Raw genomic sequence first — 286,774 nt, 5'->3', positions numbered from 1 at the left:
AAAAAACAAAAAACAACTTAGGAGTATACCTAACCAAGGAGTTGAAAGACCTCTACAAGGAAAACTACCAAACACTGCTGAAAGAAATCATAGACAACACAAACAAATGGAAACACATCCTATGCTCATGAATGGGTAGAATCAATATTGTGAAAATGACCATACTGCCAAAAGCAATCTACAAATTCAATGCAATCCCTATCAAAATACCACCATCATTCTTCAGAATATTAGAAAAAACAATTCTAAAATTTATATGGAACCAAAAAGAGCCTACATAGCCAAAGAAAGACAAAGCAAAAGAACAAATCTGGAAGCATCACACTACCTGATTTCAAACTATACTATAAGGTCATAGTCACCAAAACAGGGTGATACTGGTATAAAAATAGGCACATAGACCAATGAAACAGAATAGAGAATGCAGAAATAAACCCAAATACTTACAGCCAACTGATCTTCAACAAGCAAACAAAAACATAAAGTGGGGAAAGGACACCCTTTTCGACAAATGGTGATGGAATAATTGGCTAACCATATGTAGGAGAATGAAACTGGATCCTCATCTCTCACCTTATACAAAACTCAACTCAAGATGGATGAAGGACTTAAGGCCTGAAATTATAAAAATTCTAGAAGATAACATTGGAGAAACCCTTCTAGACATTGGCTTAGGCAAGGCTTTCATGACCAAGAATCCAAAAGCAAATGCAATAAAAACAAAGATAGATAGCTGGGACCTATTAAACTAAAGAGCAATTGCACAGCAAAAGGAACAGTCAGTGGAGTAAACAACCTACAGAGTGGGAGAAAATCTTCACAATCTGTACATCTGACAAAAAGCTAATACCCAGAATCTACAATGAACTCAAACTAATCAGTAAGAAAAAAACAAACAACGTTATCAAAAAGTGGGCTGAGGACATAAATAGACAATTCTCAAAAGAAGATATACAAATGGCCAACAAACATATGAAAAAATGCTAAACGTCACTAATGATCAGGGAAATGCAAATCTAAACCACAATGAGACACCACCTTACTCCTACAAGAATGGCCATAATCAAAAAATAAAAACAGTGATGTTGGCGTGGATGCATTGATCAGGGAACACTTCTACACTGCTGGTGGGAATGTAAACTAATACAGCCACCATGGAAAACAGTGTGGAGAATCCTTAAAGAACTGAAAGTAGGACTACCATTTGATCCAGCAATCCCACTACTGGGTATCTACCCAGAGGAAAATAAGTCGTTATTTGAAAAAGATAACTTGCACATGCATGTTTATAGCAGCACAATTCACAATTGCAAAATTGTGCAACCAACCCAAATGCCCATCAATCAAAGAGTGAATAAAGAAACTGTGGTATGGCTGGGCATGGTGGCTCACACCTGTAATCTCAGCACTTTGGGAGGCCAAGACAGGCAGATCACCTGAGGTCAGGAGTTCAAGACCAGCCTGGCCAACATGGTGAAACCCTGTCTCTACTAAAAATACAAAAATTAGCCAGGTGTGGTGGTGGACACCTGTGATTCCAGCTACTCGGGAGGCTGAGGCAGGAGAATCACTTGAACTTGGGGGGCAGAGGTTGCAGTGAGCCGAGATCACACCACTTCACTCTAGCCTGGGCAAAAGAGTGAGACTCTGCCTCAAAAAATTAAAAAAATAAATAGTAACAAAAAAACAACAACTGTGGTATATATATATGATGGAATACTACTCGGCCATAAAAAGGAATGAATTAACACCATTTGCAGTAACTAGATGAGATTGGAGACTATTATTCTAAGTGAAGTAACTCAGGAATGGGATACCAAACATGGTGTGTTCTCACTGATATGTGGGAGCTAAGCTATGAGGTCGCAAAGGTATAAGAATGATACAATGGACTTTGGGGACTTGGCGGGAGGAGTGGGGGGTAAAAGACAACAAATATAGTGCAGTATATACTGTTCGGATAATGGGTGTACCAAACTCTCACAAATCACCACTAAAGAACTTACTCATGTAACTAAATACCACCTGTACCCCAATAACTTATGGGAAAAAAAGATCGGTGTCCTACTTCTGGTATAACAAAGTAATTTCAAACAGGACCTAATCCTTATGCATATGAGAACCACCAACAGGTCAATTAAAAAAAACCACAGTGACAGTAAGTGAGCAACAGCAGACAGGTTTTGGGAGGAGTAAAAACTTGGAAGAAAGGATAGCTTGTATGATTTTCTATTTGTTAAGTGTTTAGTCAAAGTGAGCTGCACACAAAGCAGCTAAAACTTTGAAAACATGATTGTGAGTCCTGATGAGCAAGAGAACTGAGTTTGAGACAATTAATAGATGCTTGAAAGTAGAGGGGATCAAGTAGAGGTGAGGCTAGAAAAAAAATAAAAACCAAATTTTTTTGTATAAACTCTGCCCGAATCTGTTTCACTTCTCTTTGCTACACTTTCACACCTGCTCATGACAGACTCCAGCAAAGGATAAACAGACTAGACTAAACTGAGATTTGAGATAAAGAATTTTCAGTTGAATTTCTACAAGTTAAATGCCTGCTAAAACAATAAAAAGAACAACAAAATTAAAAATTTTACAAATGAAAAAAGCAAAGTCCTAAGACTCTATGACTTAACAATACTCAAAATACAATCTAAAATCATTCTACACATGAAAAACCAAAAATATTTGACCCATTTGGAATAGAAAAGACAATCCTGAGATAATTGATATTACAATGAGCAGACAAATATTTTTAACAGCAATTATACACTATTCAAGAATGTAAGAGAAATTATGCTTACAATGAATAAAACAAAAGGAACTATCAGCAAGGAAGCAGCAACTATTAAAAAAGAAACCGAATAGATATTATATAAGTACAACATAAAATATCTGAGATTTTGTAAAAAGTGAACTCTTAACGAATAATGCAGATGACAGAAAATAAACCTAATCAATCAAGTGATAAAAATTAAATAAAAAAGAATAGATCTTCAAGAACATATGGAACTATATAAAAAGATCTAACATTCATGTAATAACAGTCCCAGAAGAAGACAAGAGTAAGAATGGGGTGGGAAATATATTTAAGAAAACAATGTTCAACATTTTTCCAATTTGGTGAAACATGTAAAGATTCATAATATTTTGCAAATATCAAGCAGAATAACTGCAAAGAAAACCATGCCTACGGCACATTAGGTGAAACTACAAATGCCAAAGATAGAAAAAATCTTGAAAGCAGACAAAAAACACCCCAGCATATTATCTACAGAGGAAGAGTCATTTGAATTAACACTGATTTCTCATGAGAAAATCTGCAGCGAAGAAAGCAGTGAACCAATATCTTGAAAGCAAAAATGAAAAACAAACCCAACTCTGAATTCTATAACCAGCAAAATTACCTTTTAAGAATGAAGATGAAATAATGCCACTTTCTAAAAAAAGAAGAAAAAGTAAGATAATTTATTTCCAACAGACTAGTACTATTTTTGTTCCCTTTAATAAAAAAAGTACGATGATTTAAAACAAATATTATTACATTGTCTCTTGCGGGGGGTTACAATTTTAAGTGTTTGTGATATATATAACAACTTAATACGAAAGATAGAAGTTTTCTACACATAATGTGAGATGGTACAGTATTAACACTAAATACACATAAAAATTAAGAACATATATTATAATCCCTACAACCACCACTAAAAATTAATGTAAATGGGGAAGTCGAAAAAGCCTATTGTAACATTAAAACAGAATACTAATAATACCAAATTAATCAAGTAGAATATAGGAAAGAAAGAACTAAAAAATAGAAACAAGTAACAGAAAACGAAAAGCAAAAGGGAAGAACTAAATCACAGCTACATCAATAATCATATTAAATGTTAACGGACTAAGCACTCCAATTAAAAGTCAGTGACTATCAGAAAGGATTAAAAAAACATGAAAGACTTGACTATCTGTTATCTCTAATTGATTCCCTTTAAATACAAAGACAGAGATAAGTTGAAAACAAATCAATGGAAAAAGGTTTGTCATGCTTACAGCAAGCCTAAGAAGGCTGAGATGGCTATGTTAATATCAGGCAACCTATTCTTTGAGAGAAAAATATTTCCAAAGGTAATGAGTGATATTTCATAATGATAAAATGTTCAATTTATCAGGAATAAATACAATTATATAGCTTCATGTGCCTAATACCGGAACTTTAAAACATATGAAACAGAAACTGACAGTATTTCACAATCACAGTTGGAAATTTTAACATCACTCTTGTCAATTGATAGAATGCCTAGACCAAGAAACAAACAAAAAAAATCAATAGCTAGATTGCTTCAATAATAGTGTCAATTGCCTTGACCTAATTGATATTATAGAACACTGCATTCACCAAACAGAAAAAATATATGATTTTCTTGAGCATATGGCATGTTCACCAAGAGAGACCCTATGTGGAAATATAAAGGAAGTCCTAATAAATTGAAAATAAATAATATAGAGTATACTCTCTGGTGAGAAGGGATTAAAACCACACAATTCTCTGGATAACTAAAAATATTTTCTAATCAAACACTACACTTCTATATGACCCATGGGTCAAAGAAAAAAATCACAAATAAATTTGAAAATTATTTCAAACTGAATTGTAATAGTGATTCAGCACATCAAAATTTGTGGGATACAGCTTAGTCTGTGATAAATGGGAAACTACAGCTTTAAATGCTTATACTTGAGATGAAATAATGATCACTCTGTGTCAGAGATAAAGGAGAACTCTAACAGAATGAGGTGAATTTTAAGTTCCCTAATGCCATAACAGATTATGTGATGTTTTTGGGAAAATGGTTCCTACTTAAACTTAGACTTTTTATTTTTTAAGTATTTTGTCTCAGACTAAAAAAGTCCCAATATTTAGCTAACTAGACAAATTTGGATTGAGTGCACCTGTTTTTTTCATTTTTTTCTTCCTTCTCTATCCCTCATCACTTGATTTTGGGTCCTTGATTAGCAGTACCTGAATATAGGAGGCTAAATTAATCTTTAGTCGCTTTCAGTGTTCTTCTTGTTCTAGTATCTATACCAGTACTGACATAAATACATCACTTTCATAGAATTTTCTGAAGATTAAATTGTAACAGCTCTGAAGGATTGCGGTGAGCTATTCCTACAGCCATTTCTTACCAAAGCCAAATTTCATCTGAAGGAGTAACTGTGAAAATGTGTATCTGGTTCACAGATACCCTTCAAGTGAAGCTAAAAGTCACGTTCAGGGCTTTTATATTTTAAGGTGGTTTTCCAACCTTAGTCTTTTAAACTACTCATTTGAATGCCTGGGTTTAGGTAATTCAGAATGAGAAAGAGATTATGTATGATCCTCATATCAATGTTGATGTCTGAGAGTAGGGACCCACCCTGGACCTGACCAAAGAAGCATCATTTTAGCATTACAGCCACCAGACAAACTCCTAGAGGTGAAAAAAATTAGGTTGGCATTTTTTACAAGCAAGGCATTGCAAGGCATTACATTAGCGGTCAATAAGCTGTACTTCTTTCCATTATCTTACTTGGTAAAGAAACACAGTGTATGGCATACATGTAATTTAATTTTAGTGGCCGTTACTTAATAGACACATTTAATTTCTAAAAATGTCACTGGTGTTTTGGAGTTTGTGGGAAAACCTGCCCCATCTTACGTGTGTGCTAAATTTTATCACATGTAAATTATGGTGTTGAGGTATTAAGATATTATTATTCTGTGACCTATTACGGGAAGTCTTTCAAGAGATCATTGTCCTATCTGTTGGAGGGAAAGAGACAAAACCACGGGATTTTTAGGGCTACGTATTAATCGCCACCATTTTATAAAATAGTGCTAATACCATGTCTCTCTCATAATGGCAAGTTGATTGGGCATATCAGCAAAACAATTGTTGTTTAAAAATAATATTTGATTGAGGTAAAAAAAATCTAGGAAGACAATATTCTAGACAGCAGAAAACAAGATGAAGTCTGGACCCCATCACCAAAATTCAAATAAGGGTATAAAATAAATCTGCACCTCCTTCTCTGGCAATAGATTTGCCGTGGTCATATCAGAGCTTGACTAATTTTAGTATCCTTTCTCTCTGTTTTCATTTTTCCATTTTTTCCCCTGGATGTGAAGGGATTAGTAACTGTGGAAATCATTACAAGAAAAGGGGGCAACAAGTGAAGCAAAATCTCCAGGAGAGTAAATCAGAAACTGTCTCTAGAATTGATCCTTCTGAGTTGGATATTTTATTCTTGAATGTTTATTTTCTCAAATAATATAGGTAGATAGTTTTGGAAAATCTATTACTGGATACTATTTTCATAAGAGAGCACTTATTTTTATATTGTATATTTATTTTATTATTATTTTACTTATTCTAAGAAATTAACATAAAATGCAATTTTTAATGTACTCATTTTTATTAATTAGTTTATTTATTCTAAAAATCGGATAACTGGGGTGAAGAGAGTGGAACATAGTTAACACTTCCTTTAATATTAAGCTTACTTTATACATGTTCTAAGGGTTATACATGTATTAATCATCACACACACACACACACACACACAACCTGTAATATTTTAAAGTAGATAATATTAGCCAACTAAATTTACAGATAAGGAATCAGGTTCAAAGATATTTGAAAATGACTTGTCCAAGAATAGATGAATAGTAGATGGCAGAGGTGGAATTTGCTCTTGGGCAATTTAGCTCAGAGCCTGTATTCTCAACCACTATGTTATATTAAGGGAATGTCCTTCTTGAATTAAGTATTGACATCGTGTGAAAAGCCTGACAGTGATATCCAACTCTTGGTCTCAATAAAGCGGACTTCAAATTCCTCTGTTCAGAAGATCTCTGTTAACAAGTTGTGAGTCTTATGATGAATTCCATCTCTACATTGATTTTTGCTCCCCAAAAGAAAGGAGTGATTTGAGTAAATGATCATTAGATATTTGAGTGCATAAAATTCCATGATTCTAAAAACAATTATCAATATAACATCATCTAGATTTTCTTTTGATTATTATTTAAATATTTCACATTTCTGGCTTTGCATTCATAGACAGGAAGAGTAAACAATAATAATACATTTAGACTTTTCTTCTTGTGATGATCTCGCAAAAATTTTCTGAGAAAGGAAACAGAAAATATTAACAAAAAAATGGTTGAATTATTGTGGTTAATTTATTCATTTGATCCTATATTTGCAAATAATAAAAGTTTCAATATATAAAATAATATGCTAATAGAAATAGATATATTCACAAAAAGCATTTATCACAATGACATTGAACAATATGCATTATTTTATTTATGACCAGTGTGAATTTTTAGTGATTTCACACTGACTCTTATCGTGAATGGGGAGAAAAATGTAGTAGAAGCAAAAGAAGGTGAATTACAGAAGCACATATATTTAAATGCCAAAGCCCGTTACAAAGTTATTTCCCAAAGTAAAAATCTGTAACATTTTCACATTGTATGCAGTTTTAAATTATCTTTGTTTTAATATGAAATAGTGAATTATTTTGACATACATGTTTTGGTAAATCCAGTTGCCTTTGATATTTCAGTTTGCAAGATTTCACTAAGGAATATTTGACCTTATGCTGTTTTATGTTCCTAAATATATCTATACATGTTGAATCATGGTGAACCATATAATTTGACAAGCTACAGTTTGTTTCCTTTTTTCTGTCACAAATTTCTCCAAAATCTTGTTAACCATAGAAAATCTTTGCTTTTTTGTACATAAATCTCCTAGTTGCTCCTATGCTTTCGAGAAACTTCTCTTGATACATAGCATTCAAAAGCATGTGGCAAAGGAAGTGATAGGCAAATATTATTTTTATGCTTTTTTTTAGCAGACAATTGCCTGCTAAGGGGAAAATGATCCGGATTAATAAAGAAATTTCTAAAAACATTCCAATAGTCAACTTACAGGAATTTCAATTGAAGCGATTGAAATGCTCAACATACCAAAACATGTTTTGCTTTTTTTTTTTTCCCAGGATTGTCCTGATACTATTTGTTCTGTCATAGAGTGGGATTTACCTGCTACTTTTGCCGTTGTTATCAGTATCCAAGCATTTTCCTCCCATTTCCTCTCTGGGCAGTTCTCTGGCCCAGCTCAATTAAAGGACAAATCCATTGCAGTCTGTAGCCTAGGAATTATAATGAAGTCAGCTGTCAAACTCTTATCTCACAGCTGCCCCTCTGTGGGTAATCTGATGGCCACTTGTCAGCTGTTTCACCCAAACAAGCACAGACAAAGGGCCTCTGATGGCCTCCTTTATTCTCATCAATCTACATTGAGGCAGATGTTGAAATCCCAACAGGAAAAGGTATAATTTGATTTAGCATTCAGAACTGCCTCCTCCTATTGATACATCAGATCTTTGTGAACTCGATATTCTTTTGTAACCATGAGGCAAATGACTTACTGTTTATTTATTTACCTCATTCTACCATTGAAAATAATGCTTTAGAATGATGTCTGGGGATACAGAATATTGCTCTGTGGAATATACCACAATACAATAAATTACTGGATCTCTCAAGGTGGAAGGAATCCAGGTGACTTTGATTTTTAGAAGAGATTTCTATAATTTTCTAAATACTCTAAAGTGAGCCAAAAGAATCAAAGAGCTGTGCATTCATTCTTTTATTTTTTTTCTATCAACAAGGATGGATATTAGAAAAAAATTAGATTTTTTCCTAGAATAATTAGGCAGAAGATCAAAGTGCAAGATTTGATTGAGAGAAATGAAGATAACTGATATTAATTATACTCTTAAGTTTTTCATTCTCCAACCAAAAGATTATAGAAGTTAGCTGTTTTCTTAATGCAGCACTTTCTTTTTTCTAAGAATAACTTAAATCAATATACATCCTATTAAATGTACTCAAAACTGTCGAAAATATGCGATTTTGATGACAAGATTACTATCACTCTCTGACTACAGCAGTTATATTTCCTACCTTCTTGAATAAGACAAATAAACTGAAAACTATCTAGCTTCCAACAAGTTTGTCTTCTGATTACTGAAGACCTACAATTCCCATCCCTAATACCTGCCTCTAAGTAATAAATGTGTCTTGATGATATTCAAATATAAAGTTCATAAAAGTGTTTATTGAAGACATGATTATAAAAATGGTTTGGGGAGCCAGCCCACTTATCTTAATATCTGCTTGAAAAAAGGGAACGGAAATATTCATGATTGCATATTTGGGGTTCTTTTACACTGAGAACTAGTGTCTTCCGCAACCCAGGTTCTGTTATTTATTAATGAAATCACTTTCACCTCAGGCATTGTTCTTTACATTAATTTTGACTCTAGCTGTCAGAATGTAAACTTTATTCTTTTTAGGTCTTTTAAAAGTCAACATAATATTAAAAATTATGAAGTAAAAAAGCAGGATATATTTTTCTTGCATATCAAATTAATGAAAGTCATTTTTCAGTAGCTTGGAGTACCAACTTTGCAGTGGTTTTGATAATTATTTAAAATGCCCATGTTTCTAAGAAGAGAGTAATATTGTAGATTGAAGTTCCATTCCAAGTATGTTAATTGCTGATATTGAAAGAAACACAGAGAGACAATATATGATTGTAAGAACATAAGGCCAAATCTTTGGTGGCAAAACATTCAATGACATTTAATAAGAAAACTCACTTTGATGCCAGTACTAGAAAAAATGAGTTATAGAAATCATGGTGTTTTTAAGAATTTATATTTCAATATTACAGTGATGTTTCCTTATGAAAACGATTTCAATAAATGCTTTCCTATGTTTGAAGATCAAGATGGGATGTGTGTATGTGTGTGCCTATGCACCCACGCGCTTTAAGGATGACAAGAGTTTGCTGTACAAAGAGAAGATGAGGACATAATCATTCTGCCATTCCTGGTAAAATCAATATCTGCCTATCTTTTGTCTGGCCTGTGAGCACAGCCCTGAAGTTGATTTGTTCTAAGAGAAGAGTAGGCTATCATAAAGATAAGAATGAAAGCTTATACCTGCTTAGGGTTTGTGTGTGAACATGGTGGCAGGATGCAGGAAGGTGGACTGGCCCTTTAATTTCTGTGTATTGTCCTAATCTTCAAACAAACAAAGGAGATCCTTAGAATCCAAGATAGCTGCTAGAAAAGAAGTTTAACAATGACTTCTTTTTGGAAGAATTGCTTATTTTAAAAATATTCAGATAGCTCAATTTTCTTCTATATGAATGGTTTCCAAAGTTAGTTTGGGGGCCACTGGAAATCACCTTTTAGGTTGTATGTGACGTCAAAACTATTGTCATAATAATACTAAAATGCTATTTGCCTTTTTCATTCTATTTTCCCATGAGTATAAGTGGAGTTTTCCAACAATGAATGAAATGTGCATTGGAGCATAGTGTTTATAAATTCTTTTGATATTATTTCTAATATAATAAATATCAATGGATATAACCCATATAAGCAAAAGCTCTTTGGGATGCTCAGTAATTCCAAAGAGTGTTGCGATGGACTGAATTTTGTCATGCCCCCCACCCCAAATCCATATGTTGAAGCCCTAAGTCCTAATGTGACTATATTTGGAGATAGAATGTTTAGGAAGTAATTAAGGTTAAATGAGGTCATAAGAGTAAGGTCCTAATCTGTTGGAACTGGTGACCTTATAAGAAGAGAAGATCTCTTTCTCTCTCTCTCTCTGTCTTTTCGCAAACACAGGGGAAAGACCTCATGAGGACACAGTAAAAATGTGGCCATCTAGGAGCCAGGAAGAGAGCCCTCACCAGAACTTGACCATGCTGGCTCCTTGATCTCAGACTTCCCACCTCCAGAACAGTGAGAAAATAAATTTCTGTTGTTTAGGCCACCACATTTTGTTGTCATCTGTCTGAAGCACGAGGAGATTATGACAATTTAAATGGGTCGTGAAAATTCTAAGAACCACTGATCTATATCAATAAAATGATGATACTGGAGTCCCCTCTAGGCTCAAAGAAGAAAACCAAAATCCATGAGCACATGGGCTGCAAATATGATTTTGAACAAAATAGATAACACATTGTGCTGAAAAATGCTTTAAAATGCTACAGTGTTTACCATAATAATGAGCTATGAGATAAATCTGTTGATACTTCTCCACTTACTCCAAAATTCTTAGCTCTGCATTCAAAGCCCTATTCTTGGGGCCTCAATCTACTCAGTCAAGAGTATCTCCTACTACCCTCTTCTTTAAACCGCTTCATTAGAAAGGAAACCTCAAATTTCCTTGGATATGCATTGCTTAATCTAGTCTCTGCCACTGTGTTCGTGAAATATTCTCACGATATGTTTCGGGTGGTTTCTTTCAACTTAAATAACTTTCACCACTACCATCTTATGATGTGCATTATCACAAACTGTCTTCTGAGGAATTCAGCAGCCACAGCACTACGTATGTATGTACGATGTATGTACACATGTATGTATGGTTAGTACTACAAATCTAAAACATAGTCCTGCATTTTTAAAGAGGCTCATATAAGTACCATTTTGGGACCAAAAAAATCTGAGAAAATTAATCTTTTTCTACAATGCACTATGTATTACATACATGTTTTAAAGTACCACTCTTCATAATGTAAAACATGTTCCATCAAAAAGTACACTCATGTAATTGGGAAAAATTTTCTTAACACGTGCTTTTCTCTTTTGCATCTGTATTCTCAACGTTCTCTACAGTAAAGCCTGTGCCATCCATTTACTTGTGGTGGTGAGTGTAGGGCTATGCAAAATAATTTTTTTTTTTTTTTAGACGGAGTCTTACTCTGTTGCCCAGGCCGGAGCGCAATGGCGCAATCTCCGCTCACTGCAACCTCTGCATCCCGGGTTCAAGTAATTCTCCAGCCTCAGTCTCCTGAGTAGCTGGGATTACAGACACCTGCCACCACGCCCAGCTAATTTTTGTATTTTCAGTAGAGGTGGGGTTTCACCATGTTGGTCAGGCTGGTCTCGAACTCCTGACCTCAGGTAATCCACCTGCCTTGGCCTCTCATAGTGCTGGGATTACAGACGTGAGCCACCGCACCCAGCTGTAGAATAAAATTTTTAAATGTGAAGCAAAATTATAGAGTTTAACTCTAGAAGTATTTTTTAAGATCAGAAAAGATTTTTCACACTGCTATATCATCTCCTGTAAAACAGAATAAGCTCAAAAGTTTATGTTACATAATTTAGGTACTTCAATGCTTTAGTTTTCAATATATTATTGAGTTTACTTGGAGATTCAGTAAAGAAGGCCTGGCCATGGTTTACCATAATGGTAAATCTGTTATTGATGAACACATTCACTCATTTTAAACAACACTAAGTTAAATGATGCAGAATTATGGCTTACTAAAAAAGAGATTGTCAATCACATTTTGATTGTAATGGTTAATGAATTAATAAATCTTTAATTTTAAGGGATTAGTGACTTTGCCAAGGTTCTGAAGACATCAGAGAATATACAGTACGAGACTCTATTCCCTGAGTCCAGGGTGCAAGCTCATTAGTGTGAATTTGCAGAGAAATAAATTTTTCGGTTTGAGACTCAGTTTGGTAACAAGTATTAGAAACTGCACTCATGAACACAATCTTCTACGTTACCAGAGAGTTTAAGAGTATAAATAACATTGTGCAGATTAATTAGAGCTTGGAGTGATTTCTTTGGTGGTCCTTTGTCCATTCCTTGATTTTGCTTATTCTTACCTGTATTGTTGTTATACAAATAGGCCTACCCCATTTGATGAGAAAGATGACTGCTGACAGACCCAAGCTGTGTCCTCCCATACGGTCCTCATTTTTTATGCTCTTCTGCAGTGTCATTTTGGCAATCCCCCATTAAGAGACAGAATCTAATCTCCCCTTCCCCCTAACTACCCTAGCTACGGCCACCAACTGAATCTGGGCTGGCCTTAGTGACTAACTTGCAATTAAGAGAATATAAGGGAAATGACATTGTGTGACTTCCAAGGCTCTGCCAGAAAAGCCTTGCAGCTTCAGTCTGGGTCTCTTGTAACACTTCCTCTCCGGACCATCCCTCTCAGATCACTGCTTTCTGGGACTAAGCCACCTTGCTATGAGGAGCCCAGGACACAGGGAGAGTCTATATGTAGGTATTCTGGTCAATGGTCCCAATTGTACTCAGCCTTCAAGTCATCCCAGCCCAGGTACCAGACATATAAATAAGTGATGACACCTCCAGATGACTCTGGCTTCTACCCAGACAGCAATTCAAGTCTTCCAAGGGAATGACTCAGACATTGTGGAACAGAAAGACAGGTTATCCTGCTCTGCCCCAGTAGAATTCTTAAACCACATAAGACTTGATCATAAGAAAATGGTTGCTTTTTAAAGCCACAAAGTTTGGGATGATTGGTTATGCAGTGGTAGATAATCAGAACACTAGTAAAGTACACTTACTTCCAACTGTCAAATTGCAATACCAGGGAAGAGTGATTTGCCTCATGTGTACCCAAAACACAAAGGGTAGGCTAGGGTGAGATGGTTATCTTGTGTCACATTCCCATCCTTGTGCCATGAGTGAGGCGTTATGACTGACAGACTCACCAGACCATACAGAATGAAATAAAAGTTTCCCCAAAATACCAGCAGAAAGAAAAGAACATAAGCTGGAGAGAAAGAATACATATTGTTTACATCCCAGATAGCAACAGGATCTGGTCACAGATAGCTTCACTCAATTAGTTCTTTTGCAATAATGAGTCAGCAGCTTAGAAAAGATGCCCAACATAACTGGTCAAGCCTTGCCACAAAAACTGGCTGTTGGTTTCTTTTCATCTTCTTATAAGCATTGACAGAAGAAGCCTTATCCTTGATGCTCCCAAGAAAGCCCTGTTAGAACTTCTAAATTTTTAAAATTCTGAGAAACAACTTTAAAAACCCTTCACTTTACCTATTCATCATAGATTTTTCACTCTGTTGCCTAATGTGTATTGCAGACATCTCAGAGACACATAGGCTTATAATAGAAATTAAAAGATAATTTTCACTTAATCATGATTATTCAGGATGCATACAGAGAGACTACCAAGAAACTTGGTTGATCTGCATATTAGTATCTTTTAGTAGAGAATGTGACATTATATACAAAAAAAGTCAGTTTTGTTGTGATTTAAAGGGTACCATGTGAATGGATCAACTAAATATTCTCATTTCAACTTAATTTATCTAGAAATAAAGTAATTCTGAAAAAATAACATAGGGTATTTTCCTCTCAGAATAATAAAGTATAGATGATGGGATAAAGTAATAGCTAACATTTATGGTGTGCTTTCTAATATGGGAACTGTCAAGAACTTCTCCTCACTTTCCTCATTTAATCTTAACAAGAATCTTCTGCTAAAATAAGAGGCAAAACCCAAGGACTGGGTTCAAATCTCAGCTCTTGTACTTGCTTGGTCAGTGATCTTAGACAAGTTATTTAACTATTCAGTGCCTCAATTTTCTTATTTACAAAATGGAATGATGATGATGATGATGATGATGATGATGATGATGATGATGATGATGACCCGGACATCATTGTGTTATTGGAATATTAGATGAATTAGGTATCTAAAGGGCTTAGAGTACTGTCTGGCTCACAGTAACCTCAATAGGAACATTAGATCTTATTTTTCTCATTTTACTAATAAGGATCTGAGACTTGAAGAGGTTATGTATCACGGTCAAAAACTCTAATATGCTAGAGTTGGAATTTAAATACAGACATTCTAATTCCAGAAGTCGTGCTTATAACCTTTCTTCTAAATAGCCTTTGCCAGAATAAAAACAGAGTATAAGGGAAAAATTAGAAGAGAGGTATTACTTAAGAAGCCCTCAGAAAGTTTTGTTGATGGAGTCAAAACCAAAATGTTGCCACAAGTGTGTACCACTTCACCTCTCCTAACAAGAATTTGGTCAATTAGTTAAAGCAAATATTATTCTTCTCATCTCACAGATAATGAAAATGAAATGGAAAAATTTTAAGGACTTGCTGAAGGTTAAAATGTTAATGGTTGAGTCTCAACTAAACCTGAATCTTCTGATTGTGGACTCAGGACTGTAAATATGGAGAGGTCAAGATGGAGAACAGACACTGATCTTGATTTTGTGTGGGATATACTAGACTGTCCTTCAAATTATTTGCTTAACTTTTAGATTTGACAACCCAACTAAAGAAGATTTCCTATTGAAGCAATTATCACACTAGGATCTCCTAGAGAACAGGTCAAAACATTTTTTTTCTGTAAAGGATCAGAAAGCCAATATTGTAGACTTCGAAAGCTAAGATAGTCTCTATTGCAACCACTTAACAATGGCTTTGGAGCCCCCAAACAGCCAGATACAATTTGTCAATGAATAGCCATGACTGTGTTCCAATAAAACTTCATTTACAAAAACACACAACAGGCAGGATTTGGCCTGTCGGCTGGAGTTTGCTGACTCCTGTTCTAGAAGCTGGTTAATACCTTGCCATTAGTTCCTTATCAACTACTGCATATAATAAGTTTTCCTTTAATACTTGTGAGTGGACAGATTAAGGTTAAGTAAAATGTGATGGGATTAGCCTTACTGTTAATTCAATGAATATTTATTGAGCATCTACTCTGTGCCAGGCACTTTTTTAGGTGGTGGTGAAAAAAATGTTAAAAGACAGACAAGCTCCTTGCTCTGGCAGAGGTCATAATATGCACCATAAATTCATGTGTTTAATTTATGTATTTAAAGATTAATACAAAATTAAACACATAAACACATAGATAATTAGAGAGCAGAAAAGAAGTGATACGAAGGAAATAAACAGAAATATGTGTTAGAGACTCGTTGGGTGGGTGGGTGAGTTTTGCAGATGGAGTATTTTAGGAACCTTAGTGATTGACATCATCTGTAAGGAGGTCACCTGTGATCTGCAACAAGAAGCCAAAGTGCCATGGGAAGGGTGTTCTCAGCAGCAGACCCCTCAGCAGAAAAGGCCTTGGTAGGCCCAGTTACAGAAAGGAAGTTTGTGTGAAAGTGATAGGTGAAGCTGGCTGGGCTTCTGGGTCAGGTGGGGACTTGGAGAACTTTTCTGTCTAGCTAAAGGATTGTAAACACACCAATCAGCACACTGTGTCTAGCTAAAGGATTGTAAATGCACCAATCAGCACTCTGTAAAACAGACCAATCAGTACTCTGTAAAATGGACCAATCAGTGCTCTGTAAAATGGACCAATCAGCAGGACGTGGGCGGGGCCAAATAAGGGAATAAAAGCTGGTCACCTGCGCCAGCTGTGGCAATCCGCTGGGGTCTGCCTCCACGTGTGGAATCTTTGTTCTTTTGCTCTTCACAGTAAAGCTTGCTGCTGCTCACCCTTTGGGTCCACACTACTTTTATGAGCTGTAACACTCACTGCCAAGGTCTGCAGCTTCACTCCTGAAGTCAGCGAGACCACAAACCCCCTGGAAGGAAGAAACTCCGGACACATCCGAACACCTGAAGGAACAAATTCCGGACACACCATATTTAAGAACTGTAACACTCACTGAGAGGGTCCGCGGCTTCATTCTTGAAGTCAGCGAGACCAAGAACCCACTGGAAGGAACCAATTCTGGACACAAAAGGATATCAGGAAAAGTGCAGAGTGTGGTACAAAATGCAGGGGGAAAGGTAGGTGGGAGGCCAGCTTTTGAAGACCCTTGTTGACACTTTGTGTGTTATTTTAAGGATATGGGAAGCCATCAAAGGATTTAAGATGGAAAATGGCATGTTCTGAATTTTGTTCTTAAAAAAGCTCACGGTGGTTGCTGTATGAATAATGGAATAGGGGAAGGCCATGGTTAAAAGTGGATGAGCAACAGTAGAATTTGCAGAAGTTCCAGAAAGAGGGGCATGGGTTGGACTAGAGTGGTTACAGTGGAACAGAAACAGTAGAAAAACGTGAGATGTACGTTGAAGATACATTTCACTCTTGCTTAGCAGATTCATGGGTAGAATTCTGGCTTGAGGAAACTCAGTAAATGGTGTTTGTTTATTGAAATGAGACAGAAGAAATTTAGGGAGATTGTAGAGGCAAGATTTCAGCTTGGAAAATGAGTAAGTTTGCGATATTTATAGGACATCCAAGTAGAGTTGCGTATAAGCAGTTGGGCAAGTGCATCTAGAATGCAAAGAATAGGTCAGAGCTGGAAATATCGATTTAGGAGGCAGAAGCCTCTTTAGGTGGTTTTTGAGTCTATGGGGGCAGAATGGAATGTTTTAAGACTTCATGCACATACAACAGGCAAGAGATGTCAGCCCACTTGGGGCAGCACAACAATCGATAAACATTTTGAGAAAAGACATTTGTTAAGGAGATAGAGAAGGAACTGTCAGAGAGGTAGGAGGAATACCAAGAAAGTGTTTTCTCAGAAGACAAAGAAGCCAGTGTAGTATCATTATCCCTCCTTAGAAGTTAGCCTCTATGGCAAAGGCTGCTAAAATGCTATGCCCAGTGACTACAGTGAAATGTGTACTTTAATTGCTAACTTTAGGAGTCATTGATAACCATGAAAAGAACATTGGTATGGTAAAGAAAGAAGAGGAACTGGGAATGCATGGAAGAGAGAATAGAAGGTGAGGAAATGGGTTCAGAAATTGTCCGTGAATAGAGAATTAACGTTTAGGAGGGAGATGCCAGGGACCAGGTTGGTTGGTTTATCTCATGATGGGGAATGTTGGAGCATGTTTGTATTATGATGAGAATGATCCGGTAAAGAAAGATAAATTTTAACTATGTAAATGAGCAGATCCAAAGCCAGAGACTAGATATAGAAATATTTGTATGGCATTTATATAGCATAATCTCCATTTAGAAATCTGTGTACAGCTTTTTTTAAATGCCATTTTGAGGTTTGTTTTGAAATTTGGGATGAGTGAATCGTAAGAAAGAAAAAGTTTTTGCACAATATTTATAAGTAAATGGATTTCAGGTTCAAACCACAAATAGACTGAAATCAAAAAGAATAATAACTATACATGCTTGAATGAGAAAATGAAAATAATTTACTATCATGGTGCATACTGCAGCATTATAAATACTGACAAGTAGTTTTTTAAAGTACTATAAAATCAGCTTGTTTCCTACAAAGCTAGATATCATCTTACTCCTCAAACACAAATTGTGTTTATACTTTTAATTTATTTTTCATATTGTGGCAGAGATAAACACCTGTCGCATCTGTATTTGAATTAGGACAAATTAGAGAGAAATATTCAGAGCTATTTAAATGGTCCTAAGGAGGTAGACTGTATGCCAATGTAAATTACAATTATTATGCTGATGATCAATATTTATGTTGCCTCTGCCAGTTGTCTGAGCACTTTCTGTGGCGTTCTAAATGAGGGGGCTTATTTATGGGACTAGCTATCTGCAGCTGGCCATCAGTGAATCACAATCGTAATATCATGACACTAATGCAGGCTGAGCCATGATTGGTTTCCACCTGAGTGATGATATAGTTGTGGATGGCCCCGTTTCAGCCAAAGTGGAAGAAAGTCATTATTTTTATTTAACAGTTATAGTATGTTGTTGTCACCTTTTTATGTGAAAGCTTTGTTTTCCAGGTGAACTGAGGAAGAAGATCATTGAGACATTGACAGGTATCGTTTTTGTTGTTATTGTTGTCGTTCTAATTAACTAGATAAGATGCTGTTTGAGATTTTTGTACGTTTTTTGTTCGTTTAAAAATCTGTTTGTCTTGCTTCTTATCAAATCAGGCCAGATACATGTTTTTTAAATTGCTCATGTTTGACCAATTTGAGATTCTCAAATCTCAAGGATTTGAGAGTGAGGAAGATCTGGAGCCCAACATGGCATCACCCTGTAGTGTGAAGATGGCACAGCAGACAAGGGTGTAAAGAGGAAATAAAGGACTTGCATTGAGCCCAAATTGTTGAAATCAGGCCTTAGAGTCTCAGGCCTAACCAGTCACGAACATATTTACTTGTAGAAGTAAGGAATTAGGAAGATGATGGGGAAATCATCAGAACATTGTTTCTTTTAGGCTCTCCCTTGCACTTTACTTATTTTTGAAAACCTATCTGTATGCATCATTGGGAGTAACTGAAAGGACTTTTTATCCCAAGCATATAGATACAATGTTGTGGAACAGCACGTACAATTTATGATCAGAACACATAGATTTGAAAATCAGCAGCAGCTTGATTAGATTATGTTAGATAAGATCGCTCCGTTTCTTCCTGATAAATAACTTCAGTTTCTTCATAATGAAGGTGGGTAGCATCATAACGCTTACTTTATAACAGCTCAGGTTGCAGCTTCACACACCTTGGTTTGAAACTCCAGCCCTGGCACCGACATGCTGCCTGACCTTGGAAAAGTCACTTGACATCTCTGAACCTGAGCTTGTTCAACAGAAAAAGAGAACTCATATCACCTTGCTCACGGACATGTGATTGATTTCGCGAGGGGATTAAACAGGGTAATAGATGTAAATTGCTGAACATTGTATCTTCCAGGGAATAAATGCTCAGTAAATATTAATAATTTTTTTCAAATTCTACAGATTTCTACCAGTTTAGGAGCTACCAATTTAGCTCATTTTTTCTCAAGCTCATGAAGTAGACTTAATAATATACCATAAAGTACTTTGATAGATTAGAATACTAGGGAGGTTGATAGAGCCCCCAAATATAGAGAATGGGCTGGTGCAAATGTTGCATATATGTTTGAAAATGAAATAAAATAGAACACAAAAAGAGGATTTTTAATATTAAAATAATGCGAACTCATTGTAGAAAAGCTTTATGTTATTCCATTTTGTATCTTGCAAAACAATATACAGAGTACATTTTTTCATTATTTTTCTGAGAATAAAATTTCTTAATGCTGTGTATCCTTGGATTAGTCTGTTTTCACACTGCTATAAAGAAATACCTGAGGCTATGTAATTTATAAAGGAAAGTTTAATGGACTCCTGCAAGACTGGGGAGGCCTCAGGAAACTTATACCATTATAGCAGAATGGGAAGCAGACACATCTTACATGGCAGCAGGTGAGAGAGCGAGCAAGAGCAGGGAAAACTGCTTTACAAAGCCATCAGATCTCGTGAGAACTCACTCACTATCATGAAAAGAGTATGAGGGAAATTGCCTCTATGATCCAGTCACCTCTTTCATGTAGGGATTACAATTCAAGATGAGATTTGTGTGGGGACACCAAGCCAAACCATATCAATCCTGAATACTCATTCTTATTCTCCCATTGTTAAGTTTTCTACCTAAAGTTGCTATTATAATAGTATTATTGAGTAGAAATTACTGTTTATATATACGAGTACCTGTTAAGGATTAACTCTTAGAAGGGATGTATGGGATCATATATATAAACACGTCGAATATTATCAATTTGCCTTCTAGAAAACTGCCAATTTTGCTCCTCCACTAACCTCAAAGAATGTATTTTTAGGTTCAGACATAAACCGCTAGGGTCAAATATAGTCTAAAGGTATAGACTGAAGGAGAGAAAAGGTGGAAGGAATTGATGTGTGTTAACAATATTACCTTTCCCCTTAGCAGTACTTCAGATTAATTTTAGCCACTTCTGCAAACATGTTCACATCTCTTTTACCATGCGATCCTGTTCACTTAGCTTATGCTGGTCCATACAGAGATAATAATTTCACAAGAGCTATGAGAAGTGTTCGTAAGAGTTCCTATTTATTTCTCATAACTCATATGTCATGTCATAAATAAGGCCTCTCTGGGAAAACTTGCATGGATGGTTTGGGTCAGTTGCCGCTCCCCAGTGCTCCCACGGCGCTATGTTTCACTCCTACCATTTACACTGTTTTACAATCGTTCTCAGGGTTGAATTTCCCCACCAGTAGTTAAGTTTTCTGAAGGCAGACAAGGCAGAAAGGCAACAATTTGTTGTCTGTCTTGTTCATTTTTATATCTTCAGGACCTGTCATAAACTAGCCTCTCACATAGCTGTTGAATGAAGGGAAGAATAAATGAGTATCTGGATGAATGAATAAAAGAAGTTGTACTTAACCTCTTTCATGTTGGAAACATAGAATTGTAGATGTCAATAACTCAAAAGTCACCTAGCTAGTTAAGTGGTGATGGTCATATGACTAGAATGAGTAAAATAATTACATTTTATTGGCAAAATAAAATCATCTGATGTACAGTAACAATTCAACTTTGAAAGAAAAAATGTCCCTTTCTGGACTGCAAAAATACATTGAATCCATTGAAGTCTAGTTATATCTAATGCCTTCTTAAATGATCTGATGATCTGATTTATACTTCCCCAAAATTCTTAAAAATATCTTAAATACTTGCATGCTGTTATCTTAAACTTATATTCCTATAAATAAATACTGAAGTTTTCAGTAATACTTCTTAGGTAAATCCCTACATCTGCATTATTAATTAGTATAGAACATCTATCTGAGTCCCCTAAATGTACTTATTCCTATGTGTCGTAGACTTTTATTTCTATTTGTTTTGGTGGCTAGAAAAAGGGAAATAATGACATTTCTGAGGAGACTCAGAAATCATTTTCTAGGTTCTTTGTAATTATTTTCTATATTTGAAGTGTGTTTAGCTGAGAACTACTCAAAAAATAAAACCAAGCTAAAGTCATTAAATAAATCCCACATTCAATTTGTACTTTGATTCCTTAAAATAGCAGAAGGGAAGCTGTTTCTAAGCTCAATGACTAAGAGTTTCTGTTAAAAGAAATCCATTTGGTGGCTGGGCAATGTAAGAAAATATGAACACTTTTAAAGAAAAGATGAGAAACTGATGAAGTTCTAACCAAAAGATAATTACAAAAAAAAACTAATCAAAATAAAGTAAAATTCTATATTTGTCAAGGCACCGAGCCGAATTGGCTACAGATGTAGTTATGGCAGCAGATTGGACATTGATTGCACTTCCCAGCAGGGAAGAACAATGAGAAAATTACTGAACTCAGGTTTGATTTGCTCTTGTGCCCTAACTTAACATTCTTTGCAATGGTGGGGTGGATAAGGCTAAAAAACTTCTGACCAGTGCATCTAAATGGTGTGCTACAAAAGCACTCAGTGATCCCGCCATATTTGTGATTGTTTTCAAATATAATTGTGAAATTAACTTCCTTATGTTCAAGATCATTAGCAAAGTCAGATTGCCTACTTTCATCTCTTAATGATAACAATAGGCAATAAGAAGTATGAACAGTATTACAGTGATTACAACTGTCAATTGTTTACTGCAGGTCCTCGAATGATATCCTTTTGCCCAATGTAGTTTCCTTATATCATTGATGAGAAAAGTATTTATTTCCATCCTGGGCCATCAGTGTGGAGTTTGCGTGTCTAAGTAGGTTCCTCCAGTTCCTGCAGTTTCCTCCCACATCCCAAAGTTATGCATGTTAGGGGAATTGGCATGTCTACAGGGTCCCAGTGTGAGTGAGTGCAGGGGTGTGTGAGTGTGCCCTGCCATGGGACGACAGCCTGGCCAGGGCTGGTTCCTGCCCTGCTCCTAAGCTGCGGGGAAAGCCTCCTGCCACCCGCAATCTTAAACTGTAGTAAGTCCTTGGAAAATGAATGAGTGAATGAATGAATGAAGACAAATCATTTGTGAAATAAAAATTCATAAAGTATATAATAATCATACAAACACAAAATGATGTACTACAAAAGCACTCAGCAACCCTACAATATTTGTGATTGTTTTTAACTGCCTAGTGGTAGGAGGTGCACCTTACAGTTGTTACTTTGCAAACATTAATTCCTTGACTTAATCCACAGGACTGTGACTGCAGTCACTAACTGATTCACCACAAATTACAAACTAGGCAAATCATTATCTTACTTGTTTTTATTCATCTTCGTTAAATGTATGTACAGCTCACATTTACCTCAATGTTTAATATTAGAAGTGTTCTGGGTCTTTAAAAATGACCAGAAGTATGCCATAGGAACCTAACTCTTATTTATATCAATTAGCCTACAGTAAAATTCAATCTGTTGTATGTTGTTTCATTTAAAGTTGTAGTTTTCAATAACCTGTCTATGACATTGAGGACTTACTGGATTGTTACATTCATGATCATTCCAAGGCTTCTCATAATCTCTTGGAAATTATGGCAAGAATAATATGAGTAAATTAGAAAAGTTTGTATATGAGCATTTAGAAAAAAAAATGAGAAGTGAAAGTTTTATTTGATTATAATGTTAAATTTGTAAAATTCACATTACCTTTTCTATCTTTCTATGTTTTGGCAGTGACACTGTCAGGGAAACCAAGAGCCAAGGAACCCATTACTATTGAGGTCAAACATAAAACAACAGTAGGATCAGGAGTGCACAGTCACCAGGAGAGATTCTGGAGATAGGGGAAAAGTTTAGAAACAAAATCCATGATTCAACTTATAGCTATAAAGGAGGCTATTCTGCACCTGAGATATGCTAAAATATTGAATTATCTATTTAATGCTTTTATTATTGAATTTTTAATTACACAAGCAACACATACTTATATAAATTAGAAACTACAGGTAAGCATAAATAAAATTTATATCACCTGTTTTACATTTTGCAGTATAGATTTCTAACTTTTATACAAAATGTATTTTAACACTTTTGCCCAAAAGTAACATTATACTCTAGGTGTTATTTTGTAACTTTCTTTTTCTTGTATTTAACTACATATTTGTAACTATTTCTAAGTCAGTACATGTACCTCTATAAAAAATATTTCTAATAATTTTATAGGATTCAATTATGTTTTTAGCTCATCACTTAAAAATCAATTTTCTATTGCTGTTTTTAATGTTTTGCTATTATAAACAAAGCTATGATAAAGCTTTGTATGCTATGGGTTCTGTGCAATCATCTTTTTAAGAAATATTTCTCCATGTAGAATTGTTGGGCAAAAAATCTCATGAATGTATATACATATATATATATATTTTTTTTTTTTTTGAGATGGAGTCTCTGTCGCCTAGGCTGGAGTGCAGTGGCATGATCTTGGCTCACTGCAACCTCCATCTCCTGGGTTCAAACAATTCGCTGCCTCAGCCTCCCGAGTAGCTGGAATTACAGGCATGCACCACCACGCAGGGCTAATTTTTGTAATTTTAGTAGAGGCGGGGTTTCACCATCTTGGCCAGGCTGGTCTTGAACTCCTAACCTTGTGATCCACCCGCCGTGGCCTCCCAAAGTGCTGGGATTACAGGCATGAGTCACTGCGCCCAGCTCTTATGAATATTTTTAAGGCTTTTGATACTGTCCTCAAATCGTTTCCCAGAAAAGTGAAGGCAATCTAGACTCCTACAAAAATGTATATTAGCACTGTACTTTTACCTTTCCCTCCAAAACCTAACTACACTGGGCGTACGGTATTTTTAAATTTCGAATGTGATATGCAAAGTGTTACCTTTTAGGAATTTCATTTGCAATGTTTGATTTCTAGTGAATTTGAACATGTGAACATTTTTTTTTAAATCCATATGTACAATTTGTATACTACCTCCTCCTGACACTACTGATCAGCTCACTAAAATTATCGTTTTATCATAGTGATTCGTAGTGATATCTTAGGTACTAGAGAGCAGGCAAATCTCGCAAAGCTGCTTGAGGCTTAGGTTTAGAATTGGCAGTCTATCAGGACTGCCTCATTCTATTAATGACAGCAAGTTATGTGTCCAAAACCAAACACAGAAGGCAGAGAAGTACTCTCTACTCACAGAGGGAGGTCACCAAAACATTTCCTGGAGGAAGACGTGTTTACTGGGAGGGACGAATAATTGGAGCCAATGATTTCATCTACCTCATTCATTGTGGTGGTTAAATTTAATTGGGTGGATTTCTTCTATACATTTTATAGAGTTACCATGCCCTTATCACCATTCTTTTGACTGGATCCCACAGCTAACCAGAGGGTAGGAAATCCAGATATCATTAGGTGTCAGAGTGGCAGAAAATACAAAGCGCTTGAGAGTGGTAGTACCTATAGTCAACTGAAACATCAAGTATGCCTAAAGACAAATCAAACTTAACTAAAACAAAACACCACCAGCAACAACAGAAACTCTTGCTGACCAAATTAAGCATCTTTGTGGGTGGATTTGATTTGGGTCTCAAGCTTGAGACCCCTGCTCAAGTCAAACACCTTGATTTTACTATACCCTAATTTGCCTACACTAGTAGTCTGGGCAGAAATAATGGTAGAATTTTCTTGTTTTACCCAAAATTTAGTAATTTATCTTAAGCACTTTATTAAAATGTAGTGAAATTACTGTATGCCTATTGCACATGTACTGAAAATTGATTTAAGATTCATCTCTTGGCCCAGGTGTGGGGGCTCATGCCTGTAATCCCAGCACTTTGGGAGGCTGAGGCAGGTGGATCACTTGAGGCCAGGAGTTGGAGACCAGCCTGGCCAACATGGCAAAATCCCATCTCTACTAAAACTACAAAAATTAGTCAGGCATGGTGGCATGCGCCTGTAATCCCAGCCACTTGGGAGGCTGAGGCAGGAGAATCGCCTGAACCCGGGAGGCGGAGGTTGCAGTGAGCTGGGATCACGCCACTGTACTCCAGCCTGAGCGACAGACAGAGACTGTCTCAAAAAAAAAAAAAAAAAAAATGTATCTTTCAGATTCACCAATGTATCTTAACATGTTCTTTGGTAAGAATGCAATTTTTAAATGTAATTTTTAAAACTCACTGAAAATTGTGGCACCTCTTTTTAGTGAATTGAAAGCAAGTATGAATAAACTTTCCTTATGGGATTAGATTCGATTCCAGGAAGTAGAGTCATGTCTCAAAGTCAAAGATATCCACAGAGATGGCATTCGTCTCTCAACCCCCAACCCCAGGGCTTTTGTGTGGAGAATTTTCCTCTTTTTCTTATTCTTTTCTATCATTATTTCTTGGCCCACATTTGTGCATTTCCAGCTGACTCTCATCCGTGGGCTATATTGTAAAGCAGTTAGGTTTTTCTCAATCCAGCCAGCTGGATGAAATCTCAGCTTTCATCTACTTAATTCTTCTTTAGAACCTTTCCAAAACAGAGGGAGGTCTACAGCTTGCTTTTAATTCTGTCATGCTTATTCATTAATAACCAGAAAGGGAAAATTTTTATGACAAAATCAATCCTCATTTAACTTACAAACCAAAAATTTGTCTTCAAAAGTACCTCCTGTTGTATCAAATACTGCACACAGTGGCAGTATTAGGGCTTAACTGTGGGCTCAGTTTCCTGATCTGACTAATGGATTTGTTGTCATGCCACTCACCAACTGTGTAGCATTGTGTGAGTTACTTAACCCTTCTGTGCCTCAATTTGCTTATCTGCAGAATCAGGATAATAATAGTATGTATCTCATCTGAGTATTCTGAGAATTCATGAACGTGGTAAATGTCAGCTATTTTTCATCCACTAATAAGTTGAGACTATTGGTTGCTCCGTGGCTCTTGGGAGAATAGAAGGCAGGCTTGTGTCATAACAGGAATGGGCTCTGTTCTTGGCCCACCAACAAGTTAGTTGGACTTCACGTCCTCTCCCTCATTCATATCACCATTTGGGCTGATTGTCCTCCCAGAAAAATGAGGGATTTAGACTAGATGATTTTTAAAATCTCTTCCAGATTTGTACCTTTTATTATGAGAGGTAGGATGATGGGGGCTATCTTTCCATTACAGAAATAAAACTAAAAGACAGAACTCTTCATTTGGTTCAAAGTTTTCTTGGTTTGTTTTGACTGAAGATTTGGGCTTGGTAAGGAGGGTACAAAAATTCTCTTGACCGCAAATCTAGAGTAAAAAATTTTAATCTCACTTAAACATAAGAATAAAAATTCTATGAAAAAAAAATTTCAAATAGTTCTGAACTCAGGAAGGAAAGAATCTTCATGCTGATCATTTTTAGCAGACACCTGTTTCTATTATTAATAGTTATAACAGATTATTCATTCTAGTCTCAAAAAGATTCTTAATTGTTTTATGGCAAACTCTCAAAATTTTAGTGCATATATAGACCAAGGGTTATACCTCTCATGCTATACGTCATTTGGTCAGTTAATATTCTTTGAATACGATGACAAAATAGTAAATATTACAAGAGAAATCTAGGATAAGTTACATATATCATCTATACATTCCTATTAGATTGTCATGGAATTAAACACTCGTTTTATTGAAAAATAAGAATTGACTTCCAAAATTACCTCCCTATTTTATGAAACATATATTCTGTAGCAAGGGAATATACGCTACAGTAAAGAAATAGTTTTCTGAAATCTTACAATATTCAAAATGCATACAAGTTTAATATGGAGAATTTATAAGCAGCTAGCAGAAAGGACAGTGAAAACAAAATCCCAGAGCGACTTCACTAATAGGAAACAGACTAGTTGAATTTAATATAGACTCTGTGTGGACAAACAGGAATACATTGTGTACTGTGTTTAAAGCAAGATAACAGCAAATAAAAGACATTCTAAGATAAATCCAAAACCGAGAGTTTATTATGACCAAAATGTTTTTACAAAAATTGCTTTTAAAGAAAGTGTATTAACAAAAATGAAACACTAGCCAAGGCAAAAGGAATAAAAGAAGAAATAATCAGCAAATAAATTAGAAATGTATGTTAAACTAAACAAAAAGTAACTGTAAAATGATGTCCGATAGGTTGGACTCCCACCAAAATGAGAACCTTAACCTAGATGAAAATGGCTTATAAATTGAGAGGTGATGATCATAAATGTTAGAACATTTTTATATGTATTTATGGTGGGAGTGATGGGGTGAAGTGTTAGAGATTAGATTAATTGTAGCCTCTAGTTAGTATGTATAGCTTAGGAAATAGAGCAAGTTTTCAAGAACAAATAGTGAAGGACTAAAAAATAGAATGCTTATCTGATGTATTAGTGGAGTACAAGTAGGAAAAGGAATCAAACCTGGAAAGAGGTAAATAACAATAAAGTCAATTTTAAAAATGCAGGAGAGAGAGAAAAACAATAAAAATAAAAAGCAGACCAGAAGACACAAAAACAGTTAAGTAAAACTAGCTATATTTTCGAATAATATATAATTATTTCAAGATTGAGCTTAGATTAATGAATTCTGCTCTATGTTATTTATAAGAGATACATTTAAAACATAAGTATGATTGTTAAACAATATGAAATATATAATATATATACAAACATACACATATAAATATGTAAATAAATCCTAGTCAAAAGAAAAGTCAAGAGAACCTGATTTATATCAGAAAACATAGACTTTAAAACAAAATTTTTCTTAGGGTAGAGAGAGTTACCAACTAATGACAAAATACTCCATAGGGCTGAATATATATCTATATCTATATCTATATATATATATACACACACACACACCCCTAAATGTGACTTTCAAATTCATGAAAAAAATTTTATAGAATATACAGATAAATTTAAAACCCCACCACAATAGTTGGAGATTTCAAACATATTCTCTCAGTCATCCATAGATCTTGAATATGGAAACTTAAATAAGCTACGGAAAAGTTGAACAAGAGTATTACTAATCTTTAACCTTGCTTGTTTCTCATGTTTTATTTCTTAACAACTTTATAAAGATATAATTTACATACCATAAAATTCAACTGTTTGTCAAAAAAATGTAATAGGAATTTTAAAATAAATGAATATTATTATTTGGTGTAAAGTGGCAAAGGTCAGAAACTACCTTACCTGTATGTCAACAAGGAATTAGTTACATAAACTATGGACTATAAAACAAACTGTAATGTTGAGAATAGTTGTATATGCAAATAATGTTCTAATTACAAATCTGGTGGCAGGTTTGTAGGTAGATTTATAGTTGTTATAGGTACTGTTTAATGCATCATAGATCATATTTACATATTCTTCTGTATGTATTGCATATCAAATAATTTTTTAAAAATTAAAACACTCCTAACAGTACATGTATTGATGAATTAAAGCAGCACAGAGCCAGAGAAGATTCCATGGCTGATCCACTCTTCCTTTTATCTCTTCATACAGCAGAGAGCAGAAATCCTTAACCATAACTCCAAAGAGCTTCTCTCCCACTGATTACAAACAAAAACAACTGAATGTTTTAACTTACTGAAGTTATTTTTCAATCATCCATTAATTTCCAAACATTTCTATAGAATTTACCAATCGAGGTTTCTGATGCTTTGTATAGTGCTTGACATAGTGGAGCACATTAGATGTTGGTTGAATAAATGAATAAAAAACAGTCCAGATAGCATATTAGGTGTATGGTCCCAGGAAAAAGAGAAGGTAGAATAACAACAACAATAGCAACAACAACAAAAAACCACATAAATCCCAATCACAAAAGTTTCACAATTACTTTACTTTTTCATGTGGCACCTACACTCCAAGTTATATAAGTTATAGGCTAAATATCTTATTGGCCGATGACCCAAAAGTGCATCTCATCCTAACTATGTTTAGGTGTCATGATCTCATTCCTGTCGGATAAATCAATGGAAAAAAATATATTTTTATTTATTTTAGTAGATATGTTCAAAATTAGCTAAGAAACACAGCAGGGCACTTAACTGCTTTGAACAATCATAAAAGTGCACTGTCTTAAAAGAAAAATAAGATTATATAGATATAGATATTCTCAGAGAAATAAAGTGAGGTGATACTAATATAGAATAATTCAGCATTGAATTCCTAATCTTCACCCATGACATAATTCCATGGACAAAATAGAATCCACAGCTGTTACTTTATCTGTATGACTATTCTTTTTTTTTTTTAAAAAAAAGAAAGCTGTGTGACTATTCTTGATAATTAAAATGACTCTTACCTACTTGAAGAGAGACTATACAGATTTTTCTGGCAAATTTTAAAGAGATTTTTCAGCCTGTGAAATAAAAATAATTTTTACAACAGCGATCTCTTTAAGAAGGAATTGCAATTTAAAAAGAAATACTTTTTGGTCATTCAAAGATGAGCGCTGAATAATACCTCTATGTAGAATTGTATACTTAAATGGGATACTTATTCTACTGTATTAGCCATCGAGGTAATGATTATATAAAAAAATTTAGTCCTTATTGAATAAATCATAAGAACTCATTAGAATTGGGTTATTAGGACACTAAAATCCTGACAGCATGATCCACAGATACAAAAGCTTCACGTCAGTTATTTTCTTAAGAGAGGATTTACATTTTACAATATCCAGAAGCTTCCTCTGCCTACATGTGCAGATTTTATTGGCATATATAAGCAATTCTAGTACCCCAGCTTAAACCAGGATTTACATATGTGAAGACCCTGTGTCCCATTGCTTAGCATCTCACTTTGGGATTACTATAGTACTATATATGACTACACAATAATTATCAGAAGTGAGCATAAATATTGAATGCTGCAGTCTTTCCATATATTATCTCAGTGAAGGCAGAACTTCCTAAAAAGTGAACACATCTAACTGGTCAACCACTAAATTTTTTAGTGGCTTTTAAATTACTTTGTATTCTAAACTCTCTCGTTTTAGGCCATTCTTGCATTGCTAGAAAGAAATACCTGAGGCTGGGTTATTTATAAAGGAAAAGAGGTTAAATTGGCTCACAATTCTGCAGGCTGCAGGAATCATGGCACTGGCATTTGCTTGGCTTCTGGGGAGGCCTCAGAGAGCGTTTATTTATGGCAGAAGGTAAAAGGGGAGCAGGCACATCACAAGGCAAAAGCAGGAGCAAGGGAGAAAGAGAGAGGCACAGGAGGTGTCAAACACTTTTAAGTGATCAGGATCTTGTATGAACTCACAGTGAGATCTCACTTACTACCAAGGGGATGGCCCAAGCCATTCATGAGGGATCTGCCCCCCATGGTCCAAAACCTTCCACCAGGCCCCCACCTTCAACTTTGGGGATTTTAATTCATGAGATTTGGAAGGGGCAACCATCTAAATTATATCAATTGAATTATAAGCCAGCTGAACCAAAAATTATTAGGAAAAGCATACAGTTATCATACTGGAAGTGAAATAATATGCTTCTGAGTGTATCTAAACTATGAAGGGCTGGTTAGTTTTCCTACACTCAACATGGACTACTACAAACCAAAGAGCTGTCCATTAGTTACTCAGTTCTATCTCTTTTGCCCATTTAAGAGCAGACTGTAAGACTTAGCAAAGCTTAAAACTATCAGTTAAATTTAGTGGGTCATCTATGTAACTATAGAACATCTGTGTAAGTATTGGCACTGTTTGCCACAGAATGCACTAGTGTAATGGTTTTATAAATGGAGCAGCAGACAGAGAGTCCACGCTAACATGCAATAAAATCTTGATGATGCTCTGCTTAAACACAACAGAGTTCTGTAAGCAGCTGGCATTCCAGGGAATCTGGAAAAAACAAATAGTTCAGGCGAGCTGACAAATCCAAGAACACCCAAAAACTGAAGAGCAGAAAAGAGTCAACATCCAGTTGGCCTGTTTTCATCCAATAATGTACTGATGATGGCTATAGAAGTTAATACGCATGTAGAAGTTAAGAGTGTTGCAGTTTGAAACTGTTTATTTGAAAAGATCAAGGCACCACAATATTTATCATTAGGAGAGTTACAACCATTGCACTTCATGGAAATAAACTATAAATGGAAAAATGCTAGTGCAAAAAGATAGCAAGCAAAATCAGAAGGAGGGGGTCAACACTGTAGTCTATAAATAGTGATCAAGTATTTATCCAGTCTCATTCCAGTAGGTGTAAGTAAAAGAGAGAGAGAGAACTTACCCAGATTAGCACATAAAGCAGGTAATCAAAGCAATGCATATGGTAAGTTAATCATATGTTTCCTGTCTTGGAATATGGCCATTTCTAGTAATTTATGCATTCCACCCAGCTATAATATGTGTTATCTCAGACATGTATTTCTCTTTCTCTCCCTTCCTTCCTTCCATTCTCCCTCCCTCTTGCCGACCTTCCCTACTTCCTTCCTTTCCTCCCTACCTTTCCCTCTCTTCCTTCCTTTTTTTTTTTTTTGTTTGCAGATAAATTAATTGACTTCTTAGGCACCACTTTATCTCCAAAATTTGCAAAAATTAAACAGTTAAAGAGGAATAACTTGTTTGTTGGAAGGTGAATGCTTCAATATTATGGATATTATGATAATATTTTGCCTGTTAAAAAAAAATCTAAGAATTTTCTTCTTGACGTGGATATCCCAGATCCATACCTCTCCAATACAGTGTAACCCAAGAAGTCATTCAGAATTCAAATGAGTGCTTTCTTACAACTCATCATAAATGCAATTCCTGATTATATTTTTCAGAATGGCTGAATAAAAGAATCTGCCTTTTTTATACATTAGCTATTTTGTAAGCCCCTCAAGAACCAAAACTATGTCTGATTTCTGTTTAAAAGTATATTGTAATATTTAGCAAAGTTTAAGGTATCAATTCAATTCAGTGCATCATTTGTAACTATGGAATATCTGTGTTAGTACCAGTACTGCTTAAAGGTCATAAAACAAGAGTTAAGAAACAGTCTAGTTCATAGTTGCATTTCACATATCCACTATAGTGTATGACACAGAACAGACTCATAATTATCAATTGAATAAGTCAATCATTTCTTTGTTTCTGAAAACATAAAATGATAGAATATTAATCATTTACCTGTATGATTGAGATAATGTTTTAAAAATACTGAGCAGACATTTACATTTTTTCTTAATCATATATCCTTGCTATGTCAAACAAACATAAAATAATTGTAATATAGATGTGCTAACAAAGATAGAAAGGGATGGAAGTACGAAGTGAAAACTAAATATTCATGATGCATCAAATATACGAGGCTTATGGATCACTTAATATGCGTGAAGTCTTGTATCAGAAACCCATTGGTGGTAGAGATTCTTACTCTAAATATTCTTTTCGTGAGACACTCAAATAAAAATCTGTGGCCACTCAACAGTCATGGATAAACTACAGCTCTGAGATATGGCCAGCTGTACCTACCCCTGGGTCTCTCTGATAGAATGAGTATTTGAGTATTTGTGTTGGTCCCAGGCACATTCCATCTGCTGGACTCCCACATAAAACCTCAACTCCAATCCTCATAATTGCACCATTATTATGGAAAGCTTATGCCACAGAGAAAGAAATAGAATTCCTGAATATTGCATGATAACCTAGAATTCAGCTAGTGCGAGTTACTCTGTTTCTTTTCCTATGCTCCTCATTTTGTGTTCTAAATTAAGTAACTCATGTGATTGGCTCATTCACTTTGAGTCTATGAGACTTTCCGCTCCATGACTTGGGTATAATTTGCCTGGTTGTATACTTAGAGGCAACCATTGCATCAAAGTAATTTCCCACATAACAGAAGGCCATTCCTCCTCCCAAGGAAAAAGCTGGGACATGGAGAAAGGAGAAAGCTGCACATGGAGTTTGTGGACTGATGGATAGGACATGTGGTCCTTGCTTTCAAACTGGGGGAGGGATCAGTAATGAGATACATTGCAAAGGCTGTATGTCAAGCCCAGCCAGAAGCCACTTCAAAAACAAACAAATAAATAAAGGATGGGTGGAATAGACTAGCTTGAGGATGAGTCTCTGGGTTATCTGGCTTGCCAGGATCTGCCCAGTGTCTAGAGGAAGGTCAAAAAGGCTGATAGATCGGAAGAAGGTTGTGAGTATAGACAAAGAGGTCACAGTACAGGGAACTTCATTACCTAAGGCTGGTGGTAGAATAGTGGTGTCCAGTTCCTACCAAAAAATGCCCAAAATGCTAGATAGGACTTGGATCTACAGGTAAGATCCAGGAACCTCATCAGACAATGAACCAGAGAGAGATACTAAAAGGACCATCCTGACTATTCTCACCTAGACATCGTGGAGAAGATAGGCAGGGGGAATCTGAAACATCGAGACACGAGACAAAATCATTCAAGAGACTCATCAATTCCCCATAAATTAAGATACTATGCACTGGGCAAGTTCACAAAATTTATCATTTGTTTTTGTCCCAGTGGCCCTACGGCATGGAAGCGGGTAAAGAAAATGACATTGAAGACACTTAGAAGCTACGTTTTCTTTGTGCATATGAGTAGTATGTGAAAATATTTGGCCCATTTTATGTGGTTTACAAATACAAATCTTGCTTTTACCCCAATAATATAGAATCACTGAGTTACAAAGATTTAATCATCTAACAAGAAGCATTCATGTGGTTCATAGAACTCTAATTTATTCCCTAAAATCTTTAGTTAAGCTCTTTCAATAATTTGTGATTTATTACGTCTGAAGTAAGGCTGCTCAACTTTTTGACAGCCGTAATTCTTATGCAATACATTTTTATATTCATCCAAATTTACTTCTCAATAATTTCACCCCTTGCTCCTAGTTCTACTGCACTCTGGTGCAAAAGAGAAATTTGCTTTCTTATCCATATTTATTCAGCAAACATTTATTGAGTGCCTATTTTATAACATTGCATATTAGGTGCTGGAGGTTGCTATAAAGACTTAAAAATCATTACACATTCTTCTGTTTCAGATGTTGATATCTCAAAAGACTGTTGCTTTCATCTTTACAATTAAAACAAGCCAAATAGGTTACATCAACATAGTTGTAAAACTTTACCAGAATAGGACTCACACAAACATAAAAGAACTAAAACTCTAGAAAGTGGCAAAGCCTTTACAAGAGTGGAAAAAATTCTAGGCTTCTCTCATTGCTGCCTAAAGTGGAGGGGAGTGGGAATAAAGTTTCCATGGACAGGACTCAGGAGAAAGGAGTGTAACACTTAAACTTTTAGTGGCCATATGTGGGCTGACATGGCAGATTTGAACCCAGATGACTCCTGGGCAGTCTCAAATATTTAATGAGTGCTAATATCAGCACACCCAATATAGGCACAGGGAAAGAGAGCTGAGAGAAAGCTTTTGAGGTACTTTGTGCTTTCAGCTAAGGAGGTTGATGAGAAATACCCCTTTCCTGGCAATACCAGCCTCACAGATGGTAGGGCAACTACAGCTGAGGTCCAAGGCTGAGGATGGCTCAGAAGAGCTAAAAGAGATCACCCTCAACACAGCAGACAGTACTAGGCAGCAAAGAAATCCCCCCAGATATCCAAAATGGTGGCAGCAAGTGGCGATGTAGAAAGGGATCACCCACAGTTTAGAAAGGAAGTGGCTCTTCTGTGGACCACAGGCAGCTCTTCATAACCTCAATGAGGCTTAAATCCTAGGTCAAACCTATCCTCAAGATATTTGACTACAATGTTGAACTAAGTTAAACTGGCATTCTAACAAATCCCAGACCTCAACCACCAAGTATATTGACCCAGCCCCTACTCTAGCAAACTGACAGAAGGGGCATGTTTTTTCTGGAGATAGGTATCAATTACTTCAGTTTCTATTATGTTTTCATAAAAATGTTCAGCAAACAATTAAGAACAAAAACATACACAAAGGAAAACAATAAAAAGTCACCAAGAGTTAAGAAAGGAAATAATGGTAGCTGAATAAGAAAAGGCATGAATTTTGAGATTACCAAACATGAACTTTAAATTAACTATGATGAAACACTAATGTGAAAAAGGTAAACAACCTGTATAAAGTGATAATTTCAGCAGAGACATGGAAACTATCAAAAATAATCCAAAGAGATAAAAAATACAGTATGAGAAATAAGAACTTCAGATTTTGTCTCTCTTGGGTCAATGTTCTATCTTTCAGATCCCTGCTGCCTGATTTCCACGATGTCTAGGTAAGAACAGCCCAGATGGTTTTCGTAGTATCTCTTTCTGGAACTTAAGGCTGTACACAGCAAAGAAAATGATAGGGAAAGAAGAAAGGTCAAACAAAAATACCCAAACAAATCAAAAGAGAAAGAGAGTCAAAAGGAAGAAAAATAGAAGAACAGATCAGCCAAGTCCTGTTGAACAATATCAAATACTGACAATTTAAGGCAAAAATCATCCTAACGTTCTGCATGCAGTGTATAGCTTATGTACATGTATGTATTCTTGACATATTTGTAATATTCCCTAATGATGTAAGAGCTTATCATGTCTATAAATATCAAATTGTCACATTCATTTAACAAATTTTGTTTTTTTAGCTTATGTGGCAAGCAATGCACAACTTCTGAAAATATTAACGCATTAGCATTGAACACATATTCCCCTATGTGACAGTCAGCATTCTCCAGTAAACTGTTTGATTCTCCACCAGAAAACCATCAAACAAATTCTTTTCTGCATCAAATTAGATGCTTCCCAACAACGAAAATCTTAGCTGCTGTCTGTTTCTTAAGCTGCTGTTTCTAGCTTCTTATCCTTGCTTAAAGTTTCAACTGTCTAACATATTCTGGAACTTCTGTGGATCCAGGGACAAATGAAAACTTACCTAATGACTTTGTTTATTACTTGGAAGAGTGTGAGGTTAATTCATCTTCAAAAGGCCCAGATGTCTTTGGAAGGCTGAGGCAGGCAGATCACAAGGTCAGGAGATCGAGACCATCCTGGCTAACACGGTGAAACCATGTCTCTGCTAAAAATACAAAAAAATTAGGTGGGCATGGTGGCGGGCGCCTGTAGTCCCAGCTACTTGGGAGGCTGAGTCAGGAGAATGGCGTGAACCCAGGAGGCAGAGGTTTCAGTAAGCTGAGATCGGGCCACTGCACTCCAGCCTGGGCGACAGAGCGAGACTCCATCTCAAAAAAAAAAAAAAAAAGCCCAGATGTCATGTCCCTCCCCTGCCCCCATACCCTCATTATTATTTACTTCACAGTAAGGTTCTTTAATTTTTACATGGAAATCATCTTTGTGAAATCCTGGTTTGGGAATTTTTATCTGGAAGAGGAAGTAGCCACTGAGGCCTCTTCTCATTTCTTTAGTACATTAAAAATAATATTCTCGTTTCTAACTAATGCTGGCAAGTGCAAAGTATCCAAGTAAAATGTAATTCCTTTGTGTAAGGAAAAAGGATTAGATTACCTGACAAAAGTCAGCCCCATAAAATCATCATATTAAACTAGAATAACTATTTATTTAAATGTTACCAAAAAACAAGACTAACAAATAAGCTAAGAAACAATTTGAAAAACATGTTGTAGGTAAAACTAAAATGCCCCTTAAATCTTAGCAAGGGCCAAAGTTGCCTCCTCGAATATAAAGGAAATTGTATATAATGAGGAAATTTTTATGACAGAGGATAATGGTGCCTGATAAAGAATATAGGAAAGGAGGATGGTCACGAAACAAGGCTCAGAATAACAGCACAGATATTTATAGACTAAAAAAGGTTTATAATTCTCCTTTTTCAAAACTGAATGCATATGAAATGCCATCCAGAAAGGACTCCAAAATAAATAAATAAATAACTCATTTCAAATAAAATAATTACATAAGATGCCAATTAGTTTTGAAGTATAAAAACGATAGATAGCTCACCAATCACAGAAAGCCAACACATGCCTGTTGCAGTTTTCTGGCCTGACAATTACATTAAGATTCTTTTTGACAGAGCAATTCTCCACATCAAGACAGAACAATGACACTGGGGAGAAAAGCACCTTGACATAATTCTCAAGTCTCTTCTTCTTGCTACATTTCTAGACTAAGCAAGTCCTAGGTATTTTCCTTTTTTTTTTTTTCCTGTAGTCTGATTAATCAGAAAAGGAAGAAGTGAGACACAACATGTATCAATGTTAATAAATATCAACACTGGGCCACTCATATACAGAATTAATGTGAAGAATCATCTGTAAGAGAACTTTTCATCTCTAAGATTTGGAATTTTCTACGTTGTCTCTCATGAGGAAATATCAGACAGTGAAATGTACACTATTCTGAAAATCAGAAGGCTGTTTTTTAATCCACACCATGCAGCTAAACCACTTGGCATGGCTGACCCTCTGTCTCATTCTATAAAATGAGCCAGTTAGATTTTATTATTTCTGAAGTCTCTTCTATCTTTAAAATCTAGTTATGGAAGGACATCCTATTTAATATGGTCCTCAGAATTTCACTAAAGTTTGTAAAAATGTGGCCTGGATATATCTAAGCAAACGAAATTATAAGCAAAAAGATAAAATAGCTTATTTGAGAATTCTAGAATGAAATAGAAGTTGCTTTTCCTGATTGGATGCATCTAAGTTATTGAGATATTTGTATTTGTGAGCATGTGAGTATATGTATGTCTATGTGTATGTGTGTTTGTATGAAAGATTTTACTTGATTAATTTAACCTCTTTGTATAATACCGTTTCAATGAATTGTATTACAAACAAAAGATTCTAACATTACCATTGGGATGGCAGGAATCTCTAATACCTTAATCAGTGCGAACATATTTAAAACATTGAGCAGTAAACTCTGCCATCAATACAATAAAAACAATATCAAATTTCTCAGTATTAAATGAGTTTGAAAGCTATAAAATCAACATAGTTTGCATAAAATCTGAAGAAATGAATTATTCTTACATAAATACCATATTTGGCAGTCAAAAACAAACAGTACTTATTAAAATATATTTTCTTATAATTCCTGGCACTCTGTATTATTTAAAAGAATGGCTAGACTGAACTAAATTAGCCAGAAATATAAGAGGCTTTAATATTGATTCCCAATGCAAAACTTCCCAAATATCCTTTGTTAACAAAATGAATATTGCAAATTTAAAAGGTACTCATATTTTCTCATGGCTTCTTCTATCACTATAAGAGTTGTATCCTACTTTTTGCAACTTTCTATTTTGAAATGATTCACAAGAAGTTGCAAAAACGTTGCAGAGAAGTCCCTTGTGCCTGTCACCCAGCTTCCCCTCAATGGTAACATGCATAACTAAAGCGTATTATCAAACCAAGAAATTGATTGACACAGCACAATTAACTAGTCTACAACTATTACTTGGATTTAACCAGTTTTGCATGCATTTGTATTTTTTTGTTAATTATTTTATATTAGCTTTTACTTTCAGAGATGGTGTACCAACCTTTCCAACCTTTCATTTTGTTCTGTAGTAATTTGAAACCTTAATGGTTAAAAGGTATAGGCTTTTGGGGTTTTTTTTTTTTTTTTTTTGCATGCCTTGAATAATCAGTATGCCTTATGGACTTAAAATGAAACTCTAGGCATAGAATCAGCTATATGGGAAGCAGTGATTAATATTTAGCTTACCAAAGTAGATTTCTAAAATATTTTAGCTATCTGTGCTATCTATGGTGAGGGACTCAAGCAGTGAATTAAATCCTATCTCACATTAGAGACCATTAAGATATTCATTGATTTAGGAGATGCGTATTGAGCAGCTTATTCTGAGCAAAGAAACCACATCAGACAATGTAAGAGATAAAAAAGCAGTTCCCCAGTCATCAAGGGACTTTTATAATATGGCAGGGAAAATACCATTGTAGAAAAATAAATAAAATAAACTGCAGAGATTGAGAAGTAGTTTGGGTGAGGGAGAGGCACGAGGGAATGCCCTTATGTTTGTGGAGAGTTTGGCATGCGATAATCTTCCCTAGCCAAGACCAAGAAGTTTGAAATTACACGACTAGTTTAATATCTCTACCCCAGTACTCTCTGGCCTTCCACCTTGACATGCAATCCCACCTATGTTATCTTTATTACCACAGTTTAGAAACCTACTCCAATGTGTTTATTTTTAGAAGTAGAACGTCCCCTTCAAAACTACCGAACCTCAGAATAAGGACAAAAATGACATCTTCATGAATTTTTGTAACTTTTTTCTTTGTTGGCTGGTATATTGGTTGGTTCACTTTTTTTTTTTCCTGTTCTAACTCACAAAATGTATACAGCTTTCTCAACAGTAGAGTTGACTATTCATGGGGAATGCTAACATTGCATTTACTTGAAACTAATGTCAAGCTCCAGCCTTTAGTTGATAAGACTGAATATTAGGACATGCTCCCAAACCTAAAACTAGTACAAACATTCAGCACTACAGAGTACTCTACAGAGACAAAGTTATAAAAATGAAAATTAGCATCCTTTTTGTAACTCCTAACTGATGCTTGAAATTTTCTTTGGCTCAAGGAAGCTTGTTTATTCTAAAAATATAGTAGGGAATATTTTGTACACTATCATTACCAACTTAGTTTTAGCCAGAAGTGAAACTAATGTCAAATCTAAGAAGAACATAATTAGTTACGTTGCAGTTTAGTATAATGGGTAAGTATTTAGGGTATGGAGTCAGATTGCCTGGGTTACAATCTTGGTTTCCCCAAGAGAATCTAAGCAAGTTACCTAACCTTTCTGAGCCTCAGTTTCTCATCTGTAAAATGGGAGAAATAATAATAACAATGTATGTTGTAAGGTAGGCTTGGTGTCATGAGAGGTAAATCTCAAAATGTCAGTGGCTAAACCAAATAAAAATCTTTTTAATTTCCCTATATTCTAAGGTATGTTCCAGGTTGAATGGCTCTCCTTCAAGTGGGCTCCTTCTATCTTGTGGCTCCATCTTCTTCGGTATGTCCATTCCAAAGACACCATTGTGTGTGTGTGTGTTTGTGTGTGTGTGTGTGTGTGTGTGTGTGGTGGGGGGAACCATCTGGATTTCAGCCAGATGGAAATAGGAAAGAGCTTGGCAGAGTGTGCATGAAAAGTGTAACTGGGCCTGGACTGAAAATAGGTGATGCACATCTATCCACATTACATTAGTCAAAAGTCAGTCAAAAAGCCATAGGTAATTACAAGATAGGCTGTGATATACACGGATGAAAAGAAATCAATTTTGGTGAATGCCCAGTCAATCCAGCCAGAATTATGTATCATAAGAGTTCTTACGGGATTTAAGTGGATGGAAACACGTGAGTCTCTTAGAATTATGCCTTGTAACACAGTCCATATAAACCAATTGTATATTGTTTATTACTACCTTTTCGTAATCTCAAGTGCTAGGTATTTTTTCATAATCAATTCTAAAACTCCAGTACTCTATTATACAAACAACCTGGCACATCAGACTCTACTCAGTTACCCCAGAAGAACAAGTTGCCTATATCATTGGAAATTCCGTTAGCAAGGTATTCACTTAGCAGCTTAGCTTTTAGTGCTTCAGAGAAGCCTATATACCCAGATCAATTAAAAAAAAAGATACAATATATTTAAATATTTATATGAAAAAATAAACAGAGTAATGTGAACCTTCAACTCAACAAAATGGAATCTCCAATGTTCCTGTTATCTCTGCTCCTAGATTCTAAATTATTTCCCTTAATTGATAGTACTTAGACACATCATTTATTGACATTTTATCAGAATGTCCTTGTGATTTAGGGAATATCTTTTATTTCCCTATTTTAAAATGAATTTTTGTAGTATTATTTGAGATTTTATTTTTCTATCATATTGCTCTATTTTGAGTCTAGCATTTTGAGGGCAGAGACTAAATATATATTTTAAGTATCTATATATGCCCAGTGTCTTGCATTATATTTGCAAGTGTCCTATTAGTGCTTATTTGATTCTTTGTGTCTCAGCTATACCATGGTAAAGAATAGACTTGAAATCTGAATACCATAGAGTAGCTTGTGGGACCGTGAACAAGTTGTTCTAAACCTCAATATCTTCCTCTAGAAGTGGAGGAAATGGTAGCATCTACCTGTGAAATTTGGAGTTGGTATAAAGTGAGAAATTAAACTGAGCAGGTAATAACCCCTCATAATATTCTCTACTATTTGTTTTAATGATAATGGCTAAGGGATCTTGGGATAGGTAGGGCAACAAATGAAAATAGGAAGCAAAGAGTCCATACTCGGATTAAATAACTCAAAAATGCCCGAAACCTCCAGACCTGATAAAAAAAGTTGCACAGCAGAATAAGGCAAACCATTACTTTTTATCTTTCTAGAGTCCTTACATTTCCAAGAGGCTAGATTACTGTGAAAGCATATTGGGAAACTGCTGGTGGGCAGGCCCAGACCTAGAAGATTTTAAAATAGTTAAACATGATTCATTGTCTTTTCCCTAGAGCGAGATGTACATCACAGACAGAAGAAAGACTTCTTTCCTTAACCTGCTTTTAAATAATCCCATGGAGTGAGGGTGGATATCAAGTGGTGTCTCCATTTGTGCTATTGTTTGGCAGAGGCAATAATTGTTTATCAGTATTATCTCAGGATAATCCATCGTACAAATCTTATATATGTAATCTGGCTGAATGATACAGTTCTCTGTCCTCCTGACCAGTCTCTATGGACAACCCGCAGCATGAGTGGCTATTAGGGGGCTGAGTGTTATTGAGTTGGCAGAAAGCATTAAAACCGGCATAAGAGTCCTTCACCCACTGGGGAGGGCTAAATAGATGAGCAAAGTTTCTCTAAGCTTCAAGACTCCTTAAACTTCAACATTAGAGACAGCCTTGAAAGGAATAATGCTTTATTCAAAGAAAGCTACCCTTTAAATAAAACATGATTTACTCCTCCTGTTTCCCTTGAGCGGTTTTTCCCCCATCACATAATTTTTGACCTTGTAAAATTTGGCAAAAGCATTGTGAGCAAGCCTATAACTTGATCTGGAGTAGACATAAAGTGACATGTGAAAGCTGGGTCTAAATACATGTCTGTTTGACAGGGCGTGTTTAGGATAGAAGGCTGCTGCTTTACCACAACTTATTTTTCAGGCATTTTCTGAGGCGAACTTGTCAAACTGACTGGAAAATCCACAAAGAAGCCTTTTGGCTAATTTAAAGAAAAGAAATGAAGCCATAAATAAGTCAAATAAAAGTAAATTTAGAAGTAATAAAACAAAGACACTGTTGCTTACTTGGGTCTATGGTTCTCTTGAAATATACAAAGCCTAGTTTCTACCTCATTCCTACAGCCCAGGTATAGAAGACAAGGGTCCTACACCAACTTATTTTAGGAATTCACAGGTATGCTTTTGTGTTGTAATTGCATACAATGGATGCGAGGAAGATGGGCAGGATTTGCCTCTGTTCTCCTGATGAACAGAGGAGTGCACCTGGCTCCCACCGAGCCTAATCACGCAGGTTTAAAGGGGTTTGGCTCAGGGCATCCCAACGTGACGGAAGAAGATGCTAGTTAAATGTTGGTCGTTTTCCATTCTCTTCAGGGGAAATCTCCCAGTGCCAATCTCTGAAAAGCTGTAAGACTCTGAAACAGATCTCCCCAGAAATCCCACCTGGAAGGACAGTAAGGTATGCTATTTATCTCTTCCTGAATCAGTTTTCTATGTGCTTCAGCCATCTAGGTATTGTACCTCTTGCTTCGTAGTGCCCTGATTTGTATGTTCGTCCTTTCTCCAACCCCTATCCAAATTGCCTCAAAGCATTCTGGAAGCACATATCATGTTAAAGTGTAAATAATATCCTCAGTGATTTCCCCTTGAATCTGTTTCCTTTGATGAATAAATGCCCAAGTAGTAGCAGTAGTATAAAAAATACGGAAAAGGGAAGGAAGAGATATATGGGATTGTTCTGGAGATGATATCCAACAGGACCCTTTTCAATAGCACCAATGCTTCCTCTATTTATCTTTCTTTCTTTCTTTCTTTCACACCTTAGCAAACAGATAATGAAACACATACACTCGAAGGAAGGGAAGAAGGGAGGAAGGGAGGGAGGGAGGGAGGCAGGCAGGCAGAAAGGCATAAAGCGACAGTTCTCCATCCTCCTGACCAGTCTGTCTATGGACAACCCACAGCATGAGTGGCTGGAAGGAAGGAAGGGAGGAAGGAAGGTTACTGGCTTTGCCTAAAGTGACATTTTTCCCTATAGGAAAGGTCTGATCTCAGACACACCATTTAACTGGTGATGTGGAGAATCCAAGGACAGCAACTACAATCAATTCCAAACCCTATATGTTAGAGAGAAAAAACCTGAAACTCAGGGAGGCAAGACCCAAAGTTAGGGGCAGTAGAACTATAATGAAGCTCCAGACTTCCTGACCTGCAGATGAATGTTCTCCCTATCACACGGTGCTTCATAATGCTTGATTTAAATCTGTAGGAGACACAGTGAAATCACAGAACTCGAGAGCTCAGGATCTTCAGTTGGGAAAGCCAGGGTTTGAAATTCGGGCCAGCCATTGGGCAGATTGCCCAATCTCTTTAAAGCCTTGCAACTCAAAAGGAGGTTCAGAAACCAGCCAATATCAGCATCACCTGGGCACTTGTTAGAACTATAGAATCCTAGGACCCGCCAAAAATCAACCTAACAATGTTCCCAGGTGGGTATGAATAACATTTGAGAAACACAAGTTAAAATCAGTGATTCTCATTCTTGGATGCTCATTAGAATCACCTGGGAAGCCTTAAACACTACTAAGGCCCTGGCCTCACCCGCAGAAGTGAACCATGCTTGGCCATCAGCTACAACCAATTTTAAGGAGTAATCAGGTGACTTTAATCATACAACTAATACGAAGGCACCAGAGGGCACTAGCAGAATGTCTCCTCTCCCCTTCCACAAGGCTCTTTTAAAGATTACAGGAGATAATGCTTTTAAAGCACATGGCACATACCTAGCATAGACTATGTACTCAAAAATGTTAATTTATTTCTCTTTGTTCTACTCTTTTTCTTCTTCCCTTTCTGCTTCTTCGGGTTCTTTATAATGTAATGCATAAGTTAAGCCAAGTTGCTTACCTTAGATATGTCAAGTTTTTTTTGCTTTGGTTTGGTTTTTGTTATTTATTTATTTTTTAAAAATTTTTGAATGAATAAAATTTAATGAGTTAACAGAATATGCCTGGCACTGTTTTATGCACTGATGAAACAAGAGTGAACCCTCACAGAACATAAACTCTGCAAACACAGGGACTCTTTTTTGCTATCCCTGTGACACGCCCAGCTCTGAGCCCAGTGACTGTTTCATTGTAGGAAATAAATGTGGAAATATATATCCCCCCAAACCAAAAAGTATATTGTAGTTACCTATTTGAGGAGGGTGACAAAACCAAAACCCAAAACACAAGCTTTTCATTTTAATATCTAGAATAAAGAAATAATTGAATGATGTCTTCTTAGTTCAGTTTTTAGTTTTAATTTTGAAAATCTGTTATGTCCTCCTTGAAACTAATGATAGATAATGATGTTGTTTCTTATTATACAATTATCAGAATAAATCATGTTCAAAGCATTTGTGTAAGAAACAAAAACAACTGGAGACCAAGCCCTCTGTGGTCAGACATTACTGACCTTGACGGCCACAGCGCCTGGGCCCAGTCGGACACCCGATCTCTGCCCTGTGGCTGTGAGGAGCACACAGTAAAGATACATGAAGGACTGCTTCAGGGCTGTTATGATCAAGGATTTATATTTTAATACATCCATGCTTTTGTCTGCCTAGAAGATTATCATTCATTGTTTCTAATTGCTCCATTTCTGGATCTGTTCGTAAATACACATTGTAAGAACATTTTCAAAAGATCTGTCACAGGATTCTCTATTTTTTGTGCTTTTAAATGTAAAAGCCCCCAAAAGAATTGGCAGCAACTCAAAATAATGATTATGTAAATGAAAAAAAAAGTCCTGCTTTTAACCAAAGAAAGGCAAAGCTATTTAGAGCAAGGATCACTCCTCCCCCTGGCAGCCTCCTTCTTCCTGGAGCGCCACTCTCTTCTCAGTTCTAGGGGATATTCCTTCCAGAGAACACCAACTGCAAAGTTGTAGTGGAGTTAAGGGCCAGTTACCAGTCTATACATTCACTCTTTATTGTAAAACTCAAACCATTCTCGGTTTTCTGGCAGTTGTGTCAGGCCAATGAATGTTTGTTTCCTCTTTTGTGGTTGAATATAAATTCTTGTTGGAAGAAGAGAAAAAAAAAAGCCCTCCAGATATTACAATAAACACACACAGAGGAAGAAAAAAAATTCTATCTCCGTTGAGTTTAACAATCAGCAGGGCCCAAATTACCTCTTATTAACATTTATTTTACAAAAGAGGCAGGGTATAATTTGGTGATAGATTCGGATTTGGAGAGGAGCTATAATCAGCCTCCTGAAGTGCTCTGCCTGAAGGACATGGCTGCTATTTTTTGTAATTATATTTTTCTGTCCCCACCCCCTTCCCCAGTCTGGAGAGTCTTTCACTCCTATCTCTGGTGCCTGCATTTCTCCCTCCCCCTTGCTCCCCTTCTCTCTTTCCTCCCCAGCCCCCTTCTCTCCCCTTTTCTCTTTAGGCCTCTTTTGAATAATGCAGCCTCTTTCAATAGCCCAGGCAGGCTTGAAGATTAGGAAGCCTGGTGGTGGAGATGGGGCCTGCTTAATAGGAGCAGGAGGCCTCTTCTGGCGAACAAGGTTCTGGGAACCAGTCCAACTGCAGAGAGCATGTGTTGGGAACCCTGAATAGGCAAGCAGCAGGCCGGCCCATATGTCAGCCTGTGCCACAAAGACTCTTCTGCATATCTACCATGACAAACAGGATTACCGAAGACAATTAATCTGGCACGCTTTATCAAAATCAAGCAGTGACCCCGACCTCTCCCCTCGGTGTGAGGCAGATGCCACGCTCCGATTCAATAGACCTTGAGTGTTCCCTTTTTCACTTCTGAAAAGAATCCAAGGTCTGAATAAGGCTGGCATGGACTAATTGCAACGACTGTGGACGGTGACAGTCTTAATCAAATAGGACGAATCTACCTTTTCTCTGACTTTTAATGGAGAGGCTAGCCACAGCTCCTTGTCTGCCACAGAAAGAAAAAGAAGTGCATCTATTTTACTTTTATCTGTCTTGTCTGGCGCCTGCAGCTTGCTGGGGGTGGGAGAAAGGGGCAGACATTCAGGTAGCTCCTATTCAGCTGTGCTTTGCCTCATATCTGGGAGTTCAATTCTAGTGGAAGAAAGTCTGCCAGTGGCTAAAGAACATAATGGTTTTTATGATTTAGTTAATTCTTTCCTGGTACTTTATGGGAGAGATAATGCAGCAGGAAAGTAGCAGGGCCTCCAGAATCGACAAAACCTCCAATTGTGACTCCATTGAGTCCATTCCTGTAATTTAATCCAATTTCTCTGTTTCGTCATCTGCACTTTTTTATGACCCTGATAAGAGGAACCTTGGATGGATGTCTGTTAAGAATATTTACCAAAGTGTTTAGATTGATTTAGAAATGAGAACGCTCTGTAGAAAGAAAATATTTGTAATTTTTCTTGAAGGTTTAAAGTTTTCAGAGAGACCAATGAGAAAAGGGAGGCGTTGGCTAGATCTTGTCCTACTAGGAAGAGGCTGTGGGTGAGTATGTAGGTCGGAATTGAACACAGGTGAAATTTAGGCTTTTTCTTATTGTTGTTAACCAATTCTTCTACCCATAAATAAGCCTAAATAGTCTGGGTGTAGAGGAACAGGGAGGAGACTAACTCTTATATTAGCCCATTCAACTTGGTGAGCCCTTGATTAGACATTTGGATAATGTCTCAGTTAAGAGTCCAGAAATCTTTCTATAAAAATAAATAGGAAGCTACTGCATGAAGTAATATAGCTTTTCTCAAAGAATCATGCTCAGGCAACCTGCATCATGATCACCTAGAGAACTCATTAAAAATACAGATTGGTAGAGTCCATGTGAGACCTAAGGACCCTCACTCCCTTAGTGTGGGCTTGTGTCGACCTTGGAACCATATTCCATAGGTGACTCTTATGCACTCCAACATGAGAATTGATGATGCAGTTGAAAGAGAGCGGGGGTGTCAGCCAGTAGACTTGGTTCTAGGTTTATTTCTAACTAAACTAGCTCTCTCATCTTGGCCAAGTCATTCTCTGCACTGCAGTTTCTTCAATAATTATGGCATTGGATGGATGTCTGTTAAGAATATTTACCAAAGTGCTAATATTTACCAAAGGGATCAAGATCTCCCTTGCCCAATTTAGCTTTAAAACAACTCGTTTCTCTGAATCTGATTTAAAGGAAATTCATTCCTTCCTGCCTTGGCAAATCTGACAAATAATATGTCTTTCTCAGCTCCCTTTTAATTGTATCATTTAGATACAGTGCAAGATTGTCAAAAAGGTACTAGAGTTCCAGGTTGTGTGATTCTGAGGACACAGATTAAATACATATGTTATAAGTATATATCTAATCATGTAAATACATAGTAAATAAATATTTATTTATAAATATTAAATGGAATGATATTATGAAGCTCAGTTATCAGGAGAAAGCAGTTTGTTGTTAAAGAATATGTGAGTAAATCAGAGCACTGGGAAGTCATGCTTGTATTTGATCAACTCAAAAAAATTGAAGATGTAAATTTTACTAAAAGGCACGGGAGTCTGGGTAGCAAAGAGTGTGGAAATTGTCCTTACCTGAATTGTTGTTACATTAGACCCACCTGAGATTTACTAAGTCAGGGTCGTTTTCGGTGTCTGACTCATTGTAGGTGCCTGGCTCTGGACCATACTGAAAAGTACAGAGATTGCCCTGCAGGAAGCTCTCTGCTGACATCATTTCAACCAGGGCTGGGAGAGGACTGCTGTCTATATGGGTGGTTACATAGAATCCTTATACTTACATATTAATTTTCCCTGGACACAGAATTCTTTCTTAAAACTATGAAAATCTGGCTTGTTCATCTATGTTGGAAATTATTTGCTATTAAATTAGTAATTAGTTTCAGGATTTATAAAGTCCAAGAGCAGTAAGATTGTCTTCAACTGATGTTAAGCATCTAATATAAGCAAAGCTCTTAAAATATAGAGAAGCATTTCTAGAAAAATGATGCATATGTGAAGTAAATAAGGGAATTAAGAATATTATTTGTACTGGCAAGAAAAATTGAGAAATTAGGCATTTAAAAAAAATAGCTTCCAATTTAGAAGGAAATAATATATATTTTATTTGTTTCTTGTATCCAATAACAAGATGTAAAACCAGATTCCTTTGACTCTCATGTGTATGTGTATATATATTATAATGTGTATGTATAATATATATTGTGTATATATAACATAATGTGTATATATAATATAATAATATGTATATATACATACATTTCAGACTCAAGAGAGGATTTGAGTGTAATCATAGGTATATAAGGCATAAGGTTCTTAGGCAATAAAAATTTGGTCAACAAGCACTTAACTAGACAGTTTTGGCCTCTAAAACTATTTTCCATTCCTGCTTTCCAGCTTTACTAAACAATCCTGGTATTTTAATGATATAAGGAGACCCTACTCTCCAGACCTAAGTGTACACACATGGATGGGGTGGTCATGTGCTAGTTATTAAAATGGTCCTGGGCAAAGCTAATTTGGTAGTGCTGTGGGACTGAGATAAAATGCAACCCTGTTCTCATTTTATGGGGAGAGTCTCGGGCTAGTGTTTTAGGCTGGCAAGTTCCAGATCTAGGGAATCACTCTATGGTGTCAGTAACTGTTATAAGCTTCCTGTCCTGGGGGAAAAATAGCTTACTGCTGATAAGAAAGAGGTGATTGTCCTTGATGTGCCAGCTGCCAGAGTCCCAGCTTGGTGGGGTCAGGTACACACTAACCCTTCAGTGCAACTCCTACAGTTGGACAACAGTGCAGGTGCTGGTGTTCTTCCCTCACAAATTGATGATCCTGCCCAGTCTGTTTCATTTCTTGTGAGTGTCTCAGCAGAAAACGCACCCGAGAATAAACCTAGACCCCTTGCAACATTCAGGAAACCTGAGTGTAACCCACGACCACCCGAACAATTGAACATTAGCCCCACCCTGTTTAACTTTCCCCTCTTGAATCCTTAAATGGTTAAAACACCACATGAATGCTGAGATAAACTCCTGCTGTGATAATTTACTGTCAGAAATATTGAGTGCACTTTAGTGGGACGGCAGTAGGAATGGTCTTCTCAAGTGCTGCAGTACAAAAGCTGGGACTATCAAGATTTTTTGGCAGGCTTTGCATTTTCCTTGTCATATTATATATTGCAGAAGTACAATTCAGGATCAGTACAAATCAGCTTAGAGGACAGGGGAAGCGGTGGGTTGCATCAGCAGCACCTGGGCTAAACAGAAGGTGGCAGCATTTTAACATTGCCGGGCACATGTACACAACGGCACATGCGCAGACGCCATTCCATGATCATTGGGTTATCGTCTGCATTCCTGACGTAGTGTTTACAGCTTCCTGCTTATGGCAACAAGGAAGCAGAACGCAGAGTGATGAGAGATTTATGTGGATATGATAGCACTGGACACTTCGAGGCTCCATTGGCAAAACATGCGGCAAATAGGAAACCAAGGGGTGAGCTGAAAATATCTATGGTACTGTCGGAAAGCTGCTTATTTTCCATTCCTTGTTAAAACTTCAACACGAAAGGTGTAAATGCATCAAAATTAAGCCTAGAAAGGAATAGGCAGTTTCAATGTTTTTCAGCTTCTAAAAAACTCTATGAAACAAATTTATAACTGGGAAAACCTTGTACTGTGAGTAAGAACATTGTGGTGCAGTATGGGCTCCGTTTCAAAACGGGCTGTGAATCCTTCCGTGTACTGTTGAAATCCCTCCCCTAACTCCCAGCTCCCCTACTGGCTAGCTTATGCCCGAGAAATCTCCGACCCTGTTTATTTTTTAACTGAAATAATAAGTGTACCTTCCTGATAGGGTTATAATGATTTGTGAGGTCATATATGTAAATCGTATTGCCCGGTTCATACTAGCTGCTCAGTAAATGCTATCTTTATAATCATTACTGTTATTGAGTTTTACTGTTTTCAAAAAATTGCATACAGTAGTTAATTTGATTCTTACAGCAATTCTGAGAATTATGCAAGAAAAGAGTTCTTACAATAAGGATAGTAAGTGCAGGCTAAGTGACCAGCCAAGCTGCAAGCCAGGTCATTTCATCAGGGGCTGTTTTCTCATTGGTTAAATGAAAAAACTGAGCAGGAGATAGATAACCATGAGGTTCTTTCCGGTTCTAATAGTTGCAACTCTGTCATTTAGTTTAATTTACAGCATAGTAAGCAGAGATCCAGAGGGCAATTAATTGCATTTTTATCTTAGTAATTTGCTACAAATGAAAACAATGACTGTTTGCTATGGGCACACAGAGCTCTTATGCCTGATGAAAAGTAAAAGAAATATTGGAACACAGGGGTCTTGTGAAACCCAACCAATGACAAAAATCAATTCAAAGTGTGAGCACTTCACAAAAGAAATACTGCTTAATTTTATACACAGCCCGGCACTTGACTGTATATTATAGTCAACTATACTCCCCATCTATTAGCTCCTTATCTGTGAGAGTGCTTCTCCTGAAATTAATCTGCCCTAAATTTATCATACATGTTCCAGAATGAGTGTGATTGTCAATAGCACTATTTAAAAGAATGACCTTCTAAGGGGAACAAGCAAACATTTGTGAAAGTCATTCAACTAACACTGCTTGCTAAGAAGTGGGGTGTTTTATTTATGGCTGTTGTTTTGATAAAATGTCTGAAACCTCACAATTGTCTCCTCTGAAAAACTGCCACGTTTAGGATTTTTTTTAACAATACTTTTGTACAATTACACCACACATGAGAAATCAGGCTTCATGTATGACCTCAGCTCTCATTAAGATCATTGTGAAAGTTTCATTGCATCACCCAGATGCATTTTAATTGTCACATCTAATGCAATGCTATAGTTGTATTTTACAGCTTAAAATTAAACCTTTTTTGGCAACATCTGCTAGAGTGCTAATAATTTAGGTGTGGAAAAATATCTGTCATTGTAAGATTGTCCGATTAGAAAATAAAATGGGTTTGGTGAGAAAGGCCCTTCTTTTTCAACAACTCTCCTACTCATGACAAAAATCCCTCCTCTCTTTTCAGTAGACCTTTGACATTTAAGAAGTATATGCCCTAAGATTTCTACAGATCCTGAAATTCATCACTACGGCAGAATCACGCATCTTATGGTGAGTCAATGATGACTAATGTAGCAGAGGCGTTTACTGGTCATTGAATATCAATGTGTTCCCTCCACTTTTTCCACTACCTTTAAGTTAGACTGGATGGTGTGAATACATTATCTGACAGATGGCTGTGATTGGAAGTGATATGTCTCTCTGATGGGTTGAATCACTAAAGAACTACATTGAAACTCTCTCGCTTTCTCTTTTGCTGTCATGGAGAAAGAGATCATGAAATCACAGGAGGGAAAGTAACTTAGATCTCTGAGTCACTGAAAATAAATTCCTTACAGAACCACTGACCCCACAATAAATACTATGTGAGTGAAAAATAAACTTTTATGCCTGTTACTGCTGCAAAGCTAGGCTATCGTGACTAATCCAACTACCATAATAAAATCTATCCTATGCCACATTTCATAATAAATAGCACAAATTCGTAAGCCTGTTTGTGAGAACGCTCTTGTGTGTCTACTGATGCCATTGTAACACATCAGTAATGTGGAGGGTAGCCAGGTTTCTACCAGATCTGATTCCATGTATGGAGAAAATTTTGATGTGATTTGGCTTCATGTTCCACCCAAATCTCATCTTGAATTGTAATCCTCATGTGTCAAGGGAGGGACCTGGTGGGAGGTGATTGGATCATACGGGTTGTTTCCCCTTGCTGTGCTCCTGTTAGTGAGTTCTCCTGAGATCTAATGGTTTAAAAGTGTGTGGAAGTTCCCCCACCACCCCCTGCTGCTACGTAAGATATACTTTTCTTCTCTTTGCCTTCTGCCATGATTGTAAGTTTCCTGAGGCCTCCCCAGCCATGTAGAACTGTGTGTCCATTAAACCTCTTTTCTTTATGAATTACCTAGTCTCAGGTAGTTCATTATAGCAGTGTGAAAACAAGACTAATACAATTTGGACAATAAATTTCAACTCTATATGTGTTTTGCAATACATGATTTAAACCCACTTTCTATTACATTTCTCCCAGAGTCATTGAGAATCACTGGTACAGATTATCTGGAGGATTATTACTTTAAATTCAGAGGGAGAGAGAAAAAAAAAAAAAACAGCCCTGAGAAGTGGGAAACTGGCAGTCAACAAAGCTTATTCATTTCTAAGTAAATGTTTTACATCAGACTTATTGTACCTACATATTCAGAAAACTTTTTCTGAATCATTGTGAATCTATTTCTTAGACTTCAACTAATGCCTATTTGTGCTTGGAACATATCTTGCTTATAATTCTAACCCAGATATAATCTAATAATAGATTATATATCAGAAGCATTGGATTATCTGTTCTTTCATTTCTTCCTTCCTATCACTCAGGGTCCAATCAAGGGACAAAAAATATACCTATTACTTAAACAGAAATTACTCAATGCAAGGATTGTTCACTGAGTATAAAATGGTTTAATAAAGAACTCAAAAGACCAGAAAAGAATACTAAGGTGTAACGGAGATAGTATTGCAGGACAAAGCCTCCATTTCTAGGGCTACAAAAAGAAAGGAAAAGTCTGGAATTATAACAACATGGAAGCTTAGAGGAGAAGCCCTGTGGAGTAGAAACTCAGCCTTCTGAGGAGAAGGAGCTGCTCATCTTGTGCTGGTGTCTCTGAGCTCAGAGGAAGAGCTCCCAGGACTGGGACCCGGCCTTTTCCACTTCTGAGAAGGAGGCACTGGCTGGCCGTACTGCTAGAGAGGGAGGGTCGGTCTACAAGTGTAAAAAAATGTGCAGTCTTGATTCAGCTGCTGTTACAGTCAGGACCTGCTTTACTATTGAGGGAAAGAATCATAGGTGGGCTGACACTCACAGAAACAGGATACAGGAAAGAAGAAGCATAGAGCCTGCAGGAAACAGACATGACACAGCAAGCCTCTTCTTCTTCCTCCAGCAGTGTAGACAACCCTAGTGCCTCCTACTGAAAAAGTCTAACAGGAATCCAGATGCCCAAATGGAAAAGTGGTTTTCATAATTCTCATTATCACAAAACAGAGTATAGAAGAGTAGATTTGGTGCCAAGAAACTATCACTAAAAGTTAGCAGATATTTTTCTTTAAAATTAATTTCCTGGTTTACTTTGGAAATGACTGTCTCAGTAATTGAAAAGAATTAAGTGATTCTGACAATTATGTTTCCTTGCTCACCCATAGACCGGCCATATTAAAATTTTGCTAAATGCTTTACTTTAATTTGATTTTCTCTGTGCAGTAAAAATAGTGCTAGTATTGAAAATAATAAATCCTGGCCTAAGAGTAAGAAAATCTAAGTTTTAATCCTCCATGTACTATTTATGTGATCACTGGAAAACTATATAACATGCCTGAGATTTAATTACTTCTTGAGGATGTTATTGAATTATAAAAATTTAACATAAAATAATAATTTCCATTTGGTACTCTGACAGCCATGAAAATTCACCTTATAGACCACCAACTACAGCTGTTATGTGCTGAATTCCATCACAGCATTTGCACTGAGGCCACACTTTCCCTGGGCTGCCTCAGGCTACAGACAGCATGCAACTAGCACACTGATGTTGGCCTGTTCCCAGGAGACAGGAGACTCCTGTGATAGCCTACTTGGTCCCAGCAACTCCCCAACAACCTGATTGGATTTTCTGTAGAATACATGGCATTCTAGGACACTCGTACACAACCTTTTTTTGCTTTCTCCTTCACCCGGGGTGAGGCTTGCATGGTGGTCTGACGTCTCTCTCAAACTTCCATGGCTTCCTCTTCATTTTGTCTCTCCGGCTTTTCCCTAATAAGGTCCTTGCATGTCTCATCCTATCTTGGAACCTGCTTTATAACATGGTTTGTGTTTCTTAAAATGCGATTTATGAACCCCTTTGGCCAGAATCATCTTGAGTTACCTTTTGAGATGCACCTCTCCAGGACCTATGTGAGAGGCCCCCAGTTAGGATTTTCTGAGGCTGGGGAAAGCTTTCTGAATTTTTAATTAGTTCTCCAGGTTATTATTGTTAATATTAAATGTACAGCTCCACTGTCACATGAACATATCTTTCAACATTTTAATGATTTCACTCCACCCTTTTCTTGCTTGTGTAGTTTCTGACAAGAAGTCAGCTGTAATTCCTATCCCTTTCCCCTTTAGTCTGATTTTCTTTCCCTATGGCTTCTTTGTCTTTTTTTTTTTTTTTTTTGCATGTGGTTTTGTTGTTGTTTTTCACTTAGAACATGATATAGCTAGGTGTATAGATTTTTTGCTGTTATTTAGTATATACCTGTTTTTTGTTTTCTAAGCTTGCTGGATCTGTGGTTTGGAGATAGTCATTAACTTTGGAAAATCCTTGGCCAATATTTCTTTTATTTTTTTTTTTTTGAAACCAACTCTTGCTCTGTCACCCAGGCTGGAGTGCAGTGTCATGATCTTGACTCACTGCAACCTCCACCTCCTGGGTTCAAGCTCTTCTTGTGCCTCAGCCTCCCAAGTAGCTGGAATTACAGGCATGTGCCACCATGCCTACTAATTTTTGTATATTTAGTAGAGATGGGGTTTTATCATGTTGGCCAGGCTGGTCTCGAACTCCTGACCTCAAGTGATCCACCCACCTCAGCATCCCAAAGTGCTGGGATTACAGCATGAGCCACCATGCCCGGCCACAATTGTTATTTCAAATTTTTATTCTGCTCCATTCTTTTTCTCTTCTCCGTCTTCTGTTATTGCAATTATGTGTATGTTGCAGCTTTTGAAATAGTCCCAAAGATCTTGGATGTCACTTATCACCAACCTCATTGTTTCTTTTCTCACCTATATTGAGTCTACTGATAAGCCCATTAGAGGCATTCTTCCTTTCAGTCACAGTGTTTTGTGACTGTTTCCTTTTGATTTTTGAGTATCTGCTTACATTACCCATCTGTTCTTTCTTTTTGACCACTTTTTCCGCCAAAGCCTTTAACATATCATAATTATTTTTAAATTCTCAGTCTAATTTCAAAAATCTGTATCCTATCTGAGTGATGATGATTACTTTGTCTCTTCAGATTCTGTTTTTTTTTCCCCCACCTTTTGGCATGTCTTATAATTTCACATCAAAAGCTGGATATGTTTTATTTTTCATTTTTCTCTTTTTCTTTTTTCCTTTTTTTTTTTTTTTTTTTTTTAAGATGGAGTCTCACTCTGTCACCCTGGCTGGAGTGCAGTGGCACAATCTTGGCTGACAGCAGCCTCTGCCTCCCAGGTTCAAGTGATTCTTGTACTTCCACCTCCTGAGTAGCTGGGATTACAGGTGCCCACCACCATGCCTGGCTAATTTTTGTATTTTTAGTAGAGACGGGGTTTCACCATGTTGGCCAGGCTGGTCTCAAAGTCCTGACCTCAGGTGATCCGCCCGCCTCAGCCTCCCAAAGTGCTGCGATTACAGGTGTGAGCCACTGCACCCAGCCAAAAGCTGGATATGTTTTATCAAGTCATAGGAACTAAATAAATAAGCTTTTAGTATAAGAATTTATGTTAATCTGGTTATGAGTTATGCTGTGTTCAGTGTTGCTGTAGCTATAGGTGCCAGAGTCTTCAAGTTCCCCCAGTGTCATTTTTTGGCCACCCGTCTTTATTTTGAGCTTGCCTAAGTGCTCCTCCACAGAGAGAGCATGTGTCTTACAGCTTTTTCAGTTGTGATCCATTTTATTATACTGAAATCCTGTTGGTGTATTGTTAAGTCATGGAGAAGGGGGTGTATTCTATAATCTTGGGGCTAAATCTCTAACTTTTCGTGAGCCTGTGTCTCAGGGCTGTGACCTTCACAAATGTTTGTATTCCTCTGCCTCTTAACTACCTTGCCTAGCTGCAGCATTTTCCAGTGTTTTTAATCTTTTTCTTTAAATTACTGACCTATTGACTTGGTTTTGATTTATTTTCTTTTTTGTTTTTTTGTTCATTAGCTGAGACAAGAAGGTTGGAGGGGACTGGAGTATAAGAAATTTTTCCCCCACGTGGGATAACATTCCAGCAAAATCCTTTTTTCTTCACAATAGGCTTTTGTTATGGAGAAGACTCTGGGTGTATTTCACAATGGTTACTTTTCCTCTTACTTGCCAGAGTCACAAGGGGATGTTTCATATATCTTCCTGAAGATAAAGCTCATGCAAATATAGACCACCTACAAAACTACAGCACCCAGTCTATCTTAACATTTTATCAAATAATTTAGCAATTTATCAAAGTTACCATTTAAGTATTTATACAAATTTATGCTCCAGCTGCTTCTGCTCCAGGTACACAGATCTCAGATGTCTCTCTGGATCTCTCTCTCTCCTTTATTTCAGGGTAGTGGTTCTCCAATGGGCTTGAGAAAAAGTAATTGATTTTCAATTTGTCCAGCTTTTTCTTGTTTTAAAGATGAGAGAGATGACTAATAGGATCTTTACATATCAGAGATGAAACCAGAGATTACAACCACATCCCTGATTTCACAAATAAACAAATATGGATTGAGTATCTGCAACATAAAAAAAATCTGTAAGTGATAGACTCTATCTCTGCCTTCAACTTCATAGGAAATATGAGACACTCATGACTCTCAAATAGCTCTGACTATCCTGTATCCTCAGATCCAAAATCTACTTTTCCCACTAGCTCCCTGGTCTGATGACCTTGGAGGATAGAACATCAAAACTCACATGAAGACAAATCTCTGACATAAAGAGAGCACTTGTTTTGAAGACATGAGCTTATCTAGCCCTAGAGAAGTTTGAGGGCTGGGCTTTTTCTTATCTGAGATATGGCTTCTAAAACGTTCACCAGCATTCTGTGTAAATCTTAGCATGAAATTTATTACATATGCATTTCTATCTTCCCACCAGTAAGTTCCTTGAGGAAAGGAACTCACTTTCTTTACATGTTTATCTTCAGAATATAGAATATGCTCTCAAATAAAAGCAGCTCCATAAGTATTCAGAGAATAAATAAATCCCAATATACTGTTATCAGAAAGTTTCTATTTATAAATTACTAAATACTGTTTGACCACATTTCTGGGACTAGTAGCTGTTTTTAATGAAAATTCAAGAATAAGATAAATTCCAGGCAAGTAGCCTCCATAATTTAATGTCAATATTAATAATTTAAAATGTGTGGGATATGAAATAATGATGATCAGTATCCACATCCTAACTAGAAATTTCTATTTAAATTAAGGAATCTTCTTATCTCCTTAAGATCATAGTTGTCAGAAATTTTTAATTGTCTTATTCTTCTTGGTACTCATATTTGATTATGCAGATCTAACATATCTGTCATTCAATTATTAATTCTGTCTTCAATTAAGCATAGATTTATTGAGCCTAAATTAATAGGCAGAATTTTTCTGGTTGCTGGTGATAAATTAAGGAAAAAAAATATTGTCTCTTGCTTTTAAGTAACTCCAATAGTTTAGGTACAAGGAGGCTACAGATGGGAGGGTCACCTAAGATAGAAAAAGATATCACAGAAATAGCATCCTAGGAGAGGTGATGTTCATTGACATTTTGGAAAGTGTAAATATTATTGAAGGAAAACATACATACCTAAAAGTGCACAAATAATACTCGCACAGTTCAGTGAATGTATGTAGCTGCCGGGCCCGACTTGCAGACCCTGACGGAGCGACAGATGAATAAATGCACTCAGACACAGGTTTCCAGTGAAAGAGCAGGCTAGGAGACTGGACCACTCACAGAAAGAGTTGTAGCAGCCGTGGCCCTGACAAGCCAGCACTGTGGGCATTTATTCGGTACAGATTTAATGACAAAGGCCTTGAGTCAACACACTTGTGGGTAATTAACATGGTTGCTACCCCCACCCCTGAAGAGAGTAGTCCTGCATGTGGATGATCAAAGGCCACGTTCAGAGGCCTAAGTAGACTAACTTATCTAGATGAGTTTCTTTACACTTCCTTGTTATCTAAACTAAGCTTTCAAGCACTGGATAAGACAATCTGGCTGCCTTCAGCCAAATCGTTTTCTAAAGCCTTTGTAAAACCTCCTGGCCTTCCAAGAAGGTTTGCATCTTTCTACAATTTTTCCCACCACCCTGACCAATCTCCTCCGTCTCCCCCTTTTCTGTTTTTAGCATCAGGTTTTGTTGATTGAAGAATACAGATGTGTGCAGCAACAGGTTTGTTAGGCACGGCAGTTATAACTCATACTCCAGCTTTGCATCCTAGAATTAGTAAATAATGTAAGACAAACATGAGAATAATTAGCAACAGTCTTTTCCAATCAAGGAGTGACTCCCCCCAGGAGTGGGGGTCTATCCAGGAGAGATGATCTCCTACACCCTTCCATATGGCTGATTGTTGGGCATGTAGATCTATGGTGTTTAGGGATTTTAGAATTTTAGTTTTAAGTGGCTTTATGTCTGCTGTTAAATTGTCATGAAAGGTTCCCCAGAGGTGTTGTTTCACCTCATCTGAACTATGTATTGATTGATTTCGTGGTAGAGAAGTGACACAGAAATGTTTTTGTTCCCAGTTGCAGTTTAATTGCTGTCAGAATACCAGTGCATCTTGTTGCTCCCCCACATATTCCAAGGCAGCCTTGAGGGCTTGCAGACATGCAAGAATCTTTTGATCTATATCCTGCTGTAAGAGAAGTTCATTAGACACATTTTTGGCCAAATATCTACAAAAGTAGCTGTTTGTACTGATTCAGTAATAGATGCTACAGCAACACTAGCAGTTGCTAGGATGACTGTGGCTGAGACTATAAAGGCTAAAAGTATAACTATAAGTCTTTTGTGTCTCATTTGGGACAGGGCATGTTCCAAGATGGCAAGGGCAGAGGAACGTTGCCAATCACGTGTTAAATTGACTGGTAGGAAAGGCTCAGATTGTCTTCTCAACACCATGACACTAGTAATATTTAAATTAGATATATTATAATTAGAGATACAAGAAGCAAACCAAGCCTGTCCCTACACTTGGGTCACAAACATGGAGTTTTGGGGTGTAATAGAAATATTGGTTCCCATAAGGAAAACATAAGGATGGGTAGTACAAATCAGGCACTGATCAGTTTGATTATGAAAAAAAGTTCATTAGTATAACTGTGATTGGAATTATGATATGTCTCATGCCAGGTGTTAAGAGGGGTGCTAAGATATCCCAGGTACCATAAAGCTTCTTGAGGTAGCATGGACTCTACTTGGGGTCTGGGATATCTCATCTCCCTATTGGCCCAAATAATAAGAGAACAGGACGTGGCTATGAAACTGTCACTGATGCCACGATAGACATGGACATCAGTACAATTGCCCTGAAAATGGCTGTAGGGGCTCCAGTCAAAGATGTTATAGTTGTCTAACTGGAGGCTATGGGCCTGTTCCCTGTGACAGACCTCCCAGCTAAACTGGAATCCACTACCTTCTTGGCTTTGTTTTTTAGCACAGGGAGAAATGTTTGGGAAAGTGGCATTGATTGCATTGCCTGGTTTGAGGCTGCCTACAACTAAGACTGTTAAGGGATTTCCTTTGCCATGATGTAGCCATAATTGTGTTTGGGCAGGTACACAGTAAGGGTTAGAACTTTTATAACTTACACACAGTGGGAGGATAGTGGAGTGACATGTAGTGTTACCTGGCACCTTAGTCCAATGTGTACCATTAATGAGGAACCCTACTGGGGGTAAATCTATCCCTCCTAGCCAAGTAGTTACATTATTAGAGGCTGGGAAGGGGGTGTCTGCCCAGGTGACAGGGCAAAAGAAAGGTGGATCTAAGATATGAGCCCAATAGAGTATAGCAGGTACAGGTTGCAGACAAAGCAAGAGCATAAAAAGGATCAATACTGTATGTGAGTTGCAATGTACAATAGAGAGCATAGCAGGGAACAGATTATCTGGAGTGAATGGTGTTGGTGTCTGTGTCTGGAGCAGGATTCGCTCAGCCTTCTGAGTTGTCCTCTTTAGCATCCCCCGTGTAATGTCCGGGACTTGTGTCGTCCGAGGAAGCTGCATTGTCTGGGGCTGCAGATCCTGTAGGGTCCTTTTCTTCATTTCTGGTACTGGGTTGAGTCCCAGCCACACCATGGTATGGTTTGATACGTTGTGCTGGAATTCAAAGAGGACCTGAGGGGGTGTGAACACAAGCATATCCTCTTTCCTACATTAACAATTCATTTGGACAATACCATACATTACTGTTTACATCTTTCCATAAAACTGCAGGTTTTATGTCTTGAGACATTTTAGCAAAGTGCTTTTCTACAGCTGATTGAAATTTATCATATAAATTTTAAAAATTTGAGGGTAAATAAGGCTTGTGCTAGTAGTGTTGCAGGGTCCTTACTCATATTCCCCCTTTTTTGTTTTCTGAGCATATTTTTAAGGGTGGAGTGGGTACATTTGATTATGGCCTATCCTTGGGGGTTATACGAGATGCCTATGGAGTGATGGATGTTTCCCATGTGACAAAATTGTTGAAATTGTGAGCAGGCATAAGCCAGACCATTATCAGTTTTAATTTTTGTGAGCTGCCCCATAAATGCAAAAGCTGAAAGAAGATGTTTAATGACATATTGGGTGGACTCTCCAGGAAGAGCATGAGCGCTAATTAAATGAGAATTGGTATCAGCTGATACATGTACATATTTAAGTTTTCTAAATTCAGGGATGTGTGTAACATCTGTTTGCCATAACTGATTAGCTTTTAGTCCTCTAGGGTTAACACCTGTTGAAGGAGGGGACATGCCTGTGAGCTGGCAATCTGGGCATTGTAGGATAATTTGTTTAGCTAGTCTCTGGGTAAGTTGAAATTGTTTAGATACGTTTTTCCAGTTTGGGTGGAAAAATTGATGCGATTGGTTGGCTTGGTCAAGCAGTGATGTAGGTCTGCTTGATCATTGCCGTAAGCCAATGTGCCTGGCAGTGAGCTGTGGGCCCAAATGTGAGTAATAAAAATAGGATATGTACGTTGATCTAGCAATTGCTGAAGTCGGAGAAAAAGTGCACACAGGGTGGGCTCTAGACTGGACTTAATGAGGGCTGTCTCAAGGTTTTGTAATAAATAAACAGAGTAAGCAGAATGACTAACAATATTGATGGGCTGAGCAGAAAAAGTTCTCAAGGCCAATATTAAGGCTCCAGCCTCAGCTCTCTGAGTGGTAGTAAATCCAGAATGAGTGAGGGAATTATGTGGTCTCCACCAAACAGCCACTTTTCCATGTTTACCAGAGCCATCAGTAAACAGAGTTAAAGCTTTAGGTATGGGGGAGTGAACTATTTTTGTAGGTAAAATCACAGGAGTACGAGATAAGAACTGAAGGAGTTTGTCAGCAAGAAGGGCATGCTCTATATGGCCTGTATAATCACAGAGTGCTATCTGCAGGTCTATAGATAAGGGCAATACTGCTTTGAATTGTTTTTACTCAAGAGGAATTTTTGTGACATCATGGTCATAACCTAGCAATAGATTGTATTGTCTGCGGCCTGAATAGATGACTTTGCTAACTAACTGGATAGAGGGAGAGAGTGTTCTAGTCCTGGTATGTGAGCAAAAAACCCATTCTAGGAAGCGCAGCCCTGGGGTCATCTGTCTTATTCATCCTGTAGGAGAGTGTTTAGTGGGAGAAACAAACAATTGAACTGAATACCATGGATCTCTATGATCTAGTTGCCTTTGAGAAATAGCTTGCTCTATCTTTTCAATTTCCCTTTGTGCTGAAGGAGTTAAATACCTAGGAGAGTCTAGGGCAGCAGTGCCTTTTGAGATAGAAAACAGATTTTATTACTTATCAGTAGTTATGCCTAAGGTAGGGCAAAGCTAGTAAATCCTGCCTAGTAATTTCTGATAATCATTTAAGGTGTGTAAGTTGCTAGTATTTAATTTAACCTTTTGAGATCTTGCTGACTGAGAAGTTAGTATGTACTCAACATATTTCCAAGGAGAGGACATTTGTACTTTTTCAGATGCTATGATTAAATCTTTTAACTGTGTATTCTTTACAACAGAGGCATGTAACCTTAAAAATACTGGCTCTGTTGGGGCTGCTAGTAAAATATCCATAAAATGAATAATCTTGCAATTAGGAATTTTTTTTCTACTGGGAAGCAAAGCTTGATTTACATGATACTGACACATGGTAGGACTATTTAGCATACCTTGAGGAAGCACTTTCGAGTGAAATCAGCAAACTGACCTTTCGTCATTGATTGCTGGTATTGTAAACGCAAATTTTTCTCTGTCCTGTTCTGTAAGGGGAATAGTATATAAGCAGTCTTTTAAGTCAATAACAATTATAGGCCAATATGGAAGAATTGCTGTGGGGAGGGGAGCCCCTGCTGAAGGGGCCCCATAGGTTGCAAATTAGCATTGATAGCATGTAAGATATGTGAAAGTCTCCTTTTACCAGACTTTTTGGGAATGACAAAAATGGTTTCACATAGCTGGCTTTTAATTGCTCCTCAACTAACTCATGGGCCCTTTGTAATTTCTCTCCCTTTAAAGGCCACTGTTCTACCCAAATTAGATCTTGAAAGAGCTGTGTCAGGGGTAGGGGAGGGATAATAACAGTGGCCATTATTAGAAAGGGGTCTGCAAAGTGACCCCCCCCAATTGGGCTAATAGGTCCCATCACCAAAGATTAACAAGGATGGGCATGATTAGAGGCTATATAACTGCCTTTCTTCCCTCTGAATTAGAACAGGTTAGGGGGCATGCGCTCTGCTTGGCTGTGTGAGCTTCCCCGATGCTGACAATTTTTTGTTTCTGAGTGACTCAAGGCCAAGTTTCTGGCCAGTTTTGATCACTGATGATTGAACTCTCCACCCCTGTGTCCAATAAGGCAGTAAAATTTTCATTTCCAATTTTTAAGGTAATCGTAGGTCTCTGGTCAGTGATTAATTGGTTCCAATATACTTTTGTGGCTCCTGTGCTTCCAAAACTTCCCTTTCACCTTTCCTCTCCATGGGCACTGGGGACTCAGTATGGTAAAAGTAGTAACTGAGCTATCTTTGATCCAGGGGGAAGAATATGCAGACCTTTGCATTCCATCATAACCAATATCTCAACTTGATAGTCACTATCAGTTACCCCAGTGAGCACATTAATTCCTTTACTGGATAGGCTTGATCATCCTAGGACCAATCCCACTGTTCCCAGAGGCAGTGGGCCCCAGATCCCCGTTGCAACCCTTTTAGGGTCTTCTCCTCCTTTTACCACTAATTCGTTGGGGCAGAGTAAGTCCAGTCCTGTGGCCCCAGTGGTGGCTTCTCTGAGAGAGAGGACTGTGGGCTTTCCATCTGACCAAGGAAAGCCGCTGGCATTGCCCCAGTTTGAAGCGGGGCCTGGGGCCAGCCCCTCATGAAGTTTCCTGCCCAGTTACTTATGCGGTTGCCATTTTTATCAAATTTGGACCTGCATTGATTTGCCCAATGTTTCCGCTTTTTACATTGGGGGCATATAGAAGGGGGTTCTTTTCCTGAATTACCTTGGTCTCTATTATTGGGGCATTCCCTCTTCACATGACCTGGCTCTCTGCATAGAAAACAGTTTCACTCTGCATAGAAAACTTTTTCACTTTAGGAGGCCTTAATGCCACAGTCAATATTTTGGCTTTGTGTGTTTCAGTCCTCACCAGTTAGTGCTCATATAAGTTCCCCAACTGTGGCTCTCTCTCCTCTGATTGCCTGCATTGCTCGTTGGCAATCCACATTAGCATTTTCATAAGCCAATTACAACAATAAGATATCAGCAGCCTGGGCATGGCTAATTTTTTCTTTTACTTGCCTGGGTTAACCGATTGATAAATTCAACAAATGGCTATTGAGGCCCTTGTTGAACATTTACAAAGGATCCCTGTTGAACTCTGCTTTCGGGAATTCAGTCCCAAGCCCTGAGAGCACACAAAGGCACTTGCGCATAGGCCTGGGGATCAAAATTTAGTTGTTGTTTTACATAGGCATGGGGACCCCTCCCCTGGAGCATGGCAGCTGTTATGTCTTGCCTGGCCAATTGATTCTGGTTGGCTTGTTCCCACAACTCATCATATTCTGCCCTCCAGAGGAGGTATTGGCTGAGCTCCAAAGTTGTTTTAGCTAGCACTGACCAGTCCCATGGGGTCATACAGAAGTTGTCTGCCAAATCTTCCATAATTCCTTTCATAAATGGGCTAGAGGCTCCTTTTCTTTAATGCTTTTTCTTAGCTCTTCATAAGCTTTAAAAGAAATGGGTTCATGTACCTGATTGCCCTGTCGATCTTGCATTACCAGACAGGCTAAGAAATCCCCTTCTAATGCCGCTTATCTAAGACAAGGTCCCATAACTGTAGAATATCCTGTGCCTTTTCCCAATTTATTGGAGGAGGGGGCTTAGGCAAAACCTCCATTTCCTCTTTGTTATTTTGGCCTGGTGATAGCAGGGCTGAGGGATAAGGAGGTAGTAAGGTAGGTGACGGTTTCTCCTCTCACCGCTTTGTAGGCTCTTCAGTGTATAACGGGGCCAGAGCCACCCTAACTAAAGCCCATAATGTTAGAGATATTACTGGGACACGTTGCCCTTGCACATGATGTTGTTTAAGATTTCTCCCCACTTGTTCCCTGAACTCTACGTCTAGGGTACCTTCTTCCGGGAACCACAGGTTATGGAAAACAACAGTTTGCATTAGGTCCCTTAATTGAGCCTGTGAAACTGAGGCTCCACTAGCTTTAAGCAGCTGTTTCAATACTTTGATATACTGCTTCTGTTGTGCTAGTAACTATTGTCCCATGATCAAACTCTAGCCTGAAAAATTCACTCGAACTTGGAAATCTCAAGTGGGCGCCAATGACTTACTGACTGCAGTCTCTTCACCTTCATTTTTGAGGGTTCCTTCGTGATCTGTTGCAGTGTTCCTCACACGGGGCACCACCTGCCGGGTCTGACCTGTAGACCCTCACCGAGTGACAGGTGAATAAATGCACTCAGACACAGGTTTCCAGTGAAAGAGCAGGCTAGGGGACTGGGCCGCTCACAGAAAGAGTTGTAGCAGCCGTGGCCCTGACAAGCCAGCACTGTGGGCATTTATTCGGTACAGATTTAATGACAAAGGCCTTGAGTCAGCACACTTGTGGGTAATTAACATGGTTGCTACCCCCACCCCTGAGGAGAGTAGTCCTGCATGCAGATGATCAAAGGCCACGTTCAGAGGCCTAAGTAGACTAACTTATCTAGATGAGTTTCTTCACACCCCCTTGTTATCTAAACTAAGCTTTCAGGCACTGGATAAGAGAATCAGGCTGCCTTCAGCCAAATCCTTTTCCAAAGCTTTTGTAAAACCTCCTGGCCTTCCAAGAAGGTTTGCATCTTTCTACAGTTTTTCTCACCACCCCGACTGATCTCCTACATGTAGCAAAGTGAAAACCAGTAGAGCTGGCACATACAGTGAAAACCAAAATGTAACTATAGCTGTACAAACACCTGCCTACCCTTTCCAATCACTTTCTTTCTCAAATTCACCATTATTCTGGTTTCTAACACCATAGATTAATTTTGTCTATTTTGAACTTTATATAAATGAAATAATATAATTTTTTTAAGGAAAGTCTATACAGGTATAAGATAGGAAAACAAGAATGAGAAATGCCAAGCAGAGGGATAGGTCTGAACAGAGGCCTAGGGGTTAGAAACCCATTCCATCAAATGGTTTCATTTCAGCTCTGTGCCTGCTTTGGGTGTCTCCCTACATTTGCAAGCCAAGGTACTTATTTGTAGATAACTCTCTGCTCTGTCACTCATTGTCTTTGGAAACTTCTCTCTTAAAATGGAATTGAGGTGATTTTTTTTCCCTTCTTTTCCCTATTTGCCTTTTATATACATTGTTTTTATTTTATAACATTAGTGTTTCCCATCTGTATTAGTCAGGGTTCTCTAGAGGGACAGAACTAATGGAATATATATATATACACACACACATAAATATGTGTATACACACACACACACACACACTCACACATATATATATATATATATAAAAGGGAGTTTATTAAGTATTAACTCACTTGATGACAAGGTCCCACAATAGGCCATCTGCAGGCTGAGGAGCAAGGACAGCCAGTCTGAGTTCCAAAAATGAAGAACTTCAAGTCCGATGTTCGAGGGCAGGGAGCATCCAGCATAGGTGAAAGATGTAGGCTGGGAGGCTAGACCAGTCTCTCTTTTCACATTTTTCTGCCTGCCTATATTCTAGCCATGCTGGCAGATTATTAGATTGCTCCCACCCATGCTGAGACCAGCTCAGTCAGGGAGACCCTAATCCAGCGGTGCTAGAGGAATTAAAGACACACACACAGAAATATAGAGATGTGAAGTGGGAAATCAGGGGTCTCACAGCCTTCAGACCTGAGAGCCACGAACAGAGATTAACCCACGTATTTATTAACAGCAAGCCATTCATTAGCATTGTTTCTATAGATATTAGATTCAAAGTGTCCCTTATGGGAATAAAGGGATGGGCTGAAATAAAGGGATGGGTTGGGCTAGTTATCTGCAGCAGGAGCATGTCCTTAAGGCACAGATCGCTCATGCTACTGTTTGTGGTTTAAGAACGCCTTTAAGCAGTTTTCCGCCCTGGGTGGGCCAGGTGTTCCTTGCCCTCATTCTGGTAAACCCACAACCTTCCAGCATGGGTGTCATGGCCATCATGAACATGTCACAGTGCTGTAGAGATTTTGTTTATGGCCAGTTTTGGGAACAGTTTATGGCCAGATTTTGGGGGGCCTGTTCCCAACACACCCAGATTAAGTGTGGGACTCCCTTTCCCAGCCCACTGACTCAAATGTTAATCTCCTTTGGCAACACCTTCACAGACACACCCGGGATCAATACTTTGTATCCTTCCATTCAATCAAGTTGACACTCAATATTAATCATCACAAGTCCACCTCTTGTCAACTTGAATCCATACATATCTCCTGAGATCATACATAATCTTCAAATAAAGACAATAATAGAGTCATAATTATGCCTAATATAATGCAACCTTTGTACAACCGAAACACACCAATCCCTAACCCAAATACTATTACATAAAGTTAACAATACTTAAATGCTGATATGAAGTCAATAAATCTTACGTCACATGATAAATGAAAAGGAAAGAAAATGAAGATTTTTTTTAGTACAAATGTATGCATGCACACATGTGTTTTTAACAAAAGAAGGAGGAAATACTCATGACAGTTACGGTCCTGGTTTTTGCAGCTGGTCACATGGTCGTAGTTGGCATTGATGACTTCCTTCTTCTGCTATGCATTCTGTATTCCCTTTGCCTTCAGCAAGCACCTCAGCAGGTCGTGGCTTTTTTTCCTGGTGGAGTGACCCAAACTTTCATTCCTGAAGGGTTTGGGTCATTTGTAGCCCTTCCTGGATTGTGCTGTTGTAGTTTCCCATTGACCTTAATCACAGGGGATGGTAATACTAAGAGATGCCCTAATGGATCTCCTGTATTGCATGTGTACTCTTCCTTAACTCCGTTGTGGAGTAGTAGACTGATTTCATCTTGATAGTCCAGGTCAATCACACCAGGCAACACTGTAACTCCCTTCTTAGCCTATTGACTTAAAGATAGGAGGAATCCAAAGCGTGGCAATCTTAACTTCCAGTTTAATGGAATCATCATTATGTCTCCTGGGTGACAGCGTTCCAAAGAACTAAGACCTCTAGGCCAGCAGAACATAATGTTATGGGAACAGCAAGCAAAAATTTTGCTAGTGCATCACTAGCAGTGATGGTGAGTGGTGCCACTTCCACTTCCACCCCTTGATTCCTGGACCCATGAATCCTGGCTATGGGAGAAAGAATACCATATATTGGATGCTGATTCAGAGCATACATGACTTTCTGGAGAACTTTGCCCCAGCCCTGCAAAGTATTGTTACCTAGATGGTGTTGCAATTGTGACTTCAAAAGGCCATTCCACCGTTCTATCAATCCAGCTGCTTCAGGATGATGTGGGGAACATGGTAAGACCAGTGAACTCCATGAGCATGAGCCCACTGCTGCATTTCTTTAACCATAAAATGAGAGCCTTGGTCAGAGGCAGTGGTGTGTGGAATACCATGATGGTAGATACGGCATTCTATGAATCCATGGATAGTAGTCTTGACAGAAACATTGCATGCAGGATAGGCAAACCCATATCCAGAGTAAGTGTCTATTCAAGTGAGGACAAACCTCTGCCCTTTCCATGATGGAAAAGGTCCAGTATAATCAACCTGCCACCAGGTAGCTGGCTGATCACCACGAGGAATGGTGTCATATTGAGGACTCAGTGTTGGTCTCTGCTGCTGGCAAATTGGGCACTCAGCAGTGACTATATCCAAGTCAGCCTTGGTTAGTGGAAGTCCATGTTGCTGATCCCAAGTGTAACCTCCATCCCTGCCACTGTGGCCACTTTGTTCATGGGCCCATTGGGTGATGACAGGGGTGGCTGGGGAAAGAGGCTGAGTGGTGTCCCCAGAACGGGTTATCCTATCCACTTGATTATTAAAATCCTCCTCTGCTGAGGTCACCCATTGGCGAGCACTCACATGGGATACAAACATCTTCACAGTTTTTGACCACTCAGAGAAGTCCATCCACATACCTCTTCCCCAAATTTCTTTGTCACCGATTTTCCAAACATACTTCTTCCAAGTACTGACCATCCAGCCAAACCATTGGCTACAGCCCATGAATCAATACATCCAGCAAATCTGGATGTATTTCTCCTTCCATGTAAAGTGGACAGCCAGGTGCACTGCTCGAAGTTCTGCTCACTGGGAAGATTTCCCTTCACTGCTGTCTTTCAGGGATGTCCTAGAAGGGGGCTGTAGTGCTGCAGGTGTCCACTTTTGGGTGGTGCCTATATATTGTGCAGCTGTGAACCAGGCCCTGGTCTTCTCTTCCTCTATCAATTGATCATAGGGAACTCCCCAGGATGCCATCGGTGCAGGCTAGGGGAGAGAAGGCAGGGTGGCAGGAGTGGAGACCATGGTAATTTGAGCCACTTCCTCATGTAACTTGTGTCTTCAGGACTCGTTCAAGCCTGATCACGTATATACCACTTCCATTTGATGATGGAATGCTGCTGTGCATAACCCATGTTATGGGTAGATGGGTCAGAAAGCACCCAGTTCATGATAGGCAGTTCAGGTCGCATGGTGACTTGATGACCCATAGTCAAACGTTCAGTTTCCACCAAAGCCCAATAACAGCCCAACAGCTGTCTCTCAAAAGGAGAGTAGTTATCTGCAGAAGATGGCAGGACCTTCCTCCAAAAACCTAGAGACCTCTGCTATGATTCACCTATGGTGACCTGCCAAAGGCTCCAAACTGCATCCCTATCTACCACTGGCACCTCAAACACCATTGGATCTGCTGGGTCATATGGTTCAAGTGGCTGAGCAGCTTGCACAGCAGCCTGGGCCTGTTGGAGAGCCTTCTCCTGTTCTGGACCACACTTAAAACTGGAAACCTTTTGGGTCACTCCATAAATGGACCAGAGTAATATACCCAAATGAGGAATGTGTTGCCTCTAAAACCCAAATAAGCCCACTAGGCATTGTTCCTCTTTCTTGGTTTTAAGAGGGGCCAAATGCACCAACTTATCCCTCACCTTCGAAGGGATATCTCAACAGGCTCCACAACATTGGACCACTAGAAATTTTACTGAGGTAGAAGTTCCCTGAATTTTAGTCAGATTTATTTCCCATTCTCTGGCATGCAGGTGTCTCACCAATAAGTCCAGTGTGTTTTCTACTTCTTGCTCACTGGATCCAATCAGCACATTGTCATCAATGTAATGGACCAGTGTGATACCTTATGGAAGTGAAAAACAATCAAGTTCTCTCCAAATAAGATTATGACACAAAGCTGGAGAGGTGATATACCCCTGAGGTAGGACAGGAAATGTATATTGCTGGCCTTGCCAGCTGAAGGCAAATTGCTTCTAGTGGGCCTTATGGACAGGAATGTAGAAAAAGGCATTTGCCAAGTCCATGGCTGCATACCAGGTACCAGGAGATGTGTTGATTTGCTCAAGCAATGAAACCACACCTGGTACAGCAGTTGCAACTGGAGTCACCACTTGGTTAAACTTGTGATAATCCACTGTCATTCTCCAAGATCCATCTGTCTTCTGCACAGGTCAAATGGGAGAGTTGATCATGGATGTGGTGGGAATCACCACCCCTGCGTCTTTCAAGTCCTTGATTGTGGCACTCATCTCAATCCCTCCAGAGATGTGATATTGTTTTTGATTTACTATTTTTCTAGGTAGAGGCAGCTCTAATGGCTTCCATTTGACCTTTCCTACCATAACAGCCCTCACTCTACCAGTTAGGGAGCCAATGTAGGGGTTCTGCCAGCTGCTAAGTATGTCTATGCCAATTTTGCATTCTGGCACTGGGGAAATGACTGCAGGATGAGTCCAGGGACCCACTGTAAGTCGGATCTGAGCTAAAACTCCATTAATTACCTGACCTCCATAAGGCCCTACTTTAACTGGAGGACCACAGTGATGTTTTGAGTGGGTGTTATTATTCTAATTTTATATGTGAAGAACCTGAGGTACAAAATGCTCTCTTAGTGGTAGAATCTGAACTCAAACCCAGGCAGTCTGACTCTTATGCCTGTGCTCTTAACAATTCAGCCATGGTCAATGGATAGGATTGGAGACTGTTAGCTAGAAGCTATATGACATTTTTTAAAAATATCAGCCTTATCTTGAAGTGGATACTCTTCATAATTAAGTTCTCATTGAGCTGCTATCATGTAGCCCAACCATACCAATATAAGAGATGCTTCCTGAAATTTGAGAATAAAGCAAGGAGGTAAATGCTCCAGGGCTAAATTGTAGTAAAAAAAATATATAGAGAGATAGGTAAGTAGTTAGATAGATATGTAAGTAGACAGATAGATACATAGATAGATGCTACTATAATAGTACATAGCAGAGAATTTTATATAAACAGCAATCATTAAAAGAAGCTGAAAATAAGAGGAAGATGTTTGTTTAAGCCTTGAAATATTGGAAGGAGTTAAATAGGCAAGGAGAAAAGGAGAAAACATTTCAAATAAAAAATGATGTGCTAATGTGTTGTGCTGATGAAGCCCCTGGGATATAAGAATACCCACAACACTTGAGCTCAGAAGGAGGGGGAAATAAAGATGCATATACAAGATGAAGCATCGAAAATCTTCAGCGAGATCCAAGATGAAGCATCAGATATGTAGTCACTTAGTATAATCCAAGAAAGATCCAAGAAATATCCATAAAGATCCAAGATGGAGCATCAAATCTGCAGTCATGTGTTGTAATTCAAGAAAGATCCAAGAAATATCTAGAAAGATCCAAGATGAAGTGTCAAGTTTGTAGTCACTTACTGGAAAATGTAAGTTATATTTTGTATGAATAGTTTGGAACCTAAAAAGAATTTACTGAACATTGCTTATAATACCTCATGCTTCAAGTGGCAACACTAGGAACCCCAGAAGATGTTTTAAGAGCATGTATCTATGGGCCTCTAAAGTGATTTTTTTCTCAATTTTTTTCAAATTTTATTATTCCTGCTTCTTCCATGTTATCTGTTAAACTTAATAGATCTATTTATAATTTGCTTATAAAGAAGGTACCGTAAAGCTCTAAATTGGTTATAATTCCCTGATCATACAACCTGCAGACTGTGGAATAAATAGGAATTTTTTTCTGCTTCATTGACCGACACCTGCCATGACAGATTTTCTTCTGTGGAAACTTTTATTTGGGGTGGAGTTTGGGGCTGGATGACAGAGAAATGATGAAAGGAGCAAAGATTTAAAATAGACACTGCTTGTGAATCCTCTGCAAATGAATGCACACCTACCTTCATTAGCTATTCCAGCCTCTCACAAAATTGGCAGCTGTGGGCAGTGAGATTACCAGTTGAGTGGTGCTGATGACCTCCTTAGCTCAGCAGATAGGAGGTGAGAGGCCTGTGGTGTAGTTACACCTGCAACTTGGAGATAAAGATAGGCCTAGGCTGGGTTTCAGACAGCAGACTCATTGAAAAATACTAGATGTGGCTGCTTACCTGATATTTGGTACAAAGTCTTCTGTTGGTTTAGAGAAAAGAAATTCTTAGAAAAGAAAATCTGTAATATAGTTTATGTTAATAATATTAATATAGGATTATTCAACTTACAGTTTCCTAATATAACAAAAAGAAGATCCAAAATAAAATTTAAATACTTCTTATTCCCAGAGGAAAAAATAAAAAAATAGAAAGGACAATGGGACAGTGTTCAGTATGGGTGAAGATCTCCCTTCTTCTTTTTGTTCTTTTCATCCTTCTGTGGACACTTTTGTCAGGGTCTCCTCATCTCCTCCCTGCCAAGGACTAGTTGCTTTAGCCTAGATCTTTGTTTCCATCTCCTCTGTCCTCTCAAGATTGGAGGGCTCCATAGAGCAGGCAGCACCCCTTCCTTGGGACAGGTTTTGTTAAAATGAGTACTAATGCTGCTTAAACCCAATGTCCCAAGACCTGCTTTCATGGTCATTGAGATTCCCAAATGAGGTAGCTACAGATGAGAAAGGACTTCAGGACATTATTTATCATTTTTGGAACTGAAATCTCCTCAACAAAGGACACATGGTATAGTGGCCAAACACTGCTTTGGAAGTGAAGAGGTACAGGTTTTGGCTCTTAATTTGTTCCTTAAGCCAGTTTTTTGTGTTTTTTCTTTTTGTTTTTTTGTTTTTTGTTTGTTTGTTTGTTTTTATTATACTTAAGTTCTAGGATACATGTGCACAACGTGCAGGTTTGTTACATATGTATACATGTGCCATGTTGCTTTGCTGCAGCCATCAACTCATCATTTACATTAGGTATTTCTCCTAATGCTACCCGTCCCCCATCCCCCCACCCCACGACAGGCCCTGGTGTCCAAGTGTTCTCATTGTTCAGTTCCCACCTATGAGTGAGAACATGCGGTGTTTGGTTTTCTGTCCCTGCGATAGTTTGCTGAGAATGATGGTTTCCAGCTTCATCCATGTCCCTGCAAGGGACATTAACTCATCCTTTCTTATGGCTGCATAGTATTCCATGGTGTACATGTGCTACATTTCCTTAATCCAGTCTATCATTGATGGACATTTTGGTTGGTTCCAAGTCTTTGCTATTGTGAATGGTGCCACAGTAAACATACGTGTGCATGTGTCTTTATAGAGGACACAAACAAATGGAAGAACATTCCATGCTCATGGATAGGAAGAATCAATATCATGAAAATGGCCATACTGCCCAAGGTAATTTATAGATGGAATGCCATCCCCATCAAGCTACCAATGACTTTCTTCACAGAATTGGAAAAAACTACTTTAAAGTTCATGTGGAACCAAAAAAGAGCCCGCATCGCCAAGACAACCCTTAAGCCAGTTCTTTAAGTTCTTCCAGAGTGGTCTGGGGACCAGCAGCATCAGGATCACCTGGGAACTTGTTAGAAATAAGTACTTTCAGAAAACAACACGGCAGTTTCTAAAATAATTAGAAATAGAACTACTGTATGATTTAGCAGTCCTTCTTCTGGAGATATAAATATACAAAGGAAATGAAGTCAGTCCATTGAAGAGATATCTGCAGGCCCATGTTCATTGTGTGTTCATTATTCACAGTAGCCAAGATACGGAAACAACCAAAGGGTCTGTTAACAGATTAATGGATACAGAATTGTATTATATACATACAATGGAATATTAATTAGCCTTAAAAAGGAAGGAAATTCTGCCATAGATGAACCTGGAGCACATTATGCTGTGCAAAATAAGCCACATAGAGAAAGCAAAAATGCTATGATGTGTGTAATCAAAGAAAGTCGAATTCATAGCAGGAAAAAATGAAGTGGTAGTTGCCAGGGGTGGAGGGACAGGGGAATGGAAAGATATTGGACTATAGTTAGTAATAGTTTATTGTACACTTGAAATTTGCTAAAAGAGTAGATATGAAGAAAAAAGTAACTTTGTGAAGAGATGAATATGTCAGTTGGCTGGACTGTAGTAATCAGTTCACTATGTATATATATGTATGAAAACATCATATTGTATGCCTTAAATATATATGATTTCAATTAAAACATTTTAAAAAATAAATGAAAAGCAAAGGATCAATTCCTTGAATTTAACTATTTTAAAAGTTAGAAAAAAAAAGAAATACTCTTTGATCTCATACAGACCTAGTGAATCAAAATTTTGGGTGTGGGGCCCAGCAATCTGTGCCTTAGCAAGGTCTCCAAATGATTCTGAAGCCCACCAAAGTTGAGAACTTTGCCTAAATTTCGTTTTAAGTAAAATAAAGAGGATTAAACTTGATAATATTCTAAATCCATCTAATTCTTAACAATCTAAGATCCTAAACTTTTGTAAGTCTCTCAACTACTGACCAAAAGAGACTTGGCTAGGTTAGCTGTACCTGGGGAATCAGGGCTTCTGGAATGAGTCAAGCAGTGTGTAACTGCTGCGTTGACATATAGCACCTAGCAAATTTCACAGTAAACATTAAGATTTCTCAAGTGCTATAATTCTTTAATTCACAGCATAATAAACAGACCTAGTTCTATTAAAAACATACTCCCTTAATACCACTCAGAGTTATGTATGTCATTTATAATATGATTTCTTTTGTTTTATCAGAAAAAGAAAATATGGTAAGTAAATTGCCAGTTTTTAATGATCTGGAGAAGCTCAGAATTCAGGACCATATTTGACCGCTCCTCAGTATGAACCATTAAGTATTTAACAAGTATTTAAAATGATGATAAAAAGTGGAATTAAATAATTTTAGCTGTAACCATCATGAAAAATATGAACAGAGAAATTATTAAAGAGAAATACCTCTATTGCACTAGATGGAAACCACTACTTAACTTAAAAATAGGCATTTGAGAAAAAGGGATTTTTTCAATAAAGAGCAAAAGCAACCACAAAAATAATACCCCTCTTTACAAGCCAGAATTCAGAAAAGATGTCAGTTTCTGTGATCTTTGCCAAGGGGAGAGCACATGTACCCTCTTACCAGCCCAGCCCAGAGGACAGGATAGTGGGTTCTGAATGAGGGAAGGAGGCTCCAGGCAGCTGGAGAATAGACAGAAGAAAACACAGCACATTAGGCAACCTAATTCAGAAGGATAATCAGATTTGTGCTGAAGACGATCCCTATAGCCATTCTTCATCTTTATTCCTGAAAATTTTGAAAAGCAGCTATTCACTCCAGGCCTTCAGCCACTGATACTTGCAGAAGCTTATTCTGGGTGTGTCTGCCCCTATATTTTGGCAGCAGTGAAGTTTCACTTGAACCTCTACTTTCAATGAACTGTTAATAGTAGGACAAAGTAAATCTAGTTTCTTTATGTTGATGTTTTTTGAAAAAGCAATGGAAAGCCATAGGCTTTTCTCGCCTTAGATTTTATATTAGCACCAATATGAACTTGATTTTGAGCATCAGCCAAAGGCAAATATTAACCAGAGGGTAGGTTAAGTATAATTCATCAGGCCTGAACCTAAGCCTATGTGTGTAGTAAGAAAAGGTTGACACACTGCACAGGTATCTCCTCAGAAACGGCTTCCTTTCAGGTAAGCTAACTTTGCTTACACAAATAAAAATCAGCATCTCTGGAAAGTACTGCACTTCAAGACTATCATAACTGCAGTTCCTTAAGATCCATGTGAAAATCATACATAAATTAATGAAAGACAAAATCCTTAGTTTAACTTACTTCTCTTAAGACAAGTCACAAGCATGATAGTAGTAGTGGACTTTTGATCCAGACAGGGTCCCAGCACCACTGCTTCCCAAGCCAAAGACAGTTTGCAACTTACTTACCCTCCCTGTGTCTCATTGAATTCAGCCATAAAGTATAACAAATGGAAACACTGTAAAAACTAAGCAGCAGTAGAGAAAGAATATCTCTTGTGTGATACCTACTTAAAATGTGCTCAGTATATATTAGTTATCTTCCTTTCCATAAAGAGAATTTCCTTCACAATATCCCCATGTAAGATCTTCAGTTCAACACAATTGTAGTGTGGCAATTTTCCTCCCTCTCTCTGTCTATCTCCCCACCTCTTTCTCACTCTCTCTCTCTGATATGGTTTGGCTGTGTCCCCACTCAAATCTTCTCTTGACTTGTAGTTCCCAGAATCTCCACATGTTGTGGGAGAGGCCTGGTGGGAGGTAATTGAATCTTGGGGACAGTTACCCGCATACTGTTCTCATGATAGTGAGTGAGCTCTCACGAGATCTGATGGTTTTATAAGGGGCTTTTCCCCCTTTTGCCTGGCACTTTTCCTTGCTACTGCCATGTGAAAATGGATGCGTTTACTTCCCCTTCCATCATGATTGTAAGTTTTGTGAGGCCTCCCCAGCCATGCTGAGCTGTGAATCAATTAAAACTTTTTTCTTTATAAATTACCCAGTCTCTAGTATGTCTTTATTAGCAGCGTGAGAACAAACTAATAAATTGGTACCAGGTAATGTGGTACTGCTGTAAAGATACCCAAAAATATGGAAACAACTTTGGAACTGGGTAACAGGCAGAGGTTGGAATAGTTTGGAGGGCCCAGAAGAAGACAGAAAAATGTGGGAAAGTTTGGAACTTCCTAGAGACTTGTTGAATGGCTTTGACCAAATGCTGATAATGATATGGACAATAAAGTTCAGGCTGAGGTGGTCTCAGATGGAGATGAGAAACTCGTTGGGGACTGGAGTAAAGATGACTCTTGCTATGCAAAGAGACTGGCAACATTTTGTCCCTTCCCTAGAGATCTGTAGATATACACAAGGATGCTGAGTATAAAGATATGAAATCGATAGGGCATTATACGTAGAGGCAATAGAAAACTTTAACTGTCTAAGATAAAGAAAATTGTAAAACAGAGAAAGAATGATCATATGGGTAGAGAAAAACTATGGTAGAGGGAAAATGTCCCAAATGTTTTTGAGTCCACTTCTCTCCTGATCTTGCATGAAGTAGAAGAGAGAAAGGAAAAGAGGTTGCTGGGTCTGAGATCATGCCTTTTAAAAAGGGTAAACCAGCTCACCAATAACAGTAGCTCAATACATTGCCCCGTATTGCCAAAAATAAATTTCACAGCCTTGTCCTTGGAGTAGGCCTAGTAAGTGGCTGCATAGAAAGAAACTAGAATTGTTTTTTTCCCTTACATTCATTTGCTTGTGGATCTCTCTTGTTTTGAATATTTTTAAACAATAAACTTATCAGCTACGATTGATTGCTCAGAGGTACAGATGCCTCCCTTGGAGCTATGGTGCTAAAGAAGCATCTTTATTCATTTCTCATCTATTCTAGGTCCCTGTCCATTCTGGGTAAAAATGATTTCTCTATTTTTTAAAATGTTTATATTGATTATTACCACCCCGTGTTGCATACTGGCTTAAGTTAAATGTGTCACATTTATTGAGGGTCAGTAACTTGAGTGGCTCTGGAACTCAAGTTCTACACACACACACACACACAAAGATACACACATACACGGCAAGAATATGAATTGCTTTGCCATATCCATATTAGACACATTTTTAACTCTCTGTGTCTCAGTTTCCTTTAGAGTAAAAGAGGGATGCTAATTGCAATAATCACATAGAATTGTAATGAAGATTTTTTAAAATGGATAAATAGGCTAGGCATGGTGGCTCACACCTGTAATCCCAACAATTTGGAGGCCAAGGTGAGCAGATTGCTTGAGCTCAAGAGTTCAAGACCACACCGGGCAACATGATGAAACCCCGTCTCTACCAAAAATACAAACAAATTTAACTGGGTATGGTGTTGCATGCCTATAGTCCCAGCTACTCAGGAAGCTGAGGTGGGAGGTTGAGGCCGCAGTGAGCCAAGATCACACCACTGCACTCCAGCCTGATTGACAAAGTGAGACCCTGTCTCAAAATGATAACAATTTTAAAATTTGATAAATATAATGCTCTTGAATAGTATCTGGCACATAGTAAGAGATTAATAAATAAATATTAGCTTTTATCTCAGTCCACTATTTCTCTGTAACAGACAATAAAATATGGCATGCAAAAAGAAGTTCTTCTCATGCATCTCATGCATGTGAATTATCTGTGAATTTAGTTGGGTTAACTAACTTGTCTGTGGGGTGTTTCAGGACTAGGCTGATACTTCTGTGCAGCTTGGGTTCAAGCTGCAGGTCTGTTAAGTTAGCTAGGTCGCCCTGTTCTTTTGTCACTTTTCTTCCTTGAGCAAGAGGCCTAGCCAGGATGTGTTCATCTGATAGTGATTGGAAGAGGCAAAAGACAGTACGTACAACCAAACAATAAACATTTCAAGTCCCTGCTTTCATCATGATTACTAATATTCCACTAGCCAAAGCAATTTATATGGCTGAGTCCAAAGGCAAGGAGCAGGAAAATACACTCCTCCATGAAAGTAAAAGGAGGGATGTAACTAATAATTTTGAACAATTATTTAAACTACTGAAGCTTTAATTACCATATGTGTCTTTGAAAGTGTATCTTTGTTTTTACTTAGTGTGCCTTACAAAAAGAACTTGGGAACCATCTAAGCACTTAGCATTGCATCTTGCTTAGAGTATAATAACTAGAAATTTCAAGCTGGAGGAAATAAATATAGTTTTATTAATCACATATATTTGTTGATGGCTTGATTGACTAATTCTTCACAGAAGAAAAAAAAATGTGCTTCAACATTATCACCAGCCCAGCAGTCCTGAGTCATTTATTATAATTTGTTAGTTGCTACCAAATATTAAACGAATTTGCATTTTGGGAAGAGAAAAAGCAATTGATATAAAGTGTCACTAACATTTTTTCCCTTAGATAAATCTGACATTCATTCCAGTTCCCTTTGGAATAAAGAACCACCTTTCATATAGTATGATAAGTTACCTTCCATGTCATGAAAGAAATGTGTGATTATATTAGAGTCACAAGAATCAAGTAATCCTTAATTTTAAAGTCCAGTTTGCATATTTTAAAAGTAATTAGAGTGTAACAAGAGAAGGAAAGTCAGGAAGTTTAAAATGGGATGGGATAAAATAAATGACCATAATCTTTATGAAGGAAAGGTAAGTATTTTCTTTAATGAAGCTAAATTCTGGATTCTGGAGGATTGAGTCTATCTGCCTTTAAAATAACTGATAATATTACAATTCTTTTGGTAAGAAAATCAGTCCATCTCCTGTTGATTTTAGACAAAAATTTCATAGTTGAAGTCATAGTGAAATAAATAGTGTATCAAGATATACTATTTTAGACATTCTACTAATAAGGAAACATTCAGCCAGTTTCCACCAATATATTACTAATGCTTATTCGGCAATCTACCAGACAGATTTTATGGAAATAATCTCATCTGGACTTATATCAATACATATTCATAGAATGCATGTGAAATGTCAAAGGATAATACCAGGTATGAATTCTTTAAATAAAGATGATAATGTCTCTAAAGCAATTCTCTAGTCTATCACCTTTCCCTTTTTATAAAATGAATCTAAAACATGATTTCTAATAGCTGTGCTAATATAATTTAGTTACAATTAAGTAATAATTTAACACGTAGAATTAGTTTTGTATACTTTTATTTAAACGAAAATTAGATATATATCTAATTAGATATATATCTAATTTTCATTTAAATAATATCTCAGATATTATAACATATATCTAATTTTCATTTAAAGTATACAAAACCAATGATATATATTATATAGATACAAAACATATAACTTATATATGTTATCTAAAAAACTGTAATTTCAAAAATAAACATTTTAATATTTAGCAAGTTTTTGTTTTGCGCTGATCTTTCTGTTTTAGATATTTGGGATAAAGAGTAAATACTTTATATTTTTGACCATAAGATACTAAAATACACATTGTGGGATTTCTCTTCAATAAATGCAGCCTTCTAAATGTTTGAAACATGCATATTTTTTATAAAATCTATTGGATTTTAATGGCATCTCTAGATAAGCCAGTTATAGAAACAGCTACCATACAAAGGGATAAAAAGCTAAAATTCATAAAATTAGAGTAATTCCCTATTGAAGTATTCTCCTGTCTTCTCTCTTTCATTTTGCAAAACATTTTTTGCATATCACCTCTGACTTCTTTTTGTTTCCTTCACCTGAATCATAATTATTATAGATGCCAGTAGGATTACAAGGATATTGACATGCATACAGAGTGAAACTCATTTCTGGCATTCAACTCATGTGCATTTCTTGGCTCCTCGCTAATTGAAAACATGTGGTCGATTGTTTTATAGATCCTCCTGGCTTGTGCCCACATGAATGGTTTTTGTGTTGAAAAATCACAATTGCAGGGCAGTTCTTCTGTATGCAACTTTTGAGTCTATTGCTCTTGCTGTGGGCCAAATCCCCTGGGATTCTGAAGGTTTCAATCCTCCAGCTCCTGGAGCTCAACTCTGCAGGCTTTACCTGAAGAAGAAAACCTAAGCAGATGCCTGTTCAGCCTGCTTTGTACATGTGATGAAAGAGCACTGAACAAAACAACTTTTGGGGAGTATGTTGGTGAGTCAAGAGAGAAGGCAGCTGACAAAAAGGAAGAAAGAAACAAAATGGAGACACTAAAATAATTATATGTCTGTCAATTTCTTTTTTTCCTGTTAAACACTCACCTATTTTTTCCCTGTGAAAAGTTCATTTAAAGCTGTCTCCTTCCAGCTACATGAAAAAACCCACAATGCATTCAATAGTATAATACAAATCCAGAATGTTTTCAAATTTCCCTCTTTTGTGGGTTTTGAGATTGACAGCTCTATAATTAGGGATAACAAAGACTAAGGGAATTAATAAGATTCAAATACAGGACCCCAGTCAGAAATCTGGAGTAAGGAATAAGAGGAAGAACGGAAATCAAAGGGTATAAATCACGTAATCTTATTGTAGACTGGAAAGTTAGACATTCAGGTTTTATACAACCCGTTATTTGTTTAGGTTTTTACAGTTACTTATTTGTTTATATTTTATCCAACTGGTTAGTTGCTCAGATTTTTATGCAAAAAACTAGTAGGTCATAGCCACCTTAAATTTGATCCTCAGACTCCAATGTATATTTATTGATCTGAAATAACAATGTAATCCAATGTCCTATCTCAACACTCTTGGTGCATTAAAATGTCTCCACCATCTATCTCTCAGACAGCAGGTTAATTGAATATAGCTCTCATTGTCAGAAAAAAAAGGCTTGGGAACAGTGACACAAGCACTCTGCTGTATAAGAGGACACTGTGTACATCTTTTTTAAGTAAAAATTACTCACTTTTCATCCCAGAGGGCTGTTCTTGCTCTTCAGAACCCCTGTTTTCATGCTTTATTTGTTTGACTAGTGAAATTAGCTCATTCGGTGTTCTGTAGGAGGCAAAAAATCGTGTAGAATATGTGTATCTCTTTTGATGTTTTTAAGTAGTTGTCATACTTTTATTGTGTTGTATTTACTTCTATCTGAGATAGTTATCTATTAACACATTCTTCTCTTAGATGCTTCTGATTTAGAATAACAGATATCCATGTTTGCTCTTCAATTTATCCAGTAATAAAGTAACAGCCACAATAGTACTGAAAGTGATTTAGATGTTTTTTAACTCATTTATTAAATGTTAATGCAAATCACTTTTCAAAAGGTAAATTATATGGGTTGTATCTTCAGCAAATAACTTTAAGGAAGCATATGCAAAATTTAAATAAATAGTTATCAGGAAACTTGGATTTTAGTTATCAACTCAGACACCTTTTATACATCCTTTCCAATTCATTGCAAATATTTGTTGCCAATTCCAATCACAATCATTGGGATACTAAAAATTTTGTGAGCAATATTAACAACCAAGAGCGTAATAATACAATATTAGTTCTAAGAGTTGTGTAAGTATGTAATCAGCCAGGTGCAGACATGAAAACCGTAAATGCTGTTTGGAATGATTAGGAAAAGCATCAGAGAAGAGAAAACCTTTAACCCAGAATTCTGTGAGACAGACGCTCTACAGCCCATCAAAAAGAGACAAGGTACTCCCTCCAGGCACAGGAATCTGCTCAAAGGCAGGCTAGACATGGAAATGCATGGTAAGAAGTCCAAGGTGCATAGGATGTAGCTACAGCTGTAGAGAAAGATATTGCAAAAGACACAGAGCACTCAGAGATGATGACCCTGGGAAAGCTAAGCCAAATGGGAAAGGCTCTAATGAGGAGGCCAATGTTTTTCAAACTTTAGTGTCATCAATTCATCCACAGAGCTGTTGGAACACAGACACTGGGTGTCTTGTCCTCAGATATTTGCCTTCAGAAGGTCTGAAATGGAGATCTAAGCATCTGCACATTTTGTAATTAACTCCAATGGTTCATAGCCATTGAAAGATCACACTTTGAGGACTACCACTGGCGATGTGAAGCCATCAAAAGATTTAATTCATTAAATGACATAATCTGATATGGATTTTAGAATGATAAGTATATTCAATGAGAACAATGCTGTGGAAAAATAAAATGTTTTTTAGTATTCCTAAAATGATATCAGACATTATTTATGTTTTACTCATTGTCTGTGGTTAAATTCACAGTGTTGAATTCTAGAGCAACATTTTTTTAAAAAAAGCTTTTAAGTGCAGGGGTACAAGTGCAGATTTGTTATATGGGTAAACCTGTGTTTGTTTTACAGATTATTTCATCACCAAGGCATTAAGCCCACTACTCATTAGTTATTTTTCCTGATCTTCTCCTTCCCCCCACCCTTCACCCTCCAAAAAGTCCTTGTGAGTGTCATTCCTCTCTATGTATCCATGGGTTCTGATCATTTAATTCCCACTTAGAAGTGAGAATATGCAGTATTTCGTTTTCTGTTCCTGTGTTTGCTAAGAACAATGGCCTCCAGCTCCATCCATGTCCCTGCTAAGGACATGATCTCATTTGTTTAATGGCTACATTGATAGCTAGCCATTAGATGAAATTTATGTAACAATACATAGTGCCTTTTTGTCCCCCATTTCTAGCATAGTCAAACTTAAGTTTGGGGCTTAGAGCTATATTAAGACTTGGGTTTTAGGAAAGATTTTCTTCTCCATTGTGCTTTGTGTTATTATTATTGTTGTTATTTTAAATTTGTGTTTGTTCTGTATTTGTAGTTTTCATGGTAGCTGTCCCCTCAAATTTGGGGGGCGTAATAGGCACTAAAATAACAGATGAATACTCAATGCATAGATTACTTCTAAGGGCTCCAATAGCACCTTTGCTATGTTCTCAGGCCCTAAAAAATGTGAAAGAAATTATTTGCAGACTTTCTTTCTGAAAGCTGTACAGAACAATGGCTAATGAGTAAATCAATTGAGTTGCGTTGTCAATGGTTAACTTAAAATAAGACTTAGGATTGAGTTATTGACTTGTTATATTTCTGTGACCTAGTCTTTACTAAAAAATAATAACATAGGCATCAAAATGTTCACCTCACGTAGGTCATTCAAATGGATCAAATTTCCCATACAATCTACTATACAAAACTGTGAGAAGGTAAAAAAATATTAACCACTAGTCATTTAGTTATTATATGTTAAGTGAAACATCTGTATGCCTATAGTATGTCTTTTTAAAGTAAGAGTTTTTTTTTCTGCCTCAATTACTTATATTGTTCTTTATTGAATTCCTTTCTCTTTATCAGCTTCTCATTTGCAGACTGCACCATTCTAAACTTTATCTTATTTATTTTATTACCTGCTGTGCTTTGTTCTTTTATATCTTTTAAATCCGAATAGTTCTTTTTGACCTTTTTATCTTCTATTTTCTGTTTAGTCATCTGAGAGTTTTAAACATTTTTTTGAGTCTTTGCCTAATATTTATTTATAAGTCATTTTTAAAAATCATTCACCTTTTCCTACTGAACATCATCTTCAACATTCAGTCTGGCTCTTATTTTCATTAGGATCTTTTAAAATTTTTTTGTTTATTCCTTACTATTTACTAATCCCTTATTTTTTCTGTAACTGAACAAGACATTTACTTAAGTGATTTATTTCATTATCTTGATTCTAAAATATGGGTATGTAGGTTAAGCTTCAAAAGTAGTTCTATTCATTATGCTGCGTGGACTCAGAGTGCCACATCTCAAATCAAAGACCTCTAAGAATTAGCTATGTGGTCATTGCCTCCTCTGTCTCCATAGGAGGTCTCGAGTTCATATAAAAGCTAATTTTAAAAGATACAGTGCTAATACCAATAAATAAAATGAATTACTAGAATTTAATACAAATAAATCATGGTTTTAAGTGGCTCTGTGACATTTGTTTGCTATTTGACAAGTTTACATAATGGAAAATAATGTAACTAACACATGTTGTTAATTCATTAAGTTGAATACAGAAATTTGCTTCGTATCAGTTCATCTCAGAAGTTAATTTTCTGTAAATACCGATGGAAGGCTGACACTGCGTTTAAGCCACACATTTTTAGGCAGAAATGAGGATCTTCTTAGATTCTATTAATCAACAAATTAAATTTAAGATGAATTTTCCAGGAGGTTGTTTTGATATTAAAAAGAATTGGTTAAAGAACAGAAAATTTGACACATATTAGAATCTCTTTCAAAGAGGCTTCAAGCTAAAAGTTTATAAGCAGATCATTGCTACCTACATAACTGAAGTAATTCATAGAAAATATAGTGCCAAGCAAAAATCTTGCCACATCTCAGTGAATAATATATTTTTACCTAATAACATTACACACATTTCTCTGATACTCTAACTCCATCAATTTTTGATCTATTCCTATTTAAAATATCAAATTAATCTTTACCACATCCTAGGAAGTGGATACAGGCAGTGTGTCATCATTTCCATTTTAAAGTCTAAGAAAAGGCACAGATCATGGTTATTTAAATTACTTTGAATGTATATAGGTTTTCCTTACATTAATTCAAGAGTGTCAGCAAGTCCAATTTCATCACATTGGATTTCAGAAATTTTACTTTCTTACAGACATAAAGCTGTTTGAGCAAAATAATTTTCAAATCATAAAACTCTAGTTGATTTCTCTCTTTGCAGAACTGTTAAAAATAATAATCTACTTCAATAAATTTTAAAGATAAGACTAGGAAATGCAACTAAATAAAATACACTTGTAAAAGTGATATACTTGGTAATCACAAAAGCATTTCCTCTGTTGCTGAAATATCATTCTTAGGTCTTAATTCAGTTATATTTATTCCCTTAGGATTCATAAAATTTCCTCAAGTTTTTGTGGGTCTTTTAACATACCAATCCTTTCAGTAATTATAGACATGGTTAAAGTTTTTAATAGATTACCTGTTTTATTGAGGTCAGATTTTTAATATGCTATAATGCACACATATTTAGGATCTAACATCCAATATGTAATCCCTAGCATTGCCTTTCATTTCATTTATGACCTTTTCTTGTGGCATATCTTATGATAAGAAGGAAGGTTGTTAAAATATGTCATAAGGAGCTTCTTTAGTTATTCTGATTACTTTTTCCTTGCTTTCTAGCTATTGCTGTTGCTTCATCAGTGTATGATATAATATATTTAAACATCTTAGGTGTTTCTAAGAGTTGGAAAACTTTGGAATTAAAACAATGCCAAAATATATACAAAAAATAAAAAATAAAGCAAGCTAACAATTTACTGTTTTATCAAAAGTTGTGCATATTTTTTGAAATAACAAAAGCAAATCAACTAAATACTTTTATAGTAAATTGATAGACTACCCAATACCAAAATGAGCTAAAATATGAAACAAACAAACCCAAAAGAAATACAATCAAATAAACAATAAAAACATTTCATGGTCAAGGAATCCATTTGGTCATTTTAAGACCAAGCTCCCAACTAAAGCAAACCATATATTTCTGGACTTTTTTCTTATCTACTGCTCATTCATATATCTGATTCTGAAATCATAAGTTCAAGTATATAGATACTACAAAATAGCTTCCAAAGAGTCACAGACTCAATTTATTCATTCATATAGCTAGAGAGTTTCTTTTATCTCTGAATGTTTGCACTCTTCTGATTTTGTAGCCCTCTCCTGCCTGTGATTACAATCTCTACATCAGTCATTTTCAGCTATTTATTTTCCATTTCTTATAAGTTAATTATTCACTGTGACAGAGACATCAGACTTCTAATTTAATATATCTTTTATAAGTTAACTATAAATATATCTTTTACATCTACTGATATTCAATATTGATAAGAAGCAAGACTAAAGAAAGAAATTATTATGGCATTTTAAATTAGGCTGAATGTAAGTAGTTTTACCCTCATTGTCAGTTTAGGAAATTTCATGACTGTGATCGTTTTTCTGAGCAAAGGCAACAAATGTCATGAGGAATGTTAAAATAAAGATCGCATGTTAATTATCTGCTCTTATGACATCAATACCATCCAAATGACTGAGAAACACCAAGCATCTAACAATAAAAACATGATGGGCTGGGCACGGTGGCTCACACCTGTAATCTCAGCAGTTTGGGAGGCTGAGGCAGGCAGATCACAAGATCAGGAGTTCGAGACCAGCCTGACCAATGTGGTTAAACCCAGTCTCTACTAAAAATACAAAAAAAAATTAGTTGGGCTTGGTGGCATGCGCCTGTAGTCCCAGCTACTCAGGAGGGCTGAGGCAGGAGAATCGCTTCAGCCCAGGAGGCAGAGGTTGCAGTGAGCTGAGATCACGCCACTGCACTCCAGCCTGGGTGACAGAGCAAGACTCTGTCTCAAAAAACAACAGCAACGACAAAAAAAACATGACGAACAACAGCCAATATGGAATGGCTGCATTTCTCAAATCATTAGACTTGAACACCTCAAACATTTTAAATTAAAATTTTTCTGAAAAATTCCAAGGAAAACCTAGAATACCTACAATAATATTACAAGTAGATTTCACATCAGAAAATATTTACAAATTATATTGGCTTCAAGTAGTTTTTGATGCAGCAAAATTCTAAGATATAAAAGAAACTGGACTTTCTATTGGAGTTCATTTTATCATAAACCTTTTTATTGACCACAACTACTAATAAAAAACAACACTAATAATAAACATATGATGAGAATTAACATTATTTTTCTTTAAGTAGTAGAGTTAGACTGAATATTTTCTATGCTTTTATAAATGCATAATTCCAAGGAAGTCTAAATTAGAGATTATAGGTGAATTCATGCAATCTGTCTTAACTCCTGTAGAACAAATATGTAGTCCAGTGTTAGGAGAGATTTACTATACTGTTCTTTTTATACAGATTTTAGTACATAGCTTATGATATAATTTTGTAGAAGTTATCAGTTATCTGTGTATTTTTCCAGCAGGTGCTTCCCTTCTACAGAATACAAAATAGATGAATACACCAGAAGTTAAACTCCAGATTTAGTATGTATGTACTGTTTTGCAACTTTTTATATTTAGAACCAAACTTAGTCAACAACTAAAACAAACAAATAATAAATAGAATCAAATGAACAGTAAAAACCTTTCATATCAAGTAACCCACTGGGTCATTTTATAATAAAGCTAAACATGTATACTAATCATACATTTTTCAAGTCCTTCTACTTCCAGATTTCTCTAGAAAAACAGAAGTAAATGTTACACAAAATTTAATCACACTTATTGTACAAATATATTGTGAACTTAATTGAGGAAAACTTGTTGCCTAAATTATTTTTGTAGGGGCTAATATGACATTCCCCAGGACAGCACACCAACTGGGATAAGGAGAGATGCTGATTGAATAGGAGAGAGCTATGGCAAGAATAAAAATCAACTAGGAATAGTCAAAAATTGACACTATGGAGATATCCTTTAATTACTAAAGCAAGATGTAAGATACACCAAATAGCAATAGAACTTCCTCTTACATTTGTATAGGTCATATGTTGCACTCAGCTTTATTCCTGGGGGAAATTGTGATGACATTGTGATGATCATTACTTTGCTTTTTAAGGTTTTGTTCCTCACAATCCTTTTCCCTGACAAGTTGATAAACTCAAAATTTTCATTGTGTGGTATATATGATGGAAAAGTTAAGAAAATGAGGTGGGTTAAAACAAACAAGGACTCTGAATCCATATTTACTGTCTTTAGCCTTAATCTTTGAGGCTAATATTTTAGTAAAGATTTATAACTTGATTTCAGATCTCACACTAAGGAGGTATTTTTTGCCTTTAAAGGTGAAATTCAAACAGCATTACTGCAGGAAAAAGAATTTTTGCCAATGGTTCTCATAAAAATAAAATACTTGGGGAGGGGCCTACAAAATGGATGGCTGACTAGAAGTACCCAGCACTAACCTCTTCCACAAAGAAGAACCAAAACAGCAAGTAGATAATCACATGTTGCAGAGAGCATCTAAGAGAGAACATTGGAATTCAGCAGGGAAGTGACGGGGAACTCCTGAAGCACAAAAGGAGAGGAAAGTGAAAAGGCTGGACTGGCCAGATTTGGCTCAAAGCCAAGATAAACTCCTTAGTGCAGGGAAAAAGCCAGCAAGAGATGTCCAGTAGTCCACATTCCTTCTGCATATTCCTGAAATCCTAGCCATGGGAAAGCCCCTTGACCCTTGCAGATCCTGAGATTAGTATAGGGAGCTGCCTGGAGTCCATACAATGGTATTGTTTCAGAGAGGGTGTTTGTGCTGGGCTCCATACACCTCCCCAGACCCAAGCAGCTGCACTATAGTGACATTTTTAGAGCCTAGCCCTCAACAGACTACATTCTGTCCTGGAACCCAACTGTACCTGCATCTCCACATGTCTGGAACTCTGCTGACATCCTTCCATGTCCACCCAGAGGGCTACAGCATCACAATGCTGACAAGACCCAGCAGTGCAGCCAGGTCCCCAGCACTCTAGCCTACGCAATGTCTCGCACCCAAGAAATGCAGGGTGCAGTGCACCAGGGAAGCTGGCCTCAGGACAAAGAGAGCTGAAGCATACCTCCCCAGAGCCTGAGAGTTGCCTGTCTTGGGCTGCTGACAGCAACGTTACTACCCACACCCAGCAGCGAGGCTGCTGCATACCTGCATGTGCCTTCAGAAGGCCTGGTGACTGGCACTCCTGGGCATCATCCCGAGGCCTGAGGACAGGCCCACTCTGCCCATGGCTGCTACCTAGTGCTTGGAAATCAAGTACCCCACCCACAATAGCTGGTGCCTGTCATCTGGGAATTGACCAGCCCCTCCTGCCCCAACCTTTATCTTCATGCATCATTGGGGTACCTGGAGATTGACTGACTCAAGCTGTATGTACCACCTGGGGACCTAGGGGCTGTAGCAACCAGCCCATCACTGCCACGATTAGTGCCCATGCATGCCACCTGGGGCCCTGAATATTAACGCACTACCACAACTACCATTGCTGAATCCCATGCTCACCATCCAGGGGCCCAAGAACCTGTCTGCCTGCCCAGCCCACAGGTGCCACTTACAGCACCTGAGCAAGCCACTTGAAGGCCCAAAGATTAGCCTGCCCAAACCTGCTACCACCAGTGCCCACATATGCCATCTGGGGCCCAAGGACTGACTACCTGATGTCCCTGTCTCCAGTAAAGCCTTACCACAGCCTTCACTAACAACCATAGCCCAAGCCACTGAAAAAATTAAGACACCACTGATGCTGAATACAGCCAAAGATGTCACACAGAGACTGTACTATTGTGCCCACCCAGAATCAAAACCAACATGCCCTACACAACCAACACTTTAGATACATCATTGGAATAAGTCTTTCCCTACAAAGCTAATCCATAAAGTTGGCTGATACCAGATACAAATGTGTCAACATAAAGATATAAGAAATATGAAAAAACAAGGAAACTTGACAGCTCTAAATGAAAACAATGATTATTGAGCAACAGATTTTAATTTTTAAAAAATATATGAAATGCCTGAAAAAGAATTCAAAATGATATTGAAGAAGCTTAGTGAGATATAAGAGAACATAGATAAACAACACAAAGAAGTCATAAAAATATTCATAATCTGAATGAGAAATTCAACAAAGATGTATATATATCATAAAAAGAAACAAACAGAAATCCTGGAACTGAACAATTCAGTGAATGAAATAAAACATACAATTGAAAGATTCAATAATAAAATAGATCAAACCAAAGGAAAAAACCTATGTTACATATGAGACACCACAAGCTTCCAAATATTTGAATTGTATGTGTTCCAGAAAAAGAAGAGATGGGAAAAGGCATAGAAATTCTATTTAACAAAATAATACCTGAAAACTTTTCAAGTATTAAAAGCTGAAAGAGATATAGACATTTAATTATAGGAAGCTCAAAGATTCCCAAATAGATTCAACTTCAAAGTCTTCTCCAAGGCATAATAGAGAAACTGTCAAAAGCCAAAGAAAGAGAAGAGAATTTAAAAACATCAAAAGAAAAGAATCAAGAGAAAAGAATCAAGTCACATGCAAGGGTATCCCCATCAGACTAACAATGAATTTCTCAGCAGAAACTATAGAGGCTAGGAAATAATAGGTTGATATAAGCAAAGTGCTGAAAAGGAAAAAACAAACAAACAATAAAAACTGCCAGCCAAGAATACTATGAACCACAAAATTATCCATCAAAAATGAAGGAAAAATAGTTTTTCTCTTATAGGCAAAAACTGAGATAATTCATCACCACTAACCGGCCATACAAAAAAGGCTCAATGAAGTCCTACATCTGAAAGTGAAAAGACAATATATACTATCATGAAAACACAAAAAAGTATAAAACTCACTCAGAGCAGACATACAAATGAGAAAGAAAAATGACTCAAATATTACTACTATATAAAACCACAAAGCTACAATGATAAACAATAAGAGAAGAAGAAAGAAACAAAGGGTATACAAAAAGAAAACAGAAAACAATTAACAAAATAAACAGGAATAAGTCTTTACCTATCAATAATAACTTTGAATGTAAATGGGCTAAATTCCCCACTTAAAATATATAGTCTGGCTGAAAGGATTAAAGAAACATGACCTAACTATATGCTGCCTATAAGAAACTCATTTCACCTGTAAAGACACATATAGACTGAAAATGAAGGGATGTGAAAAGATGTTACATGCAAATGGAAACCAAATGTTAATAGCTATACTTATATCAGATAAAACAGACTTTAAGTTGAAAACTGTGAAAATAAGCAAATAAAGTAATTATATAATGATAAATCAATTTAGCAAAAGGATATAACAATTCTAATTATATATGTATTCAACACAAGAGCACCCAGGCATATAATGCAAAGATGTTTAGATCTAAAGGGAGAGATAGACCTCAATGTAATAATAGTTGGAGACTCTAACATCCCACTCTCAGCATTGGATAGATCATCTTTACAGAAAATCAACCAACAAATATTGAACTTAAACTGTACTTTAGAGCAAATGAACCTAGCATACATTTACAGAACATTTTAATCCAACAGCTTCAGAATATACATTCTTCTCATTGGCACATGGAACATACTCCAGGATAGACCATGTATTAGGCAACATAATAAGTCTCAAAAAATTTTTAAAAATCAAAATTATATCAGTTTTTAAAAATCAAAATTACATATTTTCAAGCCATGGTGAAATGAAATTAATAAAAAGAACCAATGTCATTCTTTACAGAAATAGAAAATAAATGCTAAAATTTGTATGAAACCACAAAGAAGTCTAAATAGTCAATGCTATCTTGAGCAAAAATAACAAAGCAGGAAGCATCACTTCAAAATATACTACAAAGACATAGTAACCAAGGCAACATGACATTGATATGAAAACAGACACGTAGGCCAATGGAACAGAATCAAGAGCCCAGAAAAATATTCACGTATTTACAACCAACTGATTTTCAACAAAGGTGCCAAGAACAGACATTGGTGAAAGAACACTCTCTTCGATAAATGGTGGTAGGAAAACTATCTATTTATATGTGAAGAATGAAATAGACTCCTATCCCTTACATATCACCTTACCTGTTAAATTTTTAAAGTTTTTGCACAGCAGAGGAAACAATGAACACAGTAAACAGACAATTTACAAAAAGGAAGAGAACATTTTCGAACTGTTCACCTGACAGGACTAATTTGCAGAATATACAAGGAACTCAAACAATTCAACAGCAAAACAAAAACAAATAATCTCATTAAATACTGGACAAAGGATCCGAATAGACATTTCTCAAAAGGAGGCATATAAATGGCAAACAGGTATATGAAAAAATGCTGAGCATCACTAATCATCAGAGAAATGCAAATCAAAATCACAATGAGATATCTCATCCCAATTAAAATGGCTATTGTTAAAAAGACAAAACATAACGAATGCTAGCAAAGATTCAGAGAAAGGGAAACTCTCGTACACTGTTGGTAGGAATGTACATTAGTATAGTCAGTATAAAAAACAGTATGGAAGTTGCTTTAAAAAAACAACTAAAAATAGAGCTATTAATACTATATGATCCACAATCCCACTGCTGGGTATTTATCCAACAGTAAGGAAATCAGAATATCAAAGGGATACCTTCACCATCATTTTTATTGCAGCACTATTCACAATAGCCAAGATTCAGAATAAACCTAAGTGTTCATCAATGGATGAATGTATAAATGTGGTCCATAAAAATATAATGGAATACTATTCAACCATAAAAAAGAATGAAATTTTGTCATTTATAGCAACATGGATGGAGCTGCTGATCATCATGTTAAGTGAAATAAGCCAGGCACAGAAAGACAACTATTCCACGTTCTCACCCTTCTGTGAGAGCTAAAAAAAAAAGCTGATGTATTGGAGGTAGAGAGTAGAATGATAATTACCAGAGGCTGGAAAGTGAAGTGGGATGAAAAGAGTTTGATTAATGGGTACAAATGTACAGTTAGATGGAAGAAATAAGTTCTAGTGTTTGATAGAATAGGGTGTCTATAGTTAGCAATAATATATTGTATATTTGAAAATAGCTAGAAGAGAAGATCTGAAATTTTCCCAGCACACACAAAGATAAATGTTTGAGGTGATGGATATCCTAATTACCCTGATTTGATGATTACACATTGTATGCATGTATCAAAATATCACATGTACCCCATAAATATGTACAATTATTATGTATCAATAAAAATATAAAATTAGAATATTTTAAATATAAACACACTTCAGTTTTGACATAGATTAAAACTGAAATATAGTATAGGAAATATTAGCTGATATCCTTCATCACATCAATTTCTCTATTTGTATACAAAGTTTAAGACTGATGAAGTGTCTACTTTAATATGAGGCAGTAATAGAGAGGCTGTGTGGTGTCCACCAAAGAGTACAGGCTATAGAGTTATAATAACCAGGTTCCAGTCACTTATCTCACTCATGTGGCCTTGGCCTGTAGCCTTAGTGCATTATTAATCTAAGCTTTTCTCCTTAGATAACTGAGGTTAATGACAAAATCTGTCATTGTCTCTCTCAGTGTTATTGTTAAGGTCAAGTAAGATATTTCATAAAAATAAAATTATTTGTGTTGTTACTGTCATCATCATCATCATCATAATGCAACTGAGAAGTTAAGTAATAATTATTTATTGTATTCAGAAACAAAATATGTTGACTTTTTCAATGGATATGAAGTTACTAGTGACAATAATCAATCTTGTTGACCAGATTGGGTAGTTCCTGAATTTAAAATTGTTCCAGAGACAATGCAGAATTTAAAAATCTGAGTGCTCAGCAAGACACTCTTGGTTTTACATACCTATTTATTTTACTTTACCAAACTTCTACCATCTCACTTCTTCCTGTCTTTTTTTGCCTAACTTTTAAGTTCATGAATTTGTAGTTCAGAATGTTGCATTTATTCCTGACAACTTTAGAAGAGGCTCAAGGATGAAGAGCACAATTCTTATTGCATGCCCACCTTTTCATGTGGCACTTGCAACATTTCTAAATCCCAAGTCAGAGATAAAGTAGAGATCAGTTCAGGTAGCACAGATCTGTCAGTTGCTCAAAAGCAGGTGCAATAACTCAAGCTTTAGTTATGGGGAGGCTTGGAGATTTTAAATTATTTGGCAATAGATTTGAAATAAACCAGTCTGCTTTTCACAGTATGCCATTTTTAAGGGAGTAGATTTCAGAAATGCCATATTTATTCTAAGTAAAATTCTAAATTAATCCCATAAGAATAAAATGCTTTATTCTTAATTACAGATTATTTTTACCTTAATTGCTATTATGGTTCAATCTTCAAAAGGAAATAGTATATGACCATATTTTATTTTAACCTTGGCATGTGGTATAGTTTGGATATTTGTCCTCTCCAAATCTCATATTGAAATTTGATCCCCAATGTTGGAGGTGGAGCCTGGTGGGAGGTATTTGAGTCATGGGAGTGGCTCCTTAAGAATGCCTTGGTACTGTCCTCTGGGTAATGACTGAGTTCTTGCTCTATTAGTTCATGTAAAAGCTGGTTATTTTAAAAAGCATGGCACTTTCTGCTCTCTCTTCCTTCCTTTATTGCCATGTGCTATCTGCTCAATTTCCCCTTCTGCCATGATTGGAAGCTTCCTGAAGCCCTCACCAGAAGCAAATGCTGGTGCATGTGTCTTGTACAGCCTGCAGAACTGTGAGCCAAATAAAACTATTTTCTTCATAAATTACCCAGCCTCAGATAGTTCCTTTATAGCAATGCAAAATGGACTAAAACAGCATCTGATGTAATTTGTGACTCTTGAAATCTTTTGGGTAAATGCTCCTTAGAAGACATGCGTAGCATTTTAAAAAAACATCATTGCCCTAAAGAAACAGTAGATTCCCCAACAGCTTCCAAATTGAGCATGTAATTTGGGCGTGGGAGTTTTCTCCCCCCTAAAATAATAAGAACAGAATCAGTCACAGTATTATTTTGTGATGAAAAATTTTATGAATAGTTTAGCATACATCTTCAGGATCTAAGACCTAAAAAGATCAATCTTGCCCAAGGCCTGAAAATGTATGCAAAACTGTCTTTGTTTCATAAATAATTATGCTGGTATATCATTTCCATTGTGTTTTATTTTGTCTGTTGCCTATAGATTTTTAAACCATAAATGATATAAAATCATATTCCTAGAAATCTTCCTGTCTCTCACTAATGCCTCACAACATTCCCATATTTCCCTGAATGCTGTATTGCCTTGGTACTGTTTTTGAGTGATTTGATAATAACAGAGTGTTATTCCTGATTGTAATTCATTTTGCTTGCATATCAATCTTGTTGGGTTTGAATGTATACAAAGAATACTAATCACTGCACTGTATGTCTTTAATCTCTATCATAAAGAATCTTTGTTTGCATATGCAGGATTTTCAATAATATTTGCATAAAGAGTAAGTCAGACACTTTGATTACTAGTAATCTTTTCATGATGTGTAAGATTTTACACTTGAGGATAAGTTTTTTTTTTCCTTCAATTATTTGTTTTTCCCTGTCAGGTTAGGTATCCTCTCATTTGTATGCCCATCTTAGAGGATGTATCAATAATAGCTAATATTCAATATGGCAAAATAGTGAGAAAACCTTAATTAAAAAGTGCTAATTAATAAACTTTCAATTTGAGAATACACTTAGAACAATTCTTAATCCAGAGAAGCATAATTTGAATAATTTACTCCTTTAACTTATAATATCCTTCTCTTCTGCATTCCCAAAGATCCAATGTTTAACACACAATACAAAAAATCATTTCAAATTTTGTTTAACAAAGAGCTGGAGCAAAATTTAAAAAAATAAACAAAAAGAAGCTACAAAGCAAAGATTATATTTTCAGAAAAAATTTGATGGAGCAACAAGGGTTTGTATTTGTGCCTCCATTCTTTAATTCTCCCACAATAAATCTTATTCAGAAATATGTGAAAATCTGAAATCACTTCTTGCCTATGAACAATGTCATGAAGCCTCTGGGTTCCGAGGCAAGAAACAGGCTCAGCCTGATCAATGTGGTGGAATTTAATTAGAGTTCTCAACTATGGTTATCAATCTCTACCTCAGTGTTAACTTTTGAGTGTATCTTCTAGAAATCCACCTGCTATATGATTTTTCTCCTGGATCACACTAAATCTCTGAAGATCATATCCTAGGCCTCCTCCCATCTCCTTCAATTTAGCCAGTGAATTTCTATAACCATTAATACTCTCCTTTCTTCATTTTGATGACTATATTTTGATCAAGTTTTCTAGTTATTGACCATGCTATTTAAACATATTACAAACCAATTTCTAGTATAGTAGGATATAGGTTATATTAAGATATAGTGGAATTAAATGAACGAATTAAGTAACTCAACCTACTAACACATAGAATCTATAAAATGTGTCACTGTTTTCTTTTCATAGTAATTTGAAAAATTGGAATCACTTTTCCCTCCATTTTGTTGAGTCTCCCATATATGTGTAGACATGTTTCGGGCTTCTAGAAGCACTGATGGTTTCACCACTTATTTAATATTGCAAGAAGTCATCATCACAGCAGTCGTGCTCTGAAGTCCCAAAGCTAATATTTACTTGTGAGACATTTTGCATTACCTCATAAGCATGAGAAATTTAATAAAGTTATTATCCCCATTTTGCACATGAACAAACTGAGAATTAATAAAGTAAAATAACTTGCAAAGGTAAGATACCTGGCAAGCCAAGAACCTTGGAAGCCCAATCAGATTCCGAATCTCATGCATTTCACAGTCATTTATTTCCTCAATTAAGATACTATTCAGGTCTACCTTATATGGAATAGAATGAGAATAATATGCATATGTTTTCTTATTTGATCCTGTTAACTCTGGGAAACAAGCAGGGGAAATATATGTAGCTTGTTTCTACGTATCAGGAAATTTGTATTTAGAAATGTAAAATGAATGACACAGGACTACAAATTTAGTTTATGGTAGAATCTAGACCAGAACCCAGGTCCCCTGAGAAGAAATTCAGTGTTTTTCATAGTTATTCTGTGACTTATCACTGTTTCAGTGCACAGTGTCTGACTAGGTTCACATTTTCAAAGCAATTTTAAGTAGCTGATACCTCTGTTTTCTCAAGTAATAAACCAAAAAAAAAAAGAAAAAAATGAAGATATGCTTTAAAAATTATTCATACATTAAAGACACAAAAAACATCATTGTATTGATAAAATGCATGCACACACACTATTTATGACTTTTTGTGATTTTAACATTTTCTTCTTCAAATGTAGTGTTCAAAAAATGACTAGAAAGAGACTTTCCTATAGTGTTTCATGTAAAATTTGTGCTGAGATATTATAAACATGAAATGATTTTCCTCTGAAAAATATTGAAATGTTTCAGAGATAGAACATTTATTTTGCTCCTATTCAAATATTCTCACACAAGGAGACACTTATTTTCCAGAGACTTATTCTAAAGCTATCCCTAATAAGTGGAAGCCAGTACTTGGTTTGAAACTCAGTAGGCATTCTTTCAAAAGACTTTATTTTGGACTAATGTCTTAGGTAAGGATATGAGATATCCAAAGTATAGAGAGCTAAAAGAAAAATATATCTTCCCACCGCTTTGAGAACAAATTATCTTTTGAGGCGGACATTCAATTTAAGATTAATGATAGTTTTGCATTTGCTTTTCTATTTATCTTTCTTGAAATATGCCATTATTGGTATGTTTGTAATGCTGTATAGTTTAAACTAGTTTTGTAAATTTTTCTTTATGATAACCATAGAATGCATTATTATGACATAGAATATGCCACTCCTGTTAAATGTGAGGGAAAAGAATTGTGGTGGTTTCTCTGAATTTTAGGACAGTTATTTTTTCCAAATATATTTAAAAATGACAAACAAAACCAACACTAGGAGATATATTTTGCAATTTAGTTAGATACCTTTTGAAATTTCTAAAATTGTTAAGCTTCAGGTGTTCTTAAATCATAAATAAGGTGATTATATAATTTGTCTAAAGCAGAATAATTTTGAGGATGAAAGAAGCACTTTTGGTAATTGTATGAAGGTAGACAAACAGGGATATGTTCACCTCAATTGTAAGGGGCATTGACATTTCTTTCTGTTTGCTTCCCAAAAGTAATTGCCTGTCCTCAAGTCATTGTGTGCTTATTTGTAAAGACCCGTAATATCATTTGGGACCAGTTCTGTTTGACTTTCTCTTTCATTTTCTTTTTTGAGATAAAATTGTATAATTCTCATATGCCAAATAGGGAGAAATAATTAAGCTTAATTTTGAACCAGTAAGTTTTAAAATATTTTCTATGGGCATTAAAGGATTTGGCTTGCAGTGAACTTACCTGCTATTAGTTGGGTTGAAAGGAATGAAAAATGCTTATGATTCTTTCATATGGTGGCCACCAGGAATATTACATTGCAATAGCCTGTAATTACCCACACATTTCCCTTTTATTTAGCGAGAAGAGAAATATAGAAAATAAAAAACACTCCCAGCAAGATCAAGGCCATTAGCTTCTCTCTCTTTCATAAACACTAGGAAGTGTGTAAGAATGAAAATCCCATTTAAAAACAAGTTCATTTTTCTAAACATGATATATCAACTATACTGAAGTGTGACCTCCTGTCAGATGTTCTTAATGGGAAGGAAAAATATATTTTCGTATTCTATTTCTGAGGGAGAAACACACACACAATTGAGCAAAAATGCACACAAACTCTTAACCTATGCCCTATATATCTGTCACAACTGTCTCTCAATGCAGAGAATTCATGCATTCAACAAAGCATATCTTGAGCACCTGCTGTGTGCCAGAAGTACAAGCCCGCAGTTGAAAGGGAAATGCAGACCATATATTAATAACCAACCAAAAAGCAATCACCAAGTTGTGAAAACTTTGAGTAAGACAGTAGAAACAAATGGGTGGTAATGACTTAAAATATGATTAGGATAAAGACACAGGCTAAAAAGTCAGAGTGAGGGGCCAGGGGGTCAGCGTGAACAGTGGTCTTGAACCAGAAAGAGCTTGGAGACCAATAAGGTAATCACTCTTGCATTACAATATATGATGTCTCAATATAAAGATGCCAAAATATTTGTCTGCTTTCACTTATAAGAAAGATTTTTTCCCCCAAGATCCAAGGCAATTATACAAGAGAATCTGAAATGTGTGGTATCCAGAAATACTCATAGCACTCTGCTAACTCTTACTCCTAAATTATTGTAATATGTTTTTACTTGTTTGTTATGCTCCACACAACCTGTAAAGATTAAATGCTGGGCAGAGGATTTAACTGCTGTTCCCAGGAAAAGAAAAGGCCTTGGTGAGGGATGTAGAACAGCAAGGTAGCACCGCCTTTTACTGTGATTGTATTTACTTTTTGACACTGATTCAGAATGGTTGAATTTGCATAACAATTTGTGGAGATGTTAGGTGCATCTATGCAATGTAAGATATTGCTTGAATTCACAGAACCCCTATCCCTTAAGAAAGTTTATTAACAAGTTTAGAATTCTCCAATAAAGACATCACAGTTGAGGATGGGGATATTTGTATGTTCACAGTAACGTCATCTAATAGCTACCTTTTCTCTAAGATACATAATTTGAAACTATTATTTTTATTTTTTAAATTAGCCATTATTTCATTTAAGAAATACATCAGAAATCTTAGGGAGCAGGCTTAAGCTGCCTGTAGATTCTAATTCTGTCATGACTATTTGGAGTGTCAGTAGGGGATGCCCCAAGCTCCATAACAATGAGGGTCATAGGGACAGTGAGTGGATGTGTTGAAGATGCTGCTATGGACAGAATTGTGTCCCCCAAAATTCATATGCTGCAGCCCTAGCCCTGGTGTGATGATGCTTTTTGGAGTTGGGGCCTTTGGAGGGTACTTATGGTTTCATGAAGTCATGAAGGTGAAGCCCAGGTCCTATGGGATTAGTGCCCTTATAAGAAGAGACTCCAGTGGGCTTTCTGTCATTCTGCCTCTCTCTGCCATGTGAGAACACAGAGAGAATGCAGCCATCTACCAACCAAGAAGAGAACCTCACCAGAAGGCAATCCTGCTGACACCTTGATCTTGGACTTACAGCTGCCAGAACTGTGAGAAAATAGATGTCTATTGTTTAAGGTATTTTTGTTTTGGCAGACAAAGACAAATGCCTTGGCTCATAAGACATACCCCCAAAGCTGTCTGAGTACGTGGTAGAACATGTGCTTCTTTAAGCATGGCCTTTGGACAGCTTGCATAAAAAACACCTGGGAAGCCTATTAAAATTCAGATTCCTGGGCCAAAATAGACCTACTGAACCCCAGTTGCTGGAGATGGGGCCCCAGAGCTGACACGGAAGGATCTTCTCATTTTCCTGGTAAGCTAGACTGTAAGCAGCACAAAGGCAAAGATAATTTCTGTTTCATTCAATACTGGGCTGGCAGCACCTAGCAGGAGGCAGGTTATATGCTAGATGCCTCATAGGTGACTTGCTGAAGTGGGAACAAAGGTTCCATTTAAATTCTATAGATTATGACAAGCCAGGCAAAACAAATGTATTCCGAGGAGACCAGCAAGGCAAAATATTTTAGGAGCCCATTTAAACCATAAAAGAGGATTGATTTGACATAGGGTAAAAATCCAGTAAAGTCATCAAAGGCAAATTTTTTGTGACTGTTAGTTTGTGTTGCATAATCCACCTACTGCTGTAGGTTGGGAGTAAATGAGTCACACATGTTTGAATTTATTTTCTTTTATTTTTTTGAGACTGAGTCTCACTCTTGTGCCTAGGCTGGAGAGCAGTGGCATGATCTCAGCTCACTGCAGCCTCAACCTCCTTGGGCTCAAGTAATCCTCCCACCTCAGACTCCCTAGTAGCTGGGACTACAGGCATATGCTACCATGACTTGCTTTTTTTTTTTTTTTTTTTTTTTTTTTTTTTGGAGAGACAAGATTTCACCATGTTGACCAGGTTGGTCTCAAACGCTTCCATTTAACCAATCTGCCAGCCTCAGCCTCCTAGACTGCTGGGACTGCAGTCATCAGCAATAGTGCCTGGCCTGAATTTATTTTCAATACCCATGTTAGACACAGCTTTTCACAAAGCTCTGAGTGCCTCTAGTAGAGAGTACTTCTAGATCTGCTATATATTTTTCATCAATACATGTAGTCATACCGTTAGTGCGGTGGGCAAATACTATACTGAGAATAAAAAATGCTAGACTTTGTGCTCACTTCAGCAGCACATATACTAAAATTGGAATGATACAGAGAAGATTAGCATGGCTCCTGTGCAAGGATGACACGCAAATTCGTGAAGCATTCCATATTTTTAAGAAAGCTAAGAATCTTGAAAAAGGGTTAGACAAATTGCTAACTGGGATAACCAGTGTAGGGAAGAACATAAATGACCTGATGGAGCTGAAAAACACAGCACGAGAACTTCGTGAAGCATACACAAGCTTCAATAGCTGATTTGATCAAGTGGAAGAAAGGATATCAGTGATTGAAGATCACATTAATGAAATAAAGCAAGAAGACAAGATTAGAGAAAAAAGAGTGAAAAGAAATGACCAAAGCCTCCAAGAAATATAGGACAATGTAAAAAGATCAAATCTATGTTTGATTGGTGTACCTGAAAGTGACGAGGAGAATGGAACCAAGCTGGAAAACACTCTTCAGGATATTATCCAGGAGGACTTCCCCAACCTAGCAAGGCAGGCCAACATTCAATTCAAGAAATACAGAGAACACCACAAGGATATTCCTCAAGAAGAGCAACCCCAAGACACATAAACATCAGATTCACCAAGGTTGACATGAAGGAAAAAATGTTAAGGGCAGCCAGAGAGAAAGGTCAGTTTACCCACAAAGGGAAGCCCATCAGACTAACAGTGGATCTCTCAGCAGAAACCCTACAAGCCAGAAGAGAGTGGGGGCCAATATTCAACACTCTTAAAGGAAAGAATTTTCAACCCAGAATTTCATATCCAGCCAAACTAAGCTTCATAAGTGAAGGATAAATAAAATTCTTTACAGACAAGCAAATGCTGAGAGATTTTGTCACCACCAGGCCTGCCTTACAAGAGCTCCTGAAGGAAGCACTAAACATGGAAAGGAGCAACTAGTAGCAGCCACTGCAAAAACATGCAAAATTGTAAAGACCATTGACGCTATGAAGAAACTGCATCAACTAATGGGCAAGATAATCAGCTAGCATCATTATGACAGGATCAAATTCACGCATAACAATATTAACCTTAAATGTAAACAGGCTAAATGCCCCAATTAAAAGGCACAGACTGGCAAACTGATAAAGAGTCAAGACCCATTGGTGTGCTGTATTCAGCAGAATGAATTCATTCAATTCTTGAACTGAATGTTGGCCTGCCTTGCTAGGTTGGGCAAGTTCTCCTGGATAATATACTTAAGAGTGTTTTCTAACTTGGTTCCATCTCACGTGCAAAGACACACATAGGCTCAAAATAAAGGGATGGAGGAAGATCTACCAAGCAAATGGAAAGCAAAAAAAAACAGGGACTGCCATCCCAGTCTCTGATAAAACAGACTTAAAGCCAACAAAGATCAAAAGAGACAAAGAAAGGCATTACATAGTGGTAAAGGGATCAATGCAACAAGAAGAGCTAACTATCCTAAATATATATGCATTCAATACAGGAGCACCCAGATTCATAAAGCAAGTTCTTAGAGACCTACAAAGAGACTTAGACTCCCACACAATAATAGTAAGAGACTTTAATGCCCCACTGTCAACATTAGATCAACAAGACAGAAAATTAACAAGGATATCCAGGACTTGAACTCAGCTCTGCACCAAGCAGACCTAATAGATATCTACAGAACTCTCCACCTCAAATTAATGGAATATACATTCTTCTCAGCACCACATCACACTTATTCTAAAATTGACCACATAATTGGAAGTAAAACACTCCTCAGAAAATGTAGGAGAAATTACAACAAACTGTCTCTCAGTCCACAGTGCAATCAAATTAGCACTCAGGATTAAGAAACTCACTCAGAACTGCAGAACTACATAGAAACTGAACAACCTGCTCCTGAATGACTACTGGGTAAATAACAAAATTAAGGCAGAAATAAAGATGTTCTTTGAAACCAATGAGAACAAAGACACAATGTACCAGAATCCCTAGGACACATTTAAAGCAGTGTTTAGAGGGAAATTTATAGCACTAAATGCCCACAAGAGAAAGCAGGAAAGATCTAAAATTGACACCCTAATGTCACAATTAAAAGAACTAGAGAAGCAAGAGCAAACAAATTCAAATGCTTGCAGAAGAAAAGAAATAACTAAGATCAGAGCAGAACTGAAGGAGAGAGAGACACAAAAAACCCATCAAAAAATCAATGAATCCAAGAGCTGGTTTTTTGAAAAGATCAGCAAAATAGATAGACCACTAGCCAGACTAATAAGAAAAGAGAGAAGAATCAAATAGAGACAATAAAAAATGATAAAGGGGATATCACCACTGATCCCACAGAAATACAAACTACCATCAGAGAATGCTACAAACACCTCTATACAAATAAACTAGAAAATCTAGAAGAAATGGATAACTTCCTGGACACATACACCCTCCCAAGACTAAACCAGGAAGAAGTCAAATCTCCGAATAGACCAATAACAGGTTCCGAAATTGAGGCAATAATTAATAGCCTACCAACCAAAAAAAAGCCCAGGACCAGACGGAATCACAGCCAAATTATAGCAGAGGTACAAAGAGGAGATGGTACCATTCCTTTTGAAACTATTCCAATCAATAGAAAAAAAAAAAAAAGGGAATCCTCCCTAACTCATTTTATGAGGGCAACATCATCTTAATACCAACATCTGGCAGATACACAACAAAAATAGAAAATTTTAGGCCAATATCCCTGATGAACATCAATGCAGAAATCCTCAATAAAATACTGGCAAATCAAATCCAGCAGCACATCAAAAAGCTTATCCACCAGGATCAAGTCGGCTTCATCCCTAGGATGCAAGGCTGGTTCAACATATGCAAATCAATAAATGTAATCCATCAGATAAACAGAACCAATGACAAAAATCACATGATTATCTTCATAGATGCAGAAAAGGCCTTCGACAAAATTTAACAGCCCTTCATGCTAAAAACTCTCAATAAATTAGGTATTGATGGAACATATCTCAAAATAATAAGAGCTATTTATGTCAAACTCACAACTGATATCATACTGAATGGAAACTGGAAGCATTCACTTTTGAAAACTGGCACAAGACAAGGATGCCCTCTCTCACCACTCCTATTCAACCTAGTGTTGGAAGTTCTAGCCAGGGCAATCAGGCAAGAGAAAGAAATAAAGGATATTCAATTAGGAAAAGACGAAGTCAAATTGTCTCTATTTGCAGATGATATGATTGTATATTTATAAAACCCCTTCATCTCAGCCCAAAATCTCCTTAAGCTGATAAGCAGCTTCAGCAAAGTCTCAGGATACAAAATCAATGTGCAAAAATCACAAGCATTCCTATACACCAATAACAGACAAACAGCCAAATCATGAGTGAACTCCCATTTACAATTGCTTCAAAGAGAATAAAATACCTAGGAATCCAACTTACAAGGGATGTGAAGGACCTCTTCAAGGAGAACTACAAACCACTGCTCAATGAAATAAAAGAGGACACGAACAAATGGAAGAACATTCCATGCTCATGGATAGGAAGAGTCAATAATGTGAAATGGCCATACTGCCCAAAGTAATTTATACATTCAATGCTATCCTCATCAAGCTACCACTGACTTTCTTCACAGAATTGGAAAAAAAATACTTTAAATTTCATATGGAACCAAAAATGAGCCTGCATAGCCAAGACAATCCTAAACAAAAAGAACAAAGCTGAAAGCATCACGCAACCTGACTTCAAACTATACTACAAGGCTACAGTAACCAAAACAGCATGTTACTGGTACTAAAACAGATATACAGACCAATGGAACAGCACAGAGTCCTCAGAAATAACATCACACATCTACAACCATCTGATCTTTGACAAACCTGACAAAAACAAGCAATGGGGAAAGGATTCCCTATTGAATAAATGGTGCTGAGAAAACTGGCTAGTCATATGCAGAAAGCTGAAACTGGATCCCTTCCTTACACCTTATACAAAAATTAACTCAAGGTGAATTAAAGACTTAAATTAAGACCTAAAACCATAAACCTAAGCAATACCATTCAGGATATAGGCATGGGCAAAGAGTTCATGACTAAAACACCAAAAGAAATGGCAACAAAATCCAAAATAGACAAATGGGATGTAATTAAACTAAAGAGCTTCTGCACAGCGAAAGAAACTCTCATCAGAGTGAGCATGCAACATACAGAATGGGAGAAAGTTTTTGCAATCTATCCATCTGACAAAGGGCTAATATCCAGAATCTACAAAGAACTTAAACCAATTTACAAGAAAAAAACAACCCCATCAAAATGTGGGCGAAGGATATGAACAGACACTTCTCAAAAGAAGACATTTATGCAGCCAACAAAATTATGAAAAAATGCTCATCATCACTGGTCATTAGGGAAATGCAAATCAAAACCACAGTGAGATACTATCTCATTGCCAGTTAGAATGGTGATCATTAAAAAGTCAGGAAACAACAGATTCTGGAGAGGATGTGGACAAATAGGAATGAACACTTTTACACTGTTAGTGGGAATTTAAATTGGTTCAACCATTGTGGAAGACAGTGTGACAACTCCTCAAGGATCTAGAACTAGTAATACTATTTGACCCAGCAATCCCATTACTGGGAATATACACAAAGGATTATAAATCATTCTACTGTAAAGACGATTTTATAACATGCACACGAGTATTTATTGCAGCACTGTTTACAATAGCAAAGTCTTGGAACCAACCCAAAGGCCCATCAATTATAGATTGGATAAAGAAAATGTGGCACATATACACCATGGAATACTGTGCAGCCATAAAAAAGGATGAGTTCATGTCCTTTGCAGGGACATGGATGAATCTGGAAACCATCATTCTCAGCACAGTAACACAAGAAGAGAAAACCAAACACCACATGTTCTCACTCATAAGTGGGAGTTGAACAGTGAGAACACATGGACACAGGGAGGGGAACATCCACACTGGGGCCTGTCCTGGGGTGGGGGATTGGATGAAGGATAGCATTAGAAGAAATACCTAATGTAAGTGATGAGTTTATGGGTGCAGCAAACCACCATGGCACATGTATACCTATGCAACAAACCTGCATATTATGCACATGTACCCTAGAACTTAAAGTATTATAATAATAATAATAATAATAATAATAATAAAAAAATTCTAGACTTTGGCACAAGCCACATGTTCAAGAATAAATGTATTAATATTCCTTAAATCTCAATTGTCTGGGGTTGTATTTGATTTTGATGTTCCCTACATACGTAAAATTCCATTAATCTGTGATTACACCATTAGGATCTTTTTCCCAAATACTGATTGTTTAGCCTGGAAGCTACAGAAGATTTCAAAAGACATTCTGAATTAAAACAGAGCAAGGGATTGCCCCCTTCCTTCCCCTTGTAAGAACTTGTAAGGCCTTGTAAGTCTCTGAAGGGAAATAAAAGTTTATAATAATCATGCTTAGATGACTTCTGCATCCACAAGTTCCATATCTGCTGATTCAAACAACCATGGATCAAAAATATTTGCAGGAAAAAAAATAACAATATGACAATAGGAATAATATAAACAAAAAATACAATTTAACAACCACTTACACAGCACTTACACTAGTCAGGCATTATAGGTAATGTAGACCTGAGGATGTTCGTAGATTATGTGCGTATACTAAGCAATTTTATCTAAGACCGTTGAATTGTGGTATCCAGGGGGTCCTGGAGCCAAAGTCCCACAGATACACAGGGATGACTGTAAATGTGTAGAATGTTTTTTTTTCTTTCATCTGCATCCACTTTGATAGGGCCAAACAAGTGGCAGAAGGCAAAAAGTACGTGGAAGTGATTAAATATGTTCCAGATAAATACTGTCATGCTAATATAAAGTCTTGCAAGTCCCGTGCCAATCCTTTCCGAAACAATTAGCTAAATATAGCTACATGTTGGCTATATTGATTAATAAACTGAAAAAAAGACTGTATTTTATACAGTTTACCAGGAAGGGGTATTTTTATTTGTGTTCATTTGTTGGATTTTTTGATGGGAGAAGATAGGTGTGATGGAGGATAATCAAGTCTGGAGAAATTAGGATGTGTTTGTGGGGAGTAATAATGAAATGAAATGGCGTGAACCCGGGAGGCGGAGCTTTGCTGTGAGCCAAGAACGTGCCACTGCACTCCAGCCTGGGCGACAGAGCAAGACTCTGTCTCAAAAAAAAAAAGAAATGAAATACAAATATGTGCAAATCCTAGGTTGCTACCAAAATTCAGATCTGTATCCTGATTTCTGGAAGAGAAAATAATAGGACCAGCATCAGTTGTTGTGTATCTCAGCTACTTTTAACAATTCTTAAACTGTCCCATCACTTGCATCTTGTTGGATCTGGCAAATAAATACAACTGATCAGGTCACAGTTCACTGGGAAAATGAACAAACATTCCAACCACCAGCTCTATTATTTCATTACCATGCCTTTCCTACTTCTGCTTGTTCTCTGGGTCCAAAGTAAAATTGTGAGCACCCATTGCTTTCAGGAGCAAAAAAGGGATGGACTCTATCACGGAGCAAGGATGGGCTACCATAAGGTAAAGTGTGGAAACCAAGGCCTCTTTGTCTGCTAAGGAAGCAAGGAATAGGCAGGGAATCCAGGGGACCTCTAGTGTCCTCAGAAAGCCTCTAAGTAGATTGGGAGAAAATGTCATTTCCAGATTACTTGCAGCAAGAAATGGTGGTAAGATTAATTTTGTTTGGAGAAAATTGCACAGAATAAGAACTTATTTGTTTACTTTAGAGGTATGTTTCCATTTGATTGTATTTAGTGCAAACATTGACTGTTAGCAAACAATTTATAGATCCGATCTATTACTATAACAGTAGGAGAGCTTTAAATGGGCCTACTGAAAGCCATTACTAAATGAAATACTTTGCATATTAGCAGCAAATCTGCACCCCCTCTATTCCTGAGGAGAGACTCTTACACACAGGGTATGTTAACTCAGGGCCGTGAATTACTGCATGTAAACAGGGAGCATTTATAAGCAAAGAGTTTTCAAATCAATGCTGCATATCCAGCCAGCCTTCCCAAGGAACCTACCTGACCAGCCTCTTGACAATGTGTCTTCTAGAGTCAGGGTGCAGTTCATCCTTTCTCCGTTGGCTCCCTTGAAACAATTGCGCAAAGAGGCTTTGGTCTCTACCCTTTATAGCAACTTGCTCCGTGATTATGGCCTTTACAGCTCTCCAGCCCAAACACACACACACACACACACACACACACACACACACACACACACCTCTTACCTGAATTCAAATAGAGTTCTCCCATTAAAATTCACATACCTTTAAAGCAGGTAGTTCTTTAAGCTATTCTAAGTCATTGATCCTTGGAGAAATAATTCAGGATATAAATCTACTGTTTGGAAATTTTCTTTTCTCTATATTAGTATTGTTTTGCCACTTACTACCTTAGGATATTTCTTTGACAATCTTGGAATTCTATTTTTAATCAGAATTGTTGATGTATGATTTACATATAATAAAATTCACCAAATTTAAAGGGTACAATTCATTCGGGCAAATACACTTAATCAAGTAAACATACCAGAAACATGATGTGGAATATTTCCATCACCCCATAACATTCCCTTTGCCACTTCAGAGTTAATCTCCTACACCCCACATTTAGGTATTTGAAAATATATCTGCTTTCTTTCACTATAGTTTTACTTTCTAGAATGTCTTTTAGTTAGAGTCATTGACTGTGTAATCACTTTTGTCTGGCTTCTTTCTCAGCATAATGCTTTTAAGAGGCATATACTTTGTTGAGTAGCATCAGTAGCTTATTTCTTTTTGTTGCTGAGTAGTATTCCATTATATCAACATATCAGTGTTTACTTATCTATTCACCAGTTGATGGGCTCTCGGGTTATTTCCACTTAGGTTATAAAGCTACTATGAACATTAGAGTACAAGTCTTTGTATAAACATGTTTCATTTTTCTTGAGTAAATATCTAAGAGTGGGATTGCTAGGTTAAGGAAAATGTCTGTATAGCTCTATAAGAAAGTAGCAAAAATGTTTACCAAACTGATAATACATTTTTGCATTCCTACTAGGAACATAAAATGTTTCTAATTGCTCTACAATTCTTAAGGTAGTCAGATTTTTAATTTTAGGCATTCTAATTGGTCTGTGGTGGCTCCTCATTGTAGCTTTAATTTGCATTTTCCTAATGGCTGGTAACAATACAGGAGTTAAGAAATTACTTAGGCAGATACTGAGGGGGGTACGGAAGTCCTCAGTAAGGTTTTCATTTTAATGAAAAGCAGCCCCAAATCATTTTCCTTTCTAACAAAGAGTAGCCTGTAAAATCAAACTGCAGACATAGATGCCAGCAGTTGTGCCAATCATGTTCAAAATGGTGTCCTCATCTCCCCTTTGCTTTATCAGCCATGTGTACAATAAGGTGATGCTGGTCAATGGGAAAATTCATTTGTATAATAAGATTAGGGTGGGGCAGCTAGCCTTCCCCATGCACTATGTAAACGTCATACCTGATAGAACCAATCTGTGAGCCCTATGTAAATCAGACATTGCCTTCTCAAACCTGACTGTAAAATCCAGCGCATCTGCTGCCTGCCAGTCTTTTCCGCTCGGAGACCCGTCTCTCTATAGAGAGAGAGCTGTTTCTCTTTCTCTTTTCTTCTGCCTATTAAACCTCTGCTCCTAAACTCCTCGTGTGTATCTGTGTCCTAAATTTTCCTGGCATGAGATGACGAACCCCAGAGTATATACCCCAGACAACATAGCCACTTCATACTGGGGGCTTGTCAGGGATATGCAGGTACAGCATTCATTGAAAGAATCAGTAGAGAAGTGGACTCCATCTCTGTCTTTTCATTTCAGGGCTCTTGGCCTCCATCTTAGAACCAAATCAAACCAAATACTGGGCCCCCTTCAGCCATTTAATAATGATTAGCATGGATACCAGCCTTACAAGACTTGGGGGACAGGCTTACTCAGGAGAATATGGAGAATCCCCCAGCACCCATGGGTTGCTGGGCATGTTGGCTATGTTTGAACCAGCTTCCTTTTACAGAGGACTTAGCTGTCACATGGGGCTGGAAGACGTTTTGGAGCAACTGAGGATTTCTGGCTGGGCCTATCCCCGGGTGTTACCCAAAGGCTTCTGGACTGACCCAGCCTTTAACCGTCCAGTGGGGTGTTGGCAGCAGGATCTTCAACTTTTCTACCGTAATTTCCTTCTTTCCTGTCCATGACCACCATATCTCATATCCTCTCTGTGTATGCAATGTGTGGAAAGTTTTATAGTTCGGGGAAGTATTCTTGTTTGGCAAGATCAGGGACTGTCATAGTAACTGGGGATATAACTCAAGGGAAAGTGTTTTTATGATTTTCTAGAAACAGAGGGACCCCCCCCCCCAACACACACACACACACACACACACACACATAGTGAGTGTCACCCTCTGCTCTTGGTCTGGAGAGCACATAGCATTTCCAGGTCTCTCACTGCCCTTGGTATGGAGAGTACGTGGCATGTCAAGGTCACTCTGCCCTTAGTCTGGAGAGCACATGGAATTTCAAGGTCGACAATGCCACCTAATGGAATAGGGATCTTCTCAATGAGGCACATTGTCTGTCCTTTACCAAAACACTCAATTCTCCCTTTTTGTGCCCCTCTACTAGAAACCAGGCTTTATACTGCTTCTGTGAACAAGAAAACTCTACCTTCAACAATTGGGAGTAAAATGTCCTCCAGAACCAAATTTTAGTCTCAATACTGTCCCATCAGCAGAAAAACAGTCATTTGGTCCCTATATTTTTAAGGCACCTATTCTGCCTCCAATTTAAATGGCACTTAATTAGTAAACGGATTTTAAGTTTAGAAGTTAACCAGAACCATTCTCAAAGGGTAGACACTTTAGCACAGGCCATAATAGCAGGGTATAGAACTCAAATAAGCACACTTCCTCCATTAAGGAGGGAAATGCAAATGTCACAGTCTCTCCCAAGATACATATTTCGGGGAGCCAGGTAGGTCACACAAGTCTAGGAAGTCAAAAGAAAATCACAGGAAGAGGACTAGAGCTACATGGGTGAGTGTGACTAATCCTAATCACTTAGTTCCTCTGGTTCCATGGCTGGGGGTCATGCCTGCAACCATGGGTGGCACACTCAACAAGGTGCCACGACCCAGGAACCACGGAAGGAAAACAGCAGGGAGGATGGCCCCATTGTCTTCCTCTCCACCCTGGGTCATACCAAAAGGACGGAGACTAAAGGGATGCCGATTTCTCACTTCTCTTTCTAGATGGGTAACAGATCATCTTCAGCCTGCAACCCTCAGGAGTGTATCCTGAAGCACAGGGATTCCTTTGACCCTAAGAATTTAAAGAAAAAGTGGCCCATTTTCTTTTGCACAAGGGCATGGCCTTCTTACTAGACCTTTTGCAGGTGTTACAAAATCAACCTATCTCTTTTAGTAGTCATATCAGGCAGGCCTATGGAGAATGATTCTCCAATGTTAGAGAAGCAACTTCCAGGGGAACAATTGGAAATTCCTCCTTATTTGGGGCTCCCTTAAGTTCCCTTCTCATTACAGGACCTTAGGCAAATAAAGGGAGAGTTAGAACAATTTTCTAATGACCCTGATAGTTACATGATAGGTTTCTAAAATTTAACTCAGGTGTTTGACCTCTCATGAAGGGATGCTAGGCTGCTCCTAAGCCAAACCCTAACTGCGGCTGAAAAGCAGGCAGCTCGGCAGGCAGTAGAGTTTCGGAGTTGAGCAATTTCCTATTTCCCAATGGGAAGAGAGGTAGTACTTCTTGACAACCATAATTGGAACCCCTAGACTTTTCTATGGTATTTTTCCTTCTTTCACAGTTTAAAATGGCTCTTTTATAATGTTCTTCCAATCTGGGAAAAGTTAATTTCCCCAAACCTTAAAATGCTTGGCTTAGAGTTGAGTTAGGGGGAAGGGAACCCAGAAGCCTGACATGCCAGCAAAAGGGTAAAAAAAAAATTTTAACAGTCAAGTTTTTGGCTTCTCTCTCCCTGCACAAACCAGTAAAAGGGATGATAAGGATTATTGTTTATATTCTTAAGTTTTAATTAATGAAAGAGGATTTGTGAGGATGATCTTAAGCTGTAGCCAATTTGGCATACTTGGTGTGTCTTTCTGTATGGTTCTGTCAAAAGAAAGGGTACCTTAGGTTAGGATACAGGTATAGGACCCCATAAGCCCGTTGTTCAAGCCAGCTCAACAAAATGGTCAGTAACAAGGCTGGCTACAGGCCTCCATCTTGATTCATGTCCTTGGGAACATGACCTGTAACCTCATGGTAATACTTTGTTTTAATCTCCACCATTTTACAACGGTGGATGTATTCTTGTGCTAAGTCAGTTCCTGGCTGGAGGCCCTAAAATCAGATCAGCCAGTTTATTGATCTAGGTGGTGCCAGCTGAACCATCAAGGGCAGAGTTTAGAAAATATCTTAAGCCCTGATCTTGAGAGCATTAAAGAAGGGTCAAAATCTTGTAGCATCCAGCTGCATGACTCCTAAGCCACGGTTTCTAATCTTATGGCTAGTTTCTTGGTCTTGTCCCTGGGAAAGAGGGAAGTATATCTTAGGAAGGGACTATGATCATCTTTTTTTTAGACTATAAACTGTAAACCAGGCTCCTCCCAAAGTTGATTTAGCCTATGCCCAGGGATGGACAAGGTCAGCTTTGGGGCTGGAAACAAAATGGAGTTGGGTGGGTCAGATCTCTTTCATTGTCTCAGTCACAATTTTGCAATAACGGTTTCAAAACCTGCTTATCACTCCTTTGAAAATACCTTTTTTAGGGCCTAATAAGCAGGCAGAGCTGAAGGCAAAGACAGATCCCCAAAATTAAGGGTGCCATTTTATACTGGATGTTGGATCCCCAAAAGGAGAGAGATACTGTGGGAGAAGACCTACATTCTCCCATGTACATTCACAGTTAAGTCATAACCTAATTAAGGCTTGTTGGTTTCACCTGTGAGATTACTTGTAAAGTTCAAAAGCTGAAAATCTGAACTGCTTGGCATGGCTAAAGTCAAGTAACAAGGGATTTAAAAGGATTTTCTTAAAGAGTTCTCAGCTTCAGCCAGGCTTAGTGGCTCACGCCTGTAATTCCAGCACTTTGGGAGGCCAAGGCAGGTGGACCACCTGAGGTCAGGAGTTCGAGACCAGCCTGACCAACATGGTGAAACCCTGTCTCTACTAAAAATACAAACATTTGCTGGGTATGGTGGCACATACCTGTAATCCCAGCTACTCAGGAGGGCTGAGGCAGGAGAATCACTTGAATCCGGGAGGCAGAGGTTGCAGTGAGCTGAGATCACGCCACTACACTCCAGTCTGGGCAACAAGAGTGAAATTCCATCTAAAAAAAAAAAAAAAGAAGTTGTCAGCTTAGTTAAAAGTAGATATTCAATTCAAGTTATGGGCATATTTAAATGGCCTTTATGTTTTTCTCTTCTTGGATTTTTTTTTTCTGAAAAAAGTTTTTTTTTTCTGAAAACAATTTTTTTTTCTTTCCAGTTGACTGAATTGTTTTCCTCCATTTTTTTCTGTCTTTCCACTCTTAATGCACACAAGAGAGGCCCTAAGATAACTTCTGGTAGCCTGGGACTCCTTGGGTAAAAAAACCTGTTTTCCTCACGAAACCCCAGGAATTAAAAGCAGATAGTTCCCTCTCAAAATCAAAGGCTCTGTTCTGTTTCGCATTGTGTTATCTGACAGTTTTGAGTTTGGAGGGTATCAAATTACTTCACATTATGAGAGAGTTTTGGAGTGTAATAACTAGGTAGGAAATATATTTTAAGTGATGGTTAATAGTAGTTATGGAGGAATGCTTAACTGCATATTTGACTCAGAGAAGAATGCTCTTGGTCACCTAAAAGATATGGAAACATCTCCACCCCTGACTAAGAGATGAGACTCCCATGGAGAATGGGCTGCATACAAAATAAGCCAATTGGCTTTGGGATGTCTTGCAATGAAATGCATGGTAGAAGCACTGTACTGTCTTCTCCCATAGTATCTCTCTCCTTTGGGGGATCCAAGATCCAGTATAAAGTGACACCCTTAATTCTGGGGATCTGTCTTTGCCTTCAGCTCTGCTTGCTTATTAGGCCCTAGAAATGCATGCTATCCTGGCCCTGTTCCTTCAAGGTCTCCACCCTGAAGCCAGTAACCCAATTAAGAAACTGGCAAGTGAAATATCTTACAAGTGCTGAATCTTCTGTCTGTTTGTGTCACTGTATATGTGTTGTGTGTGATGTCTATAAAGAGATCTAATTGATTGGCTTAAGGAAAAATAAGTGCTAAAGAGTTCTAATTAGTTGACTTAAGGAAAAATAAGTGCTTAAATTAAATATTTTTTAGTTTACATGACTTTAATCTTTAAGAAATAAAAATAGTCAAGGATTATTCATGAAGTGCAAGTGTTGTCAAAATGCAAATAGATTTTCTAAATCATACAACTTAGATACTAGTTTTGTTTGTTCCAAGTTTGTATACTGCTGCTTTACAGATAGGTAAGGCTTGGGATGCTGGAAAGAGACCTTATCTGCACTTCTGTCTGGGTCCTAGGCTAGCTGCTTACTAACCAGATTTTTCACCAAAAGTAAAAGTTGCTAAGAGTTAACATTGCAGCATGTATTTGAGATCACTAAACAGTTGTACATACAAGGTGTGTAAAAACAGTAAAACATGTTTTTAGTAAAAGAAAGCATGGAAATGTAAATTTTGCCAAGGGATGAGGAATTATGTTAAATTTGATAAGATAAAGCTAGAGGTTTAAGAAAGCTATAGTAAGATTGTAAAAAACTAATCTTGCCAAAAAATGTGTAAACATTAAATTCAAAAGGTTATTATATGGTCTTTTCATAAATTGAGCATTGAAATAAAAGCACAGCAAGGTTGTCATAGATGCTAATCTGCCCTTTAGCAAAAGGTGTTATAAAGGATTTGTAAAGATTTCACCTCATGGTTAAATTGGTTAAGATTAGATGGAATTTTCTATGAGGTTTCATCAAAAGGTGGTTTAACATTAATAAACTAATGCAACGGTAAAATTTGGCTTTGAACAAAAATTTCATGTAATAGTAAAGACTAATGAAAGGTTTTTGTGTTTTGAGTCATTTTGGCAAAATAAATAATTTATGGCAATCTGGAATTCTATTTCATAACATCAAGTGTTTTAACCCTCTAACATTTAACAGGCCTCCCAAAATCAAACTTTTAAGTTTCAAAATTGCCTTTCCTGATGTCTGGCTTTCAGGGCCCCTGACACATCCAGAGAAGAGGTAAATAAGATTATTTGACGTGTTTAGTTACATGGTATTGCCAAAATGATGTCCAATCTTCATTAAGTTGTGTTTTGGTGACTAATACTAATATATGTTCCAAAATTGCATGGGACTTCTGAAATTCTAATGTCTAAGTATATGCTGTCAATCATAATTAAGGTTAAATTTATTGTAAACCACAGAGATAACTAAACTTCTTTGTCAGTCATGTTTTTAACTGTAACTACGCTGGAAATTTTGTCATTCGCAGACAACTGTTGTCTTGCTTTGTTCCTTCCCAAAAGATGGATTATAATCAAGTTATAAGACTTTAATAGGTGTTTTCAAGTGTAGGTTTCTAATAGTTTTGAAGATTGTAGCATTGGAATAGATAAAAAATGTACAGGACTCATGAAGAACTGAAATGTTCAAGAATATCAAGCAAAACAAGAGTTAACTAAATGGACTGCACTCAGAAAGCTAAAGCATTTTTTTTGACTTTTGCTTGAAATATTGCTGATCCTTGTTTTGTTTTTCAGAGTCAAGAAAAATTATTTTGAGCTATTTATGGCCTTTAATAATAGAGTAAGGTATACTATTGTGAACAAAATTTGGAGCATGTTTGTTTCTCTCTGCCTGGTTCCTCTAGAATTTGGAAACTATCTGTGAGTACTGTTAATTTATGGCAATATAGTTTTTTGCTAACTTATGGCAATATAGTTGTTTGCATTAGTGCAATAAGAATCCATTTTTCTTTTTCTTTTTCTTTTTCTTCTTTTTTTTTTTTTTTTTTTTGAGATGGAGTTTCACGCTTGTCACCCAGGCTGGAGTGCAATGGCACAATCTTGGCTCAGTGTAACCTCCACCTCCCGGATTCAAGCAATTCTTCTGCCTCAGCCTCCCAAGTAGCTGGGATTACAGGTGCCTGCCACCATGCCTGGCTAATTTTTTTTTTTTTTTTTTGTATTTTTGGTAGAGACAGTTTCACCATGTTGGTCAGGCTGGTCTCAAACTCCTGACCTCAGGTGGTCAGCCCGCCTCCGCCTCCCAAAGTGCTGGGATTACAGGTGTGAGCCACCATGCCCAGCCAAGAATCCATTTGTCTTTTGCAACAGGATGCAATTGGAAAAACTGGTTGTTTTATCAAGACTTTGACTGGAAGGGTATGCTTCCCTTTAAGGAGACAATCTCAAATTGCAGAGCCAGTAAATACTCCATGAGGAGAAATGGCCTGCCTCATACCTTGTCTAAACAGTCCCCATAGAAAGTTCCTAACCTGTGGTCGGTAAAGAATGTCCCTTTCTAACAGGTCTGGTAATTAAAGTGAGTATGGTGCCCATAACCCAGAGGTTTCTTTGTTTGGGAAAATAAAACCAAGGAACTTCGTAGACCCCCCAGACAGAAATTCTACATCTTGGCAAGTAAAATTTTAGATGGAAAGAATCTACTACATCACCCTTTGAGGAACTGCTACTCACTTTACTATTTGCTGGGAGCTATACACAGTAGCACCTTCTAACTGAAATATTGGTTTCCATTGCTCTAGTATTTTGCTTAATTATTATCCTTATAGCAGGGTTAATAGTTACAAATAAAAAGGGAACATGAAAGTTTTACAATCCCTGAGTCTGTTACTATTGGGTTTGGTAATATGTCACACTCTGGCTATGCAAAGAAGGTTATAAAGGAAAGAGATTCTATATAAGAAATGATCTTGTATGGTAAATACTTGTCCTGAAGAGAATTGTTGGTTGTTTAAAAGAAGGATGTTTAGGACAAATCAGAAAGTTTAAGCATGTCTTAGACTGTCTGTGGAAGTCATGAAGGGATTAATAATTGCAGGAAAGATTTAGCCAAGGTTAACACTAAAGTTACTCTAGCCACCCCAATCCAATGCCACTTATCCAAAAATGAATATCACTTTCATATTAACGTTTCAGCAACATCTGGTGGAGGCAAACTAGTGTTACAACCCACTGGAATTGCTGACAGCAATCAAATTCAAAATGATGCTGCAGACAGAACCATGCATGGACATGCCTTTCTTCTGAGGACCCTTAGATTGACCCCAGGGGGAGCCTTAGCTGCTGTTCCCCACACATCACTCTTTTTCAGCAAGAGGTACCAGAAAGAGTTGTTGCCCAACACCCCTTAACAGCAGTTAGTTACCACTCCAGAGCGGGGATTGATACTGGAGTTAAGAAGAAATTACATAGGCATATAGTGAGGTTACGGAAGTCCTTGGTACGGTTTTCCTTTTAATGAAAAGTAGCCCCAAATCATTTTCCTTTCTAACGAAGAGTAGCCTGTAAAATCTAGTTGTAGACATAAATTAGCAGTTGTGCCAATCATGTTCAAAATGGCAGCTCCATCTTCCCTTCTCTTTATCAGCCACATGTACAGTAAGGAGCATACAGGATGGTGCTGGTCAACAGAAGAGTTCATTTGCATAATAAGATTAGGGCGGGGTGGCCAGCCTTCCCTATGTGCTATGTAAATGTCATGCCTGATCGAACCAATCTGTGAGCCCTACGTAAATCAGACATCGCCTTCTAAAACCTGACTATAAAATACAGCGCATTTGCCACCTGCCAGTCTTTTCCACTTGGAGACCCGTCTCTCTCTACAGAGAGAGCTGTTTCTCTTTCTCTTCTTTTCTACCTATTAAACCTCCACTGCTAAACTTCTTGTGCGTGTTCATGTTCTAAATTTTCCTGGCATGAGATGACAAACCCCAGGGTATGTACTCCAGACAATGTAGTTCCTTCAGTAATGCTGAACATCTTTTCATGTACCTATTGGCCATTCCATATCTTCTCTATGGAAATGTCATTTGACTCTTTGGATCTATTTATAAATTGGGCTTTTGTCTTCTTTTATAATTGTAAGAGCTCTTTATATATTCTGGATATGAGTCCTTTATCATATATATGTTTTACCAATATTTTCCCCTTTCTGTTGCTTGTCTTTTTAGTTCCTTAATAGCTTGCATGATGCTGAGGTTTGTGGTACAAATGATCCCATCACCTGGGTAGTGAGCATTGTACCCAATAGGTAATTTTTTAACCCTCGTCTCCCTTCTTCTTTCCTCCCTCAAGTAGTCCCCAATGTCTGTTGTTCCCATCTTTATGTACATGTGTACTCAATGTTTAGCTTCCACTTATGAGAGAACATGTGGTATTTGGTTTTCTGTCCCTGTGGAAATTTGCTTAAAATAATGGTCTCCAGCCACATCCATGTTGCTTCAAATGACATGATTTTGTTCTTTTTATGGCTGTGTATTATTCCATCATGTGTATTTACCACATTTTCTTTATCCATTCCACCATTGATGAGCATCTAGGGTGATTCTATGTCTTTGCTGTTGTGAATAGTGCTGCGATGGACATACATGTGCTTGTGTCTTTTTGGTAGAACCATTTGTTTTCCTTTGAGTATATACCCAGTAATAGGATTGCTGAGTTGAATGGTAGTTCTGTTTTAAGTTCTTTGAGAAATCTCCAAACTGCTTTTCACAGTTGCTGAACTAATTTACATTTTCATCAACAATGTATAAGTGTTCTCTTTCCTCCACAACCCCGTCAGCATCTGTTTTTCGTTTGTTTGTTTTACTTTTTAGTAATAGCCATCCTGACTGGTGTGTGATGGAATCTCATTGTGGTTTTGATTTGCATGTCTCTGATGATTAGTAGTGTGGAGAATTTTTTCATATATTTGTTGGCCACTTGTAGGTTTTCTTTTGAAAACTGTTTGTTTATGTCTTTTGCCTGTCCTTTGTTGTTTTTTGCTTGTTGAATTGTTTAATTTTCTTACAGATTCTGAATATTAGAACTTTGGGTTTTTTTATTATTATTATACTTTACATTCTAGGGTACATGTGCACCATGTGCAGGGTTGTTACATATGTGTACATGTGCCATGTTTGTATGCTGCACCCATCAACTCGTCATTTACATTAAGTATATCTCCCAATGCCATCCCTCCCCCCTCCCCCCACCCCACGACAGGCCCCGTTGTGCGATGCTCCCCACCCAGTGTCCAAGTGTTCTCATTGTTCAATTCCCACCTATGAGTGAGAACATGTGGTGTTTGGTTTTTTTGTCCTTGTGATAGTTTCCTCAGAATGATGGTTTCTAGCTTCATCCATGTTCCTACAAAGAACATGAACTCATCCTTTTTATGGCTGCATAGTATTCCATGGTGTATATGTGCCACATTTTCTTAATCCAGTCTATCATTGATGGACATTTGTGTTGGTTCCAAGTCTTTGCTATTGTGAATAGTACCACAATAAACCTACCTGTGCATGTGTCTTTATAGCAGCATGATTTATAATCCTTTGGGTATATGCCCAGTATAGACCTTTGTTGGATGCATAGTTTGCAAATATCTTCTCTCATTCTGTAGATTGTCTGTTTACTTTGTTGATAGTTTCTTTTGCTGTGCAAAAGCTCTTTGGTTTAATTAGATCTCATTTGTTTATTTTTGTTTTGTTGCAATTACTTTTAAGGACTTAGTCATAAATTATTTGCCAAAGGTTGATGTACAGGTGGTATTTCCTAGGTTTTCTTCTAAGAGTTTTATAATTTGAGGTATTAAATTTAAGTGTTTAATCAGTCTTGGGTTAATTTTTTTTTATGTTGAAATGTAGGGGTCTAGTTTCATTCTCATGCACATGGCTAGCTAGTTATCCCAGCACCATTTATTGAATAGGGAGTCCTTCCCCCATTGCTTGTTTTTATTGACTTTGTGAAAGATCAGATGGTTGTATGTCTGTGTGGCTTTACTTCTGGGTTCTCTGTCCTGTTCCATCGATCTATGTGTCTGTTTTTGTATTATGATGTACCATGCTGTTCTTATTAGATTTATTTGGATTTTTTTTTACATAGACGATCATGTTATTTGTGAATAAAGATGTGTTTCTTCTTCCACTTAACTCTATATAGTTGTTTGTCTTTCCTTATTGTATTGGCCAGGAACTTAAATACAATGTTAAATAGAAATGGTAAGAATATATATCCTTGCCTTGTTTCTGAATAGAAAAAATTCAGTCTCTTTCTATTTAGTATGTTAGCAGTAGGATTTGTATATATGTACACCAGTAGCTAGAAGAGTGCCATTTTATTCCTAGTTTAGTAAGAGTTTTTATCATTAATAGGAGTAAATTTTGTCAAATGTTTTTCTTCATCTTTTTCTTTTTGGGGTTGTTAATATGGTGAGTATTACATTGATTTTTTAAAAATTAAACTAACTCTGCATCTCTGGGAAGAACTGTACTTGATCATGACATATTTCTCTATTTCTACATTGCATAATTCAATTTACTTAATATTTTAATAGATGTTTACATCTATTTTCATTAGTGGTATTGGCCTGTGATTTTTCTTTTCTTGTTACATCTTTCTGGTCTTTGAATCATCAAAATACAGACTTCATAAATTTTAGAAATAGTTTTTTCTCTTTTATAATTTTTATTGAAAGTTTTATGTGAAATTGTTGTCAGTTCTTCTTTAAATTTGCAAGACATAACCACTGAAGTTATTTGACCCTGGAATTTCCTTTGAGGCAATAAATTAAACTACAAATTTAATCTATTAATAGACATATGGCTAGTCAATGTTATCAGTTTCCCCTTGAGTGAGTTTTGGTAGGTTGCGTCTTTCAACAAATATGTCTCTTTCATCTACATTGTAGAATTTGTTGGTATAAAATTGATTATAATATTCTCTTATTAACCTTTAATGGCAGTGGAATCTTTAGTGATTCCCCCTCTTTCATTGCTCCTGTTGGTAATTCGTATACTGTATTTGCTTTCTTTTTCCTGATCAGACTTGTGCTGAAAGTTTATTATTTTTGTTGGCCATTACGTAGAACCAGTTTTTGGGTTAATTTATTTTTCTCTATTGTTTTTCTCTTTTCCATGTAATTAATTTCTTATGTTCACTATTTTTCCTTTTTGCTTTCTTTCTGCTAATGTGCTCTTTTTTTGCCATGTTCTTAAGTAAGAAGCTTACAATATTGATTTAAGACTTTCCCTTTAATTATTGTCTTAGTCTGTTTGACTGCCAGAAAAAATTGCCATAGTTAACTGGGTGGCTTAACAACAAATGTCTCACACTTCTGGAGTCTGGAAGTCAGAGATCAGGCTGCCAGCTAGCACAGTCAGGTTCTACAGATTACCCTCTTGTGAGTTACAGACTAACTTCTTGTTGCATTTTTACATAACAACAACAACAACAAAACAAAAAGGGCAAGAGAGTTCTCTGGGGTCCCTTTTGTAAGGGCACTAATCCCATTCATGAGAATTCCACACATATGACCTAATTACCTCCCAAAGTCTCCACTTTCTTTTTTTTTTTTTTTTTTTGAGACGGAGTCTCGCTCTGTCGCCCAGGCCGGACTGCGGACTGCAGTGGCGCAATCTCGGCTCACTGCAAGCTCCGCCTCCCGGGTTCACGCCATTCTCCTGCCTCAGCCTCCCGAGTAGCTGGGACTACAGGCGCCCGCCACCACGCCTGGCTAATTTTTTGTATTTTTAGTAGAGACGGGGTTTCACCTCGTTAGCCAGGATGGTCTCGATCTCCTGACCTCATGATCCACCCGCCTCGGCCTCCCAAAGTGCTGGGATTACAGGCGTGAGCCACTGCGCCCGGCCCCAAAGTCTCCACTTTCTATAATCATTCTATTAATCATCAATTTTAAATCATAAAACTGAAGAGCAAATTAAATCAAAGTAAGCAGAAGAAAAACATAATAACTATCAAAGCAGAAATAGGTGAAATGGAGAAAAAAAATAGAACAAAAATGACAAAATCAAAAGCTGGTTGTTTGAGATTAATAAAATGGATTAACCTCAAGTCAGCCTGATCAGGAAAAAAGGGTTTGACAAAAATTAATACTGTTTTCTGTAAGAAAAGTGACATCACTACAGATATCACAGATTTAAAAGGATAAGAAAATATTATAAACAATTTTGTGCCAATAAATTAGGTAACTTAGATAAAATGAAAAAAATCCTTGAAATACACAAGGATTTCAACAGAAATTTTTTTTTTGGTGGGAAATGGCAAACATTTAGTTCATTGCAGTTACACATCACAAGTTTTGATATTTTAAAATTCATTAGGTTCAAAATATTTTCTAACTTGCTGTGTAATTTCTTTTTTACTCCTTTTCTTACAAAAATATATCAGTTATTTAATTAGGTTCTTTGTAAGAAATTTAGAAAACCAATTTGTGAGGATAAACGCCATTCATCGGACAAACACAGATCACAGGTAGTCCTGGAGCTGAGGAATAATTTTAATTTTTGGTAACTTTTGCAAGTCCACAGCTTTCTGATCAATCTTGCACTGCTCTGTAATCTCATCTTTCTCTTTTTCTATGTCTAAGATCTCATCTTTCTGGTTTCTGAGCTTCCATGGCTGCTTCTTAAAGTAAACATGAGTGAGATGTTGGGTTATTTTTGCATCATTGATATCAATTTTTGTGGAGGTGGCAATGACAAATTTCTGGTGTGTTCCATGCAGAAGAAACTGATTAAGAACAATAGGTTCAGTCACAAGTAACAAGCCACTGCTCAACTGCTTTAGAGCAACCAGTCTATTGCCCTGTAGTGTCCAGTCAGGATGAGCAGAATGGTCCTAGGAGAGTTGCTAGCTCACATTTTTTTCACATGCTGACTGGAGGAGTTTTTGTTGTGGCTCAACAGCTTTTGAGGCTTATCTTCAGTAGAATAGTATCTAGGCATTTTGTGAAGTTTAACCACTCAGGTACCACATTCGTATGACCACCAACTGGTTCTGGGACAGTGGCAAGAACCTCCATCCATGTTTTTTTTTAAACCCTGGATTCAGCAGCTAAGTACTTCATCTTGAATATGACCCTTCAGAAATACGTAGCAGATTGGGAATGTTTGCTAATTCCTTCAATGATGATGATGACAGGATTTTGTCTGCAGTGAAGCTTCCTCTTCTTGGGCTGTTTAGCCTTCAGGTTAATATTTTTAACCTAACCACTGGCCTTAGCCTTCTTGGCTTCAGGTTTCTTCTTTTTAGTATCGGTCTGCTCAAATTTTTCACTCACCATTTTGCAAGATGGGCAAGAGAGCCGTGTAATTTATCACATGAACTGTGGGTGTGTAGAAATTCATTATTCAATTTTCATATATTTGGGGATTTTCCAATTTTTTATGGTTTTGATTTCTACATTAATTCTGTGTTGGTTAAATAATATATCATTTATGTTTTCAAACCTTTTAAAATTACTGATACTTATCACCCAAAATATGACCTGATTGTGAATATTCTGTGTTCACTTACTAATAACTTATTTTCTGCTATTTATGAGTAAAGTATTTTATAAATACCAATTACGTCAATTTCATTGATAGTATTGTTCAAGTATTCTACATTTTTACTGATTTTCTGTCAACTTTTTCTATCAATTACTGTGACCTGAGTGTTAATAATTATGACAATAAAGATAGCTTATTATTTCTGTTCTATCAGTTTTGGCTTCATGAATTTGAAGTCTGTTATAAGGTACACACCCATTTAGAATTGTTGTGTATTTTTGAGGCATTACTCACTCATAATATTTTTTATGTATTTTGTATATGTAGATATAGCAGATTCGTTCTTCTTAAATATACAGTTTTATTCCTAATTGCCTTGCTTATATAATTTATTCTTAAAGTAATTATTCCTATGTTTGGTTTACATTTTCTTCCTCGTTAATTGTTTACCTCCAGTAATTGCTAGAAGAAACTGAAAGTCATAAAGTTCTGAATACATGGAAAATATAACTTATTCGCCACTTTTATTTAATTGCCAGTTATAGAACAAAGCACACAACAGCAGAATATGCACTTTTTTTCATGTGCACACAAATCGTTTACCAAGATGGACCGTATTCTGTGCTATATGACAAGTCTGAATACATTTCAAAATATTTGAGTTAGTAAAAGTGTCTTCTCTACCCACAACAGAATTAGAAGTCATTTACAAGTATTTGGAAATGAAATAATGCACTTCTTGATAACTCACAGATCAAAGAAGAAATCGAAGGAGAAATTAGATGTTTTTTGTACCAGATGAAAATGAAAGTCATCAAAATTTGTGGAATGAGGGAGGCAATATTTACAGGGAATCTTACAGAACTCAATGTCCATGTAAAAATTGGAAAAAAATTCATATCAATGACCTCAATGTTTAACTTTAAAATCTTTTTTAGAAAAAAGAGCAAATTAAAGTAAGCAGAAGAAAAAATAATAACTATCAAAGCAGAAATAGGTGAAATGGAGAAAAAAAATAGAACAAAAATGACAAAATCAAAAGCTGGTTGTTTGAGATTAATAAAATGGATTAACCTCAAGTCAGCCTGATCAGGAAAAAAGGGTTTGACAAAAATTAATACTGTTTTCTGTAAGAAAAGTGACCACTACAGATATCACAGATTTAAAAGGATAATAAGAAAATATTATAAACAATTTTGTGCCAATAAATTAGGTAACTTAGATAAAATGAAAAAAATCCTTGAAATACACAAACTACCAAAGCCTACATTAGAATAAATAGATAACTTGTATAGCCCCATATCTATAAATAAATTCAAATTTGTAGTTAAAAATCTTCCTACAAGATCTCCAGCCACAAATGGCTTCATGGGTGAAAGCAGAGAATAAATAAGCACATTCAGAAAAAAATAATACTGAGCCTTCACAACTCTTCTAGAATATTGGATAGGAGAGAATTCTTAGTAATTTACTCTATGAAGCCAACATTACTCTGAGAGCAAAACCAGATGAAGACATTACAAGAAAATAAATTTATAGATCAATTTCTTTTATAAACATAGATGTAAACAAGGCAAGGCAAGGACACCACTTCTATTTAACATTGCCATGGAGTCTCTAGCCACTACGATTAAGTCAGCACAAGGAAATAAAAGGCATCTAAATTGAAAATGACAAAGTAAAACACTTATTATTCACAGGTGACATAATAATCTGTATTAAAACTTAGAGAATCTACAAAAATCCAACTGGAACTAATATGTGAATTTAGCAAGTTTACAGAATACAAGGTGAATATAAAAATATAAAATACATTTCCATATACTAGGTATGATTGGTAATTGAAATTAACATTCACTTACAGAAGCAACAAAAGTATGAGCCACTTAGCAACAAATCTAACATAAGGCATTTACAACCTGAAGCACTGGAAACTACAAAGCGGCGCTAAGAAAGAAAACCTAAATAAATGGAGATGTTTGAAATGTTCATTATTTTGAGTGTGGTGATGTCGTTTCACAGGTGTATTCTTATATCAAGGCTTACAGCTGGGCACAGTGGCTTATGCCTGTAATCCTAACACTTTGGGAAGCAGAGGCAGGAAAATCACTTGAGCTCAGGAGTTCAAGACTAGATGGGCAACATGGTGAAACTCTGTCTCTACAAAAAATACAAAAATTAGCCAGACGTGGTGGTGCACACCTGTAGTCCCAGGTACTTGGGGGGCTGAGGCAGCAGGATCACTTGAATCTCAGAGGCCCAGATCATGCCACTGCACTCCAGCCTGGGTGACAAAGTGAGACCTTGTCTCCAACTCCAAAAAAAAAAGTCTTATCAAATTGTATGTCAATTTTAGCTCAATAAACTACTAAAATTTAGAAATAAACATTTGATATTATTCAACATCCATTGATGATAAAGTTTCTCAGCAAACTAAGAATAGAATAAAATTTTCTCAATCTGATAAACAGCATCTGCACAAACGTATAGCGAAAATTAAAAGCAATGATATAATACTGGATGTTTTCCTTTTAATATTCAGAACGATACTAGTTGTACTTACTCATCAGTTTTACTTAACATTATACTGAAAGTATAGCCAATGAAATAGGGGGATGAGATGCAATAATGATTGGGAAAAAAAAACACACAAAATCGTCTTTATTTACATACAATATGGCTGTTTATGTAGAGTATCATAGGGAGTCTTCAAAACAATTGCCAAACTTATAAATGTATTTAGCAAGTTCTTAAGACACAGCATCAATATCCTTAAATCAATTGTGTTTCTATAGAACAACAGCCAGTAATTGAAAATAAAAATTTAATATCCCATTTACAATAACATCACAGGCAAAAGGCTAAGGAATAGATAAAAGAATGTGCACCCTGGCTCAGTTGCTCATGCCTGTAATCCCAGAACTTTGTGAGGCTGAGGTGAGAGGATTGCTTGAGCTCAGGAGTTTGAGACCAGCCTGGAAAACATAGTGAAACTCAGTCTCTAAAAACAAAATAATAAAATTAAAAAAAATTTTTTTAAAGACTCCACAAAAAAATGAAGAGGCTGGCCACAAAATGAGACAACATAGTTGAAATGCGTGTATTTTAAACAAAAAAACTTGTACCTTAAATATATAATAACAAAACAATTAAAAAGACAACTCTCCTTTCATCAAATATAGACAAAAGACAATTATTTCACAAAAGAATGTCTAGGAGTGGTTAATAAGCATATGAAAAAGTGCTTAATATTATTATTTATCAGGGTAATTAAAACCAGTATATGACAGCATTTTATACTCACTAGAATAGCTGGATTAAAAAAGAACAAATATTGGGCACAGTCTGGCAATGGAACACTCATACATTTCTAGTGGATGTGTGAAATGGTACAACCATTTTGAAAACTATTTGACTTTTTCTTATAAAGTTAAATGTACTCAACTATTCATTCCTAATTATTTTTCCAAGAGAAATATCCTAAAAGACTTGTATAAGACTTTGTTTGTAGCAGCTTCATTCAAAATATCAAAACCTAGAAAAAACCAAACTGTTCATCAGGCAAGCCTATTAAATAAATCATGGAATATTCATATCATGGAGTACTACACAGTAGTAATAAAGTAACTACTGTTGATGCATATGACAACATGGATGAATCTCAAAATCATTATGTTAATTGAAAGAAGCCAGAAAGAAATAAGGATATGTTATATGTTATTCTGTAAAAAGTTCAAAACCAAAGCAAAACTAATCCATGACAATAGAAATCAAAGCAATGGTTGCCTTTGGGGTAGGTGGGCTACAAGGTGATACAGGACAACTTTCTCAGGCGTTTGGAAGTATTCTATGCCTTGATTAAGCAGTTAACAAGGGTATGTTGATATATTAAGATGTATCAAATTGTTATCTTAAGACTGATGCATTTCAACTTTATGTAAATTTTACCTCAATACAAAAAAATCTGGTTTGTAGGCAAAATGAAGTGCGTTTTTGAGGGAGAAGAAGGATTTGAGGGAGCAAGTTGCAGAGAATGGGAAGTAATGGGGAGGAAAGTTAGAGTGAAAAGAAAAAGACTCTGACAAGGAAGGAAAAAGGGAAGAACTATGAGAGAGAGCTCAGTGAAGTGGTGGGTACTACTTTGCAGTGTTTTCTAGATTAACCCTGCAGGAAAGCCAAAAATTATTACTTAACTCACATTTTCATGATCATTTTGGAACTACTTACTTGACTGTAAGACATGTTCGTTGACCACTATCCCTACTTGTGAGTATTTAATGACTGGAAAATTAGAAAATGTATGTGTCAGAGGAACAGTAATCAGAAATCTCTGAAGTCAAGTGAAGCTGCGAGGAAGCCTAGGCATCCCCAGATGCCCCATTGATTGTAGGCACAGAGCCATGTACAGAGCTCAGCACCTTAGGTTTCTTGCTAGGCAGAGAGTGATGATTACATAGGTCTTCAGGTGTTTCATGCAACACCTTCAGGTTTTACATGTGCAATAGAGGAAGATTATTTTTGCAAGATAGCAGCCTATATTAAGGCACACATGAATTTATATTGTTTTTGGCATCCAGGGGCCCTTTTTACAAAATTTTGTCAAGCACGTTTCCTTTCTGAATAGAGGCTGCATACAACAATTGGATGAACAATTTTTGCAAAATCTCTCAGGGGGCCTCTCTTGAGACTGAGCCTGTATGAGATCATGATATGAGACTATGGCTTGGCTGGATTTTTATTTCAGTAAGTGATCTCATTCACTTAAAGCACTAATCATTTTAACAGGAGAAAAAAAATACAGCCTTCCAAAATCACAGCAGGAAAAAAATAAGGGGAAAAGCATGTCAAAGTGATCTTGTGAAAGTTCCCATATGATTTTACACGGAAAATTTTCCATTTATACATCATCAGAATGGATATACAGTCTGATATTACTGGTGGAAGATATATGAGAAAGTCAACCTAATGCAAACAAATAGGATTCCAGGCTACAAAACTGACTTACCTGGTTTGGGTTTATTATATTTGACATGAAGAAAACTGCTTTCCCCCTTTGGAAGTCTTTCCATCATAAGACACATAACAACAGCATGAGCAAAATTTGCAGAAGAGAAAGACTATAATATGCTTTATAGCAAGTGTGATACTAGTGACAGGATCTACCTGATATGAAATATCTGGATGAAAACTGGAAATTGCAACATGGCTACCCTTACCAGGCCTCTTGGTTTTACTTTATTTCCATATTTAGGTTAACTAAGTAGAACTCTTTTGTTTATATTCCTCATCTTCTCAACTTTAAATCTGTCCCTTTGCTTATTTCTGACTAGCCACTGTGAAAGCTTTGCTCTGTGTATGCAGCAAAACACTTTTAAACATCCCACACTATAGGGAGTAAGATTATTTACGGCTAAACCTAACAAGTCTGCAAAGCACATTAAATCCAGAGACCAAGTTGGTCTAATTCTGTTTTCTGTTAGTAAATGCATTGGGAACAGAGTCAAGTACTTTTGGGGAATGGTTATATTTTAAACAAAAATATGTATCTACTAGGGAAAAAAAAGACAGTGAGAGGATGATTAGCATTTCTATAATTGCATGTGTGGCAGTCGTAATTCTTGGGTTTTCTAGATAGAATACAGAGTAATTGTATTAGCCCATTCTCAAGCTGCTATAAGGACATATATGAGACTGGGGAATCTATAAAGAAAAAGCGGTTTAATGGACTCATAGTATCACATGCCTAGGGAGGCCTCAAAATCATGATAGAAGGCAAAAGCACATCTTACATGATGGCAGGCAAGAGGTCCTGTACTGGGGAACTTCACTTTATAAAACCATTAGATCTTGTGAGACTTATTCACTATCATAAGAACACCAGGGAAAAACCCATACCCATGATTCAATTACCTCCAACCAGATCGCTCCCATGACACATGGAGATTACAGGAGCTATAATTCAAGATGAGATTTGGGTGGTGACACAGCCAAACCATGTAATTCCACCCCTGACTCCTTTCAAATCTTATGTCCTCTCATTTCAAAACCAATCATGCCTTCCCAGCAGTCCCCCAAGTCTTAGCTCATTCCAGTATTAATTCAAAAGTCCACAGTCCAAAGTCTCATCTGAGACAAGGCAAGTCCCTTCCACCTATGAGCCTGTAAAATCAAAAGCAAGTTAGTTACTTCCTAGATACAATTGGGGTACAGGCATTGGGTAAATACATGTGCTCTAAATGGGAGAAATTGGCCAAAACGAAGGGGTTACAGACTCCATGCAAGTCCAAGATCCAGCATGGCAGTCAAATCTTAAAGCTACAAAATGATCTCCTTTGACTCCATGTCTCACATCCAGATCACATCGATGCAAGAGGTGTGTTCCCATGGACTTGGGCATCTCTGTCCCTGTGGTTTTGCAGGGTACAGCCCTTCTCCTGGCTTCTTTCATGGGCTGGCATTGAGTGTCTGTGGCTTTTCCTGGTGTACAATGCAAGTTCTCAGTGGATCTATCATTCTGGGGTCTGGAGAACAGTGGTCCTCTTCTCACAGCTCCACTAGGCAGTGCCCCAGTGGGGACTCTGTGTGGGGGCTCCAGCCCCACATTTCCCTTCTGCACTGCCCTAGCAAAGGTTCTCCATGAGGGTTCTGACCCTGCAGCACACTTTGGCCTAGACATCCAGACGTTTCTATACATCATCTGAAATCTAGGCTGAAGTTTCCAAATCTCAATTCATGACTTCTGTGTACCTGCAGGCCCAACATCTCATGTAAGCTGCCAAAGCTTGAGGCTTGCATCCTCTGAAACAATGGCCTGAGCGGTACATTGGCCCCTTTTAGCAATGGCTTGGAGGCAGAGCACCAAGTCTGGAGACTGCACAAAACCTCAAGGCCCTGGGCCCAGCCCATGAAACCATTTTTTCCTCCTAGGCTTCCAGGCTTGTGATGGATAGGGCAACTGTGAAGACCTCTGACATGCCGTGGAGACATTTTCCCCATTGTCTTGGTGATTAACATTTGGCTCCTTGTTACTTATGCAAATTTCTGCAGCTGGCTTGAATTTCTTCTCAGAAAATGGGTTTTTCTTTTCTATCACATCATCAGGCTGCAAATTTTCTCAGCTCTTATGCTCTACTTCCTCTTTAAATATAAGTTCCAATTCCAAACCGTATCTTCATGAATGAATAAAACTGGATGATTTTAAGAGCACTCAAGTCACCTCTTCAATGCTTTGCTACCTAGAAATTTCTTCTACCAGATACCCTACATCATCTCTCTCAAATTCAAAGTTACACAGATCTCTAGGCAGGGGCAAAATGCTGCCAGTCTCTTTGCAAAAGCATAGCAAGAATCACCTTTGCTCCAGTTTCCAATGAGTTCTCCATCTCCATCTGAGGCCACCTCAACCTGGACTTCATTGTCCATATCTCTGTCAGTATTTTGGTCAAAGCCATTCAACAAGTCCCTAGGAATTTTCAAACTTTCTCACATCTTCCTGTCTTCTGAGCTCTCCAAGTTTCTAGGAAGTTCCAAACTTTCCCAAATTTTCCTCTCTTCTTCTGAGCCCTCCAAACTGTTTTAATCTCTGCCTGTTACCCAGTTCCAAAGTTGGTTCCACATTTTTGGGTATCCTTATAGCAGCACCCCACTCTACCAGTACCAATTTACTGTATTAGTCTGTTCTCAAGCTGCTGTAAGGACATACCTGAGACTGCGTAATTTACAAAGAAAAAGAGGTTTAATGGACTCACAGTTCCACCGGACTGGAGAGGCCTCATAATCATGGCATAAGGTGAAGAAGGAACAAAGGCCCATCTTACATGGCAGCAGGCAAGAGAACATGTGCAGGGGAACTCCCCTTTATAAAACCATCAGATCTCGTGAGACTTATTCACCATCATGAGAACAGCATAGGAAAAACCTGCCCCCATGATTCAATTGCCTCCTACTGGGTCCCTCCCACAACATGTGTGGATCATGGGAGCTACAATTCAACATGAGATTTGGGTGAGAACACAGCCAAAACATATCAGTAATGCAAACCCATTGCATCTCAAGTCAATTAGTACAAGACTGGAGACTGTCACTGAAGGTGCTGGTGGTCAGTGACTCCCATAGATTTATAAAGCTTGAATTAGTGATGAGCTTCTCTCAGCTTCTATGATCAGACCTCCAACCATTACATCTCTACCCTCACTCTTCAGCTTATATAGTACAGTGGAGGGAGCCTGTGTTTAGAAAACTTACACCCAGAGCCCATCATCAGAGCCAATGCAATCAACCCAAGTCAGAATTTTCTCGTTAAATACCTTCAGAATTATTGTTACCCAAGCCATGGCCAGTCGTTCCCAAATGAATAATATACTGCTATGGCCAATTTTGAAAGTTAGTGGACAGTTTTCTCTGACATTACTCAAATCTGTTATCTTTGCTCAATGCCGAAGTCTGAGCCTTTCTGCTCATCTGTAATCTGTGTTCTCTTACACGTACTGCTCCAGGATCCAGGATCCTTCTTTCTTGGCCTAACTTCATTGCTCAGTACTCCCCTCCATGTGCCTTTGGTACACTCTGATCTATAGTTACCAACTTATTCATTTTTCTTAATTAATTAATTTATTTATTTTGAGATGGAGTCTCGCTCTGTCGCCAGGCTGGAGTGCAATGGTACGATCTTGGCTCACTGCAACCTCCACCTCCCTGGTTCAAGTGATTCTCCTGCCTCAGCCTTCCAAGTAGCTGGCACTGCAGGTGCATGCCACCACGCCCAGCTGATTTTTGTATTTTTGTCGAGACGGGGTTTCACCATGTTGGCCAGGATGGTCTTGATCTCTTGACCTCGTGATCCCCCTGCCTTGGCCTCCCAAAGTGCTAGGATTACAGGCATGAGCCACTGTACCCGACCTATTTTGAATTTTTATGGTTACATAGTAGGTGTATATATTTATGGTGTACATGAGATATTTTGATACTGGCATACGATGTGTAATAATCACATCAGGGTAAATGGGATATCCATTGCCTCAAGCATTTATCATTTCTTTGTGTTACAAACATTCCAATTATGCTTTTAAAGTTATTTTTAAATGTGCAAGGTACAATACCTGACATCAAATTATACTGTAGATCTATATAGTAACTAAAACAGCATGATACTAGCATAAAAACAAACACATAGATCAATGGAACAGAATGGAGAGCTCAGAAAGAAATCCACACATCTATAGTAAACTCATTTTTGACAAAGGTGCCAAGAACACATATTGGGGAAAGGACAGTCTCTAAATGGTGCTGGGAAAACTGGATCCCCGTATGCAGAAAAATTAAACCAGACCCTTATCTCGCAACACATACAAAAACCAAATCAAAATGGATTCGATACTTAAATCTGAGACCTCAAACTATGAAACTACTAAAAGAAAACATTAAGGAAACTCTTCTTCCTCATTTATGAGCTCTTCATTTAACATCCTTTCCTCTTCTGTACATTAACTGAAAGTTGATTCTTCCATGAAAATCCATTTTTCTCCTGAAGCTCTTTCATTTGAAGTCTGCAAGTTCACCAGTATCCCATGGACTTTGAATCTGGCAATCAGAGTTGACTTTCTTCTGATCTCCATTCTGAATTATACACTATTTTTTGTCTCCTATGAGTAAAAATTATGCTCCTTGGCAGTTTATGCCAAGCCCTTTGCAGCCCCTTCATAGTCATCCATGGATTTTCTGATTACTCTTGCTCATTTACTAATATTTTAGTGCCTGGTCATAGTCTTTTCCATCTGGTTAAATTGGACTTTTATTTTAGGTGACTTTAAACTTTGCTTTGACAGTCAATCTTGCATGATAGTCCCTCAATTCATTTCTCTCTTGTCCTGTTCCGTCTGCCTTCAGTTCACTGCACACGGGTCACATTGTTCAGTCTTCGTGGTCACATCCTGGACCTTGACTTCTGGAGCTCTTCCATCACTGGACCAATCTTTTAGAGGCCTGGCTGAGATGTAAAAATGGGAAAGGAGAGAAAAAGCTGAGAAATTCTTTTATTTGTTTAAAAATCAACATGAGAAAATGTTTCAAATACATATTGTTAAATTATGCTGCCATAAACTGCCAAGGAGCGTACTTTCAAATACATATTTTAAAAGGGCCAATGGAGAATAAGTGGATGAAACCTATGAGAAAGGATTAGTGTTGAAGAAAGGTGTTTAGGAAGGGTGAAGGAAAAATACAAAGACTAGATGGGAGGATTAAACTCAGTTCAAGAAAAAACAACTTTTCCTCTGAAAGAGGTATAAATAAGGTAAGGTAAGGACGAATGTTTACATACATGGCAAATTTAGGGAATGTAGGACAGTTGTTTCTAATTTTTCTGTAAGGAAAAAGTAAAAATTTCCTTCTGAGAGTGAAAGAATGGGAGTGAGAATGAGTCAGAAGAACTAAAGAAAATTGTGAAAGGTTGAAAGAGGATTACCAAAGACTGTTGCCTATTCAAGTGAAGACCCAGATCATAAATACGCCAGAGCAGAGGATGCAGAAATGATGACTTCATAGATGTTTGTAGCAGAAAGTAAAAAGCTGATATTGTGATGAGTGTGGAGTTGATGGAAAAATGGTTTGATATTTGGTAAGGAAGGAGGCGAAGCCATGCAAGAGAGCTAAGAGATTAAGAGTAATTGGAGGCTGGGCACAGTGGCTAAAGCCTGTAATCCCAGCACTTTGGGAGGCCGGGGTGGGCAGATCACCCGAGGTCAGGAGTTCAAGACCAGCCTGGACAACATGGTGAAACTCCAGCTCTACTAAAAATACAAAAATAAGCTGGGTTGGTGGCTCATGCCTGTAATCCCCATCTACTTGAGAGGCTGAGGCACGAGAATCACTTGCTACTATAGCTACCCAGGAGGCAGAGGTTGCAGTGAGCTGAGATCATGCTACCGTACACCAGCCTGGTCAATAGAGTGAGTCTGCCTCAAAAAAAAAAAAAAAAGGAAAGAAAAGAAATTTAAAAAAAGAAGTAATTGGAGAAATCAAAGGACAGAAAGCCTCAGAAATGTCAAAGAGAAAGTGTAATAAAAATAGAAGAGAAAATCTGAAAAAAATAAGAAATACGAAAGAGCAAAAAGCCTGAAATATCCCCCACAATTCATTCCTCACATGAAAAATTTGGGGTTTATATTAACTTGTATAGAATATCATTGCCAAGTAAAACTTATTGGGGATTCACAAAACCAAAAGCAGATAAAAAATGCATTTTAGTGATACAATCCATTTGTAATTTGGAGACTGACAGCTTGTTCATCCTTGTCAGAACCTGAGTGAAGTGGGATCTCTAATCCAATAGTTTATTTAAAGAGTGAAAAAAGGGAGCTCCTTTGGCAGGAACAATAGAGAAAGCAATTCCACACCTAATTTATTTAATCATAAATTGTCTCAATCCCCACCTCATAGCAAACAAACAGATGACAGTTATTCCATTCAAACAATGTATAAAGGTTGCAGAAATTGAATTATCACTCTTAAAAAATTAGAGTAGTATCATAAAAGCACAATCAAGTTTCTATTTCATGCAATATTTTACTTAAACATCAAAAAGGTGTTTTGACATAGACAAAATGAAGCCAACCCCAGGTACAAATAAAAATCAAGCTATGAATGAAAGATAACCACAAGAGTAAATTAAACAAAACTATCGTAATTGATATTTGATAAGGAAGGAGGTGAAGCCATTCAAGAGAGCTAAGAAATTAAGAGTAATTGGAGGCTGGGCACAGTGGCTAATGCCTGTAATCCCAGCGCTTTGAGAGGCCCGGGTAGGCAGATCATCTGAGGTCAAGAGTTTGATACCACTCTGGCCAATATGGTGAAACTCCGGCTGTACTAAAAAAACAAAAGTAAGCCAGGTGTGGTGGCTCACGCCTGTAATTCCACCTACTTGGGAGGCTGAGTCATGAGAATCACTTGCTACTATAGCTAAAAGGAACTGCTATTCTGCATCAAGAGTACATTGGGAAGAATGTCAGTAATAGTATTTTTAAACATTAAGAGAATATGTATTTGTTCTGTGGGACATAGGCACTGAGAGTAAATGCAATGAATCTTCTAAGAAGGGTTTCTTGATAAACCTTGGAAATCCAGCATTTAGAAATATAATCTATTAGACAAAGAATTTCTTGCAGTTGTGTTTTATCCCAGGCAATTGTTAAATAGCAGTTGTTTACATTGCGTATTCCAGTAGGTAGGCTGTGGATTCTGGGCAAATGGCTTTCAGCCAAAGGGTATAGTCGATTCTATTACAACTCTACACTCAACTTTTCTTGTTCTCTAGGGACCGTGACTCAAGTTCAACTCGCGTTCCAAAGAGAAATATACTTGCTGCTTTCAGTGAAGTCTCTGGTAGACTGTAATCTGCACAAAATCCAGTCTCAGTGACAAAAAAAAAATCTTTGCAAAGCTGTGAAAGAAAATGAAATACAGCAGAAATCAGTCCCTTTGCATCAACCTGGAGGGCATTTGTTTGGGAAGTATATTTACTGATAAAGATGGTGCACAGCAGTGATATGTGTTCTGTCCAAATATATTGAGAGATAAAAGGAGATAAGGGGGTCTCCACACTGCATTCCCTGTCCTTGAGGTAGTTTGGTAGAAGAAGGCATAAGAAAGCTTTCTCATACTAGGCTTCAAGTATGCAATCTTAACATCATTATGAAAAATCACAATTCAGATGTAAAGAGGCAATTTATCTCACCTTTCCCAGTAGCTGATGTCATAATCAGTCTTATCTAGAGGTGGGTTGAGGAACCTCTTCCTCTGAAAGGACGGGGAAGAAAACAAGCAATCAAAACACTTGTGCATATTTATTCATTCATTTAACAAATATTTATTGGTACCTACCAGGAGCCAGGTGCTTGTAATACATCTGCTTACAAAATAGACAAAGCTCCCGGTTGAGCTTACATTCTACCTGGGGGTAGAACATTATAAATAAATTGGACAGTATGTTGAAAAGGTCATGTTAGAAAGTGATCAAAAGGAATCAGGAGGACCAAGTCAGCAGTGGAAGAGGATGCTTTTAATTAAATAGGAGGGTTGGAATTGAAAAAAAATAAAAGTTACCAGTGAAGTCAGGTCTTTAAAGTGTTGAAGGAGTAAGTGCTACAGATATCTGGGGAAAATGATATATGTACATGAGGGAGGATGAGCTTTGAAATGGAGGGCCTTCAGTCTTCTGTCTTTCTGGAAGAAAAGTCTTGATCATCTAAGAATGAGGCAGGCTGGGAGTAAGCAAATTAATGAGAATACTGAGAGTCTGGAGGAACCACAGTTAGACATGAGAAAGGAAGGTATCCAGGGAAAGTATAAACCAGGTTCTCAGCAGTGCTGGGAAACTAGTTATGTTGGACACTACATATTTGTATTAGATGCATTTGGAATAGTTGTATGGTTTTTTGAACACAGTGCTTGGCAGAGCAAGAAATGATTGGATTGATTCTAAGTTGGGAATTATCAAGAGAGGGACAAGGGGATGAGGGAGCCAAGTTTGCTGGTGAAAGAGCATATATGGAGATGGGTCACAGGAGTCAAGTTCAGCAGAAAGAAAGTGAAGATGCACGTGGGACTTACAGAGGAAAAGACAAAAAAAAGTTTGAAGGGATTTGGAGAGGAGGAAAGCATTTACTAAGATTAAAAAAAATGTGAGAAGTAAATAAAATGTGGTGTTTGGGATGTTAGCTTCAAATTCTGAGGATAAAATGATCCCAGCAGTGGTGCTGTGTAATCTTGAGAATGAGTTACTGAGGAAGATGATGGTTACATTGTAGGAGGTCATTTAAATGCCTATCTCATCCAGTGCTCTTGAGATTAATAGGTGGAATGTTTCATATACCACAGCACCAGGAGAAAAATCACAAGCTTGGCATATGAGTCTAAAACACATAGACTATTCTTCACTTACTAGCCCTGTAACCTTGAGAAAGCTCACTGGGTATAATAAAGTTTCCTCAATTGCAGGATGGGTAAAATTAAATGTAACACAGGACTATTGAGGGAAATAAATGAGTTAGTGCATGCAATCTGTGTCTAGCACAGTACCTGATTCAATAAAACTTAACAGTCTATAGCTATTACCAAATTTTATTCATTCAGAAATATTTTTACACTTAAACCTTCTGTGATAAAGATGTGTCCTATAAGTTTCTCCCCCATAAAGCTAATATTAAATTAATGCAGCTTCTCACATTCTTACATTGATAGTGTCTTAGAATTCAAACATGATGTCCATTCCCTTTCCTTTCCACTGTCATTTCTTTCACAGTGAATGTGAAGGAATAATTTTAAGCTAAGAAAATAATCATTGTAAGTATGAGCCAAGGCTGAAATAACTGGCTGGCAGGAATCTGGGATAAAACAATAGCTTTACTGGAAGGTATGAATTCAAATGATCCAGAAGGGGTGTCATGATGACACTGATGCTCCTAGTTGGTCTGAGATATGCTTTTATTTCCCCATGCTTACCTTCTACATCTTACCTCAAATTCTCAGGAAGGAATTCTATGAAGTTTTGCTACTGAAATGCCAGGGGCTCAGTCTAGGTCCTGCTGCTCACAGCAAAGAATGCCTATCACTGAGACAATGAGTATTGCCAGGGAAGGCTTTACTTGGGTGCTGCAGCTGGGAGAATGGGAGAGCAGTCTAAAATCCATCTCCACTACTGACTAAAATTGGGAGGTTCTTGTAGCCAGGGAAGCCAAGAAAATAGGAACTATGGAGAGTTAAGGAAGCAATCATGATGGATGAGGGGTCTGGCATCTCACTGTCTCATGGCAGCTGATGGCAGCTGAGACAAAGGAGAAACTCAGCTCCTGCAAAAGGACAAAACAAAAGGGCACTATTGGCAGTGATGCTGAATTTAAATTAGGGAAAAAAGTGAAGTTATAACTGGAAAGTGAGTCTCAAGTTCAGAAACAAGAATAATGAGGAACAGATCAGAAAATTGCAGGGAGTAGGAATTGGGTCAGTGAAGGGACTCAAGTCAGGATTGTGAGCAAAGAAACAGAGTTAATGGCCACTTTTTACATGGTGCTGACAAGAGAGTTAGTATCCTACAGGACTGAGGCAAGACCAGGTAATTGTGATACTTCTCTCCAGGATCTGAGAGTAGTGAGTGGATCCCATAAAAATTTCAACATTATTTTAACCTGATCATAATAGTCTCTGTTCATATTTTTGCAGGTGTTATTATTTTTAGCAACAAAAATAATCTGATTACAAAGAATTGGGTAATATTTGTCCTGAAGTCATCATAGGTTTGATAGCATGGAATAAAATGACTATGGGGCTAAATGATAAGGTTCTCTTGTGCTTATGTAACTACAACAATTAAACTATTTTTATACCAAAGCTCATAGTGTTAGGATTTTGTCTCTTCCACTTAATTTTCTTGAACTATTTTACACAGCATGTGATTCATGATTTGTAGCACACAAACAATAGACCTTACATTGAGGCCACAGGTACACATGTTCTATTCATACAGGTAGTTTATGGAACACAGCCTCTTCATTACAATTCAATAAATTTTACATTTCGGCCAGGATTTTATGTTGTTTTTTAATTATTGATTTTCCACTTGACTTCTCTCTAGATTTCATACACAATTGTACTGTGTAGCTCTCTTAGTCACCAAAAAAATATTTTTATATGTATCTCAAACTGCTGTCTGAGTAGCAACCTGATTTAAGACTCTGTATGCTAATAATAGTAGTAATGGATATATATTTTATAATATTTATTGACCATTTCTATGTACCAGATACTGTGCTAAGTGTTTTACATATATCTCATTTAATCGCAAGAATATCAATAACAGTGGCTATCTGTCTATCTTCTCAGTGGTAGAGGTGGAGAAACTAACTTATTAACTTGACAAGAAACCTAAATCTTGTAAGTAATATGATAGAACTTTGAGGCCTGATTGTTGTCTTCCAGTTCTTATAGCTTAGCCATCGTTGTGTACTATTTTCAGCTGTCTTTCACAGAAATCCTCTTAAATCCTTTGTGTATGATTTCTGATCAGCAATTTGGATGTTTTCATTTCCTGTGGTTTTCCTAGATGATTTGCCCCAGTCAGCTAATATTCTTCATTTTGATATATGATGTAACTATTTCGGGCATAATAAAATTATCCTGCTTTCAGATCTCCAAACAGTTTACTCATCTCATTATCCCTGTCATTTTCTTAGTGCACATTTCTGGGCCTTCACTTAGAAGACACTAAACAGTCAATCCCTGTTAGGTCACCTGGCAGTCAAGCCTTGTTTGTAATAAACATTAGTAAGAATGAACCTGACACAGGCTCATGGTGGTGCCTCCCTTTTGCAGATAATACTCATATTTAAAAATACATCTGTTTTTGAAAATGGATTTTCTTTACAGAAATTATTTTCTTTCAGTTGTATATTACAAAGTTTTTAAGCAGTGATTTCTCTGCTTTAAATAGGAGCATCTATCTAGGTATTATTTTAATTCTAACTTTATTTGTCTCTCATAAATGAAACCATTTTAGGTCAAAGCAAATGGACAGCAATAGCATAATTGGGATAACCACCTTTGTATCCTTTTCCCTGATATTCAGCCAAGATTAAGTGTCTCACTTTACAATACACTCTTAGCAAATATAAGGTGGAATTTATAGGCTGTTTAAATGGTATTGCCTCGAAGTGTTATTGAAATGGTTCATGTGTTACTCTGTCCCTAGCCAGGGTTTAAGTTATGGCAATTAGAAGAGGGAAATGCAACATGTTTGGTAACGGAACTGCTGAAAGCATTAATTTATTCTTTTTTTCTAAAATCTGTCAAATTTAACCACTTTTCTCTTACAAATTCATCAAATTGTAAATATTAAAAGAGCACTACTGTATAATCCCATGAGTTGTAAAGACAGAACAAAAACACAAATTATAATGAGCAAATAGCCAAAGTTTAGGCTTTCTTTTAGGTCATACTTTTCTGTTCAGCATTATTAGAAAATATATTCACTTTATTATGAAAATAGTTTATATTGAAAGCCTTGCTATTGCTTATTAAATGTTTTCATATAGTAAATGTTAACTATTATGTTTTTGGAAATTAATTATTGAACCTCTATTAAAGTTAATTAAACTAATTAGGTTGCATTTTAATGAAGTTTTGCAAGGATAGTACATTATAGAACTTTCTTGTTTAAAAAAACAAAAATTGTAGTGGATACAGTTATGCACCTCCATTGAAAAGTAAAAGGAAGTGAGGGACATTCTAGAAAAGGAGACAGCAATGAAAATGACTAGATGTAAGAAAAAAAACAATGAAATATATTTAAAAACTAGAAGAAAATGGTGTTTTCTAATGTATGTTACAGGATAGGTGAAGTCAAGAGTTTAGGTTTCAGAGATAGTCAGGGGCAAGATTTAGACATCTGTCAGGCTGTCGAGGCACAAATAATGACTTCAATTTCTTTAAAAAAGAATAGAAAAGAATGGGGTTGTCTACCAAGAGACACTAAAGAAGACCTCAACGGAGGCTGGGGGAGAAAGGTCATTAAGAGGTTTGGGAGAGTGTAAAGGATAAGTAAAATAATTATTGTGTCCCTGAACATCCTGCTGTGTTTGGAAATGAATTTCAGAAGATGGAAATAATGGGAATTGTTATGGACTGAATTGTGTTTCCCCAAATTCATGTACTGAAGCTTTAACCCCCAATGTGACTGTGTTCGGAGATAGGGCTTTTGTGGTAGTAATTGAGGTTAAATGAGGACAGAGGAGTGGGCCTTGATCTAATAGGACTGGTTTCCTTTTAGGAAGAGGAAGAGACATCAGATCTCTCTCTCTATCTCTATCTCTGTCTCTGTCTCTCTGTGGGTGCCCAGAGAAAGGCAATTGAGGACACAGTAAGTAGGCAGCCATCTACAAGCCAGAAAAAGAGGCCTCACCAGAAACCAACCCTGCTGACAGTTTGGGAGTTTTGCTGAGAATAGTAAATAACATTCTTCATTCCCTCTTGAATCAGGAATCAACTGTGAGATAAATGTGGATCATATCAAAGAAGATCAAAATCTCAACTTTGTCACTAAGACAAATGGAAATCATGTATTTGATTTGCATTTTAAAGAACTCATCAGTGTTATACTCCTGAATTACAAAGATTCAACACCCATCACTGACACAGGTAGATGACCACGTGGCAGAAAGGAGACCAGAATGCATGCCTCTTGCAGACAGACCTGGCTCCAAAAAAGAAAAATAGGAACTGTTTCCTGAAGCTACCATAATAAGTTGCCACAAACTTGGTGGCTTAAACAACAGAAATGTATTCTCTTCCGTAGGCTAGAAATTCAAAGTTAAGGTGTCAAAGGATCATACTGTCTCTGAAAGCTGGGGGAAAGAATCCTTTCTTACATTTTTCTAGCTTCTGGTGGCTCACAGCAAGGCAATCGTTGACATTCTTTGGCTTGTAGCTGCATTGCTCCAAACTCTGCCTCTGTCATTATATGGCCTTTCCCCTCTTGTCTCCATGTGTCCTTTTTCCTATAAGGACACTGGTCAGTGGATTTAGGGCCTATTCTAATCTAGTGTGGCTTTGTCTTAACTAATTACAACTGTAACGACCCCATTTCCAAACAAGGTCAGATTCTAATGTTCCAGGTGGACATGAGTTTTGGAGAGGATGTTCTCCAACCCACTAGAAGATGGACTAGTCATGCCCAGATGTTTCTTTAAACTCCCTAAATATATAAATTAGTTCTCTAATGAAGGATGAATGAATAAGAAAGGGAGAGGAGGGAGTGTCAAGTGTGTCACTATAGAAGAAGTCCTCCCAAATAGAAAAACGAGGTCAGGAAATGAGAAACTCCCCTAATTACATTTCAGCTCCTTGCTTGCTTAATTCATTGCACTTAGCCCTTGGGTCTGTATTCCACTGGCTCTGTGGCTATCTCTCTCAGAAGAGGCAAGAAGCATTCTATGAAGACAGCCCACTCATACTTCATGAGCCATTCCCCAAACGGCCACTAATCCTGCTTTGGGTTTCCTTCTTCTCCCAGAAGGTGTTTAACGTTTACCTCCAAGGCTCTGAAATGGGTCAGTATTACACAGGAAGAGCCTACTGTTCCCTAAGGCAAAAAAGTGTTCCTTATTCTCATTTTACTTATTCTCAAAGTACACCTGGACACTTTGCATAAGATACCTCACCATAAGTTATGCTGTTAAATTAAGTGACAGCATAAAAACATTCTAATGTCAGCAATATAGAGATATCCCTGATTTAAATATAAACACTCGTCATCATATCTCTGAGGAGAAACTAAAATGTCACAAATGAGATCCTTGCCAATCTAAGTCCACAGAAATCAAAAACCCATATTCTTAAGTTTCTACTCAAATAAAATAAATTCCAAAGATGAAATTGTCTTGCCTTTACATATTAGGTTCAAGGAAAGTCCAAAACCTTGAAGTTGAAGTCAGAAATCATCATTGTTTTGTTTTGTTTTTTAATCCTGCTAATTCTCAGCTGGAGAGCAGGACTATAAATCAGATCCCTGATCAAAGTTCAACAGCTTCAACCTGCCTCTCACTGAAAGGGATGAAGTTCTGTCAATGTCCCTGAAATCAGATTACCCGTGCTAAGTTTATCCTGTGTCTCCATTTGTAGAAAGTCTAAAGTATACATTAGGAACAAAGGAATGTATTAGCATTAAGTTGCACATTTACAAAATGAAGACAATAAGGCAATTCCCAGATTGTAGTTACAACAAGCAAAAAGAAGTTTCCAAAAAACACAAAGTAGACCGATATTACTCTTGCTTAAGACTCAATAATATCTGAGCAATGGAGAATAGACAGAATCAAGAAGAACCTTTGTTTCAGGCTTACCAGCTTGTCAATCATTCTATCTCAGGAGTATATCCTTCAAGATATATAAATTAAAATTCAGTAAGGGGAAATATCTCACCATGGAATTAATTACGGTACAATTTAAATTCTCTAGGTTCAAGAAAAAAATCTCTCCCAGTATGTAGCATTAGAATAATCCTGCTATCTTGGGGTGTTCAAAATCTGTAGTGATGGCAGGCCCATTCTTCAGGGCTTATTTTTATCCAGCACATTAAAAATGTCTTAATTTCTAGTTTTTCTGTGAACATTGAGTAGCCAATGTCCTGGTGCTACACTGAGAGTGGAATATATGTGGCCATCCTGCCCCCCAATCACACACACACACACGCATGCACACGCACACACAGACACACACACTTCTCCATTAGAAGGCATTCTTACTTCAGTTCTGCCATAGCTTCTTGTAGCCATTATCTCTTGCAATACAATTACTTTGGGCCTGTAAGGTAGAGTCCCCTAGTCTTGCAACTGGAAAATCATACTCAGCAAATTACTTAAAGGAAGCTGCTGTTGATGTATATGAAACCTGTCTCCCTAGAGATATAGTAGCTACCAATAACTCAGCTATCTGCACTTTAAGATATTATCTTCACTTAAGGATTTTAATGTTTTAGATTTTGAGAAGGATCTTGTTTGGGAGGCAAATAGCTCCTCCAGTGGTTTATTGAGGAAGCTCAGCTGGATTGCCGACAGTGAAACTTAACTTCTTGACCTCATGCAGCACTGGCACATCTGAATGACTCCTTGTTTTTTCTTTCTCTTTGTCTTCTTGCCTTAACATTTCTTTGGCTAACTTATTCTTCTAAACTTTGTCTTGTGTCATTCTTTATAGTGAGAGATTGGGAATAAGTGAGTTCCAATTTTGCTAAAAGCGTTAATTGTTCATGCAATGTGTTCTCTGTTACAATATCCATTATTTTAATCTAACTTATTAACAGAACCCTAATTTTGCTAAACTATTTACTTCTCAAACTCTCTCACAGAGAGACTCGCCATTAGCCCTAGTTCTATCTAAAAAGAGACCTATAATATGCATATATTATAGGGTAGAAATTCAAAGAGGTTTTAAAAGAAAATTTTCAAAGCCTGCTCTACTTGTTTTTTGCACACCTCTCTTTCACTTTTTCCTTCTTAGAAGTAGGACTCCTGTATATATAACAGTCATCTTGATCAATATTTTATGTGTATTAGTACACAAAGACCAACAATTGAATGAACATCCCATAAATACGATAGCCATTAAGTTAACATTCAAACAGGGCTGGATTCAATCTAACATTGACCATCTTCCTCACTTTCAAAAAATGTGTCTAATCGTCCCTATGCCTTATAACCCTGATTACATACATTTCCAGGGTGTATTCAACTAGGGCAGTAGTTACTTCCTCATATGCAATATTTGAAATCACAAATTAATACTTTAATAATTCTGTGTTAGTCTTCCAGTCTTTATCTCCCAAATCATCCCAAATGTTATGTAACCACTTGGAAGAGGTCCTCGGTCTTCAAGGGGTAATTTCCTGGAAGCTCTAATTTTGGGTTACTTAAGTGAATGGCTTTCAATTGTTTTTGTATTCAGGTTCCCTTCAAGGAGTCACTCTGGCTTATTCTTGGAGATTTTTGTCTCTTTCCCTCTAGAGACATTTCTTTAAAGTCCCAGTCACGATTCCTGATTTAATAACAACCAGATAAACTCGCCCCTTTCTCATACTCTCTTCAAGAGTAGCTAGACCTGCAAGCACTTCATTATACTTTTGTTTTTATCTAGCTTTGACTTCAAGGTCTCCTTTTTCCCTACATATCTTCCTTGCAAATCCTCCAAACTCTCAAACTTGTCTTCTGTAGACATAGTTCTCTTTCACGTTAATCAACCTATTTAGCTTCATCTTTCTTTCCTTCTTCCACTGCTCCTGTGCTGAAAGTAAGACAAAAGCATAACTTTCAAAGCTCACAACTTTTCTTTTAAATTCCTGATTTTTAGAGCCAGGGATTTTCAGGCATAGGCATTTTAGATTGCCTTCTTAGCCTTCGGATGAGCAATTTCTCTGAATCATCCAAATTATTCAGAGGGTGAATTAGGTTGGCCTATCTTACTTATCTATTGTAGTACATATCTTTGGTCTCTGCCAACTCATAAACAGACTATTCCTGGAGCAGATAGCCTCCCCTAATTCGATCAAATGTGAAAAGGAAACTCATGAGGTCCAAATAAAGTTGGTTCTTTATTGCACAAATGTGGGAAGCACAGTTGGGGGCTGGCAGACATTGACTGGTATTTTATTAAAAGTAGTGAAGAACTGAATAGAGTCTTAGGGTCAAGATGGACAGAACCAACCTCTTTAACCAAGTGTTAATGAGTATAAAGGAAGCATCTGCCTTGACTCGATATTGAAATTGACAGGGCCATGTGTCAGTTAAAGCTAGGATATATGAGATACACATTTTTAATTGATGAATATAGTAGTGGTACTTTTTATGAGGAAGTAAGAGTTCTAGAAGTAAAATATTAGGAAAGAAGGACATAGTGAATTGAAAAGTAAAGGGAGGCCAAGGTTAGATCGTCATGTAAAAAAGAGAACATGAGGGTATTTGTGACCCAATACAGGGCTTACCTTTAAGTAGTGACCAAGAGTGTCAGGGGTGTGAGGCTGATCAAGGGCATCGTGGGTCCCGATTACAGATAACCTCCTATATATTGTTACTAAGTTCAGTTTTTATTCTAGAGGCTATGCCAATTGCCTGAAGTAATTTACCATGGGGATACAGGTACTTTTTTTCTACATAATATGTTGCCAAAACTGCACAGAGGTTACTCTATGAATATTGGCTAGCATATACATCCAAGGAAGACTAATTTCAGATGAAAGAAGACTGTGGTCCTGTTGTCAAGTTTTGTAGGTAATTCATAATAATCTAGGTACTCAATGACAACAGGAACAGATATCCCAAAGCAACATAATATCTAGAATGCACATGTAAAATTTATGAGACTGACTGGCCTGGAATGTATAGTCAAGCTACATAGAAGTGCCACTTTGCATCAGCAGTAGAAAGACTACCTTTCTTTTGCATAAAATTATGTAAGTGGATTTCCCGTTTAAGTACTGGTAATGGGAAAATCTGAAAGACAACATATTAATTTCATTTTTAGATAGTTCAAGAAGTCTGCCTGGGTTGATATATCTTTTAATAGATAAAATATTCATATAAAGCTAGAAGACCAAGGAACTTAAAAAGCCAATACTACTGAAAAGCCGTTTCCCTTGCTGTAATCATTTCTTCATTTAAACTATTCTGCTTAATAATGGAACATAGTGGGAGCATAATGAGGCAAAAGCTATCAAAGCGATTGTTGCTATGAATGCTGAGATTGAATAATTGTTCACTTTTGAATGAGGTCTCACTATAACCATAGGCAAAGACTGAGTCAGGACAAACATTTACATTTTGAAACAGCCTGCTAGGAAGCAACATCCAGAGCTGCCTACAATTAGCTCTGCCCAGGATAGAGATTTTTAGATAATGCATGCGATAAAGTGCTGGGAAGTAGTGCCTCTTTTTTAAGACAAAATATTATGTATATATTTAAAACCCCTAAAATATGATAGAAAAAAAGCAAAATGGTCATAGCTAGTATCAGGAGGGGAAATAGAACCCTACTAGTTTGCTCTTCCCTTGACAGCCGGGAGGAAGGGGAGGTGTTTCAGGAAGTTGTGAAGGTTTCTAAGGCTCTGAAAAAAGAGACTTGGTAAGTATTATTCTAAATTGACAATTTGAATGACTCTAGGTACTTCAATTCACCATCACAATATAAAATTATTGATGGGATATGTTAAAGAAAAACATGCTTATGAAATCTAAGCATTAAAAATGACATAACTCCCATTCAAGTAACCATACATCACCAGAATCCTGTTTAACCCATTTCTGATAGATTCAAAATCCGGTGTTTTTTTTTTGGCAAATAACCATCCTCCTATGCAGTCTCTAGTTTAAGTTCTCATTATTACTCACCTGGAATAAGAGGATACAGCTCTGGTTCCTCTCCTAACATATATATATGAACTTACACTGAGAAATAGTAAAGTAGATATCTGACAATCTGGGACATCTAGGGGCTAGGCTGACATCAGATGACTGGCCTGCTACTATTCATTATGTATTGATGTTTCTGGAAGCTGGTCTGGTACTCACAGATAGGCCTTGATGTTCTGTTGAACACATACAACTTTATAGAACGTCTATATCAGACCAGGCTACTCTGTGACCATAATGGATAAAGACAGAATCAAGACCATCCTCCAATCACGTCTAAACAGAGAGGAAAATGTGAGCATTTTCCAAACCACAAAAAAGCCAAACAGCGCACATGCTGGCCAATATTTGTGACTTTTGCTTGTTTTGTAGCTTTAGCCTTGCTCTAATGTTCTCTCTTTCTAGATGATATTCATTAAGATACCCCTGCTTCCTGACAACATTCAATCCACAGAAAAGCCCAACTTTATCTCCAAAATCATCTAACCCATGGCCAAATTCTGTTAAGTCCTATCATTCCCTTACAGAAACACCCCACAGTTGCCTTGCTGCAATCGGAAATAAGCCAGAGCTCTGCCTCTGGTGGTCTTTAAGTGAGATCAGTGATAACATTCTCAGCTCATAAATTTTCACCAAGTCATCATTACCCATGACATAATACCCTATCTGGATATGTATCGTGGCTTCAAAGACCTTCCTGATTTCATCGTGAACTTTACATCAAACTTCATTTCTGTTACCATTTCTCATGTAGCATTTGTTAAGACCTGGTAGGTGCTAAATTCAGTCCTTACAATGATCTTGAAAGATGATGTAAAGCTATTTTTATTTTTGAACTCAAGAAACTGAGGCGCAGAAAAGTCCACTATCTCTTGCAGGTTCACACAGAGAATAAATTAAAGAAGCAAGATTTATATTCAAGTCTGTGTATAAGTCCTGTGGTTTTTCCTTTATATTATGCAAATAGCAGACTACTTGATAATACTCTCAAAACATGCCCCATACTTTCAACCTCCTGTGATTTTGCTGGTGGTATAGATGTGTTTTCATTTACTGTAATTTATTTTCCTTCAGAGCCTATCCAAAATGCTGACTTTTTCATTATATCTTCCCCACAGCATTCATTTGTTCATTTACTTAATCAACATTCCTTGAACTCTACTTATACTGAATTTCCATTAGAATGAAAGCTCCATGAAAGCAGTGCTTTCCAATAAAATTAATATGAAGATATGGGATGGGGTAGGCATGGGAGGAAGAAAGTGAAGCATGATTAAAAAGATCTCCAAAAATAGTTAAGTAATATTCCTACCTATGTATATTATAATCTATATGTAGTTTACACGTATTAACATTGTTCATTTTTGTTCACTTAGTACATTTCATCCCTCTCCCTTTCTACCCACCACTCCCAGAAATGTGTACTTATCATTCAGATTCTCCTTGCAAATAACACGTGCGTATTGGTATTTGCAGCTGAAGAATCTAGTAGCCTGCTGTCTCTCAATATACATGGCTGGACACCAGCTGTGTTCCCTGACTTAATCAGCCTCCAGTAGACACCATACATACTCTGCTTAGTGCTTTTTCTTAAAGTAATTTTTAATGAAACTTTTTATTGCATTAATAGTAGAGATAAACATGTCAAGAATCATGTACAGTGTACCAACTGTATAAGCTACATGAAGAGCATTCTGCTCAGTATTCTCTTTTTTTTACAAAGCTTTATTTTATTTTTAAATGTTACATAATAATTGTATGTATTTACCAGGTACAGTGGGATATTTCAATACATGTATACAATGTGTAATGATCAAATTAGGGTAATTAGCATATCACATCAAATATTTATCTTTTCATGGTGAGAACATTCAAATTTTCCTCTTTTAGCTATTTTGAAATATACAATATTTATTGTTACTATAGTCACCGTACAATGGAGCACTGGGATTTATTCCTCCTATTTAACTGTAACTTTGTACAGCTTGACCAACCTCTTCATAATCCCCCACCCTCTTCCCTTCCCAGAATCTGACAACCACTATTCTATCTCTGCTTCTATGAGATAAACTTTTTTTAGTTTCCACATATAAATGAGGAAATATCATATTTATCTTTCTGTGCCTTGCTTATTTCACTTAACATGGTGTTCTTTGACTCATCCATGTTGCACAAATGACAGAATTCTATTCTTTTGTGTGGCTGAATAGTATTCTGTTCTGTAAATATACCACATTTTCTTTATCAGTTCATCTGATGAAGGGCACTTAAGTTGTGTTCATGGTTTGGCTATTGTGAATAGTGCTGCAATAAACAAGGAAGTACAGATATCTCTTTGACATGTTGATTTCATTTCCTTTGCATATATACCCAATAATAGGGTTGCTGGATCATATGGTACTTATATTTTTAATTTTTAAAGGAAACTCTCTACTCTTTCTATTATGGTATAATAATTTGCATTCCCACCATTAGTGTATGAGAGTCCCTTTCCCTTTCTCCAGATCCTTGACAACATTTGTCTTTTTCTTTTGTCTTTTTTATGATAGCCATTCTAATAAGGGTAAAAAAAAAATCTCCTTGTGGTTTTGATTTGCATTTCCCTGGTGATTAGTGATGCTGAACATTTTTTCATGTACCTGTTGGCCATTTACATGTCTTCTCTGAGAAATGTCTATTCAGACCCATTGCCTGCTTGTTAATCAGATTATTTGTTATTTTGCTATTGAGTTCTTTGAGTTCCTTATATAGTCTGGATATTCACTCATAGTCAGATGCATAATTTGCAGCTATCTTCTCCCATTCTGTGGGTTGTCTCTTCACTATATGCCAATAGCAAACTATCTAAAAAAGAAATCAAGAAGGCAGTCCCATTTACAATAGCTACAAAAGACAAATGAATAAAATATCTAGGAATAAATTTAACCAACAAGGGGAAAATCTCTACAATGAAAACTATGAAACATTGATTAAAGAAATTACAGAGCACATAAATAAATGAAAAGTATCCCATGTTCATGGATTAGAATAATTGATATTGTCAAAATGTCCATACTACCTGATATGGTTTGGCTGTGTCCCCACCCAAATCACCATTTTGAATTCCCACGTGTTGTGGGAAGGACCCAGTGGGAAGTGATTGAATCATGGGGGCAGGCCTTTCCCATGCTGTTCTCCTGATAGTGAATGAGTCTCATGAGGTCTGATGGTTTTAAAAAAAAGGCATCCCCCTGCACAAGCTCTCTTTTTGCTTGCCACCATCCATGAAAGATGTGACCTGATCCTCTTTGTTTTCTGCCATGATTGTGAGGCTTCCCCAGCCATGTGGAACTGCAAGTCCAATTAAACCTATTTCTTTTGTAAATTACCCAGTTTTGAGTATGTCTTTATCAGCAGCATGAAAATGGACTAATACACTATTCAAAGTAATATACAGATTTGATGAATTTTCTATGAAAATACCAATGAAATAATTCACAGAAATAGAAAAAACAATCCTAAAATTCATATGCAAACACAAAAATCCCAAATAACCAAAGAAATCTTGTGCAAAAAGAATGAAGCTGGAGGCATTACACTATCAGGCTTAAAAATATACTACAGAGCTATAGTAACTAAAACAACATGGTACTAGCATAAAATAGACACATAAACAAATGAAACATAGTAGACAACCCAGAAATAAATCCATGTATTTACAGCCAACTAATTTTTGAAAAAGGTATGAAAAGCACACATCAGAGCAAGATCAGACTCTTCAATAAATGGTGCTTAATTCTTTATCCAGCTCCTTGGCCAGTACTCACCCAGCCTCTGCTACAGGATTCCTTCCACTCTTACAAGGTTCTGTGTGTTGTCCACTTATTTCCTAATGGGTAAACATCCCAAGAAGAACCCCACAATGCCTCAGGAATGCTAATTAAACCTCCACACTTCTCTCTGCTATGCTGCCACTTTGTGACCTAGATCTAGGTTGGTGTGACACAGCTTGGGGAAGATTATTGCATAGAGTTCTAAATAGGGGATGAGGGTCAAGTGCACCTCCTACCCTAAGTAGAAAACCCAGTTTCATAATGCAGATAAGTACAGGCTGCATTCCTCTGGTAACTGCTACCTACACATGCATATGAGGCAAGATTATTATTACATTCAGGGCATGTGACAACCCAGGAGACCAGTGACAACATGGGAGGAAAAAGACAACACAAATTAAGAGCACACATTTTCTCTACTGTGCTTAGTTCAAATAAACCACACTCCATACACTAAGCCATCTCAGGAAGGGTTGCAGAGAGGGATACCATCTGAGAGGCATTTTTATCCCAGATAGACTTCACCATTTAAAGGAATGGCTAATATTTGGGAGACACAGAAAGGTTTATGCTGGAGAGAAACAAAAGTTTTTTTCCCTGCATTTAAGAAGTGAGTATGGCTCTGGCAAAAAGCCACATTAAACATTAGAAAAATAAAACTTCAAGTTTCTGTGTACATTTTGTTCATTCTGTGTCTCAACATGTGGAGACAAACAAACCCTGCTGCCTGGTTGAACTTTTAATTCATGACCAATGACCTCGTGTGGGCCTTATTGCTCCTGGAGATCATGCTATATTATTTCAGAAGTCTGTTTACTCTTGAATTCTTCTAAATTAATATTAACACTTTCTCCTCTTTCCTGAAACCTCCCTTATTCTGATTCTCGGCTGATGATCTTGCTTCCTTCTATACTGCTAAACTAAAGCAATCAGAATAGAACTTCTGCAGACTTTCAACACAACATCCACTTATATAAGGCATGTTCACTTCAGGCATCTTTGTGTTTCTAAAGTCTAAAGTCATGTAAAGTCATCTCTCCACTTGTTCACTAATCCTATCCTGCTCATCTACTCAAGAACATCATTCCAGCCATTCTCTCCTTTCATTCCTACTTCATCATTTTTTTCTTGTGTATTGGATTATTCTCATCAGCATATAAAATATTACTTCTCTAAAAATAACCATCAGAAACTCCAAACACCTCTATGCACACAAACTAGAAAATCTAGAAGAAATGAATAAATGCCTGGACACATACACACTCTCAAGGCTGAACCAGGAAGCAATTTATTCCCTGACAGACCAATAATGAGCTCCAAAATTGTATCAGGTATAAATAGCCTACCAACCAAAAAGAAGCCCAGAAGTTAATAGATTCATAGCTGAACTCTACCAAATATACAAAGAAGAGCTGGTACCATTCCTACTAAAGCTATTTCAAAAAATTGAGGAGGAGGCACTACTCCTCAACTCATTCTATAAGACTAGCATCATCCTGATACCAAAACCTGGCAGGAACCCAAAAAGAAGGAAAACTTCAGGCCAATATCCTTGATGAACATCGATGCAAATATCCTTAACAACTTGCAAACCAAATGCAGCAGCACATCAAAAAGCTAATCCACCACGATCAAGTAGGCTTCATCTCTGGGACGCAAGGTTGGTTCAACATATGCAAATCAGTAATATGATTCATCACATAAACAGAACTAGAGACAAAAACCACATGATTATCTCAATAGATGCAGAAAAGCCTTTTCATAAAATTCAACAACACTTCATGTTACAAACTCTTAATAAACTAGGTTTTGAAATAACATACCTAAAAATAATAAGAGCCTATGCCAAACCCACAGCCAATATCATACTGAATGGGCAAATGCTGGAAGCATTCCCCTTGAAAACTAGAACAAGACAAGGATGCCCCTTCTCACGGCTCCTATTCAAATAGTATTGGAATCCTAACCAGAGCAATTAGGCAAGAGAAAAAAATAAAGGACATCCAAATAGGGAGAGAGGAAGTCAAACCATCTCTGTTTGCAGATGACATGATTCTATATCTAGAAAACCCCATAGTCTCAGCCCAAAAGCTCCTTCAGCTGAAAAACAACTTCAGCAAAGTTTCATGATATAAAATCAATGTACAAAAATCACTAGCATTTCTATACACCAACAACAGCCAAGTCAAGAGCCAAATCAGGAAGGCAATCCCATTCACAGTCACCACAAAAAGAATAAAATACCTAGGAATACAGCTAACCAGGGAGGTAAAAAAAATCTCTGCAATAAGAATTACAAAGCACTGCTCAAAGAAATCAGAGAAGACACAAACACATGGAAAAACATCCCATGCTCATAGATAGGAATACTATTAAATGGCAATACTGCCCAAAGAAATTTACAGATTCAATGCTTACTATTAAATACTATTAAAATGGCAATATTGCCCAAAGAAATTTACAGATTCAATGCTTATGATGGTTAATACTGAATGTCAACTTGATTGAATTGAAGGATGCAAAGTACTATGCCAGGGTGTGTCTGTGAGGGTTTTGTCAAAGAAGATTAACATTTCAGTCAGTGGACTGGGAAAGGCAGACCCACCCTTAATCTGGGCAGCACAATCTAATCAGCTGCCAGCGGGGTCAGAATAAAAAGCAGCAGAAGAAAGTGAAAAGACTAGACTGGCTTAGCCTCCCAGCCTACATCTTTCTCCCATGCTGGATGCTTCCTGCCCTGGAACATCAGACCCCAAATTCTTCAGCTTTGGGACTTGGACTGGCTTCCTTGCTCCTCAGCTTGCAGACACCCTATTGTGGGACCACGTAATCGTTGTGAGTTAATATTCCTTAATAAACTCCCCTTTATATATGCATGTATCCTATTAGTTCTGTCCTTCTAGAAAACCCTGACTAATACAATGCTACTTCTATGAAACTACCAATGACATTCTTTACAGAACTAGAAAAAAACTGTTTTAAAATTTATGTGGAACCAAAAAAGAGCCCAAATAGTCAAGACAATCCTAAGCAAAAAGACCAAAGCAGTAGGCATCACGTTACTCAACTGCAAACTATAACTTCAGGGCTACAGTAACCAAAACAGCATTGCACTGGCACAAAAAAAGATACATAGAGCAATGGAACAGAATCAGAAGGCCAGAAATAAGGCCATGTACCTACAATCATCTGATCTTTGACAAAACTGACAAAAACAAGCAATGGGGAAAACACTCCCTATTTAATACATGGTGCTGGAAGAACTGGCTAGCCATATGCAGAAGATTGAAACTGAACCCTTCCCTTATGCCACACACAAAAATCAACTCAAGATGGATTAAAGACTTAATTGTAAAACCCAAAACTGTAAAATCCCTAGAAGACAACCTAGGCAATACCATCCTGGACATAGGACCGAGCAACGATTTCATGAAAAAGACGCTAATTCAGTTTAAGGGCTTCTGCACAGCAAAAGAAACCATCAACATAGTAATCAGGCAACCTACAGAATGGGAGAAGATATTTGCAAACTGTGTACCTGGCAAAGGTCTAATATCCAGCATCTATAAGAAACTTAAACAAATTTACAAGAGAAAAACAAACAACCTCATTAAAAAGTGGGCAAAGGACATGAACAGACACTTTTCAAATGAAGACATACATGTGGCCAACAAGCATTAAAAAAAAAACAAAAGCTCAATATCACTGATCATTAGAGAAATGTAAATTGGAACCACAATGAGATGCCATCTCACACCAGTCAGAATGGCTATGATTAAAAAGTAAAAAAAAAAAAAAACAGATGCTAGTTAGATTTTAGAGAAAAGGGAACACTTATATACCATTGGTGGGAGTACAAATTAGTTCATCCATTATGGAAAGCAGTATGGTGATTCCTTAAAGAGCTGAAAGCAGAACTGCCATTTGACTCCACAATCCTGTTACTAGTTGTATACCCAGAAAAATTCTACCATTAAAACACATGCACACAAATGTTCATTTCAGCACTATTTGCATTAGCAAGGACATAGAATCAACCTAAATACCCATCAATAACAGATTGGATAAAGAAAGTGTGCTACATATACACCATGGAATACTATGCAGCCATAAAAAAAGTATGAGATCGGCTGGGCTTGGTGGCTCACACCTGTAATTCCAGCACTTTGGGAGGCTGAGGCAGGTGGATCACGAGACTATGAGTTTGAGACCAGCCTGGCCAAGATGGTGAAACCCCGTCTCTACCAAAAATCCCAAAAAAAAAAAAAAAAAAAAAAAATTAGCCTGGTGCAGTGGCGGGCGCCTATAACACCAGCTACTCGGGAGGCTGAGGCAGGAGAATTGCTTGAACCCAGGAGGGGGAGGTTGCAGTGAGCTGAGATTGCACCACTGCACTCTAGCCTGGGTGACAGAGTAAGACTCTGTCTCAAAACAAAACAAAACAAACAAACAAAGTATGAGATCATGTCCTTTGTGGGAACATGAATGAAGCTGGAGGCTATTATCCTTAGCATACTAACACAGGAACAGAAAAGGGTCCATGTTCTCATTTATAAGTTGAAGCTACATGATGAGAACTTGTGAATGCAAAGAAGGAAACAACAGACATTGGGGTCTACTTGAGGATGGAGGACGGAAGGAAGGAGAGGAGCAGAAAATATAACTATTGGGTACTGGGCTTAATAACTAGGTGATTAAATAATCTGTACAAAAGATTCCCATGCCACAAGTTTACCTGTGCATCAAACCTTCACACGTACCCCTGAACCTAAAAGATTTTTTTTTAATTATGTCTTCTACTAAAACAAAAAAAAATTTAAACACCTTCTTTTGATCCCACTTACCGCTCTTGGTAGTTCCCATTTTGAACCATTTTGTAAAAATTACCTTCAAAATTGTTGCCATTAGGCCGGGCGTGGTGGCTCACACCTGTAATCCCAGCACTTTGGGAGGCCGAGGTGGGAGGATCATGAGGTTGGGAGATCAAGACCATCCTGGCTAACACAGTGAAACCCCATCTCTACTAAAAATACAAAAAATTAGCCAGTGGTGGGCACCAATGTGTAATTTAAAATACAGATAAATAGCTTTCTATACCCCAGTGCTGGTTCTGAGATTCAGGCATGAATGTGCTCTGGGATGTCAAATTAAATTTGTATCATTAGCATATTGGAATGTCATTGTATGTGCCTTTGACACAATTTGTTAACAACAGCAAGAATGTTTCTACTAATCACACTGATTTGTAGACTGGCAGTCCCCTGATAACAAACTTTCTTTGGTTCTTGGCAGTGATAGTCTTTTATACAGAATTGTGAGCTATACAGCATAACTGTTTTATCCAATAAATTTATAGAAAACTTGAGGAAAAAATAATGGGGCAAAGAAAAAAAACCTTTAAATGTCTTTAAATAGCATCAACCAAAGTATAGATTATAGATGATGTTTCATCAGCTCCACTGTAATTATAACCTCGATTATCTGAGCGATGTTTCCCAGTCACAGCATATTTCAAGTTAAATTTTGTGGTTTTGAAATTTGCAGTTAAAAGGGAATGTTTTTGACAAATTGGCCCTTCAATTGACTTGGCATCTGTTTTAGGTCATTGGCAACTATGTCTGCCTGTCATGTTTTTTTCCCCCTTGCATTTTATGCTAGTTTCCACCAAATCCCTCCCTTTGTATATCTAAGCAAATGAAACCATGTGACATTTTTATTGTACAGAGAGAGAGGTTTTGTTCATAGCTTCCTGTGATCTGTTTCTTACTCTGAAAACAATACAATATGTAGGTTTTCTAGATTTTAGATATTTTCTTCTTAATATGCACATGGACTAAAGGATGGAGATGATGTGTTTAATAAAAGACTAACCTACTGCCCCACTTCTCTGCCCATTCCAAGGCCTTCTCAATAATCTTCTTTGTTAAACACTAATTTATTATCTCTACTTACCCCCTATAGGGAGGAGATTGAATTTAAATCTGCAGCTTTCACAGATTTATACAGAGGGGAAAGAACTACCCACACCACTAACCACATACACACATAAAGAGTGGTCCTATAGAGTGGTTTGAACTCTTTATATATTCTGGTTATTAATCCCTTGTTAGATGGATTGTTGGCAAATATTTCCTCCCATTCTGTAGGTCTTCACTGTGTTGATTGTTTCCTTTGCTGTGTAGAAGCTTTTCAACATGATATGATCAATTTGTCCATTTTTGCTTTGGTTGCCTGTGCTTGTGTCGTATTACTGAAGAAATTTTGCCCAGATCAACATCCTGGAGATTTTTCCCTGTGTATCCTTGCAATAGTTTCATAGTTTAAGGTCTTATATTTAAGTATTTAATTCATTTGAATTTGATTTTTGTATATGGCAAGCTGTAGGAGTCTATTAAAGACATGTTTAAAACCATTAAAATTTAAAGGGATTTGTTAGGAATCAGTAGATAAGTAGAAACCCTGTGTGTTTTTCTTTAACCTCACTGCTTGGCTTCTTCAATTCTGACTGGATGAAATGCTTCAGCTTGAATTCTACATTATTTGCTCATCTCTAATATGTTCTACCTAAAAAAACCAAAGCCAGTTCAGAACTTTAGATGTCTTTATAGAGATAACTTGACTCCCCAAAAGTTATATTCTGCCCTAACCTCTTAAATGAGTTCCAGATTTATGCAGTCAGTTGCTTTTGGATATTGCTATTTGAACACCTAAAATTTACCTTCAATCAAGTATTTCTCCTCATTCTTTTTTATTCAGTAAGTGATACTGCCATCAAACCAGTTGCAAATAATTGCTAAATCTGGAAATAATTCTTAATCCTGTCTTTTCCCTCAACACCATTTTTATCCAATGCATCAATAAATCCCCTCGACTCTGCCTTCCGATGTCTCCCAAGCCCTGCCATTTTCCTTCATCACTACTTCTACCAACCTCTATTGCTTTTATCTGCAGTGTTAGCATTGTCACATTTGCTCTGCCGCAGAATCTACAGTCTATTCTCCTCAAAGCAATGATTGTGCTCTTGAACAACAACAACAAAAAGTAAATATGTTATGCACTCCTGTTAAAAATATTCCCTTGTTTGCAATTGTAATTAATATAAAATTATATATGTAGAAGCCTTCCTAAATTACTAAATTTGAAGTAGCCATCTTTCAATTCCTCTCTTGTGCAATTCCCTTTTTCATTTTTCTCATAGCAATGACCACATTCTAAAATTACATGCTTTATTTATTATCTTCTTATTTATTGCTGTCTTCCTATTTCCATGGACCTTGTTTTTCCTGTTCTCTGCTATATTCCAGTACACAGAACAATGGCATTTCATATAGGCTTAATAAATTTTGATGTATAGATGAATTAATAAGTTTACATTTTTCAAAAGATAAATTGACCCTGATGTGTCAGAGAATGATTTAGGGTTTTAGATATTAAAAAGAGTTACTACATGTCCAGTTTTACCTTTGTATTTCATAAGTGGTAGTATGATAGACCAAAAATGCCAGATCTGTATTTACACAATTTGGTAGTGGCAATCATTAGATTTTAAATCACTCTAAATAGTAGTCTAAATAGTACTCCAGACAATATTATTTTTATTGTTTTTACATTTCTGACATTCAAGCTTGCATTTATGTGTCTCTGTGTGAATGTGTGGATGAGTACATTGATTCAGTTTGACTTTGCAACTGGGCTTTTAATATTAGAACCACAGTACTACAAATTTGTCTTGTCACTAGCCTGGTTAAGTGTCATAAACTACTGGCTGAATAAAATATACTGTCTCCTTTTTGGAGTAACTATGCAGATTCATGTTATAACAATCATCTATGACAGGCTGATTTTCTTAGTCTCCTTTCATAATTTTATACATTTTTATAATATGTTGAATGGTTCTGTCACTTCATTTCTTTGGGAGATTATAGTCACTGCAGTGCTTAAGACTCGAAGGACTAATGACTAATGGAATCATAGAATCTTTCCCCAGTGAAAATAGAATTGAGCTCTAAAATGTCACTAGTACATAAAAAACACACCATCCTAGACTGACCAGCAGGGTTCTAGGCTCAAATTTAGCTGTTGAGTATAGAAAGAAGTCATTATTGGCATATTTAAGTGATTTAAGAAGGACGATCTGTGATTATAAAATAACCAGTTATCTGTAGATTCAGAAAATGTCAGAGCTTTCTGAAAATTAAAGAGGGAATTTAAAAACCACTTAAGCTTAGTAATTTTTGGCACAAATAATTGATAGCTTTAGGTTGAAAATTCTGGCAAAAGCAAGTAACAAAAAAGGATTTTCCTAGAAAGCAGATAAACACTTGAATGAAAACAATAATAAAAAACTCAAAGCAACAGTCTTAAGAACAGTTAATTATATATGTATATATATAATATATTTGTGATTATATAGATATGCTGTTGAACTTTCAAGTGACTAATTGTATATTTCAACAGGTAATTTTACATTATGTTAAATATTTTTTGAAATAAGTTCATCATTTCTACCATTTTAATAATCCAATGAAATGTATAACTGTCTTTTCCTCATAGTGACAAGGAGAGTAATTTATGGCAGGAGCTTCCTTGTTCTTGGGACTAAATCAAACTTGAAGATCCAAAGAAATTATTGATATTGCCCAGAGCAGAGAGTTAATAAGACTTTCTTAACAATAAGTCCGAAACCATTCTGAACAAAATACATGTGAAATGTCAATGAGATTAATTTTGCCAGGAGTTTTCTTTCCTCTTCTTTGACCAACCAATAAGAATGTTTCTACATGAGATAATGCTTTTCACTCATGCTTCATTGGATGAATGAATAACCATCCTGCACCTGACTGCAGAGTCCTGGTATGGAATTCTCTCAACCAGCTGCTAGAGTGTTCTCCCTGTAGCCAATGCAGTCAATTGAATTATACTTTTTAAATACTCAATTATATTTTCCACCTTGCCTCTTCACTCTTAAATACTTCAACACCAAAGACAAATGCCTTTTCTTGTTTAGCAGGAGTATTGCACAATGAAATGTTTACTGACATTTCCATGTCTCCTTGTCTTTTGCACTACAGATTAGAGCACTAAGGGATCCCTGGGTCTGTCACTTAAAATATTTTAGTGTACCTTTATTTAATTTATAGTTTATTTTGGTAGGTTTTCTTGTATTGTCTCTTGAAGTAATTTATAGGTTTACTTTTTTTTAACATGAGGCTTTAATTCAAAGAGACCAACTCCTCATATGCTTGTTAACGAAAGTCACAGCAAACTTATAAATCCAGCTACCCTAATCATTGTATTTTTCACAAAAACATAATATATGCCTATAGTTTGTTAAAATTATGTGCTACACTCAATTTATAATTCAAGGAGAAAAACTGGCTTTGGATTCATAAATATTAAATGAGATTGTGTATTCATTACACTTCCTAGTTACATTACAAGAAAAAACATTGATCTGGACATCAACAGGTCATGGGAATAAAAACAAAGTTGCACATTTTGCAGCCAATTACAGGTCCTTTTTTTAAATTGAAGATCTTACATAGATAGTTTTTAATAGATACTGTTTTTTGGAAGCGTTTTCAATATTATTCTCCATGATTGAAAAAACAATCTCACTTAAAAAGCTACAAAATTAATAAATATATTTTCTTCTTTTTTCATTTTCAGTATTTTTATTTATTTTTTTGAGATGGAGTCTCACTCTGTCACACAGGCTGGAGTGCATTGGCGCTATCTTTTTTTTTATTATACTTTAAGTTTTAGGGTACATGTGCACAATGTGCAGGTTTGTTACATATGTATACATGTGCCATGTTGGTGTGCTGCACCCATTAACTCGTCATTTAGCATTAGGTATCTCTCCTAATGCTATCCCTCCCCCCTCCCCCCCACCCCACAACAGGCCTCAGTGTGTGATGTTCCCCTTCCTGTGTCCATGTGTTCTCATTGTTCAGTTCCCACCTACGAGTGAGAACATGCGGTGTTTGGTTTTTTGTCCTTGCGATAGTTTGCTGAGAATGATGGTTTCCAGCTTCATCCATGTCCCTACAAAGGACATGAACTCATCCTCTTTTATGGCTGCATAGTATTCCATGGTGTATATGTGCCACATTTTCTTAATCCAGTCTATCATTGTTGGACATTTGGGTTGGTTCCAAGTCTTTGCTATTGTGAGTAGTGCCGCAATAAACATACGTGTGCATGTGTCTTTATAGCAGCATGATTTATAATCCTTTGGATATATACCCAGTAATGGGATAGCTGGGTCAAATGGAATTTCTAGTTCTAGATCCCCAAGGAATCACCACACTGACTTCCACATGGTTGAACTAGTTTACAGTCCCACCAACAGGGTAAAAGTGTTCCTGTTTCTCCACATCCTCTCCAGCACCTGTTGTTTCCTGACTTTTTAATGATCGCCATTCTAACTGGTGTGAGGTGGTATCTCATTGTGGTTTTGATATGCATTTCTCTGACGGCCAGTGATGATGAGCATTTTTTCATGTGTTTTTTGGCTGCATAAATGTCTTCTTTTGAGAAGTGTCTGTTCATATTCTTCACCCACTTTTTGATGGGGTTGTTTGTTTTTTTCTTGTAAATTTGTTTGAGTTCATTGTAGATTCTGGATATTAGCCCTTTGTCAGATAAGTAGGTTGCAAAAATTTTCTCCCATTCTGTACATTGCCTGATCACTCTGATGGTAGTTTCTTTTGCTGTGCAGAAGCTCTTTAGTTTAATTAGATCCCATTTGTCAAATTTGGCTTTTGTTGCCATTGCTTTTGGTCTTTTAGATACGAAGTCCTTGCCCGTGCCTATGTCCTGAATGGTATTGCCTAGGTTTTCTTCTAGGGTTTTTATGGTATTAGGTCTAACATGTAAGTCTTTAATCCATCTTGAATTAAGTTTTGTATAAGGTGTAAGGAAGGGATCCAGTTTCAGCTTTCTACATATGGCTAGCCAGTTTTCCTAGCACCATTTATTAAATAGGGAATCCTTTCCCCATTGCTTGTTTTTGTCAGGTTTGTCAAAGATCAGATAGTTGTAGATATGTGGCATTATTTCTGAGGGCTTTGTTCTGTTCCATTGGTCTATATCTTTATTTTGGTACCACTACCATGCTGTTTTGGTTACTGTAGCCTTGTAGTATAGTTTGAAGTCAGGTAGCGTGATGCCTCCAGCTTTGTTCTTTTGGCTTAGGATTGACTCGGCGATGAGGCTCCTTTTTGGTTCCATATGAACTTTAAAGTAGTTTTTTCCAATTCTGTGAAGAAAGTCATTGGTAGCTTGATGGGGATGGCATTGAATCTATAAATTACCTTGGGCAGGATGGCCATTTTCACGATATTGATTCTTCCTACCCATGAGCATGGAATGTTCTTCCATTTGTTTGTATCATCTTTTATTTCATTGAGCAGTGGTTTGTAGTTCTCCTTGAAGAGGTCCTTCACATCCCTTGTAAGTTGGATTCCTAGGTATTTTATTCTCTTTGATGCAATTGTGAATGGAAGTTCACTCATGATTTGGCTCTCTGTTAGTCTGTTATTGGTGTATAAGAATGCTTGTGATTTTGGTACATTCATTTTGTATCCTGAGACTTTGCTGAAGTTGCTTATCAGCTTAAGGAGATTTTGGGCTGAGACAATGGTGTTTTCTGGATATACAATCATGTCATCTGCAAACAGGGACAATTTGACTTCCTCTTTTCCTAATTGAATACCCTTTATTTCCTTCTCCTGCCTGATTGCCCTGGCCAGAACTTCCAACACTATGTTGAATAGGAGTGGTGAGAGAGGGCATCCCTGTCTTGTGCCAGTTTTCAAAGGGAATGCTTCCAGTTTTTGTCCATTCAGTATGATATTGGCTGTGGGTTTGTCATAGATAGCTCTTATTATTTTGAGATACGTCCCATCAATACCTAATTTATTGCGAGTTTTTAGCGTGAAGGGTTGTTGGATTTTGTCAAAGGCGTTTTGTGCATCTATTGAGATAATCATGTGGTTTTTGTCTTTGGTTCTGTTTATATGCTGGATTACATTTATTGATTTGTGTATGTTGAACCAGCCTTGCATCCCAGAGATGAAGCCCACTTGATGATGGTGGATAAGCTTTTTGATTTGCTGCTGGATTCGGTTTGCCAGTATTTTATTGAGGATTTTTGCATCAATGTTCATCAAGAATATTGGTCTAAAATTCTCTTTTTTTGTTGTGTCTCTGCCAGGCTTTGGTATCAGGGTGATGCTGTCCTCATAAAATGAGTTAGGGAGGATTCCCTCTTTTTCTATTGATTGGAATAGTTTCAGAAGGAATGGTACCAGCAACTCCTTGTACCTCTGGTAGAATTCGGCTGTGAATCCATCTGGTCCTGGACTTTTTTTGGTTGGTAAGCTATCAATTATTGCCTCAATTTCAGAGCCTGTTATTGGTCTATTCAGAGATTCAACTTCTTCCTGGTTTAGTCTTGGGAGGGTGTATGTGTCGAGGAATTTATCCATTTCTTCTAGATTTTGTAGTTTATTTGCATAGAGGTGTTTATAGTATTCTCTGATGGTAGTTTGTATTTCTGTGGGATCGGTGGTGATATCCCCTTTGTCATTTTTTATTGCGTCTATTTGATTCTTCTCTCTTTTCTTCTTTATTAGTCTTGCTAGCGGTCTATCAATTTTGTTGATCTTTTCAAAAAACCAGCTCCTGGATTCATTGATTTTTTGAAGGGTTTTTTGTGTCTCTGTTTCCTTGAGTTCTGCTCTGATCTTAGTTATTTCTTGCCTTCTGCTAGCTTTTGAATGTGTTTGCTCTTGCTTCTCTAGTTCTTTTAATTGTGATGTTAGGGTGTCAATTTTAGATCTTTCCTGCTTTCTCTTGTGGGCATTTAGTGCTATAAATTTCCCTCTACACACTGCTTTGAATGTGTCCCAGAGATTCCAGTATGTTGTGTCTTTGTTCTTGTTGGTTTCAAAGAACATCTTTGTTTCTACCTTCATTTTGTTATGTACCCAATAGTCACTCAGGAGCAGGTTGTTTAGTTTCCATGTAGTTGAGCGGTTTTGAGTGAGTTTCTTAATTCTGAGTTCTATTTTGATTGCACTGTGGTCTGAGAGACAATTTGTTATAATTTCTGTTCTTTTACATTTGCTGAGGAGTGCTTTACTCCCAACTATGTGGTCAGTTTTGGAATAGGTGTGGCGTGGTGCTGAAAGGAATGTATATTCTGTTGATTTGGGGTGGAGAGTTCTGTAGATGTCTATTAGGTCCGCTTGGTGCAGAGCTGAGTTCAGTTCCTGGATATCCTTGTTAACTTTCTGTCTCATTGATCTGTCTAATGTTGACAGTGGGGTGTTAAAGTCTCCCATTATTATTGTGTGGGAGTCTAGGTCTCCTTGTAGGTCTCCAAGGACTTGCTTTATGAATCTGGGTGTTCCTGTATTGGATGCATATATATTTAGGATAGTTAGCTCTTCCTTTTGAATTGATCCCTTTACCATTATGTAATGGCCTTCTTTGTCTCTTTTGATCTTTGTTTATTAAAAGTCTGTTTTATCAGAGACTAGGATTGCAATCCCTGCCTTTTTTTGTTTTCCATTTGCTTGGTAGATCTTCCTTCATCCCTTTATTTTGAGCCTATGTGTGTCTCTGCACATGAGATGGGTTTCCCGAATACCGCACACTGATGGGTCTTGACTCTTTATCCAATTTGCCAGTCTGTGTCTTTTAATTGGAACATTTAACCCATTTACATTTAAGGTTAATATTGTTATGTGTGAATTTGATCCTGTCATTATTATGTTAGCTGGTTATTTTCTCATTAGTTGATGCAGTTTCTTCCTAGCCTTGATGGTCTTTACAATTTGGCATGTTTTTGCAGTGGCTGGTACCGGTTTTTCCTTTCCATGTTTAGTGCTTCCTTCAGGAGCTCTTGTAAGGCAGGCCTGGTGGTGACAAAATCAGTATTTGCTTGTCTGTAAATAATTTTATTTCTCCTTCACTTATGAAGCTTAGTTTGGCTGGATATGAAATTCTGGGTTGCAAATTCTTTTCTTTAAGAATGTTGTTACTGTGTCTGTGTAGAAAGAAGTGGACATAGGAGACTCCATTTTTTTCTGTACTAAGAAAAATTATTCTGCCTTGGGATGCTGTTAATCTATAAGCTTACCCCCAACCCCGTGCTCTCTGAAACATGTGCTGTGTCAACTCAGGGTTAAATGGATTAAGGGCAGTGCAAGTTGTGCTTTGTTAAACAGATGCTTGAAGGCAGCATGCTTGTTAAGAGTCATCACCACTCCCTAATCTCAAGTACCCAGGGACACAAACACTGTGGAAGGCCGCAGGGACCTCTGCCTAGGAAAACCAGAGACCTTTGTTCACGTGTTTATCTGCTGACCTTCTCTCCACTATTATCCTATGACCCTGCCACATCCCCCTCTCTGAGAAACACCCAATAATGATCAATAAGTACTAAAAAAAATAAAATAAATTAAAAAATTAAAAATTAAAAAAAATTAAAAAAAAGAATGTTGAATATTGGCCCCCACTCTCTTCTGGCTTGCAGAGTTTCTGCTGAGAGATCCGCTGTTAGTCTGATGGGCTTCCCTTTGTGGGTAACCCGACCTTTCTCTCTGGCTGCCCTTAACATTTTTTCCTTCATTTCAACTTTGGTGAATCTGACAATTATGTGTCTTGGAGTTGCTCTTCTCGAGGAGTATCTTTGTGGCATTCTCTGTATTTCCTGAATCTGAATGTTGGCCTACCTTGCTAGATTGGGGAAGTTCTCCTGGATAATATCCTGCAGAGTGTTTTCCAACTTGGTTCCATTCTCCTCATCGCTTTCAGGTACACCAATCAGACGTAGATTTGGTCTTTTCACATAGTCCCATATTTCTTGGAGGCTTTGTTCGTTTCTTTTTATTATTTTTTCTCTAAACTTCTCTTCAACGCCTCATTTCATTCATTTCATCTTCCATTGATGATACCCTTTCTTCCAGTTGATCGCATCGGCTATTGAGGCTTGTGCATTCATCACGTAGTTGTTGTGCCTTGGTTTTCAGCTGCTTCAGGTCCTTTAAGGACTTCTCTGCATTGGTTATTCTAGTTATCCATTCGTCTAATTTTTTTTTCAGGGTTTTTAACTTCTTTGCCATTGGTTCGAACTTCCTCCTTTAGCTTGAAGTAGTTTGTTCTTGTGAAGTCTTCTTTTCTCAACTCATCAAAGTCATTCTCCGTCCAGCTTTGTTCCATTGCTGGTGAGGAGCTGCATTCGTTTGGAGGAGGAAAGGTGCTCTGATTTTTAGAGTTTCTGATTTTTCTGCTCTGTTTTTTCCCCATCTTTGTGGTTTTATCTACCTTTGGTCTTTGATGATGATGACATACAGATGGGTTTTTGGTGTGGATGTCCTTTCTGTTTGTTAGTTTTCCTTCTAACAGTCAGGAAGGACCCTCAGCTGCAGGTTTGTTGGAGTTTGCTGGAGGTCCACTCCAGACCCTGTTTGCCTGGGTGTCAGCAGCGGTGGCTGCAGAACAGCGGATATTGGTGAACCGCAAATGCTGCTGCCTGATCGTTCCTCTGGAAGTTTTGTCTCAGAGGAGTACCCGGCCGTGTGAAGTGTCAGTCTGCCCCTACTGGGGGATGTCTCCCAGTTGGGCTACTCGGGGGTCAGGGACCCACTTGAGGAGGCAGTCTTCCCATTCTCAGATCTCAAGCTGCGAGCTGGGAGAACCACTACTCTCTTCAAAGCTGTCAGACAGGGACATTTAAGTCTGCAGAGGTTACTGCTGCCTTTTGTTTGTCTGTGCCCTGCCCCCAGAGGTGGAGCCTACAGAGGCAGACAGGCCTCCTTGAGCTGTGGTGGGCTCCACCCAGTTCGAGCTTCCTAGCCGCTTTTTTTTACCTACTCAAGTCTCGGCAATGGTGGGCGCACATCCCCCAGCCTCACTGCCGCCTTGCAGTTTGATCTCAGACTGCTGTGCTAGCAATGAGCGAGGCTCCATGGGCATAGGACCCTCCAAGCAAGGTGCGGGATATAATCTCCTGGTGTGCCATTTGTTAAGCCTGTTGGAAAAGTGCAGTATTAGGGTGGGAGTGACCCGATTTTCCAGGTGCTGTCTGTCACCCCTTTCTTTGACTAGGAAAGGGAATTCCCTGACCCCTTGCGCTTCCCAGGTGAGGCGATGCCTCGCCCTGCTTTGGCTCACACAGTACGCTGCACGCACTGTCCGGCACTCCCCAGTGAGATGAACCCGGTACCTCAGTTGGAAATGCAGAAATCACCCATATTCTGCGTCACTCACACTGGGAGCTGTAGACTGGAGCTGCTCATATTCAGCCATCTTGGCTCCACCAATAAATATGTTTTCTTACAAATTACGAAGAGACAGAATAGAAAGTGAGAAACAGAATTTAAGAATTTTTTTTAAAAACTTGAAAATTAACATAATTATATTTTTCATGTGTATTAGTTTGTTCTCAAGCTGCTAATAAAGACATGTTCAATACTGGGTAATTTATAAAGAAAAAGAGGTTTAATGGACTCACACTTCCACATGGCTGGAGAGACCTCACAATCATGGCAGAAGGCTAAGGAAGAGCAAAGGCATGTCTTACATGGCAGCAGGCAAGAGAGCATGTGCAGGGGAACTTCTCTTTATAAAACCATCAGATCTCATGAGACTTATTCACTATCATGAAAACAGCACGGGAAAAACTCACCCTCATGATTCAATGACCTACCACTACATCCCTCCCACAAGACATGGGGATTATGGGAGTTACAATTCAAGATGAGATTTGGATGGGGACACAGCCAAACCATATCACTATGTATTATATCATAAAAAAGGAAAGTATCATTTAGTTTCATATATACTTTTTATATTTCAGTAGTCCAGAGTCTAACAGATTAGAAAGCTACTCTATAGTTAAGAAATATGCATTTTGAGTGGCGTATTAAGGTATTTCAGCATATAAGTATTGTATATAACCTCTAAAAGCTTGAAAACATCACATTATTTTCCAGAACACCTTGTGAAAATTCTGGTAATAATTAATTTTCTTTTTAGGATATGGTTTGACATGCGTGAATTTTAGCTTAATCTTGAAGATATTACAAAATATTCTTAGAATGCAAATTCTATAATAGTTCAAATTATCAAACAATAATATTGCTGAATATGTTTTTACCAGAATTAAAAATTAAATATCTTAAAAGTTTGCTAACACAACTTAGCAAAGTTATTTTAAGACATATTCAATGGTAAATTACTTATGAACCAAACTAAAATTAAGTCCCAGATTGAAAATGATTTTGTTCTATCATCCAAATGAACATGTCGCTTATCCTCTGATTCTTAGTCTGAAAATTCAATTTCTTGCTTTCCAATGTCTTCTGAATAAATGATTTCGGTTACACCAATGTTGCTTTTACAGTATTTATTCTTTCACATCCTTGCAAGGTCATCAAAAACAAGAAAACTCTGAGAAATTGTCATAGCCAAGAAAAGCCTTAGGAATAAGAAAAATAAATGCAGTGCGATATCCTGGATGGGATACTGGAATAGAAAAGGGGATAGGTAAAAATGATGAAAAGCGGAAGAATAATAGTGTTTTGTAGGTTTCTCCATTGTAAAACCACTCTTTTCTCTCCCATTTCATAGTGTCTCCTTGGAAGAAAATCACTATGTGAAGCTAACACTTTAATGAATGAGGAGTTATGTTCTGCTTCCTTGAATAGCTACATAAATTATTTGGAATTATTCTCCAAGGGAAACACGTCTGTTCTCTCCGAAATTATTCAGTCATCTATTTGTATCAGTATGGACTCATGGATATATATTTTTGTTATATTCTGACACTACTTCATTTTGTTACTCAAATAGTTCCAGCTTTGGCTATTGGGAACCCCTTCAGAATTTCGTTTGTTTGGTTAGTTGGTAGTTGGCTCTGTATTATTGTTGTTGTTATTTTGTTTTTCCCCATTTCCTTATTTTCTGGCATTCTGCAGGCTCTTCTGGAATTTTTCATGCCTAATTCCTGGAATCAGCCATTTCTCCAAAGAACTCTGTTTTCTTTCTGTGGAGAATGGTATTAGAAACCAACATCTGGGAGTTAGGTGTGTTTATTGCAACTGGGGTGTAGTTTTCTAAGATAAGGCTGTTTTTTAAAACAGTATAGTACTTCTCCATATTTGTTTCTTAATTATTCAATTTGAGTTTTCAGTAAAAATTCTAACATTCTTACATTTTTTTCAAACCAATTTAAAAAGGCTAATTTAGAAGAAGTTTGCAAATAACACCCAAACATTGTCAAGTAATACAAACATTGCCATTATTTTATGATCAGACTTCCCTTCTATCCAAAATATCAGTTTTATCAAGCTTGATGGTTAAATATCTAATCAAATCAAGAATAAAAACGTTTCACTCTAATTGCCGTTCAAAGTAATGTATCATAACTCTGAAAATTTATTTCTAAAAATAGTTTAGAAAAGAAAAGATTTTTAAAAGATTTTAATTTTACCTGATTCTTAGTTGATTAGTTTGAAGGAGGCCACCATGTACATGTTTAGAAAATTGTCTGATGTCAACAAATAGGTTGGAGTTAGGTCATGCTTCCAAAAAGTGTTCAGAAATTTCCTTTCCTTACCCAGACTGATGAAACCAGTCTAGGGTGAGGGATACTGCATAACTGTAGGCTGCTCAAAGCAAGATCAGTGGAGCAGTCCAGCTGGAAAATACTGAGGATTGTCAATCATGTCTGGGGAAGGTAACAGTCTGGTGAAGTGGTGGATAGGATGTTGAAACTGCAGATCATTAAGGGGTGCTGACCAGCTCACCTTTCAAGTGTTATGAAGCCGACTTTGGAGTTGAACGTGGTACCCTATGATCAAGTGGTCCAAATAGGAAGAGTTTGTAATTCAGCATGAGAGAGATTTGATATAGCTTGGAAACTAGGGCAGGAAAACAAAGGAACAGTCAAGATTTTACGTCATATACCCAAGGGATTTGTGGAACGCCTTGAGAAAATGCCTAGCCAAGGATACAGACAGCACTCAATATTTCTCCCTAAGAGTTTAATTTGCAAACATAACATCCTTTAAAAGGCTAACATTTACACTTCATGGTCTTCTGAGTGATGGCTTTACAGTTGGGATGAAGATGGTGACATGTATACCTACTTTTTATGGGCCTATGCTATAGAGCTAAGAAGCCTTCCAGAACCTTCAGAAGTGTGCTGCTTTCATCTCCATCTTCTCACAGCCTGTGGTCAAAAGCAAATTGCAACCCCTATGTCTGACCTTACATAGGATTATTTACTCCTTGAGTGAAGGAATGTTTTCTTGTTCATCTTTGTGCCTCACATATCGATCCCTACACCTGGTCTAACAGGAGCTATTCACCAAGTATTGAACTAAATGGAATACGTTGTATGCCTATCCTTGAAATTTATTACTATATACATTTTTCTCACTGAATAATTCTGTGTCATTATGTAAAATAGACATGTAGCAAGGGTCAATTGGAGAGACTACCTTTCAAGGGCTATGATGTTAGTGGATAAAATGTTCCTTCCAACTATGATTTTATAAAATACAAAAAAAAAGTGCTAAACATATAGTAAAGTTTACCCTGAATGACCCAGTTTTACTGTTGAGTGAGTGAATTCATTAGGTAATTGCTAAGGGTACCCACTTTCCTATATTTTGCTTTAGTATTAAAACCTAGGTTTTTGAGCAGACATAGATTAGGGTTATTTTTCTGAGGTAAACCAAACACTGCATTCTGAATCCCATTCCAATTTACCCTTGTTGTTTCAACTCTGTCCCTAGATTCTGTGAACAGGAGCCTGAGTGAGATGAAAGATAATTATTCTAATAAGACCAATTTGTTCAATAACTTATTTAATAAAGATCCTTGAGAAGATAACTGATTGGGTTGGTACTCTACATGGAAATTTATAATCTATTTATAAAAATCCTTGAGAAACATAACTGACTGGGCTGGGAATCAATGTGGAAATAGGTCCAGGTTTGTCTCAGTTGGAATTCGTAGTAAAATGCAGTGTTAATTTTTTTAAACCCTGAAGGAACAAATTTTGTGTAGTGATAACTCAATCAGAAGCAAGACAAAAAAAGACAGGTTTTTACTGATTTTTCCATTATGTTAGAAATTCTTTGCACAGCTTCAGCTTTACTTTCAAAGCCTTATTTTTGAGTAACTGTGACAGTGTGTGAGAAGAAAATAAGAAGACAGATGGAAACCCAAATGAAGTCTTATAAATGCCTTTATGCACCCCTCATCCCAATGCCTTTAATTAAGCTTATATAGACACTTGAGATGTTAAACCCAGGGAAAGTTTCTTTTTGTTTGTTTGCCTAAAAGCTTTATCTTCATTTTTGTAATGACATATATCATGCAGGCTAATTGGTTGCAGTGCTTTGCCGTTTATAAACAGCTTGCACTATTTGGACTGAAAATCTGTAACCTGAAAAGTAGCACAGATTTATCCATGTGAAGGAACTGGAAGATTAAACTTTTCAAATTAAAAAACAAATATTTATCAATAACTAATATGAAAAAGGTTATCTTTGAATGGCAGTAAACCAGAATGGTTTCTAAAGCCCATGAGTACATAATATTTAGTAAAGAAAAATAAAAAAGGATCAACATTAGAAAACATTTCATGATCACAAAGTCCAATTTATCCAATCCATTGGGTGGGGTGCAGGGAGGGCCTCTGGGGGTGGGATCTGATGTGAATTTTAAAAAATGTGTTAATAGTCAATTAGAAAATATAATGGAAAAATAACTGCATGTGTATTATCAACCCAAAATACAAAACACCAAAAATTGAACCAAAACTCTGTAGGATATATATGAATAAACTCTAGAATTTATTGAAATTTAAAATATGTGAACTAAAAAGTGAGCTATATCATATTTTTAGTTGGGAATGCTAAATACTTTAGTAGTGACCACTGGTTAGCATTTAAAAATAGTTTTTATATAATTCAAAGTAAAAATCCTAACACAATTCCTCTTAGGAGATTGTAAAGTTTTTTAAACTTTAATGAAAATTAAAAATGGGCAAGTTTAGTTAACATAGTTTTGTTTCTTTTAAAAGAAGAATTATAAGGTGTGAATAGATATTGAAGTATGTAATGATGCTAGGTAATTAAATAGATAGAGAATGAATGGAAGAATATATAAGTCCATGCAAATAAAGAGGTATCCCACATACAGATGCTTACATTTAACATAATGTGATACATTATAAAACAGTCATTTTAAGTCAGTAGGAGAAGGAAAGATCAATCAATTGAAATACTGGTACAATTAGTTGAATATCAGAGGATTTTTTTTTTAATTTGGAATGTATCTCATCACATGTAATATAATAACTTTTACTGTGGCAAAATTGACAAGAAAGTAAAAAAAAAGGCCGGGCGCGGTGGCTCACGCCTGTAATCCCAGCACTTTGGGAGGCCGAGGCGGGTGGATCATGAGGTCAGGAGATCGAGACCATCCTGGCTAACAAGGTGAAACCCCGTCTCTACTAAAAATACAAAAAATTAGCCGGGCGCGGTGGCGGGCGCCTGTAGTCCCAGCTACTCGGGAGGCTGAGGCAGGAGAATGGCGTGAACCCGGGAAGCGGAGCTTGCAGTGAGCCGAGATTGCGCCACTGCAGTCCGCAGTCCGGCCTGGGCGACAGAGCGAGACTCCGTCTGAAAAAAAAAAAAAAAAAAGAAAGTAAAAAAAAAGAAATCATCAGATAAATATAAGGTAGAAAACATATTTCTAAACACCAATATGTAACTCAGAAACTATCATGAAGAGACATTAATGGATAAAAGAATATATAAATTTAATGGTCAAAAATCAAATAACAAATACTAATTTATCTAAATGTTAAAATATTAATAATTAATGTACCAACAGAAAGTCATTAAAAATGTGATTATGCCTTTATTGGAATGAAAGCTCCAGGAAGGTAGAAATGGTTGTTTTATTCACTGCAGTAGATACTCAATAACTATCATTAAAATTTGCAAGTTGGAAGAAATACAAATGGCCAATAAATGCATGGAAAAGAAGTACTCAGCCTCAGTAATATTTGAATAAATGAAAATTAAGTGAAATGCCCAGTTTAGAGTATCCAAGTGACAAATATAAAAAAGCCAAATCATAGATATATAATAATTATAAAATGTAATGACCATTACCGACAAACTTTGGAAACACACGCACACACACACACACAAGCCTTATAAATGAACACACCAATTGATAGATAATTCTCCAACTAGAAATTTATGCAGATAAAACTTTTACCAAAATGTTCTTTTTGGCCCACTGGTTGGCCTTTAATTGACATCTCATCTTAACAGCATCCTCTTTCTTCAATTGTGTTCATTTGAATTATTTTATGAACATGCAACTTATCTTTTGCAGTGATAATTTGCAATTAAAAAACATTTATGGATGAGAGCTTTAGTTTTTAAAAATTAATAAAATAAGATTTTCATGCTTCAACGTGAAAATGTTTTAATAAAGAAAAGTGCCATTTCAATTATCATATCTAATGAAAATAAGAACTTAGGTGATATAAAATGTCAGTGGTGCCAACTGACCTTCTAGTGTCCCACACAAATGATGATATGTAGTAGTTTTTAAATAGAAAAGTAGTGAAAAAAATTGTCATCAAAAGGCAAACAATATAGGCAAGAACACACAAATATTATTTACCAGCAAGTAGAAATGCATTGCTTGAGTCGTTTTGTTATATATGAGAAGACTCAGTTAATGTAAATAGAAGTCTTTTTCTAAAGTTGAATTTGGAGATGATTTTCCAGTAATAATTCTCAGTTCTAAAATATGAAAAAAAAAGGCCTGAGGACTAAGTTTAAGAGACTCATCTGAAAAATAGAAAAATGGATATTATTCCAATTAATTTAAAAAGTTATCACAGATCAATTATTTTGGCTGTCTTATTCAAAATTACCAAATATTTTAAAGTGTGAGACCATATATTTGATACTGTTCAAAGCCATTGTATCGTGTACATTATATAAAAATTATTTGTTCTTTTTATAACAGAAGCATGACCAGTTATTTAGGTTGTAGCTTTGTAAGTCTGAATATATAGAAAATGATAAGATCATATTTTAAGCAATATTATTGAGGTATAATTCATATATAAATAAATTTACATATTTTAGTATTCAATATGTTTTAAAATGTGTGTATCCATGCATATGCTTCTATACTCCTATTATCTATCTATCATGTATCTATCTATCTATAGTGAGGTTTTTTTAATGCAGTTTAATGAGTTTAAAGGACTATAGCCTCATGTAATCATCACAATGTCATGATAAAAATTCCAAAAGTTCCAAAACGTGAAAAAATTCTCTATTGTAGTACCTTTGTAGTCAAACCGTCTCTTTTTGATCCAATGTCATGGCTAAGCCACTCTATCAATTTGCACTTCATCTTATTTTATTTTTAATAGCCATAGACACAGGTCCCAGCCTTAAAAGGTTAAATTTACAAATCCTATTTCTCCATTTATGAAACTATTCTTTCTAAAAGAGACAAATGTCAGCTTTTAAAATTTATTATACTTGCATAACAAAATTGCATGGTATCCAGCAGACAAGTAATTCTATTATTGAACATAAGAAGCGAATACTTTTGGAAAATAGTTCTGTACTTGAAAACATATGGTCCACAATCTGTAGAGTTACATTTTGGAAACCATGATCCTAGATAAAAAGATAAATAATCAGATATTGAACTTTAGTCAGTATTTTCCAAGGGCTTCAAAGAGCTTCACCAAGAGAAATTATTTATCTTTACAAAAGGTAAGATAAAGATGCCAATGCATTCTAAAAATCACTGGACACATTAGTACTAAATCACACAGATCCATTTGAAACAACCCATTCAAATGTATCTGTTAGCAGAATTAAATTTATCTGAATTAAACTGGACTTTCAGTATTTTACTTTTTGTTTGTTTGTTTCTGGGCAGAAGGAAAACATATCACATGAGTTCCACATCAACATGCTGTCTTAAACCTGAAGGAGTATATGATATAGTGCTGGTTCCCCTTCACTGACAAGATGTGTCTCTGGCTTAGTGATTTGAAATGGACCAGGAAACAACTGTGCAGTGTCTGTTTTGCATTTCAGTTCATTACAGACACTACAAAACATGAGTATAACAGCTCTTTGAATCTGATTGCTTCCTCCATTTGCATGAGCTGTCCTATAAGTTCTTGCATTAAACAATTTTCGTTTGGACTTATTAAATGATAAAATGCATGCTTATAACAGACATATGTGCCCTGAACTCAAGTTTAGCTCATATTAAAAATGACGGGATGTTGAAATTATTTTTCTTATTTTAATAGCTCGTTTATTTTCCCTTTGCCATCGTGCCCTTATAGTCTCCAATAAGTAGATTGCCATATTAAGCCAGGTCTAAATATCTCATGTGATGGATCCTACCTTCATCTTACTTTGTTAAAGATGCTTCTGTGATTCACAGATTTTTAGCAAGTGATAGGGAATGGCTGGCAATGCCTCCTCCTTCTCAGAGTACACACTTCACATGCTGTCTGTTTCCTTCTGCCGAATCTTCCTTATAGTCATCAGAGTACTAAAGAGACCTTCAACATTGACTGATTTCTGGTTGAAAGATACAATAAAGACACAGAATTCTGGGTTTTCTTATACATCTTATAGCATAGATGCTGAAAATGTTTTTTTCTAACTTCCAGACAGGTATTTTTTTACTTAGCTATTACGACCCTTGTATTATCCATGAAGATTTCTCCATTTGTCAACTACCAGTATGATGCACCGTATTTCAAGGAGGGTAAACCTTTAAGGTATATGGTAAATACAAGCATACTTACCTCGCCATTCAATCTACCTCAATATTCAATAGTTCTGAATAAAAAATATGCTTTAAAATTAGTAGTATTGTTATGATCGTAATGTTAATATGAGTGATTACTCGTAATGTTAATATGAGTGATTGCTGTTATTTTTTCAATGCAATTGTCTCTGGAAGTTAATTTCACTTTTCATTGGAGCTTGGCCCCCTGGAAATGATTAACTTGACAGAGATGGGAAGAGGACAAATTTTCAGGAAACATCTGGCAAATTGCAAAGAAATGCTAAACATTTTCTTCCCCATAGAATTTATTTTTATTATCTTATGTTTCTTCCCTATAAAATTTTCATCAATATACATGGATACACCCACACACACATGCACAAACACAAACACACACTGTCACACACACATGTGTGTATAATGTCCCCTGGTTTATATGGAACATATAAATGAGGGTTTTTTTTTTTTCAATTAGCTCCTGTTTCTCTTAAGTTCATTTGGCAACACCAAGCTGTCATTTTTGTGAGATTTTATTGTGTATATATACCTCCAAAGTCTTCATGGTAAGAGAGTGATTGCATCCAGTTGTTTATAATAGTTTTATTTTTCAAATTCTATTCAACTTTGTCCTGATTACATAATTAATGATATTTTGCAACACAGTTTATGTTTTATAGAAATCCCTTTGCAATTTTCATGTGTATGCGATCTAATTGGGAGCTCCCTGCAAAGATTTCTCCACCTATCTGAAAAGATCTATATGCTTAGTAGAATAGTGTTATGTTGGGAGACTGAAGGAGGTCATGGAGGTGTGTTACGCCTATGTGGTTTTTGGTCCATTCCTTCAACAGAAATCCTGTTTACATGTCACCAATGGTGCTGATAGAAACCATCCAAATGCATATTTTCAGTCTGTATATTGCTATATCATTTCCTCTTTGATGAAACTCTGTGGCTTCCTTGATGTGTCTTTTCCAGGTAGCTTTGCCAATATCTTTTCCTCTACCAGATCTTTTAATGTTTATATTGCTTTGTCTGTGTATTTTGGGTTTATTTTCTTGCCCTAAGATACCTCAGCCAATCCTTAATTTTTCAATTACTGCCTTCTTGCCAACCTACCTCAAATCTGTTCATCTGTTCTTTTATACATTCTCTTACTCCTGGGCTCCATACCTACAGATGAGAGAAAAAGTATTCTTAGATGTCAGGAAGAAATTTGCTGGAGTGAACAGCTGAGCTGAATATTCTTGGAAGCCTCTTATTAGTTGAGGGATAATGGTAGTTTGGATTAAGCAGTGAGCACGATGATTATACTAAATTTAGGCAAAAGAAAAACTTGAGCTCAATTCCTAGTTCACCAGTCACATTTTGAAAGATCTAACTTCTCGTAAGCTTGATTTTCTCCTTCAAAAATGAGATGAGTAACACTAAATAGTTGTTTTAAATGTGAAGTAATATATGTAAAGCACTTAGTACAATGCTTGGCCTGTAGTAAGTATTTATTATAAATAGTAACTTTTGTAATAAATAATTTCTTCATCATAAAATCTCTACAAATTCACCTAGAATAAGAAAATCCATTTATAGTGAAAGAGAGATGCTGTCCTGCCTAGGAAGATGAACAAAGGGTTCAGAAGACACAGAGAGCAACCTCTATTACCCTAGGATCCCTGAAACTCTTTTTAGGAGGGCTTTTAACAATGCAGAGGGAAGTAGGTGATGGAGACTATTCACACTGAATAAGGTGTTGTAATTGTGAGAGAAAAAGGAGCTGCATACATTTGGTGGAGTTGGGTCTAAGAGAGTTTGTCTGTTTTTTTTACAAAGTGAGAGATTAAGAGAAGGAAAGGATTCTGAATAGCTGCAGGGTATAAGAATAATGACAGGAGAGAAAGGGGGATTTTTAAAAATACCTTTGCATTTTGAATTAGTACCTTCTGGTGTTAAAAGGAGTAATAAAGACTAGACTATCTTAAAATTATTGGTGGCCATTGAACTATGACTTTTTACCCACAACACTATGGAGTGAACTGGGCCACAGGTCTTATTTGGGAATTACTATTATTATTATTATTATTATTACTATCCAAGTGCCTCTCTGACATTTCTACCTGGATATATCACAGAGTTCTCAAATCTAATATATGCAAAACTGAAGTAATGACCTGTGGCTGACTGCCACAATTACTACTTGAGACCGTCACTAGGACAGTTACTACTGTTACTACTTGAGACTGTCATTATGAGACTGAACGAAGGGGGACGAATGTAGAAATGAACACTTAAGACGAAAGAAACTGTTTTAAAGGAAGGGGCCAGGAGAAGAAAAAGAGAGCTCCCTGCTTCTAGTCAGCAAAAGCAGGCCTTGAGCTTCCACAGCCCTTTGTATTTATTGGGTAGAAAGAGCAGGGATGAGGAAGTAACAATTAGTCAGCTGCCTGATTGATCACAGGTTCACCTTATTGCTAACAGGCTTCAGATTTGCCTAATCACAAGAAACACTGGCCGGTGCGGTGGCTCACGCCTGTAATCTCAGCACTTCGGGAGGCCGAGGTGGGCGGATCACCTGAGGTCGAGAGTTCAAGACCAGCCTGGCCAACATGGAGAAACCCCATCTCTACTAAAAATACAAAAATTAGCTGGACATAGTGGCAGGCACCTGTAATCCCAGCTACTCGGGAGGTTGAGGTAGGAGAATTGCTTGAACCTGGGAGGCAGAGGTTGCAGTGAGCCGAGATCAAACCATTGCACTCCAGCCTGGGGGACGAGAGCGAGACTTCATCTCCAAAAAAAAGAGAAAGAAACACTCTGGTTGGGACGTGACTGCCCTCAGCATTCCTTCTGGGTGGCAGACGCAGTTTGTCAGTTTGCCAACATCCTGCTTTCATGAGAACTGTTTGCTGTTTACTCATATAGCCTCCAGTGGTATACTGAGTTGATCACGACCCTCGTTCTCTTGGCCTGCAACAATGACCTTCACACTCAAACGTCCACTTCTTCCCCGGTCAGTAATATTGCCAAGTGCCCCTCTGCTCAAAGCATAAATCTAAAGGGCACCATTGGTCTTTCTTCCCAAAACCCCACATAAATTCATTTTTCACCCTATCCTGCTTAAGCTGATCTCTAAACACCTTTTGAACTTTGTCCACTTCTTTGTAAGCCTACTTTGTATTACTTACGTATTTTAAATTTTATCATAAAATTAGTAAAGTACATTGTAGAAAGCTAGAACATACAAACAACATGTGTAAAAATAATATTATATGCAAATACATATATGTGTATCAAAATAAGGTTATACTACAAGTGCTATTTGTAATCTGTTTTTTTCAGTTCATGATCTCTAACCTACAAGGTCCTTATGTTTCTTCTTATGTAATTGCAATTCTGTATTCCGGTTTTCCTTGGTGTCCTAAATATGTGCTTTAAATTTGGCTTGTGCAAACCAGAATGCAATTCAGAATCATAACTGGAATCTAGATATTCTGTCTCTTAATATCTTTTAACCTAGCATGACTGCACCACCACTGTTTTTTTGTTTTGTTTTGTTTGGGAAGTCACTTACCTGTTGAGGGATAATGGTAGTTTAGACTAAGCAGTTAGCTGAGTAGTCCACTTTGTGACACAGATATTTTGAAGGACCCAGCCAGGGATATACTGCAGTATATCTCGTCTCCCAGATTTGTCAAGTTGTTTCTTCATGATTTCATTTAACTTGTTTCTCCAATTCCTGTATTTCTCATAAACTGCCAATTATATTTTTTATTTGGAATCCAACATAAATGATGTGATATACTTCATATTTCCCCATACCAAGGGGTACCTGATCTGGATAATCCAGCATTACTTGAGTTAAATTTCAGCACTGGATTAGGATGACAACAACCTGATACCTCCATTTTGCATTTATGTCTTTCTTTTAAGAAACAGACAATAATCTAGCATGATGCTACTTTACCATTATGTTAATGTCCAGTTTAAACTAATTACAAACCTACTGGTGTTAACACCATATAGTAACCATGACTGTGCCAAACACTTCACTAGGAGTTGAAGGATGTTGATTTTTAAATTCTATTATTTCATCTACATTAAAACTGGCATTTTTTTTTTTTTTGGCAAAGTGGAGCTTTTCCTCATCAATATGGGTCACCCTTTATTTTTAAAATCAGATCCTGCTGGAAAAGTAGCATAAATACTTATTTCTTAACCCTTTAGTTACCAATTTGCAGGATGGGTTTAATAGTTTATTCACAGTATGTTGTGTAAGATTTTCTGGTTTTCTCTTACATAACTATCATTTTATTCATAAATTATAATTGATTTGATGTACTTCAAACTCCTAAAATTGTATTTCCCCTGCTCTAAGTTCCTTTGTCTTTTTAAATGGGATCCATCTCCCTCCCTCCCTCCCTCCCTCCCTCCTTCCCTCCCTCCTTCCCTCCCTCCTTCCCTCCCTGTCTCCCTCCTTCCCTCCCTCCCTCCCTCCCTCCCTCCCTCCCTCCCTTCCTTCCTTCCTTCCTTCCTTCCTGTACTTGGTTGTTTTGTCTGTGTGTGTGTATGTGGCAAATTGTGTTTTCTGAAAATGGTCACAACAGTTTATCCCGTACCTGGATGCTCTTTCTTCAATGTAACATTGGCATTCCTTCAACAAGAGGTGCATTCTGCATTCCCTCCCACTTAAATGTGGCTGGGACTATGACTACAGCAGAAGTGACACAATACTACTTGCTAGGCTAACTTAGAAAAGACAACTTAGCTGCTGCCTGATCCTCAAGGGATGTTTGCCCTTGAGATGTGGCCCCATAAGCCTATGGGGAAGGCAAGCAAACATTGAACAGTTACATGTAGTTTCTGGTCACAGCCCCAGGTGAAGTCACAGCTGACAGTCAGACATATGAGTGAAGGAGCCACCAGTTATTTCAGCCTCCAGCCTTTCAGATGACCCAGCTGACTCTGAGGGAAGCAGTAAGAAGATGTCCCCACTGAGCTCTATCCACATTGAAGATTCATAAGCAAAATAAATGTTTTTGTTTTAAGTCATCCATTTTTGTGGTTGTTTTACAGAAACAGAATGTTTTTTAACAGATTTTTAATATTATTTCAAGTTTACAGAGAACTTAATAAGGCACCCAACTTTCATATATTCTTTATTGAGATTCTACAATTATTTACATTTTGTCTAATTTGCTTTACCAGTTCCCCTAAAATATGTTTTTTTCTGAACCATTTGATAGTAAGCTGGAGTCATCATGCCCCTTTACAGCTAAATAATTCATTATGTGTTTTCTAATAAAAATATATTCACTAATATGACAGTTTATCAAAACCAGGAAATTAATATTAATGCAATAGAATTATCTAATCCACAGTCAGTATTCAGGCTGCCAATTGTCCCAATAAGTTCTTATAGCTGTTGTTTTCTCAGCCTAGAATCTAATCCAGGATCATTCATTGCATTGAGTTTTCATGTAGTTTAGTCTTTCTGAATCTGAAACTGGTTTTCAACTTTTCCCTGGCTTTTTGGACTTTGATATATGTGAAGCGTATGGACCAGTTATTTTGTCCAAATAACTGTCCTCCAATCTGGGTGTATCTGATATTTCATCATAATTAAATATTCTTGTTTGGCATAAATATCACTGAAGTGAGTTTGTGTTCTTGTGAATGCAGTATATTATAAGAGACATATTGTTGGTTTGCCTAATGGTGGTGAAACTGACTTTGATCACTGTTCAAGATGGTTACTGCCAGGTTTCTCTATTGTAATGTTAATATTTTTTCCATTTGTATTTAGTACATAATTTGGGACAGGCAATCTGAGGCTATGCAAATATCCTGTTTCTCATCCAGTCTTTACCCACTCATTGTGCTGTGCACTAAATTTTCTAATCCCGTTATTCTTCCTTTATTTATTAGTTGTCATTCTGCTAGAAGGAAAAGATTTCCCTTTGCTTTTTAAAATTTATTTATATTACTATGGATTCATGGATTTTAATTCTATTTAATGGATTATATAATCCATTATTATTATGACTTATTCTTATGGCCAAATTATCCCAGCTTTAACCAATAGGAGCATCTTCAGGCTGGCTCTCTTATTCATTTGCCATCATTCTTTGAGTACTTCCTTAATTTATGGTACAAGAATATGTTTCAGTCCTTTTCTCAAAGGGGCCCTAGTTCCTATTAGTAAAGAATGGTATTTAGAAACCAATTTCTGATTAATAGAAATACTCATTGTTTCTTGGGTACTATTGCTTCTAGGTACTCAGTGAACAGAGCGAGGAAACCACACACACACACACACACACACACACACACACACACACACACACAGAATCAGGATTTGATCAAGGAAGAAAACCCATTATGCATCATCTAGAATCAAGGATGTATATTAGAGATTAGATTTTACACAGTCATAGGAGATGCTCAGAGAATTTATATAAATCTGTTGCTTGAGCATCCAGCTCCAGGCAAGACTGGTAATGAGAAATGAATGTGAAGTGAGGAAGACAGGGGAAGACCAAAGAAAACTATAATAAATCTGGACAATCTGGAACTGCATCTGTCTGTCACTGCCTCTAAAGTGATGAGGCAGAAAAATCTGGTGCTCAAACCATGGAGCTGCACATTTACCTGACCCAGGATTGAGAAAAGGTAAAGAGCAGATGCAGTAGAAGGTGTAGCTGCTGCCAGCCTGGCTGCTGCCTCCCTCAGTGCATCCTTGCTTCTGCCATTAAATCAACAGCCACATGTATGAACTGTAATCATCTGTGCCCTACACTGAATTTTCAGATCACACATAAGTATCTCTGTGGCCAATCCTAGCTAAGACATTTAAAGAGGGATATTGGGGGAAATGTAGCTCCAATTTAGCTAAGTTGACCCAGTAAACACTGCATCTGATGGTCTTTATTAAAGAGCAAAGAGAAAAAAAGCATTTTCCAGATCAATAGCTGCATTGTGTTGATTTCCTACAACTGCAATTAGAGTTACCATGTGATTAAGTTGCAATAATCACTGTCATTTTCCAAGATCCATCTGTCGTTTGCAAGTCAAATAGGTGAGCTGAGTGGGATGAAGTGGGAATCACTACCTCCTGAATCTTTCAAGTCTTTGATGATGATGCTAATTTCTGCAGTCCCTTTAGAAACGGGGCATTGCTTTCTGTAAATAGAACTCTCTCATGGCTTCCAGTTTATCCTTTCTACCACAATTGCTCAAGCCAGGTAACCACTTTGGAGTTTTTGCCAGTTGCTGAGTATATTTGTTTTCAAATATTCATTTCTCAACTAGGGAAGAGGGGCAGGCAGGTGGTTTTGTGAAACCATTGAGCCCACTGTGAGATGAACCCAAGACAAAACTCCATAAACTTGATATCCATAAGCTTCTACACTGACTGGTGGACCACAGTGTCCCTGGATTCTAGAAATTAGTATTACTTCAGACACAGTGTCCAGTAATCCCTGAAACCTTTGAGTATTTCTCATCTCCCAGTGCATACTCATCCTGGTAAATGTCCAAAAGTCTCTTTGGAAAGGCTAAAAGAAAGATGTATAGTATACATGTGTGGCTATGTAACAGGGTCCTTCCTCATAGGAATCTGTCCTCATTTTCATTCAAAGGGCTCTGAGCCTATAACTGGCTCAAGTCTTGGACATGATTGAGGGCAGTGATTCTCTGTGGTGTTAATTCAAGTCAGACTTCTGTTCACCAGGTATATTAGTTCCCCATTGCTGCTATAACAAATAACCATAAGCTTAGTTGCTTAAAACACATTTATTTATTCTCTTATAGTTCTGGAGGTCAGAAGTCTAAAATCAAGGTGTCAGCAGGGCTGCATTCATTCTGCAGGCTTTAGGAGATAATCTGTTTCCTTGCCTTTTCCAGCTTTTAGAGGTACCTGCTTTCTTTGTCTTGTGGCACTTTCCTTGTAGCATTTCAACCTCTTTCTTCCATTGTCATATCTCTTATTATCCAATCTGATCTCTTGCTTCCCTCTTACAAGGACTCTTGTGATCACATCACACCTATTCATATAATCCAGATGATTTCCCCATCTTAAGACCCTAAACTTGATCGCACCTGCAAAGTCCTATTTTCCATATAAGGTAAAATTCACAGGTTCCAGTGATTCGGACATGGACACCTTTGGGAGGGTCCATTAGTCAGTCTACCATGCCAGACCTAAAACTTTTTGTTGATGCAATTCAAATAAGACCTTAATAGGAATGCCTTTCTATTGCGGTTCTGTTGATGCTACGATAAATTAGACAACACCAAAGATGTCTTGGATCTTCGATATCAGGGTTCCCAAATCAAGCATATTTTTCACAGCCTTGGTGAAGGTAATGTTACCTGGAACTTCCTCTGGGAGACAGAGAGTGGAGGAGCAGGTCTTCCATGTTAAGTTTATTCTAACGTTCTGATGTCCGTAAGCCTTTAGATTCTTTCTTCTACAGTATACCAATAAATAGTGGCATTTTATCTTCATTTAGTGTAGGTCACCTGTTTTCCAGGGTTCTGTCAACACATAAAGCATACTGTTAGAGTCATATCAACCATTAACACTAACACATTACATCCAGAGTCTCTGTTTCATAAAGCCATATTAATGAATTCATCATAGCCCAACATTTTATTTCTTCTGACAGCCCTGAAACAATGCACTTAGGTTACATTCCCAGACATGTCACCTAGGTTTCTGTCAGTATACATTGGCAAAATATTGTCAGCCTTTTGATGTGCATTTTACTTCTTCGTGGGTCATGCTATTTAACTTATCCTCAGGGGCCTGACAAGACTCAAATCTCATTGTAGCCCTGGAAGCAATGAAAGCTGGGGGAGGATATGTTCTGAGGAGGATCAGCCATCCCCTGAAATGTTACCTCAGGGGAGACCAGTAAGGATTCTTCAGTCAAGGAGAAACTAACCACCTCAGTGTCCTTAGGAAAATGTACATGTTCAAAGTCTCCAGGTCCATCTGCATTGGTTCTTTCATCTTATTCCATTTTCGGGGTTCCCCTTTTTCATAATATATTACAAAAGAAACCCAGCTAATATGAGAATTAGGTTAGCATTATAATTTAGCTGTCCAAAGGATTAAACTTCAGGTTTGTTTGTTTGTTTTTTATATTTCAGCCCTGTGGCTATAGACAAAAGGGCTTACACTGGGGACGTCATAGAAGCTTTCAGGTTTTTCACATTACTGAGTTGAGAATTTAAGGCTGTGATCTGCTTATTGTTATTCTCCAAGCTCTCCCGTGCACTGAGAAGCAACCAAACAAACCCATTAGACTACTTATTTTAACAAAAATATTCTAGGGCAGGAACTACACAATCACCTAAAACTTTGCCTTCTATAGGCACTTTGTCTGACAATTACCTACAAGTGGTGGCTCATTCCTGTAATCACAGCACTTTGGGAGGCCAAGGTGGGAGAATTGCTTGAAATCAGGAGTTTGAGACCAGCCTGGGCAGCATAGTAAGACCTCATCTCCACACAAAATCAAAAATTAGCCAAGTGTGATGGCACATGCCTGCAGTCCCAGCTACCTGTGAAGCTGAGGTGGGGGAATCTCTTGAGCCTGCAGGTCAAGGCTGCAGTGAGCCATGGTCAGGCCAGTGCACTCTAGCCTAGGCAACAGAGCAAGAACCTGTCTTTAAATGAATAAATAAACAAATAAATAAATAACTGTGCTGCCATTGCTTGTCAGGGACCAACAGTGTCCCCTTTCCCACTGAAAATATGGTCAGCAAAGCCTTTAAATCCAGTCCAATCGGAGCTCCAATTTCAGATAACCCAAAAGCAATCCAAGGAACTTATTCCTAAAGTTTGTTCCTCTGGAACTGTTTCTAATACCAGATTATCAGTAAGTGTTTTGTCAGATAAGCAGAATTAATTTAAGTAATGTACAATAAAGAAATCAATACAGAAATTCAATCTTAAACAATCTTGGGAGCAGGTAAACTGTTTATATAAGTCTGTACCTTCTGCATCTGGTGTTGGGCGTGTAGTCATCAGGGCTAGTAACTGGGGAAGGAAGATAGGTATGGAGTAGGGGAGACCAAGAACATAACTCCTCTTTCTTTTCCCATCCCCAACCTTGGCAATTGGGTGCCCTGAATAATCAATGGGTGCTCTTCAACATGGAGAAGCACACACCTCTTCCTCAGGAATAGGAGAAACAGGTGGAGGAGATCTGGCAGAGGCTAGATTTGCACCCGTCATACAAACAAGGTGAGGTCAGCGACAATGTGAGTGAGCCACAACATCCCTGCCCTAAGTTACCTTTAAGAAATAAAAATGCTTACTATTCCATTTCTGCTTTTCAAATCCCACTCAGCTTTTCCACTGGCTGACCTTGTCGTAAACGTTCATAAAAGAAAATTGTGAGAAACATAATTCCAGCTTGGAGAAAGTGTAGTGGATAGAGCCACTACACATAATATAAACACAGACAGACACATACACACTCATCTAGGTAGATTTTTTTCTCTATATTTTATTAAAAACTATAAATTGATATGGATATTTATAGTTTCCATTCAATAATACATAGTATATATTCTACACATATAACATAGAGCCCAACAAGGTAGAGTGTATACTAGTCTTCCCCCATTTTGATTTTGTACTTTCCTTTTCCAACAGTGAGAAACCTATCTCTCTTTATTCTCAATTTGTTTCTCATTTGTTCAAGCCTAAAAAACACAGGTCTTTCAGAGTTGCTAATACATACTACTGTGAAAAAAGCAAACCTACTAATTAGGGATTGCTATGTGTTTATAGTTCCTTTATAAAGGTAAAATTTACATAAAGGGCAATGCAAATTTTTAAGAGTATAATTCCGTGAGTTCTGAGAAATGTATACAGATACTTAGTCCTTACACCTCTCAAGTTATTAAACATATTCAACAACCCTAGAGAGTACCCTCATGTTCCTTTCCAATCAATTCTACACAACCCCTTTTCTGATCTTTTTCCCTTTAAATTACTTTTGACTATGTTAGAATGCCATGTAAATGGAATCAGGTACTGTGGATCTACATTACTTAAATTAATTCTGCTTATCTGACAAAACATCCAAAGGTGACTAGGTAAACTGTGTTATGTTCATATAATGGAATACTACTTGCCAATAAAAAGTAACAAAATGACTGACATGTGCAGCAATACACTTGACATTATACTGAGCAAAATAACCTAGATTTTAGTTGTCTTAGCTGTCATAAATAAAACATCTATTAAGAAGTCCTTTTTTTGCTGTTATAAATAGAGCATCTATGAAGAAGTCCTTTTTTGAGGACATATGTTTCATTTCTTGTGGTTAGATATCTAGGAGTGGATACAAATGGATATAAGAAACTACAGGTTTGCCTTGTACCTTCCTTGTCCTAGAACTGGAATCACTCATTTCTGAAAAAAGCCTAATTCCTTAGGTGGAAAATCATATTTTAAAACAAACTCTGGTCTCTATGGGCCCTCAACTTTATTGGATCAATGTTGCTTCCAGGCCCTTTTTCTGGAAAAAGCTAGATGACAGGGATTTTCAAAACCCATTGGTTTATGTTGGTACTTTCAATTCAATGTTAACATCTTAGTATTTTTCTCCATTTCTCTAATTTCTTATTGTATTTCTTTTTTCTTAACCAAAAAATCTTGATTCTTAACATCATTAACACAATTTCTTAATTATATAGTCCCTCGATGAAAAGAAACTAGTTTCAAAATATTAACAAATAAAACTTCTTTAGCAATACTACTTTTTTTAAAAAAAAAAGAAAAACCCTACTTTTAACAAAAATTACTTAGTAAATTTAATTTTGTTATTTCTTATCCTAAACATCATTCTTCTAAATGTGTATGGACAAAGTTGTTTTCTATTCCAGTGGGGTTTTTTTCTCAGTTTAAATGAAGTAAATTTATTGTGAAAGCATTTAATATGAGTTTTTTTCTATGCATTTGTCTTACCATTTTATTATATGTTTTGAATATTTTGTATTCAATTTTAGGTGTTTTTAGAGTTTTGAGTAATTTTTTAAAAGATCATGTATTTTTATTTAAATATGGAAACAACTTAAAAAATGTTTCAGATAGAAGTCTGACTTCCCTTCGTGATGCTTTCCCACATTGTGCCTATCCTTTCAAATATAACTCCTGTGTGAGTGAGAAACTACACTTATACCCCCTCCAAGCACACACATTCCCTACAAATAGCTACTTTCATCAGTTTTTTTTTAATCTTCCTTAGTTTCTTTTTTTTTGCAAATTTACCAAATCCATTTTTCCTTTTTCTTCCACACTCAAAGAAAGTATCTTACATCAAATATACTATTTTTTACCCCTTGTTTGTAACCACTTCAAAATATATCCTGGAAGGCTCATCATTTTATAGGCCTCATCATCCTTTTGGTAACATTGATTGCTAACTTGATACGCAGGAATCTGCTAAGCAGCATTTAGACATTAGTTCACTTACTTCTCCCAATAGTCCTCTATGGGGGCTCTATAGAGGAGTGCCACATGGATTCTCCCTCCAGGACTGAAGCATTTGTTGTGCTCCAGCTGTTCGTAGTGTTAGCTTCTCAGTTGAGACCCACTCTGGGACTTACCCTTGGCTGAAGGGCCTCAGCCCATGTTGCAGTCCCTTTGAATTCCTGGTCAGTGTGTAAGTTCGAATGCAAACCCCCTTTCCCTTCCCAATTTGAAAGGATTCTGGTGAAGGGGACCATCCTGCTCCAGTGGTCCCATTCCCCTGCCCAGTCCTGCTTCTTTCATTCCCTAAGAACAACACACCTCCTGCACACTCTTTTTCTGGGCTTCTGTTTCCCAAGGCACCTAATCTGTGACATCTTATGGGGTACATCCTATTATTATCTCAATTTTACAGGTGAGCAAGTTGACACACACATAAGGCAAGGAATTGCCCCAAACCATCAGCTGGTAAGTGACAGAGCCTGGATTCATAACCAAGTTTTTCTGTGCTATTCTTAGCCACTTTGAAACACTATCTGATCCATTTAATCTTAGCAACTATTTCATCCCTCTGTCCTGAAGCATTGCAACTGCCTCTGAATGGATCTCCTTGCCTTTATTCTTACCCCTCCAGTCTGCAAACAGAATAAACTTCCAAAGCCTCGGAAGAGATCACTCCCACACATAGAAGACTTCGGTGCATTATTCTTGGACTTAAGCCAGAGTAAAAGATTTTGCACAGTACACAGAGCTCTCCATTATTTAACCTCCGCATCTTCTTCAAGCCTCATTGCACCATCCCTTCCCACGGTTCTCCTTAATTCAGCCATGCTCATAAATGGACTCTCATCCTTCATCTGAATAACTCTCTCTACCTCCTGCATCTGAATAGCTACTTCTCATGCCTCAATCTCACCTGAAACATTAACTACATAGAGCTCTTTCCTAAGCTCCTAGTTAGGTTACCTCTATTTATCTATTAGCTCTCGTAGTATCTTTATTTCCCCCATTGTATAATGCTTACTATGTTATTATTGGGTTTTTAATTGACTTTTCATTATTTTTTATTGAAGTATAACCTACACACAGAAAATACACCACTCAAAAAATATTCACAAAGTGAACACACTTGTGTAACAGCATCCAGATCCCAAAATAGGATGTGACCAACATCTCAGAAGCCTCCTTGGTCTCCTCCCATTGCCTGCCATAACCACCATCCTGCTTTCTAACACTACGTCGATAGATTCTTAATGTGTTTTCAATTAAGTGCCACTGAACTGCATTTCCCAGAATTCTCCATTCTGTAATAAGTTTTCAGTTAGGGTGAGACACAGAAGGGGTTCCTGTGGGAGATGGGAAATGCAGGAAGTGAAGCGGCAGCCATTTTGTTGCTCAGGTACATTGGTGCTGATCTGTGGGTTCCGCTCCCTACTGTGAGCTGCAGCTGGTCCTGCAGCTGCATCAGCTTCTCTGGCATGCTCCTTCAGTGCCTCTAACTTCCGGTCAGGTGTGTGTGTTTAGCTCTGTGAAGAAGAGCCTTGGATCCTGCAGGACACCTGCACTACCAACAGCAGAGGCAACAAAACTGTACACGGGTTCCAGTCCTTGAGGGCTTTAGTTCATGCTTCCAGCTCATTCTTGCTCTGTCCCACTTTATGTCTATTTTCTTTCTCAACTGCCCACTCTATAGACCCGAAGCTCCAACATAAGTCTTACAGAGACTGCTTAACCGGCTTCCACCCTTGGGTAAATTTGCATCTCTGTAAGAAATTCCCTTTATATGTATATAAAACTTCTGTTCTCTAATTGAAATTTGTAATTACTCATTTGAAGTTCATACTTCCTCCCAGCTTGTATATCCCATGATGTCAGAGATCATTTTCCTTTCTCTCGTGTCTAAAATTATATCCCTAGCACCTACCAGAGCACCTGGCACGCAGTGGATGATGGATACCTTTCTGCTGAATGAGTTAATACATACATACATACATACATACGTTTGTAAATAATGTGTGAAATAAATGACCATATAGAAAAAAAAAGTCATGTTGCTTTGGAAAGTCTATGAAACCACTGATGGAAAGAAACACCACTTTCAAGAATGATTGCTGAAAAAGTTCAGTTTCAGGAAGTTGTCAACTTGTTTGATGTAAATGCAATGAGGCTACCTACCAACCATCAAAGATCGAAGAGGAAAGAAACTTCTGAGAGCTTGCAACAGAGATGTACTTCTGTGAAAAGCACTCACCAGCCTAAAGAAACCAACACATGGACACTTCAGCAGTGTGTCCTTGACGGGCTTCACCAAATAATGGTAAAAGGCCATTTGATGGGAACAAGGGCTCTTCTCCTTGGAGAAGCCTCTATAACCACTTCATAAGCTCTAAGACTTATGTGTTGCTTTTAACACTCTTCCAAGGACCACTCCCCCAAATAGTGAGAGTGATAGGCCCAGATAAGTGTCAGAAAATGCCATTCTATATCCTTTTGTGAGGTAAAAAACGATTCCTTCCATGCACTGCCAACATTACATAGCCTTCCATCTCCTCTGTCATATCAGTAGTCATTGTTGCCCCTCTCTCTCTCCTGTCTTTGTAAGCACACACACATACAGACACATACACACACACCAATATAGAAGATGAACAAATTACTTTGCATTAGAATTATCGTTAGAAATCAATATCAACAAGGCTTTCTCTCTCTCTGAATTTCAGAATTCAAGAAAACAGAATTCTTTTTAGAGACTCTTTTTAATTATATATACTTTAGCAGTATATAGTAAAATATTGTAGAAAATAAGATGATGCTTTGAAAAATCCTCAACTATATCTCTACATCATGCTGTCTTTTGTTTGACTTCATAAAAATAAGACAGTGTTATTTTTCTGCCCGAGAAACCCTCCCAATACCCCCTCTCCCAAACCTAATTTCATCTCCTTTGACTAATTCAAAATATTCTTTTATCAGTGTAAACCTTACTTACTTCTCCAAGGATTTCTTTTGACTTCTATCTAAACTGCCATAAGTGGTTAAGCAGACTAAGTTACCCACATGCTTAGAGCACCCTCCATCACATTACTCACCACACCAAAAGTTATTGCTTAATTGTCTCATTCCCTACTAGTTTTGAAAAACAGGACCTTGGCCAGGCGCAATGGCTCATACCTGTAATCCCAGCACTTTGGGAGGCCGAGGCGGGTGGATCACCTGAGGTCAGGAGTTCAAGACCAGCCAGACTGACCAACATGGCGAAACCCCGTCTCTAATAAAAATACAAAATTACCCCGGTCTGGTGGCACATGCCTTTAATCCCAGCTACTTGGGAGGCTGAGGCAGGAGAATAGCTTGAACCTGGGAGACGGAGGTTGCAGTGAGCTGAGATCACACCATTGAACTCCAGCCTGGGCAACAGGAGCAAAATTCCATCTCAAATAAAAAAAGAATAAAAGAAAAACAGGACCTTTATTGGATTTTTTTTAGTATTTCCAGTGAACAGCACATTGCTTGGAGCATTTGCTTTATAAATAACAAAGAAGTAAATGAAATCTAGTCCAGGTAACCATTCTTGGACTCAAGTGAAATATCCAGTATTTCATGCCCATATCATCTTGGAAGAACACACAAGAACAAGATGAAGTAAATTCATATTCCCTAGAAGTTATCCATAAAGTAGTAACATCATAGTATTTTCATCTGCCTCTTAATTTCTAGTCTTCCATGGGGTTGTTCGGACCACTCCTACCTAATTTTTCCTTTTGTTCTGAAAGCCTGCAAGTACTGAAATCATCTTTGTTATATGAGCTATATGCTGATATTACCTGTTGATGTCATCTACCAGGGCAGAAAATGTTACCAGTCATATGATTTTTGCAAGGTTTTCTTCAGTCAAGCCTTCCTGGTTTCTCCAGCATGCTGATTTTTATTTTATTTTATTTTATTATTATTATTATTTGTTGACACAAAGTTTCACTCTTGTTGCCCAGGCTGGAGGGCAATGGCTTGATCTCGGCTCACTGCAACCTCTAACTTCTGGTTTCAAGCAATTCTCCTGCCTCAGCCGCCCGAGTAGCTGGGATTACAGGTGCCCACCACCACACCTGACTAATTTTTGTATTTTTAGTAGAGATGGGCTTTCACCATGTTGGCCAGGCTGGTCTCAAACTCCTGACCTCATGATCTGCCCACCTCAGCCTCCCAAAGTGCTGGGATCACAGGCATGAGCCACCGCGCCCAGCTGCTGATTCTTAATAGTCTCAGGGATTGAGTTTGCCTTGGCAATCTCATAGTCCACTTTTAATGACCTTTCAAACCACTCTTCTGTCACCCAGAAGTAAAAACCCTTTAAGGGAATGACATTGTTCATGGTGAGGTTCTGGCTGTGCTGCACCTTCTCCTCATGAGAAGGATGTCTTGGGGTACCTAATGGATTAGTCTCCTTACATTCATCCTACCAGTCTCTTTCCCCAAAATCAAAGTTGCAAATCTTTGTATTTCTCCGTAGGGTCATCACCATGATTGTTTTACAAATACTGGCCAAATTGACTTCACTTTTAAGTGGAGGGTGGTGTAGAGGTCAGTTATTAGATTCAGCCTGAGAGGCAAGGCAATTATGAACACAAATTAAGCTACTGTTCACACATAGAGAGAAATCATTTCTAAATATGCTGCTGCAGCAAAGAAAAACTCAGAGAAAGTGATCAGTTGGGAAAATGTACACTTGAAAAAGAATAGAGAAATTATTAGAGCCTCATTAGTTAGTCATTCGATTGTACTCTGTAGGGCTGAGGGTTCTTTTCCAGCCATGTGAACCATTTTTATGTTTTGCATCTTGCTTATCTCAACCATATAATGCATAGGTAAAATAAATATATATATTAGCATATTTTTGTCATAGAGGTAAATGCCATGGTTTTAGGGGGATGAAGAACTGAGGTGAGAAGCAGGAAAAATAAACTAAGAGTCGGAGCTCATCACTGTGGAAGGTCCCAACATTCAACACGAAAAATATGCATTCAACAATTTTTAACCAAAGCAGAAGAGGCTAGAAAATGATGAAGCCTCTAGGGGTCAGAATATTTTGTATCTCACTCTCAAATGAACTGTGTATGTCATGTGCAAGTGACTCAGGCTAAGAAAGATCAGCTTGCAAACAATATCTTTACAGTGTACAATTCAGTGGCCTTAATTATATTCCCAATGTTGTGCAACCATCACCACTATCTAGTTTAAAATTTTTTCATCATCTCAAACAAAACTTTGTATCCTTTTGACTTTGTGTGCCTTTTCCTTTCTTTTTACATCCTTTTGTAACTTAGGGTAAAATTTTCAGCATTAAATAAAACATTTCAAATATGTTGTATATGGCTTTAGTTATAAACTATATTGCATGCTGACAGAGAAGTGCTCCCTTTTAGCTAAGCCCAGAACTTCTCTTTTGACAATAAAGTACTAAGCAGTGGTATCACGAGGGCCAGCTCCACATGGTCCCCTGCAGAATAAATGCAGATGACAGAAAGCTGATGTTGTCTACTACTGAACAGTGATGGAGATGGTGCTAAGTTTTTACAGTTGTCTTAGCCCCAGTGGTTCTCAAAGTGGGGTTCCTGGCCCAGCAGCAGCATCCCGCTAGGAACTTCTTAGAAATGCAAAGGTACGGGCCCCCCTCCGGCCTCCTGAATGCAAGGGGTGTGGTGGGGTGCAGTGAGCTGTTTTCACAAGCCCTCCAGGTTACTAGATGCTAGCTCACTTGAGAATGATGGGTTTTAGCTATTCTGGGGTGTCTCTCTGATTTTCTACAACACCAAGTTTGGTGAGGTTTTAAATTTAGTCTATTTTTATATAAAATGATTGCCAGACTTATTATATTAAGTTTGAAGAAGCAGAAGATCCTTGTCAATGTATAAGGCCCAGGCCTAGAGCTGTCAAATGATAAACTTTGTGCTTAAGCTGGTTTTTAGTATGTATATCTTTTTGATGGTATGAAAAATTTATTTAGGCTTGACTATTTTAAAACACCATAATGAATGTATAATTAATTTATGTTAAAGTATTAACCCTTTGTTACAAGGGAATGATAATGTTGTGATTGGTTGCCTCTTAGCCCATCAACTGTTCCTGTCACGGTAGTCCTTACTTCTGTCGTCAGCTCAGAGCCTGCACATTTTTATATTTCATTATCATGATAAATTAGCCACCATAATCCCATGGAATTAAGTATTGTTAAATCTAAGCAAACTATCTTTGAGTCAAAAAAGTTGGATAACTCTTCATCTGTTTGAAATAATGCTCTGAATGGCCAACATTCCAAGAATGTATTAAAAACGGCAACCCTGCCTACCGTTTTGATTACCCTTTTCCATATTAAACAAGTTGAGGACAACAACAAAAAATCTTTGTATCCTTTATGCAATAATGCCCCATCTCCCTGCCTTCCACTGCAGTTCCTGATAACCTCTAAGCTATTAGCTTTTACTATGAATTTGCCCTTTTCCAACTATTTCGTATAAATGGAATAATCCAATGTTTATTCTTTCATGTCTGGTTTATTTTACTTAGCATGATGTTTTCAAGGCCCATTCATTTTGTAGCATGTTTCTGAATGTCATTCTTTTTCAGGGCTGAATAATATTTCATCATATGTGTATGTCATATTTTGTTTTTCTGTTCATCTGTCGATGAACACTTGGGTTGTTTCCATCTTTTTTCCATCGTGAATAATGCTGCTATGACCACTGGTATACAAAAATTTGAGTCCCTATTTTCAATTATTTTGGGTACTTAGGGGTGGATTAAGTATACTGTTTTACATTGTGTGATGTTGAAGATAATTTAAAATGTTGAACATACTGACAGAAATATTTTAAAGATCTGAGACATATTTTAAATCTTCATTTATATGTATATCTTGATTTAACATAAACAAGTATGACAGGTTTATAAAATAAAATAAGGCATTAAAAGCTTGTCTTTTTTGGCCGGGTGCAGTGGCTCACGCCTGTAATCCCAGCACTTTGGGAGGCCAAGGCAGGTGGATCACGAGGTCAAGAGTTCGAGACCAGCCTAACCAACATAGTGAAACCCTGTCTCTACTAAAAATACAGAAATTAGCCGGGCATGGTGGTACACACCTGTAATCCCAGCTACTCAGGAGGCTGAGGCAGGAGAATTGCTTGAACCCAGGAGGCGGAGGTTGCAGTGAGCTGAGATCATGCCACTGCTCTCCAGCCTGGTTGACAGAGCGAGACTCTGTCTCAAAAAAAAAAAAAAAAAAAAAAAAAAAAAAAACACAAAAAAAACACTTGTCATTTTTATTAAAATGTGTTGCCATTAGACATGAGTGCTTTATTACTTCTTAGGAACTTATCCACAGTTACATTTATCAATAGTTAAAATTGATAGCTAAATAAATAACAGGTAACGAACACACTTACATGTGCATCTCCCTGAACTGCTGTGATGAATTAGTAGATTTGTTACAGTTTTTATCACTATCAACCCTGTTATTGAGAACACTGTTGCATAAAAAGAAAGGATACATTTAAAAGACAAATAGTAGAATATTTATATTAGTAAATGCAGAAGAATATGTGCAAATCAGTTAGTCATTGTGACATTGAATGAGATTTTATTGAGAGAGAGGCTAACCTGAGAGAGAAAATTATAATAAAACTTCAATTTGTGCATTTTTTAAGCTATAAGAATAAGAACAGACAAAAGCACAGAACGTGCCTGAGCAAGCTACACTGCACATATTTCATTCCTGTCTGTTTTAGTGATAAGATCTTTTTTTTTTTTTTTTTTTTTTTTTTTGGCTAATGACCATAAAATAAGAGGAAGAAATAGCAAATGAAAAAAATTTTGTGGATTCCATAGTCTACCCATTATGACCAAGTTAGGAGATACTCTGTTTCACTCACGTCTGTGTGAAGAGACCACCAAACAGGCTTTGTGTGAGCAAAAAGGCTGTTTATTTCACCTGGGTGCAGGCGGGCTGAGTCCGAAAAGAGAGTCAGCGAAGGGAGATAGGGGTGGGGCCATTTTATAAGATTTGGGTAGGTAAAGGAAAATTACAGTCAAAGGGGGATTGTTCTCTGGCAGGCAGGAGTGGGGGTCACAAGGTGCTCAGTAGGGGAGCTTTTGAGCCAGGATGAGCCAGGAGAAGGAATTTCACAAGATAATGTCATCAGTTAAGGCAGGAACAGGCCATTTTCACTTGTTTTGTGGTGGAATGTCATCAGTTAGGGCAGGAACTGGCCATCTGGATGTGTATGTGCAGGTCACAGGGGTTATGATGGCTTAGTTTGGGCTCAGAGGCCTGAGGAGAGTTTGAGAGAAATTTTGCTACAGATAATTGATTATGTTATTGAATAGGATGTAACACACTGGCTTGCTTGGGGGAAAAATGAAAAGAAAAAAAATGTCCTCATTGATGTACAATTGGCTCACTTGAGTCTGTGTGCATGGCTCCAGCACAACACTGAGAAAAATCTTTGTATACAAAAAGCTTAACTTGAACTTGTATACTTGAGAGACATTCTAGATTTTAAATGTCACTTCTTCTTCTAACTCTGCTGGGAATCACCGTTGAAGAAAGCAACACCTAGTTATACATCCACTTGTATCACCTGCCCAGCATCACTACTTAGAGAAGATCCAGAAGTTGGGAGTCTGATACTAGGAGAAGGTGGAAACTTGCACTCCTGGGGCTCTATGGTACAGCTCACAACCATCTAGGGCTGCCTGCTTGTTTTGCTCTATGTGCCCTTCCCTTTACCCTTGAAAACAAATCCAACAACCTGCAATATCTGCCACTTCAACCTTCCATCCTTTATAGGCTGAAAACAAGGTGAGACATAGGCACCAGAGAAACTTTGAATTCCTCAGCCTCATTTCCTCATCTCTTCCTACAAGAAGAGGAAGCCAAGAAGCAGAATAACTCGCTGGCAAGACAGGTCACACTCAGGGCATTTGAACTTAATGGCTTTGGTTGATCAGTTTGCAGTAGAGTTCCAGATAGTGACATCAAGTTTTCCTTCTCTAAGTGCAACAACAAAATCTCTCTGAGAAAACAGTTGCTTTTTCGTTTCCTTTTTGACTTAGTTTATGATATTTGACGTGCAAAAAAGTATTAATGGAAGAATACACAAGAAAGTAAAAAAATAGTGTTTGCAGTCTGGTGTTATTGTATATATCATATATATAATTGTTATTTTATAATTGTATACATAATTATACAATTATATATGCAAGTTATATTAGATATTATTTTATAATTACACAATTTATGTTAAATATATCATTCTATAATTATATAATTGAAAATTATATCTTGTTATATTTATTATATTTAATCAAATCATAAGTATACTGCATATACAATTCTTTTTTATATATTATATTGTATGTATATATAATTGTTATGACAATTATATATACAATTGTCATAACAATTAAATATATAGTTATTATTTTAAGTACAATTTAACATAGCCACGTTGTTATATATACATATTATCTATAAACATTATATGGAATGTTTATAGATAATATGTATATTAACAATATGTAACATTTATATATATATAACCATGTAGCTGTGTTAAATTGTAATTAAAAATAACAAAAATATGTTAACATTGATTCAAAAATATGTTTTCTCATTTGTGGCCCTTTTCACTTCTTAAAGCGTAGGCAGCGTTTCCTTGCAGTGTTTTTCCCATCTCAAATGGCTCCGTAATTTAGACAATAGCAAGCAGAGCACATGATTAATGAAGCTGTGAATTGAGGACGGGACAGCTGCTGGATCACAAAGAGATGCTTTGTGGGCATGTTACTACATGTGCAAGGAACTCTACAAATTGATAATTTGTTAAGCTAATTGAATCTCTCTGTGAGCGTTATTGTAACTTTTGGTTGGACCAGGGCATAACCAAGTGTTTATACCAATCTAGGGCAGCTAAAGGCAAAGCCATCATTTGCTGCTGATAGGACCTGCATTCACAGCACTCATCAGAGCCAAACATAAGCAAAATAATCAGGCTGAATGTCTGTATCCTTGTCATCCTCAATGCCTTGCTTGCCCTCCTCTGCTTCTTCCAGGGAGGATCCAGGGCTCTCCTGGTGATGATCAGTCACCCATGCTGCTCTCACTATACATTTTCCATCCAGCCAGGCTGATATCAGCCACTCACATTTGTTTGTTCCCAAATCTCTCCTCGCCCCTCTCAAAAGTACCTGTCTTGTGTTACCTCTCTTTTTCCAAGAGTAGGAATTAAGAAGAAGGAGATAGAGAGTTGATCTCTAGTAGGGAAGAGATAATAAAGTTAATAATGACGTGCTTTTGCCAGCACTAATATCCTTCCTTTTATTAACAGAAATAAAACATTCTGTAAATATAGCATCCTTTGCTGGGCGCAGTGGCTCACACCTGTAATCCCAGCATTTTGGGAGGCCAAGGCAAGCAGATCACCTGAGGTCGGGAGTTCAAGACCAGCCTGACCAACTTGGAGAAACCCTGTTTCTACTAAAAATACAAAATTAGCCAGGCATGGTGGCGCATGCCTGTAATTCCAGCTACTTGGGAGTCTGAGGCGGGAGAATCGCTTGAACCCGCCAGGCGGAGGTTGCGGTGAGTCGAGACGGCGCCATTGCACTCCAGCCTGGGCAACAAGAGCGAAACTCTGTCTCAAAATAATAATAATTATTATTATATATATACACATATAAGCATATTAAGGTTTATATTATAGACACATATATACACATATAAACATACTAAGGTTAATATGTTTATATGTGTATATATAATATATAATATATGTATATATGTTTATATACACACATTAAGGTTTATAAATGTGTGTGTATATATACACATATGCTATATATACACACATGCTATATATATAGCATCCTTTGTGTCAGAAAGGTTGCTGAAGAGACAGAACTAATACTAGAGTCATAGGAATGCCTTCTAGGATCACAGGAATCTCAAGTTCTTCAACTAACTCCCACCAGCTTTCACTCCTGCTACTACATTCAGCCAACTTGTGTCAAAACCAAAGTTTGTATCCCACCTCTTATTGTAACTGCTACGGCTTTTAGACATGGCTAGTCCTTGCTTCCTCAAAAGGACTCTTGAAGCACCGCTCTCCTGATCTTCCTGCCTCCTCACTGACCAGTCTTCTTTTCTGACTTCTCCTCATTTCCAAAACCTTCAAATGTTGGCATGTTCTAGGGCTCATTCCTAGAAGTGCTTCTTGTGTCAAAGTTTTAGATATCTTTTATAAGCTCATAACTCCTAAATTGATGTGGCTATCCTTGACATCTGTAGGAGACCCTATTTCCAAAGCCAATTCAGTATTTCCATTGAAAGTCTAGTAATATTCTCCGAGTTAACATCTCTGAAACTCAACTCCTGACCTACAGTCCCAAAGCTGTTCCTGTTAAGATCTCCTCTGTCTTAATGAAGAAAAAAAATTCATTGTTTTTCTCTAACCAAAAATCTTGTATCATCTTTGGCTCCTCTTTGATTTGTACCCAATATCAAATTTAACAAAAAAGTATTAATTCTACAACAACAAAGATCCAAAAATTGACTTTTCATTATCTCCACTCCTGGTTCAAGACACTGTCATCTTTTACCTGGATTATTACAATAGCCTCTCACCTGATTCCCTATGTCAGTCCTTGCCCACCTAGCCAGTGTATGATCCTTTCCAGAGGTGTAAGTACCGTCAAGCAATTTATCTGCTCAGAACTCTCTAATGGCTCCCCACCTTGCCCAGGGTAAAAATTTGATCCTAGCAATGGCCTAGGAAGCCCTACGTGATATGCCTCCACCACCTGTCTGATATTATCCTCTGACACCTTCATCCAACTCTTCCTATCTAAGAATGCTCTGGCCTCAAGGTCTCCACTATTGCTCTCCTCTCTACCTGGAAAGTACTTGATCTACACACACCCATATTTCACTTCCTCACCTCCTGCAGGATTCTATTCAAGTGTCACTTCTTTCCTAGGATTTTCTGACTTCTCCAATAAAATCACTATCTGGATAACTAGCAATTCCCATTCCTATTTTTAGTTTTATTTTTCTCCATATATTATTACAATCTAATATGCTGTATATCTTATGGACGTGTTTGCTTAATATTTGTCTCTCTCTAGTAAAATTGCAAGCTCTGAGAATATAATGGATTTCTTTGTTTTGTTAATATTTGCTAAGCATTTTCTGACCCTAGGTAAATGCCTGACACATAGCACTAAAAAGTGTGTGGAATGAATGAGTGATCGTACCATAGCAATACCAGCAGAGGCCAGGTGCAGTGGCTTATACCTGTAATCCCAGCACTTTGGGAGGCCAAGGCAGGTGGTTCACGAGGTCAGGAGATCGAGACCATCCTGGCTAACATGGTGCAACCCCGTCTCTACTAAAAATAAAAAAAAATTAGCGGGGCATGGTGGCGGGCACCTGTAATCCCAGCTACTCGGGAGGTTGAGGCAGGAGAATTGCTTGAACCCAGGAGGCAGAGCTTGCAGTGAGCTGAGATCCCGCCACTGCACTCCAGCCTGGGTGACAGAGCGAAACTCCGTCTCAAAAAAAAATAAAAATAAAAATATAAAAAATTAGCCGGGCGCGGTGGCAGGTGCCATAGTTCCAGCTACTCGGGAGGCTGAGGCAGGAGAATGGCGTGATCCCAGGAGGCAGAGCTTGCAGTGAGCCGAGACCGCACCACTGCACTCCAGCCTGGGTGACAGAGCAAGACTCCATCTCAAAAAAAAAAAAAAAAGAAAGAAAAGAAATATCAGCACATACTAATTAAAATTTTCACATATAGATAAAGCACAAAAATCTTGATATAAGAAGAAGTAGAGCCAGGCATAGTGGCTCACACCTGTAATCCAGTTACCTGGGAGGCTGAAGCAAGAGGATCACTTGAGGCCAGGAGCTGGAGAACAGCCTAGGCAACATAGCAATAATCCACTTCTAACTTTTTTTTTAATTAGCTGGGCACAGTGTCTCACACCTGGTAATCCCAGCTACTTGAGAGGCTGGAAGGATCGCTCCAGCCCAGGAGTTTGAGTCTGCAGTGAGCTATGATCATGCCATTGCACTCCAGCCTGGGTGACAGAGCAAGACCCTGTCTCTAAAAAAAATAGAAATGAACACATAAAGAAATAGAAGTTAAGCTTGGCAACATTTTAGAACAGAATAGAGAGAGGAATATGTAAACATTGCTGTTTATAATTATCAAATTTTATTGACCTGGTTAATTTCATAATAGAAAATCTTTAAAACAAAAATCTATCAATCCAATGTTTGGTGACACTACACATGAGCTGATAGAAGTAACGTGATTTTTCTGAGCTTATTTTTGACAGTGCTGATGATGGAATCAGAGTTTGAAAAGTTGAAAACCAACCATCTCATTGTAAGGTGAAGCTGAGATCTGAAACCTAGCAAGTTCATATGGATCATCCAAGATCAAAGCCTCCTGACTTTGTGTTCAGTCCCACTTTTACTAGCCTACGCTGCTTTGGCAACTTGAGAGGCCTCATCAAACCTCTAAATGTGGCAGCCTGCCTTACCTCTTTATCATTCTTCCTTTAACTAGAGCTCTCTTTTTCTCCCACCATCCGTTTATCCACCCATCCCTTTCTTCCTTTAATGTATACAAGCCCCAAAGTGACTAACACATATGAGCTCTCACATATTGAAGGAAGACATTCGTTTGATTGGTTGAAAGCTAAACAATCATATGTTAATGTTGATTCATAGATTTTTTTTTTTTTTTTTTTGAGATGGAGTCTTGCTCTGTCGCCCGGACTGGAGTGTAGTGGCGCGATTTCAGCTCACTGCAGGCTTCGCCTCTTGGGTTCACGCCATTCTCCTGCCTCAGCCTCCGAAGTAGCTGGGCCTACAGGCGCCCACCACCATGTCCGGCTAATTTTTTGTATTTTTTTTTAGTAGAGATGGGGTTTCGCTGTGTTAGCCAGGATGGTCTCGATCTCCTGACCTTGTTATCCGCCCGCCTCGGCCTCCCAAAATGCTGGGGTTACAGATTCTTAGATTTTTTAAATTGTGCCTTCTTTTATCTTCTTTTATTTTAATATGATGAAGGAAAGAGTAAGGAGGCCCAATTAACTATCTTAATACAAGATTTTCTATTAAAATGAAAATATAATAAGAGATAATGGGTTGTCAATAATATAATCAATACAGAACTAGAAATAGATTTGTCTAAAAGACTATAAGCCAAATATGAGCAAAAATAACAATAAAAGACTAAGCATAAATTAATTTCTTATTGAGAATGGAAATTTCGAATGGCTGTTTTTATTGCATAGGTCTTGTAACTTCTTTAAACAATCTTGTGATAATTGAAGAAAAAGCAAAAATAAAACATCTGCAACTGAAGTGTAATGTGTGATAAAGCAGCAGACACTGTGTTGGCAGCTCAGATAGGTGGAGTTATTATCTGACAACATACAGGAGGTGCAGTAGTAATGATCTTTTGCTGATGGTTGTGGTGTATAAAACATCATCTTTTATGTAATGACAGGAAGCACTTTAGCATTGTGATCAGGCCCAATTCAGGTGCAATTCACGTATATATTTTCTAAGTCTAAGGCAAATAAATTGTTTTTAATGAACTGATATTATTAGTTAGAATATTATTGCCTTTTTGGGAATAGCTTTATTGAGATATAATTCACACACTGTGCAATTCACTCATTTAAAATGTTATAATTTGGCCGAGCGCAGTAGCTCATGCCTATAATCCCAGCACTTTGGGAGGCCGAGGCAGGTGGATCACTTGAGGTCAGGAGTTCGAGACCAGCCTGGCCAACATGGTGAAATCCTGTCTCTACTAAAAATTCAAAAATTAGCCAGGCATGGTGGCAGGTGCCTGTCGTCCCAGCTACTCGGGAGGTTGAGGCAGGAGAATCGCTTGAACCCTGGAGGCAGAGGTTGCAGTGAGCCGAAATTGTGCCACTGCACTCCAGCCTGGGTGACAGAGTGAAACTCTGTCTCTAAATAAATAAATATGTAAAATTTAATGGTTTTCAATGTATTCATCAGTATGTGTGACCATCACTACAGTCAATGCTAGAACATTTACATAGCATCAAGAATAAACCCTGTACTTTGTAGCTGTTAACTCCCCTATTCTTCCAATTCCTCTAGCCATAAGCAGCCACTTATCTCCTTTCTATGTCAATATGTTTGTCTATTCTGGACATTTCATATAAATGGAATTGTATAGTATATGGTCTTTTGTGACAGGCTTCTTTCCTCTTGCACAATGTTTTCATGGTTCATCCATATTATAGCATGTATCAATACTTCATTCCCTTTCATGTCTGAAAAAAAATCCCATTTTATAGATATACCATTTTTGTTTATCTATTCATTCATCCATTGATGGACACTTGAGTTGTTTCCATACTTGGCTATTATAAACAATGCTGCTACAGGCATTCATTTGCAAATATTTGTGTGGAGATAGGATTTCATTTTTCTTGGGTACATACCTAGGAATGGAATTGTTATGACATATAGTAACTTTATGTATAACCATTTGAAAATCAGCCAGACTGATTTGCTAAGTGGCTGCACCATTTTACATTCCAACTGGTACTGTATGAGTGTGTGCATTTTCCACATCCTTGTCAACACTTGTTATTATCTGGCTATTTTATTCTAGCCATCCTAGTGTATGTGAAGCAATATCTCATTGAGATTTTGATTTGCATTCCCTAGTGACTAATGAAGCCAAGCATTTTACTGCAATTTAGCTGTTCTACCATTAGCTGTAAAATTTTAAATGTCCATTTATTAGTTTGAGGGAGAGTATCATTGCCTTACTATCTCAGTAAATGATTAAGTGTTGATGGATCCTATTAGATCTTTAATTAATAAACTATTTAATCCATTTAATAATTACTTCTTTAGAGAAGTGTAAAAACATTACCAAAAAAGGCAAAGAGAATAGTGTAAGTCATACCCATCTACCCTTCAACCTAATATGATATGTGTTTACATTGTCATCTTTTATTCTGAGCCTGATTTTATCACATAGAATATTAAAGAAGGAGTTGATAGTTCTTTAGTTTCTTATATGGCCCAATTTTTTTGCTCCTTTCCTCTGTAAATAGAGGCAACTGCTGTGATAAGTTTTGTTTTCCTCTAGATTATGTTTTTACATGTGTACTACACACATATGTAATCATTTACAAAATGCATCATTATCTTATGTTTTAATACATTCATGCATATTTCAGTCTTTCTACAACCTGCTTTTTTGCATTGTTTTTAAAATCTATTCTATTTAATTTGTATAGCTCTAGTTTATTCATATAATATGTTTTCTGCTTTCTAGTATTTCTAGTAGTCTTTTTGCTATTTATTTTTATTATAACTTATTTATGAGTGCACAGGCTTTTTCCAGGTTTTATGTTTTTTCTTTTGTTTTTGTGCTATTAATAACAATGGGGAAATTAACATTCCTGTATACACATGTCTCCTACATATGGAACTTCTTGGACATATTTATGTAAAAACAAGATTCTAGGTTGTTGTCTAGACCTATTTTTAATCTTTACCAAATGGCTTTAAAAATGTTTTTCTCTGTTATTTGCTTTAAACAATTATATCCCTGCCACATTCCTGTAACATTACAGTGGAGCATTTTAATCATGGTCAGCTTGTGAATATGAGATGGTATCAGATTGTTTTAATTTTTTCTCTGAATTTTAGATTCTAGGAAAGATAGAACATATTCAAATTTTTGTTGTATATTTGTGTGTGTAGATATACAAATATCTTTCATCATTTGTGGATTATTAATAATAAATTATAATGCATAGGTTATTTGTGAAGAATTGATGTATGTCTGATACTGATTCTTAATATTTATAAGTAGTCATATATAGACTATAGCTCTCCAAGTAACAATTCTTTTTAATATATTTTAGTAATATTTTACAATTCCCTCCATACATTTAGATTTTCAAAGTAGATACTTTTAGTTTTTTATTACTTTTAGGAACAAGCTTTATTGCACTTGTTACTTTTGATATTATTTTTAATAGTATATTTTATATTACATTCTCTAATGGTTCATTGTAGGTACCTTGGAAATCTATTGCTATTTGCATAATGCTCTTTTATATAGTAACCTTACTGAGCTCTTATTTGTTCTAATAATTTATGTGTATATTCTCTAAGCAGATTACTCTTGGATTTGTTAATAATAGATGTTGATGCCTCTTTTCTTTTTCTTCTCTTATGTCATTGCCTAGAACCACCAGTACAATGCTTGAATGTTGGTAGAAGCACTAAATATCCTTGTTTTGATTGGACCTAAGTGAGAATTCGTTACTGTATCAGTGTAAAATATAATATTTGTTACAGGTTTTTGAAAGTTTCCTCTTACCAAGTTATCAACAGTCTCTCCTAGTTCTAGCTTGCTAAGATTTTTTTCAGTGATGATTAAGCATTGACTGTCATCTACAGTTATTTAAGGGATTATATGTTTTTCCATTTTAAAATCTGTTAACATGGCCGGGCGCGGTGGCTCACGCCTGTAATCCCAGCACTTTGGGAGGCCGAGGCGGGTGGATCATGAGGTCAGGAGATCGAGACCATCCTGGCTAACAAGGTGAAACCCCGTCTCTACTAAAAATACAAAAAATTAGCCGGGCGCGGTGGCGGGCGCCTGTAGTCCCAGCTACTCGGGGGGCTGAGGCAGGAGAATGGCGTGAACCCGGGAAGCGGAGCTTGCAGTGAGCCGAGATTGCGCCACTGCAGTCCGCAGTCCGGCCTGGGCGACAGAGCGAGACTCCGTCTCAAAAAAAAAAAAAAAAAAAAAAATCTGTTAACATTTGGTAATAATATTAACCATTATTTTCTTGCTTAATTATTTTCCATTCTTTTTGAAAATGTCATAATTTTAATATTCTAATAGATTCAGTTTATTGGAGCTTATTAATTTTTGCATCTAATTTTAGTGGGAATATCTAATTATTTAAAAATGTATAAGCCTTTCAGTTTGACTTTTTGCTTAAAATATAAATTACTTGATCCTTCATAGATTTGTAAAACTGTTTCTTTTGGGAAGGTAGCAGGAGATTTTTGATATCTGATCTTTTTAATTTTTTTCTTTTTTCCCTTTTAATATTTTATAACATATATTTTCTATGTATTACTAATTAAATACTGGTAATTTTAAACAATTTGTTCATTGTATGAAGTTTTAAAAATGTATTGAAACTAAATCATTAAATATACTTTCCTGTTTTATTTTAGTATTTACTATGTCTGTCCCACTGTAATGAACCTTCTTTTCTTTTCCTGATGAACATTATGGGAGATACGTCTATTATATTTGTATTTCAAAGTGCCAGTTTTGAATTTGTTGGTTATCTATATGTTTTTGCTAATTCCAGTCTGTTCTTAAGTTTATTATTTTCTTCCTTTTACTATCTTTAAATTTTCAAATTGCAAGTTGAGAAATTTGAAAATTTATTTCAATCTTTTTTGTTATAAAATGAATACCTTTATAGCTATACATTTATCTTTAAGTACCATCTTTGTGGCAATACATACTTTTTTTAATGTGTAATGTATTTATTGTTGTCTATGAGTAAATATTTTATAATATCTAAACTTTTAACTGCCTTAGCTCACAGTTTATTTCATAGTATGTACATTAAATAAATATTAAACAATAAATTAGTAAAATATTAAATTAATAAGAAATACATGTATACATTTCCTTTCCTAATTTTACTGGATTTTTAGAAACTATCTTTTCAGTATCAATTTTTATGTTAATGTCATCAGTTCAGATATTGTGATGAATGTGTTATTGATTCTTTAGAGTTCTTAGTTTCATGGAGCATGATGAAAAAAATCACAGGTTAACTTATTTTTCTTTTTGAAAACCAACAAGTTATGACACATATATATACTCCTGTAATTACAATCAAGATAGAAATATGTCTTCCATCACTGAAATTTTTCTCATCCCTCTTTGCAGGCAATATTTCCCAAGCCCAGAGTAGCAATACTGCTGTTTTGCATTTTTTCACTATAGATTACTCTTGTTTTCTTAGAACATCATGCAAATGAAATTAGTTATTCTGTGCTTTTTCAGCATGAATTATTTGGCCAATTCTTTTGAGATTCATTCACGTTATTTGTACTTATTATTAATTCATTTCTCATATTACTGAATATTATTCTGTTATATGAATATATTTAAATTTGTTTATTCCTCTAAGGATGGGTATTTAAGTGATTTCCAGCTTTTGGCTGTTATAAATAAATCTCAAAACATTCACCTTTTTTGCAGATGTACTTTTTATTTACATAGTGTGTATAACTAATGAGTGAAATTTCTGGGAAATACAGTTAGTGTTTGGGTGACTTTATGAGAAACTGCCAAACTAGAACTGTGCTTGGCACACATAGAACTGTGTTCTAATGTGGTTAAATCATTTTATATTTTTCAAAACTGCTCTAATTCCTCACGAATACTTGATATTTTCTTAGGCTTTTAATAGGGTGATCTGGAAAGACTTAGCTGAACAAAAATTGAGGCTATACTTGAAGTAGATGAAGGAGTTTTCATGTGGGTATCATGGGGGAGAGCTTTGCAGGCAAAGAGAACAGCCACTGCAAAGACCTGGGATCTAAGGAGGAGTCCAGTCTGACTGGGGTGGAGAGAACTCACTGAGGGAAAGCAAGGTAACAGAGAGGTCAAACTTTGTAGGACATAGGGAGAACTTTGGCTTAGGAGTGAAAACAGTAACTATTAAAACATTTGAGAAGAAGTGGAAGTATCAATCTGGCTGAGGTATTGAGAAAAAATTATGGGAATGCGCAGGATGGGACAGGGAGACAGTTAGAGGCTACTGCAGTGATCCAGCAAGAAAAAATCGTGGCTGGGACTAAAGTGGGTATGATGGCGATGCTGAGAAATGGTAGGATTTTAAAGATATCTGAAGGTAGAACCAGCAAAATAGCCTAGTAGAACTGAATGTTGAATGTGAGAGAAAGAAAAGAAGCAAGAATGATCCAAGATTTTACCCTGAATGACTGATTTGCCATCAACTGAGACAGGTAGAGCAAGTTTGAGGGGGAATATCAGGAGACCTGTTTCAGAAAGGTTTAGTTGGATACGTCTATTAGAAAGAAATCCAAGTGGCTAGGGTGAGTAGGTATTGCATTTATGAGTCTAAAGTTCAGGAAAGAGGTTCTAGATGGTGGATTTATTGTGCATAAATACTGTTAAAAACCATAAAACTACTTTACTATTTCATTCTGTGATCAACAAGTTTAGTCTTTGTTTGGTTTTTCTTTTTAACATCACATTTTGGAATCCTTCCAGTTTTCATGCCGCTTCATAGAAATATGCACACTGTTGGGTAATTTATCAGCAGTTACATCTGTTGACATTCCAGCTGTTCCTCATGGTATCTTCCTCTCTCTCAAAATCAGAAAACCAAGAATAAAATGACACCTGACAACCTTGCCAGCTCAGCACATCTGGAGGCACTAAATGTCTGACCCAGGAAATGTGCATCAAACTGACGGGTGAGAAAGTACTTAAGAAACCATTATAATTTTCAATTTTTGAAGGTTTTAAAAATAATTAGAAAAATGAATTTAAATGAATTATATTTTTAGATGATTAAAACATTTCCTCCAACCATGGGTTCTTTGAGACAACTTAACCATTTTGCATCTAGTGCTCTAGAGAACATTTTAGTACTTAGAAAAAACATCACATACTTTAAAATATGTATAATGTTTAAACATAGAACAGTATTTTTACTGATCATGTCTGAAGCAATACTAACAATGAAAGCTAAATTTAGTTAACCATCCAACATAAACAAAAAAATATTTTCTGCCATATTCTAGGAGACTTAAATTTTAAAGTATTCATATATAACTTCCTCAGTAGTGTTATTCCAGGCTTGTCGTGTAAAGTTGTGTAAAGTTGATGATGCTGAAGTCTTGGTGACATCATTTTTTCAGCTTTCTTCACTTGTTTAGAGTTGGAGGGAACTGGCTATAGCAAGATGACTTGAGATTTCTTTGCTGTTCAGTTATACCTTGCTGGGCTTTTCTTGTGTTCAAAAACAAACTGTAGTTAGTAATCGATAGTTGGTTTTGGTATTCAGGCAACAACGTATATGTTCTTTTGTGCCCTATGTACTTGAAATAACATTCTCAAATTCCTTTCTAATCAATTAAAGGTGGATACAGACCCTTGTTACATGATTTGTGATGTATAAAGTAAACCTCTTTTAATAAAAGCGAGGCAATGTGCTTCCTTTGGCAACAACTGTGTACGGACATCCACCAAAAGCCTGGTACTATATTTTTAACATGTAACTTAGTGTTCTCATTTTTAATATAATTTCAGTATTTGTTTTTATAATGGCTGATGGAAAGCTTGGAAATGGAGATGTTAATTTAGTTTCCCGTCATCGCTTGTGTTCTCTTGCAGAATACACCAAAACATATGTTCATGTTTGTGAAGAAGCTTATGTTTTTGTTTGCTTTTACTCTTTATTTTGTAATAAATATGAGTTCCACAAGAAGTTGCAAGGTAGCACGTGCATCCCTTCATCCAATTTCATCCAGCCATTACATCCTACAGAATTATAGTATAATTCAGAAACCAGGAATTTGATGTTGGGTTAATGCGCGTGATCATTCTACTGTTCTATGCCATTTTATCACATGTAGATTTGTGTAACCACCAATATACATTTTTATATGATATAGTAAAATAATTTTCTAAGTTAAAGGTGTCAATACTCATACATATAAACGAGGGCTGTCCCTCCAGATAATTACCTTAAAACACTATGTATTTCTTTCAGATATGGAAATTGTGCTCAAAATGTTTTTGAAGGTCTCTTCTTTTGCAATGGTGCATCTAATTTGTTTGCAAAACACAAAAGAAACCTACCTAGTTCATTAATTCTTCCCTGAAATCTTACTGTATTCCCCTTTTACAGTTGCTGTCTCATTCTCTGTTTTCACTATGCTAGATTCCCAATTCTTGTTTTAAACCTAAGACTTTCCCATTGCCTACTTCACTGCTGGCAAACTGCTTTGCCTCCAAATTTACTGAGAAAATAAGACTCTCAGATATGAGATTTTTGACTTCTCAGCAATCACTGCTACAATGGAAGAGTCTACATCCTATCCAAAACCCTTCCTTCCACCTTCCACTTCCTCCTATGACATGGTAGATGAGAGAAAGATTCAGAGGACTTTCCTTCTGGAGAAGAGTCCCTGATGGTATCCCCTTACCTTGCAAGGCTGATCTCTGTAAATTTTGCAGTCCCTTCCATTCCCTACTCAAACCTAAAGCATCCTGTTCTTGCTTGGCCAAAAATAATTACTCTGCTTGAAGTTAAAAGGAGGTGAGGCCAGAGAAACAGTAGGGAAGCTTTTAATTGTAACTCTTTTCATTGTAAAATGGGGTATACATCAAAATGGAAATCTGTATGAGATTGTGTATGGAGGACTATTTTTACCAGATCTTGCAGCTCTGGCCATGTGTGGGCCAGCATGTGGTTCCCTGGCTTTAGAGGTGAAAAGTACATATCATGTTCTTCTGGAGAGTGACCCAAGTTTAGTCAAGACAAAACTGCACTGGAGTCTTTCCTCATCGAATCACTTGAGCAGAATGTTCATTCATAATATTAGTGCAAAAGTGATCAGTGTATAGTTTATGGCTGCCAAAAAAAGCCTCTCAGACATAATGCTGAACATCCAGTTTGTTTTATTAATATTTGAATGGATATATTTCTGGGTGAAATATACATTTTCAGTGAATAGACATTTTAAGCCATATTTGAATGTGTTTCACCTTGCAGCTTGAATATTTCCATTGTGTCATGAGTATGGCATATTTCAATATTTTAAACAACCGAAGACAGAAAACAGAATATTTGATTTGTGTGAACCTGTTGTGTGTATACAGTGTTTTCTTAGAGAAAGTGTGCTGATTTTTGTGACCCAATTAGAAATACGCGGAAATAGTCAAAAATCATTTGGACAGTCAGTGAACCCAAGGGTCTGTAAGTTTTAGCAAAGCTGATCCAGTACTAGTGCTTGCTTCCAGACTGCCCCCGTTTCCTAAGCAAGTGGTGTTCAAAATTTTAAGCGACCTCAGGCTAAAACCTGTTAAATCCATTGTCAGTTCATTTGCAAATTCTTCTCTCTTCCTAACCTGAAAATGTTTGAATTTGCTAATCCATGTAGTCAGCAGTTGACTGTGGAATTTTTGCTTACCCTAGGCAAACTGTAAATTGCCTACTCTTTCCAAATCCCAGTCTTTGACTCACACACCGGTCATTTTGCATTTCGTTCCCAGTAATGTTTTGTGTTTGGAGGGTGGCCACCTGCTCTGCCTCTGTGGTAAAGTCAGACTTGCGTTTAGAACATGCACAGATTTAAGATCAATTACCATTTTATCCAAACTCTGCTGTAAGACTCCGATGAAATTGTGGTTCAAATTAGTCAGTGAACCACCTATTTAGAGGTTGTTAGAGTGCTGATGCAGTGACAAACATCATTTCTTCTCAAGCTCCTCAGAGACATCATAATGAAGTTTCCTGGTTGGAGTAGTGTAGGAAATCTCTTTTGTGGTGTTTAGAAAAGATAATGTTGCAGGTGCCAATACACACAAATGGAGTTCAAATCCTGTTGTCTCTAAATAAGCAAAAAATGGAAGAATAGATTGTATTAAAATAATTCCCTTGTTCACAATCATCTATTGCACCTGCTGAGTTAATGTTGTCTATTAACATCCCAAAGTAATGAGTATTTTCATAAAGGCATGATATAACCTCATACAGTTAATACTAACCTCATACAGTTAATACTAACTTGGTTGATAAATACTGTTTTTGTTTGGTTGGTTTCTTTAGCATCTATCATCACCCTTATCAAACCTGTTGGTCTATGTCACCTCTGATCTTACTGTCTCTTGAATATCATGACATAATGTAAGAATTCAGAGAAATGGTCATTGCTTTTGGACACTCATGACATTGAATTTTGCATAGTTTAAGAAAAGGGGATTTTAAACACAATCTGTGTTGAGCAGTAGGGAACCAATACTCTAGTAATAATAATAATGATGATAATAATAATAATAATAATTTCTTAAAGACCAGAAATACCTTATCCTGATCTAAACATCTGTAGGTGAACAATACAATAAAACCTTTGGCCAATGCAGTAAAAATATCTCCTAAATAGGCTCTCTGCTTCTACTATTTCTTCCCTATTATGTAATCTCAGCAGAGTAGCAAATGTGATTCTTTTAACACATTAGTCAGATCATCTAACCCTGCTACTGGACCGTGACTCTACATTTCACCCAGAATTAAAGCAAAGTTCTCAAATGCCCTACATGAGGCTTTTTGAGGTGGCCTCTCCACTGTTTTTCTGGACTCACCTCCCATTCTTCTTCCCTTTATGAACTTTCTATGGTTTTAGGATACTTGCATTGACTTCTCTGCTCGGGATGTTCCTCCCCTCTGTGTTTGCACGGCAACCCCTCCAAGTCCTTCAAGTCTTTGTTCACCTCTTAATGGAAAATATCTAGTTAAGCTACTTAAAATTAGAACACCCAACCCCACCTTGAGATGCCTGTTTCCCCTTACACTATTCTCTTTTTTTTTTTTTCCTTTAGCTCTTATCATTTTCTAACATACTATGTAAGTATTTGGCATATTATTTTATTGTCAAGAATTTTCAAGCTTTTACTCCACTTGCAAGCCAACAAATGAAACTAACACAATTTCATGGATGCTGGCAGAAAATATAAAACTAGGTGTATTAGTCAATGTTCTCTTAGAGGGACAGAACTAATAGGATATATATATTTAAAGGGGAGTTTATTAAGTATTCAGTTACACCATCACAAGATCCCACAGCAGGCTGTCTGCAAGCTGAAGATCAAGGAGAGCCAGTTCAAGTCCCAAAACTGAGGAACTTGGAATCCGATGTTCCAGGGCAGGAAGCATCCAGCAGGGAGAAAGGTATAGGCTGGGAGGGTAGGCCTGTCTCTCTTTTTCATGTTTTTCTGCCTGCTTTATATTCACTGGAAGCTGATTAGATTGTGTCTACCAGATTAAGGGTGGATCTGCCTTCCCCAGCCCACTGACTTAAATGTTAATCTCTTTTGGCAACACCCTCACAGACACACCCACGATTGATTAATACTTTGTATCCCTCAATCCAATCAAGTTGACACTCAGGATTAATCATCACACTAGGTCAGAGACAAAAGATCTTATTATGTATGACACAGCAAGCTGAATGGACATCACCATGTTTGCATCAGTTTCCCTTGTCTCAAGTAGCATGGGGGCAAGGTGGGTGGGCCCAGAGGGATGCCTGTACTCCCACAGTATTGCCCTATTACAGGAGACAAACTCTGAGCTTAGGAAACCTGATTCTTTTGCAGCAGGCAATAAATATTCCCCCTCTGGAGGGAGATACTATCTATCTTCCAAGGCTGTTCACTGTACAATTATTCTTATACAATTGGCCAGAAAAAGGGCAGTCAGTGCCTTGCTAGCAAGGTGTGCACATGAAAGACCCATGAAGAATTGTCTCCCAACAATAATGTTTACTGTTTATCATACATGCCTCTCACAGTGTACATTTCCTAAGAGAGAGAGTTTATTTGTTCATTGATAGACTCAAAAAGCATGAAAAATGATCTTGGACTTTGTTTTATCAATCCACAATTTCCAAATCTGTTACCTTGTCCCTTGGTGACTTTAGCCAGAGTAATCTTTATCAGTATTAATTTTTTCCACCATAAAATAGGACTAGTGAGTAATGCCTCTCTAACGCATTGTGGGGAGAATTTAATGTAAGGTGTCATTAAGTGCTGGGAGTCTCCAAGGCTCAGACATAGATGAGATGTGGAATTTCATATTTACTCTCACGTTAACTTCTGCCAAATGTGATGACTCAAATTTATATCGCTAGCCCGAACTTCTTCCCTAATCTTAGTCCCATATATCCTATCTGACTTCATAGGCATATGCACCAAAACTGAATTCATGTTGTCTTCCCAATTTGGGTCCTCTTCTAGGATTCCTTAACTCAGTAAGTGACTCTTTCATCTACTAATTTACGCAAGCCATAATCCGTGAGTCCTCTGACTCTTCCTTGTCCCTCGACCCATCCCACCCTCATGTCTAACGCTCAGCACCTCTTCTTAATTTCAACTCTTAAATATCTTTGAACTCTATCCATTTTTTTTTTCTATTTCTACTGATGGAAAGTTGAATCAATGCTAGTGAATCCGAACTGTTTCAGACCAGCACCTTTTTTTTATAGCAGATGTTTTGTAATGCATCCTTTAATATATTAAAAAGGAAATGCATAAATGATATAAGCAAACTTACATATACAATTTCAAAACGAAACCAAAATATTTAGCTGTAATATGAAATATGCACATAAAGAAAATAACTTACATTAAATTAGTATGTATTGCAGTGTGAAAATATCAGGCTTGGCTAGACCGGAAGACTTAACAACAAGAGGGTTCTACCTACATAAATAATCTGTGTGAATTTGACAGCTACAAAGGCACACAGGTCGACTGTATTAGACTCAGATGGCATCACCTTCAGTGGTATGATTTTCCAAAATGGCAAAAACACTTAGTAATTTCCCAAACTGAAGTATTAGGTTGGTGGAAAAGTAATTGCAGTTTTTGTTATTAAAAGTAATGGCAAAAACTGCACCTGCCTGATATAATCATCTCTCCACTCACATAGTGGGTGCACATTCCTTGAAAATTCAACGTGTTCATAAATCACATAAAAATTCTGTGTTTGTATGTAAAGGTAACTAGGTTATAGGCAATTTTTTTACTTTTATTTAAGTCTCTGCTTTTGAGTGAAACATTCTAAACTTTGTGAGACACAGACAATTCTCCCTTTAAGTTTGAATGTCTTGCACATTGCAAAATATGCCCAAGAGGCCTGGACCTCAGCAAACAATAAGGGCCATAGCCACTCCTCTGAAAAAAAAACAAACAGAACAAAACATTCTTACGAATTTCTAATATTGTCCCTGAGTGGATGCTACTCCCATTGAGAACTATGGCTGTGGACTAAACTATTTGTATTCATACCTCATTAACCTCCTAACAATCTTTTGTTTCCCTCTTATTTCCATTAATTTATTCTCTACTTTAGTCAAAGCTGTTTACCAAATCCAACTTGATTATGCCACCTGGGTTAGTTTGAGTTCTCCGGACAAACAGAACAAATAGAAGATGAGAGAGAGAGAAAGAGAAAGGAAAAGAGAGAGAGAGAGAAAGAGAGATGTAGATATATAAAAAGAGGTTTATTATTAAAAATAGTTTATGTGATTATGTAGGCTGAGAAGACCTAATATCTGCAGCCAGTAAGCTGGAGACCAGGAGAGCTGATGGTGTAGCTCCATTCCAAAAGCCAGCAGGCTCCAGGATCCAGAAGATCTCATGTTTCAGTTCAAGTCTGAAGGCAGGAAAAGACCAATGTCTTAGCTCAAAGCAATCAAGAAGAGAAGCCTCCTCTTACTTATAACAAGGACTTGCCTGCATTAGAGAGGGCAATCTGATTTACTCAGTCTACCAATTCAAATAATAGTCTCATCCAAAACACCGTTAAAGACACACCCAGAATAACATTGAACCAAATATCTAGGCACTCCATGGCTCAGTCAACACATAAAATTTACCATCACACCACCCATTACACAAATCCTTTTATTGTCTTTTCTTTCTCTCGAGACACAAAAATATGTGTGTGACTTTTAAGGGCTTATAAGACTCCCATCTGCTTTCAAGCCATATTGTATCATATTTCATATTCCTCTGTGTGCCTTAGCCACACTGACCTAATTATTCTGCAGATCTATGTGCTCTGATCCTTCACACAAGAGGGCCTTGTGCATATTTATTTCCTCAATATACTCTTCCTACCACGAAAACTTTCCAAGGTAAGGCCTAATTATAGCTTCTCTCTTTAGAAACTTTAGCTTTTCTGCTTAGCAGTGATAATGGCCTTTCAGGAAATTGTATTTTAAACTTTTCTGTATGGCGAGGGTGACATAAAAATGTTCAGCAAGTATGGCATGGGGAACAACCAGTCAAAATGCATGCCAGCCCCTGAATCAATGTCCTACAGATTCCAAGGCATTCATTATTGGATTGTGGTCTGTTCTAGATTGGGATGATCTAGAATATTCCTGGGGGGAGAACAGGGTAGCTAACAGTTAAGCCTTAAGAGAATCAGTACAACTGTTGAAAGTACCCCCAAATTACTCTATTATTATTATTACTATTATTACTTGCTATCTGTTACATGCCAGTATTTACACTTAGATGGAGTTTATGTATAGATTTTGGCAGTACTCTCAAGCAACCCCACTCTTGATTATAGAACAGGGGTGTCCAATCTTTTGGCTTCCCTGGGTCACATTGGAAGAAGAATAATTGTCTTTGGCCACACATTAAATACACTAACACTAGCAATAGCCGATGAGCTAAAAAAAAAAATCACAACCAAATCTCATAATGTTTTAAAAAAGTTTATGAATTTGTATTAGGCCACATTCAAAGCCGTCCTAGGCTGCATGTGACCCACGGGCCATGGACAAGCTTGTTATAGAACGTATAGCCCCATGTCTTCTCCTTCCCTACCTTTTCCACAAGTATAATTTTAATTTAACTGGTAAGACAATTTGATTGAACATTCTATTGCAAGACTGTAAATTCAGTGAGAGGAAGGACTATATATATTTTTGTTCACCAGTGTACATTTAATATTAGGCTTTATGTCTTCACCCAAATCTCATCTTGAATTGTTATTCCCATAATCCTCATAATCCCCATGTGTCAAGGGAGAGACCAGGTTGAGGTAATTGAATCATGGGGGTAATTGAGTCATGGGTAATTTCGCCCCATGCTGTTCTCATGATAGTGAGTGAATTCTCAGGAGATCTGATGGTTTTATAAGGGGCCCTTCCCCCTTTGCTTGACACTTCTCCTTCCACACCTTGTGAAAAAGGTGCTTCACTTCCCCTTCACCTTCCACCATGATTGTAAGTTTCCTGAGGCCTCCCAGCCATGCAAAACTGTGAGTCAATTAAACCTCTTTCCTATATAAACTACCCAGCCTCAGACAGTACTTTATAGTAGTGTGAAAATGGACTAATAGAATAACCTCTCCCAAAAATACGTGGTGCATACTGAAGTCAATAGATATTTACTGAAAGTATGAATGTTAATGCCTTTCATGTAGTTACAGTATGCAACATATCTTAATTTCCTCTTTTCCTTCCTTTTTACCTCCAAGAACAAAAAAGTATATATTTTGGACACCCGTGTTCTCTAATAAAGTATTCCAAGAATGGGGTTGCTTAAGAGTACTGTCAAAATCTATTTGTAAGCTTCATCTAAGTGTAAATATTAGCATGTAACAGATAGTAAGTAATAATAAGTGTGTATGTTAAATACTAAATAAGTATATATGTATAAATAACACTAAGTATTACTAAATAAGTATATATGTATAAATAACACTAAGTATATATATGTATACTATTTAGTATGTATACTATTCAGTGTCTATATATATATATACACACACACTATTATATATAGATATATATTCTCTAGATAGATAAATACTTATTTCAGTCAATACATATCAATAATTTGCACTACCTGAAAGTTTTAGGAGCAAAAATCAAATTACATAGTGAATCTTGGAATTTCCCTTTCTAATTCTAATGTGCCTAAAATAGAACATGAAATGGGAGACTTATTTTCTTGATATAATTGCTTCCATTTTCTTATCCTTAGCTTTGGGTAAACTCAGTACAGACCTCAACTCTTGTTTTCTCTCTCATGCCAGGAGTTGGGTCTTCTGTTACACCAAATGCATTGCCAACCTCATGCTCACTCCTAGGAGATTCATCGAGGAGGAGATGGAAACATAGGTTTCCGTGACTTTAGGGACTTAGATGAGGAAAATATTTCTAAAGAAAATAAAAATAAATTGTGATGCCTCGAATCAAAATGAATTAAGAGACCACAAACTAAGACAAATGCTGATGATAAAGCGTCATGGCTGGTATTTAAGTGTCATTTATACACCTTTAAACTTCAAAATTTCCAAAACAAAGCACTTTTTCTTGTACTGATGATCTAGTCTGTTCAACATTTCATGTAGTTTATGCCTCTGTGAAATTAAATATAATTTGTTTATGGAAACAGAATGAAAACCTAAATTCAAAGCACATTTAAAAAATCAACCTCATTAATTTGGGTCACACGCTCACTGACCCCCAGCACATCAACTCTACCATTCTTTGTGCTTTTCCTGTAAACCTAAAAATATGTTCAGATGAGATCACAAATAAGGGTAGTGAGAAAATATTTAGGTTTATTAGCCAATATGGTTTTTCCACTATTTCTGCACCTCTCATTTTTCCCAACCTCTGCCTCACCCTGACCCCAACCAATTACAACACAGGCATTCTGCCAGCATTGCCTTAGGAGAGGTATCATGCTGAAGGCTGCAACAAAAAAGTTCTGGCTTTTGAATTTCAAAAACAGTAACAAAAAAAAAAAAAACCTATTACCCAGGAACAAAGTAGATTTGAAAGGATGCAAGAATACAAAATCGGAATAATGTTTTGTAATCTCTAGAGTCTAGATAAAATTTTCTGAATAAGAAGAAGGAGAGAAAGAGTAGGAGGAAAAAGAGAAATGGAAAAAAAGGTATAAAAAAGTCCCTGTACCTTACCTCTCTCCCCAAGCTCACTCTCCCCAAAGATTAGAATTCTTGGATTGGTATGGAAATAAAAGCACACACAAAGTGTGTCTACCAGCCACACAGAACATTCTAAGAAACTGGCAAGTTCCATATGTTATCTGAAGGATTTCCTGTTCACCCTAGAAGAGCAAAAAATTGTTAAAGAACCTTTGATGGCCCTGAGAGCTCACAGTGTTTCGCAGGTCCCAGTCTACTAAATGAAAGCAGCTAAGCGTTCCCAATGCCTGATAGGTGGATGGTAGCAGTTGTCAGAGAGCTGGAACTGGAGAACTGCTATAGCCCGAAGCAAGGGATATATCCTCAGGTCCCTGCATGGTTGTAGTCTAGGGAGGAGATGAGATGAAATACGGCTGAAAAGACAGCCTGCAATGATGATCACCAAGAATCAGATGCCTCTAACCCCCAAGCATGGCACCATGAAAGCCCCTGGAATTTAGATGCCATGCCGAGAAAGTGGAAGTAGATAAAGTAGTTTGTTGACCATAGTTTATTTTCCCACCAAAGAAGAAGTGGGCACAAAGTAGAAGTTAAGCTAATGTATGGAGAAATTAAAATATATTACTCTTACACCACAGAACTTTTAGCAGTTTGATTTCAAGGCCTTAGAAAATGACTTAAAAAGACCACTGTCTCAGTTATGAACTTATTCTGGATGAAGATACCAAGATTTATGAAGATGAGCCATGATTCATCTAGGACTTTACTATAATGAGTCATGATAACAGGTAATACAAAATAAAATAAAATAAAAAGCTGAAGCAGAGAAAAGTTGACAGGATACATCATAGTTCCATGTGATCATTATGCTCTATTTGCTGAGGCTTCTAGACAGTTCCATTACAGATGGGACATAGGCACCTATGGTGTCCTGGCATTCTTATAATCACTGTTTTGGGAAGTCCATAGGATTGAAGAGCCAAGAGCCAAGGAAACAGAAGGCAACTAAGTAGGCAGTGCCTTCTATAAGTCCAAAAATAATACATGCCAGGCACATTAAAAGGACATGAATCCATCTTTGACAAAAACAAAAATAAAATTATAAGTTAACGAAGAGGCAAAGCCAAGACTAAAACAAATTATGTGAAGGTGCAGGGCCATTTCCTTGCTTCCATCTCACCCACGTATTCTGAGTTTTCCTGGGGAGGAGTGGGTGATGTAGCCTCTATACCTTCTGCCACCAGTTAGCCCCTGCCCTTCTGAGTCCATTGCCACCAAGGGCCACTGACTCACAGTTCTAAGCTTGTTGGAACTTCAAATTCCTTGTATTTCCCCACCCTGTGCTTCAAACTGCATGCAGTTTTACGTAGCCCTTGAGTTCCAGAATGATTGATCTGGAAGGGAGAGACGAAGTAATTTTCATGAAGTCTGATCTTTAGCTAACTTACCCTGAGCTGGGTTTCCTCATGGTCCACTGCTCTTTCCTGTAGGGACAGAGAAAAGGTGATTCTGGGAATTACCATACAAACAATTCAACTACATAGAAGCCACAGGGTAGGGAATGTAAGGGTGAAGCAGGGCACATAAAGTATCAGAAATTAGTGATTAAAAATCCCTCTTTGTGCATAGTACTAGTTAATGCATATAATAATTTGGAAAACATCGTTGGGATTCTGATCAAGAGGTCGATTATAGCCTATCACCTTATATTTATGCCACTCCTTCAGAATGGAGGACAGTTTCCTTCCTGAATAAGGCTAATGGGATGACTCTTAGAAATATCTTCCATACCCGTAAAAGCAGTCTCCTAATAATTGATGTATTTCAGTGTTTCTTCAAGTGTGTTTTCTAGAACCACTAGTTCAGTCACCTGAAGTGCTTGTTCAAAAGGTGGATGTAAAACTCGAGCCCAAATCTACTGAATTAGTAGAGACGGATTGAAGTTGAGAGCTGGAACTGGAAACCAAGGAATCTCTGCTTTTTTAAGCAACCCACTTCTGCCCACTAAAGGTTAAGAACGGCTTTTCTAGCCCTTCAAAAACCTTGGCATCATAAACATGGTTTCCTAGCACAGGCATGGGCCGAGTCAAAGTGAGCTGTAGTTTCTTTTGGTGTGAAATGCCTGTGAGTTTCATTAGGGTGAATTGGCCCTCTGGGATTCTGCCCCTTTGGGTGAGCTGAGATTACAGAATTGATTAGCAGCCAAGGGAACAGACTGAGCCTCCGGATCCCGCTGAATAAGCCGCAGCCATGTGTGCAACGCTGAATGTATGGTCCTATGAAATTTATGGCCAACTCTGTTTATAATCTTGTGGCATATGCCTCTGTAGTGTTTGTTTATAAAGGGCCAAGGCTGGGTGTGTTATGCATCTCAAATGATATACTGTAGAGTTTCCCAGGATAAATGAAATATGTCCATTTTGTCCCATCTGGATCTTGTTATTTTTTTTTTTCCATGATTAGCGTTTTGGCAGTTTCCACTCTTCCATTCTGCTGTTCTATGTGCCCAGGGGAGATGAAGAGTTGAGCTCTTTCCAAAATCAGGGTAGTGCTGTGTGGAGAAAAACTACAGCTGAAAGGGCACTTTCTTTACGGTAGATTCTCCACACTCGGCAGAGGAAGCACAGGTTTCAAATATGATTAGTGGACAGTGAAAGCACCATGAGATCAAGGCTCGCGTGAGTCACAAAGTGTGGAAATGTTCTTACCAGATGATCATCAGGATACCGGAGATTTGCTGTCCCCAAGAACCAGCTGAGCTTGTGAAATTTTCCACGTACAGTTTCGCTGAGCTGCAGAAGGCGGCCCTGTTCTCAGCTCTGAATTTAGTCTGCTGGAGATAAAAATGGGGTCATGATGTTCATTTGACACCTTGTTAATTTATGCTACAGCAAAACCAAAGCAAAACAAAATTCACTTGTATGCAGTAATGTGGCTTAAAATAATGCTAAAACAGCCCCAAGATCTGTTTTTCATTTTGGGTGAGTTACTGAGGTAGGACTTAGAAACAAAACGGTCTGCAAGGGCAAAGGTCTTTTTTTTTTTTCACTTGTGTAATAGTCAGAACTAACCTAGAAATCAGGGCTGTGATGTCCTCATGGATTTGCACTGAAAAGAAAATCACCTATGGTTATTTTTCCTTTTTATTTAAACAAAAATGACTTATAATAATTGATATTTTTAGGTGAGAACTTAGACTTAAAATAGCTTGCCATTTTATTTCACACAGCATATTTCCACTCATTTTTATTCATGTTTATAAACTCTCACTTGCATTATGGTGATTCATTTTATATGCGTAAAATCAGGAAATTAAAAACAAAGTTGTTATAAATAGGCATTGTATAATAACCAAAGTAAAAGAGAAAAATTAAAAAATAGCCTTTAGGAGTTTTGATTAAGAATTAATGTGCCAGATGTCAGGTACTGGAATACATTTATTATTTTCATGTTGTTGCAATTAAATATTATATATAACATAAATACTTAATAAATTTTTGATATACCTTGAGAGGTGCTGCCACTTCAAATGATGAAATGAAGCATTTTCTTCAAAACAAAACCTAAAATCTTTCAGTGAAAACATTGTTCTGATTATTATATTTATATTGTTTCAGTGGTTACTGACTCCTCCATTGGTGCAAATGACTCTGTCTATATTCATTTATTTTTCCATCTATATCTACATCTATTCAGCTAGCTAATATATATTTCATAATATATTGCCAGCTTATGTATACATTCAAAAGAGTAGTTTCCCCTTCCCATTTTCTGCCTTGCAGAAATAATACTAAGTTATATTACTTCTAGATCAGACACAGCTTCAGCTCCTGTGACAATTCATCCAAAGCCAAGAAAAACATAAAAACACACAGCTGCATCTCTTCACATCTTTCCTTGGTCCCATTCCTTTAGTTTTTAATAGTTGTTATACCTTAAGTTACTGGAGTTTTTTAGCAGTCTCCTGAAAAGCTTGTAAAAAGTCCAGAGACTTACTTGCCATCCTCCAAACAATTCTGATTCAGCAAGCTGGTGCAAGTCAGCCCAGGAATCTGCATAACAAATGACCTCCCAGGTAGTTCAGAGGCAGATGGTCCTGAAATCACACTTTGAGAAATGGTGCTTTAAGACCTGTGAGCTTGTAAAGGAGAGTGAATCACAGGCTTTCCTATTGCACCCCAAAAGTCTTGGAATTGTTTCCCTAGAAGTGAATGCTAGGAAACTATTTCTCAGCTCTCTCTCTGAGGAATGGATATTTGCTGTGCTTCATCAGGCCATGTGGTTTCCTGACAACAGGGGGCACATTTTTTGAGTTTCTACTCCACGCTCACCCCATCCCCATCCTTCTGTCCTCTGACTCCTTGATATTGACCATTACTTGAATCACATGTGAGCTTGCTCTGTCTTTTTTGGACACTGTGTCTACCTATCTGCTTCTCCTTGGGCAGTCAAACTCTGGGGGCTGGTCAGTTCCACCCTGGTTTCTCTTGGTCCACTAGGTGACATAGGCCAGGTTCCAGAGCCCACTTTCTCCAGGCTTGCTGTGTATCCATGATCAACGTGCCTTACAAACTCTCCTCAAGGCTTTGAATATAAACTTTTCATAGCTCTTTGAGATCTTGGGTTAGGAAAAATTAAAGATCTCTTAGATAGGAGACAAAACACAGGAATCACAAAAGAAAAGTTTGCCAAATTGGACTTTACCAAAATTAAAAGGTTCTGCCCTTCGAAAGATGCCATAAACAGAATAAGAAAACCATAAACTGGTAGAAAATATTTATAAAACACCTACGTGCTAAATATAAATAACCTGTTTCCAGAATAAATAATTAATAGCCAATTAATTAATATTTCAATAATAAACAACCAAAATTTTATTTTTATTTCTTAACTTTTATTTTAGGTTCAGTGGTACATGTGAAGGTTTGTTACATAGGTAAACTCATGTCATGGGGGTTTGTTGTACAGATTATTTCATCACCCAGGTATTAAGCCCAGTACTAATACTTATCTTCTCTCCTCTCCCTCCTCCCACCCTCCACCCTCAATAGACCCCAGTGTCTGTTATTTCTTTCTTTGTGTTCGTAAGTTCTCATCATGTAGCTTCCACTTATAAGTGAGAATATTCAGTATTTGGTTTTCTGTTCCTGCATTAGTTTGCTAAGGATAATAGTCTCCAGCTCCATTCATGTTCCCACAAAAGACATTATCTCATTCTTTTTTATGGCTGCATAGTATTCCATGTTGTATATGTACCACATTTTCTTTATCCACTCTGTCATTGATGGGGATTTAGGTTGATTTACACTCACAACAACTGTGTATAAGTATTCTCTTTTCTCTGCAACTTCATCAGCATCTGCTATTTTTTTATTTTTCTATAATGGCCATTCTGATTGGTGTGAGATGATATCTCATTGTAGTTTTGATTTGTATTTCTCTAATGATCAGTGATAGTGAACTTTTTTTTTTCATATGCTTGTTGGCCAAGCTTTTTCATATGCTTGTTGGTCTTCTTTGAAAAGTATCTCTCCAAAAGTCTGTTTGTTCACTGTTTTAATGGGGTTGTGTCTTTCTCTTGTATAATTTAAGTTTCTTATAAATGCTGGATATTACACCTTTGTTGGATACACAGTTTGCAAAAATGTTTTCCCATTCTGTTGGTTGCCTGTTTACTCTGTTGATAGTTCTTTTTGCTGTGCAGAAGCTCTTCGGTTTAATTAGATCCCACTTGTCAATTTTGCTTTTGTTGTGATCATTTTTGGTGTCTTTGTCATGAAATCTTTGCCTGTTATATACAGGGTGGTATTGCCTAGTTTGTCTTCCAGGTTTTTATAGTTTTGGATTTTACATTTAAGTCTTTAATTCATCTTGAATTGATGTTTACATATGGTATAAGGAAGGGGTTCAACGTCAATCTTCTGCATATGGCTAGCCAGTTCTCCCAACACCATTTATTGAATAGGGAGCCTTTTCCCCATTGCTTGATTTTTGTCAGCTTTGTTGAAGATCAGATGGTAGTAGGTGTGCAACCTTATTTCTGAGCTCTCTATTCTGTTCCATCAGTCTAGGTGCCTGTTTTTGTATAAGTTTTTAAAAACAAGCAAAAGATTTGAATAGATGCTTACCAAAAACTCTACATAGATATTAGAAGATGCTCAACATCATTAGTCATTAAGATAATGCAAATTAAAACTGCAATGAGATATTACCTTGCCTATAAGTATTGTAAAATGCAGACAAAAATTTCAAGTATTGCTAAAACTATAGAGCAACAGAAACTTCATGAATTCCTGGTAGCAATGAAAAATAGTACAACCACTTTGGAAAACAGCTTGGCAGTTTCACATCAATTTAAATATATACTTACCATACAACTCAGCAATTAAATTTATTTAAAACAAATGAAAACATATCTCCATACAAAAACTTGTATCCGTATGTTTATAGGAAGTTTGTTCATAATCATTAAAAGCTGGAAATAAATGTCGATTGACTGTGGGAGCGATCAACAAATATTGTTACCTCCATATAAAGGAATACTACTTAGTAATAAGGCAAACTTACCCTCTTGCAAAAAGACTTACGAATTTCAAATGTATCAGGATTAGTGAACAAAGCAAAACCCAAAATGCTGAATGCCGTATAATTCCATTTATATGATATTGTGATGATAACAAAAATATAGGGCCAGGAAGCAGACCACTGGTTGCCAGGGTCTGGGGGTGGAGAGAGGAAACTGATGGAAAGGTAGAGAACAGTGAGGGAATTTTTTTGGTATGAAGGAAATGATGTGTATTTTTATTTGGATGAGCCTGATAATATATATTTGTTAAAATTTATAAAAATGTGTACCTAAAATGATGAGGCATTTTATTGAATTTTTAAATTTTATACCTCAAAAAACTGCCTTCAAACAAATTAAATTTTGTCAAATATGGCAAGAGCAAGATCTTTTCATGGGACACCTCCTGTGACATTTCAGCAAAATAGTGAGCATTCATTTTTCTTCTACATTCTTTACAGATAGATGCATAATTTTTTCAATTAAATTCGTTCCATCTGAAATTCCATAATCTTTAAAATCAAACTCTTCCTGACTTCATAGTAACAGACCATGAATGAGCTGAAAATATCTCCCTTAATAGTTTTTAAGAGTCTGAAATGGGAGAAGGAAATAAACGTTGTGATAATCATATCATTTTAAAAACTTTAATTCCATTCAAGATGACATTCTCTGGGATATCTGGTTTCTACCAGAATCGCATGTATTTCCCTTGCAATAAATTATGGACATTCACATGGAACAGAGGAAGAGGGTTGTGATAAAAAATGAAAGTACAAACAATAGCAAACAAAAAAAACAACACACCACTACCACCACCAACAACCCTATCAGCTTTAAGTCACGGCTAATATTCAACTTACTAAAATGCTTACAGAATCAACCCACTGCTTGCTGACCATGCTCTGGCCACCTGTGGGTGACCAGAAAATTACCTGTAATACAAATAATCCAGCCCGTGCCGTCTAGCACATCATGGAGATTTAGTTTTCACTGAGGATAGAGGGGCCAGCGACTGAGAGCTGAAACACAACACAGATGGGCTCTTTGAAAATCCACTGCATCCTGGATTTTCCAATCTTCAGAACAGATAAAGTTACGTGATGGAGCACCCTTGCTGCAAGGATAATGGGGCCTGTCTGCACAGGCATGGCTTCCCGTGACTTCCTCCCTGAGAATCATAGCATTTCATGAGAAGAACAAATTTGTACAAAAAAAAAATCATCAATTCCATCGCTGACACTATTCAATATTGCAAAATGCAATTGTTTTGTTTATTTCAATAACCTCCAATGAATCCACTAATATCTAATTGAATGAATGCAATAGTCTTACCACCATTTGAGTTTCTAAATACAAAGAAGAAGTGCTTGGAGCTTTGCTGAGGCTTTATTGAAAATTAAATGTCCACAATCATTAATTTAAAATGGATTTAAAGAATGAGTAGGTTATGGATATATCTGTATGAAGGCAACCAGATGGATTAGTACAGCTGCATTTTCAAGCAGAGAAGAAACACAGCATTTCTGATAATCTAATGGAAAGCAGAATGAAGAACCAAAAGATGGGAAAGGTTTGATAGTCTTAATCCCTGTAACCATCACTCACTAATCCAACAATCATTTATAGGATGCTAACTAAGAGCATTGCACTAACTTAAGCCCCTAGGAAAAAAAATGAGAACAACTCATACTTTCTAATATCTCCATAAAAAGTTGTGTGACCTCAGTGAAGATTAAGCACAAGGTACTTAAATTAGGAAAATGCCAGCCACATAAAATTAATAGTTACAATCTAACAAATGAACAATGTCAGTTAGAATTTCAATAGTTAAAACATCGGTGCACTGGAGAGGAAATGAGAGTAACATCTCTTTAATTACATGGAAAATAATATGGAAAGCATGTCATTGGATTAAAATGAAACGAAACTTGTGAAATGTATGCCAGAGATATTTTTAAAGCAAGTTATAACCCATTAATAATGGCTTTTAATTAGAACACACATAAACATGTCAGTGGCATTTGTTTAACGAGATAAACTTTGCAGAGAATTGCTGGAATGTGCCTAATATATTAAGTTTACAGTGTTACAGTGGGCATCTTTACTATGTATCTTTTTAACTACAATAAACAAAACAATTGAAAATAAAGCTCACAAGGAGAGCAGATGTGTATATTCACATCATCCAGTGGAAAACAAAAACCAGGTTTGTATCTTTGTATCTGTTGTCCTGTATTAGTTGTTGTCAAACAATAATTATTGCCAGATAATGTTCAGTTTTTAGCTACCATGACTAAAAATAGTAAGGAAAGAGGTCCAAAAATTATTTTATTTATTGTATATTGTAATTATATTTATATTTTGTATTTTTGCTTCTAAAACAAATGTGTGCAAAATAAAAACAAAAACAGGTTGCAGAGACGTCATTCGCCTGTAATTAAATAAAGTATAATAAATGTTGTAGTTAAGTGAAGTACTAGATTGGTATACTGTTCAGGGATTTGTCAGCTACAGGAGGAGGAGAATAGGAAAAGTGTAGAGAATAGGAATAGAGTTGGGTTTATTTTTATCACCTCTCACTCTGACTTTTATAATGACTTTACTTGAGACTGGATGGGATCAGAGAGAACTCTGACACCAGTGACCTGGCACATATCAGATTCCTAATAAATGTCTGTTAGATTGAAGTGCAAATGTATATGTAGAGAATGATAGATTTGCTATACACCAAAAATGTCAACCAGGCCCAATTGTTTTCAGGAAGAGCCAGAGAAAAACTTGGTATTCATGCACAGCAATAGGCCACATGAAGGAATGCTATTTATGACAATGAAGAAGGAAATCTTGAATTGCAGTATATAAGAAAAACAAAACATGAAACTAGATTCACAACATAACATTATTTCCATATCTGTGAATGGTATGCAGCAGGGAAAACTGAAATAGCTTTACATTTCTTTTATTCAATAAAGTTGCTACCTGCACCACCAAACCTCTTTACATGGTGTTTCGCTGTAGGAAATAGCCTAGAAGTGTATCATTACAACAAAAAACAGAGTAGTTTTAAGTTCAGGGATTGTTCGTGGAATCACTAAATGAGCATCCACAGAAAGAGTGAAAATCAGTCAGTCTTTTTTCTTTCTTTCTTTCTTTCTGCTTTTCTTTTTTGTAAATTTCTTTATGAGAGGTTGTAGGTGCCAGCCTCAAGAGGCAAGCCAGTGCCTTGGCTTTTAATTTTATATTCAAATCAACGATGATATTTGACTTCATATTACAACTCAGAATTCAGTAAATGATTGTGCCCTCTTCTTGAATGGTGTTAATTTATAACCCAAGCGGTAAGTACTTATGCAGATTAATCCTATGGCGGAGTGCGGCAGTAAATCCTAGGAAGAGACATAGCCAAAAGGCCAGGGATTCAAAGTCATTAGCTCTAGAGTCCATGGATTAATGCTAATTTATGAAGAAAAGAAAAAATAAAAATCATAAGCCTTAAAAAGATTAAAAAATTTTTGTAGGGAAGCATTATCATGCAAGCATTTTCAGAAGGTGAGTTCTAAATGAGATTTGGCTGGATACCTACAACCCAAAGAGATATAAAACATCTGGCTAAGGTTTATTTCATTGGATATACTATGCTGGGAAGAGTTACTTCCAATTTTTAAAGAAAGAAAATGATAAAAATATATCAGGTGTACTTTCATTAAACTTTTTTCGCAAGAAGTTCTTTCTTGGTCTGAAGTGATGATGTTTATAGATATTATAGATGTAAAAGCTAAAGTATGTCAGTTGGTTTTTAAACTTTGTTCTCCAAGTGAAATGTGCACCCAGTTTTGTTTAAATGTTTGTATGTTTCAGTAAAACGTGTGTAGAAACTCTTTAACAAGTCGAAGCTTAGACACTAAATGAAAGGCAGTTTGTGAGACGACAAAATAGGATTCACTCTCTTTTACTCAGGTACAGCATCATTTGTGACTTGAAAGAATATAAAAAAGTAAATTGCCTTCAATGCCTCATCTCAGAATGAAATTGCTCCTCATAAGGCACTTAAAAATTTTTTACACTAAGAAAAAACATTTTACGATAATAAACCACAAATCAATTCTATGAATATGCTGACAAAACAGTTACTATCATAAATAGTTCCAAGTATTCAATTAATCTTATTTTCCCTAAAATCCTTACAGCAAGCTGAGTAACAGAACCCAATTGGAATGAAGGAAATCCATTTCTACTGTCCACTTACATATATTAAGCTTGAGGGAAAAAGATCCTTTAAATGTAATGGGATATATACTTTCCTCAATAAGATATCTGTTTTCAATTTTCAGTAAGTATTTCTGATTCTAGTAGAATCTTAAAAGTAAAATAAAGCAAGGAAAAGAGAAAAACGTGTTTTGAATCCTGGTTTCTGCAGGAATTTATATTTTCCATTTAAAAAAATTTTTTGGAGCATTTTATTCGCCATTTATATGTTTCAATAGGAATATAGAAATTCTAGTAAAATAATAGTTACCAGGAGCTGTGAAGGGGAAAGGATTGGAGGGGGCAGGTAAAGGTTGGTGAACAAATACAAAGTTACAGTGATAGACAGAAGGACTAAATTCTGATTTCTAGTTCTATTGCACAGTAGGGTGACTGTGACTATGATTAGCAATATTGTATTTTATACTTCAAAATAGCTCAAAAAAAGAGATTTTGAATGTTCTTACCATAAAGAAATAATACATTTATGAGGCAAGAGATATGATAAACACTCTAATTTGATTAGTACACAATGTATATATGTATCCAAACATCACACTGTACCTCATAAATATGTACAATTATGTACAAATTTAAAACAAAAAATTTAAGTATATAAAATTAAATATAAAAAGAAAATATAAATTCTATTATGGAATTTGTAAAAAAAATAGAAGAGGATGAGATAATCAGGTCAGCCTATTAACACATTTTTCTTTCTAAATATCATTGACTTGATATTGTCACTTTGTGCAAAGGAAGTAATATAGTGTAAAGAACATAAATTGTGGAAGAAGATATGTTCTCATATCTCAGTCATGTCACTTTATAACTGTGATCAGAGACAAGTTATGGGAAAAATTGACAACAGTTTTCTCATTCGTATAATGTGGATAATAATACTACGATTGCAGTGCAGGTCTGTTATGATGAGAAACTCGAATGATCTATTTTAAACAACAAATAAATATTAAGTGCTCAACAAAAAGACCCTACTAATTATATTACAGTTTATAAGATGGTTCTCAAATACCATCAATCTATATTTCTAACCAAATTATAAGATTCAGAATACAACAAATGTAATGGAATAGGTAGGATACACACTACACATAAACTGTGCATAAAGTAATGGTTTTGATGAATGATCACAGCTTGTTGACAATGCTTATTGGATCTCATTTTTACAGTTAGAAAAAACGTACTTATGTACAGACACTTTTTTGTATTTCCTGTAGATGGTTATCCAAGAGTACTTTTTTTATTTTTAGTTTTCTAAAAATATTTTTTGTGGAGATGGGGTCTCACTTTGTTGCCCAGGCTGGTCTCAATCTCCTGGCCTTTTGCCTCCACCTCCCAAAGTGCTGAGATCATAGGCATGAACTACCACACCCAGCAAGATTAAGTTATAAGGTAGCACCAGACTGACTGAAAATATTAAGCCTACTAAGGTAATTAAAATTAAATTAAAATGTATTATTAAATTGCGTAAACAACAGGAGGGTACTTAAACAATACATGTACAGGTTAAAAGAGAATAAAGATACTTCCAGTTTGGACAAGATGACAAGAATTCATTTCCTTGCTCCTTCCCATTAAACATTACTATAAACTCTGTAAATCACACAAGAATCAGCCAAGAGAGAACCAGGAAAGGTGCTAAGAAGAAGGGAGCTGGTTTGGAAAACCACTCAACAGAGAAAGCCCACCCACTGACACTTTCAGCCCCTAACTTCGCAAAAGAAGACAATTCAGGTAGGTTCATTCTCCCTCCAGATTGAATGAGCATCCTTCTGATATCATCAGGAGAGCCCAACAGCATGAACAAGAGCGATATATTCTAAGTCCCACTAAGTATTAGCAGCTGGAGAAGTACTCGCCTCCACTAGGCCCAAGACTCATCTGTCTCTTGGAATCTCACCAAGAGATACCAAGGAGTTGTAGCCACCCTCGCAGAGACCCAGCTACTGAAAGCAGCTTAGTACAGGAAAGCCTCTTTGTACCTATGAACCCAAGACACTCTTCCTTCACCCACAAATACCAGTTCAGGTGTGTAGAACCAATAAAGAGATGCCACCAAACCAAGTGCCCTGGTCATGAAAACATTTTTGTCCCCATGAACTAAGAGATGCTCTTTCCCTACCCAGAAACACTGAACAGCCAGGTCCAGGAGAGGATCCTATAACATTTCTCCACCATTAAGAAATACTCAGTATCCTGGCCTGCGAAATATTTCCCCACCCACCCCAAGAATATCAGAGAGCTCCAGCGAAGAACAGTGAGAGACTCGGTGGCACTAGATAAACTGAGGAGACGAAAATAACACTATAAGACCTCTTACAATTAAACTGCCATTGGAACCACAGTCTGCAAAAATAGGGGAAGACCGTTATAAACTTAGATCAATACCTGCTAAAATGCAAGATTTAAATAGGATCCAGAGTCCCCTAACATAATAGGCAAAAGGCCAAGTGTACAATAGAAAATCACCTGTCATACCAAGAACCAAAAAAGGACAATTTGAAAAACAAAAGACAATCAGTTGATGCAAACATCTGATTTTTCTCAAGATGTTAGAATTATCTGAAAAGAATTTTAAAGCAGCCATCATAAACACAATTTAATTAATTATCAATTCTCTTGATACAAATAAAAAAATATACAAACTTAACAAAGAAATAGAAGTTATAAAAAAGAACTGAACTGAAATTACAGAACTGAGAAACACAATAACAGAAATTAAAAACTCACTGAATGGACTCAACAGTAGAGTGGAAGTGAAGAGAGAATAGCATCAGTAAACTTGAAGACAGAACACTAGAATTTATGTAATCTGAAAAACAGAGAAAATATAGACTGAACAAAACTCCAGGGTCCTATAGGATAATAACAAAAGGTCAACACTCATCAGAGTCACAGAAAAGGAGAAAAAGAGAGGAGGCCTGAAAGAGTATTTGAACAAATAATTGCTGAAAACTTCCCAAATTTGGTGAAAGACACAAACCTACACATCCAAGGAGCTAAGGGAATCCCAAATGGGATAAACCTAAAAAAATCCATACCAAGAAATCTCATAATTAATCTTTAGAAAAATAAAGATAAATATTGAAAGCACCAAGACAAGATATAACATCTATAGAGGAATACCAATTCAAATAACAAAGATGTTTTAAAAATCTGAAACAAACAAAAAAAAACAGAAATTGTACAACATTTTTCTAAGCAGAATCTAGTGCTAAAGGAAAAGATCCTATAGTACTGGAAAATAACTATAAATTGTGAATTTTATATCTGGTTAAACTATTCTTTATAAATGAAGTGGTAAAAAAACACTCTTAGACCAAAAAAAAAAATCTAAAAGAAATTGTTACTTGCAAATCTAGCTTTATAGACTGGCTAAAGAAAGTTCTTCAAACCAAAAGGAAATGATAAAAGAAGAAATTTTGGAACATTAGGAAGATGGAATAATTGAAAAGCAGAAAGGAAGTATGGCCACATAAAATATACTATCTTTGCTCTCCTGCATTTTATAAATAACATTTGATGACTGAAACAAAAATTATAATACCATGTGATGCTCAAGCTGGTGATATAGAAAACTGAGGTAGGTAAAGAAACCTAAATTGATGTGAAGTTTCCACTGTTCACTAGAAATGGTTAGATGTTAATACAAGTAGGCCATAATAAGTTATATCTATATCAGCCTGCCTTACAAGAACTCCGGAAGGAAGCACTAAATAGGGAAAGGAAAAATTGGTACCAGCCACTGCAAAAACAAACCAAAATGTAAAGACCATCAACACTATGAAGAAACTGCATCAACTAATGGGCAAAGTAGGCAGCTAACATCATAATGACAGGATCAAATTCACACATAACAGTATTAACCTTAAATGTAAACAGGATAAATGTGCCAATTAAAAGGCACAGCCTGGCAAATTGGATAAAGAGTCAAGACCCATTGGTGTGCTATATTCAGGAGACCCATCTCACGTGCAAAGACACACATAGGCTCAAAATAAAGGGATGGAGGAAGATTTACCAAGCAAACGGAAAGCAAAAAAGAAGCAGGGGTTGTAATCCTAGTCTCTGATAAAACACACTTTAAACCAGCAAAGATTAAAAAATACAAAGAAGGGCATTACATAATAGTAAAAGGGTCAACGCAACAAGAAGAGCTATCTTAAATATATATGCACTCAATACAGGAGCACACAAATTCATAAAACAAGTTCTCAGAGACCTACAAAGAGACCTAGACTCTCACACAATAATAGTGGGAGACTTTAACACCCCACTGTCAATATTAGATCAACGAGACAGAAAATTAACAAGGATATTCAGGACTTGAAGTCAGCTCTGGATCAAGTGGACTTAATAGACATCTACAGAACTGTCCACCCCAAATCAACAGAATATACATTCTTCTCAGCACCACATAGCACTTATTCTAAAATCGACCACATAATTGAAGTAGAACACTCCTCAGCAAATGCAAAAGGATGGAAATCATAATAAACAGTCTCTCAGACCACAGTGCAATCAAATTAGAACTCAGGATTGAGAAACTCACTCAAGACCACACAACTACATGGAAACTGAACAACCTGCTCCTGAATGAATACTGGGTAAATAATGAAATTAAGGCAGAAATAAATAATTTCTTTGAAACCCATGAGAACAAAGACACAACGTATCAGAATCTCTGGGACACAGCTGAAAGAGTGTTTAAATTTATAGCACTAAATGCCCACAGGAGAAAGAGGGAAAGATCTAAAATCGACACCCTAACATCACAATTAAAGGAACTAGGGAAGTAAGAGCAAGCAAATTCAAAAGCTAGCAGAAGACAAGAAATAACTAAGATCAGAGCAGAACTGAAGGAGATAGAAACATGAAGAACCCTTCAAACAATCAGGGAATCCAGTTGTTTTTTTGAAAAGATTAACAAGATATATAGACCACTCGACAGACCAATAAAGAAGAAAAGAGAGAAGAATCAAACAGACACAATAAAAAAAATGAAAAGGGGGAGATCACTACTGATCTCACAGAAATCCAAAGTACTATCAAGAATACTATAAACACCTCTACACAAATAAACTAGAAAATCTAGAAGAAATGGATAAATTCCTGGATACATACAGCCTCCCAAGACTAAACCAGGAAGAAGCTGAATCCCTGAATAGACGAATAACAAGTTCTAAAATTGAGGCAGTAATTCATAGCCTACCAACCAAAAATTGCCCAGGATCAGACGGATTCACAGCTGAATTCTACCAGAGGTACAAAGAAGAACTGGTACCATTCCCTTTGAAAGTATTCCAAACAATAGAGAAAGAGGGACTTCTCCCTACCTAGCTCATTTTATGAGGCCAGCATCATCCTGACACCAAAACCTGGCAGAGACACAACAAAAACAGAAAATTTCAAGCCAGTATCCCTGATGAACATCGATGTGAAAATCCTCAAGAAAATACTGGCAAACTGAATCCAGCAGCACATTAAACAGCTTATCCACCACGATCAAGTCAGCTTCATCCCTGGGATGCAAGGCTGGTTCAACATACACAAATCAATAAACACAATCCATCACATAAACCAAAGCAATGACAAAAAACACATGATTCTTTCAATAGATGCAGAAAAGTCCTTCGATAAAATTCAACACCCCTTCATGCTAAAAACTCTCAATAAATTAGGTATTGATGGAACGTATCTCAAAATAATAAGAGCTATTTATCACAAACCCACAGCCGATATTATACTGAATGGGCAAAAGCTGGAAGCATTCCCTTTGAAAACTGGCACAAGACAAGGATGTCCTCTCTCATCACTCCTATTCAACATAGTATTGAAAGTTCTGGCCAGGGCAATTAGGCAAGAGAAAGCAATAAAGAATATTCAAATAGAAAGAGAGGAAGTCAAATTATCTCTGTTTGCAGATGACATGATTGTATATATTTAGAAAACCCCATTATCTCAGCCCCAAATCTCCTTAAGCTGATAAGCAACTTCAGCAAAATCTCAGGATACAAAATCAATGTGCAAAAATCACAAGCATTGCTATACACCAATAATAGCCAAATCATGAGTGAACTTCCATTCACAATTGCAACAAAGAGAATAAAATACCTAGAAATACAACTTACAAGGGATGCGAAGGACCTCTTCTAGGAGAACTACAAACCACTGCTCAAGGAAATAAGAGAGAACACAAACAAATAGAAAAACATTCCATGTTTGTGGATAGGAAGAATCAATATAATGAAGATGGCCATACTGCCCAAAGTAATTTATAGATTCAATGCTATTCTCATTAAGCTACCAGTGACTTTCTTCACAGATTGAGAAAAACTACTTTAAATTTCATATGGAACCAAGAAAGAGCCTGTATAGCCAAGAGAATCCTAAGCAAAAAGAACAAAGCTGAAGGCATCATGCTACCTGACTTCAAACTATACTACAAGGCTACAGTAACCAAAACAGCATGGTACTGGTACCAAAACAGATATATAGACCAATGGAACAGAACAGAGGCCTCAGAAGTAACACCACACATCTACAACCAACTGATCTTTGACAAACCTGACAAAAACAAGCAATGGGGAAAGGATTCCATATTTAATAAATGATGCCGAGAAAATGGCTAGCCATATGCAGAAAACTGAAACTGGACCCCTTCCTTACACCTTATACAAAAATTAGCTCAAGATGAATTAAAGATTTAAATGTAAGGCATAAAACCATAAAAACCCTAGAAGAAATCCTAGGCAATACCATTCAGGACATAGGCATAAGCAAAGACTTCATGACTAAAACACCAAAAGCAATGGCAATAAAAGCCAAAATTGACAAATGGGATGTAATTAAACTAAAGAGCTTCTGCACAGCAAAAGAACTATCATCAGAGTGAACAGGCAACCTACAGAACGGGAGAAAAATTTTGCAATCTATCAATCTCACAAAGGGCTAATATCCAGAATCTACAAAGAACTTAAACAAATTTAAAAGAAAAAAATATATCAAAAAGTGGGTGAAGGATATGAACAGACACTTTTCAAAATAAGACATTTATGTGGCCAAAAAACATATGAAAAAAGGGTCGTCATCATCATTGGTCATTAGAGAAATGCAAATCAAAACCACAATGAGATACCAACTCACACCAGTTAGAATGGTGATCATTAAAAAATCAGGAAACAGGCTGGGCGCAGTGGCTCATGCCTGTAATCCCAGCACTTTGGGAGGCCGAGGCGGGCGGATCACGAGATCAGGAGATTGAGACCATGGTGAAACCCTGTCTCTACTAAAAATAAAAAAAAAATTAGCCAGGCGCAGTGGTGGGCACCTGTAATCCCAGCTACTCAGGAGGCTGAGGCAGGAGAATGGCGTGAACCCAGGAGGTGGAGCTTGCAGTGAGCCAAGATCGCACCACTGCACTCCAGCCTGGGTGACAGAGCAAGACTCAGTCTCAAAAAAAATAAAAACAAAAACAAAGACAAAAACGGAAACAACAGATGCTGGGGATGATGTGGAGAAGTAGGAACACTTTTACACTGTTGGTGGGAGCATAAATTAGTTCAACAATTCTGGAAGACAGTGTGGCGATTCCTCAAGGATCTAGATCTAGAAATAACCATTTGACCCAGCAATCCTATTAGTAGGTATGTACCCAAAGGGTTATAAATCATTCTACTATAAAGACACATGCACACGTATGTTTATTGTGGCACTGTTCACAGTAGCAGACTTGAAACCAATCCAAATGCCCATCGATGTTAGACTGGATAAAGAAAATATGACACATATATATCATGGAGTCCTATGCAGCCATAAAAAAGAATGGGTTATTGTCCTTTGCAGGGACATGGATGAAGCTGGAAACCATCATTCTCAGCAAACTAACCCAGGAACAAAAAACCAAACACTGCATGTTCTCACTCACAGGTGGGAATTGAACAATGAGAACACATGGACACAAGGAGGGGAACATCACACATGGGGGCCTGTCGGGGGTTGGGGACAGAGGAGGGATAGGATTAGGAGAAATACCTAATGTAGATGATGGGTTGATGAGTGCAGCAAGCCACCGTGGCACATGTATACCTATGTAACAAACCTCACATTCTACACATGTATCCCAAAACTTAAAGTATAATAAAAAAAATAAGTTATATGTATATACTCTAATACCCATTCCTCTGGGTACTACGGAGAGATATATATTCAAACACACTATAAATAAATCCAGATAGAACCTTTAAAGATATTCAAGTAACCTACAGGAAGGCAAGACAAGTTTAACTGAGCGAGGAGAAACAGGTGAAACAAATAGAAAACAAATAAGAATTGGCAGACTTACGTTCTTACATAGCAATAATTAATTCAAATGCAAATGGTGTAAGTACACCAATCAAAAAGTAGAGATTGGCAGTGTGGATTTCTAAAAACTACCCAACAAAATACTATTTACAATAATTCATCTCCATAATATAGATAGATTGGCAGTAAAGGGATGAAAAAGATATACCATGAAAACATTTTTAAAAAAGCAAAGCAGGAGTGCCTCTGTTAATATCTAGTGACGCAGACTGAAGAGCAATATAAGTATGTGTATACATACATATATATATGGACAAAAATGGCATTAATGCTTAAAGAATTAAACTTCTATATAAAAATCTTTAATGTGTATGCGTCAAATAACAGAACCTCAGTAAAAATAGAAAAAGCCACAGTTAAATATTAGAACTTCAACGATCGCTTCCTGTGGAACTAGACATTATCATCAAGCATATAGAAGATCTAGCTGGGTGCAGCTGGGTACAGTGGCAGGCACCTGTAGTCCCAGCTATTCAGGAGGCTGAGACAGGAGGATAGTTTGAGCCCAGGAGTTGAGTTCAAAACCAGCTTGGGCAATATATTAATAGTAGGGACCTCTCTCAAAAAATCTTTACACATGGAAGATCTAAATAACACAATCAGCAGAATCTAATGGACATATATAGAACATTCCACCCCAAAACAGCAGAATACAGCTATTTTTTCAAATGCTCAAAGAACGGTTACCAATATAGGCTATACTCTGAGCCATAAAACAAACTTCAACAAATGTAAAACAATGGAAATTTTGCAGTGTTTTCTTACACCATAATGGAATCAAATTAGAAATCAGTAACAGAAAGAAAACAAGAAATCTCTTAAAATGTGGGAATTAAACAAGGCCTATCTAAATAATCCATGGGTCAAAGATGAAGTCTCAAGGAAATTTTTTAAAGTAACTAAATGAAAACAAAAACACAACAGATGAAAATATGAGTGATGTGTCTAAAGCAATGTTAAGAGGTAAATTTATAGGATTAAATGCTTACATTAGAAACAAAAAACATCTCAAATTAATAACCTAATTTTCAATAAAAAAAAAACCTGGAAAAATAGAGTGAGTAAATTAGAGTGAGTAAAAGGAAGGAGATAATAGGTAAGAGCAGAAATCAATGATACTGAAAATAGAAAAAAATGTAGTAAAAAAATCGATGAAACAAAAATATGGTTTTTAAAATAAATAATACAATTGAAAAACTTCCAGCAAGACTGACAAAAGTAGAGAGAAAACAGAAATAGTCAAAGCAGGAATAAAGTAGGACACATCACTACAGATTCTAGTACTGTTAAAGCATAATATATAATATACTCCTAAGTTCAAAAACGTAAAAGGAATGGAGTAATTCCTCAAAAATTACAAACTTCTAAGAGGAAGTAGGCAGTATAAATCATCTCATATTAACAAAGAAATTGAAATTGTAATTTAAAAGCCACTCCCAACACCCCCCTTCCCCCAGAAATCTTCAGGCCTAGATGGTTTCATTGGAGAAATCTAACAAAATTTAAAGAAGAATTAATATCATTTTTACAAATCTTTTCCAGAACATAGGAGAGAAGGGGACATTTCTCAACTCATGCTGTAAGTCTATTATTGCCCTAAATACTAAACCAGAAAATGATAGCTCAACAAAACAAAGACCAAAATAAAGCAAAAAATCCCACAAACATCTATCATTAATTTAAATGCAAAAACAACAAAATATCTGCACACCAAACCCATGAATGTAAACAGAGCTACATACCATGATAAAGTGAGGCTAATTGGTCATTCAAGTTTCCTCTTCTTTGAAGCGTCTGTTTAAAGATTATATTCACTTTAATTTTTTTTTTTTTTGAGATGGAGTCTCACCCTGTCACCCAGCGTGAAGTGCAGTGGTGCAATCTTGGCTCACTGCAGCCTCTGCCTCCTGGGTTCAAACAATTCTCCTCCCTCTGCCTCCCAAGAAGCTGCAATTATAGGTGTGCACCACCATGCCTGGCTAATTTTTTTTTATATTTTTAGTAGAGATGGAGTTTCACCCTGTTTGCCATGCTGGTCTTGAACTCCTGGCTTTAGGTTATCCACCCACTTCGGCCTCCCAAAGTGCTGGGATTACAGGTGTGAGCCACCGCACCTAGCCAAATTTTCTTGATTATCATTTTTTTATTAATTTTTAAGATTGCTTTATATATTCTGAGTACTAATATGTTTATTTTTTGTGCTGGAAATATTTTCTCTGTCTCTTTTCTTCATGATAACTGTGAATGAAAAAGGTCTGTAATTTTGTCTTATTTAATATTTGTATTATCTCTTATGATTTGTTCTTTTTGAGAAATCTCTTTGTGCCCTACGGTCATTAAAGTATTCTCCAAATTTTCATTTAAGCCTTTTAAGTATTGCTGTTAACATTTAGTAAGTATTTAATCCATCTGAAATTGATTTCTATATATTAGATGCAGTGAGACTACAGTTAAATATTTATTTCAATAAAATTCTGAATTGTCCTATAATGATTCTTCATTCAGGGCTCAGCATTCTCTTACTGATCTGCAATGCAGCTCCATCACATACCAAAGGTGCATACATGTACGACTCTGGTTCTGGAGACTCTCTTTGCAGTTCTAGGGGTTTGTCTGTTACTGTGCCAGTACTGAGCTGCCTTAAATACTCTAATTCATAATAAATCTCAGTATCTATAAGGCAAGCCTCCTATGTGTGTGTGTGTGTGTGTGTGTTTTTTTTAAGTTCTGGGATACATGTGTAGAACATGCAGGTTTGTTACATAGGTATATGTGTGCCATGGTGGTTTGTTGCACCTGTTGACCTGTCCTCTAAGTTCCCTCCCCTCACCCCCCATCCCGCAATGGCCCTGGTGTGTGTTGTTCCCTTCCCTGTGTCTATGTGTTCTCATTGTTAAACTCCCACTTATGAGTGAGAACACGCGTTGTTTAGTTTTCTGTTCCTGTGTTACTTTGTTGAGGATAATGGCTTCAAGCTTCATCCATGTCCCTGCAAAGACTTGATCTCATTCCTTTTTATGACTGCATATGCTGGTACCATTTCTTCTGAAACTATTCCAAACAATTAAAGAGGAAGGACTCCTCCCTAAATCATTTTACAAAACCAGCATCATCTTGATACCAAAACCAGGCATAGACACAACAAAAAAAGAAAATTTCAGGCCAATACCCCTGATGAACATCAATGTGAAAATCCTCAATAAAATACTGGCAAACCAAATCCAGCAGCACATCAATAAACTTATTCACCACAATCTAGTCGGTTTCACCCCTGGGATGCAAGGTTGGTTCAACATATGCAATCAATAAATGTAATCTGTTACATAAACAGAACCAAGGACAAAAACCACATGATTATCTCAATAGATGCAGAAAAGGCCTTTGATAAAATTCAACATTCCTTCATGTTAAAAACTCTCAATAAACTAGGTATTGATGAAACATATCTCAAAATAGTAATAGCTATTTATGAAAAACCCATAGCCAATATCGTATTGAATGGCAAAAGCTGGAAATACCTAGGAATACAACTAAGAAGGGATGTGAAGGAACTCTTCAAGGGTACTGCGTATTGTATTGTCCAGGAATTTATCCATTTCTTCTAGATTTTCTAGTTTATTTGCCTAGAGGTGTTTATAGTATTCTCTCATGGTAGTTTGTATCTCTGAGGAGTCAATGGTGATATCCCCTTTATCATTTTTTATTGTGTCTATTTGATTCTTCTCTCTTTTCTTCTTTATTAGTCTAGATAGTGGTCTATCAATGTTGTTAATGTTTTCAAAAAACCAGCTCCTGGTTTCACTTGTTTTTTTGGAAGGATTTTTGTATCTCTATCTCCTTTAATTCTGCTCTGATCTTAGTTATTTCTTGTTTTCTGCTAGCTTTTGGATTAGTTTGCTCTGGCTTCTCTAGCTCTTTTCATCGTGATGCTAGGGTATTGATTTAAGATCTTTCTAGCTTTGTGATGTGGGCAATTAGTGCTATAAATTTCCCTTTTATCACTGCTTTAGCTGTGTCCCAGAGCTTCTGGTACACTGTCTCTTTGTTCTCATTGGTTTCAAAGAACTTCTTGATATCTGCCTTAATTTCATTATTTACCCAGTATTCATTCAGGAGCAGGTTGTTCAGTTTCCATGTAGTTGTGTGGTTTTAAGTGAGTTTCTTAATCCTAAGTTCTAATTTGATTGCACTGTGGTCTGAGAGACTGTTATGATTTCAGTTCTTTTGCATTTGCTGAGGAGTGTTTTCTTCCAACTATGTGGTTGATTTTAGAGTAAGTTCTATGTGGCACTAAGCATATTTTGTTGATTTGGGGTGGAGAGTTCTGTAGATGTCTATTAGGTCCTCTTGATCCAGAGCTGAGTTCAAGTCCTGAATATCCTCGTTAATTTTCTGTCCTGTTGATCTAATATTGACAGTGGGGTATTAAAGTCTCCCACTATTATTGTGTGGGAGTCTAGGTATCTTTGTAGGTCTCTAAGAACTTGCTTTATGAATCTGAGTGCTCCTGTATTGGGTGCATATATATTTAAGATACTTAGCTCCTCTTGTTGAATTGATCCCTTTACCATTGTGTAGTGCCCTTCTTTGTCTTTTTTGATCTTTGTTGGTTTAAAGTCTGTTTTGTCAGAGACTAGGATTGCAACCTTTGCTTCATTTTTGCTTTCCATTTGCTTGGTAAATTTTTCTCCATCCCTTTATTTTGAGCTGATGTGTGTCACTGCACATAAGATGGGTCTCCTGAATACAGCACACCGATGAATCTTGACTCTATTCAATTTGCCAGTCTGTGTCTTTTAAATTGGTGCATTTAGCCCATTTACATTTAAGGTTAGTATTCTGATGTGTTAATTTAATCCTGTCATCTTGATGCTATCTGGTTATTTTGCACACTAGTTGACGTGGTTTCTTCATAGTGTCATTGGTCTTTATATTTTGGTGTGTTTTTGCAGTGGCTGGTACTGGTTTTTCCTTTCCATATTTAGTGCTTCCTTCAGGAGCTCTTGCAAGGCAGGCCTGGGGTGACGGAATCCCTCAGCATTTGTTTGTCTGGAAAGGATTTTATTTCTCCTTCACTTGTGAAGCTTAATTTGACTGGATATGAAATTCTGGGTTGAAAATTCTTTTATTTAAGAATGTTGAATATTGGCCCCCAATCTCTTCTGGCTTATAGGATTTCTGCTGAAAGGTCCACTGTTAGTCTGATGGGCTTCCCTTTGTTGGTGACCTGGCCTTTCTTTCTGGCTGCACTTAACATTTTTTCCTTCATTTTGACCTTGGAGAATCTGATGATTATGTGTCTTGGGGTTGATCTTCTCTTGGAGTATCTTAGTGGTGTTCTCTATATTTCCTGAACTTGCATGTCAGCCTGTCTTGCTAGGTTGGGGAAGTTCTCCTGGATAATATCCTGAAGTGTGTTTTTCAGATTGTTTCCATTCTCCCAGACTCCTTCAGATACTCCAGTCAATCATAGGTTCAATCTTTTTACGTAGTCCCATATTTTTTGGAGGCCTGGTTCATTCCTATTCATTCTTTTTTCTCTAATCTTGTCTGCATGCCTTATTTCAGCAAGGTGGTTTTCAAACTCTGATATCCTTTCTTGCACTTGGTCAATTCAGCTATTGATACTTGTGTACGCTTCATGAAGTTCTCGTGCAGTGTTTTTCAGTTCCATCAGGTCATTAATAGTCCTCTTTAAACTGGTTATTCTAGTTAGCAGCTCCTCTAACCTTTTATCAAGTTTCTCAGCTTCTTTGCATTTGGGTTAGAACATGCTCCTTTAGCTCAGTGGAGTTTTTATTACCCATCTTCTGAAGCCTACTTCTGTCAATTTGTCTATCTCGTCCTCCATCCAGTTCTGCACCCTTGCTGGAGAGGTGTTGCGATCATTTGGAGGAGAAGGGGCACTCGGGCCTTTTGCGTTTTCAGTGTTTTGTTGTTGTTGTTGATTCTTTCTCAGCTTCATGAGTTTGTGTAGCTGCTGACCCTTGAATGAGGTTTTTGTGGGGACTTTTTTTGTTGTTGATGCTATTGTTGTTGCTTTCTGTTTGTTTGTTTGTTTGTTTTACTTTCAGTGTTCAGGTCCCTCTTCTGTAGGGCTTCTGCGGTTTGCTGGGGGTTCACTTCAAGCCCGATTCATCTGGTTCACTCCTGTGCCTGGAGATGTCACTCAAGGAGGCTGGAGAACAGCAAAGATGGGTGCCTGCTCCTTCTGGGATCTCTGGCCTTGAGGGGCACCAACCTGATGCCAGTAGGGTCGCTCCTGTATAGGGTGTCCGACAACCCCTGTTGGAGGGTCTCAAACAGTTGGGTGGCATGGGAAACAGGACCCATTTAACAAAGCACTTTGACTATTCCTTGTGGAGGGAGTGTGCTTCGTTGTGGGGAAACCCACTTGTCTGGGCTGCCCGGATTCCTCAGAACTACTAGGAGGAAAGGCTAACTGCTGGTCTGCAGAGACTGTGGCCACCCCTTCCCCTACGGGATCAGATCTAGAGAGATCAGGGTTCAGTCCCTGAGCCTCTGGCTGGAGTTGTAGTTCCTGCAGGGAGGCCCCACCCAGTGAGGAAGGATGAGTCAGGGTCAGGCCTGAAGAGACGCTCTGGCCACAGTCTGACACAGCCCATGTGTTGGGCTGTGGGGGATATCTCTTGGGACCAAGCCTTCCAGACTCCCTGGTTCTAGCAGGAGAAATGTGTGGCCTGGAGCTATAGAGATGGATGCTGCCCTTCTCCCACCCAGGGAGCTTAGCATGTTAGGCAGTTATGAGTCCCAGTGTTGGCTGCTGCCCCCTCTCCCAAGGAGCTCTAATGGCTTAGACAGCAGGCAGCTGCAGCTGTGGTGCTGGTTGCCCCTCCCCCTGGGAACTCGACAGGTTTAAGGAGATTCTAGCGGAAAGGCTGTTGATTATCTGTGCGGCTCTGGGATTGGGACCCTATGCCCTGGTGATGTGAGTTTGTGAGGGGGATCTTCCGATCTGTATGTTGCACAGTTCCGTGGAAAAAGCATGGTTTTCCCAACTGGGTAGCACACTCACTCACCACCTCTCTTGGCTAGGGGGTGGGGGCTCCCCTGCCCCATGTGGCTCTGAAGTGGGACACCACACCACACTACTCTTCCTTCCTCTCTGTGGATCACGCCGGCCGCCTAGTCAGTTGTGAAGAGAGAACCTGGATACCTTGCTTGCGGTGCAGGATTCACATACTATTATGGTTCTTTTGGAGGGAGCCTCTGATTCCACTGCTTCTAATCTGCCATCTTGGCCCCGCCCACTGTGTTCTTATTTTCTGAGTATTATGTGCCTATATTTGACTTGTTAGCAATTTCCGATAAATTTTATAGCTAGATTCTCAAACTCTATAAAGAACTTGGAATTTTGATTTGGGTTTTAAACAAATCTCAAGATGAATTTGAGGATAATTGTATTAACTATATTGAATATTCCCATGTATGAACATGATCTATCTCTCCTTTTATTTAAGTCTCCTTATTGTAAAGGAAACATTGTTTATAGTCTCCCTAAAAGACTTGAACATCTTTTAAAGATTTCTTCCTAGTAGCTTTAAATTTTTGTTGCTTTTGTGAATTTTATTCTTATTTCCTATCTCTGTTGCTTACTTACTGAAATGCATTTGCTTTTATATATTAATATTGAACATAGCAATGTTTGTCATTTAATAATTTTCATAATTAGTTTGGAAGTTCTTTTGTATTTTCTTCATAAACAATCAAATAACCCATAAACAAGGTATATTTTTTCCCAATCTCAGTAGTTTATTTTTCCTGTATGCTCCATTCTATTATCTTTTTCCCAATATCAAATAATGTGGTGACAGGGACTCTCCCTGTCTTTTTTCCAGGATCAATGTTTTCGATGTTTTACCATTATGTAGGATATTTGCTGTACTCATTTGATAGATATCATTTGCCAGGTTAAGTACATTTTCTTCTATTCCCAATTTACAAAATTTTTACATGAATAGAGAAGAATTTTATTAAGCATTGTATCTGCATTAAATAAGATGATTACATGTTTTATCTTTTAAAATAGTTAATGATATTTTGAAACACAAATTCAACTTTAGATTGTGGGATTAAATTTACCTTGCTCATCATCTTGTATCATGTTTGTGTAATTATATATTCAGACAGATACTTTTGTTTAAGATTTTTGAACCTCTGTTCATAAGTGAGAGTAGCTTGGGAATTTCTTTTCACCTGTAGTCCTTGTCAGGTTTTGTAGCCAAGATTATATAGGCTTGATAAAATTAATTAGGAAAGGTTCCCCCTTGTTCAATATTCTGGAAGGTTTGTGTAATATTAGGATTTTTTTTTCTGGTACTGATGACTGGATTAGGAAAATGTATTGCAAATTTTTGCTATTGATCGATTTTCTTGTTGATTATATAATCTTGAGCAAATACGTAATGAGTGGAAGATTTCAATATGATCTTAATGATGTCATCAGGCATGATATGGATGAATCTACTGCAGTTAAGAATCACCTCCCAGCCGGGCACGGTGGCTCATGCCTGTAATCCCAGCACTTTGGGAGGCCAAGGTGGGCGGATCACGAGGTCAGGAGATCGAGACCATCCTGGCTAACACGGTGAAACCCCGTCTCAACCAAAAAAATACAAAAAATTAGCTGGGCGTGGTGGCGGGTGCCTGTAATCCCGGCTACTCGGGAGGCTGAGGCAGGAGAATGGCATGAACCCGGGAGGCGGAGCTTGCAGTGAGCCGAGACTGCGCCACTGCACTCCAGCCTGGGCGACAGAGCGAGACTCCGTCTAAAAAAAATAAATAAATAAAATGAAATAAATAAAAATAAAAAATGAATAAAAAAAGAATCACCTCCCAAATGTCACCTATTATATCTAACCCATCTTCAAATCCCATGTATTCTACTCCAAATCATATCTACTTCTCTCCATTACAACTGATGTTTGCATTCTTAGCACCAATCACCTCTCCCGCAAATCATACAGTAGGTGCCCACTGGACTTTTTGTTTCCATGTGCCCTAATTAATTTGATTGTCTGCATAGAAGATCAAAGGATTTTAATATCATAAATTGGTACTTCTGGTTAACTATTCTAGAAAAATATAGTGTTTCTAATGTACTATTCTCCTTGAAAGTAATAAAAGAAGAAAAACCAAAGAGAGAAAAATGAAAGGCATATTGAAAGCAGAAATTGAAAAGACATGACAGAAAACATTATCAGTAGTATAAAAGATAAAATGAGCAAAATTAATTATTAAGTGGAAAATGATAACTATAAAAGTTATCTAGCACACATACTATTCTTCTGTCAGAATAAAAACCTGAAAAAATGGAGTTGAATTATATTGTCCACCATTATAGAAGCAGTAAACTTTTCAAAAATAAGTAATACTTGAATATGTACATTAGAATATTATGCTATGTGCTAGGAAAATATTGATACACAGCCATTAATACTAAGTCATGTCCTTAACTAGACTTTAAGGCAAAGAAATATTTCCTTGGTGATCCAGCCATAAAAAAACAAGGTATCAGCAAGGAGAATCAATAAGGTTGGCCTCAGCCTTCTCCATAGGAATATTAAATGATAAAAGAGAGTGAAACAATCAATAGATACAAAGTCCTTGGAGAAAGAATGTGAGAACCAAGATGTTTTCATACACAGCCAACTGGCTGTTGCTATGTGAATGTAAGAGAGAAATATTTTCAAATATATGAAATCTCAGAGTAGATTGTAGCCATAAGCCTGGAAGTGAAGTTCAGAGGAAACTCGTTGGGATTGCAATTTAATCAACCAACAGATGCATAAAGAAGCTGTGATAAAATAACTAGTGGCAAGCATCAAGTTCATCTAAGTATACAACTAAGGACAATTAACTGAGGAGCATGGTTCATAAGAGAATGCAAATGTGATAAAATACTGTAAACCTTAATGCATTAATATCGTATATAAGAATGTCTCATAAAAATGAGGAGGTGGAGAGGTGAAAAAAAGGTTAAAGACTGTCTTTTTTTTACATATAAATATTTTACAATTTTAATTATTTTTGCCATTAACCCATGAATTATTTAGGCAGTGTTGTTGTTGGCTATCTTTTGTTTGTTGATTTTTAATTTTTTAAATTATAGGTATTTTTAATTATCATTATATCTTAAATCCAAGAATTATTGATCATTTATTGTTATTTCATTGTGCTTGTTGTTGTTCTGTCTGGCTATCTTCTGATTGCTGATTTTCAGTTTTACTGTTTTTCAAATATCTCTCTGTCTGACACCTTTCAATTTGGAGATCAACTTTGGATCCTAATATGTAGTCACTTTTGTAAGTATCCCATGTGTACATAAAAAGAGTACTATATATTTCTTTGCTGGATAAAAAGTATCCCAGCATATAAGAACACTAAAAAAAAATTATTTAAAGATGTAACAGAAAACTAACTTTCAGAGGCTTCTTTCCCTTACTGATGGGCATTTACAATGTCTTAAGTTTTGGCCACTGTAAGTAATGCCACCCTAGACACCCTAGTACTTAGTCCCTTATTTGCTACATTTCCATAGCATTGAGAGATTGTTTGGTTGAAGGGACATTTGTATTTTTATTTTAATCAGTGCTGTTAAATTGCTTCTTAGGAACACTCTAATGTCTAAGATTTCTCCAATCTATGGACAGGAATACTCTTTTGCCTAGAACTCTGATATATATGTGTTTGTCTTCTAATTGTTTCTAGTCTAATGCATATAATCTTTTGTCACTTTAATTTGTATATTTGCATTTCTCAGATTACTAGAAAATTCAGGCATCTTTTCATGTGTTTATTTCCTCTAAAGTTTTAGTTTTGTGTGAATCATTTAGTCATGTTTTTATCAAACTTCTATTAAACTGTTCATTTTTCTATATGTAGGAACTCATTCTTTATAAATATTGGCAGGTAGTTAATGTATGTCATCAGATTAGAAATCATGTTGCAAATTAATCATTGTTAATTTTATGAAGTATTTTGCATATAAATTTTTTATTTATATATGCAATAAACTACATTTATTTATAATATCTTCCAGTTTTTCAGAACTTACTCTGATAATCACCCAACCACTGATTTATAAGGACATATAGCCTCCTAACTTCTTAATAAAATGTTTGTAGCTTCTTGTTCATTTGTTCACTTGTTTTTCACTTAAGGCTTTATTTAGTCCATCTGGAATATATTTTTGTATCTGATATTAGATGATCTTCCATTTTTATTACCTCCCAGATGGCTGGTAGGTTGTACTTGTGCCATTTGTTTACAAAACCATCTTTTCACATCGTATTCACTACTGCCTTGTCCTATGTTGAAGATCTGCAAACTGAGATGTTCATGCTATTTCTTTTTGACTAATCTATTTGCCTATTCCTACACCAATACAATATGCATTTTTTGATATTAAGATATGCCCAATATTCAATAAGGCTAGTATCCCTTACCCATTTTCTTTTTAATAAGCCAACACCAAACTCCTGCTGTAAGTTAGAGATTGTAATTGGAATATATGTATATATCTATATATACATTTATTTTAATTTTTTTACAACATTAAATTTTCCTACCCAGGAAAATGGGATATGTTCAAATACTGATTGAATATCCCTTATCTGAAATGCTTGAAATATTTAGGATTTCAAATTTTTTCAAATTTTGGAATATTCACATATACATAATGAGATATCTTGGATATGGGACCCAAGTCTAAACCCAGAATTCATTTATGTTTAATACACACCTTATACTCGTAGCCTGAAGGTAATCTTATATAATATTTTTAATCATTTGGTGCATGAAACAAAGTTTGTGTACATTGAGCAATCAGAAAGCAAAGGTGTCACTATCTTAGCCACCCAGGCAGGCAATCTGTCATTGTTTGGCATCATCATCATTCCTAACTCTGAATTTATATGCTACCAATAGGGAATCATTTTCTTGCACTTATTCACACAGAAGCATTTCACAGTAAAAATGACATGCCATTAATACAGTGAAAACATTACGTGTTCAGGGTAACTAAGCAGCATAGTATCATCACCAAAATACCTGAATCAGCTGTTAAGCAACAGCTACAACAAACAAGAGCAGGTTTTCAATCTCCACCTATGATGCTGGGTGTATTATTTTTTCTTTTTTATGATGCTGCTTTTATTAAAAAGTTATTGTACACTGTACTTGGGGTGAGGGTGGCAGTAAGAAGAAACATCAGATGCAATTAAGGGACCTGGAAGTGGGTGCACTACAGAGGGTGAGGCGTTCTGCTGTATAGCTTTTTTCAGCGTTTCCTCCAGAGTCACCTGCCTCATTATCAACCTGTTTTTGTCTTAGAGGTCTCTATGATGGTACACACTGACATGATTTCTTCTTCAGTTACAGATACACAGTGCTGTAGTCCTTCAATAAGCCCATCACAGATTTTCACCATGTCCTCTATAGGCCTATAGACACTTTTTCTGCAATGTTAAAAACATCGTCTTCATCATCACTATTATCATGATCACCTTGATTCAGAATGATTTTGTCTATTTCATCATAGATCAATGAATCAACAACTGAGGCCTCATTATTGATGCTAAAAACTTCTTTGATAGCCATTTCTTTCAACTTACTAGTGAACTACATGTGTGTTTTTTTTTGCACATGTAAGGGGATCAGACATCAGGTTATTTTTTTTTTTCTGACTTGTCATATAGTATTTTTCAAAGAGCCACCACCTTCCAGCATTTTGGGAGGACAAGGCAGGAGGATCACTTGAGGCCAGAAGTTCAAGACCAGCCTGGCCAACATGACAAAACCCCATCTCTACTAAAAATACAAAAAATTAGCCAGGTGCAGTGGTACATGCCTGTACTCCCAGCTACTCAGGAGGCTGAGGCATGAGAATCACTTGAGCCTGGGAGGCAGAGGTTGCAGTGAGCCAAGATTGCACCACAGCACTCCACCTTGGGCGACAGAGGTAGACTTTGTCTTAAAAAACAAAACAAAAACACCACCTTGTTCATCATCATCACTAAACATACCTACAGGTCATGCACCACCGCTGTGTCTTTAGTCTCTGTGTTCCAGAGTTGGCAAAAGCAAAACTCCATTTGAAAATCTTCCACACCTACATCTGTGTTCATTGCTGCTAGCATACTGTTCGAGAAAGTGTTTTTATATCTATTTTCGTTGATCTAAGGATATATTGTCACAGGCTGAATTAATGAAATCACATTTGGGAAAAAGTACATGGCATACACATTATTTTTTATGAGAATTTAAGCTGCAGAATGAGCAGAACAGTTGTCAAGGAATCACAAAACCTTGCAATTAACATCCAGTCCAGCTTCCCTGCAGTGAGAACAAGCCACTGGTACAAACTGTTTGTGAAACCAATCAGAAAAGATGGCCTTGGTGATTTATGCCTTTTTGCTAGCATACTAATAGACTGGTCAGAAATCAAATCCTTGAAAACAGTGAGGACACAAGCTTTTGCCTATCACAGCAAGTTTACACTTAGGTGTGCTTGTTGCATTAGCTCATCCGAGCACAGTTATTCTGGCTTTGGCATCTTTAATTCCTGCATGAGCTGTCTCATCAACTGTAGTCGGTGTCTTTCTAGGGTAATAATGGTAAAACGGTAATGTTTATTCAACGTAGATTTGTTCTGACATCAGATTTTCAGCAGTGTTGACCGTGAAAAACTCATCAATGAATGTGTCTGCTGCTTCATGATCAGTAGATGCTTTATCACTACAATTTCTTAAAAATTTAATACTATGCCTTTATAAAAAAAAACAAACAAACTTCAACCTGTTGAATATCCATAGTTCCCTTCACTTGTCATTTCATTGTAATAGATCTTTGCTCGTTTCGTGATCAGCATACCATCAAGTGACATGTGCTCATTGCCACACTGATGGATCCACTCTTTAAAAACACAACAGAGATCTTTATTTTTAGTTTTATGCAGCATTTTTATGTTTTTCATTAACTTCTTTTCATCACTTGCCATGTGGAACTTGAACAGTTTATCCTTTTGTTTCTTCAGGTCATATGTGGTAGTCATTCCAACACTGTCGTCTTCTGTAAGACGTTTCACATTCCAGTTTCTCCAAACAGCTTAACTTTCTGTACTATAGATAAACATAAATGCTTTTTCTTTTTCTTACCAGAGTTACCCATAGGGGTGTCTGCAGGCCTTTTTGACATTTGCAATGATATCTTTACACCACAAGCAGAGAAAAAGCCAAAACAAAAACCTCAGTGTGTAATGCACATAGGTCTTGGCGTCATGCAGGGCGTCATGGGGAACCTGCCATTGGTGCATCTTGCCTGCACATGTGCCATTTTATTACCCTTCATGGGAGTCCTTGCATGGGGGAATCTGGGCAGGCATAGAACAGATATAGTGCAGCTGAAGTAAAAAGGGAAGGGTTTTTGTTTTTTCTCTTGGCAATGCTGCGTGTTGACAGTATCCCATCACATGAGGTCAGTTGTGGAATTTTTGACTTGTAGTGTCATGTCAGCACTCAAAAAGTTTTGAATTTTTGAGCATTTTGGATTTTGGATTTTCAGATTAGAGATGTTCAACATGTATGAGGTCATGTAATGATGTATATTATTTTCTTCACCTAGCTAACGTAACATTCTTGTTAAATTTCTTTCCTCAGCATTCTTTTGTTTTTGTTGCTGTTGTATATCCAATAATTTGTGACCTTTCCATCTCTACTCGGTGCTTCTAGATTAGAAAAAACAGCCAGAGATTAAAGTGTTCAGATAATCATATTAACTACTTAAAAATATAAACAAGAATCCCTTGGGATTTCTCCACCTCCAATTATATCCTTAACAAAAACAGCTTTATTACCAAAAGTTTATGTGTTTTTATTTTATTTTTCAATCTTAGTACTTCAGTTTAAATCTTGAAAAAAGATCTGTTAAGAATAGCATTAGTGGACAACCTTACCTCGTCTCGTCTTTAATGAAGTGTTTTTTATTTTTACAATTTATAATAAGATTTGCTTATTAATATTGGTAAGTAGCCTTTGTGATGCTTCAGTATTTTCCTTTTGTCCTCAATTTATTTATAATTCTAACTAGAATCAATTGCAGAATTTTACCAAATATTTTTTAGCATTTATTGATAACAATCAAACTTTTTTCCCTTTATCAGGTTATAATAATCAATGCTAAAATATCCTGATATAAATGATCCTTCAATTCTTAAAATAAACCCTGGTTAGTCAGTGTATTCATCCCTTGATACAAAGCTGAATACTATTGCTATTATTGAATTTTGCCCCACTATTAAGATTTGTCCACAGTTTTCTTTTATATAGTATCTTTATCAGGTGTTGATATCAAAATAATGCTGATTTCATGAAAGCAATTATAAAATTCCATTATTTTGTATAGGCTTGCATAATTTAAATAACGTTGAACTTATTTATCTGTTTTTTAAAAATTATAGAATATTTGGCTGCAAGTTGTTGTTTTAACATATTTTTCATTGTAGGTGACTCACCTTTCCAAACTCTTCTCTGGTAGTTCGCTTTAATCAGTTTTTCTACTCTGCCATATCTTGTGAATTGTATTATTCAAGTAGCAGGCTCTTTCTAGTCTTTCAGTCTTTTCTTTCTCTGTGGTTATTTCTCCTTTCTCATAGTTTCTCTTTTATTATATAATCAGACTTCCAAGGGGTTTATATATTTTACCATTTTTCCTAGATAATTGACCTATTTATCCTTTGAAAGTTTTGATATTTTATTTCAGTTTACATGTATCTGTATTAATTTCTACTTCTTGCATTTTTATAGTCTATTTTCTTAAAATAGATATTGAATTCCTTTCCTTTCTTCCTTTTTTTTTTTTTTTTTTTTTTTGAGATGGAGTTTCGTTCTTGTTGCCCAAGCTAGAGTGCACAATCTTGGCCCACCACACCCTCCGCCTCCCAGGTTCAAGTGATTCTCCTGCCTCAGCCTCCTGAGTAGCTGGGATTTGTACAGGCATGTACCACCACCCCCAGCTAATTTTGTATTTTTAGTATATGGTTTCTCCATGTTGGTCAGGCTGGTCTCGAACTCCCGACCTCAGGTGATCTGCCCGCCTAGGCCTCCCAGAGTGTTGGGATTACAGGCGTGAGCCCCTGCACCCAACCTCCTTCTTTTCTTTAATATCAAAAGCTGTTGAGGCTATTTATTTCATCCAAGAAAAGAGGAAAATTATACGTAGATATTATTTTGCTGTGTTACATATAGATAGTCTTATGAAGTTTTTCTTTTGTTATTTTCTAGATAGCTTGTCATTTCACTTTTGGTTTTCTTATTGACTCAAGGTTTCTTAATTACCATTCCTATTTACCGTGAAAACCAGTTAACAATTTCATTCATTCTTATTTTATCTTATGCTTCATTATACATTGTTGTTTTTCTATTTTTTCTCATCTTTTAGTTTCCATTCATTTAATTGTTTTTCCATCGTTAATTTGAGGATTCTCCTGAAATTCTCCAGTCAAGATAGTTATTGTGATTGCTAGATACTTACATATAGTCTATTCATTGAAACTAAATATAGTTGCTGTTTTTCTACCAAGTTGCACTTACAATCATGCAGAGAAGCCAAGGCCAGTATATCCTTTCTATTTCAAATGTTCTCTTAAAACCTTTCAGGAAATTTAAATGCCACTATTTCTATTTCAAGGGAGATATTTAAAATGTAATAGTTTGTATGGCATAGAAACCAGCTTAATCAGCTAAAACACTAAGATTTCAGAAAAGGTGTTATTCATAAACTGCAAATCTGGTTGGACAGATACTTACTGGCTAAATGTAGTCCTGCCTATTGCTATATATACACACATTTCTATATCTACCTATATCTAGCTAGCAAACTATATCCCTGTCTTTATAACCTGCATATCAATTTTTTATTACATTTTGCTCTACTTATTTAAAAACTTCAGGTTTCTGTTCTAGTTTATTTATTTGTGGTAGTTGTTGGTTAGTTGTTGTTATTGAGATAAACAAGATCTGAGAATTCCTGCATAAGCTCTCTCTCTCTCTTTCATTTTCACCAGTAAATAAGGTCTTGGCTGGTAGAGGATTCTTGTACAACAGCCCTTTTCACTTCCACTGCTCTTCATATTGCTACTTCATTCTTTTGTAGCTTGAGCATTGAAGATGAAAAGCCTGATAACGGCCTCATTTTTTTCCCTTGGGGGATATTTTATTTCTTTTGATTGGAAAAGTATACTTTTTTGTTTATGACCAGTTTTGAGTGCTGGAAATTTTACCAATATTTTCCTAGTTTTATCATTTTCTAATCGATTTAGCCTAGAGCAAAATCAGAGCTTTTTTATTTCAAGAAAATTGTATTATTTGTTTAACTTATGCTTCTGTCCCATAATTGCTTTTTTCCCCTATCTGGAACTGCTATTGTTTATTTACATTCTATTTTCACTATAATTTTTATCTCATGATATTTTCATTCCATGCTTTAAGATGATTTTCTGGGCCTCTCATAAATAATAAGCAATCTCCCTTTTGAGTCATCTAATACATTACTGTGATTGGTTGCATTGTTGTCAGCCACTATTCGCTCCACCTTTATTGTAAGAGGATAATACACCCCTCCCTCATGGAATTCAGGTTTTGCGATGTGACATATTTGCCTGATGGAATATGAATGCATGTGACCAATGGCACATCCAAGCCTAGACTTTGAGGGGAATAGGCTCTCACCAGCACTGTTGCTTGTCCCTTCTGCCATGAGAATGGGAGTTGCCTAGATTGTTCCTTCTAAATGGAATGCAAGATGAGAAGACAGGTGGAGTGGAGCTGCAGCTCTCATGCAGGTGCCCCTATGCATTATGAGCCAGAAATAAATATTTGTGGCTTGTATGTCACAGAGATTTGGGGCCTTTGAAACCACATCATTTGTCACTAAAGACTTGCCTTCTAAATGCATTTGGTTGCAAGTGTTTACAAGTAATAATTTAAGTAAATGTTTTACCGCTGTATGCCTTGGCCCCTTTACCACTGGATACAGAGCCAGCAATGCCTTTCAATCTAAACAAAGCAGAAAATGCATTCCAGAAAACTAAGAACCAATTTGGAGAAACCATCCTCAAGGTTCAGTTCCTCTGGAACCATTTCAAGTACCAAATGTTGTATCATGTTTCTATAATAGAAGGAGGACCACTAGGAGTGATCACTAACTGCTATGGCTTGAATGTTTGTGCCCCCTCCAAAATTCATGTTGAAACTTAATCCTCAATGCAACATATTAAGAGGTAAGGCCTTTATGAGGTGATTAGACCATGAGGGCTCTGCTCTCATAGATGGGTCTAGTGCTTATAAAAAGGCTAGAGGATACTAGCTAGGCCTTTGTTGCCCTTCACCTTCCACCAGGTGAGGACACAGTGTGGTTCCTCCCCTTTGGAGGATGCAGCAAGAAGGTGCCATCTTGGAAGCAGAGAACAGCCCTTACCAGACACCAAATGTGTAGAGCCTTGACCTTGGACTTCCCAGCCTCCAGAACTGTCAGAAATACATTTCTGTTACTTATGAATGACCCAGCCTGTGGTATTTTGTAACAGCAGCACAGACTAAGACACTAACATAGGATTTATTGTGGCACTATGACATTATGAAACAGTGAGAACTGGTTAAAGAGTGTGTCTGCAGTATAACATAAGAAGACCCACCTTAAGCAGGGCTACAAGTCCTGAAGGAAAGATGAATATGAAATTGCGGGGAGGAGGACTGAGCAAGGACAGATTCAGAAACTGAAACCAAGCTGGAATCCATAGAATGTTCTGGATTTCATATTGGTTTTTTAACAAGCTCTATGAATCTATCTTTGATAACAACAGTTGGACTGGAAGGAGAAGCTGGTATCTTTTGTAAGAGAAATAAACTCACTCACGGATCAGGAACCTGGAAAGTTAAAGGAGGGGATCGAACAGCATCTGGAATCACTGTGGGTCTGGCTGTTGCCCTATTCCAACATGGTGAGTCAAGAGATGAGTGACAGGAGTACCCTGGAGAGAATATGGCCGTGCTTCACTCTGCCATTCAAATCTCATCCAAAATGTCTCTTGCCTGTGATCTACACTAACCGGAAACTGTGCAGGGAAGGGAATTCTGGAAATGTATTTCCAGCCCAGCTAAAATGAGTCAACAGTAGAACACATGAAAACTTCTCAATTAAAATTTGATGAATGAATAAATGTGTAAATGAACAACTAAATCACCTTTAAGACATAACTGCAGTGAATTTCAGATCTCTAAATTATCAAGGTTAGTATTTTCCCTAGGCGAATTTAACACTTCTTTGTTGGAAAATGTATTTATCACTGTTTTGTTTGTTTATTGTTAGGAGCCATTCTCTTACCTTATCCCTCCTACAAAACATCTTAGGTCTCCCAATAAAATTTGTGTTTGTGTCAGCCTCAACTTGTTTATTGGTGCCAAGGAAACCGTACTACCCTGGATTAACCAAGCATCTCACTTTCTTGATGTTTTGATTATTCTAAATGTCTCTTGCAACATGCAAGAGTAATCAAGTAGCATTTATTGAAAGGGTGCACGAAGAGATAAAAGATAATAGAAGCTGCATCTTGTTTAATGGAGCATGCGATGTTAACTTCTTTAGATAATGAAAATGGGGAGGCAAGGAGAGATATGAAAAAAAGATAAGCTGCTTTCCATCACCCCAAACCTCAATCCTAATTCACTCAGAATAAGCCAAAATCTATCCATGTGAAAACAGGTATTTAAAAATTAAGAGATGTCTGACAGTTTTTCATTATTATTAAATAATTTTCCAGCATTAGCTAATTTGGATATAGAAGGTTAATTCATTAAGCATGATTTAGAAGTGTTTCACATCGAATTGTTCTCCACCAAAACATAGCAGCACCCCTGTGTCAGAGATTCTTTTATACCAATGGTTCTCAAACTATCATGGGGAAGAAGCACCAGGAAGGTTTGTTAAAGAACAGATTGCTGAGCCCCAGGCTCAGAGTCTCTAATTCAGTAGATCTGGGGTGGGGCCAAGAATTTGCAATTCAAATGAGATCCTAGATGATGCTGATGTTTCTGTTCCGAGGACTGCACTTTGAGAAACACTGTTAGAATAGATCCACATAAAGAGGGTGGAGAGTCTGTATCTTATTTGTCAGGATCACTTAAAGGTATGTCTGGCAGGTACCTGCAATTAACTCCACAATTAAAGTGCTTATTCTCACAAATGGCTAAACACTAAGCTGTGTGTCAAATCACTGCTTAGCACAACCTGAAGTTAAAGCATCTACTGTATGTCTTGTTATCCAGCCAATACAGAGTCGAGCCAAGCATTTAAAATCCTGTTTAAATAGACACAGTTACTATATCTAATCAACACAGCAGTGGGGCTTGCCAAAAACCTATAAAACTAATGGATTTGCAAGAAAATTACATCACCTTCAAATCAATGCTGGTAACACAGGTGGCATTTATAAAAAGTAAAGAAATTGACATTAACACAGCCTGTCTCTGCTGCCTGCCAATGAATACTCCAGCTTTGCTAAAGAAAGATCTTCTCTCTTCCAAGAAAAGAATTATATTTAAATGCCTGAACTTAAATCTTTCTAAAATAGCATAGTAGAAAGAACCAGTGACTGTTGTAAATTTGATGCCAATCAATAGATTGAGGATATGTGGGTATAAATATTATACGGATATCCCTGTCCTGCAATGGGTAAATACTCTTTAGAGTCCATGATTTTTTTTCCTATAAAAATTAATTAATTAATTAAGGAATTCACTATTTAATTCAAACAACACTCACCCCTCACTGAAGAAGCCTACAGAAATTGCATTGCACAATATAATGAAAAAGCAGCTGAAGACTTTTTAACCTGTGGCTGCTGCATGCATAACCTCTGCTCTGGGGACCTGCATTACTTGGCAGATGGAATTAAAATCCTGATAAGTGATATAAAAGGTTTGTAAGGGAGGAAATTGGTGTGTGGTCACATTGTCTGCCTTAATCCCCTTCACTTTGCACTACCCGGCTTGTTGTTAAAACCAATCCGTGAGGAATCATTTTCACCTTGAAAACTGCAGATGTGCACGTGAAGCCTAGAAGAAAGCTCTCTGGAAAATGCTTTCCTGAGTAAGCCTGGAGAAAGAGGAAGTATGTGTTGAAAGCACACATACACACATGTATACACATGCGAGAGTCTGTGCTTATACCTCACCATCATAAAACAGCTATGTGAAATTAGCATATTTCCAGGGAAGAGGTATCATGTGCCATGAATTTAATCAGCTACAAATCTACTCAAGCATAGAAATGGCTCATCTGCCACTGACTGAACGGCACAAATGTTCCACTGACACCACTAAATGTTCCTGTAGAATTTTTGGATCATTTGAGTTAAGTATCTACACTGTCCACTGTAAACATTTTGTTATCTCATCTTAGATAAAAATAATAATTAAAAAGAGAAACTCAGGAGTCTGAGCTATATTCTGGGAGGATCAAATATGTAACAGTCTCTTTGGTTGTAACTTCTGGTATCTTACATAGCTTCTTCTGTGGCTGAGAATTACAAAAATGAAGGGGATAGGTGAGCAATACCCACCTTAAGGACACCTAAGACTAATGTATATGAAAGCTCTCCATGAGTCATTTTCGAAAGGGAGGTTTTAACAAAGGACATCAATAAACATAATTAGCTTGTTCTGTAAAACACTGTATTAGTCTGCTCTGGGTACCATAACAAAATACGGTAGACTAAGTGGCTTACACAACAGAAATTTATTTTCTCACATTTCTGGAGGCTACAAGTCACAGATCAATGTCTGACAGGGTCAGTTTCTTTCTGGTGGGGGCTGTCTTCCTAGCTTGCAGACGTCTGCCTTTTCACTAAATCCTCACATGGGCTTTCCTTGGTATGAGCACATGCTTGTGGGGCAAGAGAGACAGCAAGCTCTCCCATGTCTCTTCTAACAAGGATACTGATCCTATCACAGCAGGGCCTCACCCCTATGACCTCACTTAACATTAATTACTTTCTTACTTCAAACACAGCCATACTAGTGGATGGGTCTTCAACATACACATTTGGGAGGGGATGCATACATTCATTCTGTAGCAAGTACAATTCCCACAACAATTAATTTACTCAAGTAGTTAATGCATATTTCTTCTAACGCAATTACTCAAAAAAAGACGAACTGGATTTCAAACACATCGTGTTTTCAGCATTGATATGGTTTGGATTTGTGTCCCTGCCCAAATCTCATGTTGAATTGAAGGATGGACCCAGTGGGAGGTGATTGGATCATGAGGATGGGTTTTCCCCATGCTGCTCTCATGACAGTGAGCTCTCATGAGATCTGATGATTTAAAAGTGTGTGGCACCTCCCCCTTCATTCTCTCTCTCTCCTGCTGCCATGAGAAGAAGGTTCTTGCTTCCCCTTCACCCTTTTGCCATGATTGTAAGTTTCCTGAGGCTTCCTAGCCATGCTTTCAGTACAGCCTGCAGAACTGTGAGTCAATTAAACCTTTTTTCTTCATAAATGACCCAATCTCAGGTAGTTCTTTATAGCAGTGTATATCTTTGTATACTGTGCTTCCAAGGTTTCCATCTGAAATTGAATGAAGAGCTCTGATTTTCGAGGAAACCTTGCTTTCTTCTTGAGACTTCATTACTTAGTTCTCACAATGGCTCAAGGAGAGACAGTGGCATTATCTGTCATAGAGGAGGAAATGGTCATGATCTTATCACGCTTCCTCAGAAACTGAAAAAATAAAACTTTTCACAGGCTTATTTTTGAGTATCATCTAAGCTAGAGAAACTTTCATCTAAATTGTGTACTAATATTTATTGATACAGAAATGTAAAATAGCATTTGTTGATTTTTTTCCCAATCAAATTTTTTCAAATCATGTTAACTACAAAGAAGGTAGACAATATCAATATACAAGCAATCAAATAATTTGTACGGTTTTCACATTTAAAATACAAAGTAAACCCCCTGAAGAACAACCAATACTCTTCTCGGATTTCAAGTTCACCTTTGGGTTGCATTCTCTTGTGTCTGAGCATTTGATTTTCTCATTTACTCCAGTGGTTCATTTTCTTCTCCAACCTCACAATTGATAAATTTGCCTATGCATAAAATATGAATTCTAATGTCCAATATCATTTGATTTTCCAATATGAATTTGATCTCACTTGGCCTCACTCTGGTTTGAAACCAACATGACAGTACAATCATGAGATTCCTACCCCAGGGCCACTGCTCAAACCCAAGTGGGTTGTGGATTGCACAGTCTCAGAGGCACAATCCCCGTATATATATATATGTATATGTGTATATATATATATATATGTATATGTGTGTATATATATATATATATATATATATGTATATGTATATATATACGGGAGCTTTCAAATTCTCACATATATATATATGTGAATGGTGCCCTCTGGAGCAGTACTTAGCCATCATTGTAGTGCTGAAAGAACATGTGAGAAGAACATGTAAAATTACATAAGCGAGAAGAATCAATAAAGCACTGCATTGGAAGAATATCAAGAACCAGCATTTGCTAAAATAATGCATTCTCTTATTTTCATTTATTGATACAAAGGAGTCTTTACATTTAATATTACCCTGTATATTTTAAAGACCGCAACACAACTTTCACAATTATTATCAATCCTATAGGTAATATTTCCACGGTGTATATGTAGGTATTCTCTCTCCCAATAAGAATGACTAAAGCAGTTTGAAGTACAGATGGGAAATTTTAAACATGGAACATAAAGCACATATAACATCAAGTGTATGACTGAGCTAACATTTTTCTGCTCATGATTGTGTCAACACAAAGCAGATCGAAGACTAAAAGACAGAGTGATAATAGTTTTCATCAGCTATATTCACACAATTCAAGTAAAGGCACAGATGGGAAACATTCCAATTGTAAAATGTTAACAGGCAGTATTAAGAGGAGAAAGAACAATTAAGTTGAGCGATGAGCTATTTATGATTTCAGTTGCCTTGAATCTTAAATTTTCTTTACCATTGTGTGGCTATGGTTATTTTTTGAATGAGTTTTGTCCTGAATATCCTAATAGTTTTTCCATTTAAGGGGAAAAAAATGACACTTTTTTGTAAAATGAATAAGGTGCTGCTATCAATATGTGATAAATGTCTTTTTGTTGTTCTTCCATTTTTTCCAATGCCCCTTTCTCTACCTTTTTTCGCAAAGTAGCTGTGAACCCATCATCATAGATGAATGTGACCATTCATAGATGAATGTGATCCATGGACCTTAGTGACATGACAAAACAAGCAAAAAGTCCTAGCTTTAATAGATTTTAAGCTTCTTGAGGGTAGAAACCAACTTAATTTATTTGTAACCCTACTATCTAGCATACTGTCTGTCAGATACTAAAAATGAAGTGCTTTTTTGAGTGTATGGATAAATATATAATATTTATATAATTTTTCAATATTCAAATAAGCAGAATATTATTAAATAGACTTACCAAGAAAATTTTTCTCAATTTAATTTTTATTCTATGACTCAGAAAGAAGTCAGATGTTATTGCTAGTCCTAAATCAATGGTATGAATAATGGTAGATATGACAATCAGAATTGGATTAATTTAGCTCTTGGTTATCCGGACTCTTGATGAGTACTGGAAATTTTAAGTTATCTTCTGTTGGTATTTGGAGAACACTAAAAGCTTTCAAATTCTCTCCTTTTCTGTAAAATAGCTTAGAATACCTTTCTTGTTCTTTTACATGGCCCAGACTCTGAGGAACATTTCTAGCAGTAATTAACAAAAATGAAGCATACTTTTTTCACAAATCATTATAAATACATTGCCCACAACAGCTTTTTGGCTCTCGCATAAACTCTTCTCTCATCAAAAGAATTATTAATCTCACCTCCACCATAAGAACCTACCAAACACAGATTGTTATATTTTTGTCAATGTAAGCTACATTTATAGAAAGGCAGGAACTGTAAAATGGAAGCTAGCCTGCAGGGAGGCTCTTCTAAATTGAAACAACCCTTGTTTTTCCACCATTTACCATGGTCTAGCTCACGGAGATAACTCAACAGTCACTACACATGTTTGGCAGGTCCTTTGGCTTCTAAGACCTCTCCTCAACAAGAACTGAGAGATTCCTTTAAACTGGACTTTATAATAACCAACAAAGGATTAGTGTGGGGGAAAGAAAACTACTTTATGGAATCAATAATTTACAATGAATTCATTCTTTGTATACATACATATATGGCGTTGCCCACATGCCAAGAAAGGTGAAACTAAATGCTATACCATTAGCCGTGGTGCTCATATGTGAAATGCATAATAAGTAATATGCAGGTATAATTGCAACCTATTAAATGGAATTGCCTCCTCATCATAGTGTTTGTAATCTTACCTGGTAGCAACAGGACAAGGGATCCTGACTGGAGTTTTCATTCACATCTTCCTTCATCATTATAATTCTATGGCTCCAGCTTCTTTGTCTGTGAAAGACTGACTGTGTTATGAGATGAAATCCTTCAAGATAACGGGGGAGCGCTCTCAGTCTCTGCATCTGCAGTTCTTCAAACTCCATCTTGTACATCTCTCTTGAATCCAATTCTTCCCTTATATCATTTTGATAATTCTTCTGATTCATAATTGCTATTGCCTCAATCTAAGTAATGCTTCTAACCATTAAAGGGAGCAAAATCTTTTCAGTGTCTTGACATGTTTGCAAATACACTCTAATTCCAATTCTGTGATGGGTAGAGATTTATAAACCTCCCTAAATTAAGATAAAACAAAAATAACTTTTGAGATGGAAGCTCAAGGTCATTTTCCCTATGCTTTTCCTTTGATCCAATAGAAAAGTTTCCTCATTTTTCACTCTTCCCAATGCCACAGTCGCCCTCCTCCACAGCAGCAGAAGTTGAAAGATCAGACATTTTTGGCATTCAGTGCTTCTGTACTTCTGTATAAGGCAAACCCCCTTTTTGGGTGGACTCTGATTCACACATAAAGGCACAGATTACTCTCTCTGAAGCTATCACCTAAACCCTAAGAATTTTTGTGTTCTATTTTTTGTCTTCCATAAATCTATACATATTACCGCTAAATCACTTATCATATCCCACTTATTTTTGTGCGTCTCCCCCAAAACATTGTAACTTACTCAAAAACAAGAAGATATTTTATAGTTGCATTTCTTTTTCCTAGCTCAGTGACAGATACACTGTAGCTGTCAATAATAAATGCTTTAAAAAGAATAAATTACTTAAAAACATTATTCTACAAACAGCCTGTTTTTATTGGATTTTGCTAGTTAATTATTTCATGCTTTACATATGGAATGCATTAGAAACTAAAAGGAAAAACACAAAGGATTTTTTTATTTAAACAGTCAGGATGGGATGAGAGTTAAGATGAAAATTGTCGTTTGACTTTGAATATTATTCAAGAGTACAGGACACAATCAGAGTCCAGACAAGGAAATGTCTAGTTAGTTTTCACTTGGCAGTCAAGCGAATGTGAAGTCTAGGTAACTGAGTGCCCCACTTCTCTCAGCTTCTTTTGAGAAATTTGGTCAGACCACACTGTCGTGGGTCCACACTGACCACTGGATGTCACCCAGTGGGCTAATGCCAGTGACTGTCTGGTTGGCCAAAAGTTCTCATTCAATACAGATTATGTTACCATCTCCATGGATATGGATACCCATCACAGATTGATTAAAGCAAATGCAGTCCTTTTAAGAGTATGTGATACTTCCCACCACACTTTTCCTTCTCATTTTGTTTGAAAAGACACCTGACTTGGCTTAAGCAGACTACTAAATATGGTGATTTAGTAGTCTGAAACAAAGAGCCAATATAACATTGCTTGCAGCTTGGGATAAATATTTTCTGCAAATGTGAAATCTTGCTTTGTGTGGGAGAAGGATATTTTAGAACATTTTCAACTGAATTAAGTTGGCTGATACTCACTTTGTTTTCAACTGGTAGGCAGAAACAAATGAACAGATTTATTCCTTCTGTCACCATTACCTTGACACAAGTCATAATAATCTAGAAAACACTTAGCACTCGGAGAAGTGTGTATTAGAATAGGGCCATTAAATCTTATTTGTGAAGATTTTACAATCATTGGAAGTTTGGGGAGCCTATGATTCTAAAGGTATAAGAACATGTGGAGAGCTCATCATGTCAGGGGCACTAACTGGGATATATTTTCACTCACAATTCTGTCAAAAATACCCAAAAAATGCAAAATAAATCTCTACTGTCTTTGGATATCTTTTGTGGAACTGTTTGGATAGAAGCTCTAAATATATTTTAAATAACTTTTTACTGCCTCTGGATTCTGAAGGAATGTGTCATCATTTTTAGATCTAGACACCTTTTGCCCCTTGTGAACTCATTCGTGGCCATTTCTCTTAATCATCTCTTTACACTTTATATTGAAACAATTCTCCATCCTGTGTACGTATTAGAGACTGTTAGAGACAAGAACAGGCTAGTCATGAGAAGAAGCATAATCTTCAAGTTGAGTGATTTATTGCTATTGATGCTTAAAATGATAAAAAAAAAAAATAACATTCTAAGCAGTGTTCACAAAAAGAATGGATGGAAGAGAAAACCAGCATGCTGTACAACCCCAGGGCAGTGTAAATACTGATATTTGGCAGAATGTCATAGCAGTTAAGACAGGGCTCTCGGCCCATATCATCTGGCTCTCCGGTTCCATTCTGTTTCTCGCTGTGCATCAGTTTTCTCACATGTGAAATAATAATAACTACCTATGTAGTTACACATTCACTTATACATTAAGTAAGTGAATAACTGCAAAGTAATAAATATATGCCTGAGAAAATAGCAAGTCTTCAATTAATGTGTTATTAGCATAAAGAGCTAAGAATTGAAAAAGAAATGCAGTGTTCAATTTGATGGTTAGTAAATGAATATAACTGAACCAAAAGATTAAAAATACATAAAAACATATACATGGGAATGTATGATCACGATTATAATATGTACTTACTTTAGATACTTGGCCATCTATTCCCTTAGGAATTATGTACTGAATCCTTACTAAGGGTCTGGCATTATGAGGTATTAAAATATATGGTCCCTACCTTCCACCAAATAGCTTATGGAAAATGGAAGAGATAAACACCAAGAAAAATACTATGTACATGCTATGGCAGAGCTGAGCACATGGGGCTGTGGGAGCTTGGAACATAACCATAACCCAATCTGAGTGCGTAAAAGGAAGTCAAGCTAAATTTTAAAAGATGAATAGGAAATAATGAAGTGAAGAGAGTGGGAGAGGCATTTAGGTACAAAGTGCTATATTTAGGGGCCTCTAGAGGCATGAGAGGGGAAGGGACTTTCCAGACAATGTGTTTCAAACTACAGAGGAAGAAATGAGAAAGAGCAAGAGCTTTCTATGCCATGTTAAGTAGTTTGGCTTTTAACCTTAAAAATTGGGAGAACTTGAAGAATGTTCTTCATCTCACTGCATTTTGGGGGAAACAAATGGAGGAAGGCATGGATGAAGGCAGGGAAACCATGCACTTTGTTACATCATTCATCCATAATCTGGAGGGAGGTGATGGTCTGAACTAATGACGAAGTTGGTAAAGAGGCAGAAAATCTGAGAAACGTTCACATAAACAAATAGAGAATTGCCACCAACTGAAGTGAAAAGCTAAGGGTGAGGGAGAAGTAAAGAATACATTCCTGGGTTACCTGATTTAGTTGACTGGGTAGGTGGAAATGTCATTCATCATGATGGACACAGAGGGATTGGACAGATTTAGAGAAGAAGGTGCTGTCTTCATATTTTCATCTATTTAGACAGATTTATATGTAAACTCCTGCAAAGGAAGATTAGTTGACAGCAAAACATATTTATCTGTTGCACAGAAGAGAGGTGTGGATTAGAAATGCAGATTTGGGAATTATAAAAATAGTTGCAGCCATAAGAGACATAGTTTTACTTAAGAAAGTAAATGGAATAGTACAAAAATAAAGACTGGTGATGGAATTGTGAGGAACACAAACACTTAACAGATAGAGATGGGAACCTGCTGAGGACTGTCAAGAACACTTACAAGAATATCAGAACAAAATGGTGTCCCTGATACCAAAGGAGGAAGAGGAGTTACAAGGAGGAAGAGGAGTTCTCCAAAACAATGTTAGCAGAGAAGTGAGTGGGTTGGAGAAATAAACATGTTATTTGATGGAAGCATCTGGAAAGTAATTGATAATTTTGGTAAAGCAGTGTCAGGGTGGGATGTGCAGAATTATATGTTCCTAGTAAAGGTGCTGAAGTGTGGAGGCAGAGACAGGGAACTGGGAGTAAAGGTTGCTTTTGATAGAAGTTTGGCAGAGTAATGGTTCAAGGGAGATGTGTAGCCGAGTAAGTTTTTTAGTTTCTGTTTCTGTTTTTCTTTTGGTTCTTAGATTTAGAAGATTTGAACATATTTGCCTGCTGACATGAAAAGGCTATGTCAGAAAAGTGGACAACTTTTGGAGCAGACAAGGAGTGGAGTAGGGGCTTTGAAAGGAGGGTTAACTGTCTGAGATAGGTGATGTAATGAAGGAAGAAAGGAACTGATGAGGGAAGGATCACTGGTTGGCATTCCCAATCCAGGTAAGATGGCTTTGTAATGGTGACACCAACTTTTAGGTCAGGCTGGAACTCAGATCTCATTTGTTTACTTTGGGATCTCATAGAGAAAGTGCAATAAAGCAACATTATTTGCAAGCTATGAGACCCCTGAGATGCTTAAGGAAGGTTGTTTAGCTGAAACAGCTTTGAGGAACAGAAGCCACATCATGTAGCAGAGTTAACACCCTGGGATAAGAGGCTAAGAATTTAGGCATTGCTCTCGTGGAGGAAATCAGATCTCCTCCACAGCGTAAACTCCCATGAGTGATCCCAGAAGTGCTATGGCTGGGCATACTCAGGATGGAACTTCCTAACCCATAAGGCGCACAAGCCTTTTTTTGGCAAATACCAGTTGTTCCTACCTCAGACGGATTTCTTCACTTTGCAAAGTCACCAGGTCTCATCTCCAATGAGCTGTTTAGAGGCATGACATTTATTCTTCAGTGCCATTCAACCTAGTAGTAAGTTTAAATTTGAGTGATTATAAAACTATCCCAATCACTTGTGCTCTTGTCTCATTGTATGCCTGTTTCTCAGTTTGAGAAGTCTGGATGTTCAGCTCTACTAGATGCATGCTTTGCTTTCTATTATTGTTATATTTCAGATTCAAATTCTTGCCAAGTTTTTCTAAATACATTTATGAAATGTATTGCATCCACCTTTTTTGATTCCAGCAAAGGCAGCATCCTTTATAAGAACACCAAAGGCGTAGGGAAGGCCTAGTTTAGAGTCCCAGTTCGACCACATATTAACATGTATCATCTAGCCAGCCACTTTACCCCTCCAGCCTTGGATTTCTTCCTTATATAAAAAAGAAGGTGTGACTAGACCTCATTATATCAGCCAGCTCTAAAATCCTTTATAAGATAGAAATTTTACTTTGTCATGGTCAACTTAAAGTAAAGTATTGAAAGTCAAACAGCTAAGAACACCTGCAAACAGGGTAGGTGGCAGTCCATGCCCATGTATTCTAGGAGCCTAATACTGACACCAGAGTTTTACACTGCAGCAGCGTAATCGTTCCTACCAGCATGTTCCATTAAAGCTTGACTTACTGCCAGGGAATTCACCTGCTGACACAGTAAAACTCCTAACTGGAAGCATTAACATTGCAATGTCAGATGGTGGAGGTGGGGAAACATGCTCATAAATTCCACAGACGTGCACTGCTTTATTTGGGGTCCTGGTTGCAAACTCATTATTTATGCTGTGTACAGTAGGCCATCAACATATCCCACTGGGAAATTAGTTTGCAATTTAGATTCGTTTCAAAGTACAAGTGATTCTCAAGTCATTTTCCAAGGTTAAATGAGAACTCTTATTGCTTTCCGTGGGCTCAGAGGGAATTTTTACTCCGTGTGTTCCCTCCTCCCCCAGCTTCTGCTAGACTGTCTTGATTTTTCTTTCTTAAGTGCACTTTGTGCTAAATCTCCTTTTTTCAATTTTTGAAAGCTGGTAAATGGAATGGTATTTGTTGCATTTTCTTGCTTGCTGGGACTGCTTAAGTACCTCACTTTTTATTATTGCTGTTATTCTTAGAAGAGTCCTGAGAGGTTTCCATGTTCCTTACAAACAGGATTGCTTGGCTAACTAACACAGGAATGATTTTCAAAGATGGGGTGACATCCACTTTAGGGTGCAGTGAATCACAGGCATCATTTCACTCTCATGCCAACCTTCCCACTCCAGGGGCCATGCCATTGGGCAAGGATTCAGGTGGGCTAGCTGAAAGCAGGAGTGAGCTTGGCAACTCCAGGCAATGTAAATTAGGGGTTCAACATTTATTACAGAATTCCAAGTCCTTAAGCACAAAACAAATTAAGAAAAAACAGGGTTCCATTAATTCTGTCAGATTTCCCAAACCCCTTGGTTGCTTGATTCTCTCCTTTAGAACATCATTAAAGGTTTTTTTTAGACTTTATTTTACTGGTAAAATGTGGACATGTCCCCTCATCTTTTTCCAACCTGGGAAAATTGCCTCAAACCACCTGGCAGATAATTTATAACCTGATATTATTCTTGCAGAATAGATGCCATTATTTTACCCCATATCATTCCTAAGTAGTAGAAAATAATCCATGATATAAAGATCTTGAAGGATTTCATTTCTTTTCCTCTTTTCTCATTAAGTGTTTAAAATGCCAAGGTCTGATATAATTAGATATAATAAGCCAAAGTTCAGATAGAAAACAAACCAAATTTGGTAAGCCACATTAAGTCTCCCTTCTCCCTCAGCAACAAGAAGCTCTAAGGTTTTTCTGAAACCAAAGTTTCAACATCTCTCTAATGCATTAGGAGAGTGTTTTCACAGGCACAGACCAGAAAGTATACACACCGAGGAGATTAAGTGTTTACTTTCAAAATGTTTGAAATTGCTAGCTTAAACACAGAAACTACGCACAAAGAGTGCAGAGAAACAATGAAAGGAAGATATCAACAGAGTAAATACCACCTAAAAATACTAACAGTCTTAAAGGTCAGAAATCCTTAGTTAAACAAAAAGACTCATCCATTAGAAACAATCAATTACAAGATAACCTGAGAATGTCATCACACTATGAGTTTCCTTTCAAAGCAGAAATTATTCAGCTAAAAGCTATTAGCTTTGTACTCTATAGGTTACTAACCAGAGCGGGTTACAAACAGAAACTGAAACCAAAAGAAAAAGAAACAGAAAAATAAGTACATTTAGAACTGCTTAATATTGAACTTCTAAGGTGTAGGAAGGCTTTTATCCTGTGGATATTTCAGTCCGTATCTCTATGTGTTCTTTGATGCTGTGTGGATGGAAAACAAAACTATTCCCTAGATTCGATATTCTCAGTTTGTCATTTTAGTTGAAATTGGATTAAAATGTTTTCCTTGATTGCAGATTATTCAAGCTTTTTTTTTACTACTATTTAAATATGAACATACTTCAAATATAATCCTCCGCCCCTTCAAGGTTTGAAAGAAACAGGTGTTGATTTGGTTTGCTAGTGTTTCTGGTATCTTTTTATTTTTTAAATTTTTTTGTACTATATTTTGTTCATCTTGGCCTTTGCTGGGTAAAATAATAGGTTAGACAGGTATGATACTTTAAATAGAGAATCTTAACATCTGTGAATCTTTAAGAACACTCAAGCAGATGGTACTTATAAGGCGAGTCAAATTCTTTCAATGTTTCTCGTGTCTCCAACAATTATTTTTCCTAGACTTTCATATTGTAAATTTTAATTCTAGATAGCATACTAATTATTTATTATGAAAGCCCCAAATCATCTCCTAGATCTGGAGAGTGGCTGAATCTGTTAAAACTTCCCCGCTCTCAGGAACATATTATTATATTATTAAGGCAAATTAAAAGATTTCTGGGTTTTTAATGTTTCAAGAGATAATACATATTTCATTAATAACACTTTCCCACAATGTGATTAAAACCAAGCAGGGGGATATGCTCTTGTGACTTTACCTGGCATGAACCTGGCCTGATAGACAGTGCCTTCACGTTAAATAAGGGTCACATAACATATACAACCTTTAGATACCTATTTTTTCTTTATTATCTGCCAAGCATTATTCTAAAACAGAAAATGCAATGCTAACACCCAAGAGGTTTTCTGAAGGAGTCTCACCTGTTGACTTTGTCCCAGCACACGCTCCAACATATTTCTCACAGGCAGCTTTCCATTCTCATATATGCTATTTGAACGAGGGAAGAATTAATCCCCCAGAAATCAGATTCTACTTCTAGCTTCTCAAAGTTGTAATCGACTTTGGCTCTGTAATGAAAACTTCCTTGGAAGATCTATGATACTTGAAAAAAAAATAGAGATAAATATCTTTTTTTCCATTTCTCTCTCCCCAAAATGTAGAGCTTTGCTCTAAAAATTATTCTCAACTCTGTGTAAAAGGGTGCTTCACCTACCTAAACTAGGATCTACATGATTGTAGAATCAAATCCATGAAAATAATTCTGTGAATGCAAAACCAGAACAGGCCAGTGTTTTCTAGATCCCTAAAACCTAGTGCAATGCTATTGTTGCAGGTGAATTTTTACAGCATACAACATATCGAAGTCAATAAAACCCAATGGCTGTCAGGACAGCAAAGGTGCTCTAGATTAGAATTATTCTCATATCAGTGGGTTGAGTGAGGGATTGGAAGATACCAGTGAAAGTCAGGAATCTTCTTCTTTTTAATTTTTATTTTTAGTTTAAGTTCTGCATGTGCAGGTGTATTACATAGGTAAACGTGTGCCATGGTGGTTTGCGGAACCTATCAACCCATCACTGAGATATTAAGCCCAGCATGCATTAAGGAATCTTCTTTACGTGAATATCTAAGTCCAATCATACTTATAAACCAGGAACTGATCTTTTTATGTTCATTAGAATTAACATATTACCCTTCTAACCACACTATTTTGTTCTCAATGAATGCATGTCCAACTTCAGGGAATTCCTTATTTTCACATTAGATGTAATCACAGATTTTGAAAGTTTGCCTAATTGTCCTGAACTCTTCCACCAATGGGCAAGGAAGAGAACAAGACACACACATCCTTCATCTAAATCATAAAGTTCCAATCAGCTGTGCATTTCTTTTCTTTTCAACCCTGTGGTCAGGCCTCTGGAGCACAGATATTGTATAGAAACCGCCTAATTATGAGATTCTCAGTAATCAAAGTGAGTTTTTAAGAGAAACAACATAATCAGCCCCAAAGCCTGCTGTTCTAGACATATAAACACACACCCTTGAGTCTGGAGGGAACGATGAGATTGTTAAATCTTCAGTGGCAAATTGTTGAGGCGAGGAGCTGAAAGAACACAGAGCGTCCCTTTCTTCATTTGGTGTTCACAAGTTTGTCCATGTCAGCAACTCAGTCTCAAGACAGTCAAAACAGTCCCCTTCAGTTGACCACATTCCCTCCAAAGCCTGCTGCTATGCCATACATAGGTCTACATTTTTGTGAGTTTTTTAGTGTTATTTCTGAGAGAGCAGAGGAGAGAGAGACACATGGACAACTAATCAGTTTGGCTTGCTTTCTTCCTTAAATTTCTATTTTAAAGACGGTAGCCCTCAAAGTATAGACTTGTAAAGAAATTCTGTCTGTACTTGCTTGGAAAATTAAAAAAAAAAAAAAAAGAAAGAAAGAAAAGAAAGTCTATGTGGCACATGGCCAGATTTGTTTAAAAAAAAAAAGTTGCTAATTTTGGACTCACTTCTCTCCATTAGGGCAGTGTAAGAATGATGCACACAAGTCGGAGGCTTTTCTCTGCTTAGAAAACATCTGCATTCAGTTAGAAATAAGCCCGAATGTCGTGTTAATTCTGCAGAACCAAACAAAGTCATTTTTGTTTAAACTCTTTCAGTACTGTGAGGATGAGAGGTTATAGCAGAAGAAAAAAAAAAAACAATGGTACAAAACTGCCGTTGGTCATGGAAGGGAGCTGAGCAGCAAATAAGAAGTTCTTTTGCTTTGAGAATACATACTTGGAAATTGTTTCCAGGAGAATTCTCTTCTCCAGCATTTACCTCATGGGAATTGAGTAGGGTAGGGTGGGCAGCAAGCCTCCTCTTTTAAGCAATGGAACATTCTCCAGATTCCCCCAAAATGAATTTGACCAAATAATTCATGTGTTTGGCAAATGAGCCATGGCATTTTATTTTTAATTTTGTGGAAAGCCAAACGAATAAAAACTAAATTTACAGCTCATTGTATGCATTTCACATGATTTTTATAGTCACCAAATATGATTGGTGTTTTGACCTTAAATAAACCAAAAACAAATTTTTCTATTGAAACACACATCTTCCATAAATATCAGTATCCACGTCCACCTCTTTAAACATCAGTAGCACTAATTCTACTGGAATTTGAGTTTCTCTTTCTCAAAGAAATCTGTAGCTACCTATAGATATCATTTCCATACAAGTACCTCAGACCTGTATGTTGTTAAGGCCAATGGTTCCTAGACAGAACAGGCGATTTCAGCTATTCCTCTGAGCTGACATATTATTTCTTCTCCACACTGTTTCTTTTTTTTTATTTTTTTTATTATTATACTTTAAGTTTTAGGGTACGTGTGTACAACATGCAGGTTTGTTACATATGTATACATGTACCACGTTGGTGTGCTGCACCCGTTAACTCGTCATTTAACATTAGGTATATCTCCTAATGCTATCCCTCCCCCCTCCCCCACCCCACAACAGGCCCCGATGTGTGATGTTCCTTTCCCTGTGTCCATGTGTTCTCATTGTTCAATTCCCACCTATGAGTGAGAACACGCAGTGTTTGGTTTTTTGTCCTTGCGATAGTTTGCTGAGAATGATGGTTTCCAGCTTCATCCATGTCCCTACAAAGGACATGAACTCATCATTTTTATGGCTGCATAGTATTCCATGGTGTATATGTGCCACATTTTCTTAATCCAGTCTATCATTGATGGACATTTGGGTTGGTTCCAAGTCTTTGCTATTGTGAATAGTGCCGCAATAAACATACGTGTGCATGTGTCTTTATAGCAGCATGTTTTATAATCCTTTGGGTATATACCCAGTAATGGGATGGCTGGGTCAAATGGTATTTCTAATTCTGGATCCCTGAGGAACTGCCACACTGACTTCCACAATGGTTGAACTAGTTTACGGTCCCACCAACAGTGTAAAAGTGTTCCTATTTCTCCACTTCCTCTTCAGCACCTGTTGTTTCCTGACTTTTTAATGATCGCCATTCTAACTGGTGTGAGATGGTATCTCATAGTGGTTTTGATTTGCATTTCTCTGATGGCCAGTGATGATGAGCATTTTTTCTTAAGATTAGGTCCCCATGAGTTTCCGATAAAGAAGGGGGTTGAAGACCCTATTTTTGTTTCAGTGTTGGGGGATATGATTTCGCTCCTAATTGGCCGCATCAAATAGCTGTACTCTAGATTCGTTCAGGCAGATAAAAGTGTTTTTGCTATTTAATCCTTATCAAAAAGTGGGTTGTAGGAGCTGTGGGTATAGGCTTGATGGGCATGTTAAAAATGCATTCTTTTATATATTTCTACTGTATCTTTGGATCCAACCAAAGCATAAAAGAGCTGGGCATTGAACCATAATTTTTGGCACCATTTTGACTGACTTTCCCTAAATTGCAGTTTATGCCAGTTGTCTGTACTGAGAAGCACCATAGGAAACAGTCCAATAAAATGTACCACTGTACCTACTGTAGGGAGCTTTCTATTACATTATCCAATACCTTTTTATGAGAAGCCATGAGGGAAATTTCTCAGATTTTTAGTTTGGGGTATATTTTTTTTCCTGAATTACAGTTTTCTATTTCGTTCTCATTTTCAAGTCTTAGGAACCCTGGTTCTTGTAACTGATACTAGTTTCCTTTTTGCTTTCACTGCTAAAAGCTTTGAGGCCAAATATGTGACCTACCCTTAATAACTACAGTGTGTACATAACATATGTTTATACTTCTGTACATCAAGGGCTTTATTATAGTATGACCCTTCTATCCCCTTTACTCTGTTTCTGTCACTTGTTTGTTTTATCTTTTTTATGTTTATTTTTGTAAGCTCTCACAATTTCTTTGTGAAAGAACTCAGGGTGTTTATAAGTAAATAAGTAAATCTAAGTTAAGCCCTGCTATTGAGATTTAAGCCAATGCTACCTTCCTCATAAATACTGGCTAAATCATAGGTTTTCTGAAATATGTAATTTAAGTATTATTATTATATCATGCAACTTTCAATTTTGTGTTCAAAATTTTTAAAAGAGTGAATAAGATGGAAAGAGTGGTTCTGAATAGGTGTAAAGGAATTCAAGTAAAACATCTGAAATGACTACGTAATTGGCAAAGAGGACATAAAAGGATGTAAAAGGTATTGAGGTTATTGGACCTAAATGGAGGAAATTATTGTAATGTTAATTAAATAATAATATTCAAGATGCCAACCGTTATCAGAATATGTGCAGCTGTTTTCTATTGTTTTAGAAAACAATGCTTAAGTAAAAATAATAGGGCTTAAATGTTAAAAATTGAACATAAACTTTAGGAAGATGGTACTGTATGAGTAATGTTTTACTCAAGAACTTTCAGATATAAAAAGATAGGTTTGTCTCTTAACTACAGGTTCAACCTGATTTTTCTTTGGCTTTTTAAGGACAACTAAGATAGGGACATAAACTTTAGCCCAAATAAAACAAAGAAAAATTTAAAAGATTAAATGCGAAGCTCCAATTTCTGTGTGTGCTCCGTTGTTTTTAGTGCTGGAAAAGACACGAAAAGTGGTTCCCCATTTCATTCTAAAGACAGTGAGCTTCACCACCATCTCCCTCACTGAAAGTCGGATCACATGTACGTCTTTAAAATACTGGAATCATATATAACATGTTTTGAATTCATTTTGGGCACTAGTCAGAGCTAATGAAAAATATTCATTTCCAATACATGAAAATATATTTCTTTTTCTTTTACTAAGAAGATTATTTTGCATAAATGTTCATTTTCCTTCTTGTTCATTTTCACTGAGATTGGAGTTCTGGCAGTATCTTTGGGATCCCAGCAAGGCCTAAACCTTAGACACAGGTCAGTGGATCCATGGAACTGTTGTGCCCAGCAGCTTCACCCACTCTCACCAATCCAGGGGCGCATTTGCAAGAGAGAGTTTGGCATTAAGGTTGAAATTTTTTGTAGGGAGGGGAGGTGATGAGCTCCCACCTGGCATGGGAGCTGCTCAGGTGGCACCTGTAGTGACTTGGCCATGGTATTCTCAATGGAGATGAGGCAACTCCTCTAAGTGATTTCATGTGCGGTGTCCATCCATAGGAATCTACAGCAGAATTTGAGAGGGGACATCCTGAGCCAACATGAGGCATTCCTGGGTACTCTCAGACAGAAGAGGAGGCAAGTTTGAAGGGTGGCGCTTCAGAATGTGGGTGAAGACAATGAACCCGTGAAAGTTCAGATTCTATTGACACTGTGACTTATTAATGCCCCAAGCTTACAGAATCAGCGGAGATTTGGGTTATGTAAAGATTTAACTTATTCATCAGTGGATGTATGGATAAACAAATTGTGGTACATGTATTCAAGACAGTATTATTCAGTCATATAAAAGACGGAATATCTGCTAAACAGTAGGTGATTACCAAAAACATGATTCTAAGTGAAAGAAACCAGACACAAAGGCTATATATTATATAATTCCATTTATATAAAATATCCAGAATAGGCAAATGTGTATATAGAGAAAGTAGATTACAGTTACCAGCGGCTGCAGAAAGGGTTATATGGGGACTAACTGCTCAATGGGTATGGGGTTTCCTTTTGGGTGATGAACATGTTTCACCACTAGATAGGTGGCGGTGGCGCAACATTGTGAATGGACTAACTACTACCAAACTGTACACTTTAAAATGGTTAATTTTATGTTGTGTAGGTTTCACTTCAGTTAAACACAAAGAAAGGTGGTCACCGTCGTCCCTCACAAAGCATGTTTGTGGGAAACCTGGTGCTAAACCATTCCTAAATGATCTGCTTCTGGGTCAGGTTTCATACGTAGCAGAACAGCCCCCTTGGTGTGATCTGTTGAAAATCAGTCCTCCACACAGAGATTTGTTTAAAAACAAAAATAAAGTTATAACAAACAATTGAAACTTTTAAAGGGTTAAATAAAAAATCTTCATGCCAAGAAAATATCAAATGCTCACATTTTTTCCCATACTTTATCTTTCTTCTTTCTCTTGCTGATTTTCATCTCCATAGTTTATCTTATAGAGTTACAAATAGCTTTAAGGAAAATATTAGGAAATTCTGTTCTTTGTGCTCGAACTTGCTATCATTAAGCAAATGAAGGTATTTTTATGTCCAATTTAAGTCTTTTTACTTTGTTTTGTTTTAGATCAGAAAGAAGGTTTTAATTCGATTTGATTAAGAAAGTTTGACACATTTTTCAAACAATCTTTATTGAGCTTAGTGATGATCATAAGGTGTCACTTTGTCAATTAAGAAGTCCAGCTTTCTCCAGGAAACTGAACAACTTATGTGCAAGAGTGGAAGGGACAAAAAGTAATACTGATAATGATTACTGTTATTCAAGAATTCTTAGTTATCACCAAGTAATGGTCATAAAAATATTAGAAATTATTCTCTAACTCATTGTTCCTTCTCTATAAGTATCACTCAGAAATATATACAGCATTTGATGGGTGGAAATAGCATCTTTTAAAAATATCATTAAAATAATAATAATCACTTGTTACTCTCTTATTTAAAAAAATAATATATTCATTTTCATGCCTATAACAACACCATGGAGTAGCTATTATATTTTATATTAATATAAAATATATTTTTATTTTGATATCATTTTATATTAAAATATAAAAATTCATTCTTTTATATATTTTTACTGTATCTTTGAATCCAACCAAAGCATAAAAGAGCTGGGCATTGAACCATAATTTTTGGCACTCCATTCTATAGATAAAGAAACTGTGGCCCACAGAGATGGAGTGACTTACCCCAAACCCTACAGCTGATCAGTGGTGGAGACAGGATTCAGCCTTCTCTTTCTCTCTAAAGCTCATGACCTTGGAACCCTACCTTATATACAGGAGGGATGTTACACAATTTGGAACCTTAGAGTCCTATTTCATGATGAACTTAGATTTTAGAACGGAGAAGTATCTCTATGTGATAGAAAAAGTGAATATGGGTAGAGATGAATCTAACACTCAGGTCCATACCACCGAACTCCCTCTATACTTCTCTTTAACTGCCATGTTTGTAGCTAGTGTCACAAGATGGAGGCACCTGGCCAAAGCCTACATAGAGAAAGTGGCCATGGCCAAAGAATTCCCACTATTTTGTCAGATCACAAAGTCCTATTCTATTTTTCTTCAACAATTCCTTCTGTCGCCCAGCTGTCTTTTAGTATCTCATTAAATACTGAGGTGAAGAGTCGAAACAGAATTATCAGTTATTGAATTGCCTCCAAAATCCAGAAGTGCCGGTCCTATGCCACCCCATCTCCATTTCTATATGATGCCAAAGAGGTTTTCTGATCGTGAAATAATTGGTGTATAAGAGTCACTGTGTATCTTAACATGAAAAATTATTCCTAGTAAAGAATTAAATTCAAATTTTCCTGGAACCTGAGATGCCCACAATAAACTGTCATGTAAATTTATCCCACTTTATCTCCATCCACAGTTTGGGAAATACTGGGAATGTAAATTTATCTGTCATGTAAATTTATCCCACTTTATCAACAGTTTGGGAAATTACCAATGCCTGGTCGTTGTATGTGTATATTTATATATTTTTAAGTAAACACTTATATTTTATCACAAATCCATTTTAACACAAAAGGTTTTTCAGTTATAAAGAAAGGTACGAATAATAAGGAAAAAAAGTTGAGATCCAAGAGGACATAAAATCTTTCTTGTTATTCCTATGTGGATTTCTTTGTCATGAGTTGCTCTAAATTTGTCATTATTTCCCACATGAGTACTACCTGGGTAAATTATGGCTTACATTGGCCCTCCACTTGAAATGAAAAGCAGATTGCATTGCAGACTTGAATTATCCTCCAATATTGTGTGATATATGATCCAGCTTGATGGGATACTATTGTTATATATTTCATAGTTATGATTTCCAAAGTATCAAACTCCTCATTATCTTCCCGTGCTAGCCAGCTATAAATGCCAAAACACTCCAGCTTCCAGTATGTACTTTCTTAAACTTATAGTCCTGTGTTCTGTGTATGTTTAGCATTTTATGATGCTGCATAATATAGAAATGTCATAATACTTTATCAAAAGCCCCTGCTAGGCTACTGACAGTATAGGTTTCATTTAATTCCTGGGTGCAGCAGACGTTCTTTGATATTTCCTGTATAATATAATAAACAGCAAATGCAGTGCTTAAAATGAATATTTAAAAAATCAATCAGGCTTGAAATTTAATTTTATCTAATTGGCTTGCTATATCCTAACAAAATTGAATGACATAAAAATTTCACCTACCCTATATAATTTCAGATTTTCTCCAGTCATAAAAATAGATTTTTTTCTTTCTCTTTTAACTTCCTCTGATATAATCTTTTAATTTACTAAGTTAATTTAACCCTCTCTCAGACGGGTTAAAGACATGTGTATCACCATCCCAGGATAGTAATCACATGTGCATGATAATTTTATTCTAGCCATTCTATCCATGCTTTGTTCTGAATGTGAATCTCTAAAACAATTAAAGTGCTTCAAAGACATTTGGTTTGATTTTTTTATTTTTTGCACATGCATTTCTAGAATGAACCAAGCTGGAGAAAAGACAGATGCAGACCACCTTTTCTGATTCCTAGGAGCCTTCTGGAATTAGGCATCTCACATTAATTCATCTTCTGACAGAAACAGGCCATCAGTACAACTTACACCATAGTGAATACTATCAGTGCCTCTGGGAAAGAACAAATAAGTCTTAATGGAAAATATCAAAGCAACAATAGCAGCTGGCTTATAAGCAGATGACAGTGGGGGAAATATATATGTTACATATGTCAGTATGTCTGCTTGAAAAATAAATATATATGCATAGAGGAATGTCTATATAGAAACCCCAAAGGAGTATGAAGCACATGTATGTTTCTGAATATCTAATATCACTGGCTTAGTATACTGTTTGGTTGTGTTTCCATACTCAGTTAGTTTGTTGAATTTTCTCTTAAAATTAAAAAGAAAACTATATTTACTAAAATAATTGTATTCTTGCTATTCTACCATAAAGCCAAATAATGACTTGGGGTCATAGATGGCATTTTCCCTCTTCCATCTTCCTCTGATGACCATATTACCATAGATAGATGTCTGGAAAACACAAAGTATACAAACTCAAACATGTGGATTCTGGCTCATGATCAAGTGTTGCAAACTAAGATGAACATATTCATGACAGTTAGGAAAAACATCTATTGCCAACCCCAAATGCAGCAAACTCTTATAATATTCCTTCTACATGTGAAAAATAAGTTTAAAAGTGTCATGACATAAGGCTCTTTAAAAAATACTGATTAAGCGCATGTGTGTTGATATGGTTTAACTCTGTATTCCCATTCAAATCTCATGTTGAACTGTAATTTTCAGTGTTAGCAGAGGGGACTGGTGGGAAGTGATTGAATTATGGGGGTGGACTTCCCCCTTGCTGTTCTCATGATAGAGTTCTCACAAGATCTGCTTGTTTAAAAGTGTGCAGCACCTGCCCACCTCCTTCTCTTTCTCCTGCTCCTGCCATGTAAGACCTGCTTGCTTCCCCTTCAACTTCTGCCATGATTGTAAGTTTCAGGAGGCTTCTCCAGCCATGCTTCCTGTACAGCTTGCAGAACTGTGTCAATGAAACCTCTTTTCTTTATAAGTTACCCAGTCTCAGGTAGTTCTTTATAGAAATGCAAGAATGGACTAATACGTGTGTGTATTAGAGATTAATCAAAATGGGGCTCAAAAATTTATGCAGTCCATTTTCTATCATTGTCTAATATGGTTGAGCCCATTAATTGGCTGGCATAGCAAAGCATGGGTCATGATATTTTTGTGATAATGAAAATATCTGGTGAGCCAGGTAAACTAAACCAAATGAGTTTATGGGGCTAAAACTATGCATAACTAAGTTACACTGACTCCCCAGGCATCTAATGATATGACTCAACAAAACATTTTAAGAAGCAAAATACATATATCTCCCCTGCAAAGATTTTCACCCTGACCTGAATCAGAAGCAATCTTAGGTGCTTATGTTTCTGAGTTATTTAATTAACGAAAATTCTCAATTAAACAGAAGGACCATTTTCTTTAGTTTGAAATTCTAGATAAAATGAAAAGGATTGTTCATAGACCTGGGTATGAAAATTATTATTTCCTCTTCACTGGCCTCATATCTTTGTTTTTAAACTAACTAGGAATGTCTCAGTTTTACCCATATGCCTGATTCATATTCAGATTAATCCTACTGTTGTGATTTATGATGCCCTTGGCTTTATATTTACTGCTAGCTAAAACTAATAAGCTCTCCCTGGACCAGTGCCATGATACAAGGTCAGCGCCTAGTTAATCATGCCATTGTTTTTCCATACATGTTGCCCTCTGAATTATCGGCAATGATAATTGATTAAAAACACATCTTGGATGATGTCATTTTTAAAAAGGGAACAAGTTTAATTTTTCAAAGAAAGCAGGTTTTAAATTTGTATAAGACTCTTTTGAACATTTTAAATCATCTTATTAAGTAGATTTTGCATTCATCAAGAATATATATATATCTATATATTTAGAATTAGCATTAATCACCATTAAAGTCTCTTTTGAGTCTCCACGTGTAAAGCCACAGTGCTTTTAGTCCATATATGGGCAAGTACTATATAATACCATACTATAAAGGGGGATTGAGGTATATTGACAGCTTTATTTTTGACATATTATTTTATACTATAGCAATCTTTTCTTCATTTTCTACGCTTTGTTGACAGTAGCAGTTTTCTGTAAATCACACTAAAATGTCCAACATATAAGTATTAAAAGCATGAGACATTATATGCACTACTGATTTTGCAGTACTGGGACTAATTTCTATTAAATCTCTCCATATGTAGGCTTCCACCTCCTTAAGAGAACACTTTATTTTATTGTTTCTACTATCCACATAGGACTATATTCAGCAGACTTTAAAAGAAGACAGTCACTTCTAGACTCATCTTTTCCAAGTAATCTAGATCATAGCAAATGCTGCAGATGTATAAAAAGTTAAAGGAAAAATAGTGCCAAAATATTAAACCAAGAAACAAAAGGTTTTATATCTATTTCTGATTTTATGCATTCTGAACTTATGAGGTCAGAATTCATTTACTTTGCATTTCTGTCTTATGTTCCTTGGAGTAAATATAACCTCTGCCTACTGACAACCACAAATATATTATGAAGATGTAGCCACTGGCTTCCAGAAGCAATCAGGTCCATGAATGTGGTGTGGTTTGTATGCTACATTTATATTGGTTACATGGCACATAATTAAACGAGCAAAAAGAACAAATCCATATTCTGTTGGCTCAGAGGTCTTCACGAGTGCCTTGAGCACATGGTTTTTAAATCAAAGTAAAGAAATTCTTTTTGGAAAGGAGTAGTAAGTATGGGACAAATCAGAGAGTTCAAATAGAGAAGCAGGTTTATCCAGGCAGTACTAGAAATTTCCATCAGTAATGCAACATTGGCTTCACTATTGGCCCTCATTCTTCTGTTTTTCTATATTGTGGTGTATTTCTATTCACCACTGTTTGCTTTCCTAGGAGCTGAAGGTAGTAACTGGTAGCACTCAGCATTCCTGTAATCATGGGAAAATTTTGATGGCTAATATCAAAGGCTACTTTTCCCAGCTTGACTTTGTATTATTGCACAAGGAATATTATCCCACAAGGTGCAATGAGCAAAACCATTATGTATGAATGGCCTTGTGAACTATACATTGTCATTTCTATAGAAAACTGATATAAAGTTATATAATTTGAGGTTCAGAATATCTAACCACAGATGCCACCAGCTAGCATCAATTCTCTTTCCACTTTCTACTAAGTTCTTGATTAGTTCTTCATACTCACTGATAATGAGGCAAACATACCTCCAGCCTGCCACCCTTTTCTTTAGTCCTTAGGTTATTTTGTGAATCTTAATTTGCTGTTTGGATCATCCAGTCATGATCCCAGTAATTTCACTTCTGAAAAGTATTATCTTGGGACTTAAGGTTTAGTAAGTCTGGGTTCTAAGATTGGCTTTTCTGCTAATTCCATGGATTACTTGAGATTTGGAGGCTTCAATTATTTCTTGATAATAAAGAACAAGTTGGGTTAAATGATTGCTAAAATACAGTCAATCTGAAATTGCACTAATGACCTTTTCTTGCTAAAACTTTTCTTCCTCCTTTTGTCTCCATTTTGGAATATGACCCTACCATATCTGCCCACCACTATTAAAAACATAGCATCTTCCTCATTGTCTACAACCAATCCATCACTAATTTGGTTGCATTTAATTTCTAAATATACTTAAAATAATCATGATTCACTCCGTCATACTAGGTAAATTAAGTGGCATAATCCCCATGGTGTGTCCCTGGCTAGGTCTGAGGAATATTTTAATTAGTATTGACAAACTGACCTAATCTCTGTCCAACAGCACCTGACTCACTCAGGAGTCCAACTGTGGCACTTGGCAGTCGCCTACTTAACTTCTAACTCTAAAGTCAACCTCAGTAAATGACAATGAAATGTCTTTACTCAATACAACTTCCAGGGGGCAGTTAAAGTGACCCCTTTTTCCTCCTATGCCCTCGTGAATTCAGCTAACAGTGGATATTCAAGTTATCCCTTGGGTTCTGTTACGAAATTCAAGAATGTTTAGTCAATATGGCCCAAAGATCACTCTTTTCACGAGTCTTGCCCAACTCTCTAAGAATCTTTGAGTTCGACTTCACTGGTCCATGGCAAATCACTTCAGTGGAACCTGTAATCTAATGTAAACATGGAAAATATTTGTCTTCTTTATTGAAGAATAATCTTAAATTCAACAATTGATTGGTCCTCATACTTCTCTAAAGCTTAAGAGAGCCCAGCACAGAAGGAGCCATAAAGATGACTGATAAAGCCTTAGTTCAGTCTCTGCAGAATACGTGAGTCAATAAAACATTCCAACCCTTGAGGCTTTTCATTCTTTGTCATTAAAAATCTTACTATATCAAATATTTTCACCAATCATTGGCATGGTTCCTTCTGCCAGTTTCTGAAGTTTCTGTTAGCAATTAACTTTTATCAGTGCTTCCAAACCCTGTTTATTTGAAAATCCTACAGCAATTTCCAAGTCCCTAGGGATCCAGTTTCGCTTGCAGAACCAGGAACTTTGAATTAACCCAACATTGGCTACCATCAATCTTCTCTACATGTCCAGGAGTGACTCTAACTCCTTAAAAAACAGAGGCTCCATGGAGATTGAGTTAAACACTCTTAGGCAGCAAATACAGGAAGGAGATTTTTAAGACTTCTTCTATCTGGTGAAAATATATATAGCTTCATAGTGTCTGTTCCTTCTCTGGAACATACAGTCCCCAACAGCACATTCTCCCTTGTACAGTATTTTGACCTCAGTGTAAACT

The 286,774-nt window shown here is 36.9% G+C and overlaps 1 long non-coding RNA gene and 2 pseudogenes across 1 annotated transcript, besides 3 other annotated features; 2 read left to right on the top strand and 1 right to left on the bottom strand.

The window, feature by feature from the left end:
- Window positions 7,949-8,620: an enhancer, noted in NCBI's record as "OCT4-NANOG hESC enhancer chr6:23218776-23219447 (GRCh37/hg19 assembly coordinates)". NCBI's record gives its function as "activates a minimal SCP1, AML or CMV promoter by ChIP-STARR-seq in naive and primed H9 embryonic stem cells {active_cell/tissue: H9 hESC(naive and primed)}" and the evidence as "EXISTENCE:reporter gene assay evidence [ECO:0000049][PMID:30033119]".
- Window positions 45,210-47,384: an enhancer, noted in NCBI's record as "VISTA enhancer hs1352". NCBI's record gives its function as "enhancer in: neural tube[5/7] | hindbrain (rhombencephalon)[5/7] | midbrain (mesencephalon)[7/7] | forebrain[3/7]" and the evidence as "EXISTENCE:transgenic organism evidence [ECO:0001131][PMID:17130149]".
- On the top strand, window positions 50,123-170,871 carry LOC105374974 (uncharacterized). Its single transcript, XR_926583.3, has 3 exons — window positions 50,123-50,254; window positions 51,829-51,914; window positions 170,101-170,871. It is a non-coding gene; the product is annotated as an uncharacterized LOC105374974 (long non-coding RNA).
- Window positions 51,074-52,273: an enhancer, noted in NCBI's record as "P300/CBP strongly-dependent group 1 enhancer chr6:23175123-23176322 (GRCh37/hg19 assembly coordinates)". NCBI's record gives its function as "activates an origin of replication core promoter dependent on BRD2, BRD4, P300/CBP, MED14 and CDK7 cofactors, with strong dependence on P300/CBP, by STARR-seq in HCT116 cells {active_cell/tissue: HCT116}" and the evidence as "EXISTENCE:reporter gene assay evidence [ECO:0000049][PMID:35650434]".
- On the top strand, window positions 102,081-102,186 carry RNU6-1060P (RNA, U6 small nuclear 1060, pseudogene; annotated as a pseudogene).
- RPL6P18 (ribosomal protein L6 pseudogene 18) lies at window positions 123,591-124,509 on the bottom strand (annotated as a pseudogene).
- Window positions 170,872-286,774: the final 115,903 nt, after the last annotated feature.

This window comes from Homo sapiens, chromosome 6 (assembly GCF_000001405.40).
Source record: "Homo sapiens chromosome 6, GRCh38.p14 Primary Assembly".
Taxonomy (NCBI): Eukaryota; Metazoa; Chordata; class Mammalia; order Primates; family Hominidae; genus Homo; species Homo sapiens.
Note: the sequence above shows the minus strand (reverse complement) of the source record. Positions and strands in the feature narration are given on the sequence as shown.